General features: G+C 44.1%; 1 protein-coding gene, 3 long non-coding RNA genes and 1 pseudogene across 14 annotated transcripts; 3 read left to right on the forward strand and 2 right to left on the reverse strand.

Moving 5' to 3' along the window:
• Positions 1-4511: 4511 nt before the first annotated feature.
• On the forward strand, positions 4512-50406 carry LOC144315103 (uncharacterized). The gene is made up of 4 exons (XR_013380887.1): positions 4512-4630; positions 45529-45735; positions 46850-46969; positions 49333-50406. It is a non-coding gene; the product is annotated as an uncharacterized LOC144315103 (long non-coding RNA).
• A 421-nt stretch (positions 50407-50827) lies between these two features.
• LOC144315340 (small ubiquitin-related modifier 2 pseudogene) lies at positions 50828-51209 on the reverse strand (annotated as a pseudogene).
• Positions 51210-67013: 15804 nt separating this feature from the next.
• LOC144315458 (uncharacterized) lies at positions 67014-82448 on the forward strand. The gene is made up of 3 exons (XR_013381166.1): positions 67014-67269; positions 81550-81652; positions 82238-82448. It is a non-coding gene; the product is annotated as an uncharacterized LOC144315458 (long non-coding RNA).
• Positions 82449-89646: 7198 nt separating this feature from the next.
• On the reverse strand, positions 89647-217861 carry MTCL1 (microtubule crosslinking factor 1). 10 transcript variants are annotated; one of them, XR_013381162.1, is made up of 18 exons: positions 216742-216908; positions 207491-207715; positions 205981-206139; positions 142087-142146; positions 140795-140872; positions 136063-137400; positions 134818-134949; positions 127126-127248; positions 124474-124704; positions 123003-123200; positions 114889-115116; positions 109064-109318; positions 103790-104086; positions 102248-102279; positions 96384-97923; positions 95790-95977; positions 93532-93588; positions 90753-90828 (listed from the first exon to the last, which is right to left on the reverse strand). XR_013381162.1 is itself a non-coding variant. In XM_077900002.1 (16 exons), the coding sequence occupies exons 1-16, from the start codon at positions 216775-216777 to the stop codon at positions 90634-90636; spliced, it is 5124 nt and encodes a 1707-aa protein (XP_077756128.1). In that variant the 5' UTR covers positions 216778-216906; the 3' UTR covers positions 89647-90633. The 10 variants fall into 10 exon arrangements, 8 of the variants coding, with proteins under 8 accessions (XP_077756128.1, XP_077756129.1, XP_077756127.1 ...); XR_013381163.1 differs by lacking the exon at positions 93532-93588 and having other exon boundaries at positions 90691-90828; XM_077900002.1 differs by lacking the exons at positions 93532-93588; positions 95790-95977 and having other exon boundaries at positions 89647-90828; positions 140795-140869; positions 216742-216906.
• LOC144315457 (uncharacterized) lies at positions 134345-147101 on the forward strand. Of its 2 annotated transcripts, XR_013381164.1 has the most exons (4): positions 134345-134525; positions 141829-141977; positions 146212-146276; positions 146838-147101. It is a non-coding gene; the product is annotated as an uncharacterized LOC144315457 (long non-coding RNA). The 2 variants fall into 2 exon arrangements; XR_013381165.1 differs by lacking the exon at positions 146212-146276.
• Positions 217862-264144: the final 46283 nt, after the last annotated feature.

Here is a 264144-nt window from a genome sequence, read left to right on the forward strand (position 1 = left end):
AGAATTTGAAGTCAGTTTGGGTGCTTGCGTAACGTCTAAGTTCTTCTCTCATGACAATGGTTGCCCTCTTCAGTGCTCCCTTTGTCTACTCAGTTCTAGAGGGATATAGTAGCCCACGTGACAAATATGAGTTCAAACCCCTGACTTACCACTTACTAGCTCTGTGAATTTAAGCAAGTTACTTCCGGTCTTTGTACCTCATTTTGTGATCTGTAAAATGAAGATAATGATAAATCTGGGCACATAGGATTGTTTTAAAGATCAAAGGAGATGTATATAAAGTACTCGCCACAGAGCCTAGCACCTAGAAAACCCTCACTAAATGTTAGTTGTCATTGTGCTGTGTGATAGAGCATTTGTCTGCTCTTTGTCTCAGGTTCTAAACTTTTGGAATTTCCTGAATGCTTGGACCCTGTGGACCACACCTGAGTTAATGCTACTGAGGTTACTCAGGGTGGGGCTTGTAGTGGTATCAGCCTGACTTCACCATTTCTGGGGAGAGGGGCTGGAATTTGAGTTCAATCACTTGGTCAATGATTTAGTCAATCATACCTGTGTAGTAAAATCCCAACAAAAGCACTGGATGCCCAAAGCTGCCCCAAGGTTGATGAGCATACTGATGTACCAGGAGGGTGACACATTTTGATTCCACAAGGAGAGGGCATGGAAGCTCCTTGTTCAGAACCTTTGCAAACCTTGCCTGATGGATCTCTTCATGGGGCCATTCCTGATTATATCTTTTTTTTTTTCTTTTTTAAAATTTTTTTATTTTATTTTTTAAACTCCTAGCGTGGGGCCCAGTGTGGGGCTTGAGCTCAGGACCCTGAGATCAAGACCTGAGCTGAGATCAAGAGTCAAATACTTAATCAACTGAGCCACCCAGGCATCCCTTGGTTGTATCTTTTATAGTACAACTGTAATCATAAATATAGCACTTTCTGAGTTCTAGGAATCATTCTAATGAATTATTAAACCTGAGGGTGTCATGAGAACCCCAAATTCATAGCCAATCGGTTAGAAGTACAGGTGGCTTGGGGACCCTCAAACTAGCAGCATGTATCTGAAGTGAGCCAATGTGGATGGAGACTGTGCCCTTCACCTGTGGAGTCTCCTAACCTAGATGGTTAGAGGCAAAGGTGAAGCGCGGTGTTGCACTCTGTTCTCATTGGATCAAACATCACCTGTTCCAGAGAAAGAAACACTTGCCAGAAGGCCAGGTTCTAGGTCACAGGGGCAAGAAAAATAGACCACATTCCATCAGAAACTCAAATTCCTCCGCATGTTAGTCTTCCTTGGACTATGAAAGAAGGTGTCTTTGTGAACATTTCCAGGAATGGAGGTGGGAGTATGGGGCATAGCAGGGGTAAGGAGCGATAGACTTGGAATCCTATCCAAATTTGTTTGTAAGTGATGCGCCCTTGTTCTGAGGACACATTAATTCTTTCTGGAATTAAAATAGTGCTACTACGACTACTATTACTACCACTAACATTCCAGATAATCACTAAAGTGGCTTATTGAAAATCGACTATTTTGAACTACCTTTCTTTTTCCTGGACATTTGGGGCCCTTCTAAGCTCTCTCATCTCAAAAGCAGATTATTTTCCTGATGATAATCTCCCCCTCCTGGACACCTTCCAAACACTCCTAGTTGTGTGGATTTTCTGGCCAAGGCTCCTTTTAGGGGGCTGGCCCCTGCTCCTCCTGTCCACACGACTTGGTCTGTGTCAGCACAGGGCGACACCGGATGCCCACCTTTCTCCCTGTGGTGGGTATCCTTTTCTCTCTTCCTTCTCAGAGTTTCAGATGTGCCTCTGTGTAAAAGCTTTCTGCTGCTTCTTGCCAAGACTTTTTTTTTGCCTTTCCTCTAAATTCTGCCTTAAGACATAAATCTTCTCTGAAGTCTTTTATGGAGATTTTTGCACCAGAATGTTCCTATGATTTGTAGCAACTGAACAGCTATCTCCTCTTCTAGATTTATCCTGGAGGACAAGGAACAGCAAATGAGCCTATGGTAGAAGAAGAAATCAGGAGTATTTACTTCTGCAGTTCTGTGATAAAGATGAGGTTTTCCTTAGAAAAAGGAAAACAATGAGGGTGTTAAAAATGGACAAGATGCACATTCTAGAGGCGGTCTGAACTCCCTGACACAGTGAGCTGTGAGCGTCTGGGAGCTGGCGGGAAGACAGCAGATACTGAGCAAATGTGGCCAGGTCCGGGCCTGTCCCATCTCCAGCCCTGGACACAGACTGCTTCAGTTCTCTAGAGAAGGATGTCCCCAATTCTTAGGCACCCACAAACTCACCAGCTGTGACCTGAGTTTGCAGCACCCATTTGGACCTGTTGGACAATAGCTCTTCTGTTGTAAAAACCAGAGCGACAAACAATTCCAAAGCTTTCACAGTTTTCTTCTCTGACAACCAAATGACACCCTTCAGAATCCCACCTTCTTAGAGCCTTTTCTTTGTATCCTAATCCTGTCTTTCCCTTTTCACTGAGAGAGAGTCACTGAACACACCCTTGGGTGAGCAAAGTGGCTTTCCCTTGTCTGGCAAGCAACCAACGTAGCTTGGTTTTTCTGGCTCTGGTTATCTTTGTTCGGTTTCAAAGCTGTCTCTGCTATTTAAGAAGAGATGTGACCTCGGGTAACCTTACCGAAACTCAGTCCTCTCAGATGAGGATAATAATAGTACTACCCTCAGAGAATTGTTTGAGGATTAAATAAGATAATCCACATAAGCACTTGGCATGGTACCTGGCACATAGTAAGCATTTTATAGCCGTTAGGGGGAAAAACGAAATGGCTGTAAAATAGACAGAAATCCCTAGAGTGCCATTTGACTTGGACACCTTGTTAGCTTTGACATTAGCAAGTACGGGAGGCTTAGTGCTTATCTCATCCACTGGGTCATTTGATTCTCCCAGCACCTTTCAGGAAATTCGGAGTGGGCGTTACTGCTATCACCTCACAGATGAGGAAACAAAGGCAAGGAGACTCTAGGTCTTAACCTGAGGTCACCGGTGTGTTAATGACAGGAAGCCTCCTGACTGGTGTTGCCTACGCTGGACCATGATGCTTCCCTCTCAGGACAAAATGTGAACAAAATGTGTGGATGAACAGTATATGGTTGACCCAGTAGACTTAGGTTGTCCAAACTCGGCAGGTTCCAAAGAAAGGTCTAGCCCTTGACTGGTTCCTGAGAGATAACTCTAAACCCAGGGAATATCTTGCCTGACAAGAGTGACTTTATTTACCAGGAGCACTGGGCCATGCCAGATAATCTATGACTGCAGTGTGATTTATGGTGGGCCCTTGGCCATGCTGCACCAGTTTGGAGATGCTGGAATCTGCATAGCTAAGGTCAGTCATGAGGGTACTCCATGCCTACATGACTGACCCCAATAAAATCCCTGGGCACCAAGGCTCTGTAAGTGTCCCTGATTGGCAAGATTTGGCACATAGTCTCACACCTTGTTCCTGGGTGAATGAAGTGCTTTCCTCAGGGCTCTAGTAGAACAGACAGTGGAAACTTTACTCCTGGAACTCCCCTGGACCTCTGAGCCTTTTCCCTTGGCTGATCTTATTTTATATATATATATATTTTATTTTTTAATGGTTTTATTTACTTGGGAGAGAAAGAGAGAAAGAGAGGGGGAGAGGAGAGAACAAGCCGGGGAGGGGCAGAGGGAGAGGGGGAAGCAGACTCCCTGCTGAGCAGGGACCCAAATGTGGGGCTCAATCCCAGGACCCTGGGATCACAACCTGAGCCGAAGGCAGTTGCTTAACCCACTGAGTCACCCAGTTCCCCCGTCCTTCCTGCCTTGGCTGATTTTAATCTGTATCCTTTCTCTGTAGTAAGCCATAACCATGGGTAAATCAGCTTTTCTGATTTCTGTGAATACTTCTAGTGAATCACTGAATCTGAGAGTGGTCGTCAGGATCCCTGACATAGTAGGGAACCAAGGATCTGCTGCCTCATGACTGAGAGAAAGACATGGCATATGGGAGGCTACATTTCTGCTTGGAGCCATGTGCATTCTCCCCACCGCCACCCCAGGCCTAGGCCACCACTCTTGTCTTCACTTCAGTCTGGAAGCAGTGAGTCTTGAGATCAGCCCTGTTAAGGTGGCTTTCCTGAGAATGATCATCTTTCCAAAAGTGCTGTGCTGGATTGGAAAGACAGGAAGCCTGCCTTTCTCCCAGCACGTTGGGTTTCCCTTAAGGAAATGGATTGAATTGAATCTGGAGGACGTATTAGGTTTGAAAGTCAGTTAGATTCTGCCCCAGGGTCTCAGGCTTGGTGTATCTTCGCTGGGGGTGGGATGCCTGGCTCAGACAGTACAGATAGAGAGGATTCAGAGGCTCTTACACACTGGCATTTTGGTAATCCTGTACCAACATGATGTGGGAAACTGACTCCACGCTGTGGGATTTCTATCCCGTGACTGATCTCCTGGGTAAGGTCTACAGAAATAAGCGAAGGTTATCTATGTGATTGGAATCCCACGCTGCGATCGCCTTGGCAACGAGGAGGATCAGAAAGGAGCTGGAAGGCTATCAGAAAGGACGAATACCCACCATTTGCTTCGATGTGGATAGAACTGGAGGGTATGATGCTGAGTGAAGTAGGTCAGTCTGAGGACAATCATCACATGGTTTCACTCATATGGGGAATAGAAGAAATAGTGAAAGGGATTATAGGGGAAAGGAGGGGAACTGAGTGGGAAAAATTAGAGAAGGAGACAAACCATGAGAGACTCCTAACTCTGGGAAACAAACAAGGGGTAGTGGAAGGGGAGGTGGGTGGGGGATGGGGTGACTGGGTGATGGGCACTGAGGAGGGCACTTGATGGGATGAGCACTGGGTGTTATGCTAAATGTTGGCGAAAGGAACTTCAATAAAAACAAAACAAAACAAAAAAGAAAGAAAGAAAGGAGCTCTAAGGGAGTAGTGAGGATGGACAGGGCCGGGGAGTGGAGGAAGTTGTGAATCACCCCACAGGTTGGGGAAGTCGCTTCTCCACCATTTTATTAGCTTCCGTTCACTATTATAGATACTAGCCAAATATGCCATATTCTTGATTTTGAGCAAGTTCATCCTTTGGGGAGCACATTTTTCTCCTTTTGGTTCCCGTTTCCATTTAAAAATGCTAATTTTCTAGGCCAACATCTATTTCTTACTGTGGTTCTGACACTTGTGGAACTCTCCCCTCACTCTGTGTAGCCACTTTCTGTCATCTTTTGGGTCTTAGCTTCGATGTCACTTCCTCCTGGAAACTTCTCCCAGCCCCAAGTCTGGGGTAGGTTGTCATACGTGGTGGCTTTAAAATCTGCAGTGTCTTCCAGAACTCCCTTCCCTGTAAGTGTCCAGTCACGATGAGCCACCAGAGATTCCTGTAGGAGGTGAGAAGGGTGGAGATGAGGCAGCAGCCCTTCTGGAGCTGACACACATAATCTTGCACCTGCTGGCTCATCTCACTGGTGGGAGGCAGGGCGGGCCCTGAGTTGATCTCCCTTCCAGGGTCCCTTTTAGCTTCTCCCACTCCTGGGCCAGATGTACGTTTTCCTCCATGACAAAGGGGGTTGGCTTGTGCCTGACACCCACACCAAAGACAGAGGTGACAAGAGGACTTCTTTATCTCCCCTATTTTATGTCCATCTTTCTATCTATCATCTGTCTTCACAATAGCCTGTTGGAAGATGCCTTAGCGAGCTCCCACAATTGCATGAGGCCAGTCCCTGTGACAAATCTATCATCTATCTATCTATCTATCTATCTATCTATCTATCTATCTATCATCTACTCATCTATTTACTACCTACCTACTTATTTTAGACAGATCAGGCTGCTATAACAAAATGCCACAGGCTGGGTGACTTATAAACAACAGAAATTTATTCTCATGGTTCTGTCAGACTTGGTGTCTGCTGAGGACCCTCTTCATCATTGATGTCCAACTTCTCACTGTGTCCTCACAGGGTGGACAAGAGAGGCAGCTCTCTGGGCTCTCTTTTATAAGGGCATGAGTTCCATTAGTGAGGGCTCCATCTTATGATGCTATCCACCTCCCAAAGCCCCCTCTCCTGACACTGTCACACTGGGGTTAGGTTTCAATGTATAAATTTAGAGGGGACACACATAGCCCCACTTGTGTTTTTATCTATCTTTTAGTGATTCTGCTTCTCTGAACCCTGATAGACCATCCCACCTACTTCTTAGCTATCCAAACTTCCCCTCAGAGCCTTTACCACACTGGGCTGTCATTTCCTGCAGCTCTCCAAGCATTCACCTGGATGTTCATTCCACCTACTTGCCGGAGGCCAGGACTTTGTGAAGGCAGGGACTGAGCATGGCTTGTTCTTGCTATATTCCCTGAGATAACAGTCTCTGGCAGAAAATAGGTGCTCAAGAAATATTTGATGCATGCAAAGTGAAATGGGTTTTATTTCCATTGGATCTTTTCCCTCCCTGTTCAGCAGGAGTTTGCTTTGACAATTACTAGTGAGGACATGGGCACATTTCTTGTGCATACACAGGGATGAAAAAAGTCAATGTGCAGTAATTGTGGGAAGAAATAAGCATTTGGTTTGGCAATCTTTTGGCAAAATAAAATGCTTTAAATAATTTAATTGTACTTGGAGCTCATGTTTATGTAATTTCCATGCTTTTACTTTTAGACAAGTAAGCATGCTTATGAGCACACCAATCCATCCATTTCATTCTCTGCATTTCTTAAGTTTGCTCTAGAGGAGAAAGCTGGTCTGGGCAGCTAAGGCTTTAGGTGTCCGGGGCCAATGAAGGCTGATTTTTCTTGTCGTGTGGGCTCAGGTAAGTTATTTCAGTTCTCGGTTTCCCCTTCTGCAAAATTAGTTGGTAGGACCAGTTGATTCACCATCGGAAACTTTATATTTATCTTGTCAGTCTGACTTCTTCTACCAGCTGACATTGCCTACCTCATGACCATATAGCAGAATGGCATGATGTGGGGAAAATGCTCTGTGCTCATGAATAAAAGAAGATATTTAAGGTCAAAGTCTAAAATCCTGTCCTTGTGAGTTTTTTTTTTAAGTGTGGTAAAATATATATACCACAGAATTTTCCATTTTAATCATCCTTAAGTGTACAGCTCAGTGGAACTGAGAACATTCATAATGGTATGCAACCAGTCCCACCAGCCATCTACAGAACTTTTTCATCATCCCAAACAGAAATTCGGTATCCATTGAAAAGCTCTACATTTCCTCTTCCCCGTGGCCCCCAACAACCACCATTGTACTGTCTGCCTCTATGTATTTAACACTCAGAATACCTCAAATAAGTGGAAGTATATAATATTTGTCCTTTTTTTGACTGGCTTATTCACTTAGCATAACAGCTTCAAGGTTCACTTATGTTATACCATGTGTCAGATTTCCTTTTTGTTTTTTTAAGGCTGAATAATATTCCATTGTATGGATGTAACAATTTTGTTTATCCATTCATTGTTTAATGGGCCTGCGGGGTGTTTCTACTTTCCCAGCTATTGTGAATAATCCTGCTATGAACATTGGTGTCCTCAAACATCTGCTCAAGTCCTTGCTTTTAATTCCTTTAGGTATCTATACCTGGTGGTATACTTGCTGGATCATATAATAGACTATGTTAATTTCTTGGAAAATTGCCAAACTGCCTTCCTAGTTCCTAATTTTTTTTTAAAGATTTTATTTATTTATTCATGAGAGACACACAGAGACAGTCAGAAACATAGGCAGAGGGAGAAACTGACTCCTCGCAGGGAGCCCAACATGGGACTCAATCCTAGACCGGGATCATGCCCTGAGCCAAAGGCAGACACTCAACCACTGAGCCACCCAGGTGTTCCCCTAGCTCCTAATTTTTAAAGTCTACCATCAGAATCTGACCAACCCCTTTGGTCAAGGGGTTATTATGTTGCTTTTAGAATTGGCTTTCATCTGCCAACCAGGAAGAGGGCCCTTGCCAGACATCAACTCTGTAGACACTTTAATCCTGAACTTTCTTAGCCTCTGAAACTATAAAAAATAAATGTTTAGTTTAAAATAATTGGTGTTGAAGCCCAGGCCAAGTTAGAGAATGGGAGAGTAAATGCTTCAGAAGGATAGTGGGTTCAGATCATGGCTTTGTCACATCCTAGCTGTGTGATCGAGGAAATCATCACCCACCTTGACTGGTGGTTTCCACAACTGTGAAGTGAGTCGTATATGCTTTATTGCTTAGGGTCACTGAGGGATTGAACACACAGAAAGTATTTCATGTAGTGCCTGGCATAGAATAAAGGATAATGAAAATCAATCCCCTTCCTCCTTTGCATTTCATGGTCACATCCTCTCCACTTGGGTCCACCCTCTGCACCCCTTAGAGTCTGTCCTTCTGCTACACTCTTCTTAGAACACTTGAACCTGGCCCATCTGCATTCTTTCCAGGCCTCCCTCCCTGCAGATGCCATTTGGAAAGGAGTCCCTGACATGCTCTTGCCAAGGACTTAATAGTCCATAATTTAATGCACAGGCCTCCTGGAGGCATCTGTTTTTTTAAACAGGGCTTGAGCTTGCAACCAAAGGATGTGTCCTAACAGTGTTTCAGACACTTAGGCTAGAACCCTGAATGGTAGTGATGGAGTGGTTGACCTCCAGTATGCAGTTTAGATCCTGCTGTGGGCCCCACCATGGACTTTCTGCAGCCAAGAGCAGAGGAGATGAGGTAGATGGACTAATCAACCTGAAAAACCAAACCTGACTGGTCAGTTGTTGGAAACAGAGAGGAGACAAACATTTCTGACCAAACTTCTCAGAGGCAAAGTGACATTTCCACGGTTGAAATGGTCAACTCACAAAACCCCTGGAAGGTGCTAAGTCAGCAAAGCAGACTGATGCCACTAAGTGACCCAGTGAGATCTTGTTCTGAAATGACCACTATAGACTAAGGCGATTTGGTATGATATGATCTCTTTTTGGCTAGGACTCCCCGGGCCTGGCAAGAATAAACCTCAAGCTCATATAGTTTGCTGGTATATGAAGGTGAAGTGAATGAATTTCAACCAGAAACTGAGGCACAGGCCCTCAAAATTAATTTTTGTATTTCATCCTAGTGCAAGAAGTTGTCTGATAGATGTAGTTTGTATACTAAAATATTGAAATTTCTGGGGCATCTTGATGGATTACAGAGACAAGGGATATATTCAAAACTGAGATGGTTTTAGAAATGCTAGAACATATGGTACCCATCCTAGTGAAACTCACTGCCAACACAGGAACCAAGAACAATAGGAATTTTTGGTGAGGTAAATTTGGAGACACTGCCAGAAAGTGGACTCTTCCTGTCCCTGTCCCTAATGCCTGTAGCCTTTGGCCAAATGCTGCCCATAGATGAAAAACAAGGTATCCCAGGAGGTTGCTAAGTGGATGACGCCATGTGGGGGAGCTGGGTTTGCACCACTGAGCCTGCCACAGACTTGACAAGGCACATATGGTGCTCATTCTTGCAAATGTCAACTCCTCATTTCAAAACCTAAAAATGAAATAAAGTGCATTTTAAACATTTATGCACAGATCAATCGGGAATATGTTTCCAAGGATGTGAGTTTGATGCATGAAACTGTTTTCACACTGTGTCTTGCATATTCCCCTGGTAATCTGCTTTGTTCTGCCCTGCAGGGCACCAGGGGAATGGACTCACTGTTACTGAAGGGCATCATGCCTCTCTGCTCTCGTTCCACTGAAACTGCAGATTAAGTAGCTGTCCTCAAGTGGCTTTTAACCTTTAAGCCCTGCCTCGCTGCTAAGACTGATGCCATACAACAAGCAGACTTTGGACAGGAAAATATCCTCAGGAGCATTTACGAATTTGACAAAATATGCAAACCTCTTTGCCTTTACCTTTAAGTGGTCATTGGCTGTGTTAGTCAGGATGGGCTAGGTTATGCTGCAGAAAGAAAATCCTCTGACAGAGGTATATTTCTTGTTCATGTTGTATGTCCAGCATAGGTCAGCACAGGTCAGCAGCTATGGAGGAGTGATCTGTTCCACATAGTGACTCAGGGACTCAGGGTAACAGAGGCTTTGCCATCTGTAATGTGGCTGGTGGCCTAGGAGAGAGATCCTGCATGGAGAGCTCCCATCTGCACTTCAGATCAGAAGTGACACATGTCACTTCCACTTGCAGTCACATGGCCCCATTCGATGGCAGGGAGGTTTGACCTGTAGTTTCTCCTGTGCCTGGGGGAAAGAAGACTTGGAAATAGAGCACTAGTAATGTCTATCAGATTTTCGAATTTCATTCATTCACTCACTTATTTATTCATCTAATGAGCCTGTACTGAGTGCAATTCTAGGTCCCGTGGAGGATATAGGCACATATAAAGTACACTTGCCCTCAAAATCGGGAGGTCCATATGCCTTGAAACAGCTGTATCTCAGGATGGCAAAGGTGAGTTTGGAGACTTTGACCACCCACATTTAAATGACTATGTCATTTGGAATCTCTCTTTCCTGGAAGATGGAGAAAAGGATTGCCCAGAGGAAGGGCAGGTCCAGGCAGCATCCGACAAGCAAATGCAGAAATTACAAATGGTCCCTACCATCAAGGACTTAGCAATCAAGTACCCTCTCACTATCTCTGCCACAGCCGCACTCCTGGGCCCTGGCAACCGAGATTGAGTAGAAGGGGTCGCGTTCACAGGAATGTTAGAAGATGTGAAAAGCAAGAATACCCTGGCTGATGACTTATAGTAGGCTTTGAGGCAGGGCTGGATCTGCCAGTCATCATGGCTCCTCTTAATACGGTCTCAGAATTTCTTTTGATTTTGTTATCAGGCCTGATAGTCAATGGATTTGAGATTCGCTTTGGTTATTGAGCAGCTTTGTTCAAAAATATACCCACTGCCCAGAGGATTCTGAAACTGATGGCTTTTGAGTATGAACTCTTTCAATCAAATATTGTTCCTTCCTAAGGCCTCACTGAACTTGGGGAAAGAGATTTGACTGAGGGTCAGGGATAGCAAGGCTAATTGGGGTGAAGGTCTTGGGGCATGACTATTGAAATTGGGCTTGGGGAAAGAAACACAGTAATCCAGGGGAAGAGGTGGTGTTTAGACCTTTGGGGATGACCGCACCTCGGACGGTGGGGAGGTCAGGGAGAATGGTTTGTTGAGTACTTGTTCAGGGCCAGCACAGAGCTGGGAGGTTCACATTCAGCTCGTTCTATCTTCCCAAGAGCCCCATGGGTTAGTCGTTAGCTCCACTATAAGAGAGCAACTAAGGTTCAAAGATAATAAGGAGTTTGTTCAAAGGGCTGGCAATGGCCAGAGGAGGGATTGAAAACTCCACACTCTTTCTCTGATGCTACTGACCTCTGGTCACTGGCCTCTCCCTCACTCCTGCAGTGCTAACCTCCTGGTGTCCACACAGCACTCAGGTCAGGCCTGGAAGGACCAGATTTCTCTGATTTTATAGTCAAATGGACCAGTTCAGAGATCTGCCTTATGTTGTTGATACTTTTCCTGTGGCAAAAGGTGCACTGAGCTCCAAGTTGCTTGCTTACAGATGCAGTGGAAAAAAATACAACTGCTCATGGAAGACTGCTCATATAATTAACCCTCTTAAAGATGGCCAAGTAGGCTTAAAGTGTTATTTTAATAGTTCCGGGATGGACTACTGTCAAAAATGTGAGTTCAAGCCCTGCATTGGGTGTAGTGCCTACTTAAAAAAATGAATAGGGGTCAGTTTTCCTTGTTAATTTGCAGGTAGGGCATCTGGGTTCACTTGGGTTCCTTCTAGAACTGGATCTACCACTAGTTAGCAGTTAATTGATGGGGATATCATTTAACCTGTCTGAGTCTCAGACTCTCTGAATCTCAACCTGAAAAATAAGTATAATGAACTGTGGGACTTCTAAATCGATTCAGCCCTCTGGGATTCTAGGATCTGTGAACAGTGGGATCACTGAGAAGACCAGTTCAGGATCAATGTGAGGTTTTAGGTCTTTTAAATTAGGAGATACGACGTTCTGGCCAACTTCCTGCTGCCTGGATGGACACCTGGCATATTATTTTCCATTTGGCACCTGTTCTAGTGTGTGATCAAATATTCTAGACACAATAATTTCTCAGAGCAGCAGAAAGGCTGCCTTTGGTTCTCCAGAGATTTGGAAAGGAACAAAAACAGGTGCAGGAAACAAATAAACCATTTAATGTTGTCATGGCCTGTTCTTTGGGAAGATTTGATCATCATTATGTGGCCTACTAACACATCGTTTTGAGGGCAAAGGAGTCACAAGAAGGTGACCTGCTAGCAGCTGCCTTTTCAAAGACAAGGCTCGACAAAGAAGTCTTTTCATGAAGGTCCAAGAACTTCAGGTTTAAAATAAGGATAAGAATTTTTCTATAACTACACATGAGAGCTTTTGCCTTGAAACCTTGGACACCTTCCTCTCAGAGAAAAACCTCACATCTATGTGAAGTTCCTTTGCTTTTCTATGACTCGTTATTTGGTCAATTCAGGCTGTTTTGAGACGCCAGATTGTTGCTTGCTCAAGTCAATACGATAATTAAAAAACCGAGTCAAAGCAACTGTCCGGCACCTTGTAGACCAAACAACCTATTGCATGAACTACACAGACCACTTCTACAGCTCCCTAGATGAGATGGGCAAGATGGGAGATGCTTGCCTTCTTCCATCTTTAGGCAAGAATTAAGAGAGAGTGTGAGCAGACAGGAACGCACATTGATGTTGCATACACGTGGCTCTGCTTCAACAGAGTCTGACACATACGGGGGACAACTGTGAATGATGATTCTCATTACAAACGTATTCTTTGGATTGCGAAACTATTTTGCTCTTTTGTCACTTTTCTTTGATGGATTCAATGCAATGTACTATAGGCAAAGCCCTCTGCTAGGAGGTGTGCACACAGAGATGTCTAGGAGACAGAATTCCATCCCTCAAAAAGCAGATGAGGAGGGATCTGAATACCTATAGAATTACTTTACTGTGTGTGTGTGTGTGTGTGTGTGTGTGTGTGTGTGAAGGACCGGATTACTGGTCACAAAGAAAGCCCACAGAGATCTGGTGGCAGGGGAGGGGAAGAGCTGGGATGCCAGAAGGGAGCTAGCAGTGGGCACACAAACAGCAGACTGACCCCAGCTATGTGGTGTTGGGGACTGCAAAATGAGAGGAGCACACTTAAAAGGCATATTTAAATGATCACTGTTAAAATTATGGTACAAAGATGTTAGCAGAAAGAGTAAGGAGGCAGAAGGATGAGACAAGCAAAGAGGTCTCAAAGGTGATGCCTTTTCATGTTCATCACCCCAATCTCACCAAGGTGCAGAACCCATCCCCTTCCCTATGGTCACCTCACTTCTGCTTGGTTCCTCCTAAACGTTACACCTGGCTGAACCTCTGGGATCCTGAAATGAAGAAACAGATAAGCAAGGGTGGGTGGCAGAAAAATGCCAGGGATATGCAGGGAGTATTGACTAGATCAGCTTGGTTGACACCTCTGGATTGTGGAAGCGAATGGTAGAAAATAAACCTAGAAGAATAAAAAGGGATCTGATTTTAGAAAACCCACTGAAGCCTGCGGACTTTGGTCTTTTATCAGTAGGCAGTGGAAATGTTTTGACCAGGGGAGTAATACAATCAAAATAATGCTTTAAGAATAGGAACACTCTGACTGTATTTAAGAATTTATTTACAGATAAACTACTTGGCAGAAAATCTTGGGTCAGCAGGGATTGAGGCTGGTATTCAAAACTAGGTTAGTAACCATTGTCACGACCCTTACTGACCTCCTTCTCATTTGGCCTTGATCACACATTCTTTAGAACTATAATCACCACCCTCTGCATGCTGAGCTATGACCAGGTAACTAGATCCCAAATTCACTGGAAGAGTCAGGGAATAATGCATTGTAACTGCTCAGGACGTGTTTCTTATTAGAAACGATGATGAGACAGGAAATTATAGTGGAAACCAATGGGAAAAGAACCAAATCTGTGAACCCTTGATTTGCACTCAACTTTTTAAGGGAGGATCTGTTGCTCAGGGAATAGAATTTGTGCAGAATTTGTATTTGAGACATAAGCAGTCTGTGTGAAAAGTTATGCCTGTTTCTTTTAACATTTGTTATATTATGAATATATATTTTAAACCCGTGAAAATACATTTAAAAATATGATCATGAATAACAGCAACAAATACATACATCTCCTGATGGGTTTACCTCCTCCAGTTGCTGGAGTAATCACAATGGTTCTCAAATGACCAAGGTGGACAATGAAGACCTTTTTAAGAGGCCAAAGTCTAAATTCATTAAAAGGGACAGTCCTATCAAAATTCGATCTTTCCTCTAAAGGCCCAAACAGCCCAGGTGCACTAGCTACTGTGCTTCATATCTTCAGCGCGTCCATTACAGACTTGGCAACTACTTCAGAACCTGGAGAGGCCAGCCAAAAGTTAGTCATTAACTAAGCGAGAGAATTCTTACTCAACTGAGTAAATGCAGACAAAGCATATGACTTTCTAAGAAAAATAAAGAGAGTAGGGTCCTCAAGGAACTCTTAGAGGAGTAATAAAGTCATTGAGGACAGTTGTTATTCCCTCCCTCAGGTGAGGCAATGACTATTTTCTTGAATGTCCAATATGAAGTGAGCTCACTGATTCATTTTCTGATTTGTTTCTTTTTTTTTTAAAGATTTTATTTATTTATTCATGAGAGAGACAGAGACAGAGGCAGAGGGAAAAGCAGGCTCCCTGTGGGGAACCGGATATGGCACTCAATCCCAGGACCCCAGGATCACAACCTGAGCCAAAGGCAGATGCTCAACCCCTGAACCATCCAGATGCCCTCCTGGTTCGTTTCTTAACCTACATTCTCTCTGTTGAGAGAAGGGGTGGTTAAAACCGATTCAGCTGACACATCAGAAGTGAATAAAGTTTAAAAAAAAAAAAAGAAAAGAAAAAGAAAGAAAGCAGGCCAGCACCAAAGTGAGAAATGTCGAATGTGTTGCATTTATTCTCTATTACTAGTAGCCATGTCTGTTTTGTGTTGACAGTGGTCTTCCCAAAGAGACCAGCAGAAGCACTTGTTGATCAAGCAAAGTGGATGGTATTAGATCTATAGCAGGATGGGAGAATATGACATTGTTAGTTTTCGCAGGCCCTGACACAGAGAAATTAGGAAGAGGCAAAGGGAGGTTGTTAGGGCCTGGACTGAGTGACTTGAAGGCGTGTCTTGCAAGCAATGAATGGCATCAGATTGGACTGTTCAAGGCATTATAGCTTTGAATTGGTGAGCATAGGACGCAGGGGTCTTGAACTAAATCTTGGGGAGCAAGCTGTTAGTTTGATAAGCAAACTACTTTAATTGGGTCACAGTTTTATCTGCCAGGAGCAAGGATTGCATAGAGCAAGTAAGTACAAAGACCTTGTTGCTTGCTGCCTGGGCTGTTTAATGCAGGGGCAGTTCTCACTCTCATTCCCCACTTCTCCATCTTCTTTTCAGTTAATATACATCCTGAATCCAGGAGAAGAGGTAGGGCAGCCCTTCAGGGGGTTCCTGTTGTGTTTTGTGGAGGGGGCCTCGGCAGAATTTGCCAGCACAGCAGAAGTACTGGGCCTCACTGGGGAAGGGTGGGTCGCCTCTTGGGCCCAGATGGTCTGGGGGCCACTGTCAGATACACATCTTCAGGCCATCATTCTAGATGTTTCTGTCCCACATTTCAAGATCCCAGGTTTCCCCACCAGGGCCCTGGCCTTTGCCTAACAGGCCTGCCTTGGCTGAGCACAGCAACCTTCCTGGAGCTCCAGGACCCTCACAATGAGGTCTTCAGCCTGCATGTGGGCCATGTCTGTCATTCTTCTGCAGGAGATAAAGGCCCCTTTGTAAGCTCTCACAGAGACCCTATGTTAACAGCCCTCAGTTGCCCATTCTTCTTCTGCCGGACATCAAAACAGTGGTGGCACCCGCCCCTGCTGCTGTTTCTGCAGACATATGCCATCTGTATTTTTAAATGCCTACATCAAGGCACCTGTCATAACATTCTCCTCCACCAGGATATTCTCCAGGTCACCACTTGTGAGATCTGGAGCAACTGAGCCAATACCTTCCACCAGGAATGCCCCATCTGCCAACCAGAAGGACAAGCTCTTCACCTACTGGGAGGCGGGGAGCCTGGTCCTGCATCCCCATCAAATTGCCTGTTTTCTCAGACCATTCCTGCTTGCCCTCACTTGTGTTATTCTGGGTCCTCCCAGCATCAGATGCCACGAGAAGATTGTGCAAAAAACTTGTTGGGGGAAAGTCTATGAGAGGAAATGTGGAGGGGGTTGGGGGGGAATGGAGGAGCGGCCAGATCACAAGGCAAGACTGGGCACAGTGAGGGAAGGAGGAAGGGAAGGAAGTCTAGATGGAAGCTTCCAGACTGCTTTGAAGTTCTCAGCGAGGTTCCCATCAGACTCCCAGGAAGGGCCTGCCCTACTATCCTGCTGTGCTGGTTCATGGGCAGGCAGCAGATCTTCATGCAAGGTCAGTAATCATTTCAGAGTTGGGCACCTGGGTGAATGAGAAACACTTCCACAGTGGCCGCACGTGCACAGGCTCACGATGGACAGACATGTGAGAAAGTGTTTCTTTTGCTTTCTTGTCATCATTTAAATATCAATTTTAACTGAGTAAAAAGCATAAGGTTTAAATTTTTATGATAATGTACTCTACAATTGCTAGGTTGGAATTTAAATCTGACTAAATCTTAGTTTCAAATTCATTTTGGGGGAAAAATGTGCATGTGATTAATTTAAAATATGAACATTTCCTTAACTTAATGTTCAAAGGGCCCCATGACCTAGTCCCAAACTCTTTGTCGCAATTCTGCACTCAGACCACATGATCTTACTTGGCATCGTTCGCTTTTATGAGTCTTCACCTTTGCTTTGCTATCCCGTCTTATCTAGTGCTCCCTTTCCTTTCATTCTCCACAAAGCAACATCTTGGATCCACATGAAACACGATTCCCATGCTTTCCTGATTTCTGAGTTGGAACAAGTCACTTCATAAGGGCTGTAAGATTCCTTGGAAAGACAGAAGGGGAAGTGTCCACTCGTGCCTGGAATTATGTTGGCCACTCTCATATAACTTGTGTTATCCTCACATCAACCCAGCACAGCAAATGCTATTATCCTTATGTCTACACCTTGTACTAGCTTTTTATGCTGCATAACGAATTGGCATAAATTTAGCAGCTTAAAATAACCCACGTTTATCGTCTCAGTTTCTGTGGATCAGGAGTCCTGGCACAAGTTAGTTGGGTCCTCAGCAAAATAGCAGTCAGGGTCTTGACCAGGGCTGATTTCTCATCTGGAGGCTCAAAATGAGAAGGGTCGGCTTCCAAGCTCACGCAGAGTACTGGAAGGATTCACTTCCTCGTGGACATAGATCTGATGGTAGCTTGCTGCTTTAAATCCTTCAAGGAGAGCAAGCCTCTGGAGCAAATCTAACAAGGTGGAGTCTTATGTAACAGAACAGTCATGGGATGGCATGCCACCACCTTTGGCTTATTCTGTGGGACGGGGGTAACTCGCAGAGGCCATGGTGGCTGCCTTAAGGTCTATCCGCACACACATGTGAAGGCCCAAACTCAGCCAGATAGGTAATATTCTAACTAGCAAGAGGCAGATGTCAGAATTCTAACTTTATTCTAATTGAACCTAAAAGCTGCCTTCTTGACTCTAAGCCATATTCATTTATTTTATTATAGTTGGATGGTATGGAGGGATATAGTTACTTGGAGTGAAGGAGGCTGCAAAGTCGGGGTTCCTTATCTGCATAGCCGCCTCCAAGGCTTTGGGAGGGGCCCAGCAGGGGGTGGGTGTCAAAGTTTTGTGAACCCTGAAACCTACACAGAGTTGCAAAATAACAAACAAAATTGTTACGGCTCCTCCCAGGGACCTACCATGACCCTGCCAGTAAGGGGCTCTGAAGCTGAAGTTTCATGGCTTTGGGGTAAACCTGTCCCCCCACCTCCCTCCACCACTGCGCCCCTGCCTGTTGACATGTCTTCCCCATTACACAGTCACTGGGATTGTTTACCTTATTGTCAACTACAGGACCTGGGAAATGGTGGTCATTCAAAAACATTGCACGTCACCAAATCAGCAGGACCACCCTCTGAGCATGACCTCTTCTCTGGAAGTCTCCTTGCTCATTTCCCCCACCATGAGGGGGCGTTAGCCCCCCACCCTGCCTCCTTGCGGGGGGGTGGGGGGGAGGTCCTCTCTGCTTCTCCCAGCCATAAGCCCTCCTCGCTTTACTTGCCCTCTGACCAGCTGGGCTTTCACAGAACAAACTTCTTCACTCTTTTTACTTTATGTGGAACCCATCCGGCAAAAACCCTAATCCTAGATAAGACAAAAAGTATGTATAGACTTTCTCACTTCTCTGGAGGAATTATGCACCAGAGCCCCTGGTCTCTCCGCTCCCCCCCCGCCCCCCCCCCCCATGCTCTGGGAACACCATGTGCTACCGGGCTGCCTCATGCTCTTCCTTCTGTCTCCCTGGCCGCTTGCTCTCTCTCTCCAGATGATCCATTCAAGTATCACCTCTCCTGGACACCCACTCCTCCTCCTCCCCTTCAGCAGATGACTGAGCATCCCACTGCACAGAGAAAATAGAAACCACCAGATGGAGATGCCCTGTCTGTCTGCGATCATCTCTGCAAACCTTCCATCTTCACCATTCTAATCTTTCTCCAGAGAGAACCCAGCCTCCCTCTGAGCCCAGGTAGCGACCCTCCTGAGCTCTGGATGCCACCTGCCCACCATGCCTCCTGCCTTCCCAGAAACCTCACACTCTGGGCCATTGTTCCTCTTTCTTTGCATTATCCCTTTTATCTTTTATTCAACTCCTCCCTCGCAAAGGGCCCTTCATCATCAGTTTTTAAGTCTGCAAACCAAGCCAATCCAAGTCAGAAGGGAAGAAAGGAAACCCTCCTCCCCCTCTCCCCATCCCTGAAACTGCTGCCGCCCTGTCTCTTCCCACTTCTTTGCAGCTCAGTTTCTCTAAGTTTACTTGCTGGCTGCTCTTCCACTGCTCCAGTTCTCTGTCTTATTTAGGTATCCCACGATCACTGCATTGAAGGACTGTGTTGGCTTGTCATTGCGCTTGCTTTCTCCGCATGGGGTGACACCGCTGAGCTGCTGACTCCTTCCTGACATCCTGTCCTGCTTGCCTTCTGTGGAAGGTACAGCAGGTTGGCTCATTCAGTGTTCATTCCGCTCCTCTCTTGGCATACCTTCTTGGCAAAGGGGAGAACGCCAACAACAGCGTTTTCCATATATTCCCTGGCCACCGTTTTCAGCTGAGAGTCAGGCTCCAATCAGACTCCCTCGCAGAGGACTGGCAGGGCTTACGGTGTCTGTTGTGCAGGTGTGCCTCGGACAGGTACAATTAGGGGCGGGATGGCTCTGAGACCAGCAGCCGGGAGGAAGCTTCCAGACCAGCAGCTCCCCGATGATGCAGGCGGTAGCTCCTTTGGACAACTGTCTCTGCAGTGCGGTTTGCAGAGTTTTTCCTGGAAGCTCAGCTCGAAGTCTGTTTCCTTGCCTTTCCCGACAATTCTATAAGTTGCCTATGACTTTTGATAAATCTCTTTTATTTAAATTAGCTACTGTGGATTCTGCTGTCTGAGACTAAGAACATTGACCAAAACAGTGACTTTGTTTTTTTTTTAAACTGATGAATCATTTATTTGGACAAAACAAAAATGTGTCCACATTGTTTCCTTTTATACAGAAACTGGGACATTTCAAATGTATTGTTTTTTTTTCTCTTTTCCAACAAAATTCATTTCCATCTGGTCCCAAGAACTGCTTCTCATTTTAGGCTTCATGTTTTAGTAACACACATGCACTAGTTACAGCCACAAGAGCATACTTGAATCTGGGGTGGTCATTTATTATTATGGTGACCATCCCAAAATATGGTAAAAAAAATCCTCTGGCTCACTGTGTCCTGCTTTTTGAGCCAGTTCTGGTCTTTTGTACAAGCCTTTATTGTCAAATGTATTATTATCTCCTTTAGACAAAATTTTGATGTTTGTCTTTTTCATGAATTTTGATTGCTCTATGAACTACTGAAATGTCCCGTCCCCAAACTTTAAAAACACCTGTTTCATCAGCACTAACAAGGTTTTCCTGGAAATTTGGTAGGAACAGAAGGCCTACCCTGAGAAAGGCTGGCTCTGTACTGCCACTCTTCACTTCCATGATGGGGGGCCCCCTGCCAGGGAGGATGGCCTATCACTGTCCTCATCTTCCCTGTGTCTCGAGGCTCCTCCTCCTTCTGTTTCCATCAGGCCACCACAGGGTCAGGTCCCAGGTCCTGCATCTTCTTACCCTTCCCCCTCCCTCAGTACTCTGATCCATGTCCACGGCTGTGGTCAGCCCCTATATAAAATGATGCATGGGTGGTATGTACAGATAAACCCTTTTCTGTTTATAACCAATGTGTTGTTGTTGTTTTTTAATTGAAGTATGGTTTGCATGCAATAGTATAGTAGTTTCAGGTGTACAACACAGTGGTTCAACATTTATGTACATTATAAGGTGATCACCAAGATAAATGTAGCAACCAGCTGTTCCCATACAGAATTGTTACATATTGTTAGTTTTTTCATTGCTACCATACCAAATTACAGTAAACTTAACGCAATGCCCATTTATCATCTCACAGTCCCATGGGTTAAAAGTGCTGGCACGGCGTGGTTCTGTGGGATCTCTCACTTAGTGTCCCACCGGCTGCCACCATCCCCTCTAGAGCCCCTAGGGATGAACCCACTTCCAGTCTTATTCAGGGTGTTGGCAGATTCAGGTTCCTGAGCTGCTAGGGCTGAAGCCCCTGTTTCCTTGCTGGCTGTCTGCTGGGAGCCTCTCTGGGTGAAGGTGAAGGCCCCCTGCTTGCCTCCTCAAATCAGCAGGACACATTGGGTCTCATGCCTTGAATGCCTCTGGCTTCTCCTTCAGCCTCGTTTTTTTCTGATGGCTCTTGGAGAAACCTCTTGGCTTTTAAATTTTTCTTTTTTCTTAATAATCTTTTTATTGAGATAAAATTCACATAACATGACATTCACCACTTTAAAGTATATAACTCAGTGGTTTTTAGTATATTGCCAATCTTAAGTAACCATTTCCACCGTCTAATTCCAGAACATTTCTGTCAGTCTAAAAGGGAACCAGGTGCTTGTTAGCAGTTACTCCCCTTTCTCGCTCCCTGTTCCCTGGCACCCACTAATATCTTCTGTCTCTATAGATTTCCCTATTTTGGGCATTTCGTATAAACAGAATCATATAATATGTGAATTTTTTGTGTCTGGCTTCATTCACTTAGCATGCTTTCAAAATTTGCCCAATATTGTGCCACATATCAATACTATAGTCCTTTATTTATGGAAAAATAATGTCCCATTATGTGGGTATACCACATTTTGTTTATCCATTCAGCAATTGCTAGATTTTTTGGTTGTTTATGCCCCTTTGCTGTTGTGAATAAAGTTGCTGTGAATGTTCATGTAAAAGAATTCTTGTATAAACATAGATTTTCATGTGCCATAGCGTAGAATTGCTGGGTGAGATGGTGACTCCATGTTTAACCTCCTGAGGAATGGCCAAAATGTTTTTCCACAGAGGTTGCACCATCTTACATTCCCAGCAGCAATGTGCAGAGATTCTAGTTTCTCCACATTCTTGCCAACATTAGCTGTTTTCTTTTTCTTCTCATCTTATTATAGTCATCCTAGTCATATCTCATTGTGGATTTAACCTCCATTTCCCTAAAGACTAATAATGTTGAATATGTTTTCAGGAGCTTGTTGAATACTTGTGCATCTTCTTTGGAGAAATATCTAATCAAGTCCTTTGCCTCCTTTTTAATTGGGAGCTTGGTATTTTATTGTTGAACTTGGTATTTTATTGTTCTTTGTATATTCAGGATACTAGAACCTTGTCAGAAATATGAGGTGCAAAAATTTTCTCCCACTCTTTTCACTTTCTTGATAGAACCTATGATGTACAGAGGTTTCAACTTTGATTAAATCCACTGCATCTATGTTTTCTTTAATTGCTTGTGTTTTGGGTGCCATATTTAAGAAAATTAAGAAAAGACAATTAAAGGTAAGAAAATTGCATTGCTTTTAAGGGCTCATGTGATTATATGGGACTCATATAGATTAATAAAGCTCCTAAACTTAATCACATCTACAAAGTCCCTTTTGGCACATAAGGTAACAGAATCCGACGATCCGGATGAGGACATCTTTGGGGGATCATTTTGCCTATGACAGCCAACTCCTTGACAACTGCTTCCAGGTATCTCAAGCCCTTCCAATTCAAAATATTCACAATATGGCCTCTTTTAGTGTTCACTAACCTAGTGAAGAGTATCATCTATCTATTTCAAAAGCCAAAGAGTTCAAGATCATTCTTGATCATCCCCTTTCTTACTTTCTATACCCTATTCTGTGGAACACGTCCTAGGCCAAGTTCTCTGATTTTTACCTTCCAAATTTCACAGGTATCTGTCTATTTTCTTCACTTCTATCAGTCTTGCCCACTTTTTGCTAGTGTTTCTGATTTTTAGTAAGTAACAGATATGATTGTAAGTGTAACATTATCTCTAAAACATTGAAAAATGTGCCTGATACATAGTTAGCTTTCAGTAAGTGTTAGCTACTATATTGCTGTTGTTAGCTTCAGAGAGAGACAAAATTCTTTAACAATGTCTGTGAGACCCTGTGTGGTTGGGTCCCTCCCCCTCTCTCAAACTCTACCTGGCAGTGGCCTCCCCTTGCTCTCTGTGCTCCATCCAGGCTCACCTTTCTCCAGATCCCTGTATTCCTCTGTTTTTTCTTTCACCCTGTGACCTTTGTCTGGATTTTACTTTTCTTTCCTCTCCTTCATCTGGTAAGCTCTCATCCTCTTCAAATTCCTCTAAGATGAGTAAGCTCTTATCTTACTTCACTGTAAGTGACACTTTCTCAGAGAAATCCCCTCTTCTCCTTAGGCTCTCATAGTATGGTGCACAGCTCCTAGTCACAGTAGCAATTTTACATTTTATGTAATTATTTGACTTATGACATTCTTCTTCACTAGACTGGATGTTCACCAAATAGTATCTAGCATTTAGCACAGTACATGGCATGAACTAGATGCCCAGTAAATATTTGTAAACTAAATTTAAATTTTTGTAGAATCCAAAAACATCATGGCTGAAGGTCAATCATTTTTATATGGAAATAAATGCAGACACTAAAACATCCTGGCAATTTTGGCCAATTATCTCAGGGATTATTTTTTGGCTTCCTAGACTGTTTGCTAGAGATAGTGGGCTGATTTTCTATAAGTCCAACCTATAGATAATATATTGGTTTTTGTAGACTGGTTATTATAGATCATGGGTTACTTTTCCACCTGCTGCAGACATGAATCAGAGTTCTATTTTTTTGTATGGTCTGGCCATCTTCCATTTGTATGTTCTGTCTCTCACTCGTATATATGAAAAAGGGGATCTAGGACCGTTAAGAGACTTGCCCAAGTCCACCGACCTTATAAAGAACATTTATCTAGTAATGTATACCTTACCCCACCAGCCCATCCCACTCATGCAGAAGGCTGTCTATACCTGTGGTGCAAATGATAAGTTTCTGTATAGTAATGTATGAATCAAAGGCTAAGAATCCTTTATAATATCGTTAAAGAGATTGAAGAGAGATTATAAAATAAGAAATTTTGAGTTGAGGGTGATAATATGGCATTTAGTCTTATGGTTATAGAAATCTGCACATCTTCCCTTGCACAGCAAGTGAGTTAGCTTTCATTTTCTCCTGGTGTGGCAGGAGGGTGCAGACTGACTCATTTAAGTAGAGTTTTCCTTAAACCTTTAAGACTCAAGCTGACTGACATACAGGGCCTCATTAGACATATATGACTCTGAGGAAGGTAATTGTGTCAGGCATGGGAATAGAGAACTATAATTTGTAGACCTAGGAAAGGATCATTCTTAGCTTCAGGGAATTTCTTAAGGAAGCCCTTGTCTGGAATTCAGCTGGCTGAAAGATTTGTGTATCAAAAATCTCAGTGCCTGTTGTGGGGAACAGAGGCAGAAGAAAAATGATTAAACTTCCTTACTACCAACAGCCCATTGACAAGTCCTTGAAACAGGCAGAGTGTTTCTAGAAACTCAGCTGCCTTGATGTTAATACTTTGCTAAGGGCAAAAGGCAAGCCTACCTGGCCTGACCGCCAGGGTCCTGTAAGTCTACTTTAACATATAAAAATTCCTTTAGAAATTCCCCGTATCTCTAAATCCCCCAAGCATATGACCCACTCATATACATCTGAAGGGTCTTGTGACTAAGGTTTTATTAGATGGTAATAAATGACCTTTTTCCAGCAATAGCTAGCTCCATCAGGATCCTGGAAACCTTGCTTCCAAAATTCCTTAGTGACTGACTCTATCCCTATCCCCTCCTAACTTCAAAGTATATAATGGGCCACTTCTCATGACCCCATTGTAGTTCTTTCTGCCCACGGGCCCTGTCCCGGAGCTTTAACAAAACCATCTTTTTGCACCAAAGAGTCTCAAGAATTCTTTGTTGGCTGTAAGCTAAGAACCCTAACTTCTTTCCTACATACTGTGATTACCATCAGAATACAAGTGGCTTCTCAGTAGCCCCGTGGAGCAGGGCCCTGTGGGAGCTGCATTGGTGGAAGTATCTGTGGTCTATGTTGTTGAGCACACTGGGCAGCAGTAATGGTGTGCTGGGAAGCTGCCCACCTGGCCCATGGAGCTCTCTATTTAAGAGCCTGCCAGAGACAGGGTCAGGCTACTACTGACTTGAGCCTGGTTTGGCTTGTACTCAGGCCTAATGGAAATAAAACTCCTCCCAAACTTGAAATATCTTCATTAAAAAAATAAGTATCCTTTAAAAATGTATTTTAAATTATAATTTAATTTACTATATGCCAATAATATGTAAATAAATACGTAATACATAAATATAAAGTTATAATAAATTTAAAAATAAATATTTTAAATAAAATTACTCTCAAATAAGCTACTCATATATTTAAAGGAATTGTGCTATTTAAAAGGAGTTTTCCAGTGCAAAGAAAGAATTTAATAATATTGCAGGAGGGTTAATCCGCAGCCCTTTTAAAGGGTAACAAAGAGAACAAAGGATAAAAAGAACCAACTGCTACTTTGCATGATAATGGGCTCACCGGCTCCTAGACAGGTGGGGGTCTGGTCTTTTTTTAAACCATTTATTTTGGAATTTTTTTCAAAAGAGTACGTTCTTTGGAATATTTTATGGCAAATCTCAGAAATAGTGTCTTGTCACTTGCAAATAAATATTTCCTTGCACATTTTTACCAGTTGAAAACAAAAAAATACCACGAGTACACTAAAAAAATCAATTCCTTAATAATATCATCTAAACCCTAGTCTATGTTTAAACCTTCGATTGTCTCAAAACTGTCATGATTAGGGTTCGTTTGTTTGAATCATGAGCTAAAAAGGAGCTACATATTGCCTTTAGTTGTCATATCAGCAGGTCCTCTTGGATGAAGGAACACATTTTCTTGTAGTTGGTTGACACCAGGGAAGGAAGTCCAAATTCAGGCAGGTCTATAAAAGAGTGCAATAGGTTTAAAAAAATAATAATATTCTTTCATCATGATCACACTTTGTACATGAAACATCTAGGCATGTACTTCACTTCTAAAGAAACCTGAACACCACATTCCACCTCCCCACCTTGTTTAGTGATGGAGTTCAGGAGTTCTACTCCCTGGCACAGCAGAAGCAGAGTCATTCTATCTCCCCCTCACCCTTCCTTCTTCTCCCGAGATAGGTCAACCCTCATATGAGAGGTGCCCTCCCCATACGCAAGGAAAGGAGCATCTTATTTCTGAAGACCTAGGGACTCAAAAAGAATCCTAACGGACAGCCTTTGCTAAGTGTCCAGCAGGTCCCTACACTCTCATACTCTGTAACCTGTCCTATTTCTGCATGACGGCCTGCTCTTGATCAAACCTAGTAGTAGAAAAGTACACACGTATAACTATTTCTTCTGGTCTTTCTTTTGTTTTTTGTTTGTTTTAAGATTTTATTTACTTATTTTTAAATTTTATTGATTTATTTGAGATTGAGAGAGAAAGAGAGAACAGAGGGAGAATGAGAGGGAGAAGCAGACTCTGGAGCCCCATGTGAGGTTTGATCCCAGGACCCTGAGATCACGACCTGAGCCAAAGGCGGATGCTCAACCCACTGAGCCACCTAGGTGCCCCTAAGATTTTATTTTGAAGTAACCCCTACTTCAATGTGGGGCTCCAGCTCATAACTCTGAGATTAAGAGTTGCACGCTCTACTGATTAATCCTGCCAGGCGTGCCCTTGGTCCTCATATCCTTTAAAAATTCTCTAGTCATGTAAAATTAACATTAAATATACTTGTATGCTTTTTTCCCCTGCTGATTTATCTTCATCAATTTGATTTCCAGACCCAGCCAGGGACCCTAAGATGGTGGAGGAAACTTTATTTTTCCTCCCCTACATTGTTCTATTTCTGTTTTTGATAGAGATGTGGGTACAAGAATTAGCTCATTTTCCTGGTAGCTCTATAAATAATTAAAAATCCACTCTGACTGTAAGATCATTGATAATTGGTTTTTGCCTTGTCTGGGGAGACCACGGGGGTTTGGACCATCTGTGACAAAGGGGAGAGCAACTAGGGGGCAGCTGTATTCACGTCCATGGCTGAGGCCATTGGTGCTGCTGTCTCTCAGTGGCCCAGTCTTCCTGGTCTTCTAGAGAAGCTAGAAATCCAGATATTCAGGGGAAAACTTCTGAGTTAAAATGCTGGCAACTGATGAAAATGGAAAACAATATAGACATACCCACTCGCCATGTTTTGGCAGTGTTCCTGGTTGGTTTTCCTGTGCCTGCTCCAGGAAAGTGAAGTTTTCCAGAGTAAACCCCCACGTGGATTACCAGACTGCCTTTGGGTCACTGTCATCAGCCTAATCAGGCTGAAGGATCAGGATCAGTAGAAAATGATGTTTTCCTGTTGAGATTCGACGTATTTTCAGCCTTTCTCAGCCCTTGCTAGAAGTTAGTTGCTCAACATTACTGTTACATCCTGACCAGTGTACACCCACCTACTTACTGCAGCTTACAGAATCCAGCTACTTGTACCTTCACGAATGTATGCAAAAAATATGTCTTTTTGCAGATTTAAACCCAACAAGTTATTAATTGAAATCATATAAATGCACTTTTTTGGTATCCTTATGTTCACACCGTGAACAGACATATTTCACTAATTTAGATTTGGTCCCTTGCTGGAAACGCTCAGGTTGCAAGGGGCTGTTGCCAATCCAACATATATAGAAATGTAATGAAAGCCCATAATTCGTATTTCTGTAGTTTGACGTATGTTCTGATCCAGGGGGATGGAGGTAAAATTTGTAGTTGAATTCCCTGGCGGGGGGGGGAACGAGATGATTGTGGAACAAGATGTCTCTGTAAGATAAGCTATTTTCATGCATCACAGAAGCTCTTTCTTAGCCACAAGTGTGCTAACTATAAATCACTTTGTGTATACACATAAGGAGCATTTGGTTAGGCAAGTCCAAGTTACTGTTTGTACTCGAAAATGATAAACCTCCATTTCTTCAAAGAAAGAAGGAAAAGAAGATTTTCTCTTTGAAAAAACACTATAGAGCAAACACAGATTGTACACTACTTTTCCAAAATAAAATGCACAGCTAGAAGCATGGATTTTCTGGTTCACCTTGTTAAAAGATAAATGGAGGCACACTAAAAATTTTTAGAGTTTATTTATTTTTTAAAGATTTTATTTATTTATTCATGAAAATACGCAGAGAGGAGAGAGAGGCAGAGACACAGGCAGAGGGAGAAGCAGGCTCCATGCAAGGACCCCTATGTGGGACTTGATCCCAGGTCTCCAGGATCAGGCCCTGGGTTGAAGGCGGCACTAAACTGCTGAGCCACCCAGGCTGCCCTAGAATTTCTTTAAACAGAAATGCATTGAAATAGAGGGCAGAGCCAAAGCGGAAGTGGTTAGCTATCCCGGGAGAAGCCATGAGAAAGATTTACAGAGAGAAAATGAGCAAGCAAAGTAAGGAAATTATCGATTGTTAACAGCTTAAAGCCTCGCTGGCTGTTGGTGATCGGTTGTCTTCAGGGTTTTGATTTTGTAACCTTGAGGCATTTACAGGCTTAGATTTCGGGTTGCTTACCAGCAGGCCACCACCATGGCATTACAGCCGCCTCAATCTAACGGCTTCCTTGTTTAATGAAGTTAACCTCGTCCAGTTAGTTGGCAGCTTGGGATTTGATTTCTGGTGTGTCTGATGGAGAACACAATCCCAGCCACCCACCCACTCTGAGAGCTCCTCAGCCAGCCTCAGCCTCACACCAGTGGCAGGAGCTGCAGTCTCAGTTGGAGGTAGCCTCTCCACCGCTCCCCAACCTTGTGGGGAAAGATTGCTGCAGAATCAGCTGCCTCTGTTTCTCCAGCTGAGTACTTGTCAGTAGGTGGGATCTCTGGCACATCTACCAGGCTGCAGACAATGCCTCTGAATGGCTCAGAGTTTAAATTCCTGCCTGAGCATTGCCCTGCTCACTTTCTGTGTGCATTGTGCCCCAGACAAGGTCCATACACTTGCTTCTCAAGGACACCAGATGGTTGTCCCAAAGCTGTGCATGTGCCAGGTGGCTCTCTTCCCCTGGTCTGCTCTCCCACCTTCGTTCCTTTGCTCTGCAGAGGAGCAAGGCTTCCCGGGCTGGGCGCTTCCTCTTGCTCCTTTCCCCTACCTGTTCTCGCACCCCCATCCCTGCAGGTGCTAGGCTTCCCATCACGAGGATATCCCAGAACCCCAGACAGGTCCCCCGGCTTGTAAATGCTGCTGCTTCCAGGGCTCGCAGAATTCTACAGGCGTGCTTCTCAGCTCGGGGGGCTGGTGACATCCGTCACCACATCTATTCGTGGAGATTGCGTGTTTGGTTTTCTCACCTTGTAATAAAGAGGTTTCTTCCCTGGATCCCTTGCTCCCCCAAGTGTGTCCATAAACGAGTGGTACTGGCTAACCTTGGAGCTTGTCAGAAATGCCCGATGTTGGGCTCCCGGTGCATGGAGCCTGCTTCTCCCTCTGCCTGTGTCTCTGCGCCTCTCTCTCTCTCTCTCTGTGACTATCATAAATAAATAAAAATTAAAAAAAAAAAAAAAAAAAGAAATGCCCGATGTCAAACTCCACCCCAGACCTACCTAATCAGAACTGGCATTTTCACGAGATCTCAGGTGATCCATATGTACACGGAGGTTGGAGGAACTCGGCTCTAGGTAACCAGGGAAGGCTGTGGGCCTGAGGCTGGGGCCCACCAGCAGAGCTGCTCTTCCCCCTACTGCTGAACTGGACCAGCCCCTCCGCTAGTGAAACCTCAGTGCCCCTGCGGCTGCAGAGTCTTAGTAGTCCAGGCCCGGTTGGGGGCTGTGCATTTGTTGGAAGGACAAGAAAAGACTTCAGTGCTCTCATGATGAGACTCGTCTCTGGATTATGAACTCATAATCCCCGAGTGACTCTAAAACTGACCTTGACCTAGCAAACCAGAATTCTATCAACGCTGGTGTTTGGCCCGCACTTTGTCTCTAGCTCCCCTTTCTAATGATCCCTGTTCCCAGAGAGCTATCCTACAATCCCGTGCACGACCGTCCCTGAGATGCCAACTGTGTCCTGTCTGGAAGAGGTTCAGTGTGTCCCCACCCCCACTGTGGAAAAACCAGTTGCCTCCATTTGCATATTAATATCAATGTACCTGACCTAGAAATTTGTTCTCCAGATTTTCTTTTGAACTGGCTATCAGATTTGCCTCCCTCCTGAGTCAAATAAAATCTTTATTACAGGTTCTTTTTTTTTTTTTTTTACTCTGAATGAGAGTCCTGATTGTCTCCTTTTTTCAAAATGATCTCCTAATTGCAACTACCTTTCTACTCTCATTCTGGTTTATGGACAGGTTTCTCAGCCTCTGCACTGTTGACATTTTGAGCTGGATCCCTCTTTGCTGAGGGGGCTGTCCTGCGCCTATGGTAGGAGGTTTTGCAACACCCTTGGCCTCTACCCACCAGATCCGATAGCGCTCCCCTCCCCATCCCACCGAGTCAGGGCAGCTCAAACCATCTCCTGACATTGTTAAATGTTCCCTAGGGGGCAAAACCACTCCCCCCTAAATACAGCCCCCCAAATTGTGAACCTCTGGTTTACAGTGAATACGCAAGACTCCGTGTCTTATCACTATTACACTGACAGATATTCTCTTGATATTTTCCTAAACGTAGGAGAGATGAGGAAATCTGCTGGGAATATCACGTTTCAGAAATTATGAAAGGTCATGAGAGCTTTGGGAAAAACAAACATTGCTGAAATCCAAGACAGAAGCCAAGAGAATTTTTTTTTTTTTTTTTTTTTTTTTTTTGGCAGAAGGCCTTTGGTTAAGGGAGATTTCAGTGCCCTGAGGTCATGAGGAGCCAGCTGGGGGAGCCCACCAGCTGCCAAGAGGAGGTGCGTGTTTGTTTTGGGCTTCTGTGGAGTTAGAGACTCGATGCCTGAGGTTGGTGATGGGTTGCAGAGCCGTTCTTACCCTCAGGGGGCCCCCTGGACCATAGGTCACTTGGACAGTCCTCCTTTCACTCACTTGCTCCTTCACTCATTCACTGACCTGCATCACTGGCCGGAAGCTGTGCGTCCTGGCTGAAGGGAGAGATGCAGAGATGCTGAGATACCTTCTCTCTGTCTTGAAAGTATTTAGTCTACAGGAAGAACAGCCATGTGGCCTCACAGCCGAGAGAGTAGCTTCTACTTAGAGAAGGATGCTCACTACAGACTCTTCTATAGAATGTTCATCAGTACCCTAGGAGGTAGGAATGGCCCTTGTCAAAATCATTTGGCCACAAATGCAAGGGTTTATTTCTGGGCTCTCTGTTCTATTTCTTTGGTCTCTATGCCCGGTGCCACACTACTTTAGATTACCGTAGCTTTGTAGTAAGTTTTCAAGCCAGGAGGTATCAGTCCTCCAACTTTGTTCTTTTTCATGACTGCTTCGGTTATTCAAGCTCCTTTGTGATTCCATATGAATTTTATTTATTCTTTTATTTTGAAAGATTTTATTGATTTATCTGGCAGAGAGAGAGAGAGAGAGAGAGCACACAAGCAGGGGGAGTGGCAGAAGGAGAGGGAGAGGCCAGCTACCCGCTGAGCAAGGATTCCCCATGCAGGGCTCGATCCCAGGACCCCAGAATCATGACCTGAGCCGCAGGCAGACGCTTAACTGACTGAGCCCCCCGGACACCCCCGTATGAATTGTAGAATGAGTGCCACTACTGGATTCCACGGCACACTTCCTGGAGCACTCTCTAGCATCGGGAAGTGTAGCTTCTCTTTGCTGCGTTGTGCTCTCTGTACTAAATCATCTGATCAACAGTCTGTCTCATTGCTTTGGATTTCCCACCCTTGGGATTAAGGGAGAACTTTCACATATCCTGAAGATATTGTTTGTTTTTTTTTTTAAAGATTTTATTTATTTATTCATGAGAGACATAGAGAGAGAGAAAGAGAGAGAGAGAGAGAGAGGCAGAGACACAGGTAGAGGGAGAAGCAGGCCCCATGCAGGAGCCCGATGTAGGACTCGATCCCCGGTCTCCAGGATCACACCCTGGGCTGCAGGCAGCACCAAACAGTTGGGCCATCAGGGCTGCCCTGAAGATGGTATCTTGCCCCACTCCTGAGAATTACTGTCTTCTGTGTATTTCTAGAGCCTAGAAGGTTGTTGTTGACTCGTTCCTTTAACTCCTATCTTACAGTATTTTTTCTGACTTTAACTAGAGCATTATAGGGTAATAATGAATATGCTTTTAAAATGACACTCCCTTGGTCCTGCCTCAGTGATCCTGGGATTCTCCGCCCCTCCTCCATTCAGAAGGTGACCTGCAGGGACAGGACAGACCTGGTGGCCGCCGGCGTTCCTGCCAGAGGCCCTCCGGGTGCTCCTCATCCAAGGGCTGTGCACTTGGATCGGGGAGCTTGGCTGCCTCGGGTGAGAGCTGCCCATGAGCTCCTTCCGGAGACACGCAGCCCAAGCCGAGACCCCTCCAAGTGCAGGCTCGTGAGCCCCGACGCAGATTCCGTGGACTCCCCCTGGACCTTTCTCAGCCAGGCCTTAACACTTGGGCTTCTGTTTGTCTCCATGTCACCCAGTTTTAGCAAGAATCCTGGTAGTCTGACAAACCCAGGTAAGTCCTGATGAGTTTAGGAAGAATCCTCTCCCCCCACACCCGTTCCTCTTGACCTCTGACAGGTTCTCACCGCCCCCGGGGGGGTGTCTGACAACCTGGCCTGTTCACCCAGAAGCCCCCTCATCCCCGATCTTTCCTCTTCCTCGTTTCCCCCCACTGACCCTGCCCCCTTGCCCCGTCCTACTCCTTGGCCATACACCCCCACTCTTCCTTGAGCTTGGAGTTGAGCCCAGCCTGTTCCCCGACTACAAACCCCCCTGCAGTGGTCCTCATACCTGTCACTGTAGTTCCCTGGCCATTCTCCAACAAGCACCATGAACAGTGTCTTCTTCAACAGTGCCTCTTCATGAGGAGGTGAGGGAGGCATTGCCCTCTGTTCTCAGTATCAGGAGAAGTTGTGCTTTTTGTGAATGTCTGGTTTGCTTTAGCTTCTAGAACTATCTTGCAATAGCACTTTTTCCCTGCATCAGGTGTGCAGAGCTAGATGGCGTGCATTTCTTTGTGCTACTCCTATCCTGCTTTTACTATTTTCATGGCCACTTCTTTTCTGATATCACTTCCCTTAGATGCTTACTTATCTTTAAATGTCATAGGGATCCCTGGTGGCGCAGCGGTTTGGCCCCTGCCTTTGGCCCAGGGCGTGATCCTGGAGACCCAGGATCGAATCCCACATCGGGCTCCCGGTGCATGGAGCCTGCTTCTCCCTCTGCCTGTGTCTCTGCCTCTCTCTCTCTCTCTGTGTGACTATCATAAAAAAAAAAAAAATGTCATATGCGTGTGTGTGTGTGTGTGTGCGTGTGTTTGTAAGCTGCCCCAAAACTTTATGGAACGTAGTTCATGTAAATAGATCTTTAAAAATAGATTGAAGTGTCATCCTCAATGAAACTTGGTCTCCCAGTTGCCCCCAGAGCCACACCAAACCTACCCAATCCTGCACTGGCCTCATGTCAACCCTAAGCTTTTCTGGAATGAAACTTAGTAAAACTTTTAATATATAAATAGGAAAAGCGTAACTTTGAAAAATAATCACATATTGGTCTACTTGCCAGAGGGGTCAATAGAGAGAGTTATCAAGTATATTAAATATTTCTAATCGTTAAAATGCCTAAGTGGCCTCGCCTCCCCACTCCAAACAAGTTCAAACACTAAATTAGTTAATGGTACTGCGCCTGCCTTTCATTTCCACAGATTGCTGTTTGTTTGGAGAGAATCTTAAAGCATCTGAGCTCTTAGAATACAATGTAAAAACAAAGCAGTCTTAAGCCCATCAGTGTTTTAAAAAAGAATAAAACAACCAAACATAATTGTGGTCTTTGGCTAACTTTCTAGAGAGAAGAAAACAAACCATCTGCCGTAACAGGCTGCTTTGGGGACGGCTGATCACAGGGCCGAATGAAACATTCATAGTAATTAGTGGCAGCCCTAGAATAGAAACTTCAGCAGTGCCTTTCCTGTTGTTATGGTGACAGTCCCCCCAAACAGCCCACCCCTCCTCTTCAAGGCGCTCAGCACTTTCTGTGGCCTTCCATCTGCTATGTGTCCTTGTTGACTGCAATGAAATTAAATTGACTGCTCATTTGTCACCCCACAGTAGTGTGTGTGTGTGTGTGTGTGTGTGTGTGTTGGGGTGTGGGAAGGAGGAGGACACTGATGAAGGAATGGGGGTGGGGAAGCTTGTCCCCTGAGCTCAGCAAGGGGTACAGGGGAGCAGCTGGCACATCAGCCCAGATCACCAGACAGGTGCTGTCAGGGGCTCCGACCTCGCCGACAGCTCACAGCGCCTGGGTGATGATGCAGGAGAGCTGGCCTCGGGACAAGCAGGCTGTTAACCTGCCAGGAGGAGGAGTGGTGCCCAGACCCCTGAGTTACCAAGACGTCCTTCATATTCACCCTCTACTTGTAGGTTGTTTCATCATTTCCACAAGTCCTTTAGAGGTTGTGAAGTGTCAGAAAGTCTCATTGCTCTGTCAAAAGTCTAAGGATTTGGCCAGGAAATCTGGTGTGCTCCCGAGCATAAAGTAGATAGTAAAGTGGAAATTGGGCTGCTTATTTTCCTTAGGGTCTTGTTCATCTTGGAGCTACGTGTTCAAGGCATTGATTTGAGTACCGATATCGTGTGCCGATGTCAACAGAGGCCCCAGGGGCTGCAAACTGTGCAGCCTGCTTAGGATGTAGCTTCTCCACCATGGCACTGAAGTCACGGACAGGACATGGACGTGCTTGTGAGAAATGTGTGCTGAACCTGGCAGAGGGTGTGGTTTCCTTGTCATAAGATTGGTAGGTTTTGGATATTTTATTCCTTTCATAAATCTCCCCGTATTATGTTGCCCTGTGGACTAGAGTGTTCTATAATGGATAGACTTGATGCCGTTTGTCTGGGCTGCTTAGTGAAGAGATCTCTCGAGAGTTCTGGGCAGAGGCGGAGCCGTCAGAGGGAGAGACTGCTAACAGGGAACACACACTTTCAGGGTGCACCTGTCCCTCTCCGTGTGAATTGCAGCCTCAAGGTCTGCCAGTTAGACTGCTGGTGTCTCCCTTGCTGAATTTTTGTGATGTTCATAGTCAGCTTTGAGGTTGTTGCACTTGATACATCCATGTTTATTTTAATATTTCCGTACTGGGGAGCCAGACTGTGCCATTCATCATGCATTCTCAGTTCTAAGGATACATTTCCAGTGTGACATTTTTAAACAGAACCTTGTTGGAGTTGATGATCTTTACGTAGGCTGGGCACAGTCCCGTGAAGGGAATCATGTGGAGCAGCAATTCTGAATTACAGAGTGTTGGAGCTGGAGGCTCGTAAGGAAGAAAGGCTAAGTCATGTCCGAGAGCTGCTCTTAGTGGCTGAGCTGGGACTGGGGTCTTGTAGTCTAATTTCATCAGAATGTTTGCGCACCTACAGTGAAGGGGAAGTTATAAGGAGAGACGTAGCGATTTCTGGTGTAGTCAGGAAGATGAGATGCAGGATTATGTCCCAACTGGGGATGTTCTAGGGCTGTGGGAGGCATGTGTGAGGTCATGTGCCCCAGGGGGCACCACAGCGTGTGGGCTCAGAGTGCCCGGGCCCAATTCTCTGCCCACCTCTTGCTGACTGCGTTATTGGGAAAATTATTTGAACTCTGTGACTTTTGTTTTCCCAATTGTAAATTGGGATTGGGAATACCTTCTTTGGGGAGTTATTGTCAAGATTTGCAGAGACAACGCAGAGGAGGTCTGGGCATACTGCCCGGCACAGAGTAAATGCCCGTTTTCATTAGTTATTCTCATCAGTCGAGCTAATCCCCATTGCTCCTTCCTGCCTGGCTCTTCACTCACTCATTTCTTAGACCTTAAGCTTCCCCTCCAGGCTCTCGGTAAATAGATGGTACATCTCTCCCTGCCAGGCAGCTGTTTAGGTTCCGATGGCAGATGGCCAGCGTCCCCATGCCATTAACATCTGACAGTCTTTGTGAACAGAAGTGGCTTAGGTCTGTCTTGGCCAGCATGATCCACAGCACCAGACTCATGGTTTCCGTTGGCAGTTCCCGACACCGGGGTGGGGGTGGGGGTGGATGGGGTGGGGGGTGGTCTGGCCTCACTCCCGGGGGTGGAGGCAGGCTGGGGAAGGCAGGGAGCCAACAGGAGTCCCTGGAGCCTTGTTCTCTATGCCGCCTGCCAGTCCTCCTGGAGGCCCCAGCCTTAAGCCTGCTTATCTTTATCTTTCAGGGTAAATTCATTCAACAAACATGCCCAGCACTGTGCTCAGTGCCAAGGACACAAAAGCAAGGATGACGGAGTTCTTGTCTTTGAGTTGCCCAGGGACTAGTGAGCTGGATGCCTAGACAGCATGATAGGGCCAACAATCAGCCATGAACATTTAGTGGTGTTATCATAGAGGGTCAAGTAGCACCTGCCACATCTGTGAGGCTGAGTGTAGTTCCAGCACTCTTCCTAGGGGGTCTTAGGTCCTTTTGTCCTCATTGCAGGCTATGGCATAGGTGCATCATCCTCACTTTTCAGGTGAAGAAGCTAAGCCTAGAGAGGTTAATGACCTGGCCAAAGTCACCCAGTCTGGCTGTGTGTTGTTGGAGTCAAAATTTGCACACTATGTCAGATGTACGAAACCCATGCTACTCATCTGTGCCCGAGCCCGTCTAGTCCTGGATGAGATTCCTGCTGATGGTAGCACACATTTAAGCATGTTGTCCATCTCCTCCAGCACTTTCCAGTTTAAAACAGTAATTTGAAGTTCAACACCTTATCTGGGCTCTTTTCTTCATCTTTCTCCTCCTTCCACCGACGCATCATCTGTAGTCCAGGAAGAGCTCACGTTACCTCCAGGTGTGCTGCTCTCCACTGGCTCCCGCTGGCTGAGAAGTGAGTTGGCCTGATATTTTGGTAATGGTCTGGGGTCTCTGCTCTGGTAAGAGTGGTCCTGATTCTTTGATAGTTGCACAGGCCCTGATGCTGATGTGTCTACAGCTGATCTGATTTAAGATCTGGTTTCTAGCACAGAATCTAGGGTCTATACAACTCCAAATCCTTTGTCTTGTCTCCTCTTCTCCCCTCTTCCCTAGGCAACTCTTCCCCACCTCAGCTTGGGCTGGTGCTGTGGGTCTTGTGTGTTTCAGCCCTGACCTGATATGACCCTGGGAATAGTGAGAGCATCCTACTCTCTTGCCAATTTGCACCTGGCAGCCAATGGCTTCCCACCAGCAGCTCCCTATGAGGCTCCCCCAAAAGTCGTCTGGGACTCTCTCAATCCTAAACTGTCTTGTTCAGTCAGCCAAGCCTGGCTATTGATCTGTAAGCAGACTTTTTGGAATTTAGAAAACGCTTTCTCTCTCCACAAGTCTGAATTGTTTGACTACAGACTCCAGAAGGTCAGCCTTGAGACTCCATGTAGACCAAGAATCTCTTTGTTCTAGGTAGTCTCTATTTGTTCATCTTGGATGAGTGACAACCCTCATGGTTGAACTTCAAGGGTAGAAAGGCTACAGGGGAACAAACCAGCATGATGAGGATGGAGACATATTAGAAGACTCATCAAAGAGATTGTTACCCCCTAAATACAGCAGAGGCAGTATTTCTATACAGTCTTTGTGTGCCCTGGTGCCAATCTTTATGTGTGATTGTCATGGGCCTTAAATACTGGACTGGGGGTGGGGTAGGTGGGGCATGCTTTAGAAAAGGTGACTTCAGCTTAGTCTAGAAGATGGAGGGTTATGCTAATCAGTTGAGTGGCATAGTGTTAGGGACAAAAGTGATAGCCTGGGGAATGGAATGTGGGAACGCCTAGCAGTTTGTGGAATTGCATGTATTCATTTATTCATTCATTAAGTGTATTTTGAGCAGGCACTCCTGCCATGCCTGGGCTCAGAACTGAGGATGGAATGGCACTGGTATCACAGCTGAAAATCTAGCAAGTTTTTCTCTTCCCATCCATGGGGCCACTGGGTGACCCTGGGAACTGTGGTGCAGTGTTTGCTATGAAGAGCCCAGGAGACTGGAGGTGACAGGGGAGATGGTTACTTCTGATTAGACAAGCAGAATTTGCCAAATTAGTGGACATAGGCAGATGTACCATTTCTGATGGAATTGGTTTAGGTCCGTGTCTCAGTTATCTCTAGCTGGTGAACGATCCTTCCTGCCCTGACTCAGTGGTTTAAAACAACAACTGTTTTATTATTTTACTCGATCCTGACTGACTTAGTGGGGTGGTCCTTCTGCTCCTTATCATATCAGCTGGGGCTACAATCAACCAGGGTCATGACTGAGCTGGCTAGTCCATGGGCAACTCAAGTGAATTCCTGCTGTTAAGAGTACTATCAGACCTTTAAACTGCTAACCAAAGCTAAGGAATGAATATTCTCGAATGCAAATGTGACCGTGGGCTGCAACGCTCCTCAGGACCTTGGAGAGAGGCTATACCTGCTTTGCAGCACTTTATAGCGTTGATTGCTGAATATTTAATTCGTTGGGAAAAAAAAAAAGGCTTTTCATGTTCAGTTATTACTCTTGTCATCAGAATTCTATCACATACTTAGGTTTCATGCTTTGTAGGGTTTTAGAGTCATCTGTGGTTATGTATTGGAGGATTCAGTAGCATAGGCAGAAAGTAAGACAGGCTTCATATTATTAAAGACCTTTTAATATTAATATAATATTTCTTTGAGAGTTTGTGATAAGAATTGTCCTACACATTTCCCGTGGTAAGAATAAAATGAGACCAGCTATGTGAAAGTACTTTGCATACTATAATTATCTCTAATAATCACTCAATAAATGTACTGTATAGATTTTGTTTTCACTTGTGTGCTTTTTACATCATGTTTTGGTCCCTGAATGACATTTTCTTGGCACTTGGGGAGATCTATTGGCCAATTTGAGGTTGTACCAATTTCTGTAAAAAATTGACGATATTTCTAGATACAAATACCAAACAGCCTTTGAATTGCTTGAAGACTCAGGATTGATGCTGGCCATTTTCTTGCTACACTGCCTCACATTTTTCATCTATAAGATGTGAGTCAAAATCTAGGCTTCAAAGAGAAGTTGGAAAGCATTACGTGAACAATGGGCTAAAGCACTTTGCAAATATATAGCACTGAACAATTGTAGCACTTTACTTACTATTATTATCCCTCAAAACATCTTGGGGTGTAGTATACCAGTCTTGTTGTCTATAGATCTTTTCAACTTCTCAAGAGATATCAGGGAATTTCTTCTTAACACTGAGATTTATTAAGGTACAGCTTTATTTCCCCATCTTATGACAATACAGGATGTATTATTTCAGCTACTACTAACTTATAAAAATGTTGTTCAATTACACTTGTCTTAGCCTAAGTGAATGTACATCACTATGTTATATACACACAATTTGTAAAATAGTTGTCAGCTACAAACATTATCCTATACATTGAAGTTAGCAATGGGAAAATGCTGTTGTCACAGAAAATTGGACTCTGAAAATAGATAAATGTTCAGATGTTTACTTTTGAAATAGGAAGCATTCATCTTGTGACATTGACTTACAGTAGCTCTATTTCCATCATGAAAGTGCCAGGCAGGCAGTTATTGTCCTTGAAGAATATAAGAACTTCATCAGTACAGAAATAGTCTTTCCATTAAATGCCAGATATATTCCAAAGTCCTAGATGCCAATTCAACCTCTTGATATAAATTTTTTAAAATTTACATACTCTTTTGATACATACATAGCGTAAGCAATGATACAAAATTCAGAAGGTTCTAAAGAGAATAAAATGAAATATCCCCCTGCTCCCCTATCCTGCAGCCATCCCAGCCCCATCCTTGGAAACAAATAATAATAATTTCCTTTCTTGTGTATACTCCATCGATATTTTATGCATCTATAAGCATGTATCTATATCTTTCTTTTCTTTCCCAAATTGTGTCTCCTGCCCCCACACTCATTTCAGATGTATCTCAGAATGAGACTCTATTTGGAGATAAGGCCTTCACAGTGGTGATTAGGATGAAATGAGGTTGTATGGGTGGGTCTTAATCCCCAGTGAAGGTTGTTCTTATAAGAAGAGATTAGGACCTGGGCACACACAGAAGGGAGACCATGTGAAGGCCAAGGGGGTCCTACAAACCAAGGAAAGAGGTTCAGAAGAAACCAATACTGCCAATACTTTTTTTTTTATAATAAATTTATTTTTTATTGGTGTTCAATTTGCCAACATACAGAATAACACCCAGTGCTCATCCTGTCAAGTGCCCCCCTCAGTGTCTGTCACCTATTCACCCCCACCCCCCACCCTCCTCCCCTTCCACCACCCCTAGTTCGTTTCTCAGAGTTAGGAGTCTTCATGTTCTGTCTCCCTTTCTGATATTTCCCACACATTTCTTCTCCCTTCCCTTATATTCCCTTTCACTATTATTTATATTCCCCAAATGAATGAGAACATACAATGTTTGTCCTTCTCCAATTGACTTACTTCACTCAGCATAATACCCTCCAGTTCCATCCACGTTGAAGCAAATGGTGGGTATTTGTCATTTCTAATGGCTGAGTAATATTCCATTGTATTAATAAACCACATCTTCTTTATCCATTCATCTTTCGATGGACACCTGCAACGTGAAAATAAAAGGTTGGAGAACCATTTACCATTCAAATGGTCCTCAAAAGAATGCAGGGGTAGCCATCCTTATATCAGATAAACTAAAATTTACCCCGAAGACTGTAGTGAGAGATGAAGAGGGACACTATATCATACTTAAAGGATCTATCCAACAAGAGGACTTAACAATCCTCAATATATATGCCCCGAATGTGGGAGCTGCCAAATATATCAATCAATTAATAACCAAAGTTAAGACATACTTATATAATAATACACTTATACTTGGTGACTTCAATCTAGCTCTTTCTATCCTCGATAGGTCTTCTAAGCACAACATCTCCAAAGAAACGAGAGCTTTAAATGATACATTGGACCAGATGGATTTCACAGATATCTACAGAACTTTACATCCAAACTCAACTGAATACACATTCTTCTCAAGTGCACATGGAACTTTCTCCAGAATAGATCACATACTGGGTCACAAATTGGGTCTGAACCGATACCAAAAGATTGGGATCATCCCCTGCATATTCTCAGACCATAATGCCTTGAAATTAGAACTAAATCACAACAAGAAGTTTGGAAGGACCTCAAACACTTGGAGGTTAAGGACCATCCTGCTAAAAGATGAAAGGGTCAACCAGGAAATTAAGGAAGAATTAAAAAGATTCATGGAAACTAATGAGAATGAAGATACAACCGTTCAAAATCTTTGGGATGCAGCAAAAGCAGTCCTGAGGGGGAAATACATCGCAATACAAGCATCCATTCAAAAACTGGAAAGAACTCGGTGTTCTGCCAATACTTTGATCTCAGATTTCTAGCCTCTAGAACCGTGCGAAAGTTTCTGTTGTTTTAGCCACCCAGGTGTGATATTCCTTACAGCAGTCTTAGCAAACCAACACACCCCTTCCTTTTACAAACTGCCAGCACACAACGCCCACTTTGCTGTGCCTTCCTTTTCACTTAGTGTATTGTAAAGAAGTACATAAAAGCTTCCTACTTCATTTTTTTTGTATAAATACATGGATTCTTTTTATTGTATGGACTTAGCATAATTTATTTGACCACTCTCCACTGATGAACATTTAGATTATTTCCAGTATTTAAAAACAACACTGCAATGAGCACTGGGTGTTATAGTATATGTTGGCAAATTGAATTTAAATAAAATATTAAAGAATTAAAACAATACTGTAGATAAAAAAATAAATAAATAATCTTTTACATAACTAATTTCACACATGGACAGGTATATCCATGCAATCAATTTCTAGAAGTGGTATTGAGACAAGGAAACTGAAAGCACTTTATGAAAGTCTGCTTTTCTGCTACTTCTATTCTTGCTAAGACCTACACCCCTCCTTACACATGCCTTACACAACAGATAATGAATGTCCTCCTCCTAAAGGTCAAGGTGTTAATGATTTTTTTGGAGTGTTCCAGCACAGTAGATAATGCCTGAGGGGTGACTTGGGTGGGTAGGGTCATCATAAATGTTTTCCAAGACCACAGACTCACGGAGACCCTGGCTCCAGGGCATGAGTATCTTATGGAGGACACCCAAACACTTCTTCCTGGATGCCTCAGAGGACGCATGCACTGGACCACAATCCTCAATAAAAACCCCCAGACCCTAAGCAAAGACTAGACTCACTCTTTTTTCCTTTGTGAGCCTCCTGGACACTCTGTGTTTATTCATACTCTTTCTGTCTTCAATAAACTCTTTCCTTGCTTCCTCTTGACTTGCACTTGATTTCTATTTGCATGGAGCCAAAGACTTCCTTGGCTCGTCTTGGGGGACACCCTCTGGGTCCTCGGGCCCAGCCAGCCTGCATCAGTATTGATGGGCTTATGGGCATGTGCAGTAACATTTTTTACAGTCATTGATGGTTTGTCTTTCCTAGAGTATAGAGATTTGTGTGCCTCATAGAAGTACTGAGGGTAGTAGTAGTTTACGCTCCACTCCCTCCACAGTCTGTGTCTTGCCTTGGGAAGTATCATCTTGCATTTCTCTCATTATGAGTGGGGTTGAGCATCTTTTCATAAATTTAAAGGGTATTTGTATTTCATATTTTGGTTAAGCTTCTTTTCCTACAAAGCTTTTTTTTTTTTTTTTTTTTTTGGTATGGTAGATATCTTTATTTGTTAGAAAAATAGTCATTTTCAGTGACACAAGTGGCAAGTATTCCCTCAGTTTTTTTTTAAATTTTTTTTTAAATTTTTATTTATTTATGATAGTCACAGAGAGAGAGAGAGAGGCGCAGAGACACAGGCAGAGGGAGAAGCAGGCTCCATGCACCGGGAGCCCGACATGGGATTCGATCCCGGGTCTCCAGGATCGCGCCCTGGGCCAAAGGCAGGCACCAAACCGCTGTGCCACCCAGGGATCCCTATTCCCTCAGTTTTATTGGCCTTTTTATATATTGCTTCTGAGGTCATGTCAAAAAAATTTTTAATGTAATTAGATTTATTATTTCCTGTTTGAATGATACAATGGCTTCTGATTCCAAATACACGGAGTTAGGTCAAACTTTGGAGATAAGGATACCCTCCACAAGACTGCCCTCACTTGAGACACCAGCCTCTATTCAGGCTCCCCAGGATCACTGGGCTTCAGTTCTGACCATGGGGCTGCAAGTTTGGGTGTTTCCACTACCCCTGCTGGTTGAATAATTCACCAAAACACCTCACAGAAGTCAGGGAAGGGCTGTTCAATTTTATAATTTCAGTTTTGTTATAGCAAAAAGGAAACAAATTAGAACCAGCCAAAAAAAATAAATAAATAAAAAAGAGAGAGAGAGAGAGACACCTAGGGTGAAGTCTGGGAGGGTCCTAAATGTGAAGCTTCTGGTGTCCTCTCCCTGTGGAGTCAGGATGCATCACCCTTCTGGCACATCAGTGTGTGACAATATGTAGAGTACTGGCAACTAGGGATGCTCACCTGAATGTTGATGTCCAATGGGGTTTGTTTTTTTTTTAATTGATTGATTGATTATTTGAGAGAAAGAGAGAATCTCCAGCAGACTCCCACCAAGTGTGGAGACAGACACAGGGCTCCATCTCAACAACTCTGAGATCATGGCCTGAACTGAAACCAAGAGTTGGACGCTAAACTGACTAACCCACCCAGGTACCCCTGTCTAGTGTTCTTAATTGGAGTTTCACTATTAATTGAATCATTGGCCACTTCACTGTACTCAATCTCCAGCTCACCTGTCCCTTCCTGGGGAGTTGGGTTGATATCACGTGGCTCAAAGCCCCAGCCCTCTAATCACTAGCTGGTCTTCCTATATAACCAGCTCCCCTCAGAGTCATGTCCTTACTATAAACCCTCAGAGTCCACCATGAATAAGAGACATTCTTATTATTTGGGAATCTCCAAGGTTTTAGAGCTTATTTCCCAGGAACCAGAGGCAAAGACCAGCCAAATTCCTCATCACCCAGGATACAGATTCTGGATTTTGTATCATACGTAGAAAGTTCTTCCCTTTTTAAAGATTATTACAAAACTAAATTGCTCCAGAATTTCTACTACAACCTGATTATTCCATTTTTTCCCCCAAAATATGTTTTTTGATCCATTTGGAACTTATCCTAGCTTATAGAATAAAGATTTAGCTTATTTTTTTCTAGACAGTTGTCTTAAAACATTTATTAAATAAACTATTTTTCTTCCGCTGATTGAAATGCCAGCCTTATGATATACCAAATTCCTGTATGGATCTAGACCTATTTCTTAATCTCTTAGGGTGTTCCATTGATCTATTTTTTTATGTGTTCATACAGCACAGTTTGAATTATTACAGTTTTATAATTTATTATTTCAAATTAATATTAATAGTAAATTTCTGTAAACTTCTACAAAGCATTCTTTTGGAACAGATTTAAAATAAAATGCCAATTAGAGGTAAGATACCAATATAGCTGTCAGGTAAGTTGCCAGGATGTAATTGATCTGGCTTCTGAGCCATTTAGCAGCTTAGAGTAGGAATTGCTTCCAATTAATTCAGGCCCCTTTTATGCCAGAATTGAAGGTTACTCACCAAACTGTGTGCCATACTTTTGCCTTTTATGAGAAATCATTTAATCACATGCACAATTCTCACTGCATTGGAAATAGCCCAATGAACTGTAGCTTCTGTTCTCCCCCAGTGCATCAGAAGCACTGGCTTTCTCAATAGCCAGTTGTTGAATGGGTTGAGCACACACTTTCCTCATGCTTTCTGCCTCCTGCCCATCATGATCCCTGGGTGAAGTCAGCCACTTGCTCCCAGCAGACTCAATGGGCTTCCTTCTGCTCCTAACCAAGGTGAATCTAAGTCAGCCAGTCTAACCCCGGCCCAGGGTTGGAAGGACCTAGTTCTTTGTGGTCAACTCTGGTATTTTCACTTTCACACTGGATTTTTCCTCCAGACTAGGCAAAGAAAATTGGTGGAACAGACCACATACTTGTCTCTCTCATAGGTAAAAGTGAAGGATTGTGAGCTTGTCTGTGAATAGGGCACAAATTTTAGATCTTGCTTCTGTAGCATCAGCTGAGAAGATGAACTTTCAGAGTTCCCAATAAGGTTGTCCAAATGTCTGCCTTATCCTATCTTTCCATCTTATTTAATCTTTATATCCATCAGCATTTAAAGGCATGTAATGTGTTCTTCAATAGAAAACTATGGAAGTCCTATTTATTTATACATGTATTTATTTATATCAGACGAGGGTCAAATCCATCTACTGCTGAGCACTGTGTGATGGAGATGGAGGGGGTAACAGATAACAGAGGACCTCAGGTTTCAGAAAGCCTTTGAGGGACGAGGAGGTGAAGCATTAAGCCTGTACTTTTCATGGGAAAAACTGAGTTAAGAGAACTCAGGCTGTAAAGTGAATCCATAAGAACCTGTAAACCTTTGATGTTTTATTTCTCACTGTCCAGAAAGGACTTGAGGTGGTTTAAGTTTTATTGACATTTAAAAAAAAAAAAACTCTAGTAAAGTAGTATATTCACAAATATAAAAATCAATAAAATGTTATTATACATTAAATTAGTAATAACAGCTATTAAATGTTTGAACACAGGTTTCACCCTGCAGTCTGAAAGTGAAGCATTCCTATGACTTCCCTAAGCCAAAATGGTGTAAAGCAAAGAAGCAATTACCATTAATTTATACAGAAAAATTTGGAGTATTTCTGGATCTCTCTTTTCTGATTCCTTAGAACACATCTTGTTAAGGAGTGTACCAGATAAATCTAAGTACAGCATGGATGCTCACAGATAGCTCAAAGGTATGATGCTGGACACTGAGATGTTCTTTCCAGGGAAAGAGCTGGGAGGGGCCAGCCCTGCTGCTTGGGGTTGGTGCTGCCTCGGTAATGGCTGATTGCAAAACAAATGCTGAATGCTATTTTTGCTCTTTGCCTTTTTAGGTAAAAGCAAAAAATCTCTTTGGGTTTCTTCCAGTTAGCAAAAACATGTACTAATGTAGGTCTTTTGAAAAAGCCATGTGGTATAATGTGAATTTTTGCAAAACAGGGGACACCTGTATCTGTTTCCCTGAGGCAGAATGATTCATAAATATGAAGCCTTTTTATTATCGCAGGCACAGCAAAGACAGATAAGAAATGTGCTAAAGTTTTTGGCTTATAAATTCAAATGGTATGATGTAGAACAAGTGGAAAGGAGAAAAGTTGGGTGGAGTAGATATTATTGTAGGGTCTCTGGTGGCTGTCTTCTGGGCCATGACCAATCTAGCACCTGGAAACTAGTTGCCTGGTCCCTCCCTGGAGACTGCCCTCTACTCGCAGAAGACTGCCTCCCCTGAGATGATACCTCACCCCCTCCCTGAGGAGGTAGCTAGTGGCCAGTGACTGGCTAATGTGGGATACACAAGCCCTGCCTCCTTGCCTCAGTTTGGGCTCTAAAAGGCTGTCCCAGCTCCCCTTGGGACAGGCTGAAGCTGCAGTTTCCAATGCAGTAAGAGTGAGCTTCTCTTCCAGCCCCTACTCCCGCCTTTCTTACTTCTGGAAATTAGCTAGAACAGGAGAAAGATCCTGTCCCAAGGAACTTCCCAGGGCTCATGACAGGGCCAGGAGACCCAGTATCAGAAAGTATGACATGGATAGTTGGTGACCCAGTCATAGTAGTTCATGGAAACTGACCTTGGAGGGTGTGGTAGGCAGGGTTCTAAGATTGCCACCCTCCATTCCCAGCCCTGGGTGGATGTACATCTTCTCCCAGCTATTCAAACACCCATCTAGGAACTGTTGTGTTGGCACTTTGTAAATGTGATTAAGTTTCCAGATCAGTTGGTGTCAAGATAGGGAGATTATCTAAAGGTGAACATGCTATCTAATCACATGAGCCCTTTAAAAGCATAGATTTTTTTCCATCTGGTTACAGAGAGGGAAGTCAGAAATTTGAAGCATATGAAGGATCTGATGTGCTCTTGCTGGCCTGAAGATGGAGAAGCATCTCTGTCAAGGACATGGATGACATCTAGATGCTGAGAGCCACTCCCAGGTAAGAGCCAGCATGGAAGCCAGGACCTTGGTCCCACAACCAAAAGGACTTGAATTCTGCCAACAAGAAGAATGATCTGGGAAGTAAATTTCCCCCAGAGCCTCCAGACAAGAACTGCCTGGTCAACACCTTGATTTTAGCCTTACCCTGAGCAGGAAGCCAGCCATGTCATGCAGGACATAAATGAGTGAGCTAATAAATGGGTGTTGCTTTAAGTCACTTAAGTTTGTGGCAGCTTGTTCTGTATGCAGCAATAGTAATACAGGGACAGCCTGAGTGGCTCAGCGGTTGAGCACCTGCCGCTGGTTCAGGGTGTGATCCCAGGGTCTCAGGATCGAGTCCCACATTGGGCTCCCTGCAGGGAGCCTGCTTCTCCCTCTGCCTGTGTCTCTGCCTCTCTATCTCTCATGAATAAATAAATAACATCTTAAAAAAAAAAAGGAAAACTAATACAGGGGGACAATGCCGATAAGCTCCTCCCACTGCACAAAACTGCATTTAAGTGGGTCCATTTGATAGTATTATGTCCTGGGAGAAGAGGGGAGGAGTCCTTTGAATGTGCCTAGCCCTGCACTCAAGAAAAAGAGGAACAGGAGGCCTTAACAGACTTTGGAGAAAAAAAAAAATCCTCATTGGGTCTGATTAAATTTATCTAAGACTAGATCAAGTTTGCAAAAAAGAGACAGAATAAGGACTCAAGTTAAAAATTAGTGTGAGATCTAAAAAAATAAAACACCTAAGAGAAAACACAGGCAGTAGTCTCTTGGACGTCAGCCTTAGCAACATTTTTATGGATCTGTCTTCTCAGATAAATAGAATAAAAGTAAAATTAAACCACTGGAACTACACCAAAATAAAAAGATTTAGCACAGCAAAGAAAATCTTCAACAACAAAAAAAAGGCAACTCACAGAATGGGAGAAGATATTTGCAAATGATAAATCTGGTAAGGGGTTAATATCCAAAATATGTAAAGAACTTCTACAACTCAAGACCAAAAGAACAAACAATTTGATTTTAAAATGGGCAGAGGACCTGAATAGACATTTTTCCAAAGAAGACATCCAGATGGCCAACAGGCACATGAAAAGATACTCAACATCTCTCATCATCAGAGAAATGCAAATCAAAACCACAATTCACCTCACTCCTGTCAGAAAGGCTAGTACCAAAAAGATAAGAAATAAGTATTGATGAGGATGTGGAGAAAGAGAATACTTGTGCTATCTCTATTGGTGGAAAATAAGTTGGTGCAGCTACCGTAGGAAACAGTATGAAAGTCACTTAAAGGGATCCCTGGGTGGCGCAGCGGTTTGGCGCCTGCCTTTGGCCCAGGGCGCGATCCTGGAGACCCGGGATCGAATCCCACATCGGGCTCCCGGTGCATGGAGCCTGCTTCTCCCTCTGCCTGTGTCTCTGCCTCTCTCTCTCTCTCTCTGTGACTATCATAAATAAATTAAAAAAAAATTAAAAAAAAAAAAGAAAGTCACTTAAAAAATTAGAAATACAATATGATCTAACAATGTCACTCCTTGGTATTTATCCAAAGAAAAGGAGAATACTAATTTGAAAAGAAATAAGCACTCCTATGTTAATTGTAGCATTGTTTACAGTAACCAAGATATGGAAGCAATGCAAGTGTCCATTGATAGGTAAGTGGTTAATTAAAGTAGGTGTGGTATATACACAATGGAATAGTATTCATGCATAAAAAAGAATAAGATCTTGCCATTAGCAACAACATGGTTGGACTTCAGGGTATTATGCTAAATGAAATAAGTCAGACATAGAAAGACAAATACCACATGATTTCACTTACATGTGTAATCTAAAAGACAAAACAAGTGAAGAAACAGACAGAAAACCAAACAGACTCTTCAATACAGAGAACAAACTGGTGGTTGCTGTGTTGGGGGAGTGGCAAATGGGTGAAATAGATGAAGGGGAGTAAGAGTACAAACTTCCAGTTATGATATAAACAGATCCTGGAGATGAAAAGTACAGCCTAGGGAATATAATCAATAATATTATATAATAATGTTGTATAATGTGACAGATGGTAGCTTCAGTTATTATGGTGGGCACTAAATAATGTATAGAATTATCAAATCTGTATGTTGCACACTTCAAAATAACATTGTATGTCAACTACACTTCAATAATAAATAAATAAAATAATAATTAGTAAAATGAAGTTACATTTTTACACTTCTGAGTCCATGATATGTGAAATTTCTACTTACTGTGATTTGCATTTGATTGTTAAAAGTGTTTAAGATTTAAAAAAAAAAAAGTGTTTAAGACTTTCCTTACCCTGTAAATTTCTACAGGACACAATGATACATTTATCTTGTCCTGTTGCAGGCTATTCACATGCTAAGAAGGATTTCCCCATGCTCCCAGATCTTCGCTGAAATATGGATTAAAAGACTAAGAGAAACATCTACCAAATGCAACACATGAACCTGATTCAAACAAACTTTAAAGAAAAACTTATGAGATAATGGGGAAATTGGAACCCTGGTTGAATAGTTTACAGTGTTAAGAAAAATTATTGTTAATTTTCAAAGGTGTGATAATGGATATATACGTGCTTGGATGTAATCACACATAATGAAAGATTTATGGGTGAAATAATATAATGTCTGAGATAATGTCTGAATAATCACGTGTGGGGCTGGGGGATTAAGTTCATAGCAGACACAAGTTTGGTCATGAGTTGATGGCTGTTGAATTTTGGGTAATGGGCACGTGGAGTTTCATTATATTCATTCATTATGACAAAATATTTATTCTTTTTTATTTTGTGTATTTGAAACTTTGCCTTAAAAGAAAAGAAGGCCATGTTGGTCCCATTCTGGTTTTGGTGACTGACATCACAGGCAGTCTGCTCCCTGCTGGGTGCAGGGCTCCTCTGAGGGCTGCCTCTTTGCCAAGCAGAAGCTGTTCCAGGTATGGCCTTTCCCTTGCTCCTTTCATTCCTCTCAAGGTGTCTTGGCAGAAATTCTACTGCTCTTCTTTTATATCATCTCTATTTCTGAACTCCACCTCATGCTTTTCCTAATTATTCCCAACAAAGAGAAACTTGAAATTCACGTATGCTGCTGCTGCACATCTTGTTGCTGAAAGGGCTTACAGAAATAGCCCAAAGACCAGAATTTGTGGCAAGGAAAGCATCTGGGGAAAGATTTCTGCTTTATTTTTCTTTAAAATAAGGATATTTAGCACAGGTCTCAGGAAACACATAGTGAACCACATTTCATTTTCCTATTAATTATATTTGAGCTGAGACACAGAAGTAAAAAAAAAAAAAAATTTTCCTTTTTTTTAACAAGAAGTTTTTAATTCAACAACAAAGATGCATAACTTGATGGGAAACTATCTAGAAAACTATCATTTCCTTTAATTTATCTCTACTTAATGTTACCTTGTGCTACATATAACAGCTACATACAAAAAATTGTAAAATCACCCTTGGTTTTACAATGATAAGTGAAAAACATTAAAATTCTCCAATTGAGCAAAGTATAGAAGAATTTTTATATGGGTTTTTTGTTGTTGTTGTTGTTGTTTTTGTTGTTGTTAAAGATTGATAGCAAAATAATTTTACTGGAATGCAAAGATAAGAAAGAACTAAAGGAGTGCGCCACAAATGGAGAAAGGGAATATTTCCATAGAGGCATTTCTCTCCATCCCATTTCCATTTGATTTCGATCAAAACATATCATTGTCCATTTACTAAAAAGCAACAATGAAAACCAGAATGCTTATGCACATACACCAATTATTTTCTGTGCAACAAAAGAATGGGGAGAGGGGAAATGAAAGAATAGAGAAAAATATACCATACGATACAATACTAGTCAGGGTGTGGCGGAACCAAATTGTGGTTTTCTAACTGGGAATGTCTTCTTAGTCTGGAGGAACAGAGTTCTGGAGTGAAGTAGTAGACTCCCTTTTTAGGAGACACCTCTGTCTGCTGCTGGAACACAATTGCATGTTCTTCATCCATTTCCAACTGGGCAGGTATGCCTGTTTAATGGATTGGCTGCTTGTCAAATCAGAATCTGATCTGCCTCACTGACAAATCCTATCATTCACAACAGGCTTTTATCAGTTTATGAAGTAGTGTATGCCTCCTAATCCTAAACTGCACTACAGAAACATCCTGACCTGCTATCTTCAAATTAATGAACGTAGTTCTCAGGCTTAACTCATTTCTTGGGCTCTTCATTGGCCATGGTGAGCCCCAAGGTCTCCTGAGCTGCAGCTTACAAAGAAGGTACCAGGTTGGCACTGAAAGGAGGATGGGCAGTGGCCAAAAAAGCATTTTCTGAAATAAAAAATAAGTCCCTTAGAAGTATAAATTTAATTTGTTTAGAACCTACTAGACCAGCGCAGGAGAAAATCTTTATCATGAGTTTATTTCCAGTTTATTAATTGTGAAATACCTGAGACTTAGCTAGAGAAGTCTCAAACTCCCAGGTAACTGACATACCTGTGTAAGAGAAAGCTCTTAGCCGGGCAAGGCTTCCCAATACAGCCTGAAGAGCAAGAACAGCCCAAAGAGCATCAAAAAAGTGTAAAAGACTTGAGAATGAAGTTAACAAAACAGAAGGTTGACTCGGAAAACTATAAAACATTGTTGAAAGAAATTAAGGAAGATCTGAATAAATGAGACGATATCTCAGGTTGAAGGATCGGAAGACTTAATGTATTGTCAAGATGACAGCACTCCCTGCAGTGATCCATAGAGTCATTCGCTGCCATCCTTATCAAAATTCTAGCTGAGTTCTTTGCAGAGATTCACATGAGGATCCTAAAACTCATATGGAAACACAAAGGACTCAGAAGAGCCAAAACATTCTTTAAAAAGAAGAGCAAAATTAGAGGACTCATTTCTTAAAATAAAAACTGATTTTAAAGCTACAGTAATCCAGACAGCATGCTACTAGCAGAAAGACAAACATATAGGTCAATAGAATAGACACATTTGCAGTTAATTGATTTTCAGTGGGTCTCAGGGCCATTCCATGGGAAAAAGACTAGTCTTTTTGATAAATTGTTCTTGGATAACCAGATAGTCACTTGTAAAAAAATGCAATTAGATGATGTACATTATACCACATACAGAAATTAACCCAAATGGATTTTTAAAAATCCCATTCTAAAACTATAACACTCTTTATAGGTATAAATCCTTGTCACTTTGGATTAGGTAATGATTTCTTAGGTATGACACCTAAAGCATAAGCAACCAAAGAAAACATTGGCAAATTGAACTTTATCAAAGTTAAAAACTTTTGTGGGGATCCCTGGGTGGCGCAGCGGTTTGGCGCCTGCCTTTGGCCTAGGGCGTGATCCTGGAGACCCGGGATCGAATCCCACGTCGCTCCCGGTGCGTGGAGCCTGCTTCTCCCTCTGCCTGTGGCTCTGCCTCTTTCTCTCTCTCTCTCTCTGTGTGACTATCATAAATAAATAAAATTAAAAAAAAAAAACTTTTGTGGTTCAAAAGACACCATCAAGAAAAGTAAAAAACAACAACAACAAAAAACCCCTACATAATGGGAGAAAATATTTGTGAATCATATATCTGATAAAGCATTGATACTTAGAATATATAAAGAACTGTTACAATTTAATAATAAAAAGACATATAACCCAATTTAAAAATAGGTGAAGGATCAGAGTAGACATTCTCCAAAGAAGATATGCAAATAACCAAGAAGCACATGAAAAAATGTTCAACACCATTAGCCATCAGGCAAGTGCAACTCAAATTGCAGTGAGATACACTTCACACATACTAAGATAGCTATAATCACAAGGACAGATTGCTTTTTTGACCACTGCCACATGCCTCCCAAAAAGTGTCGGCAAAGTCATGGAGTGTTGACCCTCCAGCGTTGCTATTAAGAATGTAAAATAATGCGGCTGCTGTAGGAAGTAGGTTGGCAGTTTCTCAAATGGTCAGATATAGAGTTACCATATGACCTCCCAATTTTACTCCTAGGTATATACCCAGGAGAAATGAAAACAAAGGTCTACACAAAGACTTGTATATGAATGTTTGTTGTAGCCTGGGGCTAGGTGACCCTTTCTGAGATGGTTTGTCACAGGGCAGGCTATTGGCTGATAGCTCAGCTGGGTCCGTGGTCCTGAGAACTTGGTCCTTTCTCCATGAGCTCCTCCATGGGCTGTTCTGCTTTTTTGTGTTATGGTGACTGGTTTCCAAGAAGGAGAAGGGGCATCCCAAGAGACTGGAAGCAGAAGCTGCTGGTTTCTTAGGGCCTGGATCTGGAAACTGTTACCATTACCTCTGTTACATTTTATTGGTCAAGCAGTCGCAGAGCCTGGATTCAAGAGTAGGGGACATTGACCTCCACTCTTGATGGGAAGCATGTTAAAATTTTGATGACATGTTTTATAACTGCCACACCCCATAGTAATTTCCAGAGCTGGGATATTAATCCAGGTATGTCTGAATCATAAAGTTCAAAGTCATAAAAACTCTGCTTTAGATTTCAGATAGGAGGGAGTGGCAGACCCTTCCCTATCAGGAGCAGGGATGGAAGAGTGGGAAAGCTATTTAAAAATTTTTAGTTGGGGGACACCTGGGTGGCTCAGCGGTTGGGCATCTGCCTTTGGCCTACGGTGTGATCCTCGAGTCCTGGGATCGAGTCCCACGTCAGGCTCCCTGCATGGAGCCTGCTTCTCCCTCTGCCTGTGTCTCTGCCTCTCTCTCTCTCTGTGTCTCTCATGAATAAATAAATAAAATATTTAAAAAATATATTTTTAGTTGGTTTTAGGAGGGGTGTTGCTGTTTTATTACCCTGCTCGTAATCATGACCATTTTGGAAAAAAAAAAAACCAACTATTTGCAGTATTTATGGCAAATTTCAATGATGTCATTTTAATGCTGAATATCTGAAGATGGGAAGGTCAGAGACGAGGCTATTAAAAGAACAAACAGAAGAAGGGCTTGTTTCCCTTTTAGCAACAGATCTGAAGACAGGACTTGCCATGAACAAAAAGAGCTCTGTCTATGCTTTGGTTTTGAAGGAGAAGAACAGTCTCTTTACAGTGGGCATGTCTTAACTCAACACCACATTACTCAGCTGGGCTTTAATCCTAGGGCTACAATCAAACCATTCAAAACCCCATCATTATACCTGACAGATGGGGCATGTGCCAGCGTGATTCAGACCTCGTAGCACATCAAAATGGGAAGTCAGGGCTTTGTTCAACTGTTGGTTTTACGATGCAAATAGAATCCAGGCTCTTTCCTATTTTATTCTGTTATTGTTCCCCCAAGGTTTTCCCCAGAGGATAGAGAAATTCCAGCCATTGCCCTCATTTGCTTTGGGCATCTTGGATTTTGATACCATTACAGATGAAGATTTGCATAAATCCCAGCTGCTAAAAGGCTGGCTTAAGTGAATACGTGGTAAGTAGGATCTTGGTGCCTGGATGAGACCAGGTGCCTGGGAGTGAAGCTGACACAACTGTGTGTGGGACTGGAGCATCGTTACCAAAACAATGCACTGAGTAGGTCCCGAGGTTTTTCTCGTGGTGCTAACAAGGAGAAAACAGTCATTTTTGCAAACCACTGAGCTTATTTTCCAGAGTCAGACATCCTTACTGGGATTCCTAAGAGCTGTTATCCTGGGCCAACTGGAACGACCTCACTTTCAGCTGGGCATAGGCTCTATCTGCCGCAACGCTGCCCCCGGGGTCCCGGTCCTCTGAGTGGTCCACGTATAAGGGCTCTGTGACGGCCATTCACAGGAGTGGCCTGCAGTCTTGGGAGAAGGACAACTGTGTAAACAGGCGGTTCTACTAAAGGAACAGGCAAAAATCTGCTTCGTGAGCTGATTTTCTGGAAGGAATTGTCTCCTTTGGACGAGAAAGGACAAGGAATCTGGCATGGGACAGAATGGCCACAGGGCCCAGAGAGAAGTTTTTTCTTTCTGCAGTGTCCTGCCCTGAGGGCTCAGGCAACTACCAACAACCTTCCCAGCATCTTCGCCTGGCCGGGCTGTTCAGCAATTTGCTGCTGCTTTGCACAGGCTGGAACCCTTCCGTCCCTAATGGACCAGAAGCCATTAGCACCATCGATCGCTGGCCAGGATGCAGCCCCAGCCCCTCCCTGGGTGGTTTATGATCTCAGTGCTGAGACAGAGCACCGACGGACTGTCTTCCCAAGATGCGGTCTGGGCGGCGCTAGAATTCTTTCAACACGAGCCTTTAAATCAGGAGCAGAGACCCCAGAGGTTGAAGCATTATAAAAAGTTAGGCAGGGTTTGAGGCTGACAATTTGACATCAGTGCCGGTCTGAGGCTGCACACTTGGAAAAGCAGCTGAACACTTTAAGGGGACAGGGCTGGCGGAATGGGAACCATCGGAAGAACAAAGTTTTGGTTGAGTGGTATCCTTTCATCTCTGGGGAAGTCAGGGTCAGGAGTAAAGGCTTAAGGTCCCTGTGACTCTCACCTCCTCCCTGTGGCCTTTGCCTTCTGCTTCTTCCAGAGGATGGTTTGTTTGCCTGGTGCCTCCAGTCAACCCTGTGGCTCCAGCAGCAATCTCACCCAGGGGCTTTAGAGATCAGAGGTTTCCTTGGGGTGCTGGTGGCAGGGGGTGACTGTTTTTTTTTTTAATTTTTATTTATTTATGATAGAGAGAGAGAGAGAGAGAGAGAGGCAGAGACATAGGCAGAGGGAGAAGCAGGCTCCATGCACCGGGAGCCCCATGTGGGATTCGATCCTGGGTCTCCAGGATCGCGCCCTGGGCCAAAGGCAGGCGCCAAACCGCTGCGCTACCCAGGGATCCCGGGTGATTGGTTACATAGTACCAACTCTTTTTTTTTAATCCTTGTGTTAGGTATGATACTTAACATAAAATTTACTGTTTTAACCATTTTTAAGTGTGCAGTTCAATGGTATTAAGTGCACACACATTGTTGTACATCCATTTCTACAAATTTTCCATCTTCCCAACAGAAAATTTATAGCCTTGGCACAATAACTTCCCAGTTGCCTTGTCCCCCCAGGCCTTGGCGGGGGGGCGGGGGGAGTAACCCATATAGATGAATACAACTACAAGGTACCTTATATAAATGGGTTCATACAATATTTGACCTTCTGTGACTGGCTTATTTCACTTAGCATCAAGGTTCATCACGTTGTAACATGTGTCAGAATTTCCTTCCTTGGTAAGGCTGGATAACAGTCCATTATGTGTTTATACCATATTTTGTTTACCATTCATCTATAGATGGACATTTAGGTTGTTTCCATCTTTGGATTGGAAATAATACTGCTATGAACATGAGTGCACAAATATCTAGAGTCCCTGTTTTCAACTGTCTTGGATATACTCACAAGTGGATTTACTGAATCATATGGTGATTCTATGTTTAATGTTTTCAGGATTTGGTATACTGTTTTCCACCGCAGCAATGCACCAGGGTGCTAATTTCTCCACATCCTTGCCAACATTTGTTTTATTCTTTTTCTTCTTTTTTCCTTTAATGATAGCCATCCTAATAGAGGTGAAGTGGTGTCTCCTTGTGGTTTTGATTTGCATTTCCCTAAGGGAAATGCATTTGCATCCCTCATCATGTTGAGCATCTTTTCACATGCTTATTGGCCATCTGTTTATTTCTTTGGAGAAATGTCTATTTAAGTCTTTTGCCCATTTTTAAATTGGGTTTTGTGGTTTGTTTTTGTTTTTATCTTTGAGCTGTAAGAGTTCTTTATATATTCTGGATATTAATCCTTTAACAGATAGATGATTTGTAAATATTTTCTCCCATTCTGTGAGCTGTGAAAGAGCCCATTCTTTCACTCTGTTGATAACATCCTTTGATGCACAAAGTTTTAAAATTTTGATGAAGTCTAATTTATCTATTAGTTCTTTTGTTGCTTATGCTTTTGGTGTCATATCCTAGAAATCATTGCCATATCCTAGAAATCATTGCCAAATCCAATGTCATGAAGATTTCCCCCTATGTTTTTCTCTAAGAGTTTAATACATTTAGTTCTTCTGTTTAGACCTTTGATCCATTTGGAGTTATTTTTTATATATTATATAAAGTAAAAGTCCAATTTCATTATTTTGCATGTAAATATCCAGTTTCCCTGCATCATTTGTTGAAAAGACTGTGCTTTCCCCATTGAATGGGGGAAAGTGCCTATTTTTTTTTTTTTTTACTTTGGTAGATACTGCTCCCCTAAACCTTTCAGATTCCATATAGATCCAGGTAGATTTAAGTGTCTCTGTCATAAGCCTGAATGTGCTTTTAACCTTTGGGATCTGCCATCCACCCTGAATTCATAGGAATCAAATGTAGACCAGATTTAAGCAGGACTTAGGTTGTCTGGTTAGTACACAGTCAAAATTAGCCTTGACAATCTTTGTAGCACCATAAAATTACATTGAGTGACCCACCACAGAAAGTCAATCACAGCTGGCTTCCTCTTCTGTTTTATTATTTCTTAAAGATTTTATTTATTTACTCATGAGAGACAGAGAGAATGAGAGAGAGAGAGAGAGAGGCAGAGGGAGGCAGAGGGAGGCAGAGGCACAGGCAGAGGGAGAAGCAGGTTCCATGCACGGAACCCAATGTGGGACTTGATCCTGAGTCTCCAGGATCAGGCCTTGGGCTGAAGGCGGCATTAAACCTCTGAGCCACCCGGGCTGCCCTCCTCTTCTGTTTTAGACCTGACTACTTTTTGATGTGGGTAGTGGAGAGGGAGTTGGGTTTGACCACCAGATGGAGTGATTGGTGTGCATTGAAGGACCATTTTCTTAATGAAAAATATGAATCTATACCAATAAAATCATTTCCAGGATATCTAGATACTCACAAGATGCCCTGTCCCAGGCAGAGATTGTCCACTGAAACAGCAAAGCCTTTGCTTCCACTCACTGCTCATTCCAAAGAATGTGTCCACTGGGTGAGGTGTGCTCCTGGCACTGTGTTAATTGTGTTTTCTCTCACTCTCTGCAGATTGCAAAAGGTTTAATTTGCATACGTTAAAAGGTATGTTGTATGGCTCCACTATGGGCCACAGGCAGCTGAACATCTGGCCTGTTTGTGGGTTCCAAAACCACTCCTTGTCTACCTTCATTTTGTTGCTCTTTGGGCTCCATTGGCTAGAAGTACATTGGTCTTCTGACTTCAGTATGGCTTTGGCCTTGGCTCCACTCCTGGATTAACTGCTCCCTGTAATTTGGCTTTTGGATGGCTGCAACTTCTTGGATCTTGGATTGTTGTTTGTTGAAGCTTGGTTGGCTTTCAAATTAACTTCTGAACTTGGACAGCTAGATTGCAGGGCTCAGGTTCACAATTGGAAGGCCTGCCCTTCCTCTGTCCCTGTGTGTGCCAGGCCACTGCCCAATGAGGGTTTTTCCTTCCTCCCCACCCTCCCGAGTAGAGAGAGAGAGAGAGAGAGAGAGCGATCAGATACTGAGGACTCCCAGGCTTCTGGAATCTGCTTCCCAGACTGACCCTAGATGCAAGTTGGAATCTCTGGTCTGGGGCTGGGTTCCTCTTCCTCTGGGACATCCTAGACCTTCCTGAGGGAGGAAGGAGACATTTCCTATCACTCCTGAAATATCATCTGGGATCTAGGTGGTCACTGTGGACTCTGTGACCACAAGGTCACTCTTCTCTGGACATTCCACCATTCAGGGTTATTGAAAAATGTCTTGTCAATTCTAGTTTTCCTTTACTCTTGATTTACTTCAGTGTGTTCACTAGTTAAATGTCACTGCTGGCTTTTTAGGGAAGACTCTTTGGTCCTGCACCCAGGGTATTATTAGCATTTCCTAGCACTGGCCACTGTCTTGAATTTCTCTGGGTAGACTGGCTAATTCCTCAGCTAATTCCAAGAGGGAGATCTTCCATGGTGCTCTCACCACTCATTTACAGTAGGAAACCAAACTGAACGAACCAAATCATAACAATATTTTCCACATTGAGAGGTCATGGCTATTTCCACCATGCTAAGAAGCTGGACCATCCCATATATGTCCACCTCCAGAGCTGGTGGGGAAGCCAAAGACACAGCTGATTGAAACAGAGATTCCCACTCATTGTAGTGCGAGCAGAATTGGGACACCTGTGGTCCTTGCCCATCCCCAGCATCCATAGATTTTCTGACAGAGTTTTTGAGCAGTATAAGAGGTGCCATTTCTTGAACATTTCCATGCACCATCTCTGTGCCAGATACTTTCTCTATACAAGATACTATACCTGTCCAGACAATGGTTTATCTTCACAACCCTTGGAAGATAATGCCCTTATCTTTGTAGAGAGGGCATTAAAATCTCTGATTCATGGTCAATGGAAACAGAGATCAGATGGTTCAAGCAGCTTGCCCAGGGTCACACTGGCTGGTGACTGGCAAATTCCGTGCTGCTTGATTCCAAAACTTTTATTTTGAACATTTTACCACATAAGTGCTTTCAAAATTGTGAAGTAGCTAAATCTCATCTTTATTGCTTTCAGCTTTTCCCCTTTCCGGTATACTCCATTTGTGACACCATAATTCACTACAGTACCTCACTTGGTCCTATGCCTTCAGGTGGAATCCTGAGCTACATTTTGTTTCCTAATTTTTCTCCTCATTCTGAAATAATTGGCCCCGGAGCCATCCCAGTAGGCTTGGCACTGGACTGGGTAATTCATTATGCAACAAGTTTGCAATATTAATAGAAGATAGTGGCTTCATCTGTCTTCCTTTTTATTATATATTTGCACTTTGATGGAACTCTAGTTCAGAGGACTGTTGGTAGGAATTTGAGGTACATAACAACTGAGGAATGGAAAACATTTTTGGACACGCCTTGTCAGTATCCTGCAAATTGCAAGTCATACCACAGAGGCCAAAGGGGACAGGCCGGCCACAAGGCTGACTGCTCCCTTGGCAGGGAGGGGAAAGACACCATCTCCTTCCTGACTCCCTTTCCATAAATGCTGAGATGAGACAGAAGAACTTTGTGGTCAGCACTGTAAGCACTCTGATGGGATATATGAGATCAGAGACACTGGAATCACCTCCAAGGAGCCAGACAGAAAGGCAAGCAAGACTGTGGTAGGGGACCAGTGTAGTGCAGACAGGTGGGGTTTAAACCCAAGATCTGCCACTTGTCTGATGCAACCATCACCCACTCTGGGCCTTAGTTTCCTAAGACAGGGATAGAAGCATTTATTTCACAGGTCTGCAAGGATTAAGGGAGTGCTCCACATGCTAAGAGTTAGTTATGCATGTTCTGGAAGAGCACTCAGCAAATGGTATCTCAGGAAGTGCAAAATACCACTAACTGTACACTCAAAAATGGTTATGATGGTAGATCTTACGCTACATATATATTATGGACTGAATAATTGAGACCGCCTTCTAAATTCTTATGTTGAATCCCAGCTCCCCAGTGTGAAGGTGTTTGGAGGTGGGGCCTCTGGGAAATTATTAGATCATGAAGGTGTTGATTTCTTGATGGGATTAGAAGAGGACAGTCGAAGAGGAGACAAGAGACAGCTTGCCCCCTCTGCTCTTCATCACATGAGCACACAGCAAGAAGATAGCCATCTGCAAACCAGAAAGAGAGCCTCACCAGACGATGGATCTGCCAGACATTGGCCTTAGACTTCCCCTCCTCCAGAACTATGAGAAATAAATTTGTTGTTTAAGCCACCCAGCCTGTGACGGATTTGTTATAGCAGCCCAAGCTGACTAACATGGTGTATTTTTATTTAACGATTTTATTTATTCATTCATGAAAGACACATAGAGAGAGAGGCAGAGACACAGGCAGAGGGAGAAGCAGGCTCCATGCAGGGAGCCTGATGCAGGACTTGATTCCAGGACCCCAGGATCATGCTCTGAGCCAAAGGCAGATGCTCAACTGCTGAGCCACCCAGGTATCCCAAGACAGTGTATTTTAACCACAATCTTTAAAGGTGCAGAATGACACAGTGCTGATCCACAGTGCTCCCTTTCCTTGTTCTTCCCAGAATAAGACAGTTTGCTGGGGGTAACACCTGACTTCTATCACATTTTAGCCAAATGTCACAGTGGTAGGGGGCATAGGCCTGGCTCTCCTATTTTGGAGAAGTTATTTGAGGCTTGGTTAGCGCCTCATTCTTATCCTATCACATGGAGGCTGAAAGTGGCCGTTCTGCCGTCAGCCACAGCAGAGTTGATGCAAAGAGATTAAGCCCTTGTGGCCACTGTGCTGGAGGAGGCAGTCTGGGCCATCTGCCCAAATGTATGTCAAGACCCAGTGACTCTGACTGAGTCTCAACAGATGAGCCACCTTCAGTCTCAACAGATGATCCACCCTCAGCCTCAAAGAAGGAAAATGGATTTGCAAAGAACGAATGGAGACGCCATCTTCTCCTGACAGAGGTAGATCCTGGCTGGGAGCACAGAATCTTGGAGCCAGACAGCAGGGTCTCAGGAAATGGTGGGAAAGCAGTCAGGAGCTATCTCTTTGCTGCAGGTAGCTGGAAGGCACAGAGTAAATGGGAGGACACAGAAGAGCCAGCAAGAAAGAGCGACAAGCCTTCAAGGGGGCTCAGTGACTTGTGAACAACCTGAGAACAGGCAGGAGGCAGGCATCAAAACTCCAAAACACCATGGCACAGGGGAGTCCCCTGGTGTGTGTGACCGTAGTCAAGTGGGGCTTCCATTCCCACCATCAGTGAAACCTTGGAGTTTCTGCAGTGCAGCAACACGGATGAGTCTCAAAAACATGTTGAGGCAAAGAAGCTAGACAAAAGAGTACACATGGTTTGCTTCTATTTGTACGAAGTTCAAAGAGACCAACAAATTTAGGGTGGTGGAAATGTGAGTGGTTATATTCTGGCTAGGGACAGAGCTTTGGGTGGGGAGTGGCTGGAAAGGGAAGCAGGAAGGAACATTCTGAGGTGGTGGTTCTCTGTCTCCATTGGGTAGTGGTTATCAGGTGTAAAACTCAATGAAGAGTACACTTAAAACCTATGCAGTTTACTGACTTCTACTCTACCCCAATCAAATTAACTAATAAACACACACAATTATGTCCAAGTGTACAAAGCCTTGTGCTACATGTTTACAGGCTACAGGCATAAATCCCAATGAGAATCCGCTCTAAGGGAGTACAGAGCAGAGAGGGGGTCTAGGTCAGATGGGAGATATGGTCAAAAGTCCTAGAAGAAGAAAGCCGATAATAGTGTCCTTCGAGAGGTAGGTACAAAGGGCCACCAGAGGCTAGAGGGAGGAGGACTACTTCTAGCTGGAAGAACTGCACTGGGCTTCATAGGGGAAGCAGCGTATGAGTGGGACTTTCAAGGAGTTGGACAAGAACCAATCAGGTAGTAGTAGCAGCAGAATGAAAGCAGAGTGAGAGGATGTCTGGGAAGCGGCCCATGGTTCCATTTGGTTGAGGGGCAGGTCATGAGAAGAGAGCAGTGGAAGAAAAAGTTAAAAAGAAGGTGGGATCCATCTGCACAAGGGTCTTGAGTGTCAAGTGGAGGAGTCTGGGTTTAGTAGCAGGCAGTTGAAGCACGTCAAGCAGGGATGTGATACTGGCGTGATGTCCAGCTTAGACTCAGGAAGAAGGGTTCTTCACAGTGACGCTTGGTTTACAGCCACTTAGCGTCTTCTACCCAAAGAGAGATCCGTGACCAGCAGCACCGGAATCACCTGGGAGCCTATTAGAAAGGCAGACTGCCCAGTCGATTCCACCTAGGGAATCAGAATCTGCATTCTGACAAGATCTCCAGGGAGTTCTTGTGCGCATCAAAGTTTAAAAAGCACTGAGGGGGGATCCCTGGGTGGTGCAGCGGTTTAGCACCTGCCTTTGGCCCAGGGTGCGATCCTGGAGTCCCGGGATCGAGTCCCACGTCAGGCTCCCGGCATGGAGCCTGCTTCTCCCTCTGCCTGTGTCTCTGCCTCTCTCTCTCTCTCTGTCTATCATGAATGAATAAATAAATCTTAAAAAAAAAAAAAAGCACTGAGGAGGGCACTTGTGGGACGAGCACTGGGTGTTATGCTATATGTTGGCAAATTGAACTCCAATAAAAAAAAATTTGAAAAAAAATTGAAAAAAAAAAGCACTGATCTACAGATTAGATAACGGAATACTGGTCTTGTGTGGAGACAGAGGGTCCTCAACCAATCCTTTGTTGCCTGAAATCCTGAGCACCATGGAGGGAATGTATGTAGATGAGGGATCTTTATGCTGTTGACTGCACTGGAACAACGGTTCATCTCTGGAGCCTACAGAAGAGCAAATGAAACTCAAGGTAAGGCAGGAGCAAAATACCCAAAGCAGAAGTGCGATTGCTTCTCCCTTTCACATTGGCATCTGACGGCAAAGGCCTCTCTGGGTTAGTAATGGTGGAATCAATATTCCTGACTATAGAGTGGAAGCCAGGAGTACTTCATTTGAATAATTTATCATCCCCCAGCATTAGGAATTGAAGACTTGCCAACTACAGAGTTCTTTAAAAGGTCATAGTCCCTTTTAATCATTTTCTCCCTGCCCTTTCAGGGCCGCTCCCCATATACCATGCCAGACTTTGTCAAGATAATTCTAGGTTGTTTTTTTTTAGCACTTTTTAAAAAAAAATTTTATTTATTTACGATAGTCACACACACACACACACACACACACACACACACACAGAGGCAGAGACATAGGCAGAGGGAGAAGCAGGCTCCATGCACTGGGAGCCCGACGTGGGATTTGATCCCGGGTCTCCAGGATGGCGCCCTGAGCCAAAGGCAGGCGCTAAACCGCTGTGCCACCCAGGGATCCCCTGTTTGTTTGGTTTTTTTAAAGCTACTTTGTCTATAGTGAATTTTCCTGTTTAAAAGTCAGCTGACTTTTGAGAAGTGCTCCTGTTGGTTCCAAGCACAGTGAGGATCTGGTCAGTGAAGGCTACTGTTGCTGGGGTCCCCTGTGTTTGTATAACTCGTCCTGTCCTACAGCCCAGGTGCTTCAGTACCTGTCCTTGTCCCCCAGCCTATCTGAAGCTCGCATCTTGCCTGGTTCATGTAACAAAAATTTCTCCATCAATTTATATCATCAAATGTTCAGACACAAAGAAAAGTTGAAGGAATTTTAGTCATAACCATCCATCCACCCAATCACCTAGACTTTGCTATTGATATTTCCTATCTTTTTCTTATCCCATATTTATTTATTCATCTATCCGTCCTCCCACCCATCAATACATTTATATTTTTGGACACATTTGTGTGAGTTTTTTTTTTTTCCTGTTGACATAAAATCTATAATCAAAGCAATGCTCAAATCCTAAAGGTTCTCACTTCTTTAGTTTTGGTAACTGCCTAGATCTGTGTAACATAAGCTCCTACCCACCAAGCGACAGAACCTTCACCTACCCCAGAAAGTCCCCTCATGCCCTTTCCCGGCTGGTATCTAGCTCCTCCCTCGTCAGAGGCACCGCTGATCTGATCTTTTTCTATTGTAAGATACCTTTTTTTTTTTTTCTTGACAGATGCTTTTCTTTTTTTCATACGTTCATCTTGTCTATTCTAGGATATCAAATAAATGGAGTCCTGCATTATGTACAGTAGCACATGCTCTTTTTGGTCTGGCTTCTTTCACTTAGCCTGATTTTTAAAAAAGATTTTATTTATTTATTCATGAGAGACACAGAGAGAGGCTGAGACACAGGCAGAGGGAGAAGCAGGCTCTCTGCAGGACTCCATCCCAGGACCCTGGGATCATGCCCTGAGTCGAAGGCAGACACTCAACCACTGAGCCACACAGGTGCCCCAGCATGATGTTTTTGAGATTCATCTGCGTTGTGTTGTGTATTGGTCATTTGTTCCTTTTTCTTGCTGAGAAGTATCACACCATATGAATATACTGAGATTTGTATATCCATCTCCGTATGGAGGGACACTTGAGAGTCCTCCATTTGGGATATTACACATATCCATTCTTTCATAAGGCTCATGGATATGTTTCATTTCACTTGGATAAATGCCCGGAATGGAACTTCTGAGCCATAGGGCAGGTACATGTTGTAGTCTCACACAAAACTCAGAGACTACAGTGCTGTCCCAATAATATATGGGTTCTAGTTGCTTCAGTGTTGGGACTGGTGTTTTTAATTTTAGCCATTCTAGTGGCTGAGTAGTGCTATCTTGTGGTTTTAATCATCTGTATCTTCCTGATGACTAATGGGATCCAGTGATTTGTCATGTGTTTATTGGCCAATGGTGAACCTTCTTTGCAAAGTACCTAATCATATCTTTTGACCTTTTAAAAATTGGGTTGTCTTTTTATTATTGAGTTATAACAGTTCTTTATTTGTCCCACATACTAGTTTTTAGTTTTGTGACTATTTTATCTAAGCCTATGGCTGGCCTCTTCATTTTCTTAACAGTCACTTGATGAACAAATGTTTTTAATTTTGGTGATGGCTAATTTCTCCATTTTTTTTTCCTTTTATGATCACTGTTTTCTGTTTCCTGCCTAAGGAATGTTTCCCTACTCTTAGAGTCATAAAGATGTATGTTTTCCCTTAAAAGCTTTATTGCATTTATATTAACTTTTGCATTTAGGTTATAGCCCATCTCAGGTAACATTTTCTGTATAATGGAGGGGCGGGACAGGTACTGAGATTTATTTTTTCCATGTGAACATCTACTTATTTCTACACCATTTGTTGAAATGACTCTCCTTTGTTTACTGTATTGCTTTGGAACCTTTGTAGAAAATCAAACCAACTTTTGCTTCTGGCCAAGTTTTGACATTGGATAACAGACAGCCCAGGAAAGGTCATTCATGAGAGAGGGGAGAGCAATGAGGTGGTCCTACCATGCCCACAGCTGACTGCCTGGAGAGTCTCCAAGCCACAGTGCAAGGAGGGGGACTCAATCTGTGGTCTTCTTCAGCAGAGGAGTCTGAGGAGGGGATTCAGGGAGATGAAGGCAGCTGGAATTTCCAAGGCAGAATGTCAGAGAGGGGAGGGGGAACTCTACTCTTTCAGGCTGTGAGCGAGGGGCATAGCCAGTGGGTGTAGTCAGTAGGTTGGGGTCTGTTATTGCTCTGTTACCTTCCTGGCACAGAGGCATGCTCTGCCTCAGTGGGTTGCTGTTACCTTGTGCTCCATGTGGGGCCTGTGGGGTCAGAGGGTTTCCTCCACCTGCTTCATCGGTTCCTGCCTGTCCCTCCATGCTTGTACCCCCCTCCAGGAGACTGCGGTGGCTTATTCCTCCGTGTTAGGCTTGTGTGAGGAGATGGGGGCTCTCAGTTCTTTGGATCCTCCCTCAGCTTTAGGCACGGTCTCCTGCCTGGCCCTAGTCCTTTTCACGATGCCTAGCAGAGGCCATGATGTTCCTGTGCTGCCTGTTGTCCAATGTTAAAACCATTATTTCACAGATTTTTGTCCAGGTTTCCAGTGTTTTTATGGCTCAATGGTAAATCTGGTCCCCATTATACCATCTTGGCCAGAAGCAAAACTTCATTTGATTTTTGACAAAGGCTCCAGAGTAATATGATAAAAAGAGCTTGCATGTGAGTGCAGACCACTGCCCCTTGTGTCTGGAGCTCCTAGTCATTCTAAACTGTGACACTTGGGCCACACTTAAGAATTGATGACATTCCAGCTATTTCCTTCCTACGTGCTTCTCATGGTAGCCACGTGTTCTTCATCTTGACCAAAGGTGAATCAGCTTGTGTCTGTCTTTTCTCAGCTTGTCACCCTTCAAAATCTTGTTCATTTCACTGTCTAGTGCCTTTACTTCTTTGATGGGTTCAAGAAAAGTGATGATTTTTTTTTAGAGTATTCAGCTTTTTCTTGTTCTTAGAGTGGAAGCCATGATCTCTTGCCAAGCGAAATGAATCTCTGCCTAGTTCCTTTTAACAAACATTTGTTGAGCGCCTTGCTTGCTGCGCTCTGCACCTGCCGAGGAGATACAACATGGTCTTTGCCGTGTGCTGGCTGAACAGCTCATGCATCAAGCTAGTGGCATCACAATAGGATGTGTTCACTGGTGGTATGCGTGGCACTCGCTGGAACACTCAGGGGAGCCAGCACCCAGGCCTGTCCGAGCAGCCCTGGGGAGTTAAGCTGGTGCCAAAGTCTCATCACACAGAAGAGCAGTGATTTCCAGGTGGACAGAGGAGAGGAGGACCTCACTGGCAGAGAATCACCACACCTTTGTTCATGATGAGCTGTAAGAACACGGCTGTCCTTGTGGGTCCTGACACTGATTTCCAAATTCGCTGCCGGCTGCTAGAGCTCCCTGACTATCACGCCTCAGAGCCCAGGTTAGATACCACCTTGTTATCTTGATTTTTCTACCCGACAACAACCCGACACAATCACAAGCCTCATCTCCCACTGTCCTATCACAGCTGTGTTGAACACTCCCGTGTACACAGTTCCTAGGCCTTTCTCATGAACCCCAACAGGTTTTCCCATCTCTGCATTCGAGAGATGGTACGAGCTGGCTTGGTATGAGCTCAGAAAACCCTGGAAGAGCCGAAGTCAAAGAATGTTCCTGTCTGCCCCATCAGGGGTCAGATTGCTCTCTGGATCTTGGGTCTGAACGGTACTCTTGCCAAAACAGTGTCTGGGAGATTAATGTACAGATTCTGGAGTCAGTTTCTTTATTTCTGATTGAAGAGAGGGGACCATCTTATTTCAGGCTGTCACTCCCTCCCGGAATTTGCAAGTCTGGTCTTTTTAAATGTTAACTTTTAAGGAGCTAAATTATTCATTCATTCCTCTCACCCAGTGACATTTTGATTGCTGCATTCACTGTTTAAATTTTTGAATGCTCTCAGATTCTCTTTGCGCCTGTCTCGGCCTAGTGATAATGGCAAGAGGATGAGAAGGAACCGTTCGTTGGCTCTGCAGCCTTGGCTCCAACTGTAATTGTACAGAGCAAGTGTCACTTAGACCTGGGAGACAAGGAAGGCATCTGTTTTCAGATTTGACATTCTTTCCCATGAGAAATGCTTGCCCATGTGTTTTGTTCCTGCCTTTTGCTTTCGCCTCTTTGCCTCTTACCAGCAGAACAATGTCACATTTTTTCCAGAACACAGTTCAGTCTTGGGTATGTGGGATAAAAGGATGCTTTGAAATATAAAACTCGAAAAATGTCCTAACCAGTGGTGAGTTTTGGAAGAGTTAGGGTCATTGGATGAAAGTGTAAAGAACGGTTTCTCTACACGTGCCCATCACTAATTATGCAGATATTTCAAATAAGGAAGACGGCACGTAACTGCGGTTGCCCTTACGCTCCCAGTTTTCAAGGTGGCACAGCTGAGGCAGGAGTGCAATCCAGACATCAGGAAGGCGGAGTGGAGCATGGCTCCGGGAAGTCAGGGCAGGGCTGGTTCTTGAAGGCTGGGTCAGAGCTGCTTGGGCGAGGCCTCCCAGACGAAAGGCAGCAGGTGCCAGAGGTGTCAGGGCACAGTGTTAGCTGGTCTCAGATTCAATCTACACAATAGGAACTAAATACCTATTTTCTTCATCTCTCCCCTTTTACGTATGCTGTATTTTTCCCTTTGTCTTCCAGCGAAACCACCCCACCGCCTAAAACATGAGCTCTTTGCAGATGATAGGTTCACATTGCTGTCCCTGCCCTATTTAATCTCTCTGTCTCATTTCTGTTTGACTCTCATTCCTTTTGTGATTTGACTTCACATCTCTTCCCACAGCCCTCCTGATGGCCTCTTTCCCCTCTTGCGTCCCGCAGCCACCTCTGTCCCCTTCCACCTGCCAGTGTGCAGCAAGCCAACTGTCTCCTTCTGAAGATGAATGTGGCACCGGGGTCTGGAGCAATTGGCAAATAATTACAGAAAGCTCTGTTTATATTTTCCTCACTAATATCCGCTTAACAAATGTTTGTTGAATACCTGCTGTTGAGATAGGCATATGCACAGAAATCCTCGTACATCTAGTCAAATCATAGGTGATATGAAGTATTAGAAGGCAAAAGTGCTATATAGCCCTAGAAGACTTCCCTTTAGGATGCTCATGGGAAGCTTAACAAGTGTGGTGATCTGGGGTAGATGGGGAGGGGTCTCAGGCTTGGAGGGGTCTGAAGGTCAGTCAGTTTGGATGGCCCTTTAACCAAAATATCTTATTTCTATCCTTTTACCAAAACAAGAAATGTCCATGTGACCACATTGCTAGAACCCCTCCCGTGGTCTTAGTAGGGGCCCCTGAGTACAAGTCCTGAAGCTTAAATCTCATTGGCTTCACAGTACATCTGCCACTGGAGATGATGTTTGAGTTTTTTTTTTATATATATATATATGTATTTATTCATGAGAGACACAGAGAGAGAGAGACAGAGACACAGGCAGAAGGAGAAGCAGGCCCTCCAGGGAGCCCGATGCAGGACTCGATCCCAGGACCCCGGGATCACGCCCTGAGCCAAAGGCAGATGCTCAACCACTGAGCCACCCAGACACCCTGAGTTGGGTTTTGAAGGCTGTCTAGGAGTTTTCCAGCTAAAGAAAGAACGCAATAACCCACCTGGCAAAGCTATTTGTATCTGCAAGGGCCAAAGACGTGAAAATGATGTGTATGACAACATTGATTGTATGGGGTGAGTGATGGGGGATGATATCAGAGAAACCATCCTGGGGTCAGATCCAAGATGATCTTGATGTCTCAGGAGTTTTTTTTTTTTTTTTTTTAAGATTAAAAAAAAACTTTTTAAAGATTTTATTTGACACACACACACACACACACACACACACAGAGCACAAGCAGGGAGAGGGAGAGGGAGAAGCAGGCGCTCTGCTGAGCAGGGAGCCCAACATGGGGCTTGATCCCGGGGCCCCGGGATCATGACCTGAGTCAAAGGCAGATGCTTAACTGACTGAGCCACCCAGGCACCCCTCAGGAGTTTTGATTATGTCATATACTCAAGAGAGTTTTTCACAAAAGAATAGTATGACCAGATTCGTTTTCAAACAACTCTTCTAGAGCGAGATGAATAATAATTTGTTATTAGAAGTACCTAAAAACCCTTGATGACTGATATCTACTTCCCGAGTCCAGAGTTACTGAGGTTTCAATGAATGAATCTGATATAAATAGAATCTATATGAATATAGAAGAATCTATTTATATATGAATCTATATAAATAGATCCTATAAAAATATACAACGAAGTGGGTATAAAGCAAGTTTCGGAACACTGAAACTGTATGATATCATTTATGTAAAAAAAAAAAAGTATAAATCCTACCACACTGTGTCCTGTTTCTGGATGCACACACCACACGCTCTCAGGAACCTCACCGTATTTCCCCTAGGAACAATGATTCAATGTAATTTACGTAATATATAAATGTTAGCAAATGTTAACCATTGATTTTGAATAGGGGATAAATGAGTATTTTTCTGCTATTCTTTGTTAGTCTCTGTAATTTTGTTCAAAAAGAAAAGAAACAATTTGGGGTGTAAACATGGGGTGATTTAAAAATTTTTCTTTCCCGTTAAATTGATATTAGCTTGATATATCTCACATATATGTATATATGTGAGAACTGATATTTACAGTTTTCACATTAAAAAAATCAAAAGGAGAGGTCAGGGACTTCTGAATCAAGGATATCAAGGGAGAAGCCCGCTAAGGTAATCTTTAGCACCAGATAAACATCGAAAGACTTGTTCTCAGCCTCTGCATTAGTCTCGGATTGGACCCAGACTTCACTGGCTCGCTCTGGAATCTGTGTTCAGATTTGCATGAGGCCTCCAGCGCATTCTAATCCATCTCAGTTGGCCATACCTCATCTGTTGGTCTTTCTAACCCCAGCGCTGAGCTGACAAAAGTCACATGGTGCCAGGAGACAGGGGCTCCTGGCTGGAGGAAGACAGACGCCAGTCAGAACAAGGCCCCTGCCCAGAGCACCACCCAAGGGGCAGCCTTTGGAGTCAGTGGGGCGGCCAGACATGGAGCCGGGTCCCCGTGTACCTCCAAGTTGCTCTGATGCTTGCCTGGTTCAGATGAAAGCCAGGAGGTTTGCTTTTCATCTTTATAGGATGGAGAAAGTTGTTCTGTCTTTCTCTTTCCAAATCAGCAACACTTGCTATCATTTAGTGAAAAATAGAGGAAGTGAGGCTATTTTGGCGTCAGATGCGGTACTGGAACTCTTAGGCCTATTTTCAATCTATCATAGCAACACAACAAACATAAAACATCCTTATTCTAGTCTTGTTTCATGTATTTTTCCCCAGACTATTTTCAATCATCAAAGAATAAATGAGTTGCCCCTTAAGCTGGGCAGTTTACCAAGATGCTGCTCCAAAACGGAAAGAGTATTTATCGTTTTTCTAATGCTGAGTCAGGGAGGGCTTTGTATTTGGATATTGCATGTTTGGGGTTTATTCACTCAACTCCTGTTTTTTATTGGGTTCAATGTCTCCAGTACGTCAGGAAATCAAGAGGGAGCCAGCAAAAAAGTCCCTGAGTCCTTAAGGTGCATGTACATCTAGTGAGATAATTAGAGGAAATAATTAAAGAATAAACTGAAGCCAATGGTCCACGTGGCTGCATGGTCTGTCTTCAGCAGAGGACTCAGAATCGTCCTCAGCACCTTGACTCCTTCATCCAGCCCTTCTACATTGTTGACGATCCATCCAACAGATAAGCTTCTCTTCAATATGTCAGTGACCTTCACTTTGACTGCTTTTCAAACATATTGTTCCTGGGGTCATAGTCTTCATTGTGTTATCGCCTGGAAGTGTTCTGTCTCTGAGATCAGAAGCTTCAATGTTTTGCTCAGGCCATCTGCAGAGACTGCGACAAGGCCTTTAATTGCCACTGTTCAGAATGAAGCCTGCGTTTTCTAGTCTCCCTTCTAACTAGGTGTGGTGATGTGACTCAGTAGTACTAGTTTGACGGGATGTAAACAGAAGCTATAAATGCAATTCTTGAAAACTGTCCTAATAGGAAGGGGCAATTCATTCTTTACTCCTTCCCTTGCATTGGGTGGAATAAGGCTGTGATAACTGGGGCGTGAGCGGCCGTATTGGGCCATGAGTTAGAAGCTATCATTGAGGTTGAGGGTGACAGAGCAACTTGCTTCCTTATGATTTTGGATGTGGGCTCTGCATTTGCCTGTTTCCATGGGCTAAACTAGTCTTGTTTATGGTATTCTTGGTTTTCTGTCCCTCGTAGCCAATCCCAATGCTCAAGTTTGTAGCTCTCTTTTTGTCATTATGTTTCTATCTCAACCTCATCAAGACCACAGTCCTCTTTACTCCAGATTCTCTCTTGATATTATTTCCTTCACCATCCAAAAAGAAATTGATCCACTGTCCTCCTGGCCGTGCAATGAAGGCTCTGTTTGTAGATCTGATTCTGGAGGAAAGCCTGCTTCTCTCACAGCTATGGCTGAAGCCCAGGGGACAACAATTTTACCAAGACCACTGATCCTGCAGAGGGGCCGATGGCACTGAGCACAACTCAGGGCTGTGTGCTGCTTCGTAAGTGGCATTGAGCAGAGCCCACGGAAGGATGCATGCCTGTTCAAGGAGACCCTATGGATACAGATGGTCCTTTTATAGCTGTTGCCTCAGCAGAAGTCTCAGGCTTCTGTGAACTGTAGCCCAGACAGGGAGCATTGCAGAGAATGAGGTGGGACTGGGCCCCATCCCCGGCTCGCAGGTTAGGAGGAACCACCACCTCCTTAATAAGAAGGAGGCTGTGATCCGCAGCCCGTGTTTGTGATTCTGATCTGGATGCTGTGTTGGAGTATTTCCTAACGTAGGTGTGAGTAAAGTCAGTCTCTATAAATCCTTTTGCTATCCTCGTGGAACTCTGAATTCAAGAACCTAGCTAGATAGATTTTACAAGGAAAATTTGAATTGGAAGGGCCCCGTCTGAGTCAAGAGTCTCATCCTCAAAGCGGATAAACTGAAACAATGTCATTGTGGGGTTCACCTTTGTCTGCATCTGCTACTCACAGGGTAGAATGGGGCCCAGCCTCTGTGTGCTTAGTACTGCAGTATCCTACATGGATACTGCCTATAGTGAAGTGGAATTACGCCTTTCTCTTGTGCTGGACTCAGGAGTTCCTTGACACAGGTCTCTACTGACTCATCTCCATATCCCTGCAACCAAGACTGGAATTCAGTAGATACTTAATGAATATTTTTGTTGATTGACCGAGTAAACGAATCTTGACTACCATATGAATATGTAATTAGGCCTTACAGTGGAAACATAATCACATAATAGTAACTCAGCTGACTGGATTTATTGAAAGGAAAGACTATTCACAGGCCCTGTAAGATGAATTAACTTACACTCATCTTAAGATCTGTAAGATGATACTGTTCCTGGAGTAATGTAGGAATGAGATCAGATGTTGGAAGGAAGGTTGGATTATGGTTGGCCTCGTGGTCCATGTAGAATTGTATTGTGACTAACAGAAGGGCACATAAGGCCCATGTGATCTGTATTCACAGCTCTCTCTCTCTCTTGCCCTTCACGTGTATGAGAAAGAACAAGTGGTACGAAATAGCTCCTTGCCCCAGGAGATCCTGGTGTACAGCCCATAATAGGAGATGCTCTGGAAGGGGGAGAAAGTTTTGCCCTGGCTGCTTAGTGTAGGGTAGCCAGTTGGCCTGGAGCTACAGTTCCCTGAGAGATGGGCTGGCCCACTTAGGGGGGAATTGTGGCTTTGGGGTGACATGACCCTTAGGTGCATCTTAGGTGGGGGATAACTGTTAATGCCCTGGTGAAGGTTATCAGGTGGCTTTTCCTTGTGGGAGCCATGGATCTATTATTAGGGCTTTCATGAAAACATCTTTTGACAAATTCCACTGATGGTCTTTTGTTACTCATACAGTGTCCCACTACCATTTTTCCCTTCCTTTTCCTACAAAACCATCCCTTCTTCTGAGCTGAGAGAATGTACTGAGGATCTCTGAATAACCAGTGCCTCAGCATGAACGAGAACATGAAGTAAATGGAGGATGGACAGATGGATGGCTGGCTGGGTGGGTGGACAGGGGATGACTGAACAAACAGGAAGAAACTGATGATAATAATAAAGGAGTAAAACCAAGAATTAGGGCGGAGGCCTAGGGCATCTCTGTGTCATCTGGTTTGGCTGGCAGATAGGCATCTAGTTATCAGAGCCCAACAGTAGCCTAAAACCCGATCGGGATTTGAAGCACACCCTAGTCTAAGCCCTGCTCATTTGTTACCTTGTGTCTGTAAATGCTTCATGATGGCATAACCTGCACAATTAAGACAACAACGGACATTGGAGAGCAGTGATTAGGGGAGGAAGGAAATAATTTGTGTATATTTCCAGGAAGATTTTGAGAAATGGCTTATTCACGTGGGTCACCTATTTTTGATAAAATGTCTTCTTACAGAAGCACAGTACTCGACAAAAGTCTGCACACGAATGCTCTTGGCCTCAGGCCACCTCAGACACTGGTGTGCCTCTGTCCTCAATCACCCTTGGTGTCTGGTGCAACGGCTCAGCTCGGGTTGAAACCAGCTTTGTTTGCAACTGTGTGTTTGCCAACATTTTCAAATGGCACCACAATGCATCTCAATATGTGTTGATACCGTAGCAAATGCTTGGCTGGGCAGTTTTTCTCTGTGATAGGTCTGGTGCCAAAGCTGTCAGTAACTTGCGGGCAGGAACCCAGTCTGTTCCGGCTCCTACCACGTGGCCAGCCCCAGTGGAGAGCCAAGCACTTGGTAGAGATCAGGCGTTTGCTGAGTGACTGAATGAAAGGCACCACTGTCGAGAGCACTGGAGTGGGACTTGTCTTTTCGGGACTAAGGCGGGGAGTCTTTTTACAAGGTCTCTGGGTTCTGACTCCTCATAAACCACCTGTGGGGCTTAACCAGTTTTATTTGCAGGTGATCGCAGAGGATTGAGCTTCTCATCTCTGTGATACCATTGCTGAGCCACCAGCAGAGGAGCCATACTGTCCCTTGGGCCTTAAGGCCCTTGAGCTTCATCTTGTCCTAACATGCTGTCCTGAATGTATGTGCTTGTGCATGTGCCTCCTTCTCTGGAGGCAGGAATCAGCTTTATTTGACTCTCATCCAGAGTCTAGCAGAGTAGCCTGTACGGGTGGGCACTTGCTATGTGTTTGTTGAGCAAATGGGCAAATGGACACAGAACCTCACTGCTGCACTTCACAGATGGCCCCCAAATGGTACACGGGAAGAAACAGATCACTAATGATGTGTTTCTGCAGATATTTAGAAATGCTACTGGAAGCTTTCTGCACTGAGCTGGGACAGAGGATAAATGGTGCAGAAGGAGCACCTGTTGGCTGCTGGGTGTGAGCACAGGGTTTGGGTCAGATGATTCAGGATCTGAGCAGCTATTTCCACAATTATTGCCTATAAACAACCTAACCTCTCTGAGACTCAGTTTCCTCATCTATAAGATGCTTAGGATTATTGTAGTAAATAGGATAATACCTGGTACACGGCTGAGTGCTGAATAAATTATTGTTACCATGTTAGTTATTAATTATAATTCTTGCATGTATTAGGCCCAGCCAGTGATTGTGGGGCTTAGGTGGAGGAGGAACACAAACTGGCCAGTTTACTGGAGGCAAAGGAAGACGGGAGGTTTCCAACAGCTCCCTGCTCCAGTCACCCTTTGTCTTCTTCCCATGAAATAGCTCAGGATCTGCTTGGCCCATAGTGGGAAGGGGCCTCTGAGAGGTGCCCTGGGAGTGGGGAAGGGCCAAGCGACCAGAGGACTTGCATGACTGAAAGTTGTAGAAAGGACTGAGGAAGAATGACTAATGGGAGACAGGCACTCCATTCAGGTCCCCAAATCATAACTGTATTAAATGAATGATGTGTATGAAAGTACTCTGTGAAGCCATGGCTCTGTCTGCAAATCATAGCTATTAGCATCACAGTGTGCTTATTATGGTGCCGTGGGTGGTTCTGCCAGGCAGGGCATCTTTCAGGTTTCTTGGGTTAGGCTATATTCCTTAAATGTTAAGGCATTTATTTATATTTATTAAAAATTTATTATTCCTTAAATGTCCTCCCACCCCCCCAAAAATTAGAAACAAGAGTATTGAACCCAACAAAGCACTTTTTTTTATAATAAATTTATTTTTTATTGGTGTTCAATTTGCCAACATACAGAATAACACCCAGTGCTCATCCCGTCTAGTGCTCCCCTCAGTGCCCACCACCCAGTCACCCCCATCCCTGCCCTCCTCCCCTTCCACCACCCCTAGTTCGTTTCCCAGAGTTAGGAGTCTTCCATGTTCTGTCTCCCTTTCTGATATTTCCCACACATTTCTTCTCCCTTCCCCTCTATTCCCTTTCACTATTATTTATATTCCCCAAATGAATGAGAACATATAATGTTTGTCCTTCTCCGACTGACTTACTTCACTCAGCATAATACCCTCCAGTTCCATCCACGTTGAAGCAAATGGTGGGTATTTGTCATTTCTAATGGCTGAGGAATATTCCATTGTATACATAGACCACAGCTTCTTTATCCATTCATCTTTCAATGGACACCGAGGCTCCTTCCACAGTTTGGCTATTGTGAACATTGCTGCTAGAAACATCGGGGTGCAGGTGTCCCGGCGTTTCATTGCATCTGAATCTTTGGGGTAAATCCCCAACAGTGCAATTGCTGGGTCGTAGGGCAGGTCTATTTTGAACTCTTTGAGGAACCTCCACACAGTTTTCCAGAGTGGCTGCACCAGTTCACATCCCCACCAACAGTGCAAGAGGGTTCCCTTTTCTCCACATCCTCTCCCACATTTGTTGTTTCCTGTGTCGTTAATTTTCCCCATTCTCACTGGTGTGAGGTGGGATCTCATCGTGGTTTTGATTTGTATTTCCCTGATGGCAAGTGATGCGGAGCATTTTCTCATGTGTTTGTTGGCCATGTCTATGTCTTCCTCTGTGAGATTTCTGTTCATGTCTTTTGCCCATTTCATGATTGGATTGTTTGTTTCTTTGGTGTTGAGTTTAAGAAGTTCTTTATAGATCTTGGAAACTAGCCCTTTATCTGATATGTCATTTGCAAATATCTTCTCCCATTCTGTAGGTTGTCTTTGAGTTTTGTTGACTGTATCCTTTGCTGTGCAAAAGCTTCTTATCTTGATGAAGTCCCAATAGTTCATTTTTGCTTTTGTTTCTTTTGCCTTCGTGGATGTATCTTGCAAGAAGTTGCTGTGGCTGAGTTCAAAAAGGGTGTTGCCTGTGTTCTCCTCTAGGATTTTGATGGAATCTTGTCTCACATTTAGATCTTTCATCCATTTTGAGTGTATCTTTGTGTCTGGTGCAAGAGAGTGGTCTAGTTTCATTCTTCTGCATGTGGATGTCCAATTTTCCCAGCACCATTTATTGAAGAGACTGTCTTTCTTCCGGTGGATAGTCTTTCCTCCTTTGTCGAATATTAGTTGACCATAAAGTTGAGGGTCAACTTCTGGATTCTCTATTCTGTTCCACTGATCTATGTGTCTGTTTTTGTGCCAGTACCACACTGTCTTAATGACCACAGCTTTGTAGTACAACCTGAAATCTGGCATTGTGATGCCCCCAGCTAGGGTTTTCTTTTTTAAAATTCCCCTGGCTATTCGGGGTCTTTTCTGATTCCACACAAATCTTAAGATGATTTGTTCCAACTCTCTGAAGAAAGTCCATGGTATTTTGATAGGGATTGCATTAAACGTGTACATTGCCCTGGGTAACATTGATATTTTCACAATATTAATTCTTCCAATCCATGAGCATGGAATATTTTTCCATCTCTTTGTGTCTTCCTCAATTTCTTTCAGAAGTGTTCTATAGTTTTTAGGGTATAGATCCTTTACCTCTTTGGTTAGGTTTATTCCTAGGTATCTTATGCTTTTGGGTGCCATTGTAAATGGGATTGACTCCTTAATTTCTCTTTCTTCAGTCTCATTGTTAGTGTATAGAAATGCCACTGACTTCTGGGCATTGATTTTGTATCCTGCCACACTGCCGAATTGCTGTATGAGTTCTAGCAATCTTGGGGTGGAGGCTTTTGGGTTTTCTATGTAGAGCATCATGTCATCGGCGAGGAGGGAGAGTTCGACTTCTTTTTTGCCAATTCAAATGCCTTTAATGTCTTTTTGTTGTCTTATTGCTGAGGCTAGGACTTCCAGTACTATGTTGAATAGCAGGGGTGAGAGTGGACATCCCTGTCTTGTTCCTGATCTTAGGGGAAAGGCTCCCAGTGCTTCCCCATTGAGAATGATATTTGCTGTGGGCTTTTCGTAGATGGCTTTTAAGATGTTGAGGAGTGTTCCCTCTATCCCTACACTCTGAAGAGTTTTGATCAGGAATGGATGCTGTATTTTGTCAAATGCTTTCTCTGCATCTATTGAGAGGATCATATGGTTCTTGTTTTTTCTCTTGCTGATATGATGAATCACATTGATTGTTTTACGAGTGTTGAACCAGCCTTGTGTCCCGGGAATAAATCCTACTTGGTCATGGTGAATAATTTTCTTGATGTACTGTTGGATCCTATTGGCTAGTATCTTGTTGAGAATTTTTGCATCCATGTTCATCAGGGATATTGGTCTGTAATTCCCCTTTTTGGTGGGGTCTTTGTCTGGTTTTGGAATTAAGGTGATGCTGGCCTCATAGAATGAATTTGGAAGTACTCCATCTCTTGCTATCTTTCCAAATAGCTTTAGTAGAATAGGTATGGTTTCTTCTTCAAATGTTTGATAGAATTCCCCAGGGAAGCCATCTGGCCCTGGACTTTTGTGTCTTGGGAGGTTTTTGATGACTGCTTCAATTTCCTCCCTGGTTATTGGCCTGTTCAGGTTTTCTATTTCTTCCAGTTCCAGTTTTGGTAGTTTGTGGCTTTTCAGAAATGTGTCCATTTCTTCTAGATTGCCTAATTTATTGGCATATAGCTGTTCATAATATGTTTTTAAGATTGTTTGTATTTCCTTGGTGTTGGTAGTGATCTCTCCTTTCTCATTCATGATTTTATTAATTTGAGTCTTCTCTCTCTCCTTTTTAATAAGGCTGGCTAATGGTTTATCTATCTTATTAATTCTTTCAAAGAACCAACTCCTGGTTCTGTTGATCTGTTCCACAGATCTTCTGGTCTCGATTTCATTGAGTTCTGCTTGAATCTTTATTAACTCTCTTCTTCTGCTGGGTGTAGGATCTATTTGCTGTTTTTTCTCTAGCTCCTTTAGGTGTAAGGTTAGCTTTTGTATTTGAGATCTTTTCAGTTTTTGGATGGATGCTTGTATTGTGATGTATTTCCCCCTCAGGACAGCCTTTGCTGCATCCCAAAGATTTTGAACGGTTGTATCTTCATTCTCATTAGTTTCCATGAATCTTTTTAATTCTTAATTTCCTGGTTGACCCTTTCATCTTTTAGCAAGATGGTCCTTAGCCTCCACATGTTTGAAGTCTTTCCAAACTTCTTGCCAACAAAGCACTTCTTGAGGACCTGCTAATTTGTGCAGGGCACTGTGAAGTTACATGGAAGAGAAACCCTACCTTCATGGGCTCACAACCCAGTGCACCTGCAAAGTCACATTGCCTTAATTCAGGGTTCCAAGGAGGCCAGGAATAGATCCCTTGGGCTTTTGTATTATTCGAGTGGGAGAGCAAAATGAGGGGGCAGAAAGCTGGAAGTACAGACGCCTTCTTTGGCAAGTGCACAGCCATATGCTGGGAGTGTGCTGCCCACGGGAGTACTCCTGCCCAGGAGAAAGCAGATCTAAAGGCAGAAGAGGAGGTAGGTGTCTGGCCTCCAAAGCACATGCCCTATCCACTCACCTGGAGCAGTGACTTGAAGCCCAATTTACCATTTCGACCTGTTTGGTCGAAATGCCAGTCATGTGCTCACCAGATGTGGGTACCGATGCTCCTGAGTGATGTGTGCGAGGTGTCGCTAGGCCACCAGGCAGCTGGGCTCCTGGCACTTCCCGACCGGTCCCCATTTTGCCCCCCAGCCCCACTGCACTCAGTGCAGACCCAGGCCTGGCCCAGTGGTGGTGGAAGCTGCCCACTGTCCAGCTGGGCGCCTGGGTAGCCAGTTAAGGCTGGATCTGACCTCTGCAGTGGCCACTGGCTGCTTTATGGGGCATCAGTGCCTTGAGTATAGTGTCCCAAATTTCACTTAAAAAAAAGAAAGAAAAAGTCTGCTTGGTTCTGGCTCCTCCCCAAAGTGGGTCAGGGTAAATTTAGACAGGATCTTTAGTGGCTCCGAGAATTCAATTTGTTCAATTCGCTTTAAGTTCAATTTGAGCTTGACCTCTGAGGACACAGTGTTCTCAGGGGAAGATGTTCCTGCCTTGTTATTTTGGGGTTTTGCTTTAACCAGTATGGCCTGGGAAGGGCCTTCAGGATGGAGGTGTAGCCAACAAGGCAAGAAGTGACTGGAGAGACCCTCTTTTGTGGCCGAGGGAAAGGTGGCTTTTCATACCCAGAAATCCTCTCTGCTTTCTCAAAATTGCCAGCACAAGTTACCCTACAACCCTGCAACCCCATAACCCCTAGGGGTAAAGTCTGACTTAGCAAAGCTGTGGCTGCTCCAGAATTCCTATAGAGGAGTGACCTTGGGGGCTCATCCTAGTTGAATGGGGACTCGGAAAATTTTTGAAACTGTTTTCATGTTCCATCGCAGTGAAAAGTTAATAGTTCCTATTAAATAAAGGGGTGAGGGGATAATAGAGATGAGAAGAGGTAGGCTAAATACCCCTGTCTCCCCCTTCCAGGCCTGCCCCAGCCAACCCTGGTGCTGCTCCCACCAAAGTCATGGTTTTGGCTCTTGCTCACATGGCAGGTGTGGGGTGGGAGGGCACGTGGAGCAGGGCACTGGCCCCTCCCTAGTGTTGAACACATATTTTAAGTAAACAAAGTAAACCTGTGGTCATATACGAGGCTGCCAGGAGCCTCATCTAGTTCTGTGCTTCTATACTTTCCCTTCAAAGGATTACATTCAGAAATGTAGAAGTGCCTTGAGCACTTTCCCTGCCTTCTCCGGAATCCATGAAGCAAATGTAAATAATGCGTTCCCGGTGCCCGAGTTCATCCTTCTGTGTAAGGAGTTATGTGAGGGTTTAACAGGCCATGATCCCTTTAGGAAGGGCACCATGTTAATACAAGAAACAGTTGTGATCACACTGAGAAAAGGATTCTGGTCACATTGGTCAACTGAGGCTAATGTTACAATCTTGAAAGAGATGAACTCAATGAAATTGAAGACATGACTTGGTCTCAAGCTCCAGGGCAAAAGCAGTTGATCTGATTTGGGCCCAGGTCCACTGGGCAATCTAAATGTGTTCCATAGCAGGGTCACTTCAACAAGGTGACCTGGCCCCGTGTGTTCACCAGAGCAGGGTGGGGAATGGAGTGGGTCTGAGGCAGCTGCAAGCAGCTGTACGGTAAAGCCTCAGGATGAGTTTCGCTTTGCCAATTATTACCGTGTAACCTTGAAGCAATCAATGACTTTTCTGATCCTGTTCCTTTAGCTATGAGATTAGGGCAACAGCCTGATTTACAGGATAATTGAGGGAATGAAATGAGATGATATTCCCTTGTGTTTCTGGAGCAGTTCTTGGAGGACAGACACAGCGCTGACCCACTGTTTCAGTCTCCACAGCACCTAATGAGGTTATTCCCATCGTATGGAATGGAAAAACTGAACTCCAGAGACGGTAAGGACCATGACCACAGCCAGTGTCAGAAGTGGTATAAAACAGAATTAATTTGGATGGGGATCAATTCTTTAAAACTTCTTACACCCAGGTCTCACCCTAGAGCAAGTATATATCAAAAGTCTGGGTTAAGAGACAGGCTTTTATTTTATTTTATTTTTATTATTTTCTTTTATTTTTTTAAGCCCAGGTGATTCCAGTGTCCAGTGATGTTTGGAAACCACTAGGTTAAGAAATTTTCTACTGGTGGTTCTTGGTCCTGGCTGCAGTGGACCACCAGGGAAACATCTAAAATATACTGATGGCCACACCCACGGGAGTCTGATTTATGTGGCCAGGCCTTCCGGGCCTTATGCTACTTGGATGATTCTCAAACATAGTCCAGTAGAGACTGCTGTGCTAAGTTGCAGGGAAAGCACCCCCAGAAAATGGTTGCGTTCTTCCATTACTTAACACATCACCTTGGTCAGTTTGCTCTTAAGGTCTCTTCCAATCATTACTTGTAATTCTCTGGGGCAGTCACTACTCACCTTTGTCTCAGCTGGCTGGCACAAGGGAGGAGCTCAAGCCATATTTCTCCAACAGCAAGTGAAACTAGGAAGAAGCAAGGAGCAGGGAGCAGCATCGCTGGAATCTTTGACCTGTCCGGTCCTGCTTCATACATGTAGTCAATCAGTTCCATAAGAAGCACAGGTCTGCCTTCATCTGCCCTCTTGGCTAAAGGAACTGTAATATTTTTTTATTCTGAATTCGAAGAATTCAATAAGAAAAATAATAACTGTTTACATAACTTTAAGTTCTCTTATGACTTTGTTAGCATGAAGTAGCACTTCTCCATGTTATGTGAAAATTTGAGCTGTTTGGATTTCCTCATATCATTCATACACGTATTTGTATTTTTTGGACCATTATTTCTGTCAAGATGGGCTAACGTATGCTGCATTAATGAACAATTCCCAAATCTCAGTGGCTTAACACAACAAGGACATATTTGTCCCTCATGCTGCATATTTAAAGTTGGCCTGTGTATGACAGTCACTCAGGGGCCCAGCCAGAGGGACATATGCTCCCACAACTGCCAAGGCACAAGATAAGTGGTGTACTAGCTCTTTAAACTTCCAGCAGGGGCAGCCTAGGTGGCTTAGCGGTTGAATGTCTACCTTCAGCTCAAGGCGTGATCCTGGAGACCCGGGATTGAGGCCCACATCAGGCTCCCTGCATGGAGCCTGCTTCTCCCTCTGCCTGTGTTTCTGCCTCTCTCTCTCGCTCTCTCTCTGTGTGTGTGTGTCTCTCATGAATAAATAAATAAAATCTTTAAAAAAAAAAACAACTTCCAGCAGGAAGTGACACCTATGGCTTTTTATTCGCAATTCATTGGCAGAGAGCCACATACAACTTCAAAGGGGGTAGGAAGAGTGATTTTATTATATGCTCAGGAGTACATGGAATATTCATGAAGAGCTCTAATAACTAACACAACCACATTCACACCTAGCTCCTTTTTTATTAGCGCTCCCTTGAGAACACTGGCTCTGTCCAGAGTCTAACTTGCAGGTCAACAGGCATGCACCCATGATAAGACAGTAGATGAGGCTGGTGGCACCACTAGGAATGTCATGTCTGAGCCTTCTAGTGAAAAAGGGGAAAAGTGGCTCCTTCTACAAAGTGCCATAGAAGATGGTAGGAAGGAGTAACTGGCATTTCTGCTAGCGCAGTCCTTATTCTGGAAGGACTATATTGGGATGGATGGCAGTGTCCTGAGGGTCAGGATGGATGAACAACTTTTCTCCCTTTGGTTTCCTTTCCAATAAAGTTTAGGTCAGTGTCATATTAGATAAAAATACCAGTTCAATATAACAAAGTCATTGAAAATAATTTTGAATATATCCTGGAAAATCCGAAAGGAGTATTACATGGATAACTCTGACAGTACTCCCTAAAGTTCTTCTCACTCTCTCCTTTTCCTCGCTATGTCCACCTGGAGAAACCTTATGCATCCTTGAAGACACTTACGAAACAGATTAGTCTGTGGTCCCCTAGACCATCGCTCCAGGCAGAACTAATCTCTTTTATACGCTCAGTCTATACTTACATATACTATTATGATACTTATTACATTATAGGGTATTGTGACATTATTTAATCATTTTATTTAACAAAACCTAGAGTCAGGCACTCTTCTAGGTGCTTCATAAGCATTATCTTACTTAATCCTCATAATGTAACTATTAGGTGATTACTACTATATGTATATTTTTTAATTTTCATAGGAGGAAACAGGATCAGAGGGCATGGGTAACTTTCTTGAGGGTGTCTGGTTAGAAAATAATGGAGCAGGATTTGAACCAAGGAAATTGGACACCCTTGACCTGGTCATGAGTCTCTTGGGAGCTGACTGTCACATTTGTGTTTGTATTCCCACAGGCCTAGCCCAGTCCCTGGTCATTAAGACTGTTTTTTAAACGAACGAGCACAGTATTCAAACCTGTTGATGGACTGTAACTTATTAGTCTGTTTCCAGATTTCACTGTATAATTTGTGCTGCCATGAAATCTGCTTTACAAATTACATTGGTTTCATTGGGGTTATTTGGGGGTAAATTCCCCTAGGTGAAATGATTCAAGAAGTATAAACAGTTTTATAGATAATTGCTTAATCACGCTCCAGAAATTTGGGATTTAGAATTCCACCAGCTATTCTTAGGTGTGCCTATTTCGTCAGAGTAGCTTCAGGGCTTCGTTTTTATTTTAATCCGTTAAAAGTTAAAAGTGAATTTAGAGGGGGCCAATGCAGGCCGTGGGTTGACGAATGATGAATTGCTCTAGGCAGACTGTTGGGATTATGAGGTTTGGAGTGCTGGAGCTGTGTTGAAGTTTACTAGCTCATTGGGAGGTTACAGAAGCTTCTGTCATTGGAATGGGGTGGGTTCTTTCAATCTAATGGACGGAATTTGGCCTAGGAGAAACTGCATTGGCTCGCTTTTGTGTTCTGATCCCATTCGTTTAGATTAGGTTGTTCAGCCCTTACCACTGCCTGGCCCCAGCCCTCCCCAAGCATCCCTGTGCCTCGAGTCCTCAGCTGTCCCCCTACAGAGACAGGCCACTTGTATTAAATTACAAATGATGGATAAGAGCTCAGAAGCGCCAACTTCCTTGTGAAGGATCAGAGCCTAAAAACAAAACAAAATGCAACAACACGGGAATACAAGCCTTGCTGTGTGATTTTATGGCCCTGAAGGGACAGCAGTTAAGAAGGAAGACCGGTTCTTTTGGGCCCAAGGCCATGGGCAGGACTGCTGGCCCCGCCTGAGAGGCCCAGGCCGCAGAATAGGGGCTTCCTTCAGCTTTAATCTGAACAACTGGGGTAGATTCTGGAGGTAGGCGGTGGGGCCTGCAGAATCCTCAGCAGCAGATTCTAAAGCCTGGTTCTTGACGAGCAGCAAATGACAATCCTGGTGGTGGCATGGCTTATAAGAACAGGAGCACAAAAACTGCCCAAGCCACCATCACGGCTTCTCTGGGTCAACACAACTGTCGTTGGCCAGGAAGCCTTCCAATCCTGGCCTGTTCTTATCCTTACATCACTGTAATCTTCTAACAAGTAATTCCCCTACTTTAAATTCTCCCAGTCGATTTTTTTCCCCCACCTACCCGAAAATCCAAACCCTTTCCTGTGGGCCACGGGGCCTCTCCCAAGCCCCTGTCTCTCCCTCTTGCCCAGGCCACAATGGCCTTCTTCCGCTTCCGGAAACACACTGGGCTCATGCGTGCTCCTCATCCTAGCTTCGCACCAGCTATTCCCCCTGCCTGGCTGGCAGCCCCCAGCTGCTCCTTGCCTTGGCTCAAACGGTGTCTCCCCAGGGACGCCTTTCAGTTCCTCTCCACCACACTCCCACCTGTGTGCTCCTGGTCCTTGTCACTAGGACACAGCTCTGCAAAATCCGTAGCTTGTCTTTTCTGATCATGTCTGAGGTTCCTAACCCCTAGCAGAGTATCTTACACACAATAAACCTTGATCCTCACAAGCCCGGGAAGTAGGTATTACTGTTGCTGTTTTTCAAAGGAGTCTTCAAGAGCTGGCCCAAGATTGCTCTACTTTGAGTGTTTAAAGCAGAATTCAAATCCAGATTTTCCCACTCTCGGTGCCATAATGATTCTAGTGACCAAGGGTGTATTACAGACCCAGGGTCATCAGATCCATTCAAACAGCCAACTCGCTTATGACTCAGCCTGATATCTTGCTACACTGGTTCCAGCGCACACTGCATTCAAAGAAAGATGTGGAAAGGGCTAGATGCAAACCAAAGAAAAGCAAGGTGAGCAGAAGACGTACTGGTGGCCTCATGAAACAACTATGCCTAAAAGTTAAAGACACCAAAGTGCCTCAGCCACATACATTGATTGGTGAGTGTCTTAATTATCCACAAATTGCCTCCTTTTGGCAACTGGGGAATGCTTAAGGTTGCCTAAAATAACCAAAGCATGTCCTTTTGTTTTAAAAACAGACACATTGGGGGACGCCTGGGTGGCTCAGTGGTTGAATGTCTGCCTTTGGCTCAGGTTGTGACACCAGGGTCCTGGGATTGAGTCCTGCATCAGGCTCCCTGCATGGAGCCTGCTTCTCCCTCTGCCTGTGTCTCTGACTCTCTCTCTGTGTCTCTCTCATGAATAAATAAATAAAATCTTTTTTAAAAAAGTAGGCACATTACCATCAACTGATGAATGAATAAACAACATGTAAGTATATCCATATAATGGAAGAGTGTCCAACTATAAAAGGACAAAGCACTGATGCATGCTACAGTATGGCTGAACCTCAAAAACACTATGCTAAGGGAAAGAAGCCAGACAGAAAGGGCCACCTATTGTGTGATTTCATTTATATGAAATATCTGGAATAGATAAATCCACAGACTGAAAACAGATCCGCAGGTGCCAAGGGCTGGGAGGACTGACTGCCAAATGCCTATTTCCTTTTGGGGGAGCTGAAAAATGTTCTGGGTTTAGACAATGCTGATGGTTGCACCACATTGCGAATGCTCTAAATGCCATGGAATTGTATACTTTAAAATGGTTAAAATGGTAAATTTTATGTTATGTGTATTTTACAATAAAAAAATAAGGAAAAAAATCAGGGAGTTAGAAAATAAGAAATAATACTTGTACTGCTCGGCTACTTTTTTTTTTTCTCAGCTACCTTTTGAACAAAGTAAATATGCTCAATTCTAGCCATTTTAATTTTTAAAAAGAGGCTGAGGGTCATCTGGGGGGCTCAGTCGGTTGAGTGTCTGCCTTCGGCTCAGGTCATGATCCCAGGGTCCTGGGATTGAGCCCCACATAAGGCTTCCTGCTCAGTGGGGAGTCTGCTCCTCGCTCTTCCTGACCCTCCCCCAGCTTGCTCTCTCTCTCTCAAATAATTAACATCTTTTTTTAGAAAGACATTAAAACACAAAGGTACTAAATAAAAATTAGAATCACAGAATGCACAGATATTAAAAAAAAAAAGAAGCCCAGGTCGAGTACAGTTTGATGAGAATGGTCTCTGGGCTGCTGGTGCTGGTTGCCACCCAGTGGGCAGGGCACACCCCATGTGTGGGCGCTGCTAGCTGGGCTCCGGGAATCGGTTTCTGCCTCTCTCTTGAGGACATAAAAGCAAGTGGCACATTGAGGACGGCTCCTGAAGACATCAGCAGACACTCCTTGCAGGCTGGGCCCTGATGTACGTGCTCCTCTTTCAGAGCCCAGCATTACCTGCTTAGCTGCCCAGCCATTCACTTGGGCAGGAGTACAGAACATGATTTCATCCGACTTGCTGTCTTGCTTTCTCAGGAGCTGGAGTAGTTCCACAACAAATGGACTCAAGAATACCTATGTCCAACTCTTAGAAAATTGGGTGATCGGAGAAGTTCCAAGCTGGCTTTCAAGGCACTGGGACCAGCATGGTGTGGCTTTGCTCACCCCAGGCTCTGCTTCTGCTCCTGAGAGCCTGTTACTGCCCCGCTCTGATGTACAACTGCCACCACCTCACATTCTGCTCCTCTCTTCTCCCAACCCAACACCTCTCCCTGCCTTTACACTGAAATCTTGCTCATTCTTGAGGTCCAACTCAAGCCCTACTCTACTTAGGATTTACACCACGGCGTTCTTGCATTTTGTTTTAGTGCTTGGGAATTTTATCTCCTCCAACCAGATCGCATGTTTTTTCTGATGACCAGACCTCTTCTAACTCTGGGGCACCCCGTAGTCGTACACAACCTGCGCTGCCTGCCAGGCAACTTCTCCTCTGTTCTGCCAACCTCTGGTTCTCCTCTGCTGGGCAAATGTGTCAGCGACTGGCTCAGGGAGTGACATGTGAGTAACAGGAGACCCATGAGATTTATGACACCTGGGGCTTTTGCTGGAGCCACCAGAAAGAGATCTTCTTTATCCATGAGTTGATAAACTGATAGGGGCTGCTGGGGACCATCGTAGCTGACTCGCAGATGATTGAGAAGCGAGCCCACAGAAGGGAGCAGAGCCAGGGGGCAGAGCAGAGTCCTGATGGCACTGTCGGAGGCTCTGGATTGTAACCGCGCTTGATGCTAGCACTTCTCCACTTATGAGGGCCAACAACTTCCCTTCTTCCTGCTGGTTGGTTGCTTCCAACTGGAGATACACTAATGCGCCTTCCAGCATTTACTGTGGGCAGGGCACATGGTAGGCACAAAAGGTTTGCTGACTTGGCAGTTTGTTTGCCGCTAGGTCTAGAGTAGTCAGGTGGAGTGTTTTTTGCATTAAACATTGTTATTGTGGTAAAATATACGTTGACATTCACCATTTTAATCATTTTAAGTGTAGAGTTCGTTGGCATTAGGGACATTCACATTGTTGTGTAACTATCACCACCATCTGTTGCCAGAACATCCCAATCAGAAACCATATCCACTAAACACTAACTCTCTGTTCTTTCCTCTCCCCAACTCCTGGTAACCATTATTTTACTTTTTGTGTCTGTGAATTTGACTACTTTATGTACTTCCAAGAAGTGGAATCATACAATAGTTATTTTTGTGATTATTTTGTGATTATTTCATTTAACATAGCATCCTCATGATTGGTGCATGTGGTAGGCAGCATGTGCCAGACTTCCCTGGCTTTCTAAGGCTGAACATTCCGGAGCATGTACACACCACATCTCATTTACTCACTCACTGATTGACAGGTTGTTTCCACCGGTTGGCTTTGTGGATCGCGCTGCTGTGACTATCAGTGCGCAGATAGTTCAAGTCCCAGCTTTCATTTCTTCTGGGCCTGTGTCCACAGCTGCTGGGGCACAGATAATTGTTTCACCTCAGGACCCATCCTGCTGTTCTCCACAGCGGCTGCACAAACAGCACCCCAGGGTTCCAGCATCTCCACGTCCTCACCAATAGATGGTATTTTCCATTTTAGGGGAAAATATTTAGCTTAAAGGTAGAACTGTTGTAATGCTGGGAATAGAGCTTATTCTGTTAGCCAGTCTAGAGAAGGACAGCACTGTTGAGTCAATGGGACATGAAGGCCAGAAGCTTCGGCCCAAAGTAGTTCTTTCACTCTTTACCAGCATCACCTCTTTATAAACTCCCTACTCTGTTACACACTGACAGGCCGGGTGACACCTCTTTGTCAGGGAGGGAAGCGGGTCCTGGTGATTGGCCACTCCCCCTTTCCCAGGGAGGGGAGAGGGAGAGAGGCCAGGCACATTTTGACTTGTGGGTAACAGTTGCCTCACACCTCCATGCCCGCCATGTTTTCAACCAGAAGTTGCCTTGTCATCAACCCCAGGGCGCTCTTATGGAGAAGAGGGAAGCTGTGGCATACCAGGTGCTCACGGTGTACCCCCAGTGAGGTGTGTTAGCAGCTGTTGCCTCTTTACAGGACCTCCCCTTTTCCTCGTTCCCCTGGCTACGGAAAACTATTGCTTGAGCCCTTAGGGGAAGATGGAGGGCATGTGAAACATGAGGTCCCGGAACAGGCTGCCATCTTGAAAGGCTTTATTTCTACTTCATCATTGTCTCATACAGACTCTGAGGGACCATCCTTTGCTTCAGTTTGGTACCCTCCGGACTTTTTGCAGTGCTTTTCCTTAAACAAGAAAATTTTGAGTAAACACTGTATATTGCCAGTTCATCTTTAACAATAATTTAAAAATGCCATTGCTGTTGTATCTCAATGCAAGAGGACAACGATGAAAGTACAGTACGAGGGATTCACAACGTATTACAGTGGGACAGATGACTCACACTTACGCAATGGTAGGACCACAGTAGCAGTATGTACATGCACCCCAGAGCGCTTCGAACCCAAAGACATGCAAGTCGAGTAGAGTACGTGGATTATACAGCAAATTTGGTAAGCCCAGCTGAGGACTCTGTACCTTTGCAAGAATGCTGACGTGTATCCCCTCCAGTAGAGAGGATATCCGTCTTGTCGACTGGCTTCATGGCTTTTTCACTATAAAAAGTTCACTGAATCAGTCTGAAGCATTTCAAAAATTCTTAAAAAACAAGAACACTGACAAAATGAAGTTAACTTAAAACACTCTACTTCAATGTGGGAACAAATCAAACCAAGGCGTAACAGTGCAAATTTAACAGAGAGGCAGTCAGTATTGAGAGCAAGGGTGTTCAGAATCTCTTAAAATGTACATCTTTAAAACTTTTATTTTTTAAATTTATATCTTATCTAGCTTTTTTGTTTAATATACTGTGTAAAAAAGATGGAGACAAAAATAGTTTTCTGAGCTATGAAAAAAATTAAGTTATTACAGGCACGTTTACGGTTTCGTTCTAGAAACATCTCAGGTTCACAGGTTGGACATTCAGCAGCTGTGTGTTTTTTAAAAACATTCTTTGACCTTGGGAAAGCTAGATCTTTCCTTGTGGGTGGAGCTTGGTTGATGACAGCGTGGTTATGCAAATTACAGGGAATCATTCCCTGATAATCCATGCAAACTTGCACTCGTCACAGGTGTGTCTTCTCCCCCGGTGGCTCCTCATCGCCGAGCTCCTCCAAGGAGGCTGGGTCTCCGGGTGACTGAGCCAGTGAGGCAGTGGGGGAATGTGAGGCCCAACGGGACGGAAGGCGACGGTTTGCTGGTCTCTCGGGCCTGGAGAAGCAGGGTTCTAGGGATGGAGCTAGTGCGGAACAAGGTAGTTCCTTCAAAGCCGAGAAAGAGAAAGACAGGGTTACTCAGAACCACAGTTCCTTTGTGGGGGGAAGGGGGTGACTCTCCCCAAACACACTTCTCAACAGACTCCAGTTAAATGCAATGGATTAGGGGCAACTTCCCAATGTTAATTTATACTTGCTCCAGGAGAATAACAAAATGGTCAGTGAAAAATTCAAACAGATGATCAGTGACAGAGGAATGAGAAGATAGCAAATTATGATCAAAATATGGCAATGCTGTGAGATGGGTATGTTTACACAAGCATCTTCAGAATTGGGCTAGAGCCTATGGAAGGTGGGGGAAAGCCACAGGCCACCTGGTCATGGTCTGACTTGGCTGACCCCATCCTTCTGGCCCTCCTGAGTGATCTATTAGCCACAGTGACCTGGCCCTAAAAGGCCAGTCTCCCTACCCTTTGGTCTGTTGGAGGCCCATGAAGAGACGGATGATTTATCCAGCTGTATTAGCAAAAAGACTCACCTTAAAACGAACTCTGCTACTGTTTATTCCAAGTTGACTGACAGTGGGTTAAACAAACTCCCACAACATGGAAAAAAAATGCTGCAGGCAGAAATTTTAACTTCGGTCTGGTTTTTAATGACTCTTCCCTGCTGCAGCATTTTAGAAAGTGGCATCAGAGTGTGCTTGTGCTTCTGTTACAGGCATCCTACGCCTTCTGAGAACAGATAATGCAAGACACACTCAACTGTGGGGCAGACCACCTATAATACATCTTCCCGGGCCAAGGCTCCTTTTCTGGTGTTAACGAATGTCCAGCTACTTGTCCTTAGTCTGCAGGCTAGGAAACAAGGATGCCCAAACCTGGAGTCTGCTGGTGCACGAAGAGTGCGGGTGGTGGGAGGAAACCCGAGTTCACCGGGCGGAACCCACCTGCCCAGGTGACACTCAAACAAGAAAAAGCTGAGATGGTAAGCCACTGCAATGAAGAATGACAGCGAATACAGGCTCTCAGAGCCCAAAGGGAAGGACATCAGAGGACGGACATAGATGTGACAAGCAAGTGCAGAGGCCAGGATGAGGAGGGTTTAGTCTGCAGAGCAGGGAGTGACAGTGGAGAAGAGACGGTGGGCTGTATCCATGGGCACAGTGAGGACTAAGGAGAAGAGGGGAGGCAGAGCGCCGCCTTGGGGCTTCTGGAAGAGTGATGGAGTGAGGTGGGCCTTGCTTCCCCGTGGGCCCCACGGGAAATGGCATGAACACTGAGATACTTCTAAACATCCCCGGCCTCCTTGTGACGGCAGTTGTAGCAGAGGATGGGGAAACCTTGATTAGCAAAGTGCTAGGCTGGTGGGAACCATGGCAACCAGGAAGACCTCGCCCACAAAGGCCTGAAATAGCTGAAATGCAAACTAGGTGGGGTGAGCTGTCCTCTCCTCACCTCAGCCCTGCTATGCACATGCGTGGAGGTGCATGGTTTAGGACACCTGCTACTGCTTTGTCTTTTTCTGTCTCTGCTCCTCCTATTGTCAGATTTGTGTGTTGTGTGTTTGTATTGTGTATGTTGTGTAGTATATAAGTGTGTTGTGTATGTGTGACATCATGTTGTGTACAAGTATGTGCCTTGTATGAGGATGTTATGTGTGCATCGTGGGTCATTTTGTGCATGAGTGTCATGTGCTGCATGTGCTATGTATGAGTGTGTGGTGTGTGCCAGGTGTGCTGAATACTGAGATGGCTGCTATCATGGGTTTTTTCCAACACCGCTGCAGCCCATTGCCACCTGGCCGATACTGAACCAGAACGGGCTTTTGATTAGACAGCGTGGTGCCACTTCTTCATCATGTGAACCCCTATAGGGAGAAATGTGTGACCGGGTTCAAGAATGGACTCTTTCTTTAGTAACACACCAGTACATACATGCAAATGGTCCCGTCCTTCCCTAAGAAGCCACTGCAATGGCTTAAAATGTGGCCATTTTATCTTGAGAGCACCTTTTTAGTCTTTGAGAGCCAACTGCATTTTTGTATTTAACACTCTGAGTTAAGACTAGTGGGTGAGGTGGGTGGGTGACTAATTCGTGATCAGACATAAAACTGGTATTTTTTCACATGCCTCGATTCAGGCTCAGATGGCAATTCTGTGAGACTATTTTTTGGAGCAAGGGATGGCTTTGTTGTTGATTCATCCAACAAATATTTATTGAGCACTTACTACATCACCTATGGTGATCACTTCGAAGGACAAGATACATTTGGATTTATTCCTTCTGGTGCGGGTGTTGAAAGAGAGAGAAAAGCCTCATCGAATTATGGTCACATCTCATTATAGCATCTAGTAGTGTACGTGTGCCTCCAGGATACCAGCGAGCAGGGACAGGCCATCTGGGAACATATTCGGCTCACAGATCCCCACCGACCAGGCCTCTCTGCCAGAGACAGTCCCTTCTCCAGCCAATATACCTTTACTCCTATGAGAGCAGAGAGTGGAAATCTCAGCAGGATTTCTTCGGTACTCTGTGCGGCCACTGGGAATGTCTAGGCTTGCCCATCTGTCCCTGAATGTGGACTGTAGGCCAGTGCAGGTGGTGGGCTCTATGGTCAGGGCAGATCTACCTGGCACGTTTCAGCCTTGTTTCTGAGGCTGAATCGTGGCATTTCTGACGCCAACCAACCCCAGGTTACACAGATGACCTTTCCAGACGGTGTGCAAAGAAGGTAGAAAGCACTTACGGCGTGAGGCCGGCAGGGCTAGAGTTCCCAGGGGGCAGTTAGTAAGACAGTTTGGTTCTGGACAGAACAGACAGAGAAAGAAAAGAAAAGCAAGTAGGTTGGAAAGTACTTTTTAAACAAGAAGAACAGTAAAGGTTTAAAGTCAACAAGCCTGGTGGTAGTTCCAGGGACAGCTATCAGGAGAAACATGGGGCCTGCAGAAACGGGCAGGTGCACCCCGGGTACGCAGGCCTCTCTCTGCATGGGTCCAGGTGGTTTGGAGCATGGAAGGACCCTCACTGCAGAACAACATCCGATCTCTCCCCTCTGCTTTCTGTTCTTCCCTGATTGGCCCTTTAGCACTTAACATTTCAGAAACCCTTTGGTGTGCATAGAGATGGAAGTCACATGACTGTTGTATTTGAAACAGAGGATTAAATGGTCTGTTTTTGTCACAATGATCACATGGTTACTGCTCACACTAAAAGTTTCCCCTTGTATTTTCCACTAGACACAGGAGGGAAGAATAGCACTGCATTTCCAGATTATTCTTTCCCTTCACACCATAACTCATCTCTTAGCTTCTCCGCTTGATAGAACTGGTGCTACAGTATCAAGAGAAAAAAAGAGGATAAATATAGCCATGGGACAGGAGTGAGAAAAGACAAGGGAGATTTCCCGCCATGCCCCCAGCCAGGGAGGCCAATGTCCAGGCATCCAGGGAACATTTAGGGAAGGGCCCACTGCGGGGTGCTCAGGGCAGGTTGGACAATCAGCACAAGTCCTGGTGATTTTGGAATGAAAACCCAGAACTACTTATTACATAATTTAGGGGATGATGGGAAGGGATTTCCAATGGGCCTATTACAGGAAGTCAATTTAGATAGGAACAATGTCACTGGAATCTAGAACAAGCAAAATACCAACAGGAAAGGAAACAGGAGCCCATAGTATTTAATCTCTGCCAGTGAGTGCTCCAGGCAAGTACTGAATTCCCCGAATTAGCCGATCATCTCTTTGGTAGCAAACACACCCAGTGAGAAGATAATTTAAATGGACATTTTACAGAGAGGACCAAAGTGGCAGGGGGATGGGCATAGCTCCGTACTGATAAATTCGTTTTCATGCCTTAGAGCTGCTTTAGCCATTAAGCGGTTGTCTTTCTATTATCATAGATTGCTTGGAGCATTCACTGTAACTCAAAGCCCTTTTTGGTTCCTAAACATTAATTTCTCTTTAGTTTCTAATATTAATGGACATCACAGACCAGCCAGTTAATGCTTTGGGCCAGAGCCCTGATTCCTCCAGAGCCCTAAGGAGGTAGGGCATTCACACAAATAAGCCCTCTGCAGAACTAAGTCACTTACCTGAGACCCCTGGAGGGTCGGGGGTAAAAGCAGCCTGCAGAAGACACCTGAGAACACTCAATCACGGTGTTTGTTCTTCTCAGAGCACATAAACAACTTTATCACAAAGACTCATGTTCGGAACAGAGTCAATGTACCATCGATATTAGGTTGAATGAAATGGCAATTGCCATTTCTGTAGGTCACGGGTAATTTCACGTGGTTTGACCTCCTTCAGATTTAAACTCTACATTGTCAGTTGACTCCAACTTGATAGGTTAGACTGGGGGCTATTGTTTCCCCTCGACCCCCACCCCGGGGGAAACGTGGGTCTGGAGGTAACATAGGAAACACACACCTGCCTCATCTCCTCACCTGTGAAGCCAGGGCTACCTGGGCCATGGCGGGAGAGCAGGGGGGCGGCCCTGGGAGCGTATTTCTCTCCTCTCTGACCCTTGCCATCTCAGAGCTGCCTCGCCTGGGGAATGGTTACGGATATATCTGGGTGTGGAGTCTGTTCCTCAGGGCTAGTGGTGAATCAGCCTCACCCTCAAGTCTACATGCGGGATCACAGTGTCTGCTGAGGGCAGGGAACATGTGCTGCTTCACTGCACCAGGCCCGCAGCCCCACCCTCTCATTCCCAGCATTACTGTCAGGCTTTGTTTTGTTTCGCTCATTCTTGAAGTGGAAATGAGGATTGTTTTTAATGTGGCGTGGTATGGACATACGGCATGTGGATATGCATTAGAACAACATTCAAGGTTGACCCATTGGTGAATAATGTTAAGGGGGATGTAATAATATCGCAGGGTAATAGCAGGTGACGGGATGTGTGGTCATATAGACTGTGATAATATGACAGATGTAAGGGCGATAATAACAATAACCACATTGTATGAAGGCAGGAATTTGATCTTATCCATCTGTCTCACCTGGTTTTATTGCCAGGGAGATTCGTGGTCGTAGAGGGCATGGGATTTGTGAGACAGAGGGCTGCTATTCTGTACTGACGCCAGCACTGGAATCCAGACATTCTTGTACGTTCCTGATGAAGCACGTTCTAGTGTCCACACTATTACACCCTCTCCGGCACACCTCTTGTGTTGTCCTGGATAAAGATCTGGAGCACGCAGAGAACCCTGACGTGACTCTCACACACTTCACACACACACATTTCTAGGACACAAATTCACACAGAAAGAGGGCAAATTATAACCCCAAGTGAAAAGCCCAGATAGACAGACGAGCACCATCAGCTAGATCAGACAAGAGAACCTGAACCAAACCCTGAGCTACATCTTCAAGAAAAGATCACTGAGGACAATAATAGGAACTTTTCTTTAGGAGCAGCTTGGGCCTTATGTTTCAGCCTGTTCCATTCTCCCATAAACCCTGTATCTTCCCAGCTCACAAGAACCTATTCCTGAAACCAGATGACCTAGCAGAACCCCAGGTTTACATGTGTTTTCCTGACATTTGAACGAAGAGCCAGTGGGGGGGACGGTTGGAATACTCAGCCTTATTACCTCGATGGACCCTGGTTCAGCTTTGATGGTTTCTCCCATGTGGCTGTCACTGTTAAGACTTGGGGGCCCGTGGGGGGCCTGCCTCCTCTCCTCCTTTAAGGCATGCTCCAACAGCTTCTTGTTGAGGATCCGGGCTACGTTCTCAGTGAACGTGTAACCAGGGGGAGCGGATAAGTCCTGCCTCAAGGGCGTGCCCTCTCCCCCTTCCTCCCTCCAAGTCTCTGAGCCAGCCCCGATGGGGCTGGGGGACCGGCCCCGGGAACTGGGGCCCGTTTCCTGGCCTGGGCCCAGCTCGGGCCGGGGTTCTGCTGAGCGAGATCGGCTCCCGGCCCGAGTCCCCTTCTGGAAGGGGTCCTGCACCACGGGGCTGTGGTCGATGATGTTGAAGAGGCTGGAGAGGCCATCGTTGATGGCGGTGTGCACCGGGCTCTCCCTCGTGGTGGTGGAACGGGCCCAGGCGGACTCGCTGCACCCCTTTGGGGCCAGCCCCAGGGAGGTCCTGCTGTTGGGCGGCTCAGCTTTGGGGAGGGGCTTCCTCTGCAGCTTGGGAGACCCGTACTTGGGGGAGCAGCACGTGCGTTCGAACTTGGCCTGCACCTTCTCGATGGCGGGGGCCATCTGCCGGCTCCGAAGGCCACGGGAAGGAGATGACGCGGGCGTGGCCCCGCCCCCGGCCTTGGGAGTGAGACACTTGTGGGGGCTGCTGGTGACGGCGCTGCCACGCAGGGCTTCGGTCTGCAGGCCAATGGTGATGGTCTGGACGGTCTGTGTTCCCGTCGTCCGGGACCCATTGGTCTGGCAGGCCATGTCCTTGAGCGGAGGCTTGGGGGGGCCAGAGCAGATGGCGTTCCTGACCGAGAAGGCCACCTCCTTCATGTCATCACTCATGTTCTTGGACATCTGCAGGCCGTGCAGCGAGGAGGCAAAACCCAGGGGGGCGCAGAGGGCACTTTCGAGGGGGCGCAGCCCTCCCTCCACATAGTCTCGGGGGTGCCTGGAGGGGGCGCAAGGCCACCTGCTGAGCACGTGTTCTGAGGGACCCCCTTTTGTGTCTCCAGTGCCCCCCCTGGCTCTGCTAGTTGGAAACGGGCACTCGGGCTCGGCCCGGCCCTTGCCCTCGCTGCCCGCCACCACGATGCCATCCATCCTACGGACCGCGGGCGGGCTGTGCAGCACCCGCACCCCGGCCTGCTCCGCGCACATGGGGCTCCGAAGGGGCTGCTTCTGGCAGTGCTCTGGGCTGGTCATGGTGTCCGTAGTCATGGTGACACTCGTGGTGAGGTACCAGGAGGAGTCAGGGAAAGGCTCTGCACCAGCCTCGCTCCCTGCCCGCCCCCCCTCGGTCCTGTCTGCCCAGGGCTCCGGGGGCCTCTCGTCCCAGTTCTTGCTGTTGAACTCCTCGATGTACTTCAGATCATCAGGAGACAGGGGCGGAGTGATGTCCTCCTTGCTGCTGGTGGCGGGGACGCCCTTCTCCGGCAGGAAGGGAGAAACGTCCATCAGACGCTGGAACTCAGACATGGAGGACACAGACACGGCCCTGGGGAAGGTGGGGGAGAAAAGGGTGTCAGCTGCCTGCCAGCCGGGCAGCCTGCTGACCTGCCACCCTGCACCCCCGACCCAGCGCGGCACGCATGTGCTGCCCAAGGGACAGGTGCCTGTTGTGTGTCAGTCTCCATGCAGGCCAGCGGGAACACTTTCTGGCTCCTTGATGTTCTCTACTCTTGAGCTGCCCTGTGGATGTTTGATGAACTTTTAACAGCTCTGGAATTGTTCCAGGAGCCTTATATTTGTCAGAATGGAATACAGGCAGCCCTCAAATATTATGGGAACAAGCTGGAGGCTGAGCTCTGGGGTGGTCAGGGTTCAGCTCCAAACCCACTTTGGAATGGTTTCATTTTGGCCTGTGGATGCTCTAGAGGAAGGAGGACATCTGGCTGATGAGTGCCCTCAAATCCTAACCTACTAGGAGTTTCCTGAGTTCCAGGTATTGTGGCAGATGCTTGCACTGCTGACAGGAAAGCAGCCCTGTCCTGATCCAAACCCAGCTAATGGTATATGCAGGGGGGTGGGCACCACAACATCACAGCTATAATCTGACGTCCTGTTCGCCCACTGGCCTCATCCTCTATTGGATGAACTTCTACGGAAGTACAGTTGACCCCTGAACGATACAGGGGTTAGGGCATCTGACCCCCATGTAGTCGAAAATCCATGTACAATTTTTGACTCCCCCCAACTTAACTACTAAGAGCCAACTGTTGAACAGAAGCCTTATTGATGTATAAACAATCTATGAACACATATTTTGTATACGTATTAAATACTGTATTCTTAAAATAAGTTAACGAAAGAAAATGTTAATAAGAAAACCATAGGGGATCCCTGGGTGGCACAGTGGTTTGGCGCCTGCCTTTGGCCCGGGGCGCGATCCTGGAGACCCGGGATCGAATCCCACGTCGGGCTCCCTGCATGGAGCCTGCTTCTCCCTCTGCCTGTGTCTCTGCCTCTCTGTCTCTGTGTGGCTATCATGAATAAATAAATAAAATTTTTTAAAAAAAGAAAAAGAAAACCATAAGGAGGGGCACCTGGGTGGCTCAGTTGGTTAAGTGTCTGCCTTCAGCTCAGGTCATGATCCCGGGGTCCTGGGATTGAGCCCCATGTTGGGCTTCCTGCTCAACAGGGAGTCTGCTTCTCCCTATTCCTCTGCCCTTCCTCCCCATCCCCACTCATGCTCTTTCTCTCAAATAAAAAATTAAATCTTAAAAAAAAAGAGAAAACCATAAGGAAGACAATATACATTTATAGTACTATATTAACTGGAAAAAAATCCGTATCTAAGTAGACCCATGTTGTTCAATCCATGTTGTTCAGGGGTCAACTGTACTAACTAACCTCCAGAGACCAAACAGAAGATGTGAAGCAAAGGAGGGAAGTGGAAGGTGTGACAGGTGGGCACTAATTTCCAAACACCACTTCCAACAGAAACGTCGTCTGGCCTGGCTGAAATCCACCAGCAGGGCCCAGTTCTTCCCTTCCCTCTGCTTCCCTCCTTTATAGCCAAAGCCTGTTTTTTTGTTCTTGCTCCTCCTGAATTCCTGGATAAGAGGAAGATGCCTGCACACACACACATATACCATGTGGGGGTGAAGATAGGTAAGCTAAAGGAACAGCCAGTTTGGGGTAAGTGCTCCCTGATGGATGTGCATTTGGATGTAGATTCCTCAATATATTAGTGCTTTCACTGAATATATTTCTATTTGGTATGAATTTCCTGACTACCTCCTATAGCCCAGGGTGGGCACCCTAGAGGGTCCAGGATTCTGCAATGCTCAGACAGGAGCTGGCTGGAGCACTCAGGCAGCCTGTCAAGCCCCCCAGGGCAAAGCAGTGGCGGCCAGGAAGGCTTGGGGCTGGCCCTGCCTGTGAGCTTGGACCTGGGCTCTCTGGCTGGGGTGGAGGGGAGGCACCCAGACTGTCTCTGCCACTACACCACTTTTTCATAGGACATCTTGCTATCTGCACACCCCAAACAAGTTTAAACACCTAGGGTTTTTTTTTTTTTTTTAAGATTTTATTTATTTATTCATAGACACAGAGAGAGAGAGAGAGGCAGGGACACAGGTAGAGGGAGAAGCAGGCTCCATTCAGGGAGCCCAATGCGGGACTCGATCCCGGGTCTCCGGGATCACACCCCAGGCTGCAGGCGGCGCCAAACCACTGCGCCATGGGGGCTGCCCACACCTAGGGTTTCAGATCAGCACAAGTGCTGCCAGACAGGTCCCAGACAGAGAGTACGTGGGCCGCTCCACTGCACGAACCACTAGCGGTGCTGAGGCCAGGACTGGGGTCTGTGTACCACAGAAGTGGCAAAAAGCTCTGGGTGCCTCTGTCCTCACCCTGGGGACGCATGCTCTTGTGGATACCACTCTGGCATAAAAGAGAGCAGACTACGGATCCCGGTGGGCCTTCTAGCTTGTTATTTCTCACAAGAGGCAAAAGTGAGTGGTATTTTTTTTGTTAGAAACCATCTACAAACTCTCCTATGGCCTGATGAATAACGGTAAGCTGGCTCCCAACTAGCACTGAAAATAAAAAGAAATCGAAGGAACAGGTCAATTTATTAAGCTTTCCAGCAAGTGTGATTTCTCTTCTTGCCTCTGGGGCCAAGTCCAGGGGTTGCTGAATTACTAATGAGCTTCAGAATGCTGTTCACTGGGGGCTGGAAGTGCTCTATGGGTACCGAAACCCCAACCCTATCTATATTCCTTGGACACTGCTTGTCTAAGCCCCATTTCTGCCTCCAGGGCTTGGATGGATTTTGTGGAACAGAGGCGTTTTGGGCAGAAAAAGGGGACACATCAGCCTTAGCAGTGGCCAAACCTAAGATACAAAACCGGACACATCTGAAATGTGTGCCATTGTGTGAAGGTACAAGGAAGAAAGCATGGAGGGAAGACAGGAAACTTCTTGAAGCAAGAAGGAGAAGGGGATGGTGGGGATGACACACATGTACCCCTCTCACCTCAGACATTCTGATATCTAAGTTTTAATAATATTTCTGATATTGTGATGTTTGAGTTCTCATTTCAGTTTAACTTTTCTAAGTATGGATGACTTTTGAAATTAATAGTAGCAATTAAGATAAAAAATAAGAGGAGAGCCTGTCTGGCTCAGTCAGTGGAACGTATGACTCTTGATCTCGGGGTTGTGAGTTCGAACCCCACGTTGGGTGTAGAGATTACTAAAAAAATAAACTTTTAAAAAAAGATAAAAAATCAGAGCTAGTATACCCAGAAGAGCTCTGTGAAGATAGTTAAACTCTGTTGACTGTGTCTGGCATTGCTTTGTTTTATGTGTAGTAACACATTTAAGCTGTAAAGCAATTTAAATGCCTTCTGTCTACAGATGAGGAAACTGAGGCACAAGGTAGTTAGTTACCCAGCTCACCTCAGGGCATATGGCTAGCGAGAGGCAGAAGTGCATTTGAAACCAGGCTCTAGTTCTCGAATGCAGCCTTGGATGGTCTGAGAAAGACCAGTCAAGGCAGAGCCTGAAGGACAGAAACGCACCACACGCATTTGGGATGGTTGTGGATGAACCTGATACAGGGCAACATGGGGAGGAGACAGTGATTCATGGACTTGAAGTTCCTAGGAAAACCAGGGATGAGGCGATCTGGAAACAGCCAATTGCCCTGAAAAGAAGTTTCCTGGGGTGGAAACAGCATGTGTTCATCTATAAAGAAGCATGTGTGTGAGGGTGGGGTGTGTGCGTGGGGGGTTGTGTATGGGAAATCTTTGTACTTTCCACTCAGTTGTATATTTTTAATGTTTAAATGTAAACAAATCTGTTTAGATGTGTCTTTTCAGATACATCCTATCATATATATTTTGGGTCATATGTGACAACCAGTATCACCAGCATCACTCACTTGGAATTTATTTGTGGTTTACTGCCGGGAAATATTTTAATAAATCCTCCCAGCAGAGCTTTAAATGCACAGTATATGAAATGTCTCATGGCATATCAAGTGGGAGTCTTTCCAGACCAAATGAGACGAGAGGGGTTTCTGTGGACTTTTCAGAAATCACTGAACACAACATTCTTTTATACACACAGTCCACAGCTGTAACTGTCCTCACCATGACACTACCGCCCACACCAGTGCAGCTAGTCTCTGGCCTTTCTTGCTAATAATAGGAAATTCTGTATTTACAAAATCAATCATAATAAAGCCACTACTTATTTAGAAGTGTTACTTTAAGTCCTTTTGAAGACAGTCTTCAGTGACAGGATAGAATTTTAAGACCAAGAGGTTTTAATTTCGGTAGCCTACTACTGTTTTCGTTACTCTTACTTACCTTTGAAGATTTCCCTTGTGATTTTCTTCTTCCTATAAAGAAGAAATAAGATCGTCTGAATCTGTTCATATTGGTTGCCAGGCAGCTTCAATGTGCTAAGTGATTTGTTTTGCTCTTCTGCCATAGGAAAATACCATTTAGAATATACACTGAGGCCAGGTGTTGGTTGGGAATGCTCCTGACCCCCAGCTCTTTGAACTATAATAAAACGAGGACCTGCAGTGTGAGGAGGGACTGCAGCTCCTGCCGTCCAGGAAGGAGCCCATGTGAGTGAGAAAAACTGGCTATATACTTCATCATGAAGGAGGTAGCTCTCCCGTGCTTTCTCAAAGGAAGCTAGTATATGAATTTCAAGGCTGGCTGTTGTAATGACACATACGTGTGTGTGTGTGTGTGTGTGTGTGTGTGTAAGAAAGAGAGAGACAGAGACAGAGAGGAGGAGGTGGGGAAAAGGAAGACGTGGCTCCCCATAGAGGAAGTTAGGTGGCTAGGCCCCTTGGTCTAAGCCTCACTTTAGAAGTCGATGCAACCGCCTTTGGCTTGAGCACATTCTCGGTTGTGAGCATTGCCATTTGGAATCAGAGGCGAGCTTATAATGACTTACTGACTTTTGCTCAGGACCCCAGTCACTGTGGACTGGGACCAGGGCAGGCTCCCAACCTGCTTCCTCTCTGCTGTGCAACTGCACCATGGGAGTTGTCAATAGATCAAACAGGGTGGCGCACTAGTGATGTCATGCCACCTGGCCATATACTGCGGAGAAGGCACCTTGCCTCATGGACATCTGGCTGAAGTCTAGCTGCCCCACATTTCAACACTACTTCGCATGAACTCTTAGAAGTCTGTCTCTGGACTGGCTTAGGGACAGGTACAGCAACTGTTAAACCGACTTACATGTAACGATTCCTAAAATCCAACCCGGTTTTAAAACCCAGTTGTAGAAGGGGAATCACTAGAAAAACCTGACATTGTGCCATGGAAATTTCAGCCCAGAGCTTACTTAGCTCACTGATTTGTTGATCTAATTTTTGTATGGCTTCTAAGTGTTGGGACTTGTTCCCCCCTTCTTTGCACAGTATAAGAATTTATAGCATGTCATTGTTTAGTAATACTATTTCCAGACGTGAGGTACTTTCCTTAGAACAGATTCCTTTTTTGTTACCAGCAAGTTGTTTAGAATCAGAAGGCTGTTATGATTTAAAGAGAGGTTGAAGACCTATACTCCTGAGAATAAACTGTCTCCTCCTGTGTGTTTCATTGGACCAGCTCATGTATGAGACCTTTTGTTTACACGGGACACAGTTCTATGTCTCCAAACTCTCCAAACCTGAAACATAGTGGTAGAGGGAACTGCCTGCAGCACTCACTAGGAGCTTGGGGTCAGGGCCACCAAGCAGAACTCTTGGCACCATGAATTTTTCATGCTTACTCAGCCCAGAGGCTGCGATTTGCAAATCCCAGGCCTGCTGGCCACGTGGACAGGTTTCCTGACAACCCCCTTGGTCCTGCAGCAGTTAACTGGACCCCAAATCCCAGGCCGACCTGGGGGAGGCAGTTCCTGAACTCCCGCTGGGGCTCTCGGGCTGGAGGCTCCTCTGGCTCGTCATCTAGAGACAAGGCGTCCAAGTAGAGGTTTTCCCGTGCTGAACATCTGTCTGATTCCTTCAGCTTGGACAGCGGCCGGTCTTCGAATGGGGTGGAGTCGGTGTCTGCACAGGACCACATCCCCAAGGGACGGGGCATTCGGGGGCTTCCTGGATGGGCAAAGGGGCGGATGGTGCCTTCTTTTTGATCACAGAGGAAACTGCCACTTCTCCGGGGACTGTTTTCTTTCTGCAACTTCAGGGTTTTAAAAATGAAAACAATTAGCCTCACTTTTCTGTATGTGGCTCTCCCTAAGACCACTGCTCCGCCATGATCTGCACTATGCTTGCGTCCATCGGAAAGACTGTGAGAAGCAAATGTTCTTAAAGTTCTGGCCTTAATTTCATAAGTAATACAACATTACAGACGCTTTTACTAAAAAAAAAATAAAATAAAATCACAATTTTATCTGGACTGGAAAATCTACATTAATCACACACACAAGCCAATTCCTGCTGAGTAGAATATATATATTACTATATACAACGTGGTGTACTGTCCACGGGACATTATACATTTATTTTTAAAAAACTGAACATTGTTAAATGACATATTTAGAGCTCTCTTTTATACTTTCAGAACTTAAGGAAAACCATTGGCGATAGCAAACTTCTGAGGGTGAATCTGATTTTCCTCTCCAGCAGAGTTTCCTCCTTAGGTCACTATTATTTCCAAGTCCTTTGGAATGAGTCCTGCATATAATCCAAGGGATTGAACTGGGTTGTAACCATAGGGTGTCAGAAACAATTTCTAACTTTGCTTGAGAGGGTTAATTAAACCTTAGCTATCAAGTTAATTCAAGATCTGGTCTGACTTAAAAACAAAAAATAAGCTGCATACTTTAGAGCTAAACCTTTTTTTTTTTTTTTTTTTTTTTGCCTGACTTGGAAAATTCAGGAAGCAACAGTGGGCAAAACACAGGACCCTCTGGGATTCGGAAGGCCTGAGTTGGAGCCATTGTCCTGTGGCTTGCCGGCTTGCTAGCAGATGTGAAGTTCCCAGCTGTCCCCAGCTCAATGTTCTCATCTGTAAAATGGGGACAGATGCCTGTTGTAGAGGGGAGGTGTGCAGGGGCCACTGGCCAGACAAGTCCAGCCGGGCGCACTGTTTGTCCATGAGACCCCTGCTCACCCTCCCTGGGGTCGGTGTGCAATACACGCCTTGTTGATTTACAGCTCTAGAACAAACCATGTGGAGCCACTTAGGAAGGGAGCCAGTGTGAAATCACAGGGACAGGCAGGATATGATGAGCAGGGCGGATGCTTACTCCCTAGAGAAGCTGTAATGCACTGCTTTCCCCGGACTCTCCAGACCTTTCCTCACTGCCTTCCTTTTGAAACATGCACAGAAAGCACAGTGGAGGGCTGAGGAGAGTTCCACCTGGGTGTCTCCACTGGGGTTGTTACTGGGTGACATGCTCTCACACTCCACCACATCAGCTGCCCTTCTGACTAAGAAAACTATCTGAAGGGTGAAAGTGACACCCTGGATTTGTTGAAGAAAGATTTTCAGTCCTTAAGGGTTCTACAACTCCCTTGGAAGCATTAATTTACTTCTTAGCCAAGCATCTTTCACAGAATACACCTGTAGGTCTCAAGGGATGCCTTCATCCATGGGCTGGAAGTGAGAGTGGCATGTGCATCATCAGGAACCAAGCCACGTGAAATAAAGGAGACAAAGGACTTTCACTCATTTTTAGTAATTTCTGAGATGGTGGATTATTTGAGAAAGACGGAGATTCAAGTGGCCAGAGCCTAAACGTTAGCCTCTGAGGTGGGGTCACCATCGAATTAGGGAACAAGCTGACCACTCTGAGTTTCAGCTTGGCCCCTCTGATCTCTCCTGTCCCTCAACCCCAAGGCACAGTTCTTCCCAGTTCTCTTCAAGATGCTAAACTGTTTTCTTTAAAACACAAACAAAAACGAACAACAAAAAGGGAAAGCTTTTTATTATGTTCATCTAACGTATGCCAGCGCAATTTAGTTTCAACACATGATCATCTCTAAGCTATTCTGGGCAAGGAATTAAAATGCAAGAATCACACTCGGAGCTGCAAATGCACACCGAGGGTGTGTGTGAAGAGGAGGAAAGAATGACTAAGGAGGAGGGCTTTGAACGAGCACACTTTAGCTCGGCACAGTGGGAATTCAAAAATAAATGCAGGCAGCCAGGAGCAAAACACACTAAAGCTGGTCAGTGTTAGGTTTCCTGAAAACGAACTGGAATGGGTATCTGCTGCTGAGATGCCTCTGGGATGTTGTAATAGAATAATGGGTCCTTAAAAGGATAGGGTTTCCTAGGAGAGTCATTTCAGACCAGCCATCAGCACCTACTGTATTTCCAATCCTGCAGTAGAACAACTTTTACCGCAAATAGAAAAAGACTTGCATTTCAAATAATACAGGAAATGATAAACCCTCAACAGTGTCACCTTACCCAAACTGGTCAAAGGAAAAAAAGGTCACCTTGTGGACAGGTTTTAAAAGAATGGCCTTTCAGGTTGTAGAGGCAGCTGATTTAAGGAAGTTGCTGGAAGGAGGCTGGAATGACACATGGTCTTTAGTATGGCGGCGAGTCCTAGATCATCTGCATGTTAACTGGGAATTTAATTCTAAGGAGAAATGTAGTGTGACTCCATAAAAGGTAACTATCGCCCAATCAAATTTGGACTGGGACAAGAGATGCTGATAAGATAGATGACATGTGTTAAGTGACCTTAACCGCATTCCCATAGTCATCCGTCATATAAAATGCCTCATGTGGTACAGAAATTATGTAGGAATTTAATGACACCGGACAAGTATGAAGCATGTGTTCTGAAAGTGGAAAATGGATTTAGTGTTACTTCCTTCACCAACTGTATTATGTTATCACATTCAAGGTTACACGGCTCACCAAGTAGTCAAATATCAAGAGCATACCTTATGAAGAATGTTCACCTGGATTTCTTGTTTATCTATGGAATGTGGAGCTAAAAATTAAATGAATGATAAACAAAATCTATACACATATACACGCTTCAGTCAATTTCCTCTTTTCCAGAGAATGCCTGTAACTGCTTCATCTAATTTTTGGGATCAGGCGCTAAGATTTATAAAATCTTCTTTTAAAATGCTGAATATTTGGGGGAAAAGGCTGGATTTATTTTTAAAAGCCACAACTGCATATCTGAAGCATCATTCACTGGCAGCAAATCCTCTTCTAAAAACAGCAGTGAGATCATTGTACAAAGCCTGTGGGATCCACTGCACAGATTTCAGGAACAGATGAGCGCCTGGAACCCATGTGTCTTGAATCCATTATGCTCAAAGATGTTAACCTTGAGGACTCAAGTTCTTAGGCTATCGGCTCAGCAGAACTGCTATAGTCCTGACACAGAATACTGATGTGAATCAGAAATGGGGTTCAGCACAGGCCCACAGTTACTCTTCAAAATACAGTCTTAAAATGGGGTGATTGCTCCTCCTGAAGAGTCATTAACTCTTCAAAAGTTGATTATCATTGGATGTCCTACTACTTCTTCCTTTACTAGGAGTTGCTCATTCCCAAAAGTAAGACCCTATAAGACTTGCTTAAATTATATCCAAGGTGTGATTTCCAAAAACAAGCCATGATAAGACCAAAGAGCCTCCAGATAACAGGCAAAGTGGACCCCAGAAGGGCATGACAGGGATTATGATGGCCTTACTGTGGTACAGGAGGGACAGACTGCTCACAGAGGGAATGCCAAGAGGGAACCTTCTTGATAACATGGTGCCCGGAGTTACTGAGAAACCAGTTAGCTGAGGCTGGATCTGATAGATCTGTGACCACTTGGCAAACACACGTTTGCTCCTGTAATTTCCACCTAACAACTTATCTGTCCAGTAGAACCTAGGTACACTGGGGATTTAATACAGAAGATTCTTCTCAAATGATGCATCTCTAGGCCAAACAGGAAGTGGCCACCTTTCTTTTGATAGAATTTGGGGAATTTTGAAATGAGCCATATCAAATGTCAATATGGTGACTCAGTTATGTGAGTAATTAAAACTAGGAAGAACTTCCACCCCATTCTATTCTATATGCAGTGTGCCTTCTTCTCAACAGTTTCTGAGCCAAAGGCTCCTGGCTTTTTATTTTTTATTATTTTTTTAGTTCATTCACCTTCTCTTGCTCCCCTGCAGCATGCAGAAACTAACTGTGGCCATTGCACCTGCCTAACACAGGTATTATGTCTGGTGATGATAGAGCACATTTTTCAAAAAGCTCCCACATAAATGCAGGCAGTATAAGCATTTGTGATAGAGTAAAAAGGTTACTTTTCCTGAAGTCAGTTTCTTATTGATTAATATGTTTCCTTGAGGCCTCATAAATGTATAAGTGTGACAGGCTGAAATAAATGCAAAAATACATATATGCTATGTAAAAATCTAGACAGAGAAGAATTTCAAAACTTCATCAGTTTCATGTGAAAATTTAATTTGTGCATCACTCAGGTGTGACCAATGCAAATGGTCCCAAGTCTGATGTTATGCAGAGAATGATTCTCTGGAAGATAAAAATACAACTCTCCCTCTCCTCCTGAGTTCATCTGGGTGTTTGAATGTTTGTTTAGCTGAAGAGGATGAGCAACCAGCTCCCTCCCCTGACTATGGTCCTACCTAATCACAGCTCAGCAATATCCACAGCAGGTGCAAACAGCCTGATTTCCAACTTAATTCAGCAATTTCTTTACTAAAGGACAGGAATTCCATTCAAGTTGGAGCAGTCACTGTGACCACATCTCTAGGGGGCAAACTTAAAATGTAGTTTGCTTTTTTGGCAGGAATCACCTTACTAGACCTGAAATAATCTCATCTTTCCAGTTTAGTCTTTAAATTCCTTTGACTGTTACCCTGCCCCCCAGCCCTGACCACAGACATACTATACAGATAGACACATACAAGGAAGTTACCTCCAAACTTTGCAACAAAAGGATCTGTGTAATGGAAGGGTAGAGTCTGGGTCTCCAATGCTAGAAATTCTATGACATTTTTCCTCTTCCTCTGGAAGCCTGTGAAACATCCTGATGGAGTTAGGACCTCTAATAGCCTGATTTTTTTTTTTTTTCCTCTAAGTGCTCTTATTTCCAGGTCAGTTTAGTTGTCTGTACTCCCTTCCCTGTTGGTGGGTGCCTGGGTGGTTCCTTACCTGTTCTATTCTCCACAAGAGCTCCTTCTTCTGCTGCTCCCATTCCTGCCGGTCTCTGTCTAGACGGCTAAGAAGTTCCACCTTCTCCCGGCTCCAGTTCTTCTCACTGTGATGGATCTGCCAGCGCAGGTCCATGACCAGGCCATGACTGTCAGTGAGGAGCTTCTGATGCATCTCTCTTTCCTTCTTGAATGCCCCTTTGCTGTCGGTGGAAGAGCATGCTTCTCCCAAATTCTTCTCAGTCTTCTCTTCCAGCTGGCAAGGAAAAAAGGCATAGACCTTAGTTCCTGGCAAATCTTATATTAACAGGTGGAGAAAATCTTAGCATGTCTGCATATCATTCCTGGAAATGTGTTTAAGCCAAGATTGACCAATCTCATGGAAGAAAACAATTCTCATTTTTGAAGTCCTAATTACAAACATCTGATATAGAGAGTCACACAAAACATAAAGCAGGGAGTTCACTTAGCTTCCTGTGTCTGCTTCTCAGCTCCACTTCCTATCTCGGTTACCACCATATCTTGCTTATCCTTCTATAAAGTTCCTTGAGGGCAGGTGCATGTCTGTCCTAAATCCTCAGAGAAACTAGGGATGGAGCAGTGGGGGTACCTACCAGTCTGCAATAAATATCCATTTACCATCCATGAGATTAAATACCAAAGCAAACAAATTAGCAGAAAAATTTCCATCTAGACCTATCCTATGCAAACTGCTGAAAACTGAACAGGACACCCTGGAGGCAGACAGAAAGCCACAGGATACACAGAAGCATACAGACATGAGTGACAGCACACCTCTCCTCTGACACATGTAAGTCAGAGGATGATGGAGTGGCATCCTTCAGGGGCCGAAGGGGGAAACTTGTCAACCTGGATAGACTGCTATGCTCAGCAATAATATCTTTTGAAAATAAAGGAAAAAAAAAAAGGCTTTTTCAACATATTAAAGTTAAAAAAAAATCATGGCCAGCAGACCAGTGTTTTAAGAAATGATGGATGTTTTCAGGCAGAAGGATCAGGACACTAAGACACTGATGTACACAAAATATGAACACTGGGAATGATATAAGAAATACAAATAAAGCTCATTTCCCCTCTATTTTTAATTGCTTTCAAATATTATTGAGTGTTGGATGCAAAAACAGTTGTAATGTACTGTGTGTTTGTGGAACGTTACATGAAGCAAGCTGTGGCAACAGCAGCAGAGGATGGGAAGAGGGAGTTAGGAGCACACTGTTGCTGTGTAACATGATAGATTTTAGTGAAAGATTGATAAATGTAAAGATGTTTCTTTTTCCTATTCTAGTTCAGCAGACCCCTGGATTTTTACCTATGAACCATGTTACTCCATTCAATTCTTTTTTTTTTTTTTTGGTATAATATAATTTATTTTTATTTTATTTTTTATAATAAATTTATTTTTTATTGGTGTTCAATTTACCAACATACAGAATAACACCCAGTGCTCATCCTGTCAAGTGCCCCCCTCAGTGCCCGTCACCCATTCACCCCCACCCCCTGCCCTCCTCCCCTTCCATTACCCCTAGTTCGTTTCCCAGAGTTAGGAATCTTCATGTTCTGTCTCCCTTTCTGATATTTCCACTCATTTCTTCTCCCTTCCCTTATATTCCCTTTCACTATTATTTATATTCCCCAAATGAATGAGAACATACAATGCTTGTCCTTCTCCGATTGACTTACTTCACTCAGCATTATACCCTCCAGTTCCATCCACGTTGAAGCAAATGGTGAGTATTTGTCATTTCTAATGGCTGAGTAATATTCCATTGTATACATAAACCACATCTTCTTTATCCATTCATCTTTCGATGGACACCGAGGCTCCTTCCACAGTTTGGCTATTGTGAACATTGCTGCTAGAAACATCGGGGTGCAGGTGTCCCGGCGTTTCATTGCATCTGAATCTTTGGGGTAAATCCCCAACGGTGCAATTGCTGGGTCGTAGGGCAGATCTATTTTTAACTCTTTGAGGAACCTCCACACAGTTTTCCAGAGTGGCTGCACCAGTTCACATTCCCACCAACAGTGTAAGAGGGTTCCCCTTTCTCCACATCCTCTCCAACATTTGTGGTTTCCTGCCTTGTTAATTTTCCCCATTCTCACTGGTGTGAGGTGGGATCTCATCGTGGTTTTGATTTGTATTTCCCTGATGGCAAGTGATGCAGAGCATTTTCTCATGTGCGTGTTGGCCATGTCTATGTCTTCCTCTGTGAGATTTCTGTTCATGTCTTTTGCCCATTTCGTGATTGGATTGTTTGTTTCTTTGGTGTTGAGTTTAAGAAGTTCTTTATAGATCTTGGAAACTAGCCCTTTATCTGATATGTCATTTGCAAATATCTTCTCCCATTCTGTAGGTTGTCTTTGAGTTTTGTTGACTGTATCCTTTGCTGTGCAAAAGCTTCTTATCTTGATGAAGTCCCAATAGTTCATTTTTGCTTTTGTTTCTTTTGCCTTCGTGCATGTATCTTGCAAGAAGTTACTGTGGCCGAGTTCAAAAAGGGTGTTGCCTGTGTTCTCCTCTAGGATTTTGATGGAATCTTGTCTCACATTTAGATCTTTCATCCATTTTGAGTTTATCTTTGTGTATGGTGTAAGAGAGTGGTCTAGTTTCATTCTTCTGCATGTGGATGTCCAATTTTCCCAGCACCATTTATTGAAGAGACTGTCTTTCTTCCGGTGGATAGTCTTTCCTCCTTTATCGAATATTAGTTGACCATAAAGGTCAGGGTCCACTTCTGGATTCTCTATTCTGTTCCATTGATCTATGTGTCTGTTTTTGTGCCAGTACCACACTGTCTTGATGACCACAGCTTTGTAGTACAACCTGAAATCTGGCATTGTGATGCCCCCAGATATGGTTTTCTTTTTTAAAATTTCCCTGGCTATTCGGGGTCTTTTCTGATTCTACACAAATCTTAAAATAATTTGTTCTAACTCTGAAGAAAGTCCATGGTATTTTGATAGGGATTGCATTAAACGTGTACATTGCCCTGGGTAACATTGACATTTTCACAATATTAATTCTGCCAATCCATGAGCATGGAATATTTTTCCATCTCTTTGTATCTTCCTCAATTTCTTTCAGAAGTGTTCTATAGTTTTTAGGGTATAGATCCTTTACCTCTTTGGTTAGGTTTATTCCTAAGTATCTTATGCTTTTGGGTGCAATTGTAAATGGGATTGACTCCTTAATTTCTCTTTCTTCAGTCTCATTGTTAGTGTATAGAAATGCCACTGACTTCTGGGCATTGATTTTGTATCCTGCCACGCTACCAAATTGCTGTATGAGTTCTAGCAATCTTGGGGTGGAGACTTTTGGGTTTTCTATGTAGAGTATCATGTCATCGGCGAAGAGGGAAGAGGGAGAGTTTGACTTCTTCTTTGCCAATTTGAATGCCTTTAATGTCTTTTTGTTGCCTGATTGCTGAGGCTAGGACTTCCAGTACTATGTTGAATAGCAGTGGTGAGAATGGACATCCCTGTCTTGTTCCTGACTCCATTCAATTCTAATGATTTCTAATCCATTCTCTTCCTTGAAGCCAGAATAATCTTTTAAAAATGTCAATCAGGATGCTTTACTTCCATGATAAAATCAGGATTAATGTTTCAATCTTTCACGCATTCTTCTTTTCCTGCATACCTGACCCGGTGCAGCTCCTCAGATATGCTTATTCCTTTGCTCATTATGCTTTTGTTATCTGAAACGTCCTTTCTCTCCTTTTCTATGTACCCCCTCCTATTCATCTTCTGAGACTCATTCTAAGCAGGACTTTCACAAGCAACCCCTCTCTGAGCCCTCAGACTGAGGTGTCTGGCCCACACACCCTTATTTCCTGACAGCACAGTGTGCAGGTCTGGCAGGGCACTCATTACACTATTATAAATTACAGCCCTCGTCTGGGTCTCCCATTGCACTGAGAGTCCCTCAAAAAATAATCTTCTTGTTGCTGGATCCTTGGCATCTAGAACAAGGCCTGACTTGAGAGTTAATTAAAGGAATTACAGATTTGGCCATGGAAACAACATGGCCTCCACAGAGATAAAATACTTAACTTCTGGTAAATACTTAATTCACCTCTTTTACTTTTAAGTAGAAGAGAGTAAAGATGGGAGTATTATAAATGAACTAGCTTCAGCTCACCTTCATTGCTCCCTGGGCTGCAAATGTTTCAAGAAACTTTTGAATGATTTGGGCGGAAGATGAATCTTTACCTATTACCACCTGGTTTCTAGGTTTGAAGTCCTAATTTTATTTCTTGGTGCCTAGTGATTCTCCCTGAGGCTTGATGAGTAGCACATGTGTGGGTGGATACAGGTTTCTCTAAAACAAAGATGAAATATTTTGAAATTGGCTCATATCAAAGATTAGGCCTCCTTTCTTTAGCTACCCTTAACATTTTTGAAAATATTTAGCTTTCTCCCCCATAAACATATTTTAAAATAGATTTCAAGGCAGCTCACCGGAGAGCATCCTTACTCATTTTTCCTCCACTGCTGACTCTTCAGGCTGTGCACTAAGATAAACAGAGCATCTAGTAAGAATCTTCTACCAGGCAAGTAGGCAGGATTCACAACGGGGTCAGCAGCTCTACCAGCCTGGCCTGATGCTTTGGTTTTGCTACGCTTTGCTGCTTCCTCTGCAGAGAAGACAATGTCTCTACTCTACCTGGGACTATAAGTCTGAATCCACTGCTCCCCCTGCCCAGCTGGCAATGCAGTTGAACCTATGAGTACCAAGGGAGCTGTTTTCTTTTGGCATGACAGACACTTTCAGCTTTTATCAAGGCCATTTGGAAGATGTCTCCTTTCTGGGCAATTTCTTTTCTCTTTTCTTTTCTAGCCAATTCATATAAAATTTTAATTACTTTAGGATTTGCCTCAAAATAAGGCTTAGAAAGTCGATGATCAAGGATGTACAGACTTTTCCTCCCATCATGATCAAGGGGCTGAAAGAAACCTGGAGAAACAATCTGAGGGGAGGAGGTGATACTGATTTTAGGGGTTTCCAGGGAGACTCAAGGCAGGAGATGATCCTGCTTTTAAGGGTTTCCAGGGAGAAAACACTTAGAAAAGAATGTTTCTGGCTACGTCTGGCCTTACAACCATGGCCATGGCCTAAAATTTCCAAGGAGGCTCTGGTCTATTGGGAGGGTGGAGGCAGTACTCCGTTCTTTCCACTCGAGCACTAAAGTCTCCATGATCTGAGATCAGCCACTTCCTCTGGGCCTCCATTTCCTCCTGGGGAAATAAAGACTTGGAAACTGATCAGACTTCTTGGGCATGTAGTGGAAGGCCTACAAACTCTTTTCAGTGTTTGGAGAAATCTAAAGGAATCTAAATGTTTTCCTTTTCCAAAGATAACTGAAGTCACAATCTGCATTTTCTTTGCATCTATCTGAACTAAGTCCATGTGTTCTGATCACCACTTCACCCTGACTGTCCTTTGAGGGGGCTAAATACAGACTTGTTCAAGCAGAATGGGAAAATAAATGCTACTGTCAAAAGGTGCTCAGTGGAGACTGTGTTTCACACTTGGGACAGTGAATAGGAGAGAAGGAGGTGCCTTGGAAAGGCTGGGAAGTTGTGTGAGTGTGTTCTAAGTAGGCTCCAGCACAGGACTTGAACTCATGACCCTGAGATCAAGACCTGAGCTAAGATCAAGAGTCAGACACTTAACCGGCTGAGCCCCCCAGGCACCCCAAGGCTGGGAATTTTAAGGAGACAAAGGCACCCCACTTTCCCCCTGGAGGATCTGAGGAACTGTAAAGATCGCCATGGATCTGAGGAACTGTGCCTTCTCCCCACCTGGCCCAGATGGCAGAGGAGGAGCTGGGGAGACCCAGGACAGACCCCGCAGGCAGGCACCTGTTCCAGGCGGCAGGTAAGTGCAGCCCACTCCACGTCCCAGGCGGCCTTGTCGCTGGCGTACTGCTGCTGCAGCCGCCGCCGTGCATGCTCATCCTCCCGCAGCTCGGCGCGCAGGTCCTCCAGCAGGCTCTTGAGTGCACTGAACAGCTGCTGGTTTTCCACCACCTGCGGGAGGAAACACAGGGTTGGCTGTGCCACTCATGCAAGGGTATTCTTCAGGGCGTCAAGGTGGTGCTGGGTTGTGCGCAAGGTGCCATCATAATGGGTGCAGAACAAGTGAAAAGTCTGCAGTTAGTGGGATGGAGCCGGGGGGCGGGGGTTCCTATGTTGCCAGCACTTGGACTCCGATGCTGAGACCCCTCAGGGCCTGGTGGGATAGGAGGAGGGGGTCCGGCACTTGGGCCAGAAGCAGGAAGGAGGTAGCTGCAGGAGGGCACCGGGAACCCAGAAACCAGGGCTACCAGAATGCTCCACATGACTTCATACATCCAAAGCTATGCTTGGGGATGCAGATCTGGCAAGACATAAACACCTATCGATGCTGTCATTTTGATACCAGCCATCGAACCAGAAGGGAATAAACACTCTGTGTCTCTTATAAACATTGGATGGTCATACTCTGACTTGGATGGGTAAGTATGGCCACAGGGCAAAGGGCACTGTGAGCTTTAATCAAAGCCAAATGTAAGTGCTTGAGTTGTTCATGAGGGCTTCCTCGCGGTCCTGAGATGGAATCACCATGCCCCTCCTTTCTGCTGTACCAACAGCACAAATAACCACACACCTGCTTGATTTCCTGTGCTGCCTGGGGCCACTCCATCACTGCGTGAGTGCATGGGGGACAGATGCAAACTGACCCGCTCCTGTATTTCCAGTGTCTCACACAATGCTCAGCTCATGTGAAGTATGCAAAGAGGTCAGATAAATGAAAAAGGGATTTCTATCACTGATCTGCTTATACCTAATGTAAAAGATTTTATATTTTCTAAAATTCATCCTGCCCTTTGAAAGCCCATTTCAAAACCACGATTACTATCTTAGTACGTCTCAGCATGGGCATGCTTTCAGAAAGGTTCATCCAAGTGAATTAAATACTGAACCAGTTATGGTACCTCGATGATAAAAGCCCCACGAGCTCATCTCTTCCAATCTGATGGAAAACACTGAAAGTGCATCATGAGCTCCCAGCTGCCCTGATCCCAGGACAATCTTGGTTGGTGCATTTACAAGGCAGGGAGAATCAAAGCACTCCCAGTCCTGCTGGAATCAGAATGTCTCAACTTTGGGAACACAGAGCCCCTTGCTCTCAGAGAGACTCCCCTCTGCTTGATAAACCTCTCATGCCAAGGGCAGTAGGACAGTGCCTCCAGCTCTCTTCCACCATGTGGAGGGCCTGTCACGCTCCTAAAACCATCTCATGAATCCCCTAAACACACCTGCATGTAGATAAAAGTGGACAGCCACACTTGGGAAGAATTTAAGATTCTTTGGCTAGCCCTATATTTGGATTTAAATAAAGTTGAATTAGAAAAGAGAAACTCCTTAACACGAGCAGATTTATTCCTGAAAATTCCCCAGTTTTCCCTGTAATTTGTCTGGAGTTATAATATTATATGTGGTAGAAAGGCCTATTTGTTAACATTTATTGCTTTTTGGGTGTTCTTCCCCTTAATCACCAATTTTTACTTTACTAGCTCTGAGACTAAAGCCAGTTAGAGTATAATCCAGTTAGCATTTGCAAGATTCAGCAGCTAGAGAACCTTCTAAAACTGCTACACGTTCCTTCCAACCACCCGAATAAAAGTAAGTTACCACTGCACTCAAAGAGGTGCTCAGGATATGTGTACAACTGTAATTAATGCAGAACATTTTCTTTCAACTCCACACCAAAAGTATTTAAAAATTATATAAGTGGAGGTGAGTGAGAAGAAGTGCTGCAAAAATCTTTTCAGAAATACACATCTCTTTGAGTACAGAATTTGTTTGAAAAACTATATTTTATAGTTGATTTACTTGGTATTTTCATCTTTGGATTTAAAAATTTTAAAACATCACTACTTTTTAATTCAAAGTATTTTAAGCATAAAGTAATGGGAATATTTTGATCTAGTCTGAGTAGTCATGTAATTCTCGCTGAAGAAAAAGCAGAAAACCATATCATCAGTTCTTGTATGTGATTAATACCTCCCTACAAATCCCACTTTGTGAATGTAGTCAGCCTGAGGGGTTCTTAGCCCCACACCAAATTGCTCAGATAACCTTAGGAGATTTGTGGTCCTCTAAAGCAGGAATTCACATAACAGTCTTTTGCAGACTGAAATTTTGGTTCCTCTGGAAGTAAGTACTTTCTGGCATTAGGAAATATCAGATTAAATAAAATTAAGCCGTAATGTTTTCATGCACATTTGCATCAGAATCATCAACATAATGTGCCATTATCCCAGTATAATATTAATCATCCTGGAATGAGTTCAAAACTTGCTTTGGGATGAAGGTGGCCAAAGGAAGCAAGGGAGTCCACAGAATCGATATTATTGGTACTTGTTATATAATCACCCAGGAACGGCATGTGACATGGCAAGAAGCCAGACTAGTTCTCTGCCATTGGTATAAAACACCAAGGTCTGATGTGCAAATAAAAATGTCTGAAGACTCAGCTGGGCATGATGCTTCTAAACTTTTTTGCATACAAAAAGCCCAGTAATGAAAAGTAATACTAATTGTTTCTAACAGAGGGTGTGTTAGATCAGGTGTGCCAATCACTCAACTACACAACCTTACTTGCATCTCCCATCAATCCTGGGCACATACTATTCCATTTCCTGTGTTACAGAGGAGGAATTAGGGCATGCAGCAACATAGCATAGATAGGGTCTCCTGCTGAGAAGTACAGAGCATGGGCTGCAGTCTGGGTCTGTCCCATCAAGGCTGGACAAAACAAGCCAAGATCTCTAAATTCGGGCATTATACTCTACCCAGATTTTGTTTTATTTTTTTTTTTAATTTTGCCTTAAAAGAAGCCATCTAAACTCTGGAAACAAATCCCCCCCCCCCCCAATATCAATGGAAATAATATTAGTGAGCCATCCTGAAAGAATGCCTAAAAATTACTTGCCTTACTTTTTCTCCCTGTGAGGGCCATTGCTGGGTAATATTTTGGGTAAAAAGATGAGCCTAATCAAGTTAAGAATGGAATGAAGATTCTCTGGGCCATTTAGAGGTCTTTGGGTTAAAGTCTTGGACACAGAGCTTTCTGAACCTTCTGTGCCAGGGGCCCAATTATGCAACCTTTTAGTTTATATATCTGTTAAATACAGGCCAATTTCAATTAAGAAGACCAATTTTTCAACCTCTCCAAGATCAGCTGGTTGGTCTTCTTGCAAAGAAGCAGGATAAAATGGCCTCACCATTCCCTTTTCCTCAGGCTAAGAGCATTTCAGCCCTTCCAAGCTCATCTCTCTTGGGTGCTTAAAATAATCCCAAAATTGGGATCAGGAGCTTGACAGTGCTATAAAATGTTAAACTTTATAAAAGGTTCAAGGCTGGGCTTCAGCCAGTAAGACTGCTACTCAAATATACAATAAATATTATTAATAGAAAGTGAAAAGGAAGTTTCTGGGAAAGGTAACACACCAAGATATTTGTGATGCAATGCCAGCTATTTGATAAAATCATTCTTGCCTAAGATTTATAAGATAATGTGTTTCATAGTTCTGAGAAAGAGCTAAACTACCATCAACCACTTTGCTTGTATATTGTATATTGACCAGCTGCTGTGGGTTAACCCACAGAAAGCCAGACAACCTCTAATTCCTATTCATGTAGGCTAGCCAGGAGTTCTAGAACGCTATGGTAGCTGTCCCTGACCCCCAACACAGGCATAGTTTCTATTTCATACTTATAAAGAGGGGGACCTCACATCCTATTCAATAAAGTAACTCCTCCACCAGCAAGAGTCCCAAGACAAGTCCTTTACTGTGAGATCAGACAGTAACACATCCAGCAATATCTTAATAAATAAGCCACTTACCATTCTTACTGTCAGTGTTCCACTCAGGTTAATTTTAAGATTCTTTTCTAAAACTACTATCCTCCCACAGATAAAAGAGAATGAGTCACTGAAAACTGACCATGAAAATCCCTGATGGAGGGAGACGAGAGATTCATTTATGTACGAAAATCATTTGTCCTCTAGCTGAGAATACGCCAGGTGATTGGGGGCATGTGGGCTCCAGACAGCAGATCGCCATAATTTTCAGAAAGCTTTCCAAGAATAAATGTGGGTTTGTGAAAGAAGTGATGGACATATATTTAGTAAGTTATAATCCCAAGTTATCAGCCAAAGGATTCAAAGAAATCAGAGCAGGTGTGGTGAAAATCAAGTGACCGGATGGGAATAAATCACTTGTGTGCGAGGTTTAGGGTTTGTTACACACTCAGAAAAGCAGGTCATAAACTGCTGACCATGGCTGACGCTGGGAGGTAGAGAGACCCCTTTCCTGAGTAGCCTCCTAGTACTTGTGGCTCTTCACTCCTATGCCCTTGCTATTTGTGTGGTAACAGAATAAACACAAACACACAGCAAACAGAAAATGTTTCATAACTATAAGCTCTGATCTGGTTCCTTTTATGGAGAGTTGCCTGTCTCCTAGGTAAGGTTATAAAGCTGTAGAGTCTGAAGAATAAATCATGATACAACATACAAAATTGAAGGTAAAAGTGATCCAGGCTCAAGAGGAGAAAAGAAAAGGTCAGGGGATCACATTTCTGATGTATAGGCCTTGTCTGGCAGAAGTGCTCTTTTTGAAAGCTTCCGCATCTTGGGCAAAGCAAAAGCGTGGGCACCAAGGTGAGTTGACATCTGGGAGGCCTAGGGAGCCAAAGGCACTCTGTCTATGGGAGAGAGGCTGACTTTTACTGAGGGGAGCTTCTGAAGGCCATAAGCTCTAGATGAGTCCTGGATGTATGAGTGACAAAGGTCCAAAGGAACAGACTCTACTCGGTCCTAGAGCTGGGTCCTGTGGGAGACTCTTTAGTGACCAGCTGTAGTTGCAGAGTAACATGAAACATAATTTCATTAGCTCTTACTCTGGATTTTATTTTTAAGATTTTATTTATTTATTCATGAGAGAGAGAGAGAGAGAGAGAGGCAGAGACACAGGCAGAGGGAGAAGCAGGCTTCCTGCGGGGAGCCCGATGTGGGACTTGATCCCAGAATCATGACATGAGCCAAGGGCAGACACTCAACCACTGAGCCACCTAGGTGTCCCTCTTGCTCTGAATTTTAAATTAGGTCCTATATATGTACACAGGTGCTTTAATAAAGAATATTGTGTCACATCCCTGGGTGAAAAAGTAACTTCTCTTTGAGTAAATTAATCCAATATACAGATTATTAGCTGGTGGAGACCCAGGGCCATAATCCTGGCACTATAGTCACCTTGCATTAAAAATCTTGATTTCAGGGCAGCCCAGGTGGCTCAGCAGTTTAGCACTGTCTTCAGCCCAGGGTGTGATCCTGGAGACCCAGGATCGAGTCCCACGTCAGGCTCCGTGCATGGCTCCTCCCTCTACCTGTGTCTCTGCCTCTCTATCTCTCTCTCTCTCCTGTGTCTCTCATGAATAAATGAATAAAATCTTTTAAAAAAATCTTGATTTCAAAAAACAAAAAACAAAACAAAATAAATCTTGATTTCAGGAATTACTAGAAAGCATAAAATGCATATGTAGCCTTAGGTCTCAAAAGCTTAATGTAAGTGGCCAGCATCCTGGAGCTCACTGAAAACTATACAGTAAGCTTTTGCATATTTACCAGCTCTTCCAGAAGGCTGGGCAAACTGAAAGTGCTTTCTGTTCTCGAGGACAATTGGGTTGCTATGGCTAGATTGCTGGTTCTGTAACTAAAAATCAGTCAATAGGGCACATTCACAGAGCCGAACATTTTCCAACCTGATAATTTTTTATGAACTATTTCCAAGGACGACTTGATACGAGTACATTTTTTTTTTAAATCTCTCTGGATGGGATACATTTTGCCATCAACTGTGTTCAGCTGTGCCAATGTTCACCAGGACACAGGGCAAAGACCAAGGCCTGGGAAATTGTGTCACTTGCCAATTTCACCTTGGGAAAGGAGGTAGGCCACGTTGCCCATTCTGCTTATCACCTTGGCAGGTTCTCAGAGTTTCTGAAAAGGGTGCGGCTCTCAGGGACACGTGTTCTTGCTCTTGCAGGCAGGCTGCCTCGCTAATACCCATGCCACGAAAGGGCAAGGCAAATCTGCTAACTGAGAATGTTCACTCCCAGGCAAGCAGCTGTCGTACAGTAGAGCTCATTAATCTCCTGTCTTCTGATGGACAGCGTTGTGCATTTAACTCCTACAGACGGATGGATGGGGCCATGACAAGCATGATTCTACCCGTCCCCACCATACCCTGCAGGCACCCCATGTGCCTCTACTGCATATTGTGCAAAGTGGGAAGTCACAGCTCCATCTCTACTTTTGAGGGGGACAGTAAAAACATCAGCTTTGGAAGGAGGAGGCAAAGAGAGATGACATTAAAATATACTGAATGGGAGGTTCCAGCTGAGTGACTTTACATTATTTTCCACCCCCAGGGTAACATTTTCCATGAGAATTGTTTAGAAAACCAGATGTGTTACATTTTTCCCCTTTTCCCATGCATCTGGACACATGCGTGGGAAACACCCAACACATGACCTCAGATGCAGCAGGTTTAGGGCTGAGTGGCAATCAGTGAAAGCTATTTGAGTTAATCGCAGATCTTTTATAGAACTGACATCTCTTTTAAAAATAATAAAAATGGTATGCTTTAGAGGATTATTTGTGAAGTAGCATTTTATTTTCTAACTAGATCAATTGCTGGAAAACTCCTTCTAGGAGCCAAAATCTCCCCAGGGACACTGGCACAATGACAAACTTCCTAATAACTGTAATTAAACATCCATTTGAAAGTATAACCTCTTTCTTGAGTCATATTATTCAGGGAAAATGCAGGGTGGATGGGTGTGCATAGAAAACAACTCTTCAGTTGTGAAAACCTGATTTGTTTGCAAAGAGAAAGCAGGCGGGGTGGGGGGGAATACACATATCCTCTGGGCCCTGTGCTCAGACATCATGACTTTTCTCCTTTGGATCTGAGCCACAGTTCGGATGACAGCCCTCTACCACTTGACCCTCTGAGGCTCTGGGCTGAGGGAGGAGCCACAGTTGTGGCGTCCAGCACACAGGGAGTGCCCAGAAATGTCTGCGGTTGAGTGGCCATGGCCACACCCGGGCTAACTGTGTGCTTTAGGGCCACCCGGTCCTGCCCATCACCCCAGAGCCAATGGCTTAGGGCTTGGGGCCTCCGGGTCTGCCCTACAGCACCCTCAAAGAAGCAACATAAGGTCAGAAAGGACTCAGACCAGAAGGTCTGGGAGCAAGGAAGCTTTAACACTGGGTCCCTCCTAGGGTCTCAGCACCCCAAACCCAACACAGCTGCTGTTTTGTAGAGAAGCGCAAAAATCTGGGTGGCATCAATAGTATCTTTTGGTTTAGTAAGCAGCGGCTATCTGCTTAATAATTAATAAATAAACGTGGGCTTTGGCAATGTTAATGATTATCTCATATTATACACTGAAATTCCATCTCTATATACGCTTTGATTTTTTTAAGTGTCATCAAATATTTTTACTTCAGGTGGCCCCAAAGAACCTAAAACACTTTATGCATGTTTAGAATTAAAATAAAAATACTTTTTCTTTCCTTCTTATGCATTATGTTGCCAAACTGGTGATGCTGCCGATACCTGTCCCAATCTCCAATTGATCTGATCCTACTATGCTCCTTATTTATGCATGTAAGCCAGATGAACTCATGGGCTGACACTGAAATCAAGTCTTAATGATATGATTTCCAGCACAAATACAGCAACTAACAACTATAGGCAGTCAGAGTTTTTCTGCTCTGTGGAACACCAGCACATAAAATGACAACGCAGACGTAGACCAGGAGTGTCCTCACCCAGGTGTGGGACCTCGGCACTCACCTGCCTGTGGAGCTGTCTCCCATGTGTAGGCTGTAGTCTCGATCCATGGTCACCAATCTGCACAGGGGAGTGTGGAGGATGCTCTCCCAGCGGAAAGCCGCAGCCCGGACCGTTGTCATCTTGGTCTGGGCCGTCCCCCTTCGGGTCCCCCTGCACTCCAAGCTCACCAAGCCTGGGGAGGGTCTCTGGATGCTCGCTCTGAAAACAGCAGGAGACAACGATCTCACCTCCACCCAAATCCTTTGCTGTACAGCCTGGTTTTTATTATTAGAGGGTAATTCTCCACTTTCTAGCTTATCAAGTCTTGACTTCTCAGCCCTTTTCCAAATATGCCCATTTAGCCCATTGCACTTGCTGGCCAACTTCTTCACTTAAATAGCACACAGTGGGTACGTAACTGTGAAAAGATTAGAAGAAAAGATTTTCTAATCTTACTTCTAATCTTATCATTTGTGAGTTAATTTGATAATGAAACATCTTATGATTTATAATTATTGATTATAGTTATGGTTTTATAAGCTAGAGGAAGAGGAACTCCAAAGTACTGATCAGCAGGAGACTTTATAATCACATCTAGGCTTGGCTTAATGATGGTTTTCTATGTCATGGCTATTTGGAAGCAGGCTGAATTAATTTTGGAAGACTTTCCTTCCTCCCTGAAGAAAGAGAATCAATGTATCTTCCCCTTCAAAGGACGACTTAACATTACATACAGTGGAAAGCAGATAGGTCCTTGGGAGCTAAAAGGAAGCCAGCGTTTATGATGCCTTGAAGTAGCTGACAAAGGAGCCAGGTGTGTGGATGTCCAGAACACACCCGGCAGGAGGTTGGAAGGCAAGGCCCAAAGCAGCTTGCAGAGCTAGGGGTCACATTGACTGAATCAATGAGAATCAATCAGAAAGCAAATGACTCTGTTCTGGTTCTGTGATGAATCTGGGAATGGAGGCATAAGAAGGAGCACAGATGCAAATTCCAGAGGTGGCAAAACTCTGACCCATCTGGAACCTAGCAGAGAAGACCCTTAGCAAACTGCATGGGCAGGAAGGGCTCTAGCACTGAAGAACAAAACTGAAATGGAGAGAAGAGAGAAAGATTTAGAACTAGGTTTGACAAACCAGCAAGGCAGCATGAGAGACTGACAGGACCTCAGGGTGACAACTTTCAGGAGTTCACAGGTCATAGCAACAGAAGAGTTCATAGCAACAGAAGAAATGCCGCACATCCTTGCCGCATAGTGGAGTCAGAGACCAGGACTCTGAAGACGAGGCCGAAGTCACAGCACAGAATTCTTGGTCTGATATAGAACTGGACAACCTGTGGCACTTCCCTTGCCCAGACTGGACTTGAGGAAAGAATGTGAACAGAACATGACTTTGTGTGTAGGGTGCAGAGGGACAGCAGAGCCTAGTGGTCAAGAACAGAAGTGATGCAAATAAACTGAACTCTCCAGGGGCAGGGATGGGGCAGGTACCTCAGTGAAATCCTCGCCTTCTTCCTCCATCTGCTTCCCTTGTCGCCAGTGCCTCAGCAGCCATCTGAGTTTGACGTAGAAAAGGAAAATGTTCTGCTTCATAGACCGGAGCTCCTGCTGCATCAGGTTCCTCTCATCACTCCAGGTTTGCTCATGGAGGGTGTTCTGCAAAGCCAGGCTGTGCATTTCCAGTTCTTTCCACCTCAAGGCGTACAGGTGCTCCTCCTCCATCTTGAGGGGAAAGAGAGACAGCGTGATAGCAGCTCTTCTGATTTGCCACCCAAAACAAGTCTTTGCAAAATGCTACTCAATCTTTATCATTTTGCACCTGGGACATGAAACATAGAGGCCCTTAAAGTTCAGCAAACTCCCTGAGATGTGTACTTACTTTTTAGAAAACCTCAAGGCTTTTCTGATTCAGAAGCAAACATTATTTCAAACTAAGGTGTTCTAATAAGTTCTCAATGTCAAGTCTCTTGTGGTGTTTTGGGACGCCTCTAAACTTCTTCAGGAAAATTGATTCTCGGATATATGGCTTACAGCTGACTTCCATGCAGATTCCATTTGCCCTCTGTCTGTGGGTTTGCAAAAGACACACTATAATTGTAAGGTGGTGGGGGGGCGCTAAGTGGAAACTCTTCCCCTTGGCTTCCTGAGCTTACTGGTGCACACAGCTCCCAGGAGCAAGCTGATGGAGGGGCCCACAGAGAGTGGGACAGAGGCAGGTCGGGGCAGGGGGTGGGGGCAGTAGGGTTTTCCTGGACACAAGGCCCTCTGCCTCATATGGTGGACAAATAGGAAAGTAAGTTGAGAACCTCCTTCCACACTTAGGACTTCACAGTCCTATTAGCTACAAGTAACTCTTAGGGAAATACAGCATGCTGAAAAAGCAGTGTTTTCCATTTCTATGTTAAGTTCCTGCTTTTCAAGGTCGGTACAGGCACGCTTCCAAGCAATAAACAATGATTATGTCCACAATGACTAAGCAAAGGGGTGTGAATAAAATCTTATTGCACAGATAAGGGCACAAGAATAATATCTATAGTAGCTAAAGTGACAGGATGACAGCTTTCTGTTCCACAGACCCCCTCAAAAAAGGGGTTTGAATGCCAGCCTGTAGTTATCAGCTGTCCTCTCCTAATTCCTAATTCAACACTCTCTCTTGGCCAAAACCCAAGGCGTTGAGTTTTGTTTTGTCTTGTTTTCCCAAAGTACTGGATTAGGGCTCAGAAACCATGAGGATGTGACTATGGCTGCCTGAGGTCAATACCAATACGCCCTACATGTGAACACCAGTGAAGAGTGAGAGGTAGCTCTGGGAAGGTCCCGGGTCTGCACAGACACTTGTGTGCCACTGTCATAATACCAGATCTTTTTTTTTTTTTTTTCACTTCAAGCTGAGATAACACAAAATAGTGGTGATTTTAATTCATCATCTTGGCAGCTCTCAAAGTCCCACCATGTGTTCCTATCCCTGTGGGCACAAGAGCAGGATGACTGGGGAGAGGGGGTAACATACCATTTTGGAAATCAGCATTTGCAATTTACTTGCGGAATTACGTCAGGTCATCCACTGACTAGGAAGGCTTCAGTTTTCTTGGTAGCAAAAGGAAGCTAACTCAAGATGTGAAGAGTGAGCGCCTAGCTCATGGCAGGTAGGCCAGAGACACTGGAGTCTTAGTCGATGGAGGCGCAGCCCTGGGAAGGGATGTTCTCTCGCCCTCTCATTTGCAGCCTCCTGGAAATGTTCCTTCCTGCCTGGCTCTGACTTCCCCACTGCCCTGGTTGCCTCCTCCTGTTCCATGACTCTAAGCACTTCCCAAGGCCCAAGAGTTGGTCCTCTTCCCTTGGGACACGTCAGGGGACACGGACCGGACCATTTGCCTCTGAACAAGCCAGGATGACCTCTCACCCCCTCCAAACAAGGTTTGCAGCCCAATCTCCAACACACTCCTTTTATCCTAAATTCAAGTATAGACACACCTGGGACCTTGCCATTTTGCTATTAGCATCTGCAGGGATAAACTCACTTCTTTAACATGATTTTTGGTGCAGGAAAAAAAGTTAAATTATTTAGGAAATGAGTGCCTGTGTCTACCAATCCCTTCTCCTAGCAACTCTGGGAAAGGATTTAACAGATAATGGGTAATTGGCCAGCAACAGGTTATTCTAAGATAAGCTAGAAAAGTTAACAAAGCTGCAGTTCAATTAATGGCAGTTTTCTGAAGACCACCATTTAGGGTGAGTTGTTGTTATTTCCTATCAGAAAATTTACCTAACATTGAGCAAGTTTACAAATCTGCAGGACAACAAAAGTTATGGACACTCTTCCCTGTCCAGGTCCTTAATTAAGGCCTATATTTGCTGGCTATGGCTGCAGGAAAACAATGGGTTAGATGTTAGGAAGAACTTCCCAAGACCACAATGTCAATACTGAAAAGCATGGTTTAGAGGAGGAAGGTGGACAGTTCTCTTTGTGAGATGTTGGAGGGGCAGCTCAACTGGATGATCCTCCAGCCCTGGGAGCCCGGGAGTCCAGGAGCCTGTGTGCAATAGACAGCTCTCTTGCAAATACATCTTGTCATGTGCCTCCAAGGGGCTCCACGGTCAGAGCCCTGCCCTGGCCGTGCTGAAATCGTGTTACATATTTACCTTCCGAATCTTGTTTGTAAATTTCTCTGTCTCCTCTTGATGCAGTCTGGTCGCCTGCGCAAGCTGACCCTGCAGCTCCTCTAGCGATACACTCTGTTCAGGTAAAACAGGGGGGCCCCTGAGCTGATCGGTGGGATAAAGGAAGGGGTTTAGTGGAGGCGAGAACTCTGCCTGACGTGAAGACGCAGGACAGACATCTGGACAAGCCAGGAACACACACGGACGACACAGTACGTGCGGGCACCGCAGCAGTGGAGTGAGTCTGCGGCAGCTCCCCTGAGGTCCTGCCCTGGGCTCTGGGGTCATCTGTGATGGGCAACCCCGGCCGCCCTCGTCTCTCACCTGGGAGACAGGTGCGTAGTGGTTGCCTGTCACCCGAATGTGGACTACCACAGTCCCCACCACCCAGGCTGAGAGAAGGGAACCAGGGTGCACCAGAGGTGGCCCTGCTACCACAGCAGCTGCTGGACAGCTTTTTCAAATGCTGGGGTGGTCAGAGCTGGTGATTATGATCAAGTTGAGAATGGCCAGCTCACACCAGTCATCTCTGAGATTCATTGCCCATTCAATTCATTCCAGGTTGAGGCATTAATTTGCTCATAGGCTTTCTTAGTAGAGATTTTCCTGCCCCAGAGAGAGTGTATTTGTTTCCTCTGGGCAGTCCTGCCATGGGCACTCAGGATAAGTAGGGGTGGGGTGCCTTCAGGGACTAGAAACATCCTTTCAGTTGCATGCACAGCTTAAGAGGAACTGCACAAAGATCTGCTTATTACATGTTAGCTCAAAAATAAAGAAATCTTTTTTTAATGCCCTTTATTGATAGTCTACCTATTAGTAAAAGCCTGTCTTTTGTGCCTTTGATGTCCAAATGGTAATGATAGAGAAGTCAGAGCTACTATTTTTTTAATAAAGTGTATTTTCTAAGAAATGGAAACAGTTATATTAAAAATCTCGGGCATTGTTAAAATCAAAGCATGATGTTTCACCCACTTGTTTATGCTACTTGAGGATAGGGGTTCATAAACCCAGGGACCAGAGTGATTGTCACAATAAAAATAGATGTCATCCTATCGGTTCATTCTGATGAGCTCATCTGTTCTTTCTCACGGAGGATACGGTTCACCCATCCTAATCGGATGTGACTTAGGTTGTCATGACTGAAAATCATGCCCCAAGAACAGGAAATGTTGGTGGGGGAGGAAAGAGCAGATCTCTTCCTTTAGCCCAAGGGATGACCAGGAGGTCACAGGAAGGATGGAGACAGAAAATCGGAGACACTGGGATTCACCAACTTCTGATAAAATTTTTGAAAGCTAGAAATTTAAGCTCATCCTACTTTCAAGAAATCAAGAACTACTGAGGACGTTCTTGCCTCTTTGAGTTGCTCATTATTAGGGAAAATTACTATAGACTTTTATCTACTGAGCCAGGCTTCCAGTTCTCTCTGAAAAGAAGCATTTCTTTACTCCAGTGACTAATTTCTTATTTTTAAGAGAACTATTTTACTGTTTTTTTAACATGTATGGTCCTTTACAGCAATGACTTAATCTTTTCTCTTGTTGGCTTGCCTTCCGTACTTGTGAACACATTTACTTTGTAGTCTCTATCTGATACTCTAGAATCTGAAGGTCTGTCTTGGAGTTGCATCCTGCTGTTGGCCATCACCTGTCACTCCAGGTGCTTATTTTTGGCTTGCGTGTTTGCAGTTTTGGATCGTGAGTTCATCTTCAGTGGGGAGTTAGGTGTGATCTTGTATGTAATGTGGATTGAGAATGTACCTCCAGATGGGGTTTGCGATTGCAGCAGCCAGTGACAGAACATGAACTTTCCTTTCTTGGGGACTCCTAGGTGACATCAGTTGGGGACTCCTAGGACTTGGGGACTCCTAGGACCACCAGGTGACATCAGTTCAAAGCTGATGCTGGTGAAGCTGTCAGTATGATTACGCGGGGGAGACTTCATGTTGGTAGACAAGCTTCCCTCTACCAGCAGGCAGATGTCTCTCCGGGTGAGACCTACACAGTGTGCAGCCCTTGGGGGCTCTGGATCATTGTTCTCTCTGTGTTGGGCCCAAGGCTCTGTCCCTGTGCAGCTATTAATAACAAGGCTCTGGGCTATCAATTCTGGCAACCATCCCCCTAACCTGCTTACCTAAAGCACAGATTCTGCTGCTCTGATGTTCACTTCTGAAATTAATTCCAACTCCTGAAGATTTTCCTAAATTTTGGGGGAATCCAGCTACATATTTAAAAGGACATTTTATATTTTATGCAGCACTTGATTCAACAAGTATTTATTGAGCACCTATAGTACTCATCACTGTACTGGGGATTTAGGAGGATGTAGAACTGCCCCCAAATCCTCGCCCTCCTGGGGTGTCCTTTCTGGAGGTTTAGGTATTTTGCACAGGAGTGTCTTCAGGTGACCTAGGCTACTCTCTTCCCAGCTTTACTTTTTAGGTATTCATTAGTCTGTACATTTAAGATATAAAAATCTTCCATATTTTGATGCATCTGATACTAACCCAAGGCTCCATATGAATAGACACTGAAAAAAGTATCCTCAGGAAGACTTTCTTACATGAAAACCAAAGATCTGTTCATTTAGTTTCTATATATTAAACCAAATGAGGTAGTTTGGTTTTAATAAATAATGTGCATAAACTGTTTTTATTTTAAACAAATAAATGAGTCTCATACTTCAGCATTGTTTGATTTAAAAATGTGTCCCTCTGTTAGAACCACATCTGAAGGGTCACAGAAAAGGACCACTTAAGTCCTGTGAAGTTGTTCACCTGAAGCATCAAATTTACCTACAGTGGCTCCGCATCATCTGTGGAGACTAGTTAACAACAAGAACTGTTAGAGCCTCCTCATCTACTAGAAGCTTTACTTTCCTTTATTGCCCATTTTTGCTAATGGAATTTTAAAACTCCTGCAGACAAGTAACTGTTCCTAGCTGGGATGCCGTCACTCCAGTGTTACAAAAAACAAAATACAAACAGGCTATGGTCAAAGTTTCAGTTCAGAATTATTCTACTGTCATATAACTGCATCCAACCACATCCATGGGGAGAAAGTGTTCCCATGACACATCGATCTCCTCTAGAAAATAAAGTCTTCCCTTCATCACCAAGTTCCCAAAGTGTTGCTTCTAAAAACCATCCCTTGCCCACTTACCTAAGATTCTGGTTATACATCAAACAAATTGACCTCTCTTCGAAGTCAGTCTATTGAAACAAATACCATCCTCAACTTGATCCCAAGGCTGTGGAGATGTATCAACCTTGACATCACAACCACCTTCCCTGGCAGTGTTCTGAAAGCCACTGCCCATGCTTTCCCCGCAGTTGGGTCCTACACCAACTGACAATGCTAATTTCCTGGACATCTTCAGAGAGAGTGGCTTATAGATCACTTTCCACACTTAAGAAGATACCTGCATTATCTCCAAGCAAAAACAGGGATGTTTTTCATTATAGTCCCTATAAACAATGCTACTTAAATAGTAGGATTCTATTCTACTTCTATCTCCAGGACTTCATTTTCTGGTTAGTTCCATTTTGTTCTGGCCAGTTTTGTTACTGCTTCTTCCAAAAGCCATATATGAGATCAACACATGTGTCCACATACTTGGCATAAAACCCCACGTCATTTTATCGTGGCTGCTATATTCACAGCTGGGGCATGAGGAGTCACAAATGCTTCATGTGCATTGTTGATTAAGGGATCAAAGGAGGAGCTAGGGAAGAGAGCTCTTTGAGATTTCTGATCTAGAAACTCAATCCTCTGGGCACAGGTTTGGTTTCATTTAGTCTGAAATGTGACCAGTGCCCATGCTTGGCCACTTCTCATTCAGGACTATTTTTAAGGTGCCCTGCACATTCCAAGCTGCACATTCTATGCACTGCTCTCTTTTAACAAGTTAGAATCTCTTAGCAGATCTGTCAAAAGCCATAGGGAGCAAAGTCAGGGAAGAAATCTGGTGCATGGTAGGAGAATCTAGTTAACATCTACTGAGATGAATAGGCACCAGAAATATCTGTCCTTCTGAAGTCTGTTTTGTTCCCCCCCCTTCCCCGAGCTGCTAATTTTGGTACACTTGCATTTAATGGGTTAGTGGGTATTAGTGCATTCTGACGTCAGCTTTTTCTGCCTATAACTGTTTCAAGAGTGCTGGGTGTGGATCATCCTCTCTCTTCCTAAGATTAGCATATACACTATCTGAGCAGTAGGCCTTCTGTTGCACAGATTTGTCATCTCCTGAAATTCTGGAGTGTTACAATGTGGCTTTTCCTTCTCTCCTTCTTGGTGCTATCGCTGCTAGTGGTACTAGTACTGGAAGTAGTGGTTTAATCCAGCCCAAATGTCCATATATCCCAAAATAACAAGACATCGTCTCTCCTCTTACTCCAAATATGAAAATCTATAAGGTAAAAAAGCATAGAAGGCATCTCACACATGGAACTTGGGAAATTGATGCTTTTTAAAAACTCCAGCTTAAACACAGCAAGTTTTTTTTTCCTCTTTTAAGCTATTGATACTAGGTGTCCTATCAGCTCCCGACCCCAAGAAACTAAGGACAGAGCTAAGGGAAATTCACACATGTGTAGTAGTAATTGGCTTGCACCAACAATTAGTTAATTTCAAGGACAATGTTAGAGGAAGGAAGAGCACTGCTTGAGGCATGTTGGCTTCAGTCTTGGCCTCATTCTAGATCCAAGTGACCAAGTGTACCTTTCCTGCAGTTATGGTGGTGCTCTGTGCTGTCGGGCCCATGTGGGAATCTTCACCGGGAGCAGCGTCTGGGTCAGGCTGCTCTGCTCACTGACCGGAGCTCTGTGCATAGTTTTCCATGATAGCCTCACAGGAAAGTTGTGGCCAATGGATCCATGGATGTTTTCATTAAAAGACTTCTAAGAGTTCTGCCTCTAGCATTGTCCATTGTACAGTTCTTTAACTCACCGTAGTACTGAAAGATCAAACTAAGCAGGGGACATGCTCCACTGGGACAGAGCAGGTCCTCTAAGACTGTGACTCTATGAGGGATCTATGTTGGTCTCCTCTCATGAAAGGAAGAACTACAGAGCTATCAAAGTGGTCCTAGGATATGTTTTATCTTTTAAAAAATATTTTAAAATATAATGTGTTTGCATACGTAATTGAGAGTCTTCCGTGTGAAATGCCTTAGAGGATAAAGAAGTCAGAACACAAGATGTCTAAGTCTTGATTAATACTATTCCTTTTAGGAAATTATGTTTGCCTTTCACCATGAGTTTTAAAATTTTCTCATCAAGCTCTGTAAGATTAAAGGAAATCGAACAGATGTTCAAAGGAAGCAACATACCATGGCAAGAGAGCCAGATGTGTAGTCAGTGACCTGAGTGACCTCAAGGAGACGGAGCTCTTCTGAGCAGCGCTCCTCATGGCAAGGTGGGGAGAGGGCTGAAGCAGGCGCAAGAAGACTGTTCTAGACCACTCATCCACCAAACCCCCCAAGGGGTTTCCTGGAGAGCCACCTCACTCTCAGACCTCCATTTTCTTGTTCACAGAATGGGGGAAATTAGCCTGAAGATCTGACATTCCCTTCTGAGCTACATTGTGCAGTGACCCCAAGTCGTCACATGGCACCAGCTAGCTCTGCTAATCTACCTCTTCTGGAGGTGTATCTTCCCACAACACTCAGTTTGATTCAACCAACTAGGTTTCTCTCTCCAAAGCTGCTGGTTTCCAAAGCTACGTGATGCCATGCGTGTAGACAGCAGGCAACGGGGAAAATTATCAATGCCCCAGTGTTAAGCAACATTTTATCAGAGTTTAGCTAAACAAGGCGACATGTGACATGCCTTGAGTGATGACCATATGGGAAGGAAGCAGCAGCTATCCTCAAGCAGCTATCCCAGAGAACAGGGCTGCCGTGTTAAGCCAGAGCCATGCTTAGATAGGATCAGGAAACTGCCAGGGAAAAATGAGAAAGGGCTACAGTGGGCAGAGGAGATTGGACCCACAACGAGCAGAGCTAGGACACCCCTTCCCACCTAGCGGTCTTTGGTGGCAGGACACAGTTGGCTCTTTATTATTAGTCAGACTTTAATTCACACAATATTTAGCATCGTTCATGGTTACTTTCTCAGCCAACGGCTCCTCGGCTCTGGGAATCATCCACATATAATCACATAAAGCGGATAGGACAGTATTTTTCTTCCCATTTCACAGATGAGAAAACGGGCTGAGATTTGCTTGAGAAACAAAGCTGGTAATGGACAGAGCTAGGCTAGAGCCCAGGGCCCCTGATGCCCATGCCAGAGTTGATTCTAGCAGAGTGGCATCCCTGCTAGAAAGAGCTAGTGTAGTGTTCATGGAAGACTAGGAAGTGTGCTTTCCTGAGGCTGTCATCCTGGAGATGAATAATTCAATTCTTCTGAAATGTACATAATTGTGAGTGTTCTACTGCTCAGGCAACCAGCATTCTCAGATGAAGACCCTTTGTGGGGCACAGGCTGATGGAAGGAGCTTATTGTGGAAGTTTCAGAGAGTTGTAAGACACAGGAGTCACCAAACCCACATTTGTTTTTATGTAAGCTTTTCGAGGGTAGTTTTCATGTTACCGTGTGCCCAAATCAATGAGGGTAGAGATGTGACCTACTCTCTCCTATAGGACAAGGGAAAAGCCCAGATGGGAGATCTGTGAATTCAGGCCTGGGTTAAGCCAGCAGTTCCGTGTGCACCTGTGACGGCAGGACCCACAGCAAAACAAGGCACTGTCCACAAGGTGAGCTGAAAGGTGCAGGTGCTACTCTGCCCCAAGTGCCTCCCTGAGCATCAATCCCTAGTCAAATGCCTAACTTTTTTTTGCTGTGTGAGCTTCGGTGTCTTTGTCACCCCTGCTGTCTGGAAGCCACCAGGTCCCTTAGAGCTGAGCAGTAACATCCCTCGGGGACTGATGAATTAAGAATTTTCAGCTAGACCTTTTTGAATGTGGCACATGGTGCTCTATCCTTGCAATAACCTGCCATGACCAGCGGTATCAGAGCCAGGGATTCATTCCTCGGGGACACCTGTCTCTCTGTGGTGGGTAGAATTACTTGCCAGGAAGAGCTTGTCACTGCCAGGACTGCTGACAACTGTTTCATGTGATGGAGTATCTATGGTGGCCTCTATGGTGGCTGGGAGCTTTGTTGACAAGAGGTGGCTATGGTGACAGAGAATGCTGAAGATCCCCCAGTGCTGGGAGTACACTCCCTGATTCTGGCCCCTGGCTGGAGCACTGTCACTGGCAACTACAGGACAGGCCACATGAGACACAGGGAAGGACAGTTTCCTCCAGACCAGCAAAGACAGTGCTTGGTTTTCATACCTGTTTTCTTGACTGTTGGACACAAAGCTACAGGACACTCACAGGTTAGTCCCCTATGTCTTGCTACATGTCCAGGTGTCCACAGGCAGGACGATGGTCGTCTGACCCAAGGTGTGGCAGTTCGCCCGCATTCACCCTGAGCAGACCCTCCCATTCCAGTTGCATGCAATGGACTTGGATTTCAGTGAAGCCCCGCCTGGTTGCGTATCTGCCCACCATGTCCCTCGAGGGCCCCAGACCCCGGTAGGAAACATCACACAGCCAGCCACACAGCCCAAGGAGGGATGGGAGGGCAGGGCAGGGGTTGCCGGCCGCTGGGACCAGCCAGGCGCTGACCTCTAGACTGAAGCAGCTCTGGCCTCCCTGCCGGCAGCTCCCGACGTCCCCATCAGCGCGGCGGTGCAGCTGCTCTGGCTCGTCCCCGCACTCCTGCCCCGGCTGCCACTCCAGCTGACCTCTCAGTTTGGACTGTTTAGGTGCATGGGAGGGATTGGGTTGGGTTTGGTTCTGAATTTTAAATAAACAATGAAGGATAAGGGGGTAGGGGTAGGGAGGGGAGGCTAAAGAAAACAAAGATGGGTAACAGAGACCACAGACACCACCACCGGATGGGGAAGAGCATGAACAGACGCAGTGCCGGGAAAGAGAGCCACAAGAACAGAACCCAGATGGGGATGAGCAAAATGGTAGCTGAAAGGTCTGAAAAGCAAAAAGGGAAACAGAATGGGGAGGAAGGCGGAACACCGGTTATGAGGCGCATGCAATGGGGATGCGTGAATCGGAGACTCCACCGCAAGCACACTACCCATGAAGGATACGGAAACAAGGCTCCTCCTTCCTCGCTTGTGGTCGAGCAGCAAAAGCCATAATCCAGGCGGCAGCTGGGTCATGCACCCAAGGGCGATGCATAGGAAAGCAGTCCTTGGAAGGCCACTCCACTCCGCCCTCACCCTCGGCTCGGGGAGGGCAGCGACTTTCTCCATCAGAACCATCTTTCTCCTGGGGCCAGCTCCCCACTCTGGCTCATCTTCCAGTGGGAGTGGCTGCCTAGGGCCTTTCGGACCTGTACTGCGTCCCTTTGGCCATCAACCCAAGTAGGGATGCAAACGCTCCTGGGCAAGTCTGCTAAGTATCCTGACTGTGAAATGAGTTTGTACTTTGTTTAAACTCCTCTGGCTTCTTCATCAAGACAGCTGGTCATTTGAGACATCAAAAAAAAAAAAAAAAAAAAAAGGAGAAAGGACAGACTGCGTCGACCCCTATCGCTTCCATTGGGGTGAGCCTTGTGTCATGAGGGAGGGCCTCTAAGCCAAGAGCACCGGCGCAGTTAAAAAAAAAAAAAAAAAAGAAGAAGAAGAAGAAGAAGGGGAGGAAAATAAAATAAAACTAAAAACTAAAAAAAAAAAAAAAAAAAAACCCAACCAATAGAAAGGATTTGGTTGACACTTGAGGCTTTAGTACAATGCAGGTTTGAAATCATAACCAAGCAGCCGTGAGCAGAATGAGTTCAAGTGCAGCAATGCCAGCAAGAAGGAGGAAGAGCAAAACGGAGCAGGGAGGCAGAGCCAGGAGCCCCCTTACCTGCAGGTCCGGGACCAGCTCCTTCCCCAGGTTCCCGACGGGGGAGTCCCGGGACACGGAAGTGACGGTGGAGAGAAAGCTGGAAGACTCTGTGAGGTGAGGCAGGGGGGACAGGCCTTCCAGGCGCTCCCGCAGGCCATCCCCGATTCGGTTCACCTGCTCCAGGAAGGCCTGCAGCTCCTTCCTGAAAGCCTTCATCCTCGAGTTGATGGTCCCCAGCAGTGGGGGCTCCTTCTTGCCCCCCTCGCCCGTCCCCCCCGCCCCCTGGATGTCGGGCCCTGGCAAGGCCTCGCCACTGCCCAGCAGCCCCACATCGTCCCCGAAGCCCGCGGTGTCCGTGATGAGGCGCTCCACTGTTCGCTCCAGGCGCTCAGCCTCGTGCTTTATGCTCGCCAGGCACTCGGTGTCCTCCCTGGCCCGCAGGAGCTCGGCGGGACACGGCTCGCTCGCCTCCGATGGCTTTCCGCTGCCGAAGCCTGACGTCTTCTCGCACATCTCCTCTGAGTCGCTCTCCCCGCCAATAGGGCCCTCCCGCTTGGGCTGGGGCTGGCGGCCTTCCTCCCCATCGCTCTCCTTCTTGCCCTGGTCGCTGTCTGCGTCGCTGTCCCGGGGGCTGGGGGCACGCAGGCCTAGGTGGGCAGCCAGGTCATAGCGCTGCACATTGGACAGTAGCACCCGGTTCTCATACTGCAGCTTCAGCACCTTCCCACTGAGCTCATTGATCTGTAGCCGCGCCGACTTGAGCTCCTCCTGCAGAGGGGCCCCGCTGCCCACGCCCTTGCCCGCGCCATCCGCCAGCCACCCTGGCTCCGGCCGAGGCTCAAACTTGAACTTGTTCAGCTCATGGGTCAGCTGCCGGTTGTGGTCTTCGATCTCAGATATGGACCTCCGGAGCAGCTCCGCTTCCTCCTCCACGAACTGCAGGTGCCGGCGGAGCTCCGTCGAGGACTCCAGGGAGTCACCGAAGGGTGAGGTAGGAATGCCTGTGATGTGGTCCCGGCCTGTACCCTCTCGCTCGTACTGGAGCCTCATGTCCTCCATTTCTGCTTTGAGGCCTCGGTTCTCCACCTCCAGTTCCACAATCTTCCGGCCCAAGATGTTGGCCTCTTCCTCCACCAACTTCAAGCGCAGCTTCAGCTCAGCCTCCCTGGTGCTGGGCGGCCCCCCGGCTTCCCCCGTGGGGAGGGGGCTGTCCACGTCTCCATAGAGGGCCTTGTACTTCTGGAGCTCCTGTTCCAGCTCGTCCTTCTCCTTCCCCAGCTTGGCCATCTTTTTACGCATCAGGGAGCCTTCCTCTTTGGCAAACTGAAGCTGGCACTTCAAATCGGCACTGTCATCCTGCCAGGAGAGAACAGCCCGAGAGAAGGGTTATTTGAAAATACCAAATGTTCGTGTTTTGGATGATTTCCCTCGCACCTCGCCCCCAACACACAGACACACAAACACAAAACAATGATATTTCTATCAGTGCGTCGAGTTACAGGTAGAAGGAGCCAAGGCAGAGCCAAGGTGAGCCCAGGCCTTCACAGAAGGAACACTGCAAAGGCCTATCTGTTGCTTTGTCACAGAAACCAAAGAAACCAAACAGTGCATTTGGAAAAAACAGGTACATGGAGTCCATCATACAGGTGATGGGTGAAGGGGATGGAAAATGAAATGCAGCCCAGTGCCTGTGGGCAACACAGTGGTCCTTCATTTCACTTTGTGGGTCCAATCTGACTAATCACCAGTACTAGGTACCAGAACCCCTGAGAGGTACCAGAGTCCCTCACTAAGCCTGGTATAGCAGACAGGCTTCAGTAGCTGCTTCTACCTGTTGTCACTCCCTCCCTCCACAGTGTGGACCTCCCTCATGTAGAGTGGCCAGCCACCCACTGGTATTACCAGCACGGGGAAGCCCCGATCAGAGCCTGGCACTGCCCAGATGTTCTGAGACCCTGAGACATGGCAATTCACCTCTATTTCTCCCCTGGCCTCCCCTGCTCCAGCATATCACAAGGATGACATGAGGACAGACATGGGATGAAAGGCAGGAGGGGGCTTTGGAACCTGCTCTGTGGAGTAAGTATCATGCTCTTTCAGTTAGGATGAACTGTGACCGTAGACCTAACCCCTGAGTTACTGACAACGTTTCACCAGGCAAGGGCCACGTCAGAGCCTTTGCTTCTGTCTCATTCCCTTTACTTGCTGCAACACAGCGGGAGATGAAACTCAGAAACTCAAGGCCAGAGTTAAGTGTTTCAAAATCAGGGAAGTGGTTCTCACTGAAATCGCTAGAGGGTTCTGGAGGGTCACCAAAGCACTCTCTGCTACTAAAAGCCCATATGATGTGGCTGAGGTCCTGAAGGCATATTTAGGACCATTTGGGAAGTTGATTCTGCCTTTCCAGGGCAGATCCCAATGCCTGAGAATCGTATGGACTCTGATGTGGGCTTACACAAGTATTTCAGTGAATTCAGTGAATGGGAAAAATGAGCGATTGCATGAATCATTCCTCTTTGATTGGCTATCAGAAGCTTCAGAAGGACAAAGTCCTTGGCAAAGGCTTCCCCATCACCCAGAGAGACTCAACAATGAGGTCCATGGTAGCCATTCCCCAGCAGCCCCAGGGGAGGGAGAGTCATCAAACCAAACTCCTGAACAAGTCAACTCTGGGGAAGAATGAACTTTCAGATCATTGTGCTCAAATGGTTAGGCAGCTTTCACACTCAGGGAATAGGGCTATTCTTTGCCATGTTCTTCCTGCATGCTCCCCATTGGGTAGCAAGATATACAAATACCCACCTTGGTGTCTCCCAACTGTCCTCCTTCTATCCTGCCTAGATCCTGCCTCCTACAGCCCAAACCCATGGAAGGAAACAAAAATGACGTGACAGGGAAGAAAAATCTAAGGCCAACTGTGAGCCAAAGGCCATGTGGCTGTAAAGACACATTGTATATAATCCTAATACTAAGGGAAAAAAGCATGATTTTTTGCATGTTTGTTTGTTCATTCATTCATTCTTTCAGTGAATGTCGGGAATCATTATGTATCAGAAACTGGTACATTACTTTTAATTGACCCCAGCTTCTTAAAACTGTCGAAAACAGATCAAAAGCAGCCTTTTATTTATTTGATAAACATAGATTTACAAGAATCTGTGCATCCAAATACACAGAAAGAGGTCTCTGCTGTTCACAGGAAGAAACAGAGTTTAAATGAGCAAACATACATCCCAGTGGAGACAGACTGTGAACACTATGTAAAAGGATTAGTTTGGGAGTGAAAAGCCTAGGATGGGAAGACAGTGAGGTGCTCCTGGCCCCAAAATTCACTTGATAGCCAGCATATGTTCTTTGTCCCAAATCACCTAAATGGTCCTGTCTCTACCCTGAAGTGCAGAGAAATTCATCTTGGTGCCTGTGGACAGCAGCTAGTATCATGGAAGAGATCACCAGACCCAAGGGGACGCCACCACCTGCCCACTTGGAGCCTGGGCAGACCCAGGAATGGGCATGACCACCTACTGTGACCAATGTCCGGCCCCCACTTCCATGGACATCTGCAGCTCTTGAGGCCCTAGTATGGTGGAGGAAGGTTGGAAATGGGCAGACAAGGGGCAGCGTTACCTGCATAGATCAGGCAGTTTTGGTCTCAGACCAAGATCTGGGAGTCCTGGGGGATCTTTCCTGAGGGTCTTCCCCTAAAAGTTGAACTCAGAAACCGAGTAAAGGGGTGGGATCTCTGAGAGGTCTGGGGAACCCAGGCCTTCCCCAACGGTTCTGAAACACTCAGCTCCAAGTGCTCAGGGTAGACAATCTCACAGAGCTCTCACATCACTGTCATTTCCGGAAACCTTAAACCTCACATCTCCTCTCCCCCGTCCACCACTCCCCATAAGTCTGACTACAACCAGAATTGTTCTCCTCCTCCTTGAACTGAGACCCCTGTCCATTCGAGAAGCAAGATTCTAGGACACACTTCAAGGAGGGTCCAATGCATAGGTTACCTGAAGATTGATAAAGTATCCCAAAAGTCTTCTTGTTCCTTAAAAGCAGAAACTACAACACATACCAGGAATTCTAACATGATTAAAGCGTGTTGTCATTTCTACTCAATACCCATGCATGACACTTAGATCTGCCACCAGTGCTAAAGCAGTTTTCCAAAGAAAGACAATCTCTGAAGCCAAGGGAATGTATGCATTTGGCAGAAGGGTCAGACTTGCCCACTCTGGTCTGGGTGGCTGGAGCTGGGCGCTGCCCAGGTGTGGTAGGGGGAGGCCTGGGGAGCCAGGCTCAGCCTGTTCTAGGGGCAGGGAGCTACTCCTTCTCAGAAGATGGGGAATCACAACCTCAGTGGGAGCAGCAGGAGACTGGATTCCCATCTTGTAACTACACACTTTCTAACACTCTGCCAAATTCCAGGGGAGGGTCTAGGCTGAATCCTGAGCTGAAGGATACCAAGCTCTGGTTTCAAAAGATCATGAGATAGCTCCAGGAATGCAGAATCAATGCAGAAGGTCCAATCAGACTTTCCACACAACACAAGTCCTGTTGCAGGCAGAGAAGGCAAGCATGGTACAGAAGGGAGGACACACATGGGACCATCGCCACCACCACCACCACCACCACCACCACCACCAGCCGGAAAAGGCCTTGTCAAGCAACAAAAATATATCGCTATATATTCTTTGGCTTGCAAGTCTGATGTCCAGCCAGCACCCCAAGCGCTGACTACGCACATTCCTACCTTGCGCCGGGGTGCCAGTTTCCTTTGAGTTTTGGTTGTAGACCTGCAGTTTCCAAGGCGCTCGGTTCCACCACTCTGCTGGACAGAAACTCCTTTCTCAATGATAGTACAGGCAGAGGGGGAGCGGAACACATTCCCAGTGCCCGGAGTATTTCGCAAACACTCCTGAGTGTTGCTCAGCCTGAGTCACCCACGGGGACTGCAGTGCCATGCTGGTCATTCCAGAATGGGGAAGAGGTTACCCTTTTAAGGGAGATCCTCCCTGCTCAAGAGCCAGGAAGCTGAAATGTACTCGAAGCCCATGAGGGTCCAAGACCCCAGCACAGAGCCTGCAGATTTTAGTTTCCCTGTTATCAGTAGATGTCAAAGTGAGATTAGGAGTAGAGAAGCCCAAAGGGAAAGGTTAATCTTTGACATTCTTCCTTCTTCACATGGCCCAGCCCTCCTTGAAGGCTATGCTGGGCATCAGTGAGTTTGGATAATGGCACAACCAAAGCCAATTGAGGGTGGAGTTCACGGGGCAGGCCAGTGGAACTCCAAGTTACTGGGACTTCTTGCGCCTATCAAATTACTCCTTGCTCTGAGAGCTTGGGTTGCTGATACCCCACTCAGGCCTTTGTTCTCTCCAATACCTAATGCTAGCAAGATCCTTTTTTTTTTTTTTTTTCAAAGAAGAAGAAGAAGAAGAAAGGAATCCAGTAAAGCAAGTGTTCAAAAGAGCTCAGGAAGTTCTGCAGAACACAAGTTGTGTACACAGAAAGGGTGAGGCTTGTGCCATCTCCCAGTGAGACCATTTCACTTTTAATTAGGACAGTTTAGGATACTGTTCAGCTTGCACATTAAAAAACAAACAAACAAAAAAACCCCCAAAAAACACAAACCAACCCAACACCTAAAACAATAGCTTATGAATGACCCAATAGCACAGAGGCCATACTATTTTACTGTGTGAATGATGCTGAAGGCCAAAATATGTCTTATCATTTGTGAGTACTGCCAGAGAGCCCTAAATTATATCAAATTATGTTTTGCAGAGTCCGTTTGTTCTCGTCTTTCTTGAAGAAGTCACCAGCTTATCAGTGCGAGAAACAAAAACAGAAGCTGGTGGTGTTTTTTTGAAAAGGTTCTAGAGTGAACCTTTTCACCCTATGGAGATTTTGAATGAGTCCACATTTTTTGGCAGGTAATGTTTCTTTGAATATTTTAAAGGCAATGCTAACACTTTGGAGACAATTCAAAATGAAGTGACTGCCCCTCAAGAGATGTAACATTAGAACAATGCCTCTGCTTACCTGGTTAAAGGTTTTCTTTTCTTTGTACGTTTCTCGGTTGCCTCTTCTTTTCAGGGAACTCTGAAATAGATCCAAGGGACATTCAGTTATGGGAGGAGGTCACATACAGGAGCTATGCTAGGGTCACATTGTCCCCACCAGTCAGGGGCACATGCAATGGACTGAGGTTCTTTTTTTTCCCCACTGGAATCAAGGAACCACTTAGAGTCAATGTTTAAAAACTGGTGAGAGAGCTTAGCAAGGTCTTTGAGCCATCATGATTGTATTTGGAGTATTCCTCAATTATTCAGTTTAATGATAATGGATGTTGGTTTGGATAATTTATAAAAATGGGAAGATAGGAGAAAGGTAGGCAGTATTTCTGGAGCTACCTTACCTTTCTTAATTATGTTTTGTTGGGGCTAATATCAAAATTAGTTGGTGTTTCCTGAGTACCTATGGATAAATGGCCAGATCACAAAGTGATAGGAAGGGAGAGAAGGGTGGCCTGCGCTTATGGAAAAAACCTAATCCAGGATGCAGCATTCTCCATGCACAGCCCCCTTCCAACTCATGACTAAACCTACATCTTAAAGGTCTTGTAAGTCCATAATACATTCATGTGAAGAGGCCCTGACTGTCCTTCACTGGGCTAGGTCCCTGCCTAGTTTCATATACAATGCAGCACACCCCTGCCTGCTATCAGCAAGAAATATGTCTGAAATACAAACATGAATAGAAATAAAAGGGTAGGGACGCCTGGGTGGCTCAGCGGTTGAGCGTCTGCCTTCAGCTCAGGGCGTGATTCCGGGTTGGGGATTGAGTCCCTCATCAGGTTTTCTGCGCGGAGCTTGCTTCTCCCTCTGCCTGTGTCTCTGCCTCTCTCTGTGTGTGTCTCTCATGAATAAATAAATAAAATTTTAAAAATAAAAAAAAAAATAAAAGGGCCAAGAGATGTCTGAAATAGAACAGCAGGGAGCCAAGGCACTCCCTGCTAATGTAACGTATGAAGACCAAGAGAACTGGCTGGAAGAGCGAGAAGCATCCTAGGAGGCGAGACACACAGATGTGAAACCTTGAAAAGATGAACAAAATCCTGAGATAAGTGGGGAGAAGGTGGTTTGGAAAGTTAAAGACTTGTCGGCTCTCCTTTAGACCCCAGCAAGCCAGTGAGTGGGAAGGCGGTCTCCCTGATGGCTACCTGCCCACTTCTGCAGCCTTGCCCTACACAAGGCATGAGGCATGGACCTGGAACATTGGACCCTCCTGGAGTTCATCAGAAGAGGGCTCAGAGCCTCTCTGCTCATTCCTTTGCAGCAGTGCCCCTGCCCAAACAGACTGGGAAGGAGGCTCTCATGCACTTCTATCAGGGTCAGACCTACGGTAATGAACTTAGATCTATGTGTATTCAAAATGCCTCACTCACAGAAGGCCAGGGAGTGCCATTTAATGGATGAATTTCAGGGCTATGAAACAATTAAAAATTCCAGCCGTCCCTTAGCCTCTAGGGGACCAGAGGCCTGGAGGAAAGAAAGGCAATTGAGAGAGTGAGAAGATTACAGAATCAGCACGAAGTGTGGGCACTCTCAGGTCAGCCACGGCACAGTGTGTGGAAGCTTACTGTTTAGGGTTAGGGTTAGGGTTAGGGTTAGCTGCAGAAGCAGCTTTGTTTCCTTTAGTCTTTCTGGTAAAAGCAGGGTCAAACCACAAAGATATAACGAATCTCTTCCAACAGGTTATGTTAAACCTGTCTTAAGAAGAGATTTACTGCCCATAGTCCGTAGGCTTTCCAAGATTCTTTGCGCTGCAATGAAGGAGCTTCTTTGATTTGAATGAGCTGAACAAGATGAACACTTCCGATGGTTCACTACAGAGAAGAGTTACAATAAAGAAGCAAGGAGACAAACCATTCCAGAGGCTTCAGCCTCTGGGACTTAACTAGGACTGCAGTGAATGGTGAGCCTGCCTCTGCAAGCCACCCTGCACTGCAACATGTTCTCCCAATGAATGCAAAGCACATTCTGCACACCCAAGAGGAAAGTGAGATGAAGTGAGATGAAAGCTGGAAATGGAGACAGAAGAATGATGGTGCCATTTAGGTGTGGGGAAGAAGGGCCTAGGCGAGCTCCTGCTGGGAGGCAGCCAATGGGGAGCCTGTGTACGGATTCCTCTGACTCTCCTGATGGGTCTTTCTCCTTGCTAATCCCCGAGTACAACTGCCTCTGAGTCCTGTGATCCTTCTAGTGAATCACAGAATAGGTGGGGGGCCGTAGGATTCCCAACACGGATCCCAGTCACAGTGACAACTAAAATGACGAACAATGCGAAGATTAAAGTTAACCAGAAATTGGCCAAGACCTCTACGAAAGAAACCATACAATTTTGGTGACAGACATAAAGAAATGCTTGATGCTGTCCGAGGGAAAGACCTTATTTTATAAAGATGTCACATTTCCCCCACATCATTGTAAGTACAACATCATTTTAACCAAATTCCTCTCTTTCCATATATATATATATAATGTAATATATATACACACACATATGTGTATATATATGGAAACTATTTACGAGTGTGTATATACATACACACATACATACACACACATGCTATTTGCATAGATGTGAGAGGGGAGCGAAGAGTACGGAAAGACTTGACACAGTGACTCAAAAATTCATCTAGACCAGGGTTGGCAAACTAAGGCCTTCAGGACAAATCAACCCACAGCCTGTTTTATAAATGAGTTGCATCGGAGCACAGTTTTGTCTATTACTGTCTGCTTCTACTTTGTACTACAGAAGCAGAGCTGAGTAGCAGTGACACACCATATGGTCTGTAGAACCTACAACATTTACTATCTGGCCCTTTTCAGAAAGCTTGCTGACCTCTGGTCTAGAAAAATAAATTGGTAACAAGAGCCAAGAACACTTTGAAAAGGAAGAAAAATGACAGTAGGTTTGCACTACTAGACATAAAAATACAGTATAATGGTTTGGTGCTGGTACAAAATTAGATAAATGGAACAAAACACAAAGCTCAGAGATAAACCAGAGAGGAAACTATCCAGAACTAAGTCCCAGAGGCTGAGAGTAGATGAGCTTTTAACAACTGATACAAATAGCATCTTAAAAGTAGGGGAAAGAATGGCCTATTTTGTAGATGTTGGAGGAACAATTAGCACAGGGGAAAAAAAAAAAAAAGGAAGATCAATACCATGTATCAAAAAAAAAAAATTCCAGATGAATTAAAAACCAAGATGCATGAAATCATAAAGGAACTAGAAAGAAAGCAATGAATTTCTGTTTGTTCTTGGGGCATAGCTTTTTTTCTGTGTTTACAGAGAAACAAAAGCCAACACATCCAACAAAAAGATTGGTCATGTGGATTGGTAAGACTCTAAATGTTTATGTATCAAAAAAATCATTTATTAAAAAGCAAAAATCAAATGACCAAATGGGCAAAAAAAAGATTTTCCTAGTGTAAGGCGGACAAAAGAGTGATATTTGGCAAGCAACAGGAAAACTGCTGTAATTAAAAAATTAATGGTCGACAAACACATGATTACTTGCAATTGAAATAAAGTATCATTTTTTCACTTGGAGGTCTGCACACCAAAAGACTTATGACACCTAATGTTAGCAGATGTCCACAGAGGCAGGCACTTCCGTCCAGATCAGTGAGTGAGGATTTCCACGGCATTCCCGGCAGGCAACTGAGCATGGCAAAGGCACACAGTGTGTGCCAGGAATTCCACCTCTGGAAATGACTTAAGTCCTGGAAATGACTCAGATGGCCCTCACTTAACCAGTATTAATCCAATATCTACTATGTTGCCTTGTCTGGGCAACAGAGTAACAAGTCTTTGGGTTTTTAGAAACTTATATGAGAGTATGCAGAGTCAGACAATAAGAAAGGAAACAATAAGAATAAAATAAGTTCAGGGACCTAAGGGAACAGCAGAGATGGGGAGGAAGATTCATGGGTCACAATGTTGATCACACTACCTTGTATAATAGTGAATGAATTCTGTGGAGGGCGTTAAAATTAAGTTTTTGAAGAATTTTTAAAGATTCAGGAGAAATACAACACATTAAAAGAAAAATGCAGGTTATAAACGGCATGTATCTTGTGATTTCAATTTACAGCTGATACAATGCAAATATATGCACGTATTATGTATGTACGTCGGAAATGCAGACTGGAGAAACAGGTATCAAGTATTTCATCCTACAGTGACAGAATTGTGGGTGATTTTAATTTTCTTTTTTTGTGGCTTTTTATAGTCTCTAAATTACCTAGAGTGAATATGATTTCCTTTACAATTAAAAAAAAAAACAACTCAGGGAATTATTAAAGAGGTCAGAGAAAAGAGGCCATCACTGATCTCTGATGAAGGATTACAGTGGTGTTTTATCAGAAATTATCTGCCAGCTTCTTGGATCTCTTTTTGTAAGCTGACGTTGTTTTCATTAGCCTGGCATTTCTGGTATAATCTATGTGTATATCGGCTAAAAAGGCCAGGAAGCCCCCTGAGGAGTGAGGGAATCCGCCAGGTACTGCACTGCACTGCAGGTCCCCAGCATCTGGCTCCCTCTCGCCGACTGCCAGGTAGTCACAAGGCCCCCAGCCTGGGGTAGAATGTCTTTCTGGGCTCACCTGCTACGAGTCTCATCCAAGGTAGCTAGCTGAGTGCTTTGGGTATACTGGCCAAGGGACCCTGGGTGTAGGATGATTCATATGCACGTAATTCATGGCCAGTTTATTTCCCTAGATGACTCAGAGATCCAGTGGAGAATCTCTTCCAAGAAACAATAAGAAAAAGAAGAAAATGTTGACCATCAAATAAACTGAACCCAGAACAGGGGATTTGCTTGCTGATTCATTCTGCTCCTTCTTTTTAGTCTGGCCAACTGCCAACAAATCAACTCTAAGTTCCTATAGAAAAGGGGGAAAATTGAGTTTCTGACTCCAAACTGAATCCATCTAAGGCTGATGCATTTGCTGAGTATTGAAAATGATTAAATAAAATACAAAGTTAGGCAATTATTTGGACTTTCAAGTCATTTCTTAATGTTTCCTATTTGAAGTTAGCCAGTTTCTTCCAGGCAATTTCAGAAAAAGGAACAAGCTCTCAATTGCTAAAGCATTTCAGAGATAGGGCTTTGAGCTTAAAATTTAGATTAGTAATAAAGAGAGACAAAAATTAGGATGCTGTGAATCATTAGTGAGGATGGGAAAGAGGGTACAGATGTAGGCAGATGACTTTCAGAATTCTTACAGATCCTTATTATTTAGAAGTTGTTTAGGCTTTTTTGGGCTGATTTACAGTACATGTGCTTATAAAATTAGAATAAGAACATGAAGGTACACAGGCCTTCTTTCTTTTTAGGAGAGGGTTACCAAGATCCTTTCATCCACATTAGACCTCACGTAAGTGTTGTGGGATGTGAAGGGTACGAATTATTAGCTTCTCCTCCAGCTAGAAGCACCAGATCCTGGCTGGTAGATACCTTTTCACTTTTCAGCTCCCAGAGAGCTCCCAGGGAGACCAGTTCTCAACATGCCATGGAACCACTGCACTCAGCTGAAGTCCACTGCACCAATGTTATACTGCAGGGCCCTGTAAACCAGCCCCCCTCGGATTCATACCCTACGTGGCCACAACCACTTTCTCTTGGCTGTTTGGGAGAATAATGGCAGATATTAACAATTACCATTTCTTGGGCACATACTCATGCCAGGAGCAATGATAAACTCTTTCTTTCTTCCTTTCTTTTTAAAATTATGATAGAGAACGAGAAAGAGGCAGAGGGAAAGGGAGAATGTCAAGAAGTCTTCCCGCTGAGTGTAAAGCCCGACATGGGGCTCAATCTCATGACCCTGAGATTGTGACCTGAGCAGAAACCAAAAGTCAGATGCTCAACCCACTGAGCCACCCGGGTGCCCCACTAAACTCTTTCTTTACATGTCTGATCTAATCTCCTCCTCACAAAAGCCCTGAAGGGCATACATTATTATCACTGATAAATAGACAAGAAGATACATCAGAAGTAAGGTGATGTCTCCAGGTGCCCCAATCTCAGAGGTGGGGCTCCAACCCGAGCCTGACTCTGCCTCCTTCTTCACAGTCACAGCCCTGAGACCCTCCCGGCTGACCTCTGGGCCTCTGACAGCCCAATCTGCCAATCTGGGCTGCTTTTCTTTTTGTTTTCTTGAGGTTTTCAAGCCCCAAACTGCTGAGTCTTCTCACACAAAGAGCCTCTCCTTTCTCTAGCAAAAGAGCACAAAGCACTATTACCAGAATGGTTGCAAATTGCTCTGCTCACGAGGTACCTCATGGCTGTGAAATATTTGTTGGCACTGGTGATTTCTGAGGATCTGAGGCTGCGGACAGCACAGGTCCTTATATGGAAAAGACAGAAACTATGATCAGAGGACAAAATACCACAAAGTAAGTGAGGAGAGGAGAAGAAACTACATTGAAATGCTCTGGTGGAAGAAAGGTAACAGCCATAAATGTCAGAGCTGGTTCAGATCCCAGCACCCACAGCTAAGAGGGAGGAGGCCAAGAGGACAACAGCCTGGCCACAAGCCACAGCACCTGGACTGAGAGACCCACCTCAGAGGGACAGAGACCACCAGCACACCCAGGCTACCTACCAAATGCCACTTTTTCTTGGGAAGAGACAGGTTGCTGCTTGTGCACATTTGGGGAACAAGACACATATCTGCTTTGCAGTAGAGACTGGTTGATGCATTTTAAGACTCAGAGACATTAATTTGGAGGCCTAGTATTTGGAAAATTGTGGCAAAAACATACTACAACACAACACAAAATAAATGAAACTGAAGGTGATAAAGCAACAGTGTAGATTATTAATATGCAAACAGAAACAATGGAAAATCTGACCATCACAAGACCAAAATGATGATTCTACAAAAAATAGTGTCCTTCCTCAAAATTACAGGAACTCCCAGTGGGCACACACACAGGCACTCAGGAACATCATCAAGCATTGCATGAAATATTGAATTAGAATCTCTATTTCAGAAGCTTCCACTGACTCACTTAGGTGATAAATAAGTGCCCCTAGGGCTTCATGAAAGTTGAAAATCTATAAAAATGTATGCTATTTGTCAAGTAGAACTGAAGATAAGGTTTGTGTCTTATTAATAATAATCAGTTCCTGGCTCCCATTGGTCTGGCAAAAATATACTAGTTCACTGAGAGATGCAAATTATAGGCAAATTATTTCCCAGTCTAACAAAACAATACAAAAGAGTTAGAAGTACTTTGAGAAACAAAACAAAGCTGGGGTGGCTGGATGGCTTGGTCAGTAAAGCATGTGACTCTTGATCTTGGGGCCATGGGTTTGAATACCATGTTGTGTAGAGATTGCTTTAAAAAAAGAAGAGCCAAAAAATACAAACAAGTGATATATTAAAATGTTGTCCCCTTTTTGCAGAAAATTAATCACTCATTTTTTTCAGGTGCACATAACATAAGAAAATATTTAGTACTTTGTTCAGTTTTAGAACAAAAGAGCATATGAAAAAGTTCTGAATTACTTGTGGTATATTTCATAATAATCAGCCATAACATACTTTGGATCTTCTAAATTTACTCTGAGTATTGTTCTAAATGATAGAGTGTGCTATGAATAAAATTTATGTACACATTTATCAAAATTCAGTGAATATAAATTTAAGATCTGTGCATTTCAATGTACATAAATTAACTCAAAAAAAGTATAAGCAGGAACAGCTGGGTGGCTCAGTGGTTGAGCATCTGCCTTTGGCTCAAGGTCCGGGGATAGAGTCCCACATCAAGCTCCCTGTGAGGAAGGAGCCTATTTCTCTCTCTGTCTATATCTCTGTCTATATCTCTGCCTCTCTCCTCCCTAGTGGAGTCCTACCTCAGCAGCAGCTGCATTATTTTTATTTTTATTTTTTACAAGATTGATTTATTAACTATGATACATACCACATAAGGCCTTTTCAAATTTTTACACTATTCCCATTGAGACGAGTACAATACTTGGTAGCAAATACATGATTTTAAAAAACAAAACCAAACAAAACCACCTCAGCCAGAGATGCTTCAGCCTTAGTCAATGGCTGACCATGCACTAAATCAGGTTGGAGCCTCAAAAAAACCCCACGTTTTTGTTTTTTGTTTTGCTTTGTTTTGTTTTTAAGAAAGGTCTGGAAATTAAGCAAACATTTCTAACACCAACAAGAGGATGTCCTGGTTAAAGCCCCTAAAATACATAGAAATAATTGTTATACTTTCTTTACATACAGTTCTCCATTTTTGCTGCAAAACAGAAATTTAGGCCCATGGCCAGACTACTAACACATATCAATACCATTAATATGCTTTTTTCTCAGGAAACTCAAAATATTTGTTAATTCAACATATATAAAGACAATTTAACATGTGTCTTTTATGAATAAATAAATAAAAATATTTTTTAAAAAAGGTATAAGCAAAAATTTAGTTAACAATGTATATTTAAGGAAAGTGGATTGGTGGCTACATTTTCAAATGTTTAAAAAAATAAGATGGGTTAATAGATAAAGAGATGGATAGATAAATAAATGATAAATCATGTACAATAAAATGTTAATGCAGAATTTAGATGGTGAGTATACTAGTGTTCACTATAAAATTCCTTAAGCTTTACTATACGTCTGAAAATTTCCATAGTGTTGGAAAAAAAATCATGCATATAGATTTCCAATTTCACTGAAAACAGCTGATACAATATTGTACAGCCACTAAAAATTATGATTACCAAAAATTTTTAATGACATGGGAAATTCTTCATAAAATGCCAACCTTTGAGATGTAGGATAAAAACATAAATTGAGTATCTCATCAAGATTAAATATTTTTGTCTTGTAAATATTTAGAAGCAAATACACTAAAATGCTAACAGGTCTTAGCAATGGGCAGCAGCACTGTGGGTGACTTCATGTTTTTCTTTACAGATTTTTAAAAAATTTCCCTGTAACAGTCAAAATTATTTTATATTATTTTTTCAAATCAGAAAAGTTATATTTTAAGGATAAGAGAATTGAGCCATAATACAAACACACCCACTAAATCTACTACTGTGTTGCTTAGGCCCCGTCTCCCCTGAAAGCAAAGCCCTCAATGGACCAATGACCTCAAGCCCTCAAGTGAGATAGAAAGGAAATTAAGCTAAGGGATTAGCCCCTAGGCAGGATTAGCTCTGTGCTGCTGGAGATCATCAAATATATTCTCACACAGAGGACAAAGGAGGGCCTAATGGACATCTGGGGACACAAATGGATCTGAGATTCTAATCACCTCCCCAGCTGATGGCTTCCTCTTGAAGAGGCTCCCTGACCAGGCAGAGGCTGACTTGCTGACCCGTGTCTGTCCTGGAGCCCTGTTATCTGGAGGCACCACTCAGCTCCATTAATCATCCACCAAAGGCACTGAAATCTGGAAAGCATCACTGGCTAGCATTCTGCATAAGGCCAATCCTGTCCCTTTGGTAAATCATCTGCAATTCTCATCTCCAAACCAGAGCACCTGGGATTTCCGCCTCTAACGCACACTCTAGAGTGACTGAAGGGGAGAATGGAGATGTTCGCCCCATGGTTTCGTGACTCCTACGGAGCCAAAGCTCTCTTTATTCCCTGTTAGCCTGCACCACCATTTGGGGATGGCAGAGGATTCAATTAGGCAAGACAGTAACTGAGCTTCGAAATGAGGGGCAGGATGCTACTTGCTCTTGCAGCCAGAGAAACTCCCAAGGGCCCAGGAGCTGTGCAGACACTGTTGGAAGGGGCTGGCCTCTCCTGTGTCCTGAGGTGGGCCAACCAGTGAACACAGGGAAAGAATCATGCTTCCGGCAGAATATAACCTGGGAGGAACAGGACATCATGGCAGGAATATGGGCCCTGGGCTAAGGACACACACAGAGCAGAGCAGAGGGAAGGCCCTGGGTTGGAGCAGCACTCTGTGGAAGAATGCAGACAGCCCTGGGTCCAGGTGATTAAGAGCAAGGAAGCCAGTTCTAGGATCTGTGGTGCTGTCTTCCGTGAACACATAGGAAAGAAGCCTGATGCCCAAAACCATGCATATTTCTGTTAGCCTATCATATCGATGAGACAGATCTAGACATATTGATCTAGACAGTGCTTAAAAACAATCAGCTGCCAGACCAGGTATACCTATTGCAGCCCCTCAACAGTTAAAGCAGGGGGGCCACCATAAGAGCCACTGTCATCGGCAAAGTCTTCCCTTCAGCCGACCGGGCCCCATGCTCTCACACTGATGGTGGCTGTGTCACAGAGCCCAAGGGCAGAAGGGTTCTTTATTTGGACTCAGCAACAGCATTTTGTTAGGATGGGCTGCATATAAATCCATTTGTGCAATCAAGCCAGATCCTAATGGCTTCTGAGTCGACAGAGGACAGAGGCTTAATCAGGAAACGCTGTCTGCCGGCAAGCTCATCCTGCTTCCTTCTCTGATGCATCTTCAGGACCACTGCCCACTGGGAAGATCACTCATCTCTGACAAGCCTGCGGCCTTGCTTCTGAGCCCTCGCCTGCCCCATGGTAAGCGCAGATGTCCCTGGTACCTCCAACCTTCAGATCTTTCAATGCTCCTATTCAGCAAAATCACCCCCACCCATAGCAGCTTGGGTTGGGAAGAGTGTAAAGAAAGGGATACTGCACAGGCCCACAGCACCTTATCTCTCCCAGTCTCCGGGACCAAGAGCAGGAATGGTGGTAAACTTGCAAAGGTTGCCTGATGCAGCTAAGGATGTGTGTGTGTGTGTGGGGGGGGACTATGCCTCACTTTGGGGTGTTTTCTCTGAAGCAGGGATGAGGCTATTGATGGCTCAGCGACTTGGGGCTGAGGTATCTTTGCTTTGCCCAACAGCCATCTGTTCAGACATCTCTGGCCCCCTTGGGTTCACCAGAGCAAGTCCCTGTTCGATGTTTCCATTCTCCTCACATCACCAAACCTTTTTCAGGTTTCCAGAAAGAAAGTCACAGCCAGGTGCCAATCCCTTCACTCCCACCTGCTCTGTTCCTGCCTTGCTCAGGCGCACATGTGTGACCAGCACCACACATCTACTTGGGAAGCCACAGTGCTTCAGCAAATTAGCTGGAGTTCACAGAAAGAGTCCTCTGGAGGTTTAAGTAGCAAACAGTCTGGAAATGAGAAAATGCTGGTGGAAAGGCCATTTTTCATTCCAGTGGATGTCCACACAGCTCACACTTCCACAGGGTTTTGGTCACTTATCTCTGTATCCCACTAATTCACTCTGACTCTCCGGTTAGGCACTTTATTTCTTCCTTTATCATCTGGAGGACCCACACCTGAGAGCTTTCAGGTTGAATGTGGAATTTCAATTTTTTTTTTTTAAGTTGGCTCTACACCGAGAGTAGAGCCCAACGTGGGGCTTGAATTCACAACCCTGAGATCATGACCTGAGCTGAGATCAAGAGTCAGATGCTTTAACTGACTCAGCCACCCAGGCACCCCCTCAATTGGTTTTAAAAAGTTTTCAGAGTATGGCTTTAGAGAAACTTCATAAATTTGAATAAGTTTTTTGTATTCCAAAATTGGTTCACATCTTCATGAATTTTTAGCTTTCTAGCAAGCATGTGAAAACATGTATGTTTTGTGTGTAAAGGGGAAAGGTGGATGAAGACCACAGGCATTCATGTCCAAGTCAAGATACATCACTCATGGTCTGTGACACTGGGCTCGTTCCTTGAGCTCCTGGCACCCCAATTTCCATATTTTAAAGTGGTAATAATACTAATACCTATTTTATATAAAGGTTTCTTATAAGGACTAAATGAAATAGTATGTTCAGTAAAATGATAGCCGTGAAAAGCAAACATTAGTTAACTAATTATGATTCTTTTCTTATTAACATTTTCAGATGCTAATCATCTTCTCCCCAAAGTAGAGAGTAAAAACCATTATTATTCATTTAGGCTTTCTTCTCTCTACAGGACCAAAACCAATGTTTACAAAAATGTCTTTTTCACTACATGAGAAACGTTATATTTGAAGTGTCCACTTTTTCAGCTGTGTGGTTTCTGTATATTCTTTTTTTGCATATGTAATGGAAATTGGATATTTTAGAACTTTAAATTCCTATCACAGGTCACATAAACAAATCTATTGTCTGTTACCAAGTCACAGAGGAAATTTTAACTTAAAAAGAACTTCTCTCCCACACTGAGCGGATGTTACCTCCATCATTTCAGGGAGGTGAGTAGGTCAGATTTTCTACAATGCACTTATATGTGCCAAGAACCACTGGCAAAGATGCGCAGGATGAGTCAAACCATGAGGAGAAAAATGAGGACACATGCTCTCCCTCACCATCAGATCCTGTCCGAGATAAATTCTCGGGAGGCACTCCTCCATGTGACTGACGAGGTTTTTGCATATTAACATAAAGTGAATACCAAGGCTTAGGGAGATGGGCTGAACGGTGGGATAAGGAAAAGCATCAATCAGGGGACTGGGAAATAAAGAGAAAAAATATTATGAAAGTTCTTCCACAAAACAGCTTCTGTCTTTGGTTTCATATGGAAACTGAGATGCACCGAGAGTGGGATGTGTTCTGGAAAGACCTCCTTGCTAGTCATGGCATCAGCCAGGTGTGCAAATACAGAAATCTCATTCGGATATAAACCAACATCCAATTGGGAAAAAAATGAGAAAAGAGAGATTCCATACTTTCTAGGCACTCAGGACAGGTCAGCCCCGTGTGTCCTGTTTGGCCCCCCATGGAAGCCCCACCGGCCTGCCGCCTGTCTGTCAGGAGGGCCCCTCTGGTGATATGGTTCTTTTCTTGGACACTGTCTTCCACCTTATTTCTAACCCCCCAAAACTGTCTGGGTTTCAGCTGTCCATTTTCTTCCACACAACTGAAAATGGTCACACTGTCTGGTCACAAGGTCTCCCGCACTCTGCACAGATACTGCACATTTTGTTATGAATTGGGACATTCTGAATGGGCTTGATTATGAATTCACATTCTAGGGTAGACATGTTCTGTGGGAGGCTAGCAGACTATCCCAGGCTACAAAATGTAGAAGGTTCTAGAAACCAAAAGATAATTAAGACACTGATAAAGAGGAGGAAGTATGTGCAGAAACTGAAATATAAGGGAGCACAGAAGCAGCGGTGGTGATTGTGAGGGTGGTGACAGGCAGAGACACAGCCTACAAAGCCCTGTGGTGGGGCAGGCTTTCCCCACACCGCCCCCCAACCTTCTTCTCTCATGCTCACCTCCACCTCTTGCCTGTCTCCAGAGCCCCAGATCTCTTTTCCGTCACCTGCACACAGAGGGTCCCCACTTGGTATCCTTCTGTCACACCGTGTACCCCATCAGTTGATACCTTATTCCTTTGTTTTGTTTGCCACTTATAATGCTCCAGTCTCCATCCTGTGGCGGGGGGGGGGGGGGCACAGCCTCCTTAATCTGTCCTGAAGAATGGAAGCCATGTGCTTCTCATCGACCCCTCTCTCCTTACCCTACATCTGTAACATGCCATCCACTGCACATAATTGCTTGCATTTGTCCTTCTCTTCTGCAGCTAAGACTAGATCACCTGGGCCATTTTTTTTTTGGAAGTCTCCCTGATGGTGACTACCCCTCATGCTATTTAGTAAGGTTTTCTTGGGGTGGAGGGCTCTGTGGTACTGCCATCTTGTTTATATGTCACTGTGCATTTGCCAGATGGCTTGCCTCAGGCTCAAAGACCATGTGCATTTTGTCTGTGGTGTCCATGGGCACGAGGGCAGATTTAACTATCCAGACTGCACAACACAGCCTCAATGGCTGGTTTTCATGGCAGCAAGTGGATGCTACTCCCTGATGTGGCCTTCCACCTTCTCTTGGAAAATCTCAACCTCCAGAAAGATACCTTTTTAAACACACTGATTATCAGAGATGAAAGCAGATACTTGCACAATAAAATTCACAGCAGCCAAAAGATGCAAGCAATCCAAATGCCCAGATGAGTGGATAAGCAAAATATGCTGTGTTCATACAATGGAATATTATTCAGCCATAAAAAGGATGGACATTTTGATACATTGATGAATCTTGAAAACATGGTAGGTGATATAAGCCAGACAAAAAAAAAGTAAAAATATTGCACAATTCCACTAATATGGGATACCTAGATGAGGCAAATTCATAGAGACATAAAGTAGAATAGAGGTTACCAGGGGTTGAGCGAGGGAAGAACAAGGATTTACTATTTAATAGATGCAGTTTCTGTTGGGATGATGGAAAGTTCTGGAAATAGTGGTGATAGTTGTGCAACACTGTGAAGGTCTCCAATGCCACTAAATTATATACTTAAGAAGGATAAAAATGGTAAATTTTATATTTCAGCACAGTAAAAAAAACAAAAACAAAAACTAACTATATCTAAAATAGTCAAAGAGCCTTCTCCCTCTGCCTGTGTCTTTGCCTCTCTCTCTCTCTATCATAAATAAATAAAACATTTAAAAAAATTTTTTAAAAAAGGGGGATCCCTGGGTGGCTCAGTGGTTTAGCGCCGGTCTTTGGCCCAGGGCGCGATCCTGGAGCCCCAGGATCAAGTCCCACATCAGGCTCCCGGCATGGAGCCTGTCTCTCCCTCTGCCTGTGTCTTTGCCTCTCTCTCTCTCTCTGTCTATCATAAATAAATAAAATATTTTTAAAAAATTTTTAAATAAAATAAAATAAAATAAAATAAGTCAAAGAGCCGTAACAAAGCACTCCAAATAAACCTCTAGCAATGGATCACTATCGCTTATATTGTGGGTGTCACTGTACAATCCTGTGATTTATTTCATTTTCCATGTATGCGATGCTATAGATTCTCTCTTTCCTTTTATGGCTAAGAAGCTAAGATTCACTGGTACTGTTTTTAATCTGTAAAACACACATTCAGATGGATTCAAACTGTTTATAAATGTTTTGAAGGCAGCTTTTAAACAGTGACCAAAGCTTTAGCAAGTTTTTTTCCTCAGAGGCCTTGCTTTTTTCTTTTTTTTTTTTTAATAATGGCACATTTTAAAATTGTATTTTATGTATTTATGTATGTATTTATGTATCATCAAAAGTAGTTTTTCCTCTATTGACATTTTCAGTCCATACATTTTCACCCACTATTACATGCGGGCTCCCTTCATAAGAAACATAATTTCCCTGTGGTCATAACTTACTTGTGGAAAAAAATTCTTTTTTTTTTTTTTTTTTGGAAAAAAATTCTAAAATTTACCAGAAAATCTGGATTTTTTCATAGAGGTATAAAATATTGAAACTTATTGGAAGCAATGCAGCGGTATCTTCTTCTACAATACTTTGATTGCTTTTTGCATACATACACAGAAAAACATTGCTTCTTACAGAAATGGGGGAAGAAAACAGAATGAAAGGTGAAAAGTACAGACGCCTGGGGCTCAGTGGTTGAGCATCTGCCTTTGGCTCAGGTCATGATCCTGGGGTCCTCGGATTGAGTCCTGCATGGGGCTCCCCATGGGGAGCCTGCTTCTCCCTCCCTATGTCTCTGCCTCTCTCTGTGTCTCTCATGGATAAAATCTTTAAAAAAAGAAAAAAAGGAAAAAGCAGTTGGGGAGACTGGAGGTTAACAGGGGGACAAGACAAGGGAACAGGGCAATCACTGTGTTCTGCTCCTAGACTGAGCTCTAGCCAACCAGCTACCTTATCAGCCTCTGTGGCAACTGAGATGTCAGGACCCTGACACTTGCTTTCTGGTGGGTCAGCATGGCAAACCTGGTGATGTGACAAGACACCAGTGAAGGACGACCATCAGGCAGGTTAGCAAACATGCTGCTTGCTAATAACCTAATAATTAATTCCACCGTAGCCAAACACCTTATATTCAAGATCTGTCTTCCTCATAACACCTCTGTGAGGTGGGTGTCATTATTCACATTTCATGTGTGAAGGGAAGTAACTCACTCACCACCACCAGCGGGACTTGAACCCAGGCTCTTCATAGAGCTGAGCTGCCTCTCTGATGAGGAAGCTTAGAAGCAAACGGGGTCAGAGCCCCAGGTGGGCTGCTCAATGCCATTTTGACTGTGCTCACCTTCCAGGTGGACCTGTGAGGTTGGCCCAAGTCCCACAAGAGTATGCAACAAAAAATAATGCTGTGCAGTTGATATTTGGGGGGCTATAAAAGGGGCAAAGTGGTGGCTAAGCACTTCTTGTCCCACTGGAGTCACTTAATGTTTATCTGTCCTTTGTTCATAATGAGAGCAGAGCTAGCCTCTAAAAATGCTAGCCTCTAAAAGGGATCCCTGGGTGGCTCAGCGGTTTAGCGCCTGCCTTTGGCCCAGGGCACGATCCTGGAGACCCGGGATCGAGTTCTGCGTCAGGCTCCTGGCATGGAGCCTGCTTCTCCCTCCTCCTGTGTCTCTGCCTCTCTCCCTCTCTCTCTCTTTCTCTATCATAAATAAATAAATCTTTAAAAAAAAATAAAAATGCTAGCCTCTAAAGATGCCCTAAACCATGAGCCCTTCTGGGCCCCCTCTAGAAGCTGGAATCCCAAACACACCACTGTCCTACCCATCAGGACACCCACAGCTCACTGCTGTGTCTCCCACTCTGCCCTCCTCAAGCCTGGGCATCCTGCAGACCCAAGTCAAGTGTTCCTTGGGTTACTGGTGGGCACAGAAAACCTATTATAATAAGTTTGTCATTTATGGACACTACACTTTTCTCTAGAAATTTATGCCAATTATAAACTTCTCTAAAAATCCTGGGTTTGAAAGGACAGGATTCTTTTAATAAGGGTCTCACCATGGTGTTCTGCTTTTTAAACCTCCTTTCTTCCCAGGAGACTGTTTCCACCTTGTGACAAATCAGAACCTCTTCAACTTCCCCATTAGAAGGGTCGCAGAGGGTGCTGGGGGTAGGGGGCAGCACTCTCACATGAATTCAGAGCACAGAAAGGACAGGAGAAAGAACCCTTTGTCCCATGCATTCTTGGCTGCATGGAAGAAATCATAAGTAACTCCTGAACCTCAAGGAGTCTATTTCCAGCAGTCTTTGAAGTCAACTGTATTCTCTCAGAATTCCTCCTGAACTTGGTTCCTCTGTACAGCCAGAGACTAGCTAGGCCCTAAGCATGGGTACAAGTATTGAGCTCCAGGAAGAATCCTGAAAACATGTCACAATTTTCTTCTGCCTGGAGAGGCAGCAGCATTCACTTGTAGAGCTTTAACCACACAGATGCACTTTACAGAAAGGCTTGTCAGACACTGTCGATGAGTTTAAAAGCACTCGGCATAATCTCTGTACGATCGACTTAAGTCTTTCCACTCCAAGGCAATTTTCCTCTAAAAGTGATCTCAAATGCAGAATACAAAATAATAACAATGCCTCTTAACACACTCCCCATCCCTTTTGACCTGTATTCTTCTGTTCCTCTGTGATTACTATCCTACACTGCTATTCTGGAGGAGGCACTTCTACTGTATTTTGCAGTCTGCAATAAGTGGAGAAAAGGAGGAGGAGTCGTTGAGAGAAATCTACACTGTTGGCATATTCAGCCCTCTTCATTTGTTTTGAACTCCACATCCAGTTCCCCTGGCTATCGGCACGCTCTTATTATTGGCGACCTACTGTGTGATAACTAACACCTAATAACAAGAATTCACAATTCACTGAGGTCCCCTGGCTCTTGAGAGACAAATGAGTGCCTAAATACATAGTTAAGCATTAACCATTTACAGAAAACAGCACAAAGTAACACAATCATAGCTCAAGTAAAACCAGACTTCTATAGACTTAAGTCATATGTGTTCAGTTAGTATCCTCAGACAGAGTGCCAAGCTCATCACAGATGAGATTAATCAATCTGAAAAAAGCTATCCATTGTCTTTACTCCAAATCCTACAGATGAAGAAAAACCCAGGTGATGGGCAGTGCTGTCATCCATATCTTCACCCGAAAATGTAAAGTGAGCCACAATTAGATAACTGGAAAAATCTCTCTAGTGTAGTTTGGCATCATTCCAGAGGAAAGGATTAGCAGAGTTGGTGCTACCATCTAGATTATGAGTCACAAAACCTCCTTTTATCTTTCTTGGATAAAAAGCTGACAAACCGGTCTTTAAACCCTTGTTTAGCCAATTCCATAGTTATAAAACCAGCTATAGAATATCTCTATCAGGGATCACTGGGTGGCTCAGTGGTTTAGAGCCTGCCTTTGGCTCAGGGCGTGATCCTGGAGTCCTGGGATGGAGTCCCACATTGGGCTCCCTGCATGGAGCCTGCTTCTCCCTCTGCCTGTGTCTCTGCCCACCCCCCACCCCCCTGCCCGTCTCTTGTGAATAAATAAATAAAATATTTTTTTAAAAAAGAATATTTCTATCAAATGAACATATACAATTATTATGTTTATTAATGTATTAATATTAATAATACTAAAACAATGAAAGTAGGAAATGATAGTATTTAATACAGTAAAAACATATTCCTTTTAAAGAACTATGATACTTTACCAGACCACTGAGATATTGTGATGTGTGATAAATATGTATTTGGTCTTTACTGGTATTTGTCTTTCTGGTACAGACCTTGGAACTTCCTAAATGATAAGAGTGATAAGGATGTGTCGATACTCATAATAAACCCGTCACCACACCTGAGCTTATGTTAATGAGGTGACTTTTGGAAAGCTCCTATATCATCTAAAGGGATCTTAGGTGGAGGCTGATCACCCCAAGAACCAACCATATAATAAGGGAACTTTTGACCCCATCCTCAGACTTTCAGGAAGGAGAGAAGGGCTGCAGATGGCCAGTGATTTAATCAATTGTGTCTATATAATGAAATCTCCATAAAATCCAAAAGGATGGGGTTTGGAAAGCTTCTCTAAGATTTGGGGAGAGTGATGTACTCTGAGAGCATGGAAGCTCCTCATCCTTCCCAAGTACCTCAACCTATGTATCTGGCTATTTCTGAAGTATATCCTCTTATAATAAATGGATAATCTAGTAAATAAAATGTTTCTCTGAGTTCTGTGAACTGCTCTAGCAAATTAATCAAACCCCAGGAGGGCATTGTTGGAACCTCTGATCCACAGCTGGGGGGTCAGAAGCACAGGTGACAACCCGGCCTTGTTGTGACTGGCACCTGAAGTGGGGAAGCAGGAAAAGGGCAGTCTTTTGTAGAACTGAGCCTCTAACCTGTGCGATCTGATGCTATCTCCAGGTAGACAGTCAGGACTGAGTTAACTGCTGGGTGGTATGAAAAAAAAACTCACATATCAGAATTGGTGTCAGAATCAAATCCTCATAGATCACTTCAAAAATGCAAATGACCTCTTTTTTCGTTAAATGTGTGTCTCCAAACATACCTTTGTGTCCTGCAACATTTTGTGGGTTAGAACCTGAGGGCTGAGCTGTTTCCGGTCACATGCCCTTGGGACCTCCAAGATCTTCCATGAGAGGTAATATTCACACTTCACCTGCTCCTAGATGTTCCTGCTCCCTGGCCTTCTCTGGGTTTGTTACTGTCCCACATTTCCTGTGAATCACCTGTCACAAAATATACTGGAGATTGTCCTGATCATCTTTAGTTCCTACAGTGACTGTTTGCTATTGGGGCATCCTCAGGGAAGGAGGGGTTCCAGGGATATAAAAGATTTCCAGGGACATAACACCTTCTCCTGTAGAAGCTAAAGCTTCAAACAATAGAGTTAACCGTTGGAGGTAACTATGAGGTTCTAGAATCCTGAAAGTTTGAGACCTGGTAGGAGAGCACGGTGGTGGCCCACAGGCCTCAGTAGTGGGAAAGTTAGTATTTTTAATTTCCAATTACTCTTTTAGAAAATATATTCTGCTTTTCCTGTCTCCTTAAGTGGAATTTAAAGAGTACAGGTCAACCTTGTCCTCATGTCTGGGGTTCTATTATCAACTTTTGGGGGATTGCCAGGGGCTTTCTGGCTGACTATACCCTGGAGCCAACACCATCGCCTCACTCATCATTAGGGCATCAGGGGAGCCTTTCCTTTGCCCTGCTCCAGTGTGACCATTCCAGTGGCAAATCAGTTAGGGGCTGGGGTACTGGATGATCCCAGACATTAAAAGTAGGGAAAAATCCAGGGACATCTGCCTTCTGCTCAGGTCATGATCTCAGGGTCCTGAGATTGAGCCTTGCATTAGGCTCCCTGATCAGTGGGGAGTCTACTTCTCCCCCTCTCTCTGCCCCTCTCCTAGCTCCTTCTCTCTCCCTCTCTCTCACTCAGATAAGTAAATAAAATCTTAAAAAAAAAAAAAGAAGTAAGGAAAAACCCAGCTAATATGAGGGAGAATGACTCTAAGAGGAGACCTTGCCCACTACATGCATCACCTGGCATTCCAACAGCTTCTCTGGGGCCTTGGGGCCTTTTTTTTAAGGACTCTGGGGTTTGTGACCCTGTTTTCAGATGTGTAAAGCTGACAACACCTGAGTTCAGATAAAGACACACTTTCATCTCTATCTTCTTTTTCTCTGTTTCCTGTAGTCTCTGAATTTTTCTTTTTTCCAAAAAATTTGCCTCTATCCTTCCATATTGCTGAAACTCTACATAATGGGAATCTGAATCTCTTGCTGTTAATATATACAATTCTTTTCATGGCTAGCTACAGCTAAAATCTCACACCGTTCCATAATGGAAATGTGATAAGGGCCAGAAGTCACCAAACTGCCTTACGACCTCCTCAAAGTCTGTGACCCTACAAAAGGGACCACAGCACTCATGTGCTAAAGCTCAGGCATCCCACTGCTGGGACAGAGCTGTTTGCCCTCACTCCTTGCCTGCTCATTCTAATTCTGAATACAAGTCTATAAATAGATGAAAATGATCGTCTTTGTGTGACGTTTTATGACTTGCTGCATAACTTCTCCATCAAGCCCTGTTCCCTGCACAACTCCCTGTGAGCACACTTTCTGTGCACTTTATAGGACTGTATTCTCTCCCAGAGGTGACAGTTTGTCTTTCAAAGGTGCCTTAGACATTAAAAATAGTCACGACCCATCACAAAATAGGTCAGGTTATCCTGGGGGCCCCAGAGAGATATCCTGGAATTCTAAGAAGCTGCCCTGACATCAGGAGGATTTTCTGGGACAGTGTTGGTCCCAGAGAAAGCAAGGAGAAGGGCATGAGAGGCCCATGACACGTCCTTGGTAGGAATGAAGCCTTGCTTGGTTGTCACTCTCTCATCAAAAGGAACAATCACACATGCTGCAAGCATCAGGCCTGCAGAATTACCTTGCCACCACCCGACCACTTCCTAAATTTGAGCTTGGCAAGCAAAGATAATCAAGGACTAAAGACCTTTTATTTATTTATTTTTGTTGGCCCATGTGGTAGTTTTCATATAAAACAACAACACTGACAAAAACCAAAGCCCCCAAAGCACTTGCAACCCTGACATCCAAAGGCCCCAGTCCTGGCCCTTGTCCTGTCACTTGTGTGACGTCAGGCAAGTCCTTTGGCATTCCTGAGTCACAGCCCCCCCGGGTAGACCAGTTAGCTTTTAACTCACAGAGCAAAAGTGCGTGAGGAGCGGCCTGTGGCGTGGGAGCACTTGGCGTTACTCCAATGTGCTGTATCGTTTTGCGGCCTCTCAAATGAAGCTACCTAAGGACCATGTTTTCAGTGCCTTTCAAGTTAAGTGCTTCCCTCTCCAATAGGAGCAAACAGTACTCAAAGCCAGGTGTGGCTCTTTGATATTGTCATGTAGAAAGGACCCAAGAGAGCTGGGGCAGAATTAGGGAGAGTAGTTTTTTTTTTTCCTTTCCCTTTCCCTTTCCTTTCTTTTTTCTTTTCTTTTCTTTTCTTTTCTTTTCTTTTCTTTTCTTTTCTTTTCTTTTCTTTTCTTTTCTTTTTTCTTTTCTTTTCTTTTCCATTTCAGGTGAGCTCCATCTGCAAGCTATTTTTTTCCCACCAAAAAGCCTGAAATACTAAACACTGTTTCCATAAATACTCCTATGCTTCACACATCAGAGAGACAGAGGCAGAGAGAAATGAAGAACAAGAGACCATTACAAGAGGCAGAGAATTGGGCAGGGGCGGAGGGAGGCAGTAGCAGGTAGTAGGCATTCTGCAGAACTACATGCATCTGCACTACAGCTATTAGCAACCACAGTGGCTTTGGCTACAGGAATACATACCAACTAAAAAATATGTAACCATTCTTGATAGAAATGTTATAAAATGATTTGGTTCAGTTTTCCCTCTGACATCAATGGTATTTCATTATGGAGCACTTGATAGGTTGACTTGGTCATTCCAGGTAAGCCTGTCTCATTATTCTAGTATGTTCTAAAACCAAGGGCAAGGACTGAGTCATCCACTGCCACCATACTTCCAGTGGTGCCTGGTGGAATGTTATGCACACTGGAGATATTTTATAGATTACTGTTAAAGTGGGGGTGGTATTTTTTCAAGCAGTTGCTTCATAGGGTCTATAGGAAAAGCAACAGAATTCTCAAATAGTTTGAAATAAGAGTTTCTATATATTTTAAATTTGTAATCTATATAACCAAATTAAATTCTGTGAAATGGTTCTTCATTAAACAGATGCAATTTTCAAAACTCCTCTCAGATGTATGGCATCATCATATATTTATATTTTCATATCATTAGAAGACCATCTAGGGACGCCTGGGTGGTTCAGCGGTTGAGCATCTGTCTGCTTTCGGCTCAGGGCGTGATCCTGGAGTCCCGGGATTGAGTCCCATGTCGGGCTCCCTGCATGGAGCCTGCTTCTCCCTCTGCCTGTGTCTCTGTTTCTCTCTCTGTGTCTCTCATAAATAAATAAATAAAATCTTAAAAAAATAAAAGAAGGCTGTCTCCATGGGTCTCTCACATTTCTACATTTGTTTTAAGTCTTTATTTATTTGAGAGAGAGAAAGAAAGAGAGAGAAAGAGAGCAAGAGAAAATGAGCATAAGTGGAGAGGGGCGGAGGGAGAAGCAGACTCCCTGCTGAACAGGGAGTCTGACGTGGGCTTGATCCCAGGACTCCAGGATCATGACTTGAGCCGAAGGCAGATGCTTAACCAACTGAGCCCAGCGGTAGACTAGTCAGTGTCCCGAGCACATATAAGGTGGACAAGGCTAAACTATGATGTAGGGCAGGTGTATTTTCGACTTATGTTTTCAATTTACGATGAACCCATCGTGTTTATTGGAAAATAACACACTGTGAGTCAAGATCCGCATTTTGATGTTCTCACTTAAAATACTGGACGATGTTTAATTTTATCTCAGTTTCCAAGTCAACCCTGCTTTGGCATCATCTCCCAGATCAGCCCCCTCCTCTCTGTCATGAAGATGTCCCAGATTCAAAGCACTGGAGTCCTCTCCAGCTCTCCTCTTCCCTTCGTTTTGTTCTTACAGGCTCAGTCTCCTTTGAAGATACTTCCACTTTTATCATTCCTCTTCCTCTTCAGCTTCACTATCCCAACCCAGCTCTTCACCAGCTCATGCTCAGGTCAGTGAAATAGCTGTCCAAAGAGATCCCACTGACTCCATCTGCCCCAACTCAAACCATTTCTAACCTAACCTAGTCATCAACATGACAACAACAAAAAAATACTTTTTCATTATGATGTCTCCCTCTTCCAAAAAAGTCAATGGCTCTCCTTGAGCAAGCAGCTAAGTCTGCTTATGCTGCACCTGCCCCATATCTCATCCAACACCTATCCCAGCCTGAGCTGGATCTGTGGGATCCAGAACAGTAAGATAGTTTTCTCTGGGTCCTAACTGTTTAAGGTATGCACCCAAAGCCCCCAAGAATAAAAAGTGATGGTTTTTAGTGTTCATATATAGGAAATGAGCGTCAAAACCAGCACTGCAGTGGGAAATCATTTCAGGAAATTTAAATTACCTTGTTACAAAACAGTATCAACCTGGGGCAACTGGGTGGCTCAGCTGGTTAAGCATCTGCCTTCAGCTCAGGTCATGATCTCCAAGTTCCTGGGATCCAGTCCCACATCGCATCAGGGCTCTCTGCTCAGTGGGGAGTCTGGTTCCCCCTCTCCCTCTGCCCTTTCCCCCAGCTTTCTTTTGCCAGAACACAGAGAAGCTACGTCCAAACACGTTCAAAAGTTCCTTATAAACATTCAAGTCAAACTGCACAATCAGCAACAGCTTGAGCCTTACAAACCTCTGTTTTGCACAAATATTTTCTTCTCAATAGAATCCAGACAACATAACCCATGTGCTGAGAGACATGTACCTGGAGCAGGAAAACTCTCAGCCACATGTCCACACCCACTTGTCCTGTTTTGGGTCTGGTGCCCAGAGCATCCACCTAGCCAACCCTGAGCAACGCCGTGGGGACCTGGCCAAGATGCCCACTGCACAGTGATGCAGCACGCTCCCTGACAGCTTCTCACCATCTTCCCCATCACTGTTTCCCACTGCATGTCAACATACAAATAGAAAGTGGCACTGCAGGCCTCAGCCCCAGCAGAGTTGCAGGTGACCACCCTGTGACTCCCTAAATAAGTTTTTATAGGCCAGTTGCTTCATTGTAATGAAGAAAAAGTACTCTAATTAGCCAAGAACTCCCTCAAGTCAGATGGATAATCTGATTATAGCTGCAATGGATTCAGAAAGTATGTTAATAATCTCATCACAACTCCTCCCACACCAAGAAAAAAATGTTCTCAGGTCTTTTGCAGAGCAGTGTCCTCTGGATTCACTCATTTGAGGTCCAACTCCGTAACCAAATGGAGCTGGTTTGGAAGAGCTGGTGACCTTCGAGAACTCCTCACTGCTCTCTATCTGATTAGAGGATAGATAATTTCTTCCTCACCCACCCAGCCAGCCAGGAGACAAGCACGCACTGCCCTGGTGCTGAGGACCCAGCCCTCAGCCAGAGACACAAAGAGGGGCAGCAGGGCCCCGCCCTCAAGCAGGGCGTGCTCCAGATCTGGGCGTGCTCCAGGTCTGGGCTCGCTCCAGGCCTGTCCGGCTTTGGCAGTCAGATGCATTTAGCCAACCAGCTGACAACAACTTTAATATTCCCTATGGATTACCAGAAACAAAGTCAAAATGCATTTTTATGTCAGCAAATCTTTACCCCATTCAAACATCAGAACAATTAGGTGCTAGTATCTTTATTTTATAGTTGCTGACACTGAAGTTCAAATACTCAAAGCAACCTGCCTCTGTCACCTAGTTACAAAGTGACAGAGGAGGATCAGACGTCCCCACAGTGCCAGGCCTGGGCTCTACAGCACCATATACCAGTTTTCACGGAAGACAGTGTTCGCACAAGTGTTTAGCAGGTTGCAAAAGCCTTTACTGGCTAGTGGACCTGCTGCTACGGCACCTGCCTTGGCTCAGGCTGCTCTTCTCATTTAGATCACCTCACACAGCCTCCTCACCGGCGTCTCTTCTCCTGCGTCATTCTACTGTCATTCTGCTGCCAGTTATCTTCCCAACAATGGCTCTGATGGTGTTAGGCCCCTTTGAAGTCCTCTTGTGGTGCCTCACTGCCTTCAGAATAACCTCCCACGCTCTGAGCCCAGACAACAGATTCATGTGGTCTATCCTTGGCCAGTCTGACCTGTCCAGTCTCACCTCTGGCCACTCTACACGCCACATCCCTCTTGGTCCCACACAGTCTGAGTCTCAGCTTCCCCTCCTAGTGCTCCCTTACTGTGATGTGACTTCATTACCGCTAGGGCCCATGGCCAGGGCCGCTGCACTTGGGTGTGCTGCGGTTCACCTGCTATTCTCTCATTGCTCTTTAATGTCGCTATGAACTAAGTTTGGAGACACTGCGCAGGGAAGAATGTCCCGGAAATGGAAAATGCTGCTGGCTGATGAAAAGTACCACCTTTTGCTGCTGCCAAACAGATAAGGTAAGTGGCCAAATATCTCGGAAGGTCATCTGAGGCAAGGCCAGGGTCTCCATTTATAACAGAACTAAAAGTAGAGATGAAGCATGACATTGTGAGGGTGGCATCACATGCTAGTGGGGCCAGGAGAGGACACTTCGTTTGTCCTTGTGCAGGAGAAAGTACTTTGAAACTTAAGTGATCATGACAAGCCCTTAGAAGGAGCTGTGGTCACCCAGGATGACTGGCTATAATATGCAAGGATCCCATTCTGGTCCCAGTTTACAAATCATATGGCTTCCTTCATCAACAAAGTCTTGCACAGTGGGAAAAATTCAGGCTCCCGGTGCCTAATGCCAGGCTAAGAAGTTTACTTCACTTGCCAGAAAGCAAGTCGCAGTGTTTTCTGAGCCTGGAAGTGCCCGCCATGGGAGCTCTTTAGGATGAGCCACAGGGCAGCTCTGAGCAGAGCTGAGTGGAGGGGAGGAACAAGGCAAGGGTCCCTCACGGGAACAGTTTGAATGTGAGCCTCAGAGAATGGAACAGAAAGGACACAACCAGGGACCCTGGCATTTTGAGGATCTTGCTTTGGAAACTGAAGACCAGTGGTACCACCACAACACAGAAATGAGGAAGGGGAGCTGGCATGTGGACAATGTCCAGCTGGCTCTCTGGGCAACCTGAGGGAGCCCCCCACCTCTCTCAGCAGGATTTCAGGAGGGGTACAGAAGGGAGAGGTGGCGAGGAACAGAGCCCCAGGACTGTGCTGCTCAAGCTGTCTCTCTAGGAGCAATTTAAGAAAAATACAATAAAATGAATTTCTGAAAAAAAGAAATAGAAAATGCAAGCACAAGTTCTGTGCCTGGATGACACAGCAGTGTGAAATTCCTACAAGAATTTCTAAGGATTTACTCTCCACTTCTGTGCCTGCTTCGGTGTTGTGGGTTGAATTGTGTCTCCCAGAAAGATACACTAAAGTTCTAATCCCCACTACCTAGGAATGTACCCTTGGTTAGAAATAGGGTCTTAATAGGTAAATCAAGTTAAGATGGATTCATTTGGAGTAGGGTGGGCCTTAATCCAATATGACTCATGTCCTCGTCAGAAGAGGAGAAGAGACAGAGATAGATGCATAGAGGGAAGGTGCCCTGGTAACACATCAGAGGTAGAGTTTGTAGTTGGGTAGCTGTAAGCCCAGGACTGCCCAGAAATGCCCAGGGACAAAAGAAGTGAAGAGGGAAGCATGGAATGGATTCTCCTTTAGAGCCTGCAGAGAGAGTATGGCCCTTGCAACACCCTGATGTCAGACTTCTAGACTCCAGATCTGTGAGAGAATACATTTCTGGTTTTTAAGATGCCCAATTTGTGGCACTTTGTGATGACAACCCAGGGCAACCAGGTAGTACCCGGGGTGGGGAGACTGGCCAGCACCAGGGGTCTGGTAGGGAAGGTCTGGGGCTCTGGACCTAGCCACTCCAGAAGGTTGGTCTTCCTCTCAGATTTTCAATGGCAAGAGCCAGCCATTACAGATGCCTGGGAACAATGAGCTCCATGATGACAAGTGGGCCCCTCGTGACAAGGCCCAGTGTTAGTGGAGAGAAGGAAACTGGCAAGTTCATACCCCCAAGCTAAACCTTAAACTGGCTCCCCTGTCTGTTCAGCTTTCGTCTCCTTTCTCTGAGAATGGAAAAGCAATCTTTTTTGCATTTACAGTGTCATGAGGACAGACCTTTCCCATGAAAAGCCCAGAGAAGTCAGCCCAATTAAAAAAAAAAAAAATACCACTGAAGGTACACCCAATCCTCAGGTATTTCTTCATTACTATTGGATATAATGAGGTAATTTTCTGTTTACTCATCCCACATCAATAAACCCACACCCATCACTTCAGGCACTCTGGGTTCGGCCACAGCGAAGACTCCACTCTTTGGGGAGTGAGGCTGAGAACCTTCCAGCAGGGTCTGCAGATCCCAAAAGTGCAGATACCCTGGGAAAAAGCTTCCTCATAAGAAGGAAAACCACCAATTTACTTCCAACCTTATTTTAACTCTAAATAGAATAAGGAACTGTGTGAGAAAGCACCTGCTTTAACATCTCCAGGTTTTTCAGGATTGAAATTGTGTGGGATCCCCTCTCTGCTCCCCAAATAACAACTCTGATACCAGCACTGAGAGCTCATGCATATGTCCTAGGCAATCCAGACATATCATCTCAAGTCCTCACAATAACCTGGCTAGGTAGGAACGAGTGACTTCAATTAGAAAAGAAAATGCCAGCCTCCCAGAAAACATCGCTTCCAGTGGAGACACGATGGGAAAAGAGGTCACGAAAATACCTGCCAATGGGTGAAACAGATGAAGGGGATTAAGAGCACACCAAACATGATGAGTACCAAATAATGCCGGGATTCAGTAATGCTGAATCACTATACTGTGCACTTGAAACTAATACAACACTGCATGTTAATTATACCTCAATGAAAAAAAGTTACAATTAAAAACAATCTGTCACATGGGGGGTACCTGGGTGGCTTAGTTGGCTAAGTGTCTGCCTTCAGCTGAGGTCCTGATCCCGGGGTCCTGGGATGGGGCCCCTCGTTGGGCTCCCTGCCCAGCGAGGGGCCTGCTTCTCCTTCTACTCCCTGCTAGTGCTATTTTGGTTGCTATCTCTGTCTCTCGCTCTCAAATAAAGAAAGAAAAATATTCTTTAAAAAGAATTCTGTCATGGGGAAACCAACACTGTCACCCCTTTAGTTCTGCACGGTGTGGTGTTTCATTACACCCACCTCAAATTACCTGTGATAAACTTGCTGACCACCTCTCCTTATTTCTTCAGAATAAAGACATGGAAAAATATAAGACAGCATTGCCAGATCTGACCCTGAGAGGTCTGCCAGTTACCTCTAAAGAGAGCTAAAGAGCTATTTTGACTAACAGAACCATATATTATACCAGAATTTTGCAACCTATTAAATGTGTAAATATTCCCCCTCCATGGTGATGGTTCTTAGGGAAGAGCAGAAAAGTCAGAGTCTGCTGGCATGGTTTTTCACAAACATCCACACACATACACACTTTTTCAGGATTCATTTGTCAGAATGGAAATGTCCGCAGTTTGCAAAAGCTTCTTGATGACTCTGGGACACATCCCACTCTAAGCTGAAACAATTCAACAAAAGGTGCTAGAACAACTGGTCACCCATGGGGGTGGGGGGGCAAACTAAAAATACTCCCTCATTCACACCCTATCATAGAAGATAAATCTCATTTGGGCCAAAAACTTAATTGTAAAAATTGTCAAACCTATAAAATTATAGGAAAATATGCTTGTGACCTTGGGGTATGTACCATGAAAAAAAAGACTGTTACATTTAACCACATGAAAATGTAAACTTCTGTTCAAAAGTTACCAACTATACATTGTAGTGAGCACTGCATAATGTACAGAATTATCAAATCACTATGTTGTATGCCTGAAGTAAATATAATGTTGTAAGTCAACTATACTTCAATTAAAAAGAGGAGATTACAAAAATATGAAAAAGATACATCACAAACAAGAAGACATTTTGCAGCATCTGTAAACTAAAACCATATATCATCTAATTCAGAAGACTGGCAAAAATTTTGAGTCTGACCACATAAGGGTTGGCATGGACATAAAAACACACAAAATTTGATAAACCATTTGGCATTAGCTAGTAAAACTGAATTTATGCAAAGGACTTGAGTAGACATTTGTATAAGGAAGACCTACAAATGGCCAACAGGCGCATGAAAAGACGCTCGACATCACCAACTGGGAGATGCAAGTCAAAACCATAATGAAATACCTCTTTAACCCGTTATGGTGGATACTATAAAATTACAAAATAAAACACAAAAGTGTTTATAAGGACATCTAGAAATTGGAACTCATTGCTGATGGGAATGTAAAATGGTGCACCCATTGTGGAAAAAAGAAAAGTGGTTCCTCAAAACATTACAAATAGGATTAATTCCATCGAGGCACCTGGGTGGCACAGTCAGTTGGGCGACCGACTTAATTTCGTTGGCTCAGGTGCTGATCTCAGGGTTGTGAGATGGAGCCTGTGTTGGGCTCTGTGCTCAATGGGGAGTCTGCTTGAGACTCCCTCTCCTCTCTCTGTCCTTCCCTTACCCCTTCTCTCTAAAATAAATAAATCTTTTAAAAAGTTAGGATTACCATATAATCCAGAAATTCCACAGAATTAAAAGTGAGACTTGAATAGATATTTATATACCGATGTTCATAGCAGTATTATTCACAATAGTCAAGAAGTAGAAGCAACCCAACTGTCTGATGGATGAACAGATAAACAGAATGTGATACACATATACAATGGGATATTTTTCAGCCTTAACAAGGAATGAGATTCTGATACAAGTTAAAACATGAATGAACCTTGAGGATTATGCTCAGTGAAATAAGCATAAAAGGACAAATACTATATGGTTCCACTTATTTGAGATGCCCAGAGTAGTCAAATTCATAGAGACAGTATGTAGAATGGTGGTTTCCAGGGGCTGGATGGAAGCAAAATGGGGAGTCATCGTTTAATGGACATAAAGTTTTAGTTTTGCAAGATGTAAAATGTTCTGAAGATAGATGGCGGTGATGGTTGCACAATGTAATACAAATAATGCCACTGAACTGTACATCTAAAAATTGTTAAAATGATACATTTTATGTTACATATATATTATCAAAATTTTTAAAAATTAAAAAATCAAATTGAACGTGTGCACACCCTGTAGCCTAGCACACCTAGTCCTAAGAATAGACATTAGAGAAGTTATAGTGCGTGGGAACCAGAGACAGAGAGGCATGTGCACAGAAACATGGTTCTGTAATAACAACAACCTAGAAGTAACCAAACCAAAAAGACAAAGAGAAGAGATTCTGACAGTAACAATGCATGAACTACAGCTACACACATCAGAATAGATGACTATCAAAAATATATCATCAAGTGATATAGTATGTTGTAGAATACCTACAGGACTACCCCACTCCTTTGCTTTTTCAAAATAAGCAACACTAAACAATATACTTCTTTGGGATATATACATAGTTGGCAAACTATAAAGAAAAACAAGGAAGAGGGTGGGCAGATGGGGTAACGTAGGTGACGGGCATTAAGGAGGGCACATGATGTGATGAGCACTGGGTGTTACATGCAACTGATGAATTACTGAAAACTACACATGAAACTGATGATGTGCTGTATGTTGGGTAACTGAATGTAAATTTAAAAAAGAAAACTAAAAACAAGGAAGAAATCAACACAATTTACGATAATGTGTGAAGTGTAGGAGAGAGTCATATATGGATTTTCAAACCAACTGGTAATGTTCTATTGCCTAAGATGGGCATTCTTCCTGCTATTCTGCTTTAAGTTTTACATACATATAAAATTAACATACAAAAATTTTATAAGTTCATATATATACATATATACTTAAAATACATCATTTTTATATGTGACGTAGTTGATATTTACAAAAATCATCTAAAAATTAAGATCACATTTATAAATGAGAGGCTCCAAGTCTTGAACCTTCTCAAATAATAGGAGGCAGGAAAGATTCCTTCCTCTTATCCTCCCTTTGCTGCCCAGGCCAGCACCGTGGGTCATAGGATCAGTGGAGACCCCACCTAAGTGGGTTGGCTGCCTTGTTCTGGACTCCCAAGCTTTCCCTGCACAGGCGTCTCCTTGTCATCAGAACAAGAAACCATGGCACCGGGTGGGGGAATGAGGAGCTCTCCTACAGAATTTCAATGTAGCCCCAATCCTTGCAACAAACAGGAGGAACAGAACACAATATGTGAGTGCCCCAGCCTTTAATAAAGGGGGCCCGCGGCTATTCACACAACTGGACAGATGTCACGCTGTGGTTCAAATGGGACATATACAGATTAGAGTTCATACACTCTAACAAAAGTATCCAGACTCATTAAAGTAAAAAATAAAACAGAAGGAATGTGTCAAAGACAAAAAGATAAAGAAATATGAGATTCAGCCCTAAGCAGCGGCAGGAGGCAGAGTGAGGAACAGAAACCAGGTTGAGTTTTTATCTCTGCATTTCCAATAAATCTTCTGGTGTGACTAAACTGTGTAATTTGCAATGAAAATCATGCTCTGAGAAGATGGAAAAAAATATATGGTATCCCTTAGAGGAGGAAATCAGGAGCTACAAAAGTTAAAAGGGCTTGAAAAATACCAGCAATACTTAAATCAAAAAGGAACTTCTGGAAAACCTATTATTACTTGTGTCACTAGAGGAAAATGTGAGCTAGCAGAATGGCATAATGGAAAAAGAACACCAGACAGGAAACCTAAGATCTGATAGGCAACCACCTGCACCCAGTGCACAGCAGAAAAAGTACTAAATCTAACAACTCTGGGTGAGAGTCTCAGCTCTGCCACTGACTAGCCACATGACAGAGGGCAGGTCTGAGAGCCACTCTGAACCTCAGTTTTTCTATCATTAAAGCAGGAATATAAAAATGCCTACTTCAAAGATGAGACAAGTTCTTGGGAGCATTTAATACCCAATACCCTGTGATACATAATAAATGTTATTATTTATTTGCCTCAGTTTCCCAACTGTGCAACTCCAAGAAGGAAGAAATGAGCTATAACCTCACTGGCTCTACAGTTTTCCTTCTCTGCTGTGATAGGCAGAATAATTCCCCCCTCCATGTCCACTTCCTCAATCCAGGGGACCTGTGACTATATTATTCCATATGGCAGAGGGTGGTTAAGGTTGCTAATCAGCTGATCTTATAATAGGAAGATTATCCTGAATTATCCAGGTGGGTCCAGTGTAATCAGAGGGAACTTAAAAATGGAAAAAGGAGGCAGAGGAGAGAATCAGAGATCTCATCCTGCCATCACTGGATCTGAAGATGGACGATGAGGGTTGGAGCCAAGCAAGGGAGATGCACCCAGAAGCTGAGAAGGGCAAGGAAATGGATTCTCTTTTTGAGCCTCCAGGAAGGAATGCAGCCCTGCAAAACCTTCATTTTAGCCAGTGAGACTAAACTACAGTACTGTGAGGTAATAAATCTGCATTGTTTTGAGGCCACTAAGCTTGTAGTAATTTGTTACTACCTCAGCTACTACACAGCTTTACTGGTTTCCAACAGCCTTCCCTGAGACCTAAGCCCCCCACACACAGTGTGTGTAAGCCACGGAATCTCAGGTCCAGGCTTCCAGCTGCCTCAAGCCGGCTTGTTCTTAGGGCCATAGGCCAGTCTGTGATACTGTCTGACCCACTGTGCTTGGGACTGGACCTATACTGTGCTGGGAAGTAGAATCGTGCAGAAAAAGGAAAAGAAAAGTACTCCAAGACACTAGCACACTAGTAATGTAATACATGATTACATTTATCAATTCATTTAGAGAGGTTATATATTTGCATGTGGATACACAATTTTTAAAAATGTGTTTAAACCTTACACAACTGCTAGAATGATGTTCTGTGCCAAATAACAGGAAGATCTCCCTGAATACAAGGTTAGAGTATCTTTTATAGCTTCTCCACCCTGGGCTTCTCTGGCTCTTGGCTCCATGCAAAGCAGTTCAAACTCATTCAAATTTCCCACAGAGTTTTAAGTTAATAAGGTGATGTACTCTTAATTGTGTTAAGCAGAAAAATAATACTAATGATTTCTATTACCAAACCCAAAGGAAATGTCTGAGGCATACAAGGTGGATGAGTTGCATATGCATCTTGAAAATCCACAGCATTATTGCTGTCATTATTATACTTGCTCCCTGAAAAGTCAAGGTTTTGTGAGCTTTGCTACGGGGGAAATGCATCAATGATGGGCTCCTTGAGTTTGTTACTACGTGCTCTGCATTTTCTGTTTGAAAAATAAGGAATTCAGAAGTACTAAATGTAAGTATGTGTAGATATTTGGGATTTGCTTTAAAATACTCCCCATTGGACCCCTGGGTGGCTCAGCGGTTTAGCGCCTGCCTTTGGCTCAGGGCGCGATCCTGGAGACCTGGGATCGAATCCCACGTCGGGCTCCCAGTGCATGGAGCCTGCTTCTCCCTCTGCCTATGTCTCTGCCTCTCTCTCTCTCTCTCTCTCTCTCTGTGTGTGTGTGTGTGACTATTGTAAATAAATAAAAATTTTAAAAAAATAAATAAAAAATAAAATACTCCCCATTAAGGAAGGGAGGATGCGATGAAAGGAGGAATAGATGAAACAAGACGAGTAAAATGGTGATAATGGTTGAAGCTGGGTGAAGAATATCTGCAGGTTCATTACACCATTCTCTCAAATACTATCTATGTTTGAAACTCTCCATAATTAACAACAATTTAAAATCAGGTCTGTTTCCTACACACTCCCACCAAACTGGGGCTGGGTGTCCCTTGGAAAAGTGATTTTTTGCCGCTTGACAAGGCCAGGCATGCTCCAGTAACAGGGCAGCCCCTGAGAAGGCAGGTGGCAGTTCCTTGGGGGGAGCGAGCTGAACTGGGAGAATGAAAGTAACTGGAATAGGGATGAGGGTCAAGAGAAGTAGGCATGTCTTGAAGACACAGCTTTACTGGTTTCCAGCAGCTTTCCCTGAGACCCAAGCCCTCCTCCTACACAGTGTAACCCAGCCATGGGAACTCGGGCCCAGGCTTCCAGCTGCCTCAAGCCGGCTTGTTCCAAGGGCCGTTTAACTCTCCATTAACTTGATTTGATGAGCTGCTGGATGGCCACCAGGCGCACCGAGAAATAACTCCCGAACAGCAAGCACATCGAAATTTACCACATCCATTAACTGATATATGAGCCTGTACTGTTTGGCACAAAAGCAAATCATTGCTGTTTTCTGATTTCCCTTCATTGTCTCTCCTGGTTTGTGTGGGCCTTGCGTTGACTCCACTTACCTCTCATAGTTGTCTATTTAGCTATTATTCCACTTATTTTACCCATCCCCAAATCATTTTTCCCCATAATCTCTTATTTAGCATGGCACTTGCTATCACTATCCATATAATTTTTGCGGACCTGAAGGACATTTCAAGGCAAAAATCCTACAACCCTCAAATCATTCTCTCATCCCACTTCAAAACGTTCACAGAACCAAGCATCTTGATGTATGAGACCAGAGTAGTCAACAAGGACTCAAGAAAAATCTTAACCATGCCATGTAACCATTCTGGGCCCTGACAAAAGGAGATAGTTCGGGGTACTTAGTGAAGAGTGGCATTTGTGGGGAGAAGACTTGGAGGCAAAAGATCCATTTTAATATTCAATCCTCAACTCCCTTCACCAACTGTAAGAGCAACTACATCCGAGGTATCACCCTGGTCCAATGGATATGACAATGAAGACCACAGGCCCTGCTCTGAGGAAGCTTATTGCCCAGCAGCTATAGGCTTTCTAAATAAATGCTCTACGATTAAGTTCTTTAATCTCCTTGGGCTTCAGGGCACCTGTCCAATGGGTGATAAAACAGCCGATCAGCTTGCTCCAAGAGCTATAAAGTGCAAGTAAAACCAAAGCATATATGAAGCACTACCCCAAAATGGCCATTACCTTATTTCTCAAGGATTTCTCATGCCTGAGCAGGTTCCAGCTTCCCTGAATGCATATGCATAAGAGAACTCTCCAGATTGGATTTTGGTTAGTGGAAAAACAACCTAGCTAAAGTTAAGTGAGCAAAAGATCAACCTACGACTATTTCTTTACTAACCAACTAATAAGACAGTTTTGCCTCCAAACTCACTCAGCAGAATGGGCTCTAGGAGACATTGATATGTTTTCCAAGGAGAGAACAGTTGTTTTCATAACTCTGAGAAAGGAAATGTGATTCTCATCTCTTTATAAACATGGATATTTGCAGCAACCCTTTGTATGGCCCTTAAACATGCACACAGACCTCCCCCTGACTGAAGACCTGGGGTCAGGTGCTGCTGTTTCACCAAGGTGATGTTCCTGAGTTACTCTCACCTCTCTGAATATAAGACAGAGATGCTGATGTTGGTCTCTGGAAGATGTATCCTTAATAACATGGAAAAAACATCCCATCTAGGATAAGATGTCTTATAATCACCATTGATATAGGGATTTCTAAGGGAAGGTCATTCATGCTTCTGCTGGAACACCTTTCTGGCACCGCCTCTTCCCCACTGTACACAGGTGCATGTGCACACCCCCATCCTGTTGGCGGATGGGCTTTCTAGTGGAGCAGCCCCTGCTTGCCCCTTATTCTCCATACACGTCAGCAATCACATTTCAGAGTATATATTTTTGGATGAACATATGTCATTCACCCAAACACACCATTTCCAGACTTCAGTGACGTCTTCTACAAGCTACTTTACTTTTTTTATTTTTTAAAGATTTTATTTATCTATTCATGAGAGACACAGAAAGAGAGACAGAAACACAGGCAGAGGGAGAAGTAGGCTCCCTGTGGGGAGCCCAATGTGGGACTTGATCCCAGGACCCTGAGATCACGACCTGTGCCAAAAGCAGACATTCAACCACTGGGCCACCCAGGTGCCCTCATGGACTCTCACTTTAGCGTAGTATCTGCTACTCAAGGTTCTAAGGTTCTCACTCTGTTGAGTCTGTTTTGCTAATGTATTACAGCTGCTGCGGAATCATTCAGGGCAGGCGTTAGGCAAGATGGACTCGGTGAGCCCCTCCTTCTGACTGCCAAAGCACCATGTTCTACCCTTATACTCAGACAAGGTCAGTCTACTCAGACTTTAAAAGGCAGTTCTTGTGCAAAACTGTATAATGTAGAAGGATGGAAAGACAATCTGAAAAGAAACAGCTCTGCTTTCCAATCCAAAAGCAGAAGAAATGCCGTATCTTCATTATCTGCAACTCACATCAGGTCAACTAGACCTTCACAGTCTCCCTTAAGGTAGTTTTCTAATTATTTGTGTTTATTGGCCAATATTTCTCAAAATATTAAAGACAACCATTTCAAAAATCATGTTACAGCCCCAAAGGGGTTCATATTAAGAGTATAAAAATACTATAAAAAAATAGTCTTGCAAGAGAAGGCAAAAATCACCTTAGTTGTTCATTCTTTGAATTTCCAATTGTATGTAAACTAAGGATAAAAATACATTTGTGACACCTATAAATGCAAAGACATTATTAGTACATACAGTAACTTAACTAGAATGACAATACTGCCTTACAAGCAGATAGTGCATAAAATTATCTTTTATCTTTTTTTTTTTTTTTTTTTTTTTTTTGAGAGAAAGAGAGCGTGCGAACTGTGGGGAGGAGCAGAGAGAGGGGGAAAGAGTCTTAAAACAGGCCCCACATTGAGCTCAGAGCCCAATGTGGGGCTCGATCTTAACTGACTGAGCCACCCAGGTGCCCCTAAAAGCATCTTTTAAAAATTATACTAGTAATCTCAGAGCAGAGGCAGAAAATGGGCTTCTAAATCTTTTCAGTCAGATGGCTGCCCAAGAAAAGAAAGTCCTCTAGTATGGAAACAGACCAGGCAAGACGTTTTTGGAAGGAAATGCCATTAGCCATGATGTCATTGACTAAACTATTGCTTCTTGAATAGGATTGAAGGAGAAATAAGAAAAGTAAAAATTATGTTTCTTAGACCAGATGCAATCTGGTCAGAATGACAGGATGGCTGCCTCAGAGAGGCTGTATTTAGTGGATATAGATTTTAATTTCTAAAAGCTCTGACTGAAATCTTATGCTACAGGTCTGTGCACCATGATATGTGCCTGACAGACATTGCTAGGCACCTGGACCCAGACATCGGGCAAATACACCCAGAACCAGGCACAGTGGGTCATTATACTCAAAGTGATCCTTAACACAAGAAATGAGGAAAGTGTACTAAAGTCCCAAAAGGGATTCACCTCAAGACTCATTACAGTAAAACTGCAGCAGTAACAAGAAAATCTTAAAATGAACCAGAGGGAAAGGTCAGGTTACCAACAAAGAATGACAATAGGCTAAGAGCTACTAATAGACATGAAAAAATTGGTACCAAAAATAGATACCAAAAATAATGGAATCATGCATTTAGGAATACTGAGACAAAGTAACTGTTAACCTAAAATTCTCTACCAAATTAAATTATTATTTTAGAGTCAAAGTAATGCTACTTTTTTTTTTAGATATATGAAGACCTCTATTAGAAATGATCTCCTACTTCTGCTTGCTGAAATAACACTAAAAGATGTGTCCCAGCTAGAGGGAAACAGAACCCAGAAAGAAAAGTAGTAACTTGGGTTGGTAAATGTAGGTCTAAATGGTGAATCAACACCAGTACTTACTATTTAAAGAGAAACAAATGGAAGCTTAAGATAGGGGGTAGGAGGGGGGTGAGAGTGACTCAATGTCTGTCATCAAGTCACAATGTCATAAGGAGCCTACCTCATTTAGGAGAAATGGTAAATATACTTTAAGAGAGTTTATTAAAATTTGTAAAGGCAATCAGTAAAAGAACAGAGAGAGAAGACACAACTTCTAAACCCACAGAGGGAATGAAAAACAAGTCTAATGTGTTGACAGAAAGCAGGAAGGTGAAAAAAAAGAAGAAGAAATATGGTAGCAGGAAATATAAAACAAGATAGTAGAATTAAGTCTAGCTAATAAGTCTGGAATAAGTGCACCCTATTAAGACAAGCTCAGATTATCCCTCACACACACACACATACACACAGCTATTGAAAACATGACATGGAAAAGCTGAACACCAGTAGAAAAATTACACCAGCAAAAAATACCTAAAAGAACACTGGTGAAGCAATCTTGGTATCAGACAAATTAGAATATAAGGCAAAAGCATTAACAGGGATGAAGAATATAATAATAGGAAAAGAACAATCTACCAAGTTGTAGCAATTGTGGATTTTTGTGCATCTAATAATAAAGCACCAAACACTTCCCCCAAACAAAGTCATTTTCTTTATTTTACCTAAATGGCCCATAAAAGCAACAGACAAGAAAGCCGGCCCACTAGTCAGAGGGTCCCACTGGTCGGGTGGGGCTGTGTCCTTGATTTAGCAACAGTTTCTGTTCAGCAGCTATTTATGAAGCCCTGAACAGTCCCAATTCTTGGGCATTTCTGAAGGTACCAAGGGCTGTTTTCCTTTTCCATGTGTCATGGGACTCAAATCCAACCAATTTTTTCAGAGTGAGAGGATGACAAAGGGGATTCAAATAAAGGGAGACACCCCCAAGCCCAGCTGCCCTGGAGTTAGGCACCTGTTTGGCATCTTCAATGGTTTCTGCTCACATTGCCTGCTGTCTATGAGCTTCTGAAGCCAGCTCTGAGAACAGCACCCCCATCCCCACCCCCTCCCAGCCAGCCCAGCCCACTGGCTTCTGCCTCTGGCCACCCGGCACCTTTCTTCCTCCACACTCCAGAAGCCGCCTAAACCAGCCCAGTCTTTAAATACAGGAAGAAGTAACATTACCCTAGGCCACTTCTTATTGCTTTCTCAAAACTTATCCTTAAAACTCATGAACTTTAAACTCCCCTGTCTCTGTTTAAATTCTTTACTACTAAATGTCAAACAGAGCCTAGTGCAAGAACCAAACAAAACTCTTTATAGTAAATATCAACCACTCTACTAAGTTCAGTTTCATCTGTTTGCTGTTTTTAAGATGAAGATGAAAGTAAAGGAGGAACCTCTGCGTGAACGTCTGGCCTCCCAGGACTTGTCTACCTCGTAGGAGAGAACGTGAAGGGTTAGGATACAGGCAGTATTCCAGGTGGGTTATAGGACTCTTCTAAAAAGGAGCTATGCGAAAGCCTTCCCAAATCTTAGAGGAAAGTTTTAAAATCCCTTCATGTTTCCTTAGGTACCTAACTCAAGTGGGAAGTAATCTGGACATGAGACATAATGGGGCTTATCCAAGGGAATTACTAAAAAGTATGTACATGTCATATTCCATTGATTTTTAAGATACGCATTTCACATCTTTATATCTCTGAGCTCAGGTTGCATACTACCATCTATGTCATGTCATAATTTAATTGGCAGTATGTTTTACTTGCTCTTAACGTTACATATTTTCATGATAACAATTAGTGGAATATAGTTTGTCGATGGAAATGGCCATAGCCAGACTGACTCTGTGACACAACATTAAAAAAAAATAAGGTGGATTCCATCCTCTACTTTCTCTATTTCTTTGTTTTGTAAATACATAGCCTTAATGTGTAACAGTGGGCATGTTTATATGTTTCGCACATAAGCCCCACTTCTCTTCCAGAAAGGGAGAGCATTTTGATTAAAAAAAAAAAAAAAAACAAGTATTTGCTCTGTCCCGTGTAAAGCCAAGGTTACCCATTGGTGTAAGGTCCTGTCTGCTTTTTGCAAGTTGTGTGACCTACAGCAAGTTACATAACATCACTGAGGTTCCATTTTCTTGGCTGAAAATGGGTCCACTCCATCCAGCTCATCCGATTGCATAAGGATGCAATCAGATGAGGTTCTTTGAGCACTGAGTGCCGTGTCTGGCACCCAGGAAACCATCGGTTGTGTCTGGGAGAGGACTTCTCACTTGTTCTGTTCGAGGGGCCCCACCTGCTTCTCCCCACTGCCTGTAGCTACTCCCCTTCCCACCCCCACTAGAAAAACTCTTAGCAGAGTGAGATCCCGGGGCTAACAAACCACCCTTCACCTCTTCCGTCCTTCTCCTGTCAAGGTGTTTGAATAAGATCCTGGTACTCAAGTGATATGGTCTCAGAGGCCCATGAGAGGCTCAGAGGCTGCTGGAGGCTGGCAGGAGGAAGGGAGAGACTGATGCAGGAACATCACTGCATTCTAATGAGGGTTTGTCCTGCCTCTGCCCTGGAGTAACAGAGCCCCACGCCATCCTCACCATCCAAGACAGCTAGAAAGGTGTGCTTTCTAGGTGAGTGCAAGGGGAAGATGATAGAAGAGGGGGAAAAAGCTTACCTGGTGGTGGTGGGAGTGTGTGAATTTGATGAGTGGCATGTTAAAACAAACCACAGAGAGGCAAAGGCCACTGTCATGCACATGCTAGAATCTGGCCTCCCACTTGTTTTAGGAAAACTCTAATTAATGGACAGGAAGCCACACAGTCACTGCCCTTTACAATTTCTGCGGTCATAAACATACAGCTCAAGACTGAGTTGGCGACCTCACTAGAGCAATTACATGCTGTAGCTCAATTGTCTGGGGCCTCGGCTTTGATGGAAAGAGGTCACTCTAAGGCCTCATCTTCTTAAATGCCTTTTCTGGAAACTCTTATTTTACCCTTCTTAACCTAACCAACCTGCAGCAGCTCTCCTGAGTGGGAACCAATTAGCTATGATTATGGAGATGCTCTAGACACACCATCTCGAGACAGTGTCCACTGCTGATCTATCACCTAAGAAAGTTAAAAAAACATGCTGCCTGGGTCCAGCCCTCAGGGGTGGTGATGTAACTGGCCTGGGTGTGGCCTGGGCATCAGGATTCTTAAAAGTTCCCCAGGGATTTTGCTGTGCAGCCAGGGAGCACCGGGGGCTAAAGGGTTCAGCCTCCACAAGCACTGGTAAGATCCCTCTCACTATCTAATAAAAGCAGTGCTGCAAGATGCACCTTGTCTGAACCTGCTCTGAGCACTGATGTTCTCTAACCCTCTTGCAAAAGAAAAAGACGCAAATGTCTGCATGATCATTTCAAAGGGTGTCTCTGAAAATGTCTTGCAAGCAGTTGACAGCAAAGGCAAATGTGTCCTGCCCACCTCTGACCCACCTCTTCACAGGGTTAAGAAAACACAGGCCAGTCGGCCCTCCAGAAAACAGAGTAGTTATTAGAAAAGCTCTGGATTTCTAGGACTTGAAGTCAGATATAGTAAGAAAGCAGATAAGAGAGCTTTCCTAATGTGCTAGGACAAACCTTGTACAGTCCCCTCATGATCGTGTCAAACAAATCCTTCTGTAAGAAGAAGGAAACTGACTCCATGGTAATGGCCAAATGCATCCACATCACCATGTGCTCACTGGGTCAATCAGGATTCTTCCTCTGAAGCTCGGGGGTGTGGTGGCTAAAGGGAGGTGTCCAGCTTGGTTTTCAGTGGGTTTTCTTTCCCACTAGGGAAGATTCTGGTCCCTTTCCCAAGGATATTTGGCAATGCCCACTGTCATTGTCACAAAGGGAGAGAGGATTGTTACTTGCATATGGTAAAGAGGGGCCACGAATGCTGTCAATCATTTTGCAATGCACAGGGCAGCACCCTACTACAATGAATTATCCAGCCCCAAATGGCCATAGTACTGAGGCTTAAGAAACCCAGGTAATTTCAACGCGTGATATTCCCATGATGGTTATATGACATCTGAACCGCATCACTTAGGTGATTCCATTAGTAACCTTGTTTAAAAATAAATCCAAGCCCAAACCAAAAATCTTGGGAGACAAACACAAAACTCCCAGTGTTATTTCAAAATTGAAAAGCAAAAGAGTGGCAAGGCCCAGCAGCTAACATGGAATTGGTGGGAAAACTGCATTCATCTGACATGAGAGAACCTCCTGCAATTATTTCTAGCAAGAGTGTTTAAAGCTCTTAATCAAGGATGCCTGGGTGGCTCAGCAGTTGAGCATCTGCCTTTGGCTCAGGTTGTGATCCTGGGGCCCTGGGATAGAGTCCAACATGGGGCTCCCTACATGGAGCCTGCTTCTCCCACTGCCTGTGTCTCTGCCTCTCTCTCTGTGTCTCATGAATAAATAAATAAAATCTTTAAATAAATAAACTCCTGATCATTGTAAGTGTTTTAAACACACAGTATTAGACCCAAACTGAGGCAACTGTTGCATAAAATTACATCATCTTTAAATCATACTTTTCCTATGATTTATAAATATAATAAATGGAAGATTCTCAGAAATGATTCTGTTTCATTAATTTATGAGAAAAGTTTTTAATACCCATGAATAAACATAGACGGTCAAGCATTTGAAAGCCTCTTCACATCCCCAATGTTCCTCTGGCCCTTGAACTGACTGCAGAGAAATGCCTGGTACCCTGACGCCCCACCTCTGGTTTCCCCAAACTGCCTTCTTGCTCACTCCACTCCTCTGGCCAGAGAAATGAAGCCACATGTGATGGGAGGACAACAGACAAAGGTCTACTCCAACTCTTCAGAATGAAGTAATAAACATAAATATGTGCTTGATAAATAAACATTGCTTTGTCTGGGCAATCTGCTCACATCAGCATCTAAAACTCAACAGCAACCACATTCAAATGCCAACCACCTGATGAACACGCCCCACATTTTCTAAATTCCCTCATTCCAGTAAAATTACTGTGGGTCATGAGAAAGAGCACCTGGGTTGTTGGGGAACAAATGAGAACCCAACTGCCTCACGTGACTGTTCTTTTCAATAAAAGGATGAACCAACCTGTACGAGTAAACCATAAGGGAAAATGCTCTGGGAGAGCTTAGGGTCTCTCTCTTCTTAGATGCTCATGCTTAGGTCAGAAATGCAAACGCTGCTGGAGCAACTGCAACAGCAAGACATTCTGTATGCTTGTACAATTATATATAGATACAACTTGGTGTCTTTTCAAAGCTGAGTAATTTTTTATTACTAGGGGGAAAAATGAAAACAGCTTATTTGGCTCATAACCATACCACTCAGTCTATGATGACTCTCACTTGAGGCAGAGAAATACCCAGAAAGTATACTCAGGAAATAGAGCACACCATGTAGTGTTTTCTAAGCATTTCTATTTCTCTGACTCTTGATTCTGCATTTGAAGATAAATTACCTAAATTCTATCACATAAATAACAATGACACAGAGCATATAACTTTGACAGACTCAAGTATCAAAAGTAGACTTTGAACAGAGTAGAATTTTTTTATTCTATATTCCAGTTATTTTTAAAGACAAGCAATATGAACACAGTATCTGTTTCACTGTGATTCACAAGTTCCAGTAGGAACTACACGGCAGTAGGTAACATGTTCATAGGACGCACCCATGTTATAAAAGATGCCCATCTGCCAAAAAAATGTTGTGTTGAGGGACGAGAAGAAAGAGTTGCGTGTTAAATCTCTGGAAGAAATGAGTGTAGCTTGCAAACCAAAGGCTGCTCACACAGCATTGCCATTCCTGATACGGCCATCCCAAATGGGCCATCCTCAGCCTGAAAGATCGCCTGAGCACCTCTAGTTGCTGGGAAAGACATGCTGCAGGAAACAGCTACAGAGGAGGCCACCCAGCTCAGAGGGGACAACTGGGTATGGCACGATCCCAGCAATGGTCATCCTGAGCATGTCTGAATACACAGCAGGCTGATGAACAAAAAGCAGCTTTCCTTATCACTAACCAAACAGGGTGATTTCATGACCCACACACAGTCATTGTCAAAATACATGACCTAGAGTGGAATTACTGGTTTGTATTAACTGTCCTGAAGTAAACATTTACAGAATCAGAAATTCCTCACCAGGAGATCTGTAAATACATTATGGCTCTTTCTCAAGGAGAAAAAAAGGATGATGAAACTTTCATTCATTCAACAAATATTTCCTGAATGCTTGATAAGTGCAGGGATGTGCCCACACACATCTGCATCCTATAAGGCAGAGGTATGAGTGTTCTCAAATGTCACTGAGACTCAAACTGCTAGTTGGAGCAGACACAGCACTTTCAAGATTTATAATGCTAAGTAATCAAGGCTGTATTGGCAGAGATCAATGGAACAGAACAGAGAACCCAGAAGTAGACCTACACAGATATGTCCAACTGAGTTTCAACAACGTGTAAATTAATTCAACGGAGGGGAAAACAACCTTTTCAACACATGGAGCTGGAGCAATTAGACATCTGTAAATGAACTTGACCTAAGTCTCATGCCTTACACAAAAATGAATTAAAAATGGACCATGGACAAGGATGCAGAGAAAGAGGAACCTTCTTATGCTGTTGGTGGGAATGCACACTGGTGCTGCCACTCTGGAAAACAGTATGGAGGTTCCTCAAAAAGTTAAAAATACAACTACCCTATGATCCAGCAACCATAATCCTGGATATTTACCCAAAGAATACAAAAATGCTGATTTGAAGGGGCACACACACCCCAATGTTTATAGCAGCATTATCAACAATTGCCAAACTACAGAAAGAGCCCAAATGTCCATCGATTAATGAGCGGATAAAGAAGTATGTATACACACACACACACACACACACACACACACACACACAATGGAATATTACTTAGCCATCAAAAAGAATGAAATCTTACCATTTGCAATGATATGGATGGAGCTAGAGAGTATTATGCTAAGCGAAATAAGTCAGTCAGAGAAAGACAAATACCATATGATTTTACTCATATGTGGAATTTAAGAAACAGACAGATGAACATATGGGTAGGGGAAAAAAGAGAGGGAAACAAACTATAACGGATTCTTAACTACAAAGAACAAACTGAGGGTTGCCAGAGGGGAGGTGGGTGGGGGATGGGTTAAATGGATGATGAGTATTAAGGAGGGTACTTGTGATAAGCATGGGGTGGTTATACATAAGTGATCAATCATTGAATTCTACTCTTGAAACCAGTATTGTACTATATACAACTAGAATTTTGTTAAAAAGTGTACCATGGATTTAAATATAAAAACATAAAACATTTCAAAAATAGAAAATATTCAGAATCTAGGGCTAGGCAAAGAGCATTTATAATTGATACTATAAAACGAAATATTTATAAATTGAACTTCCATCAAAATTAAAATCATTTGCCAGAAGGGAGAAAGACTCCACTGAAAGGATAAAAGACAGGCTTGGAGTGAGAGAAAATATTTGCAAACTATATATTCAACAAAGCACTAGTATCTAGAATATAGAACAAACTCTGAAAACTCAACAGTAGTTTTTTTTAAAAAAAAAAAAAGACAAAATCAATAAGCAATCCAATTAGAAAATGAGCAAAAAACAAAGATACATTACACCAAAGAGGAAATATACATGGCAAATATCAAATGAAAATACATGCAACATCTCTAGCCATCAGGGAAATGGAAATTAAAGCCACAATGAGGGGTGCCCGATTGGCTCTGTCAGTGGAGCATGTGACTCTTGATCTCGGGGCTGTAAGTTTGAACCCCATGTTGGGTGTAGAGATTACTTAAAACTAAAATATTAAAAATAATAATAATAGGGACACTTGAGTGGCTCAGTTGGTTAAGTATATACCTTCAGCTCAGGTCATGATCCTGGGTCCTTGGATCCTGGGTCCTGGGGCTCCCTGCTCAGTGGGGAGCCTGCTGCTCTTTCTGCTGCTTTGCCTGTCACTCCCTCTGCTTGTGCTCACTCTCTCTGACAAATAAGTAAAATTTTTAAAATAATAATAATAATAAAATAAAACCACAATGAAGTATCACTTTTTTTTTAAGGATTCTTTTTTTTTAATTTTTTTAAAAATTTATTTATGATAGTCACACAACACAGAGAGAGAGAGAGAGAGAGAGAGAGAGAGAGGCAGAGACACAGGCAGAGGGAGAAGCAGGCTCCATGCACTGGGAGCCCGACGTGGGATTCGATCCTGGGTCTCCAGGATCGCGCCCTGGGCCAAAGGCAGGCGCTAAACCGCTGCGCCACCCAGGGATCCCGAAGTATCACTTTCAGATGACTAAAATAAAAAGCAGTGATAATACCAAATGCTGGCAAGGATGCCGGGAAACTGGAGCACCCCTTCATTGCTGGGTTAAATGGTATAGCCACTCTGGAAGACAGTTTGGCACATTCTTCATAAAAAAAAAAAAAAAAAAAAAAAAAAAAAGAGAGAGAGAGAGAGAGAGAACACTAAATATGCAACTACTATACAGCTCAGGAAGTGACATCCCAGGCATTTATCCCATAGAAATTAAGACTTACGTTCCCACAAAAACCTGCACACAAATGCTCACAGCAAGTCTATTTGTAAAAGCCCCAAACTGGACACAATCTGGATGTCTTGCGTCTAGTGAGTGGGTGAATGATGAAACGCTGGTGCATGCATCCCTTAGAACACTACTCAGCAGTGAAAGGGTACCAACTACCAAAAGGCACAACAATGTGGATGAATCTCTGGAGAATGCTGCAGAATGAAAAAAGCCAATCCCAGAAGGTTACATACTGAATGATTCTATTTACATAACAGTCCTGAATGAGAAAACTATCAAAACGGAGAATATAGCAGTTGTGAAGGATAGAGGTGGAGACAGGAGAGGAGTGGGTACAGCCATAAAAGCTCACCATGAGGGATCCATGGGGTGATGGCACCATTCCATAGCTTGATGGAATCAATGGGGCTCTCCTGGGTCTGACACCGTATTAGAGTTTACTGCTGGGGGAAGCTGGGTAAAGGAACATGAGACCTCTCTGTATTATTTCTTACACCTGCATGCGAATTTACAAGGTATCTCAAAACAAAAAATTTAGGGGGAGCTCACCGCAAATGGCAGTCCGTTATCGGTACAGGGCTGGAGCGCCACAGCCCTCTGGGGCAATTGGGAGAAGCCAGTGGTTAGGCGGGCCGGCTCCGGAGCTGCCTTTGCCCTAGATCCAGGGAATGGAAGGAGGTGGCTAAGCCCCATTCCCATTGGGAGAGGTGGTCCCTGCGAACGTGGGTCCAGTGGCATAGGGCCCTAGATCCCAGGACATCCAAGTGGACAAAGCCGGCGATCCTGCATTCCCCCTCAGGACAGGCGGAAACGGGGAGGGCACAGGACAGCGAGGACTCTCCTGACACTGGGAGCCCCCAAGCTGTGCAGATCGGCACACCCGTGCCAACCTGGGGAGCATCTAGGCCAGTGTGGACTGGGAGACTGTGGGTAGTTACCCACTGGGAGCTGACTACAGAGCTGGAGACCTGGCCACCGCCAATGTTGTTTTTCATCCTTGTTTCACCTAGTGCCTGGGACAGGGCAGGGCCACCAGGGAACAGAGGCCTCACTGGATAAAGAGCTCACACCGAGCCCAGCGCGGCAGCGGGGGGGGGGGGGGGGACTCCCCCAAGTACCCATACCTGAGACTCAGCGCAGCAGGCCCCTCCCCTAGAGGGCCAGCTGGAAGGACAGGGGAAGAGCAAGTTCTTGACCAAGCAGCACTGGAAAGCTCCAGGACTGAGGGAAAATAGTATATAGAACTAGAGGGTCCTTATTTTTATTTTTCCATTATGGTTTTTATATCAGTCTAAAATTTCCAGTATTTTTTTCTCTTTTCCCACCTTAACTGCAATATTTTACCAACTCTTCATTTTTGAGTTGTTTCCTTTTTGACTTTCATACTTCTACAATTGGATGTCTTAGATATATTTTACACTTCTGGATTCCCTTCAACGTATTCCATTTAATTTTGGGAGATATACAAGATACGGTTATTTGTTTTTTGTTATTTTTTCTGCCTCATTTTGTTTTACACTGGTGGAAGTTAGTATCTTCTAAAACAAAGATGAATGGGTCAACCAAGAAATCAGAGAAGAATTAAAAAGATTCCTGGAAAGTAATGAAAATAAAGATACAACCGTTCAAAATCTTTGGGATACAGCAGAAGCGGTCCTAAGAGGGAAATACATCGCAATACAAGTATCCCTCAAAAAATTGGAAAAAAACTCAAATACACAAGCTAACCTCCCACCTAAAGGAACTTGAGAAAGAACAGCAAATAAAACCTACACGAAGCAGAAGAAAAGAGATAATAAAGATTTGAGAAGAACACAATGAAATAGAGACCAGAAGAACTGTAGAACAGATCAACAAATCCAGGAGTTGGTTCTTTGAAGGAATTAATAAGATAGATAAACTATTAACCAGCCTTATTAAAAAGAAAAAACATTCAAATTAATAAAGTCATGAATGAAAGAGGAGAGATCACAACCAATACCACGGAAATACAAACGATTTTTTAAAATGTATTATGAGAAGCTATATGCCAATAAATTAGGCAATCCAAAAGAAATGGATGTATTTCTGGAAAACCACAAATTACCAAAACTGGAACACGAAGAAATAGAAAACCCAAACAGGCCAATAACCAGGGAGGAAATTGAAGCAGTCATCAAAAACCTCCCAAGACACAAAAGTCCAGGGCCAGATGACTTCCCAGGGTAATTCTCTAACTTTTTTTTTTTTTTTTATTAAACAGTTTTTTTTTTTTAATTTTTATTTATAAATGATAGTCACAGAGAGAGAGAGAGAGGCAGAGACTCAGGCAGAGGGAGAAGCAGGCTCCATGCACCGGGAGCCCGATGTGGGATTCGATCCTGGGTCTCCAGGATCGCGCCCTGGGCCAAAGGCAGGCGCCAAACCGCTGCGCCACCCAGGGATCCCCAATTCTCTAACTTTTAAAGAAGAAACAATAATGCCTATTCTACTAAAGCTGTTCCGAAAGCTAGAAAGGGACGGAATACTTCCAAACTTGCTTTATGAGGCCAGCATCACCTTAATTCCAAAACCAAAGACCCCAGCCAAAAGGAGAATTATAGACCAATATCCCTGATGAACACAGATGCAAAAATTCTCAACAGGATACTAGCCAATAGGATCCAACAGTACATTAAGAAAATTATTCACCATGACCAAGTGGGATTTATCCCTGGGATTCAAGGCTGATTCAACACCCATAAAACAATCAACATGATAGATCACATCAACAAGAGAAAAAACAAGAACCATATGATCCTCTCAATAGATGCAGAGAAAGCATTTGACAAAATATAGCATCCATTCCTGATTAAAACTCTTCAAAGTGTAGGGATAGAGAGCATTCCTCTGTAACTTAAAAACCATTTACGAAAAGTACACACTGAATATCGTTAGCAATGGAGAAAACCTGAGAGCCTTTCCCCTAAGATTAGGAACACGACAGGGATGTCCACTCTCATCACTGCTATTCAACATAGTCCTAGAAGTCCTAGCCTCAGCAATCAGACAACAACAACAAAAAAGCATATAAATTGGCAAAGAAGTCAAACTCTCCCTCTTCACAGATGACATGATGCCATATATAGAAAACCCGAAAGACTCCACCCCAAGATTGCTAGAACTCATACAGCAATTCAGCAATGTGGCAGGATACAAAATTAATGCCCAGAAGTCAGTGGCATTTCTATACACTAACAATGAGATTGAAGAAAGATAAATTAAGGAGTCAATCTCATTTACAATTGCACCCAAAAGCATAAGATACCTAGGAATAAACCTAACCAAAGAGGTGAAGCTTCTATACCCTAAAAACTCCAGAACACTTCTGAAAGAAATTGAGGAAGACACAAAGAGATGGAAAAACATTCCATGCTTATGGATTGGAAGAATAAATATTGTGAAAATGTCTATACTACCCAGAGCAATTTACACTTTTAATGCAATCCCTAATCAAAATACCATAGACTTTCTTCACAGAGTTGGAACAAATAATCCTAAAGTTTATATGGAACCAGAAAAGACCTTGAATAGCCAGAGGAATATTGAAAAAGAAAACCAATGCCAGAGGCATCACAATGCCGAATTTCAAGCTGTACTACAAAGCCGTGATCATCAAGACAGTGTGGTACTGGCACAAAAACAGACACACAGATCAATGGAACAGAATAGAGAACCCAGAAATGGGCCATCAACTCTATGGTCAACTAATATTCGAAAAGCAGGAAAGACTATCCACTGGAAAAAAAGACAAGTCTCTTCAATAAATAGTGCTGGGAAAATTAGACAGCCACATGCAGAACAATGAAACGAGACCATTCTCTTACACCATACACAGAGATAAACTCAAAATGGATGAAAGATCTAAATGTGAGACAAGAATCCATCAAAATCCTGGAGGAGAACACAGGCAACAACCCTTTTTTTTAATAATAAATTTTTTATTGGTGTTCAATTTGTCAACGTACAGAATAACACCCAGTGCTCATCCCGTCAAGTGCCCCCCTCAGTGCCCGTCACCCAGTCACCCCCAACCCCTGCCCTCCTCCCCTTCCACCACCCCTAGTTCATTTCCCAGAGTTAGGAGTCTTCATGTTCTGTCTTCCTTTCTGATATTTCCTACCCATTTCTTCTCCCTTCCCTTCTATTCCCTTTCACTATTATTTATCTTCCCCAAATGAATGAGAACATACAATGTTTGTCCTTCTCCAATTGACTTACTTCACTCAGCATAAACCCTCCAGTTCCATCCATGTTGAAGCAAATGGTGGGTATTTGTCATTTCTAATGGCTGAGTAATATCCCATTGTATACATAAACCACATCTTCTTTATCCATTCATCTTTCGATGGACACCGAGGCTCCTTCCACAGTTTGGCTATTGTGGACATTGCTGCTAGAAACATCAGGGTGCAGGTGTCCCGGTGTTTCATTGCATCTGTATCTTTGGGGTAAATCCCCAGCAGTGCAATTGCTGGGTCATAGGGCAGGTCTATTTTTAACTCTTTGAGGAACCTCCACACAGTTTTCCAGAGTGGCTGCACCAGTTCACATTCCCACCAACAGTGCAAGACGGTTCCCCTTTCTCCACATCCTCTCCAACATTTGTGGTTTCCTGCCTTGTTAATTTTCCCCATTCTCACTGGTGTGAGGTGGTATCTCATTGTGGTTTTGATTTGTATTTCCCTGATGGCAAGTGATGCGGAGCATTTTCTCATGTGCATGTTGGCCATGTCTTTGTCTTCCTCTGTGAGATTTCTGTTCATGTCTTTTGCCCATTTCATGATTGGATTGTTTGTTTCTTTGATGTTGAGTTTAATAAGTTCTTTATAGATCTTGGAAACTAGCCCTTTATCTGATATGTCATTTGCAAATATCTTCTCCCATTCTGTAGGTTGTCTTTTAGTTTTGTTGACTGTATCCTTTGCTGTGCAAAAGCTTCTTATCTTGATGAAGTCCCAATAGTTCATTTTTGCTTTTGTTTCTTTTGCCTTCATGGATGTATCTTGCAAGAAATTACTGTGGCCGAGTTCAAAAAGGGTGTTGCCTGTGTTCTCCTCTAGGATTTTGATGGAATCTTGTCTCACATTTAGATCTTTCATCCATTTTGAGTTTATCTTTGTGTATGGTGAAAGAGAGTGGTCTGGTTTCGTTCTTCTGCATGTGGATGTCCAATTTTCCCAGCACCATTTATTGAAGAGACTGTCTTTCTTCCAGTGGATAGTCTTTCCTCCTTTGTCGAATATTAGTTGACCATAATGTTGAGGGTCCACTTCTGGGTTCTCTATTCTGTTCCATTGATCTATGTGTCTGTTTTTGTGCCAGTACCACATTGTCTTGATGACCACAGCTTTGTAGTACAGCCTGAAATCTGGCATTGTGATGCCCCCAGCTAGGGTTTTCTTTTTTAAAATTCCCCTGGCTATTCGGGGTCTTTTCTGATTCCACACAAATCTTAAAATAATTTGTTCTAACTCTCTGAAGAAAGTCCATGGTATTTTGATAGGGATTGCATTAAACGTGTATATTGCCCTGGGTAACATTGACATTTTCACAATATTAATTCTGCCAATCCATGAGCATGGAATATTTTTCCATCTCTTTGTGTCTTCCTCAATTTCTTTCAGAAGTGTTCTATAGTTTTTAGGGTATAGATCCTTTACCTCTTTGGTTAGGTTTATTCCTAGGTATCTTATGCTTTTGGGTGCAACTGTAAATGGCAACACCCTTTTTGAATTTGGCCACAGTAACTTCTTGCAAGATACAGCTATGAAGGCAAAGGAAACAAAAACAAAAATATACTACTGGGACTTAATCAGGATAAAAAGCTTCTGCACAGCAAAAGAAACAAACAAAACTAAAAGATAACCTATGGAATGGAGAAGAGATTTGCAAATGACATATCAGATAAAAGGCTAGTATCCAAGATCTATAAAGAACTTATTAAACTCAACAACCAAGAAACAAACGATCCAATCATGAAATGGGCAAAAGACATGAACAGACATTTCTCCAAAGAAGACATAGACATGGCCAACAAGCACATGAGAAAATGCTCTACATCCCTTGCCATCAGGGAAATACAAATCAAAACCATGAGACCCCACCTCACAACAGTGAGAATGGTAAAAATTAACAAGACAGGAACCAACAAATGTTGGAGAGGATGTAAAGAAGGGGGAACCCTCTTGCACTGTTGGTGGGAATGCAAACTGGTACAGCCACTCTGGAAAACAGTGTGGGGGTTCCTCAAGAAGCTAAAAATAGAGCTACCCTGTGACCCAGCAATTGTACTACTTGGTATTTACCCCAAAGATACAGATTTGTGAAATGCCAGGACACCTGCACCCCAATGTTCATAGCAGCAATGTCCACAATAGCCAAACTGTGGAAGGAGTCTTGATGTCCATCAAAAGATGAATGGATAAAGAAGATGTGGTCTCTATATACAATGGAATATTACTCAGCCATCAGAAAGGGCGAATATCCACCATTTCCTTCAACATGGATGGAACTGGAGGGTTTTATGCTGAGTGAAATAAGTCAATCGGAGAAGGACAATCATCATATGGTTTTACTCATATGGGGAATATAAGAAATAGTGAAAGGGATTATAAGGAAAAGGAGGGGAACGGAGTGGGAAAAATTAGAGAGGGAGACAAACCATGAGAGACTCCTAACTCTGGGAAACAAAGGGTTGCAAAAGGGGAGGTGTGCAGGGGATTGGGGTAACTTGGTGATGCACACTGAGGAGGGCACTTGATAGGATGAACACTGGGTGTTATACTATATGTCGGCAAGTTGAACTTAAATAAAAACAAAAAGAAAAAAACAAAAAATAAAAATAAAAAATACCATACTAAAGATACTAAGAAGTAAACAGGGTATGTTTCCAATTTCATATGAAAAATGAGCTATATCTCTGGGACATTAGCATGATGGAAACCGTCTCCCTCTACTCTTTGAACTTTCTTTAGCAACCATGTAATGGTTTAATCATATGAAAATGTTTGTTCAGAGGTCAGAAAAGTATTCTAGAAGGCTTCAAGGAGGAGGTGGCATTTCTGGGTGAATCTTAAAGAATGGGCAGCATTTCAACAGGTAGAGGAGGTTATCTTGGCATAATCTTGCAGAAAGAATGGCAGATACCGGTGAGCTAGATAGGAGGGAGAGGGCCCAGGAGGACTCCCACGGGAGCGAATGGTAAGATAGTCTGGGGGGCCTGAGCTCACTCTCTTCAAAGGCAAATTCTGCTCTCCTTCCTATAATTTTCTCAGTAGAGATGAAAGAAGCAGCATAATAAATACTTCTAAAAGTAGAAATTAATTTTATATGGAAGCATTAATAGGTCAAAGACACAGGTGCCCTTCTTTGCCAACCCATCAGAGCAAGGAACCTGCAGCTGCTCTCTCCTCCAGCAGCTTCCCCTAAAGATCATGGTCAAGCTGGCTCCACAAGTGCTTACCTCCTGCTCCAACCCAGGAACCCGCCTGTCCCTTCTGGGCCTACAGGGAAGGAAGGAGGCGGGGCTAGAGTTAAGGTTGGCAGGAAAGGAGGAGTGGAGGCTTTCTGAGAGTCTGGAGACCTGGAATAGCTGCCATTCACCACCCACCCAGCACTTGGTTTCCTTGGGTAGGTAATGGGGAGATCGGTTAACTCATCTCCAGGATTTTTCTGGCTCCGATGCTCAGTTAGCCTGAGGTCCCCAGGCCTGGGCCTGGCCATGCGTGTGCCTTCACACCTGGCCACAGGAAAGCTGTCAGACTCAGTTACTCCTTCTGGAGTCCTGCTTGTGTCCTCTGTGTCCTCACCACATTTTCTTTCCTTTCCAATGTAGCAGCCACACTATGTGAAAGTAACATAGCCTTCTGGCAGCAAAACTTAACAAAATAGCATAACCTAAGAAATGAAAGCATTTCAAAAACTCGAACTTGGGCAAGCTCCACATCCCTTCTGGAGCCTACACCACAGCTCATCACAAAGAAGCAAATGCACCTGCTCAGGGGGCATGGAAGAGAGTACTCATGGAAGAGAGTACGAGGATCACTATGAAGTGAGTCACAGGACTAGCCTTCTAGAAGACTTTGGTGTGATTCTGTCTTGATTTTGACAAGAAGTGGCTCCAAAGGCACTCGTTCTGAGTGACCAGAACAGACTGTGATGGGCTTTCCCTGTGCCCTTCCAGCAACAGTGTGAAATCAGTCATTAGCATTATTTATGGTTGTTTAAACTGAACACATGTCCCCTTTCTTCCCAGGCAAAACTGTCCCATTTACAGTTTAAACATTCAAAATCATTTATGCCGAGTCTTCCTGCAGTTGCTGCCCTGTTCCTAATCCTCCCTGCCCTGTGAACTCTGGATTTTCCGGCCTGATAGTTACTCCCTCAGTTGAGGTGGCTCTATTCTAATCCCATCCCTGCCTCCTGGTCTGATCAGAACCTATAAAAGACCATTTCCCTCCAGACTCCTGTGGGAAAACTGTATGTATATACACAAGCACACACACACACACACACACACACACACAAATACTTACATGTGCATACACACACACCAGAGTCTACCCGTGTTTTAGTGTTTGGGAAGAAGACTTAACCAGACACCCTGATCCTTCCTGCTCCCACTCTCATCCCATTTCACATCATTATTGACTCAGCAGGCCAGCTAACTGGGATATCATTCAGGGCACTGCATTTCTTCCCACTTCCTGTTCTCCAGTTGGAGTCACCCTGCCTCCCTAACTCATGAGACCAGCAAATAGAACCATGCTACCTATTCCTTCCAAGGTATCTTGGAAAGCCTGCCAAACAAACACCAAGGATGCTTGCCTGGATTCTACATGCCCAGCCAGCCTATAGTCCACCACTGCCTGGGCCAAGAGCGAGGTCCTGAGTGACTCCATAGCAGCTGCCAACAACCTGGTCAGTGTCCAAGGAGATGCCCTGGCATGGGGACTCTGCCCAAAGATGCTTCACACTGGCTCACTCAAGCATATCTTTTTCTTATAAGGAGGACCATAAAGTCTGGAAATAAAATGTTTTATTAAACTGTAGCGTAATAGCAATAAACCATTATTATAGTTTGTACACCCATGCTTCCAGACTTTATGGCTGCCTGATAGTTTGAATGCAATGACACACAAAGAAAACTTCTCACCCACTGGTTGAGAGAAAAGCAGAAAGACTGTCTTAGTCTGATCAGGCTGCTGTAACACAAATACTATGGACCAGGTGGCTTAAAGAACAAGCATTTATTTCTCACAGTTCTGAAGGCTGGGAAACCTAAGATCACGATGCTGGTAGACTGGGTGTCTAGTTGAGAACCCACTTTCTGGTTCACAGACAGCCACCTCCTCACTGTGTCCTCGCATGGTAGAAGGGGAAAGGGAACTCTGGGGTCTATTTGAAAAAATCCCATCCATAAGGGCTCCCCATCTTCATAATCCAATCACTTCACAAAGGATCCACCTCCTCAGTCCATCAGACTGGGAACTAGGATTTAACAAATGAATTGGCAGGGGGCCTCTAGCAGATACCTAGAGAGAATACGGAAGTAGAAGCCATGATGTAGCAGAATCCGTGAGTTTAAAAAAAGCTTTGGGATAAATGGGAACTAGTGAGTAGCAGAGTAGAAGGAAATGAACAGAGAAAGGCAGGGACAAAAGTGCTAAGTCATGAAATGGAAGACCACTGGGGTTACTCGTGGACTCCAGAGCCCTACTAGAAAAGTTCCCGTTGCACCCTCAAGGGTCACATCCTGTTTTGGCAACACAGCACACTGAGCTATCTGAACCATCCCCCAATAAACAGCTAAAGAAAACATAAAAAGTAGAAAATGTATACACAGTTGACTGACACATTCTCAAAAGGAAAATACTCTAGTACCAGAAATGCATAAAAGATGAAGGGAGTAGAGGGCAGGAGGGAATGGTGGAAGTTATCATACCCAGAAATGGGCACTCCAGCCATGGCTGTGAGAAGAATCTTTGATAAATGCACCCAGACAACCCACTGAAGGATGCACACTATGGAAAGGAAACTGAAAATCACTTGGGGAGTGGGGAGAGTAATAATCTGCTCAGGACACTGGGTGGTGACAAAAGAAAAATCTGTCAAGTATAAAAATATTTAGATGTAAGCCACATGCAAGTCTGATACCCAAATGACACAACCCCCTTGGCACACAGCTCCATGAGCCCAAAATTAACAAGTGTAGTTGGACCAATACTACTACTGAGGCATTTGGTAAAGACCAATGCAAAATCTCACTAGGAGGACATTTCAACAAACTTTATGGAATTTCCACTAAGAGATGAGGTCGTCTTAGAGCTCATAAAAAAACTCACTTCGGGTGAGAGATAGAAAATCTGACAAACAGAGGGATTGGGAACACCAAGAACTCAAGATAATGGAACAAACTGAAAGAAGCTATGACTTTCAAATGTTTCTAAATTTAAGGAAGAAATAACAGATGATAAGGAAAAAAGAAATTTATGAAAACAGAACAAGCAAATTTTTAAAAATTCATTTCACTGAAATGAAAACTTAGTGGATAAATAATTCTTTTGTAAAGAGGAGAATTCATAACTTGGACAAGAAATGAAGAAATTATTCAAAATCAAGCACAGTGGGGTGCCTAGGTGGCTCAGTCAGTTGGGCATCCACCTCTTGGTTTCAGCTCAGGTTATGATCTCTTGGGTCCTGGAATTGAGCCCCACCTTGGACCCTGCTCAGTTGGGAGTCTGCTTAAGATTCTCTCCCTCTGTCCCTCCTCCCACACTCTCTCATATGCATACACTCTCTCTCTAAAATAAATAATCTTTAAAAAATATATAAAGCATGAGAGATAATATTTTTTTTAAAAAAAAGGACAATTAGGTGAGATGGAGGATGGAATAAGAATGGCCAACAGAATTTCCCACATAAGACTAATAGGAATTCTAGAAGTGATACAGAAGAAACACTACTTAAAGACATAATTTCACTTTTGAACATTAATCAAAGAGTAATCAAATTTCATGAAAAACAGAACAGATTTGACAATGAGTGCTGCATAAAATAAAAAATGAATCTAGATACATCTGGTTGAAACCACAGAATACCAAATACAAAAGAAAAACATAAAAGTAAGCAGGAAGTAAAGACAAATCATCTACAAAAATAAGAATTACGTGACAGCAAACCTCTTGATAGAAAGTAGAGCCAGAAGATAATAAAAAACACTATCTTTGAAGTGTTAGGATACTATGCCCAACTAAATATCTTTCAAGACTGAGGATTACATAAAAGCATTTTTAGGGCAGCGTGGGTGGCTCAGCAGTTTAGCACCTGCCTTTGGCCCAGGATGTAATCCTGGAGTCCCGGGATTGAGTCCCACATGGGGCTCCCTGCATGGAGCCTGCTTCTCCCTCTGTCTGTGCCTCTGCTTCTCTCTCTCTCTGTCTCTCAAGAATAAATAAATAAAAATCTTAAAAAAAAAAGCATTTTTAGACAATATCATTTACTGAAAGAAAACTACTCAAGATATATTAATAGATCAGAAAGAAGTAAACTGAACTAAGAAGGAATAACATTCAAAAAAGGAAAATGATAACAGATTGGGAAATATGTAAATGAATCTAAATAAGCATTTACTGTTAAATTAGTCAACTTTTGGGGAATAATACTATTCCATTTTTCAAGATGGAAAAAGTTTTAAAAGATAAAACTAAAATGATAAAACTAAACCAAATGATACTATATAATAATAGTATGAAACACAGGAGCTGATTGGAGTTGAAGTTTTCTAAGAATTATATTCCTTATATTATTATAGATAATATATTCCTTATATTATTAAGAAGAAGTATGGGGATAATAATTAGTTTTAGACATCAAGTCAAACATGCATGTTAAATATGTAAGAGTAATTATCAAAACAATAATAGAATATACAAATTCCTAATCAAGTGAAAGAACATGAGAATTGAAAACTCAATCAAAGAGAAATCAACATAAAAAATAAAAAAAAAGAAACGAAGAAAAGGCACAGAATTTACAAACATAAAATACAGTGATAATAAATTCAAACACATCAATAACCATAATAAATGTAAATGGATTAAATTCACAATTTTTTAGAAGATATTATCAGATTCCATTTTTTAAAAAAACAGCTAGACCATTCACAAGAATACACCTAAAACATAAGGACATAGAAATACGGAAACTAACAGAAGCACAAAACTATACCAGGCAAATTTAAAAAAAAAAAAAAAAAGAATACATTAGAATAAAGAGATTATTATCAAATGATAAAGAGAACAATTCATCAATAATAAACAGTTCTAAAAAAAGTTCTAAATCTATATCCATTTATATTCAAAATATATAAGCAAAATTTGACAGATTACAAAAAATATAAATATAAAATTACAACAGATGATTTTCACATGTTTATCTAAATAGATATATTTAGCAGACAAAACTATAGAAGATAAAAAATTGAACACAATCAATAAATAATCTAAAAAACTTTTTCAAAATTGCAACAATCCACTAATTGACTGTAAATTAAACTTACAACCACCATTTAAAAAAACAGAACTGAATAGAATTGAAAATATTAAAGTGTATCCCCAATGGCAAAGATAAGCATTATTTGGTGAAACCTTTATGTTTATATTTGGAGTGATAATACAAAATCTACTGCTTGCTGTTATAGTTAAAGTTTGAAAGTTTTAATCTAATGGATTTAAAGTCTTCACCCCAAAATTGGAGTATTTCCTCTCAAGCACTCAAGAAATATTTTCAAAATGTTAGCCATCTCCTAGCCACAGAAGAAGTCTCAACCAAACCCAGAAAATCAGTATCATATCCTGAATGGTGCTGAAAGGTGTCCTGCAAGAGCTGACTGTGGGTTCGTTCAACAATCCTAGGATGGGTTAAAGGGGTAAAGACAGTCAAAATATATAAACTTCCAGTTAAAATAAATAAATTAGTCATGGGCTGTAATGTACAGCATAATGACCATAGTTAATAATACTGTATTGCATATTTGAAAATTGCTAAGAGAGATCTTAGAAGTTCTCATCACAGGAAAAGAAATTTTTGAACCCCTGTGTTTAACAAGGAATGTTAACTAGTTATTGTGGTGATCATTTTGCAATACATACAATAGTGAACCATTACACCCTAAGCAAATAAATATGTTATATGTCAATTATACCTTAATAAGAAAAACAAAACAAAAAGCCCAGTTCCCTGGAATGATCTACAACATGTCTCTGTGCCTTACAAGTGCCAACTAACTTGGCCAGTTATTTTTCTGCCTAACATGTAATAAGTATTGAAAAATTTTTGGTAGAACGAAATACTGTTCAGTGGAGGCAATCTTCAAGAAGCTGAAACTAAGCTAAGATAAACCATTTTCAATCTGTCAAGATATTTCATCATAGAGTTGAGTACTAGAAGAAATATGCCCCCCCAAAAAGGCAAAAATGTTTTGAGCTTGCACAAGTGGAGGGGTGTATGGGTGTTGGGTGTGTACCATGATGTGAATATGCACAAGGGAAACAGGCAAGCAAGGTAGCTAAACCTGAAGGGACAATTCCAAATAGTTTCATATTGCCAACCTTCTTTAATCACCTTATCTATCAATGGAGACAGTGACTTTTCTAAGACCCACTTAAAGGGGACCAGAGGGCACAGATTCTTCTCATCTTGCTCTACTGCCTTTTATTTCACTCCAGGGTTTATGGCAGTAGAGAGGGAGAACTAGCTGGGAGACAGGGATGGCCCCTGGCAGGAAGGGTCTTCATGCTAAAGAGCTAGACAATCAGGAGCCGGTAAGTTCAGCTGCTTAAGCAGAGAATCACATTGCCAGATTCGGGGGGTTTGTCGGAGATAAAATAGAAGGGAGAGACCAGAGATAGTGCTTGCCTTTAATGTGTTGACTGCATAGAGTCAGCCTTCAAATATCCACTTGACAGAAGACTGGTCAAAGTTCAGATAGATTAGAGAATCTAAAAATTGTTATTTGAGAAACTGACCATCTTATAGTGTGCAACTCAGTGGCATTTAGTACACTTACATTGTTGTGCAGCCGTCACCTCTATCTAGTTTAAAACCTTTTCATGACCCCAGAAACAGACCCCACACGCATGAAGCAGTCTTCTCCCTTCTCCCCAGCCCCTGGAAACCACTAATCTGTTTTCTGGCTCAGGATTTATCTATCCTGAATCCTTCTGATAAATGGAATTGTGCACTATGGCCAGCTTTTTTTTTACTTGGCCTATGTTTGCAGTTCATCCGTGGTACAGAATGTATCAGTGAGACAGAAAACCCCCAAGACTGAAAAAGCAGAAGAGCAGAACCTGAAGGCCATCTCGGTGTGAGCAGTAAGAGAGCTAATGGGATCTGTCATTGCTCAAGCCTGAAGAACCGTAGCGCCATTAACATAAATGGCAAAGACAGGAAAGATTCAGGTGGGGATGAGGGTGACAAGTCTGTTTCTGGACGCTCTTTGGAGTGCTAGGGGAAATCCATCTTGGAGAGGTCCACCGGGCAGCTGAACAGTCTGCAGAGATGAACCCAGCAGCAGTTCCAGAACTGAAGAGACACCAAGATGGGCTGTTCTACTGTCCTCTAAGGCTGAGAGGGACACAGTCATGGTCATCCACAGCTACTTCTGTCACTGAGAGACGCAGGCAACGCACAAACTCTCTGTGCCTTTGCCAGAACCCAACTCATCCGATTACAAAACTTCAGAGGTGAACAATAAGGAGCCGGACTCAAGATAGAGAAAATATTTATCCTCACCCTAGAGCAAAGCCTATAGTGCATTCTGTTCTGGTTTCGGTAAAAGGAATCCATTCATGAAGACCACAGCTGGCACTTTCCAATAATTATCTCCTCTACCACCTTTGAACCTTGGATCGCCTAGTTCCATCATTCTCTGCTTCCAGCACAGTCTACAGCATCTGCCTTCCTCAGACTACTGTCAGTTCTAGGATTCATTTAGAACCATGAAGTCTGGTGTAAATACAGTCTCACAAGTCTGACTGCAGTTCTGCAGGTAAAATACAGTTGCATCCCAATCGAGCAATCTCTGTGAGTAAATTTAACCTGTAAAGTAAGAGAGAGGCTGGCCCTGCCACCTTCTCTGTGTACATCCAGCCTGAGCCAACATCACAGCTTCTGAAAATCCTTGCCTCACCCCTGCCTGGCTCTAATGTCAGTAATCATTTTTCTCCCTGAAGAGCTATTTGTGACCTGATGCCAAGTCCTACACAAATCCACTTCCATGTGTGCAAGATAAACTTTGCTGGCTTTAACTATTTATTTACTTATGTGTATATGTAATTTAAGTATTTATATGTAAGCACACACACATATAAAACTTATAAAATATACTCCTAAGATGTTTTTTATATCCTCAAGGTCTGGAGCAAACTGGAAATTCTGAGAAAAGAAACCATTATGGCAAACCTTGTAGCAAACTTAGATCAAAGGAGAAAGAAGGGAGTAAATGACTAGCAACTCTTAGAGGTAAGAGACTGACAAGAGGAGAAGAAATTCCCCCAGTCCCAGGGGTAAGTACACAAGTAAGTTAAGGAGCAAGGGTTACCCCTGATGAAAGAACATTCTTAGACTCTACCTCCTCCTCTGTGAAGTTCACCAAGTCCCCAGGTAAGCTGTGGTCACCAGAGCTCCACGTTGTCGCCCTTCATTCACTCCCTCACCCTGCGAGTCCCTGACAGTGCCTAAGTGCCAGGCACTGTTCTAGGAATGGAGACCCCACAGTGAACTCCACAGACACACCCTTTTCCCACAGAGCTCAAGTGCTGGAGGCACATTCATGAAGGTGACAGAGAAATAAAACTCACGGCAATTTCAGACAACTGCTGACAACACACATGCAATTCACCAAAATCTATAACATCTGTGTCAGATGGGAAGGCGGATAGGATGGCCGGGTGGAGGCAGGGACAACTTCAGTGTGGAAGTGTGGAGAGCCAGGTGGCTGAGGTGAGATGTCAGCAGAGACCTGAAGGCAGGGGCCTGAACCCCAGGGATGTGGATCTCTGGAAAAAATATGTTGTGCCTTCCCAACCTCAAGGAACAGCAGGACACCTGAGCAGCTGTGAGGGGGCGAGGGTGATGCAGAGAGGTAGCAACACCAGCTCCTTTGCTGTGATTTATTTGTTTTGCTATCCATTTGTCAAATGAACTGTAAGCATCTTGGGAACAGAGCCTGTACTGCCCTATCCACATTTGCACTCCCAGGGCAAGGTGTGGAGCCTGAGTTAAGTGTGGGCAGGTGGACAGCTGGATGGATGAGGAATAACTGGGTGAATCAGGAGACTTGTCCAAAGGGAAAATGAACTAAGTGAGACTATTAGCAGGTAATAATGCTGGCTGGTAAAGCCCTAACCAATAGTTTTTAAATCCACCAATATGCAGGATATTTTTAAAGAACATATTCAGCTTTAATCTTATAATGGAAGTCAACAACAAAACAACATTTGCATTACTGTGTGCAAAGGGAAATATGTATCTATGTGTGTGTATGTATATATATGTATGCTTTTCTACACTGCTTGGCTAGAATGCATTTACTCCCTAAAATAGAAAGGAAAAAAAAACACTGTATTTAAACCATATTGCCTAAAAATAGATATAGGTAGAAGACACATATTATTTGTTTACACAGCTTTAATAGACAACCATATTTTCCAGCTCATTGGAAGAGGAGATTTGAGGAAAAAGCCACTGCTTAATTTTGTATTCTAGTAATAATATACTCCATTTGGACCAATAAGAGGAATTAATGGCCAGCTCATCTGAAGGGAAACGAAAAAAAGTAGCTTTAGACCATGGTTCACCACGCCTTTTCTGTAGAGGGTCAAACAGCAAATATTTTAGGCTTTGCAAGCAACATCCAGTCTCTGTCATATAGTCTTCCTTACTTCTTTAGGTTTGTATTTGTATGCTTGTTGTTTTACAATACTATGAAAAATGTAAATACCATTCTTGGTTTCTGGGCCATACAAACAAACCATAGTTCACCAAATGGGACTCCTGGAGTTCCAAGCCCCTAACAATTAAACCCAAGAAAGAAATCCCCGTGTATTTTGGGATTACCTCTTTCAGTCTCTCCAGCTCATTTTGGAGGGCCTGTTTAGATATCTCCACTTCAATCATCTGCTGCCGGAGACTTTCATTTTCATCCTCTGCTTTAGCACGCTTTTCCTCCACGGTTTCAAGTTCATGATGCAATCTGACAGATACATCTTTGGCTACCTGTAACGACCAAGAGAGATCATCATTAGAAGGTGAAGCAGAGGCAGAATCATTAAGTGATAGGAGATCACAGTAAAGGGCAAAGACCCTGGCAATATTAACAAGCCTATCTTTAAAGAAGGAGGGTGTTAGTTTCAAACATGAAATTCACATTAGGAGCGAGAATACGACCTTTACCTTTATCTGGAATAAAAGGCTACTGCCGCTAGCCCTACCTCCTTATAGAGTGCCAACAAGAATGCCAATTCCGCTCATGCACACATGCTTTAATGATAAATTAGAAATAACAATAACAGTAAAAATAACAATCAATTAATCAATCAACATTTCTGTTCCCTAAGGCAATCCTAAAGCTACCTGCTGAAAAAAACAAAACAATCCTGTAAAATAACATAGTCAAGTTTTCGATTGTCTACTGTGGTAAAACATCTGAATGTCAAAGCAGTTAAACATTTTTACCTTCTAAAAGGAAACAAGGCAAGAGATTTTGCAAGAGAAATATAAATCACCCTTACATCCCACTGAATGACATTTTGTGAGTGGTTTATAGATTTGATAGAATTACAAAGATTCTTTTCCTGTTATCATAATGAAAGGCAAAATGAGAGTTCATAAGTACTCCTATAATAAGGAGGACATTATGCATAATTCATCTCTTGATAAATGATTTGATAATTGGGGCATGAGAGAAGCCATGCTACCCATGAAGAGAGAAAATGGTATAATATCTGCAATTTCTTCACCTCATTCCCATTTCTGCCAGTGGTTTTCCAAAACACCTTAGACAATTAGCTTCATCCTATTTCTCTTTCAGTTAAATCAAACTCTACTACCCTTGGGTTATGGTCATTTCAGATTTTCTGCATTCTAGAAACTTAAGTAACAAGGAAAAGATTAAGTGATTATACTCAACCATAAAGGTGGTCTTTGACTATCATTGAACTGATAATAGATTTTTTAAATATTCCAGATCTTTAGAAAGTGCTTCTATACCATTCTATATAACTGTCAGATGAAGTGGCAAATATCAATTCTTTTTTTTTTTTTAATTGTAGGTCCTTTACTATGATTTCTTTTCCTTAGGTTTTAAGATTCCAGTTCAAATGACAGGTTTAAATCTTGGGCTGTCAAAGCCATATGACTATATCTATCCTATAAACCATAAGGTGAATGAAGACTGTGCATGCTGAAATCTGTTGAGAGAGAGAGAGAGAACTGCTACCAGAATGAAAGAACTGTGTTTAAGTGGGTCCGAAGGGCTGCCAGTCTCAGACCTGCAATCCTGCCCTCTCTTCCCTCCACCCAGAAGCCCCTTCTGGGAATGAAGGCCCCATCAGCCCCACTCACCCACCTTTAAATCCTGCTCTAGACTCCGGATGAGCTCACCATCCACCTGACCAGTCTCAGCCACTTTCAGGCTCTTCTGCTCAGCTTTCCTGAGGCGGTACTGCAGGATTCGGCAGTTTTTATGAGCACGGTCCAGCTCTCGCCGAAGCTCCTGCAGCTGGTAAACATCTTCCTCTAAGTAACTGTCTCTCATCTCTTCCATTTCAGCACGGAGTTCATCCAATTCATCCTAGACAAGCCAGACAGAGCAGGTTTATAAGCCATGTCCACCAGGAAAAGGATGGCATCTCCTATCCACCCCTCCTCTGCAATACTAAACATTAACTACCTGTGCACTTACCCATTGGCTTATGGCCACACCTGTGAGACAGGACACAGGGACCTCTGGAAATGGTCACATGAGATAGTATCATCAGATGTCTGTTCAAATCTCATGGATTCAGAAACTAAAAATCAGGATGGATTATTCATTGCAGACTGCCAGCATTTATTCCATTCCCAATATTTTCTTACATAATCTGAATCATAAATGAAATCAACTCTGCAGACAACTAAACCTTTAGATTCAAACCAACATGACCTGAACCTTATCTCTAGGCCACAATCTAGGTACTTAGAGGAGCTGGACAGAGCCTCACCTTCAAAGGCTATAAATTTTAGTGGGATCACAACTGAACTGCCCTGGAATTATAACATACCTACAAATGTCCCTAAAACTCTGCTCCACCACGCAAGTCTCATCACTGACTATGTGACTCACAATTCCAAAGATATAACTTTTTCATTATGTCAAATATACACTGGGTTTGGTTTTTTTCCACTCACTTGGCCTTTATTTCCCATCTCCGCTTTGCTCTGGCCCAGTATAAAGACACTGTGGGTGCAGAAGAAACCCAGGACTTGTTCCTTGCCCTGCTCCTTTGCTCCCAGTCCACAGCCACTCCAGTGCTGTCACCCAACAGCAGCATACCTGCAGGGCACTCGCTCCCCAGTGGCTGCAGACCCCAGCTAGCGCCTGCCTTCAACCCTCCCAAGGGAGCAGTTCACACACAGGAGAGTCATGTGGGGCTCCCTGCTTCCCTTTAGCCAATTCCCCACCCAGAGTTATTCCTGACTATGTTACTCAAACCTTACCCTTCAAACCTTCCCATCACACTGAGAAAATTCTTCAAAAGCATTCCCCAGGAAGCTGCCCCTTCCTTCCCTGCCACACTGCTGGTCTTGCAGGGTCTGGACTGTTAGGGCCCTCCCACCTGTTCTACCCTCTCCTTAAAATGTTCCTCCCCAGTTATTACAGAGCTCATTGTCGCATCATCTGGAAGGTACACACACAGTACCTTCCTGACCACCCATCCCCCAACCCACCCCCACCCCGCCACACCCCGTGTCTAATCCTTCTTGCCTTGCTCTGTGTTCTTCCTGCCTTGCATCCCCAGCTACTAGTTGCTTGTGCCTGTTCCTATTCCTGTCTGGGTGCCCATGCTGAAATGTAAGCTCTGTGAGGGCAGACCCCTTGAGTGGCTGCTCCTCCCCGTTCCCAGCACCCCAAGTGGGGTGAGCTAAACAGCAGGCCCTCAACACATGAACATCAGGTAGGACCTACAAAGACCAACTCGTAAAGATGGCCAAAATTGAACGCAAATGCACCTTTGTTTTGTTCCAGTCTTATAACCTAATTACAAAAAATTGTTCCCAAACCCACAGATGTAGCTGCAATGTGCAAGACAGAAATTCCATTGAAGTATCACAGAAGATTTTAACGAGGAATAATTTGGAAGGTGGGAGATTAAGAAAAGCATTCTAGGAATTTTTTTATTAGTCTGATAATTGAAGATTTAAATGCCTCCAGACTCGGATACACTCAGTAATTCCTATTTGTTTTGTTGAATTAACTTTGAGGGTCAAGAAGAAAACTCTCCATGATGTGGACACCCTCAGTTGTCAGCTAGTGTCCTGCTGTTGTTTGTTACTATTCTCTCCACTCTCATTAATCCTGCATTTGTTCCTAAAAGCAGGGATTTACTTAGAATAAAGAATGAGAGCTTCCCAACATCAAAGCCTCAGGTAGATAAGAAATTGACCAGAAGGGAATCTCCTGAGGAACAGTTTATCCTGGAAAAGTTTAAGTATACCAAATAAATTGGGAATGGAAAAACACAACTTGGCACAAACGGGGTCAAGACCGTTACCTAGCCAACCTCAACCATATGCAATGGTCTGTTGGAAAGAGCCCAGGTGTGTTGCATCTCATTCCCCCAAACCCCAGCCTGTAGGCTTCTCCCCAACCTGTCCACATTACCCTAACCAAGACAATGGCCTACTCACTGACCATGACTCCAAATGGAGCCTGTCTGAACAGACTGCCGAGAGGAATGGATGTTAAAGAAGAAAGCGGTAAATCAATAAAATTACTAAGATGGTTTTTCTCAGCTTCTCGGTGCTCTTACAAAATTCTATAGCAGCAATCATAACCTCATTAAAAATCTAAGATGTTCTAGTGTGTATTAAAAAAAAAAAAGGAAATTTTAACATTGAAAAGTGTCGTGAAGTATAAGCAACTTTTGTTTCGTTTCTGTTTTCCTTCACAGAGATCTCTTCCTACATATCATGTCCCTAGGAGGACAGCTCCCTGGGCCTGGGAATTCATGGACCAAGCCTGGAAGCCAGTCAGGTGAACATACGTAAACAGGATGGACAGGCTGGGCTCCTCAGGGAACAGGAAGACACAGCTCTTTCAGGAAAGTCTTTGCCAATGTCCAGCAAAGAGTAAATTGGCAGGCTGATCCCTACACTGAGGTCGTGATGCTGCTGTCTGGAGCCACGCTGCTGTGTGGAGCCACGCTCCTGACCCAACCCATGCTGGAGGAGACCAACTAACTACAGACTGCAAGCTTTAACACAGGCCTTGTGGATGTCAATCTTCTGGTGAAGATTAGGTAATTAGTCCTGAATCTTCAAAATTAAGGTCAAGTTTCCCTTGGGTTCTACCCATTGTATGTGATGGGCTGACTTTCAGAGAGAGCCTATTCTCTATGCTTGTGTCAGAGTACAGTTAAAAGGTAATTGTTTTATTGCATAACTAATAAATAGTTCAATACAAGCAATGATCATGATGTGTATATGTATACATATAAATATACAGTAACTGTGGCCATTCTGTTCATGGAAGGAATCGTCTGTGATTGCTTTTCCTTCTAGAAAGCATATCTATAAAAGCCAAAGCCATTAATGCCTGGAATTACCTGTTACTCAAACAAAGTTTTTAAAGTGCAAAACAGCCATAAGAAAACATAAGATGCAACTTTCAGGTATAAAGCTGTTCTCTAGCTTTCAGATTTTGTACCAGGAGGACCCTCATCGACCTGAATATCAAATGCTGGATGTGTTCAATATATGTGTAAACAATCACTGCAGGCTAAGAAAAAAGAGTATATAAGGGCTAGGTGAACCTGCACCCCTAAATCATTCAGTAGGCCAGATGTAAACAGCTAACATTTTTGACCTAAATAATCACCAACATTAGTTGCACTGAAAGGAAAAGTTGGGAGAGACCATAATTACATGTATTGGAATCATGGCTTTTATAACTGATATTTTATCTAAATCTGTAGAACAGAAGACATCTTTTTCATTCAACACTTTACCTTCATTACTCACCCTATTCTCACCCTGCCAGGAACATATTATCCATTTCATGGACAAGGAGAGCAAATCCACGCTGGTTAACATGTCCAAAGCCTCATAGCTAATAAACAGAAGCTAGACTGCAAAACCACATGCTCTTTTCAGTGAATACTATAAATTATTTGCAACAACCAGGAAAAATGAAACAATAGTAAGCCTTAAATCATGATTTTAAAAGCCCACCATAGGTGTGACAATAATGAAGCAAGTTAACACTTTTAGATCTCGATAACATTTCCTGAGGGCCCATAATCTCAATTCTAAACATTTAAATGCCTTTTCAGACACTAATCTGGTACAGAGATGAGACCAAGGCCAGTGTTCCAACTCTTTTCGTAGAGCCTTGAAAAAAAAAAGCAGTTTTCAGGTTCAGTGAAAAGAAGTTACAAGAAAAGCAAATTATAAACCACGTAAACTGGCAGCAGACATTTGAAAAGCAAAAACTGTGATTATTCGGATTAGGGTCACGAAGGATAGTGATTTTCAAGCTACCATTACTTTAATTTTCTGACAGCACACTCTAATTTAGAACACGTTGTATTAAAGAACCTTAAAAATGTCTGGCATTTAAATGTTTAAGAAAAGCAAATCAAGCAGAACATATGTTTCTAGCAAATATAATTTAGATGTAGTAAGTAAAAGTAGAAAATTGCTGGGGCTTTTTTTTTTTTATACACAGAAACTAAGAAAAAACTTGCCCTTAATCAACAGTTTTATAAAGAATTAACATCAGGTTTGCTGTGTACTTCACTGTTCGATCATTACCTCATTGAAAAGCTAATTTAGTTTTAATTAAATCTATTTTTCAAATTTCATATATAAAATGAAATCTTGAGGTAGTGTGAAGCTCCCCAACTACTCCCCTTTGCCTGCAGATATCAGATCGAGCCTTATTATATACACCAAATTACAGAAATAATGAGGTACCATGTGTGCACTACAGTAAACCAAGATTAAAATAGAGCATTTCAATGAAAACAGTTTTACCCACACACAAAAAAATAAAAACTAAGTCCACAGTATCTTAATTTAAGGGATGCAAACTCTTGATCGTACTGATAGTTTTATTCAAATCAATCTCCTTTAAGCAATTTGAGATCAATAACTAGTTCCACATTAATATCTTAATAACCCTTCTTTAAATAGACCCCAATTTGGACAGGGGAGCAGTCATCTGACTATGCCTGCAATAATTCCATCTTCTGGGAGTTGCAGACAGAAACGATCGTCTGTCATAATATACAAATAATCCACCTCATTTCCCTCTGGACAATGAAAATGTTCTCTGCACAGTCCCAGCTGTAGCTAAGAAGGCATGGGGACCGCTACCATTGTTTACCAAGTGACAGTTCACCCAGCAGCTGATGGGCTCTGTTTGCCCTGGTCTACATTATCTTGCCACCTAAGATGATTAGAGCCGCTCTTTCGCAGGCTGAATAAAGAATGGGTGTGGAAAGTGGAATGTCAGGAAAGAATAGGACCACTGTCCACTTTAACCCTTCTAAAAGAAAGGGGGAGGAGGAGCTCAACACTTGAGCTGTTCAGAACTGTTTACTCTGGCTCAGAGTGTCCACTCCAGGCCATGCCGAGCACCTGGAATCCAAAGAGCCAAATTTAACAGAACCATTTCAGAGCTTGAAACTCAAAAGCCTACTCAGTGAGAGACAGGATGGTAAGGTTGGATCAGTGGTGATGCACTGCAACCTATAAAACCTCAAATGACCCTGCCAATAACCTCCCTTGGGAAATCACTCCTCTCTAATGATCGGATGTCGTCTGTCCTAGTACCTAGCAGTGACTTTATTGTTTTAAACAAAAATAATTCTTGGGCAGCCCCGGTGGCTTAGCGGTTTAGCGCCGCCTTCAGCCCAGGGCGTGATCCTGGAGACCCAGGATTGAGTCCCACGTCGGGCTCCCTGCATGGAGTCTGCTTCTCCCTCTGCCTGTGTCTCTGCCTCTCTCTCTCTCTGTCTCTCTCTCTGTCTCTGTCTCTAATAAATAAATAAAATCTTTTTTAAAAAAATAAACAAAAATAATTCTTATGAAATCACTGAGAAAGCAGGGAGAAAAAAAAAAAAGCAGCCCTTCGCCACATCAACCCGTGCCCATCCTGTAGGACATTGGTGCTTTGGAGAACACTATTTGGACACATCACCAGTAACTCGAAGAGCATTTTCAAAATAGGCCAATAAACTCAAAGTGATTAAATCCTCCCAAAAAGCCCATGGAAAGAGAACATAATTAATATGTTCATGATGAGCACTAAGACAGTTCTGATTGTCTCAGAGCACTCGAGCAAAACACGGTGGTGGCAGGCAGACAGAAGGCAGCGAATACACCAGCAACATTTTGTGGATGTTCTCGTCAGTGAGAAACATGCCTGGGTTCCCTGTGAAATAGAAGCAAAGGCCTCCGGACAACTGAACTCAACTGCTCACCTTATCTCTGAAGACTTCCAAACATATGTAAGTTCATCGGGGGTAAAGGGACAAGACCGCTTTTCTGACTGTGCTTTTGTGCAAAAAGCCAGCCACCTGGGGGGTGAATAATGGCGCATTTTTCATCTAGCCTCCTTGGTGGCCTTTGATGAAGGTAGAAGAGGAAGAGGAAGCAGAGTCCAGGATGCCCCATACAGCTCCACACAGCACAGCCCAACGTACGTACTTCTCTCTTGACATCTATTTTAAAAAATACAGCAGGCTGGCTAAAAACCAAGAGAACTCCACTTGAATTTCCTGATCACATAACCATCCCCCATGGTTTTGCAGACCTTCTGTATCTGCTTGATCACTCTTTGGTCATCCTAGCTCGGGAAGTATGACAGTTTTGTACAGTTAATGGTGACAGAACTGACTTGGGAAAGAATGGGATACCTAACATGGTCACAATCCTCCAGAATATACCAGAGTAAAATTTCTGGGCCGCGCCTCCTCTTGTTAGGTAGCATCTGAATAGAGGGATGCTTCGCCTAATCAGAGAGTTCTGTGCGACGTTCCCTAAGACAGCAGTAGGTCAAGGACGCACTTTTGTCTACCATGAGCAAAAAGTACCAGCGAGCAACAAGGGCAACAGAAAGAGAAGCTCCGATCTCTAAGGTGCTCTAAACACCCCGTGCCAACGCATACCTCCCACCCCTGCCCCTTGAGGCCACTTGTGATCACAGGCCCATTCTGCACAAGTGGGCACACTCACTGACCTTTAGTCTACCAGGACTATTGTGTTTTTTTGCCCAAATTGAACTCCTGGAACTTAAGCTCCTGAATAACCAAACACGTTAACTCACATCTATATTTGCGTGTGGACTTCTGATTTCCTTCAGAAGCTCCCTTCAGAGCTCCTCTAGCTACTTCTCTCTCCTGCTGTCAGGAGGGAAGGCCGGGAGATACACTCAGGCAGAGTGAATGGTGGGCCGTGACACTTTCTCTCCAGGAACCAGCAACTGAATGTTTCCCACAAATTAAACCTTGTCAGTGGGATTTATATGCCCATCTGTACACAGGCTAGTAGAGAGGTGTTCATTATGGCCCTTTCACCTAAAATGAAAAGAGGTCCCAGCTCAACAGTGGGAACATTTCAAGCTCATAACAACACTAAAGCAAGCCAGCTACAGTGAGAAAATCAGCCTTGCTGGGAACAGGGATGCAGCCTGGTGCAGGGAAAAAGGCAAAGGTTCTGGAGCAGGAAAAAGAGAAGCTGCACCTCCTACTAGCTATATGGCCTTGGGTTAGTCAGTTAAATGTTCTGGGTTTCCAGCATCCTTGTCTGCGAAATTGGGGTTCTGATAAATATGACAAGTACACCCTATGTTGCTGTGAAGACTCACTGAAATATCAAATATACCAGCCCAGACTCCAGGATCAGACACCCAGCTCATTCCCTGCGAATCTACCAAGGTGAAGGATAAAGCAAATAAACAGTCACCCGGGAATGAACTCTGAAATGACCGTCGAGCTGCCTACCTTAGGATCAAAGATGCAACGAGAAACAGCTTTTCTCTTACAGAACCCTCAATTTCCTGTTGCTTAGCAGGTCACGATTTGGATAAACATCATTTAATCAGAAACACTGTGGGTCAGGGATCATGCTAAGAGCTGCAGTTATATAACCCAACAAGAGGATCTTTCTTGCCCTTAGGGAGTTTACATTTGTTGAAAATTTATTACAAAAGTGCTGGCTTCAAGATGGAGTCACATACTACTTCACTGCCCTTTCTCTTCAGCACCTCTGAAAATCACTCTGGTGTCTATTACACAAGAGTGGGTGACACAGGCAAATGTAATACTTGAAACATCTTACTCCAAACTCCTACTATGTTCTCACCTCTCCTCTGCCTCACTGCTACCTCTTTGCAGGCAAAACAGCTACTGGGCTGTCAGTTGGGGAGAACAGCTCCTGATTCAAGATTTCGGTTTAGAAAACTCAGCAGTGAGCCTATTCTAATGTCAGCTTGAACGGCACACTTAACCACCTTAAAAGCCCATGCCCTTGGTCCCGCTGGCCAAAAACTGGGCCTCATTTGGGTAGGTCCAACATTTGCTTAGAAAAAGTACGAATCAGATAACCCAGATAGAGGAGCGCCATCCACTGGTTTAGGAGGAGATCCATATTAGAGTCTTAACAGAAGCATGAAAAGATTTGTACCGCTGCAGTTATTTACTAACTTGAAGACTATAATAAAGTAATTGCCCCCAAACCAATCCCCCTTATTTTGTCTCGAGTCACTTCAAATTGTCGAGACCCCAACACTAAGTCCTCTGTTCTGCAGGCAGGCCCAAGCTGCCCTCCTCCTGGGAGGAGTAAATGGAAGTAGGATTGAGTGCCCCAAAGCTAACAAGACCAAGAGGCCCTTAATAGCAAGACCTCATGAAAAAGACAAAGCAGCAGAGGTTGCAATTCCCTCGAAAGTGCTGGCGTGCAGGGGCAATCAAGTGGCCTCTTCTGACACGAAAAACGGGCTTTTATGGTCGCCCACAAAGGACTGGCGACTGGCTGGACAACCAGCCAACCCCTTGCCCCTCAACCCGGGACACACTCATGGGAGCCCTGAACTTAAGTTTTATCGCCAAAAACAGGGAGCTCCCCCTCCCCCGCCCCAGCTAGAGAAGCAGAGGGGGCCTCGCTTCTTTAACCGCAGGAAAAGCATCTGGCACATCCGCCGCCTCGCCAGAGCAGGCTGCGAACTGCACACACCTGCACTAGGCCCGGACCAGAGCTCCTCGGCTAGGGGCGGCCCGACCCCAGAGGCGAGGGGGTGGGGGTGTCAGCTGTGACCCTCTCCCCCAGCACGTCTACAGGGGCAAAGGCGTCAGCAGGCAGCAGCAAGACTCCAGAAACAAGAGAAGCCAAGTGGGGGGAGAACCTGGCCAGACCCACAGGTCTCGCTGCTCCTTCCAGAAGTTTTAGCTCTAAGTTCCCGAAGCCCATGTGCGCGGGGGCGGGAGAGTGAAGGGCAGACGGGGGAGAGCGTGCGCGTCGCGCCGGGGCCGGGCAGGCCGGGCTCGCGGGTCCCCGCCGGCGCCCAGGCCTCGGGGGTCGCCTCCGGACACCCGCGGCGGGGCCGCTGCCGCTCACCTTGAGATAGTCGTTCTCGGAGCGCAGCTCCTCCATCTCCCGCAGCAGCTCCTCCTCCACCGCCGCCGGCACCAGCCGCGTCTGCTCGCCCGGGCCGGGATCCTTGGGGGTCCCGGGGCCCGTTGGCTCGAGCGGCGCGCGCCCCCCGGCATCCTCGGCCACAGCCGATCCCGGGGCCCCCGCGGGGCCCGCGGCCGGGCTGCTGCGACCCCCGAGGCAGGCGCCGGGGGCGGGGGGCGCGGCGAGGAGCGCGGGGGGCTCGGGCGGCGCCGCGGGGTTCGTCGTGGGGGCTCCCCGCGGCGGTTCCCGGTCGCTGGAGCCGGTGCCGGACTCGGCGTCGCTACTGGCGGCGGGGGGCAGGCGCTGCTCGTCGGACAGGGGCTCGGAGGGGCAGTCGGAGAGGTCGGAGCTGCTGTCGGTGTGGCTGATGCGCGACCCGGGAGCCGGGGGGCCGGCCGAGGAGGTCACGGCGAGGATCACGGCGGGGATCGCGGCGGCGGGGCCCGGGGGCCCGGGGGCCCGGGCGGGGGGCGCGCCGGGGCCGCGTCGGGCTCTGCGGCCCTTGGCGGCGGCGGGCGGCGGCTCGGTCCCGGGGGGCGGCGGCGGCGGCCTCCCCGCCCGGGGCAGCGGCTCCGCGGGCGCCGTGCGCGCCGCCCTCCTGAGGCCCGGGGCGGCCTTGGCGCCGCCCGCTGCCCTGGCCCCGGCGCCCGGCGGCGGCTTGTCCTTCGCGCCCGGGGCGCCGCCGCTGCGCCGAGAGAGGCGGCCGGGCGCGGCCGGGGTGCCCGGCGAGGGCGGTGCTTTGCCCGCGAGGCTGGGCGCGCGCGGGGCGGCGGGCGCCGGGGCTCGACCCGAGGAGGGGGCGGCCGGGGCCGGGCCGGGCGCGGGGGTGCGGCCGTGCAGGTCCTTGAGGAAGGGTCTGGCGGGCGAGGGCGCGCGGTGCAGCCGCCGACGCTCGGCCAGCGGGTGGAGGTGGTGGTGGCGGTGGTGCTGCCCGGGCGGCAGCGGCTTCGCGTCCGGGGCGCCCCCGCCCGCGAGGCCGTTCAGCGTCTCCATGGCCGGGTCCCGGGCCGCGGGCGGCAGCTGTGCGGGCAGATGCTCGGGGCGGCGGCGGCGGCGGCGTTGGCGGCGGCGTGCAGCCTCCCCGCGCGCCCGCTCATCGCCGGCCCCCGGCCCCGCCCGGTCTGCGCCCCGCGCTCCCGCGCCGCCGCCGTGCCCCGCGCACCCCCGGCGCCCCGGATCCCCGCGGGGCTGGCCGCCGCCGCCGCCGCCGCCGCCCGGCTCTCCCCTCGCTGAGGTCACCGCCGCTCGCCTTCACCCGGTCAGCGGCGCGGCTCCCCGCCGCTCGCATCCCCCGACACCGGCACCGGCCGCCGGCGGCGCGCTCCCCGCCCACGGCCGCCCAGCTCCCCGCCCGCGCGGAGAGGAACTGCACGCGCGCTCCCCGCCTCCCGCGCCCGCTCCCGCTCCCGCCTCCCGCGCCCCGCGCCCCGCCTCCCGCCTCCCGCCTCCCGCGCCCCGCGCCCCGCCTCCCGCCTCCCGCCTCCCGCCTCCCGCCGCCGGCGCCGCGGTGGGGCGGGGCCTGCGCTCCCGGGCCTTGGCGCGGGCGCCCTCGCGGCCTCCGAGGCTCCGGGGCCGGCGCGCAGGGCCGCGGAGGGGAGGCCGCCGCCGGGGTGCAGCGGGCGGGCGAGACGGGAGCGGCCCCCCGGGTGCGCGCGGGAGGTGCCACCGCCCCCCGCGGGCCGCCGCCTTCCCGCCGCCGTGTCCGCAGGCCCCGCGCTCCGTGAGGGGTCGGCTGGTGCCCGAGGCGGCGGCCACGTCAGGACGGGCAGCCCCGCGGCCTCCGGAGCTCGGGGAAGGAGGCGCCGCTGCGGAAACGGGGGCGGCAGCTCGCCGGGCTCGGGGTCCGCGAGGGGACTCGCGTCCGTGGCTGCGGCGGGGAGCATTGTGTCCTGTAGCCCTCGTGACGCGCCCCACTTGGAGTCGCGTCTTCTCTTCTCGAAGGATGAGGACGCGGCCGGGGCGGTGAGGCGGGGGCTGCAGCCCGGCCGGGGCGGGGTCGGCTGCACCCCGAGCCCGAGGCGCGCCCAGCCCTGCGTGCCGTCCCCTCGCGGAGCCCCGCGTGCGAGTCCCGGAGCGGCCCCCGAGGGCCCAGCGCGGGCCCCCGACCCTTCCAAGCCTCGGTCCCGTTGCCTGCGTAATTTAAACATACTGCGGGCCACCCGAGCGTTGGGAGGATTAACTGGGCAGATGTGAGAAACGCCGTGCACCCGTGCACGCTGCGAAGCACTGTTCGGGTATCCTCGAGTGCAGGCTTCGGGTGTTGGGGAATACGCAGAGGAGTAAGGCCCAGCCGTGCTCCACGCTTGGCCTTGCCAGGAGGCAAAGGGACGGGCAGGAATTACGAGCTGCTAGGGTTGAAAGGAGAGAAAATGAGTGGGAAATACCAGAGAGGGAGACAGAACAGGAGAGACTCCTAACTCTGGGAAACGAACTAGGGGTGGTGGAAGGGGAGGAGGGCAGGGGTGGGGGTGACTGGGTGACGGGCACTGAGGGGGGCACTTGACGGGATGAGCACTGGGTGTTATGCTATGTGTTGGGAAGTTGAACTCCAATAAAAAAAAAAAAAAGAAATTAAAGTGCCTGGAATTTAAATTGTAACTTGAGGAACTGTAAAATGTTATTCAGGAGGTAATGTATTTAGAGAAGCATTAATGAACTAATAAATAACATAAGTTATAAAGTACACGAAACATTAAATTTACCATCTTAACCATTAAAAAAAAAAAAAAAAGAGTTGCTAGGGTGGGCATCTGCCCCCGCCTGGGAAGATTGTTTTCCCCCAAGTACAGGGTGTAGCTGGGTGCCCGGGATTTACGGAGCAAGGGCTGTAGGTGAGAGATCCCTGGAGGGGGTGTGCAACCAAATATCCTGGGGCTATTATCCCAAAGCCTGGGGGAGCCTTTGGAGGATTGTGAGGCTGGCTGATCTGATTTGCCTAGAAAGATCCCAGGGGCAGATGCGGTGAAAGAGAGACCCATGGGGGGGGGGGGAGTGGTGCAGTCAGTTGTGGCAACAGGTACAGACCAGGGGGCGGTGGCAGTAGGAGTTGAGAAAAGAAGACAGACTTGTAAAGCTACAAGGAAAAAAAGGCTCCTAAGTCTAAGATCTTAACCACAAATTACCCTACCTAGCCACCTCCTTCAAAAAATACAGGATGAAGTGATTTTTTAAGAACCACTGTCAATCAGGAGAGTCGTGCTCCCAGAGACATCCTGTCTGCTTCTCCTTAGATGCTGGCCGCCGTACTGGGCCATGCTCTGTGGCTGGGCTTGGAGGGCTCTGGAACCCCGTTCCTCTCTGCGGCCCTTCGCCTTTTCTGTAATTTATCTGGCAATTCCACCAAATGTGTGACAGCACACGCAGAATAGTCTGTCCTGCACTGCCTTTGACACAACAGCTAATAAGACCACAGCCATATGTCATGGAGTGTTGGAAGAAAACAGACACTGGTAAGCACCAGCACTGCAGAAGGGGTGGGGTGCCCAGCAGGCAGGGGGGGTGGGGGTGGGGTACAGGGGGCAACAGCCAGCTCTCCCCTAGAGGGCGCTCCAACTCTACCCCCTCAGGTGATGGTCAGAAAGCGGCATCAGGGGTAGCTCAGAGGCCAGGACCTTCACACGGAACCTCCTCTAGTGACCCAGAAGTCTCCAGAACCCTGCATTTCTGAAGAATTATGTCCAGGACTCCTAGCACAAGGGGGCCAGCTCCTGACACCATATATAATCCTGCAAAAGGCCACCTGAAAGCGTTCCAGTAAATTAGTCTTCCAAAAATACTAGCCAGATGACCGTACCCTCTGTGGCCAGCTTCCCTTTCCCTCAGGTAGTGAGTTAAGCAAAATCCGTACTCTGAAGTTTTAGCCTGGCAACTGGTTCTGTTGACCCTTGGCAAGGAGGCGTTCAAGAATGCTTTCTTTTTCTGATATTCAGTGAGGTATAGGTATAAAAAGATAGCTGCTTATGTGATAGATGGTTGTAAAGCTACATGTGATATTTCAAAAATTTTGTTGTTCTATCAAGTTCGTCTAAACGTGTTGGGGGTTACTATTTAAAGGAAGCTTGAGATGCTTTCTTCTGGAAAAACAACAACAAAATCCCATGTGAGTGTGCTCTTCCTCGACTGCTCTCTACAGAAGAGCACAACTGATAAGGGTTGGTTTTCCAGGTTCCTGGGTTTGCTGATGGCTTTTGGCAAGTAGAGATTGGAGCGTTAACAACAAGAGAGAAACCAGGGTTATTCCCTTCTTTCTCTGCCTCTAGTGGCTTCTTCACAGTGACCCGGTCTCCTCTGTGGACTGGCTTATTGGGGTTCCAGCTTTCAGTGGATGACCTGAAGCCTGTGGTAACTCCGCCTTCTCCTCCCCCTACCTCCCAGTCAAGGCTTCCTGTGGTTGCAGTTCTCTGGGTTACTTCACTATCTCCTGTTTGGTTCTTGTCTGTTTGTTTGTTTTTAAGATTTTATTTATTATTTATTCATGAGAGACAGAGAGAGAGGCAGAGACACAGGCAGAGGGAGAAGCAGGCTCCATACTGGGAGCCCGATGTGGGACTCGATCCCTGGACTCTGGGATCACACCCTGAGCCAAAGGCAGATGCTCAACCGCTAAGCCACCCAGGCGTCCCTCCCTCTGCCTTTCTTCCTGTTTCTTTTTGGAACTCCTTCCAAAGCTGTGTGTGAAATTCTGGAGGACAAATGTAGAGACCAAGATAGAGAGAGATGTACCCTAAATCTGAACTGAAGACAATGTCCCATCAAAGGATGTCTCCTAGGGCCAGTCTTTTGGGGGTAAGAGGAGAATCTCCCTCTCATCTGAGAGCCAAAGGGATATACATGAGGGTAGAAAGGAGGCCCTTTTTGCTTTTGTCCAGTGGTTCTCCATGAGCGTTGAAGCACTTTTATGGGCATTTTGGAATTTGTTGGTGTATTTTTTGTTGTCGTGACAGTTGGGTTGTGGGGCACTTTTGGAATTTAGGAGAGGGGTCGGGGAGGCCAGATATCACAATATGCCCAGAGAGGAACTGCTCCTCATACTGTCCAACTTCCAAATGCCCTTCTGAAACATTCATATAGGTTCAAAACAAAACAAAACAAAAAACTATCATTATTTGAGCCTAGAATGTAACTGTCTTACTCTGTTTGAGCAGTGATAGCAGAGTACCATGGATGGGGTGGCTTCTAAACAACGTAAATTTATTTCTCACAGCTCTGGAGTCTGGAGTCTGAGCTCAGGGGTGCCTGCATGGTCAAGGGTGAGAGCTTTTTCCCTGACTGCAGACTGCCGTTTTCTTCTGTCCCCATGTGGGGACATGTGTCTGGTGTTCTCCCTCTGGGGAGGGGAACTGAGTGGGAAAAATTAGAGAGGGAGACAAACCCTGAGAGACCCCTAACTGTGGGAAACAAACAAGGGGTTGTGGAAGAGGAGGTGGGCAGGGGGATGGGGTAACTGGGTGACGGGCACTGAGGACGGCACTTGATGGGATGAGTACTGGGTGTTATACTATATGTTGGCAAATTGAACTTAAATTTTAAAAAAATGGGGTCTCATTTATACCAGCACTAATTCCATTCATGAAAGCTCCACCAGGGATCCCCTCTCTCTCAAACCCTCCCAAACCCCAGTATCTATGAAAACAACCCTAAAAATTCTGCTTTATGTGTAAAACTATTGTGTTTATGTGTAAATAGTGCTGTCGATGTTTGTGTCCCTCTCATCCCCCAATTCATGTGAAATCCTAATGCCCAATGTGATGGTCTCAGGAGGTAGGGTGTTTGGGAAGGGGTTAGCTCGGTGTGGTGGAGATTTACAATGACTTCATCTTCAGTCATTTTGTCATTGATGGCAACGCCACTTAAAGTATTTGAGTCCTCACCGTAATGCACCTGTATTTGCCTGCATTTTAGCAATTGCCTCTATGTATAGAATCTAACTACTGAACTATATGTATTTTCTGGTGTATTTGTACCTAAGCTTTAATGTGGAAATACATAATATTTTATTATAAATTGCTTTCTTATTTTTTCTCTTGTATATTATCAATAGAGCATTATATTGATTTTTAAAGATATGTTTAGTAGAGTGATGCACACATAATGAATCTCATTTCAGGACAGTAAGGGCTCCTGTAAGAAAAGAGGGTGCTATGCTCTGATATGGTGGAGAGCCACAGCTCCTGCGGGGACAGCTAAGCTGTGTTGGAGGATGTCCCCTAGTGGTGGGTGTTGTGATGGCACCCCTTCCCCAGCACGGGAGAAAAGGAGTCTGCAAGTGATTCTAAGAGACTTCCTCTGGTTAAACAGGGCGGTATTCCTTACAAAGGTTTAGACATGTTTGCTAACTTTACATTTAGAAATTTGAGTCCCTTCTTCTAATAACATTACTGCTAAAATTTTTTAAATTATGTTTTAAAAGTCATTTTGTGATTCTAAGTTTGATGCACATGGAAAATACATTGTTAAATAAGGAAAACTAATCAAAATTCTCTACCTTTCCCGTCAGCAGCACGTATACTCCAAAAAAACTAAGGGAAATTAATGTGTTATGTTGACATCCCCTTAATTTAGAACATTACAGATTTCATTATGCAGCTTCCGAAATGTACAACACGTGTGTTTGCTTTTTTTTTGTTTGTTTGCTTTTATTGTAATTTACTATTATTTATATCTCTATCCACACAGTTACTACCTTTCAAAACAGAAATGATGTGAAATAGAAGATGTCAGTAATCACTTCATCTCACTGCTTAGCTTCCCCAACTACAGAGCAATTCTTTCCATATAAGATAAGAGCAGGGGGACGCCTGGGTGGCTCAGCGGTTGAGCGCCTGCCTTTGGCCCAGGGTGTGACCCTGGAGTCCCAGGATCGAGTCCCACATCAGGCTCCCTGCGTGGAGCCTGCTTCTCTCTCTGCTTCTCTCTCTGCTTCTCTCTCTGCTATGTCTCTGCCTCTCTCTCTCTCTGTGTCTCTCATGAATAAATGAATAAAGTCTTAAAAAAATAAAATTAATAAGTAAAAGAGTAGGTTTATGCAGAAAGCAAAAATAGATCAATGGATTTATAGAAGATTCCATAGCACATAGTACTTATGAAAATGTTTCCCAAATAATTCAGGAAATACAACACTACAAAAGATCATGCATATAAATACATTTTAATTACTATTTCTATGTAAAATTACTGTCAAGCTAAGTTTACCAATAAGGCAATAGAACAATGCAAGTTCTGTGTCTGATCACAATGATATGTTCACTTACCTTGGACAAAATAGCTCAGTCTTCCTGGGCTTTTGAGGCCTCATCTATAAAATTAGGGAGTTGGGGCACCTGGGTGGTTAAGTCAATTAAGCATCTGTCTTCAACTCAGGTCATGATCTCAGGGTGCTGGGATCAAGCCCCACATCGGACTTCTCCCTCTCCCTCTGCCAGTCCCTCTTTCTCTCTCAAATAAATAAATAAAATCTTTTAAAGAATAAAATAAAATCAGGAACTTGAACTTAAATAAGCTTCAATGTATATCCCAGCTTCATGAATCTTGGGGTTGAGGTGAATTGGTGCTTGTTATTTTAATTATCAACATGGGATTATCTGTAGCATACTGTAGGCCACCTCTCTTTATTCTCAGACAAAATGTACCAGGAAATAGAAACCAATTTTAATAGAAGAACAGTATAATTAAGAAGGTTAATATGATGGAATAAATATGATAAATGTTAGTTATGCATATTCCTGATTATCCTATTGAGGCAAACTATTGAGAGTTAATTTTTTAAAGATTTCATTTATTTTATTTTAGAGAGAGAGTGAGCAGGGGAAAGGGACAGCGGGAGAGGGAGAGAATCTCAAGCAGATTCCACACTGAGCATGGAGCCCAATGAGGGGCTCCATCTCATGACCCTGAGATTATGACCTGAGCTGAAACCAAGAGTCAGATGCTCAACCAACTGAGCCACCCAGGTGCCCTAAAAGTTAATCATGCTTTCTAAGTCGCCCTCAGTATTATTACTTAGAATAAGTACATTTCACATTTGTCTTTTTAAATACTATCTGATCTGAGAATTTGCACTTGATCTTAGCCAAAAGGCTGAGAAGCGATTAATCTGAGAATTTGAATGCAGAATGAGGCATTCGAAAGCTTGCCATCCTGTTCTTTTGTCAGCCCCTCTCTAGGAAACCCCAGGAAACCCACTGGTTGGTTTTTTTTCCCCCCCATTGGTTGTTATTCTGAAGTAGTCCTCCTACAATTAAGTCCTCCAATCCATAATTAGGGTGATCATAATCAGACTATAGAAAATATGAGAATGAAGGGGCACTATTAATAATAATATGAGACAACAGGCATGAACTGGACCTGAACAGGCAGCCCAGGTCACCCTATGACTAAAGCACATTCCTCAAGGTAAGAATATCTCCAAATTGGATCAGACTGACTCATCTTTATGTACATGTAACTAAGGAGACATGAAGTCTTTGTTTTGTCTAACTCTCTTATATATAATTGGATAGAAGACTGGTTATTTTTTTCCAGATTTTATTTATTTTTTTCATAAGAGACACGGAGAGAGGCAGAGACATGGGCAGAGGGACTCAATCCCAGGACTCCAGGATCATGTCCTGAGCCAAAGGCAGACGCTCAACCACTGAGCCACCCAGGCGTCCTGTGGAAAGAAGACTGTTAAAGAAGCTTTGTAGCCTGTCCATCCACGTACTCGTTTATACACATGTTCTTTCAAAGATTGTTCGTTGAACACCTTCGAAAATGCTAGGCTACATACAGGTACTGGGAATAGCAGGGATGAAAAGAATGGCATCCGCCTTTACGGGGCTCATAATCTCCTACTCCTACAGAGAATATTTTAAGAGAAAAGCTGCCCCTGACATCTGGACCTGGCCTCCACTATCACCTAGGCCTTCATATTCCTAGGATCTGGCCCGGATCTCCCTGGTGTTCTCCTGTTAAACATAAACAATGTCACAGAGCCTCAGCATCAGACAAGGCCACTCTGGGACCATGATGGGTCAAGACTGAAACCTAAGAACTCTCTCAGTAATCATATCTGAATGTAGACGAAACATGAACATTCCCTAAACCACACAAATGCTTAGACATCCCTCTTTAATCCCTAATTGGAGTGACTGCAGCTTCTTACCCATTATAGTTTCAGCCTTGCTGCATTGTTCCTCCTTCTGTAAGATTCATTGAGATACCCAATCAGAATGACCCCCACTTCCTGACAGCATCCAAACTATAGCAGAGTCCCACGTCATTAAGCCCTCCCCCAAATCCCCCAAGTCCAAATCTATGCTCTCTTTAATATCCTCCTACCAAAGGCTCAGTGTCCTCCTTTCTCCCTCGCTGCCTTGATCAATAATCCCAACTTATTCAGCTGCAGGGGTGTTGCTTCTGGTGACTCGGTAATTAGGACAGTCAGCGTAAGGCAAGGAATCCAGCTGAAACAGAATCTAGCAACCATTCTCTTCTACAAATATATGAATATGTGAAACACAGTCTTCATGCTTTAATGGTTCTTGTTTGTCCTTGAAAAAAGACTATAAATATTGAGAAATCATTACCTATATATTTAAAGACTAAGTCTCTCAGCAGCTAAACCTTCTCAGTAGCTGCCCAGATCAAAGCCTACTCTGGAGATGATGCTGATAGATAGTCCCTTCAGCTCCACAAATTGCTTTTGTTCTACAGTGACATGAGGATCTTATTTTTTGCACCAACAGAACATCATTTTATAATCCAGGATATAGCATTCAGTGATTTCATGAACTCCCAATTCCTTTCAGCCATGCATCTTGATTTGTTTACTTATTTCTATCTTCTCTGTACGGTGCTTCTCAAATATCATCAAGGAGTTTGGAAATGTATCAAGTACTGAAAAATTAAATAACAGAGAAGCATAGAAAGAGGAGATACCGAAAATAAAAATTCATTGCCTATTCAGCATTTCAAAGGAATGAAGGACAGTATTTGAAGGATTTAATTGTTTTCATCCCTAAAAAGGTAAGTGAAATAGAATGGAATGAGCTTTTTTTTAATTTTTAATTTTTTTTTTTTAGCTGTCTTCTTTAAAAGTACAATTGCAAGTTCTCAGAATAAGTGTTGCCCAGGCTGAAGGCTGTGTTTCAGAAAATGCTACAGAGAAGATTGTTATCTGGACCTAGGTTCTTTTACAACTTTGGAGATGTATTCTTGGCTGTCTTCCATAGAGTATAACCTTGTCGAGTACAGAGCCACAGGGCAGTACAGAAATCTGCACATAGTAGATAGTGTTTTCTAACCACTGGAGCAAGAGGGGGTCGAGAAGGAAGACAGCTCGGAATGTGCATAGCTGGAAAGCAACAAGAGCTACTGCCATTACTATGGCTTTCCTTCTGGTCTTTGTTCCTTGAGAAGACAAGAGTAGTATCTTCGTTGTTGTCGGTGTCTTGAATATTCTACACACTGAGAACACTCCACACATATCAGGATTTTGTGTCATCATAAAAGTTGCCTATCTCTTTCTGTGCTCCCACTCTTCAAAGTTTCTACAAATGTATCATCAAGGTCAAGGGACTTGTTACTTATAACTTAGAAGAATTGTCTGTCTGTTTCAGGCTCTCGCCTCTTCAGGGATGTTGGCCATCCATCTATTCACTCTGGGAGATTCTAGAACCTTAGACAACATTCTATCAAGGAGAACATCCTGGCTTTCATTTTTGCTTTATTCACTGAAAATGATGGAGGCCAAAGCTTTTCTTTAGACTATGTCTACAGGTATTTGCAGGGCAAGAAGGTGGGAGCAAAGTATGGTTATCCTATAGCATTTCAAGTAGAAATTCATTTTAATCTTAGTTAAAGAGGTGGGAAAATCAAGATGAAAAGCATCAACATTTAATACCTCCTAGATGCCTGGGATTTTTAAAGTGAATTACACTTTTAAAAAGGCAGATTCACACCCTTTAAAGAATGTGTTAAGGGACGCCTGGTTGGCTCAGTGGTTGAGTATCTGCCTTTGGCTCAGGGCATGATCCTGGGGTCCCGGGATCAAGTCTCACATCGGGCTCCCTGCGTGGAGCCTGCCTCTCTCTCTGCCTGTGTCTCTGCCTCTCTCTTTCTGTGTCTCTCATGAATAAATAAATAAAATATTAAAAAAAATAATTTGTTGATTCAGGAGCTGCTGGGAGCAGCTGAGGGCTCCTGGGAATTTTGAGAGGTCTGGATCCATGACTGAGTGAGCAAGGGCGCTGGTGGCACTGGGGGCTTTCCTTTCGAATCAGGACCTGCACCAACCAGGACTTGCTTGGTGCTTCAAAGAAGCACAAATGATCTAGGACCTCTATCCTATTATTTTCTATTCTTGCTACTTCCTTTGTTGGCACTCCCACTGAAAATGAGGACATATGACATAAAATAAAAAGAGAAGATCAGCAACCCCTTCCTCCTTCCCTGCTCCTCCTAAGCCAAAGGTTACGAGTGTGGCAAAAAATGTGCAAATATCAAGGAGCAAAACCAAAAGAGCTGAATTAGTTTGGGGCAGCGTGCATCATGCGGGGTGCAGTGAACAGCAGCCTGAGGGCTTGCCCAGTTACTCTAAGAAAGCACAAGCCAGTAGCTGAGAGCTAGACCCCAATGCAAGACCCCAGCATTGCCAACTTGTATCCTCGGATAAGTCACCTACTCTCTGTGCTTCAGTTCTCTTATAAAATGGTGATGATTATGGTGCCTAACTCATAGGGTTGGTGTGAGGATTACATTTTTTAAAAAAGATTTATTCATTTAATTTTGAGAGAGAGAGTGAGCACAAGGTTAGGGGCAGAAGGAGAGGGAGAGTCTTTTTTTTTTTTTTTTTTTTTTTTATTCATGAGAGACACAGAGACAAGGCAGAGACACAGGCAGGGGGAGAAGCAGGCTCCATACAAGAAGTCCGACGTGGGACTCGATCCCCGGACTCCAGGATCACACCCCGGGCCAAAGGCAAGCACCAAACCACTGAGCCACCTGGGCTGCCCGGGAGAGAGAGTGTTGAGCACAGAGCCTGATGCAGGGCTCAATCTCACAGGACTTGAACTGGAAATCAAGAGTCAGACTCTTAACTGAGTCCACCACCCAGGCGCCCCTGAGGATTACATTTTAATACACACAGATATTGAAAATCATATTACTCAGCATCCAGCAAGACCTGAATGAAGATTAGCTATTGCTAGTGGAGATGAAGGTATGAAACAACATATCACTTTTTAAAAAAGATTTTATTTATTTATTCACAAGAGACACAGAGAGGTGGAGACATAGGCGAGAGGGAGAAGCAGGCTCCCCCTGGGGAGCCCGATTCAGGACTTGATCCCAGGACTCCGGGATCATGACCTGAGCCAAAGGCAGACACTAAACCACTGAGCCACCCAGGTGCCCCTGAAGAAATGTATCATTGATTCATGATACCAGCATCTCTGAGTCTGTGCCCACCAACCAACTTCCTGATGATAATTCAGCTTCCTATTTAAATCTGCTTACAGGCAAAGAATGTGCTTGATAGTCCATTTCTCACTGGAAAATTATGAATAGGTATTCCAATTGGCAAATTAAAAAAAAAAAAAGGAAGAAAACATGCAGAGGGAAGTAATTAAGTCTGGCCAGGCTTTATGGTGGAGGTAGCAAATGAGGCTTATCAAATGGAATAATGGGTCTAGATATGCTTGTTCTCTCAGTGTAACAGATGGAGAAACCAAGCCACAAAGAAAAGTAATTCAACAAGCCTCCCACCACCAGTTAGTGGCAGAGCCAGACTTTGCACGCAGATGTGCTCTATCAGTGCACACCCATTGCCATACCCCTGAACTACCTCCCAGCATATGCTGCTGCCTTCCCCACAGGTAGGGCGACTCCAGCATGGCATATGGACCTTGCCTAGGGATGACAGGAGGCTGACTTCACAGGATGCACAGAGGACAGATATGCTAGAGAGGCAAGTAGAAGGAAAGAACTAGCCATCATCAGGCAGGTAATAGCCATGGATGTCTTGCTTCTTCATGGGAAATTTAGTTTTTTTATTTTTTATTTTTTTAAAGATTTTATTTATTTATTCATGAGAGACACACACACACAGAGAGAGAGAGAGAGAGAGAGGCAGAGACACAGGCAGAGGGAGAAGCAGGCTCCATGCAGGGAGCCCGACATGGGGATCCCGGATCTCCAGGATCAGGCTCTGGGCTGAAGGCGGCTCTAAACCGCTGAACAACCCAGGCTACCCCTTCATGGGAAATTTAATGCTAGATGTCTATTCTCTTGGTTCAGAAAGCCAGGAGCATTTCTTTATTTCCATTCATCAGTGAGATGATGGTGGAAGGAGAGTTTCATATTTAGCAGGAATCAGAGGTCTTTGGGAGTGCAGAGTCCATACAGGAAAAAATGAGTTCTGCACAAAATAATTCTATATAAGTTAAAATTGGAAAAGGTGGGGAAGCAGTTTTTTTTTTAAATAAATTTTATTTACTTACTCATGAGAGACAGAGAGAGAGAGAGGCAGAGACACAGGCAGAGGGAGAAACAGGCTCCATGAAGGGAGCCTGACATGGGACTCGATCCCAGGTCTCCAAGATCATGCCCTGGGCTGAAGGCGGCGCTAAACCGCTGAGCCACCGGGGCTGCCTGGGAAGCAATTTTTTAGTTAAAAATATGACTAGGGCCATTGGGTGATGAGCAGCATGATCCCTGTATGGTGACCTAGGGAAAGACTGACCTTGAGCACCTGAAACAAACTGGCTGTCTTTAGGTTCCTCCAGAAGTTTAAGTGTGGTCTTGGAGTGTGTTGCTCGAGAGGCGCAAAGGAAGAAGCAATTAGATTCTTTGGAAAACAGAGGCATGAGGGAAATGACTTGTGATTTTTCCCATGTCCATTTGACAACACTGCTGTGTTTGGACCTGTTTCTCTTTGTGCTACATCGTGGAATACACAATGGACAAGTGCCAGCCCACCAAGAATACTGTTGGGTTGCATTTCCTTGCTATCGGATAAATAATTAATTTTGATCCATGCCTTCAAAAACAGTAAGTATCTCAATTTCAGATGTTTATTTGAGCACAGAGATAATGTGGTCAGATTCAAAGCTGATTTAATAAAATGGCTTAGGAAAGCCCTTGATAATAGTAATAGCATCATAGATGTGAAAATCATGTGGACACCTGGGTGGCTCAGTTGGCTGAGCATCCAGCTCTTGATTTCAGCTCAGGTCATGATCTCAGGCTCCTTGCTCAGTGGGGAGTCTGCTTGAGATTCTCGTCCTCCCTCTCCCTCCCTTCTCCATCTCTCTCTCAAATAAATAAATAAATAAATAAATAAATAAATAAATAAATAATCTTTTTTTTTTAAGAAAATAAAACATGTCACTGGTGTACATGATGTCACTGATGATTTTGCATATGTGTGTGGAATTGACTTAGCTTCTTAGGCCACAAATTTGGATGTTTTTAGCTCCTTGTCTCCCATGGCAGTCTTTCCCACATTAATAACTAGGGAGAGAGTTGCCACAGTCCCATCCCTGTTTGTCTACTTTGAAGGACGTTGAGGTTTCACTGGAGCTATGTGCTGTCTGAGGGTTGATCTAAGGAGGTAAAAGGATAGCCAAGGGTCTGCCCCTGAAACTCTACTTGGAAGGCACTTTCAGAGGACAGAGGAGGGAGCTGATGCTTGCAAGAAGAGAAGATACTTTTTGATCCTTTCCTGACCCTTTAAGTTGGTTCTGGGCTCCCAAAGGTCCATCTTTCTTCTCTCTCTCTGCTTCCCCCAAAGACTTCTAAGCCAATCAATTCAGAGACTTAGGTTCTCCTTGAGCATTTTCTATATGCAGGACACAGCCATCAACCATGCCCTTCATGATGCCCCTACCTCAGCCCCTGACCTCTACCCTGCACACTGTCCAAGCTCTCTGAAGTCCTCTGGGTAATGACTGACCCCCATTTCCTGTCGTTGCAAGCTTGGCCAGCTTCAGGGCACAGCACAGGAGCAGAATGCCTAACCTGAACTTATGGCATATGATTTCAACATTTCCATATTTATCCTTCACAAACAACCAGGACCAGGTTGTATACACATTTCAGTCTGAGAGATGCCCTGCCAATCGCTAAGAAATTTCTTGAATAAAGGAGAAATAAGGGACACCAGGGTGGCTCAGTAGTTGAGCGTCTGCCTTCGGCTCAGGGCATGATCCTGGCCCTGGGATCAACTCCCACATCGGGTTCCCTGTAGAGAACCTGCTTCTCCCTCTGCCTATGTCTCTGCTTCTCTCTGTGTATCTCTCATGAGTGGACAAATAAAATCTTAAAGAAAAGGGGAAGTGAATTCATCCATCCATCCATCTATCCATTACTTCTGCTGTGCAAAAGCATAAGTACTCCCCTTCAAATACGTGAACATGAATGTTTCATTTTTTAATTTTTAAAAGTGAGGGCAGAGAATATACCACATCAATTACTGCTAGATACATTACAAATCTTAAATGAGGGGGAAAATGGCAAAGAAAATTTTATATGTTTTTTTTCTCCTGATTCACAATGTTAAAATCTTTAATGCTATTTAGACAGCTTGTGAATAGGATGAAATATAAAAATCTTGGTAATAGTGAATTTGGTTGAGAACTACAGGGAAGACTAATCATTTATTTTTTATTTTTATTGTTTTAAGTAGGCTCGATGCCTAACATCAGGGCTTGAACTCACCACCCTGAAATCAAGAGTTGCATGCTCCACTGATTGAGCCAGCCAGGTGCCCCAAAGTCTAATTTAAATTGTAGAAAATTTATAGGTTTTTTTTTTCTGATTTAGGAAACCAGACTTTAATGTATGATAATAATGGGAAGTAGGTAGCATCTGTTCACTGTTGATTTAAGAATTGGGACACCCAATCTTGTTCTGCCCCTGGCAAGCAAAGAATGACCTGCAAATGTCCTGATTTAGGACCAGACTGACCTCAGCCAAAATCTCAATAGACCACAGGGGATCTTGCTAGCTGAGTGAATCTGGTCAAATCATGGCTTAACTTCTCTCCATGTAGCTTTCTTTGTCCACCAGCAGCATGACAATAATAGTGATAAAATACTCCCCCAAGAGTTGTTGTGAGGATTAAATGAGATATTGTGTGTCAGACCTTTTGTACATTCAAAACACACAGACAAGTTCCATTTAATTAGCCATGTGACCTTCTGGCAAGTCACTTAACCTCACCAGTTTCAATTCTCTCCAATTCTAAATTCTCTTCCCAAACAGCCTCCTTGGATTATAGAGAATTGTAATTAGCATATCAAGCACCAGCCTCATTTGTGCCAGCTCCCCGCTATCACTGCAATTACACTGTTTATATGTAAATGGAACCCCAACTCCCTGAATGGTGCCAGTGCACTCAGCTAAGAAAACAGTGTCTAATCTTATTGACACTCCTCCTTTCCTTAGCAAACCCTTGTTCACTAAGAACACAAAAGGTACACTTCTGAGCAGCCCCTAAGGAACTGACAAGGTTGGGGAAAAATGCAGTTTAAATTCTTAAGATTTTTCTTTGGTTGAGTGATGGGAATGGAAATGACCTTACAAATACTACAGGGCAGCCACGGTGGTGCAGTGGTTTAGCGCCGCCTGCAGCCTAGGGTGTGATCCTGGAGACCCGGGATCTGGATCGAGTCCCGTGTCAGGCTCTCTGCATGGTGCCTGCTTCTCCCTCTGTCTGTGTCTCTGCCTCTTTCTCTCTCTCTCTGTGTCTCTATGAATAAATAAATTTTTAAAAATCTTAAAAAAAAAACAAAACAAATGCATACTACACACCTTCCTTTAAGAACATTGTTTGGAAGCTAATTCTATTTGCAATTAGCAGTGACAGCTCCTGAAGCATTTTTAAGCTGAAAGGAAAGTTTAACTGACCTGCAATCACCATCAAGATGTGTGTTTATGTCGGGGGAGGGGATCAGAAGTGTGCATCCAGCAGAAATCTCTACAGTCAGAAAGGTTTGTCTGACTGAGTCTTAGAATCTGCTGGTTGATTCCGTTTCCCACCCAAACATCTGAGTCAGCCCTAGTTACGGCTCATTCATTTAGCACAAACATTTTGCCAAACACAGAGAACACAAAAATGACTAATCATTGCTCTGGCCCTCAAAGAGTCTTGTTAAGGAGCCAATATATAAGCAAGGATGATGTATTATGATGTGTGAGGGGAGATGGGTGCTGCTGTGGGGCACAAAGGAAAGAATAAGCAGCCTCCTGCGGGTACAGGAGAGGACTGGTGAGGAATAGTCTCAGAAGGAGGTGACCATTTTTGTCTTTCCCAAATCTGTGTTCCCCTAATTATAAAGGTCCTCTCCTGCTCCTCATTTTCAAGGAAGATAGTAGCTCTTGCTATCTGTCAAGATTAAGTCCTGTTTGGGGACATGACATTATCCCCAAGCTGGATGTGTCACAGGGAGATCTGCATGGCTAATAGCTGCAAGCAAATCAGAGTTTTGCTGGCTTGTTTGGGCATGTCCTGTGTAAGGGGAGCTCAGCCAGGACTGCTCATCTACCTCCTCCGTGGGGAAGCCGGGGCTCACCAGCAGCCAGCAGCTAGGAGTTCCTATGGCCAGGGGAAGGGCAACTGTCATGTTCCCCAAACAAAGCCCCACTGTTTACACTGTAAACAGTAGGTGGGCTTTTCACTAGGTCACTTTGAAAGCCCCCCATCTTTAGGATAATTGATTCTTTGAAATGAGGCCACTTAGAACCAAGAAAAATGTGGAAAGGTGGTTTATGGTTAGGTTCTCTCCACTCTCATACAACCCAACCTGAAGGTGGTTCTTTTTTTATTTTAACTTTTTATTTATTCATTCATTCATGAGACCCACAGAGAGAGGCAGAGACATAGGCAGAGGGAGAAGCAGGCTCCATGCAGGGAGCCTGACGTGGGACTCTGATCCTGGGTCCCTAGGATCAGGCCCTGCCCCCTGAAGGTGGTTCTTAACAGCATCCAAGAACTACCTTGCCCAGTTTCAGAGCCCTCAGGGCAGTGGTTCTTAAATTCCCCTATCAGCAGCACCTGCCCTCAAATTCCCCCGCCCTCAAATTTTCCTGGTAGGTCTGGGTTGCACTTGAGATTTGCATTTCTAGCAAGTTCCCAGGTGAGACCAAGTTTTGACCACTGCCTCAGAGCATGACTGATTGCTCTTGATAAAGTAAACTTTTCAATTTAAGTATGACACTTAGTGTAATCTTACATGGTTAGACCAGATAAAATAAGAAAAGGATATTCAATTAAAGACCACCTCTGTCTCACTTGACTGAGTGGGTGGGTGACGGGTTTCCCAGAACCAGTCTTTTTTTTTTTTTTTAAACATTTTATTTATTTATTTATTTGAGAGAGTATAAGCAGGGAGGAGAGGGAAAGGCAGGCTCTCCACTGAGCAGGGAGCCCAATTCGGAACTTGATCCCAAGACCCTGGGATCGTGACCTGAGATGAAGGCAGATACCTAACTGACTGAGCCACCCAGGTGCCCCACCCCTCTCCCCCAAACCAGTCTTCACTGAAGTTTATCATATGGGGCACCTGGGTGGTTCAGTTCTGACTCTTGGTTTTGGCTCAGGTCATGATCTCAGGGTCCTGGGAGCAAGCCCAGCATCAGGCTTTGTGCTCAGCAGGGAGTCTGCTTCTCCCTCTGCCCCTCCCCCTGCTCATGCACACACTCTCTCTCTCTCTCTCACGCGCACACACACACGTGCACGCACGTACATACACACACATAAATAAGTAAATGAAGTCTTTTTAAAAAATTACATTTATCATAAATCGCTTTGATTTTTTTTGAAGTCAAGAACACTAATTTCTTTCCAGAAGAAAATTGGGAATTACAGTATACAGAATTAAATTCCTTTCCAGACTGGGTTTGGACATATATTCTTTTACACCAGGAACACAAGGCACTTACTTAACATAAATAGAAGGTGGTTTTATTGAGGATTCAGTAGCTACTCCCTCAGGCTTCTAAGAAGGGAAATGGCATCACATCATACACACTAGAGAATCAGAGTTCCTGCCTTCCTCACAGCAGTAGAGTTTCTTATCTGCCCTTCTCTCTGCAAGCTGGCTGTCTTGGCTCACTTGGTGCTTTCACTGTGTCTAGCTTTAGTCTGTGATAGCTTTGGCTGTGACCACACAGGAGGTTGCAGCTCTGTCCCCGCAGCTGACTGACTCCTTTTCTCCTACCTGTGTTCCAGAACTCTTTGGAGAGAAAATCTGATTGACCCAACTTGAGCCAGGGATCTGCCCTGATCCAGCTGTCAGCTATGAGGCCGATGGCCAGCCCAGCATCCCCAAAAGAAAGGGGAGTCTTGGTGGAGAAGCAATGATGGATGCCTGCGAAGTGGACCATATACATCCTACCTCACATCTTTGTATACAAGGCACTAGGTGCATAAAGTACCTAGCTAGATACTCGGAATGGATTAGTTTCTTTTCCGTCTCATTCTTCTTCCAGAAAATTAATCAGGAATTCAGGGAATGGGGTAGAGGAATCTGATTAACTGCATCCAGGAGGACAGCATAGGTGGGAAGGTCTTCTGAACCCTCGATCCACCCCCAAGTTGGCTGCACAGGAGAGGCAAAATCTTTAGGTCTGCTCACTCAGGACACTGGGGAATAGTCACACACCTCTCTTTCTTCACACTTCAGAACAGTGTGACTATTCGTCAGAGGTTTTCTTTTTGCAGGAAAGGTGACAGAAAAATTATGGATGTTGTTAAAAAAACAAGATGCAACAGAGTACATTTGAAGATTATAATTTGCTTTATTCAGTGATTCACAAATTGGGCAGCATCCCATCTAGCAAATAGGAAGGAGCTCTGAGGAGTTGTACAAAACAGAAGATTTACAGGCAGGAGGGGGGGCAGAGGCAAGGAAGTCAAACAAAAGAAAGGATTGTTTCAGTCCATGTCCCCTTCCTTTAGGGGAGGGGTAGAGGTCTATCAGGCCACCAGTGCTCATCAAGTAGTTCCAGGCTTATGGGTTTAAATTCCCCTCTAGGGAGAGGCTGAAACTGCAATTAGGACAGGTATTAAGTCTTGCTTTTGCTGGCATGGGGCTCAGCACAAGTGACTCTATTTTGAACCTCTTGTTTCTTTTCTTAACAATGTGTAAAATTGTACCTTGATCTCAAGGGTTTAAACCATATGCTTAACTGTAATCCAAATGCTTGAATGAATATGTGGATTTAATAGCACATGTATTATTTTGTGCCAATTTATGGGGCAAAAAACCCTTTTGTAGTCCCCAAAAGACAATGGCCTTTAATATTAGCATGCGTGACTTTTAATTCAAGTCCTTGTTTAGGCAGTTTCAATTCAAGGAGATTTCTTACCTTTCCTCTGCTCCCTTTGCCTCCTTCCTTCTTTTGTTTGTTTTTAAATTTGAATTTTACCAATATTTCTAGGACTTTCTGGCAGTAGAAGTGGTGTTTTTACCGGGAGAGTTTTGACTCATCACAACCTTATACCAAAAGGCAAGGTGGGAATCCAGAACCACAGTAAAAGTTCCGTCAGGATACTCTGGTCCTACTCCGTGCTCACAGCCTTCCCTGGGGGTCTGGTGTAAGACTGGGGCCAGGGGGATGGACAGCACCCCAGGAGTTCCTCCTGTCTTCACATTGTACCCCGGGGTCTATTCCCCACAGCAGGGGGTTCCCTGGTTATTTTAATTTCAAAGTAATTTTGCATTTCTACCTGTAGCACAGCAACCCACACATCCGTTTAGCATTTATCATTTCTGGAAGGTAAAAAGGAAAATTCTTCTTTCTCAGATTTTTTAGCTATAAGCAAACTACTCTCATTTGCCACATGTTGAATCAACCATTGACTGACGAGGCACCATAAGAACATATTGAAATTATCTATCTATCTCCTCTGGGAATTCTATTGTTTTTAATCATTTTTATGGTGGCAGGAAAGAAAACATTGAAAATATATTTCACTATATTTACTCTTATCAGAGAATTTCTCCTATTCACACCAGTGATTGCTAAAAGAATTTAGACAAGGCAACTGCAAAACCAGAAGTTCTAACTAAAAAAGTAGCCCTTTCTCTTTCGGGTTGGTTACAATTTTTCAAATTGCTCGACCAAATTATGAAAAATAATGTTGTATCCAGTAGTTATAATGAACCTCTGTGCACTTGCAGTGACCTCGCCTCTCCATTTGTCTTCTCATTTATTTCAGGAAGAAAAGCTTTTAGCCAACATTCCTCCCTTCTGTGTTTTGTTTTCCTGCTTTGAACTGGCATCTGAAGATGTCTTGTTAATTTGAAAATAATCTTTTCCTTGGAACTATGGGGCTATGGTTCTCAAACCTTAACATGTATCAGAATTGTCCAGAAGGTTTGTTTATGCAGTGATAGCTGGAGCCCAATCCCAGAGTTTCTGATTCCACAGGAATGGAGAGAACTTGCATTTCTCACACCCCCGAGGTGTCTCTGCTGTTGGCTGCTGCTGTTCCTACAGGGCCATGCATTGGGAACTGCTGATCTAGATAAAAAGCAGGCAGCACGCCCTTGCAATTGGCCTTGCAATAGTTTACAAACACTGTCGTTAAACTATAGAAAAAAGTGACAGATTTTATATACCATATTGAGCTGCCTATATTTTAAAGATGAAAGAGAGAGCTTAATCATTCCTAAACTTCTCCACAAGCCTCCTCATCCCTATGCAATTAACTTCCCATGTCTTGCCATCTCCCATTTATTTATAAATACAAGTTCAGCCTCGAATTAAGGAATCCTTTTTTCCAAGGTCGGAGAAATTCCTGAAGAAAAGGGGAAATAGTATCTACTGAGTCCCCACGGCCTTTGCGACATCAGGCTCTGTAATCCTGGGTGAGAGTTTCAAGGGATAATGAAAACCATAGTTTTGGCCTCCAGAATTGAAACAGTTTGTGTAAATTTCCCATCCCCTTTTATACCAGGAAAGAGGCAATTGGGCAAATGAAGAATACAAAACCTCCTAAGTTAAATATTTTCTCAACCAAATGAAGTTTAGTCGATTACTAATTTCAGGAATTATTTCACATCCTCTTTTAAATCGGCTGGAGAAACCGATAACACACATAGTTTTCAGGTATAAGTGCCAAAACTCAGCCCCGCTATCTCAGCCTGATTGATGTTGAGAACTTTATCACTAACACCTCTGAACTAAAACTGTAACCAGCCAAATGGGGACCAATTAAGTAGCCAGTGGATATTTACAGCGCTACAAATTTCTTCAGACCAGAAATGGGAGACAATAGTGTAAGAAAGGTCACCTTTTTCTGCCACGAATTACAAACATAGAATAAAAGTCAGTTGAGGAAGACATAAGTAAAAATGGCTTTATTTGGTTTGATTAGACAAAAAAAAATGTCATAATTTATGTTTAAATTAAAAACAGAGAACAAAAATTCTCCCCAGAGATTTGCTTGCACTTCAGGATAACAAAGAAACTGCCTCTTGCTCTAGAGGGCAGAATGGGCAGGTTTGCCAGCAGCCACTTAGATTGGAGGGCCGCTAGGCTCCAGGGTTCCCCAGCTCTGACACGGGTGCCCTGTGTGTCCCCTATTGCTTAGCCCCACGCTTAGCTGGGTAAGAGAACCAGTTCCAACAAGAAGCTCATGCTGTGTGCTGTGCCTGGAGAGATAGATTGTCTAAATTCATGAAATGGTTACCTTCTTTCCGGCCAAGACCGCGGCAGGGTGACAGTCCCCACACTCCTGCTGTATCACCGTTTCAGAACTATATGTCTGCTCATCACTCCGTTATGAAACCGCTCGTTATTTATTTTGCCAACTTTCTGTGTTTTATGTTTGCAGCAATTCTTCTTATACTATGTGTCCAAGACCTTTGTCATTTAAATGTTATGCCATAGGGTTGTTTGTAGATACACAAGCAGAAATATTTTTTTAGAGTAGAGGATTTAGAGATAAAACCACACAAGTCCTAAGTGCATATCTTGGTGAATTATCACAAAGTGAATATATCTAAGCACCGTCCAAGAAATGGACCATTAGCCCAGAGCCCTACCGAGCCCCTGCTACATAGAAGTGGCCCCTCTCTTGACTCCTAACGCCATAGATTAGTGGACCTGTTTTGAACCTTATATATATGGAGCCATTCGGTGTGTTTCCTTCTATATCCCGTTTCTTTGGTTCATGTTCCAGATAACAAATCGTTCTATGTGACTCTATTGCATTCACTTTCATTGCTACATAGAATTCCATTTTAGGACTGCCACAATCTGTTTATTTTTTCCACTGTTTGTGGTCACTTTAGTCATTTACATTTGTAACTATTAAGAATAACAGTGTTGTGAACATTCTTTGCTGCACATGTTACATGCAGTTCTGGTGGCTGTAATTTTACAAAATAATGCAAAATAGGTTCTAGAATGGCTGTACTGAATCATACACCCATCAAAGTGTGTGAGTGTTTCTGTCCCTCCAACATATGGCATTTTTCTTCCATTTACATGTTAAAACCAGCCCGAGTGGGGCACCTGGGTGGCTCAGTGGTTGAGTGCCTCCTGTGGCTCAGGGCATGATCTGTGGTCCTGGAATCGAGTCCTGAGTCAAGCTCCCCACAGGCAGCCTGCTTCTCCCTCTCCATGTGTCTGCCTCTCTCTCTGTGTCTCTCATGAATAAATAAAATCTTGAAAATAAAATAAAATAAAATAAATTTGCTCTGAACTTACTGATCTCTCTCTCTCTCTCTCTCTCTCTCTCTCTCTAGTATGTGTTTTAAAGATATTTAAATTCCTAGGTTTGGAAGGACAGATGTCATTGAAATGTTCTATAGGGTCGTTGTTTTAAATTATGAGGTCGTGGACTCCTTTGAGAATAAAACTTAAAGTCCTTCTTCTCTCTAAAATGCATTTATGCACAAATGCCCAGAAAATTCTACCTGAACTTCTGAGGAGACTCCAACCCCCAGGAGCCCTTCAGTTCCTGACTTCCAGATCAAGGTCTCCCTTATAAAGCACTGACATTAGCAGAGTAACTGCTCTCAAGAGATCGTCCAAGTCTTATTTCCTACTTTTTCATCCCCTCCTCCCTTATTTCCAGCAGAGAAAAGTTGCAACTTCCTACTTTGAAGGAGTCACAGCTCATTTCAAAGAGATCAGGGTCCACCTCTCTTGAGCACACTTGCTTTGGGAGCAGGAGGGCCGTGAGAGCTGGGCTCCTTCTGCCTTGCACATGATCTCTTATCACCCTTTGCTCTTCACCAACCTGCTGCCTGCACTCTTTCAGGTGGGGTAGCCCATCATGCCCGCTCACACATCCAACGTGCCCCACCCTGACTCTGCCTACCCCCACCCCCCGACTCTGTCTCTCTTCCTCACCTCCACTTTCCAAGACAGAAACATTACTCCCCAATCTCCACATTTCCAGGAGAAAAATATGTCAACTATGTCAAATGGTGCCAAGCCCCAGGCATCCTTTCTCATTAGAATCCCCCAGAACTCTGATGCCTGGCCCCATCCTAGTCAAGTTAAATCCATGTCTCAGGGCAGAGGCCAGGCATTGGTGCATCTTCCAAGTTTCCTAGGGTAATTCTGACACTCAGAGAAAGTTGAGAACCACGAGGCCAAGGGCTGTGGAGAGGCCAGCTATATAAAAGATATTTTATCCATACGTATAGAAGAACCATTTTGGTGTGAAATGGAAGAGGGAATGAAAAATATTTCTGGAAAACTTAGAGAAGATTCATCTGCAGTGGTCCATTAAATTCAGAGTACTTGGAGCAGCTCCAGACTCCCCTTTAGCCAAGAACAGAGAAAAAACTGAGGTCTTCACCCTCCCATTGGCTTGTTGTTTTTTCTTCTTAAAAATTAAAACCTTAGGGTTAACATTTTTGTCAAGATAATGCATACTCAACAGAGAGCAACTTTTTGAGTGTGCATTACTCTGTATAATTTAAAATTACAAATTAAAAGTTCCTGAAAGAGATGTAGTCCTCTTCAATGTTTTCTCTGTCCATGTGACTCTTGCCTTTTTTGTCAAGTTTAGTCATTATTATACTATATTAATTTAATTTTCTGCTTTTCCCTTAAATTCTAACAATAACAATAGCTTTCCTGCCTATTATATAATGTAACTTGAAAATACTTAACCTTGCACTTACTTTTTAGCATTATTTTAAAATATTCTTTCCTAGGGGTGTCTGAGTGGCTCAATCAGTTGGGTGTCTGGCTTCAGCTTGAGTCATGGTCTCAGGGTCCTGAGATCGAGCCCCGTGTTGGGCTCCCTGCTCAGCGGGGACTCTGCTTCTCTCTCTGCCTCTGCTCTTAGGTCTGCTCCCTCTCTCTCAAATAAATAAATAAAATTTTTAGAATAAAATAAAGTCTTAAAAAAGACATTCTTTCCTAAAAGATAAAATAAAATAAAACATTCTTTCTTTACTAGGAAGCCACAGAGAAGACCCTCTCCTCAATGTATTAAATCTCTGTTCAGAACCACAGATAACAAGACCACAGGGTTGATTTGAACCTAAAAAGCTTTTTGCTCTTTCAAGTTCTCAGTATCTCACTTTCTTATTTTTCTTCTTTTCTCGCATTTTCTTCAGTTACAGGATTGGGCTGAATGAGGGTGCCTGCTTCTTACTAGCAGGACAACCTTCGGACAAGTTACTGAGACTTTCAGTGCCATCGTACCTGGGTTCTTCCACTTAAAATGAGGATAATAATGGTACTTACCTCTTTTCTATTTATGTGCCTATTGTTTTAACAAGTAAGTATTTCACATGTAGGATGGGCCAGATACTGTTGTAGACGCTTTACAAATACCGGCATGTCGAACCCTAGCAGGGTTGTAGAGATACATGAGTAAAGTCATAGCACAGGGCATGGAGCAGAGGGCATCATTATCCTCCATCTGCTCACCCATTTCTTTCCTCTGGATCTTTGTAATCTCCGCTTACACCTATGAAGACGGCCTCCTCTCTGCCATCATGTGTGCACGTTCTGCATGAGGGCTTAGCACTTTCTGTGAACACCTTCTGCTCTAATGAGACCTAGATTTTTCTATTTATTTGTGATCTATTTAAACTGAGCTATGTGTCCTCTTAGAATCATTGCTGCTAGGGGAAGGCAGAGGGAGACCAGCAGGCCTGCTGGTGGAGCAGAGGCTTTGAAGGATGTGTGGGAATTTTCTGTCTAAGGGAACAGGAAAAGAAGGCAGTCACAGGAAATGGCATGGCCCTGAGTTTGAGGAGTGGGGAGGATGCCAGTGCGACGGTGAGTCCAAGGACATGAGATCAGAGATGAACATCCTTCCAACAATGGGGAAGTTTATTTACAGAGATAAGAAGCCTGCCTGTGATGACCTGGCCTTGGAGAAACTTTGGTTCCAATCAAGCTTGCTTTCTCTAGGACAGTCCATTGAAAACAAAAAACCCAGCTTTACTGAACTATAATTCACATACAAAGAATTTACCCATCTAAAATATACAATTCAGCGTCTTTAAGTGTATTACAGAGTCGTGCAACCGTTGCCATAACCTTAAGTTTAGGACACTTTCATTGCCGCCAAAGAAAAGCTCATGTAGTCAGCACTCATTCCCCATTTTCCACCCTCACTCCCAGTCTCTGGTGACCATGGATCTCCTTTCTGTTTCTACAGATTTGCCTACTGTGGACATTTCATAGGAGTGGAATTACACAGTATGTAGGTCTTTTGTGGCTGGCTTCTTTCCCTTAGTGGAATGTTTTCAAGGCTCAGGCGTGTTGCTGCATGAATTCCTTTTACGGCTGACTAATACTCCTTTGTAAGGGTAGATCATATTTTGTTTATTTGTTCACCAATTGAGGGACATTTGGGTTGTTTCTGGTTTGGAGCTATTATCAGTAATACTGATGTGAACATCCATGGACAAGTTTTTGTGTGGACGTGTTTTCATTTCTCTTGGGTATGTATCCAAGAGAATAGAATTGCTGGATCATAGCTTAACTTAACTTTTTGAGGAGCTGACAAACATTTTTTCCAAGGAGCAGCATCATTTGACATTGCTACCATCATTGCACGAGGGTTCCAATTTCTCCATATCCCAGCCAACAATTGGTGTTGTGTGTGTCTTTTTGATGATAGCCATCCATGTGGATGTAAAGTGGCTTTTCATTTCATTTTTACCCATTTTTCCCTAATGACCAATGATGTTGAGCATTTTTTCATATATGTATTGGTCAACTGTGTATTTTCTTTGGTTAAATGTCTATTCAAATCCTTCCCCCATTGTAAATTGGGTTATTTGTCTTTTCATTGTTGAATTGTAAGAATTCTTTATATATTCTGGATATAAATATTTTATCAGATATTATTTGCAAATATTTCGATACAGTCACACTTCATTTTATGGATATACATATGGATGTTTTTTCACTTCCTTGATGGCATTGTTTGCAGCTCAATTTTTTAAAATTTTGATGAAGTCTAAATAAAAATTATGCTTTTGGTGCCCTATCCAAAGCCATTACTGAAGGTCATGAGGATTTACTCCTAAGTCATATTCTAAGAGTTTTGTAGGGACACCTGGGTGGCTCCGCGGCTGAGCGTCTGCTTTTGGCTGCTTTTGGACCTCCCTGGGGTCCTGGGATTGAGTCCTGCAACAGGCTCCCTGTATGGAGCCTGCTTCTCCCTCTGCCTGTGTCTCTACCTCTCTCTGTGTGTCTCTCATGAATAAATAAATATTAAAAAAATAAGAGTTTTGTAGTTTTAGCTCTTAGATTTAAGTGTGTGGTCCATTTTGAGTTAATTCTTGTGCCTGGTGTGAGGTAGGGGGTCTAGGAGATTCTGGAAATCCCATCTGAATCAAGGACTCATATCTATTACCAAATGAAAAATGTTTTAGATTTTTGACTACTGTCTTAGATTTTAGTGTGGGAACTTGGGCTCATTATCTTTGAGACAAGTAACAAAAAGTAACAAATTAACTGTCCTTTGAGGCAAAAAGAGAATAAAATCCTGATGATCTCTTAATCTGCTGAATATGTTCTTCTTTTCCATCTTCAGTTCTCTTTCTCTCAAAACCCTTACCTTTTGTTTATTCTCCTTTTTTCTCCACTCATTTATTGTGTTGTAATATCATAAGCACATTCAAATATTAGGAAACATACACACATCCCTTGTTTAAAAGGGACTGCATAAGATCAATCATATATATCAGAATGATTTTATAAGTCCAATACGAATTCAAATATTGTACTCTCCAAATCACTCATATTTGATTTACCCCCCCTTAGCAATGCCTGGTCCACTAGGAACAGTTGATGAACACCCACCAAAACAGTAAGTGTGGGGTAGAGGAGATCACTGACTATTGGGTGGGTCTGGGGAAGGTCCTGTCTCTGAGCCAAGCACACGAGTGAGCATAGCGGGATGACACAGATAAGGTCTTGACTCACAGGAAGCGCTGCTTTTTTCATCTACTCCTTGTGCCAGCAATGTTTATGCAAAATCTCCTTACCTGCTGGACAAACTGCACAGCAGATCCTTCACCAGTCCAAGTGCCTTCCTTACTCTTAGGGGAACAACTGCAGCTAGAATGAAGGCAGATCCCTCTTCTAGGCTTGAGGGGTCTTGCGTGGCCATTTGCCTAGCCCCTTGCCTGTGTCCTCCACTTGCCCAGCACATCCTGCTCCAAAGCGCATCCCAGTACCTGTCCCTAGAGCAGTTCTCTGAGCACTCTACCTAAGACATCCCTTCACTCTGCCCTCACTCTATCCTGTGGCCACCTTGGCTTTCCCTCATGCTCTTGGTATCTCCTTGGTCTGCTCACTGCTCTCGGAAGGTCAGCACATGAGGCACGGACCCCCCACTGCCTCCAAAGAGCATCACAGCACCTCCCCACATACACCCCCACCACAGTACAGCTGGGCACTGGTAGGTGCTCATAAAATGCCTTTTAAAAAAATATTTTATTTATTTATTCATGAGAAACACATGAGAGAGAGAGAGAGAGTGGCAGAGACACAGGCAGAGGGAGAAGCAGGCTCCATGCAGGGAGCCCGACGTGGGACTCGATCCTGAGTCTCCAGAATCAGGCCCTGGGCCAAAGGCAGCGCTAAACTGCTGAGCCACCAGGCTGCCCATAAAATGGCCTTTAAAATCATTAACTAGGTAGTTGTTTTCCTGGGCATAAGACGTACATGTAGCCTCCCTTTGGACAAGTCTGAAGCACCTTCTCCCTTCCCTACTGTCCTGCAGGGTGCTGCCCCCGCGGCGGGGTGAAGCCAGGCTGTGCTCCGGAGGGGGACAATTCAGGATTAGGAGCCACGGATGGGGAGGGGGCGGCAGTTTTTCTTCCAGGAGACAGAGTGGGAACCAGAGCTGGGGAACAGCTAGCCTGGCTGACCTCAGTCTGGGCCCCTGAACCTGCAGACCTGAGTGCGCCTCGCACTCCCGTCCAAGTCCTGGGCGGAACCTCTCACACCAGCTGCAAGTGCGTGGGGTTGGGGGGCACAGCGCTGAGGGTCTCGGAGCCAGCGCCTGCCCCACAAACCCCAAGACCTGTGTCTGTGGGCCCCATGTCTGAAATCCGAATACAAAGGTGCCAGCTCGCAGGCTGTTGTAAGAATGAAATCATTTCATACATCTGATGTGCTTAGGATGGGACCCGTGGCTAAAGGTGTTGGTCAGCTGTTGTTATTACACAAAAGGGAGCAGGAGGAGGGCTGGGGAGAAACCAGTGGCAGAGAAAGAACACACGCAGCTGCCTCTCTCCGCAGCGCCGCCCGCCCGCACTTTGCATACAGCTGGCGCACAGACTCTCTTGACAGAAGTCCCTGAGCCAACTGGCACACGCGGGGCAGAGAAAGGAGCCACGGTTGCCAAAGCTTCAGAATAAAGACTTAGCCCGCTGACAAGTGCCACGGGATTCCTTTTGTCCGGGCACACCGCCCCCCCCCCCCCTTTTAAATTAAGCCAAAACTGGGAATCTAAGGCCTTTGTCCTCCTCTCAAGGCCTCAAGTGCAATGCTAACCTGCAGGCTCTGGGAACTTGGTGAAAAACGACGATGGTCAAGGTTCGAAACCACCCGGCCTTGCCGAGTTACAATTCAGAGAGCATTATTATTATTTTGAAACCATTTTCCAAACAAAACACTTTGCAGCCTCCTTCTTAAAGAAATGGGCACGTTTAACAGCTTCAGCAGGCTCCGGAGGGGCAGCAGAGGCAGATCTGCTGGGGCCCAGGGGCTCAGTCCTCAGGATGTCAGGCGGGGGGTGCAGGACCCCAGCACCTTCATTCACCCTCATCGGATTAGCTTTCAGGCCCTGGGCAAGGTCACCGGGAGCCCAGCTGCAAGTGCAAATTTGTAATGAGAAAGGGTGCCCTCTTCAATATCAGCCAGTGTGAACCGGTTTCCTAGGTGACAGGTGGTGCTGTTTTCCTGGGTAAATTCACAGGGAGGGGAAGGAAGTCAAAATTAGTAAAAATTAACCTGAGCAATGAACTAATCCTTTTAACCAATAAAAGCTGACCTCCAGCAATCACTGGGAACTGTGGAATGTATTTTAACATGTTCTACTTCCCTAATCCTTCTTCCAATCGATACCATCAATGGCAGGTTTGATTGTTCACCAGTTTATTATTCAATTTGTATGAATAGGTAAAAAAAAAGAAGCACAACCACAATTGGTGTTTTCCCAAATGAGTTCCATTTGCGTTCTGTGTAGCAATTAATGCTAAACTGTCAAGTTACAATAGGACAAGGAGGCTTGTGTGAGAATAAAGATTTCTCTTTCTTGGTCTCAGAATTAGAGAGAAATAGCAATTCTTCAATGACTCTGTGAGGTTGTGGCTTAAATGTATCCCCATATCCATCCATGTACCTACACAGAAATACTACGCTGTACACAGTTACGTGGCCTGCCTGCCTGCCTGCCTTCCATCGTTCTTTCCATCTTGGCTTCCCTTTCTTACTCCTTTCTCTCTCTTTTTCTTGCCAGATATATGTACTGTCAGCATACATTCACTGAATGTTTGCTTTGGGTCAGACACTCATTTTACAAAGACTGAAATGTCCCCTGCCTTCCTTTCACAATCTAGTTGGGGACACAGGCATAAAAAGGCATTATAACCCGAATGTCAAGCTGCTTCCACCAGCCTGTGGAGTCAAGAAAGTCACCTTGACGTTCACAATCCCCAATTCCTGTCCTGGCCTCCACCTCCAGGGGAGCCTGGCTCCCCACCGCGTTTTGCTCCCCTCCCCAGCAGCGGACAGCTAAGGCAGGACAAGGGGACAAATGAATGGATGAATGAAAACATAAATAGGGTCAGAATCAGGTATGTCTTGATAGAGGCATGAATATGTTCCTGAAAAGTGGTTCGGTTTATTTGAGATCACACGTTTTAAAATTCAGAGAGGGAGCTTACTATTTAAAGCGATCTGACTGGGTCGGGGGGATGGGGTAACTGGGTGATGGGCATTAACAGGGGGCACGTGATGGGATGAGCGCTGGGTGTTACGCACAACTAATGAATTATTGAAAGCTGCATCTGAAACTAATGATGTACTCTAAGTTGGCTGGTTGAATTTAAATCTTAAAAAAAAAAAAAAAAAGCAATCTGACAGCGAATCATTTTGCAAAGCAAGGAAATTGCCGTCATTTTGTAATGACCCCGATTCACCAACTTCGTTTCACTTGGATTTTCCCGTACGGACTTGTCTTCGAGTACACAGTTTTCATAGCCCCCAGAAGCCTCCAGGAAGCCACGTAGCATCTGAGACAGGGGGGAGCCGAGGCCTAGGCCGCAGGATGCCGTCCAGAGGGGGTGGGGAGGACCCCTCGGGAGCACTCCGGGGCGCGCGCTGGAGGCTCTCGTGGCCGCCAGCAGAGTCGCGGGTGCACCCCTCTTGATGCCTTAGAGTCAGCTTTGAGGCGCTTCCAAATAGCCAATAAGAAATCCTTGGAAGCCAAGGGCCTACTCCAGTCTCCCGTGAGGGGGGTGGGGCCCGGAAGGCCGGGGCGACGGGGGGTGGGGGGGCCCAGGGGGTCCGCGGGGGCAGCCAGCTGGCCGGGCCGCACCAGCGTCTCCGCAGACCTCCTGGCTCCCAGGGCGCCCCCCACCCCACCCCGTGGCACCAGACGGGGGACATTTGAGCCCCCCCGGCCAGGGTCCGTGTCAGGGCCTGGACGCAGGTGCTCCATCCCCATCACAATCTGGTTCTGTCGATGCGGTGAGACGGAGGCCGCAGCCCAGCGGTTCCCAGAGCCGCAGTGAGCCCGCGGCCGGCCCAGGGCGAGAGCCCAGATGCGTCCGAGCCGGGCGGGGCCCGGCGCTGGGTGTGAGCGGCCGCCCCGGCTCCAGCCCTCAGCCCTCCAGCCGCTGCTGCTTTTACTTGCCTCTCAGCTTGAACGCGGTTACGAACACCAGCGGCCTTAGCAGCCGAGTCACAGGAGGCACAGAGCAAGCCCCTTTGTACCTTCGTGGTCTCCAAGTGCGCAGACGGCAGGGCCGGCGGATCAAGAGGCCCTTCTATGCTCGGGTCGGACTGCCGGCGGCCGAGTGGCCCCTCGCCCCCTCCCCTCTTCCCCTCCCCCTCCTCCCCTCCTCCCCCCCCCCCCCCCCCCCCCGGGCTGCCCCTCTCTGCGGGTTGTCTGTCCCGGAGCCATTGACCTCTTTTGTTCCAAAGCGGCTTATAGATGACTGTGGGTACGTCCCGGTCCCGGGGCGCGCCCCTGGTTTCCCTAGAAGCCTCTGAGGCAGAAGCCCCGCGGGGCCCCCGGGAGCCCTTCTCCAGCAAGACCAGCCCCTCCTGCCGCTTAGCAGCAGCGGGACGTTGGAAATGCAGTAAAAACTGCAAAGGAGACCACATCTGCCCGGATTGCCACTGCCCCCGTTTCTTGGAGTCCGTCTCCTCTCCCTGCCCCCAGCCAGAGTCCAGGATAAGGCACCAAGACCAGGGGGGCACCATCCTTTCAAGCTGAAGGCCTTCGGGCCGGACTTTTGAAGGAACCATCTCTGAGGACAGAGCGACGGCTGATGTCCCTGCCCAGAGAAGTGCTGGGGCTTTGGGGGGGCCTCCCCGGGCGGGAGCCTCACCCTCACAAGGACCTGCCAAGACAAGCGAGCTCAGGGAGCCGGCAGGATCCTGCCAGGACTCGTAGGGCACGGGGGGGGGGGGGAGGGGCGTTTCCCTCCAGCGCAGAGGGGGGCCTGGGGGCCGCCCCCCACCCCACCCCGCCAGCCGCAGCCTCAGGGCCGCTAGGCCCGAACTAGCTGACTCGGCAGGTGGCTGGTTGCCACGGCAACCTGACAGCCTCTCCCGGAGGCTGGGGGAGCTGGGGGGGGGGCTGTGCGGGAGGTAGGCCTCGGCTGGTGATATGCTATATGTTGGCAAATTGAACTCCAATAAAAAAATAATTAATAATATATATATATATACAAATCAGAGATTAAAAAAAGAAAATTATAAAACGTTGATGAAGAAAGTTACACAAATGGCAGAGAAAAGCACCAGAACGCCTGAAAGGGACCAGCGGCTGGGCCTTAAACGTGAGGGCATGGAATCCTGAGAAAACAGTATCGTGGTGGAGATTAAAATCCCACCCAAGGAAAAAAGGCAGAGAAAAAAGGGAACAACCTGGATCTTTTGAACTAAGGGAGAGAGTATATGAAAGCGTCGGAGGCAACTCCCTCAGCCTGCAGCCTGGGGCAGTGAGTGACAGGCAGGGGCTGGGAGCGACCTTGGCAATGACAAAGCCAGGCTTGTGTTAGCGATGGAATAGCTGCAGCCGCCCTCAGCCAGGAGCACACCGAGAGTTTTCTATCAGGGCTGGCAGATGGCTAGAGATTTTGCACTGCCTTGGATTTAAAGTATTTCTTCCTATGAAATCAGACCTTTCTTGTAATGTGAAATGAATTTAAGTGGCAGTTTCGAGTAGTCGTCACCAATGATACCAGGCACAAAATGAAAAAAAAAAAAAAAAAAAAGCCAGGATAGTTATTGTGAGGTAAGGCCAAACCAGCAAGTGTTCATGTGTTTTGTCAACTCCGTTCTCCTCCGTGTGACCACTCTTATCCACCTGCAGAGACCCAAGCTATGCGGGGGGTCCAGCTGGGGTGAGTAGTTGGCTCTGGATGTTGAAGTAGGAGGACTCTAGGGGCAGCCTGCTGGTTTGTGGGATTAAAACTTGAGTCAGGGTCATCACTGAGAAAATCTTCAGCCTTCCTGACTATCCCAACAGGCTAACCTGAAAAGCCCTAACTCCTGAGCGACAATGGATGATATTTGCTTTATCAATTCATCTGAATGAACCTGAATGTTATTGTTTCCAGAACACTGAAACGATGCTAAGGCTCTGTTAAGTGCCAGGATGGGCTCATACTAAAGGGTTTCATTAGCCACATATGAAACTTCCTCCCTTTGCCAACAAATCATGTGGACCACAATGTGAGGGAATGGCTCACCCCCAGCTGCAAACATTTTGTGACTTTCTTTGGAAGATATGCCAAAGAAGTTGTCCATTAAAACACAAAGTCACATAGCCTTGTATTGAGTTTAACTTAAGCCCTTTTCCTGGAATTCATCCAAGCAAGATGGTGTTGGCCTCTGCTGCTCTCCAAACCACAGTCCCAGGAAGCCCCACTGCTACCAAGTGAGGGCTCACCCTTTTGTATTTTCTCCCTGGGGCTCTGGCTGGTGCATTCACATATCTATAAAAATGTTTCAGGTGCGTATCCAGTATATAAAAAGAGCTTTTACAAATCAATATGTAAAATGCAGACAATGGATAGGAAAAAAGGGCTAAAGATGGGGAAAAAAACATTAAAACCATAATGAAATACCATTATATAGCCATCAGAATGCATAAAATGAAAAAAAATAGGCAATTTCAAGTTGCTGAGAAGTTATATTAATGTAATTATAACTACTAGTTATATTTATGTGACTGAATAATTATAGTATTTTGTTATAAAATAATAAATTGTTATTATTTTTGGTAATATTAAATAGGGCAGCTTAATTATAGAGCTGCTGGTAAACATGCACGCTGAAAATTGGTACCAATACTATGGGGAACATCTTTCCCAGTTTCCATTAAAGCCGAATATACATACCCTATGACCCGGTAATTCTACTCCTAGGTACACACAGCAGAAATGCATACCTATGTTCACCAAAAGAACGAGCAGGAATGTTCATATCAGGCCCATTTTTAATAACCCCAAGTTATCCAAATGTCCACTTACATAGGATGGATAAATCACAGTTCAGTCATACAATGGATAACACAATGAGGATGGACACACCATGACTCGCTGTGACAACACAGATAAATCTCCCAGTAGCATGAGAGAGCATCTTATGAATGAGCCATTTGAAGAAAGTTCAAAACCCAGCAAACCAGTCTATGGAGTTAGAAGTTAGGATAGTGTATAAGAGGGTACTTCTGAGACTTTGGTACCATCCTTTCTTTACTTCAAGAAAAGTCTATCAGCTGTACAACTAATGATTTATATATGTTATTCTACGATAAAAATGATGAAGTCGGGGGTCCCCGGGGGCTCAGTCAGTTAAGTGTCCAGCTCTAGGTTTTGCCTCAGGTCGTGATCTCAGGGTCACGAGCTTAAGAGCATTACACTCTGCACTCAGCAAGGAGTCTGCTTAAGACTCTCTCCCTCTCTCGCTGCCCTTTCCCCACTCACTCTTTCTTTAAAATAAATAAATAAATCTTTAAAAAAAAATGATGGAGCGCCTGGGTGGCTCAGTCAGTTGAGTGTCTGCCTTTGGCTCAGGTCCTGATCCCGGGGTCCTGGGATGGAGCCCCACATTGGGCTCCCTTCTCAGTGGGGGAGGCTGTTTCTCCATCTGCCTTCTGCTTTCCCTGCCTCTCTCTGTGTCAAATAAATAAATAAAATCTGACGATAGATGATAGATGATAGATAGATAGATAGATAGATAGATAGATAGATAGATAGATAAAGTAAATAAAAGACGAAGACAAAAAAGAACCAAAGTAAAAACCTCTAGGAGAGCCTGCCCCTGAGAAGTGCTGGTCTGTCCAGTCCACGGGACTGTCGTCCCTCTGGTACCTACTGCTGGCCACCTCTTGACGTTCCCCTAATTTCTCAGAGGCCCAGAGAGAACTATCTTTCTCTCCTCATCTCCTGTTTCTCTTTCTTTTGTTTACCTCGCAATGGCCTCGCCAGTCACTCTCTCTGCCTGACCCCAGTTGCCAAGGAGAGAGGAGCTAAGTACCCTTTTCTTACATCCTAAACCTACTCATTACCTAACACCATCATAGAGCAAGAGAAATCATCCTTTATTTCCAAGTGGTATAAGCTAGATCATGACTCTTCGAGGTACCCTTGCCAAGGGTACCTACTTCGATGAGTCGTTAGAGTGTCCACTCAAATTCTCCCTCTCTTTTTCTCCTTTTCAGAGGAGTTTATACTTCCAGCTTCTCTGTTCCTCATGCTGTACCTGACGTTGTTGTGTCCTCTCTAAAGTTCTTTCCCAGTCTGCAGGGGCTGTCCTGCCTTGTGGAAATCAATCCCTTGGCTATCCCTGTCCTGCTGCTTGAATTCCTTACCCACCCACCCCTTGGCTATGTCCCCTGCCCTGTTCTCAACTGCTCCTGCCATAAATGCCACAGCCAGGAGTCACGATCTGAGTGCTGTCCACGGCCAGAATTTACAAAGCAAATATCAAGTCGATTTAAAGAATAAAATACAGGTTTTTGTTTTCCTTAAACAAAACCTAGATAAAAAACAAACAATAAGGTTTATGAAAAGAATTATCTTGAAAACTATCATACTCTACCTAACACTTCTTTTTTGTTTTTGTTTTTAAAGATTTTACTTGTTTATTCATGAGAGGCAGAGACACAGGCAGAGGGAGAAGCAGGCTCCACGCGGGGAGCCCGATGTGGGACTCCATCCCAGGACCCTGGGATCACGACCTGAGCCGAAGGCAGATGCTCAACCGCTGAGCCACCGAGGTGCCTATACCTCTAACACTTCTTTATGAATAAAGATCTTCAGCTTTAGATTTAGAAAAATTCCTGAGTGCAAATTGAATTCACTAGTCGGTTCAAATCACTGCTAAAATGTAGGGCATGGTTTTAAAGATTTACTTTCCTTTTCTAAGTTTGCAATATAGCAAAATGATGCCTTTTATATATGGTAGAAAACATTAAAATAACAAAGACTCCAATTTAGAAATAATGGTACTATTCATAAATGTTTTTTAACCTGCAGGGTCTTTAAAAAAAATCATTAGTGCTCTGGCTCCTCCTAATGGACAGTTTGCATGATTGCAGAAGCACTTCAAAGATTATTCCAGGACCCCTAGATATTTCATTATTTTATGGTCCAAGTAGTTTCCCTAGGGGTTTGAGGTGGCCTAATTAATATACACACTACAATATAGTGGGGGGAAAAAAGAAATTCAGGCTTACAATGTCCTCAACAACATCCTTTCACTCAAGGTAATAATGGATTCCAAAGAAGTTTCCCACAGTTGTTCCAATTTAGTTGAAGGCATGACTTCAAAGCATAGAGACAATCCCCAGAGTCAAGACGATGGGTTTCTACACCCAGCTCTCCTATGAGCTGCCTTGATCTGGAGAGTAATACGAAAGAAAGGAATAGAGAGTGTGACTTTTGAACTCTGCATCACAAAATTTTTTATAAAGTTGAGCAGCAGATATTTGAAGCTTGTGTTCAATTTCAGCAGCTTGGAGTGTGTGTAATTTGCAGAGCTGATTAAGAGCAATCCATATGTTTTTAAATCACCAAGCAGATGGGAGGACTGTCTTGATTTTTGGTGGAAAATAAAAAGCCTAATGAAAATGCTAGATGGAACGGATGGCCATAAAGCATCATTCTTGGTATTCAGTTTATGCACAATTACTGAATCCTTCTACTGGCTTTTCTAAAAATAGGCTATGGTAAGGTATTTTCGGATCAGCCATGGGGGAGATGGAGAAGGAAGTGACTTTTCTGTTTTCTTCCAGAATATTTGTAGTTTCAAGTGTCATAGTTAGATCTGCGATCCTTTTTGAGTTAGTTTTTGCATAGGGTGAGGGGGATAGATTGAGGTTCATTTGTTGCATCTGGATGTCTAATTGTTGCAGCACCATTAATTGAAAAAAAAAACCTATCTTTTTTCTATTGAGTTGCCTCTTCCCACATTTGTTAAAAATGGATTGAAAAATAAAAAAAAATAAAAAAATAAAAATGAATTCACCTTATATCTGTGGGTCTATTTCTTGACTTAATTCTGTTCCACTCATCTATGTGTCTATCCTTTCTTCTCTGCCATGTCTTATTACTGTAGATTTATAGTTAAGATTTAGAAATATTAAGTCTTAAATAATGTGAGTCTTCTAGATTTGTTCTTCTTCAAAATTGCTTTGACTACTCCAGTTCATTTGCTTTTACATATGAAATTTAGAATTAGCTTGTTGATTTCTACAAAAAAACTCTTGTAGGGATTTTGATCAGATTGACAATGAAACCATAGACAAGTCTGGGGAGTGGATGTCTTGACATATTGAGACTTCTAATCCATAAAAGCAGCAATCTCTCCATTTATTTAGATCTTTTTTCTTTAATCAAGATTTTATAGTTTTCAGGATATAGATTTTGCATATATGTTGTTAGATTTGTCCCTAAGGAAAAAAAAAGAAAGATTTGTCCCTAAGAATTTCTTGGCTCTTTTTGGGGAGGGGTGCTATTTAAATGGTATAAAATTCAATCTCAAAATGTTTATTGCTAGTAAATACAAATACTGCTGATTTTTGTATATTGACCTTGTTTCTTGTGACCTAGCTAAAGTCTATTATTGGTTCTAATAAATTTATTATAAATTCTCGGTGAATTTCTATGTAGACAATCGTGCCATATGTGAATAGAGACAATTTTGTTTGTATGTATTTCCTTTTATTCCTTTTTCTTGCTTTATTGCAGGCTAGGACATCTAGTATGCTGCTAATTAAAGAACAAACATCTTTGGCTTGTCCCTAATTTTAGGGGGAAAGCAATCGATATTTCACCATCAAGTATGAAGTCCTCTGTTGTTTTTTTGTAGGTAACCTTTAGCAAGTTGAGAAAGTTCCCTATTTCTTTTGAATGATTTTTGGCAGTTTGTGTTTTCAAGAAATCCATTCACTTTAATTTAAGTTGTCACATTTATGGGCATAGAATAGTTTAGGAGGTTTCATTATTATTTAATGTCTTTAATGTCTGTATTGATGTCTTCTCTTTGAGTATAGATATGGATAACTTGTCCCTTTTCTCTGTATTTCTTGATGAATTTGGCTAGAGGTTTATCAATTTGCTGATCTTTTCAAAGATATTTACCCCTCATTTCTTTAAAACTTTTATTGTGATAATATATATATAATATAAATTTACATTTCAGCTATTTTTAAAAGATTCACTTATTAAAAAAATTTAAAAAGATTTTATTTATTTATTCATGAGAGATACACAGAGAGAGAGGCAGAGACACAGGCAGAGGGAGAAGCAGGCTCCCTGTGGGGAGCCCGACTGTGGGACTTGATCCCAGGACCTTGGGATCCTACGACCTGAGCCAAAGGCAGCTGCTCAACCACTGAGCCACTGTTTATTTTAAACACAAGTTGGGGGGAAGGGCAGAGGGAGAGGGAGGGAGGGAGAGAGAGAGAGAGAGAGAGAGAGAGAATCCCAAACAGACTCTGCACTGAACAGGCAGTCCCATGTGGGACTCAATCCCACAACCGTGAGATTATGACCGGAGCCAAAATCAAGAGTTGGAAGCTTAACTGATGCAGGTGCCTCCCATTTTAACTATTTTTAAGGATACAGTTTAGTGGCATCAAGTACATTCACATTGTTGTGCGGCCATCACCACTATCCAATTCCAGAACTTTTTCATCCTCCCTCCCCAACTGAAATTCTGTACTCACTAAGCATTAACTCCCTGTCCCCTTCCCCCAGCCCTTGGTAACTCTCATTGTACTTTCCGTCTCTAAGAATTTGACTACTCTAGGTACTTCATATAAATGGAATAATTTGTCAGTATTTGTCCTTTGTGACTGGCTTATTTCACTTAGCATAATGTCTTCAGGGTTCATCTATGTTGTAACGTGTGTCAGAATTCCCTTCCTTTTTAAGGCTGAATCACATTCCATTTTATGTACCTATCACATACTACATCTTGTTTATTCATTTATCCATCAGTGGGCACTGTGTGGGTTACTCCCACCTTTTGACTATTTTCAATAATACTGCTATAAACACGGATGTACAAATGTTTGTTTCAGTCCCTTTCCCTTCTTTGGGCATGAACCCAGAAGTAGAACTGTTGGATCATGTGGCAGTTCTATATTTAATATTTTGAGGAATCACCATACCACTTTCCAGAGAGGCTGAATCATTTTATATTCTCACTAGGAGTGCATAAAAGTTGCAATTTTCCTCCACATTCTAGCCAGCTTTTGTTATTTTGGTTTTTTGATAATAGCAATTTTAATGAATGTGAAGTGGTATCTCATTGTAAGTTTGTGTTGGACTTCCCTAATGATTATTTTTTGTTCATTCAAAAAATTGGGTTGTAAAAAACAAATTGGGTTGTTTGATTTTTGTTGTTGTTGAGTTGTATGGATTCAGTTTTTAGTTTATTGATTTTTTTCTATTATTTTTATGTTCTTGATTTCATTGATTTATGTTTCATCTTTATTATTTGCTTCTTCTTGCATTGAGTTTAATTTGCTTTTCCTCCACTAGTTTCTTAAAGTGAAACTTAGATCAGTTATCCAAGATCTTCTTTCTTTTCTAATATAAGCCTTTAATGCTTTAAATTTTCTTCTGTATACTACTTTTGCTACCTCCCACAAATTTTGATGCATTGTATTTGCATTTTCATTCAATTTAAAATGTTTTTACATTTCCCTTTTGATTTCTTTTTGACAAATAGGTTGTTTAAAAGTGTATTGTTTATTTTCCAACTATTTAGAGACTTTACAGACATTTTCTATTATTCTAGTTTAATTCAGTTGTGGTCAGAGAACATATTGTGTGTGTAAAAAAAGTTTAAATTTTGGGATGCCTGGCTGGCTCAGTTGGTGGAATACGCGAGTCTTGATCTCAGGATTATGAGTTCAAGTCCCAAGTTGTGTATAGCGATTATTTAAAAATAACGTTTTGTTGAAAAAAAAAAACTGTTTATTTAAGTTATCTCTATGCCCAACTTGGGGCTTAAACTCATGATCTCAAGATCAAGAGATACATGCTCTTCTAACTGAGCCAGCAAAGTACCCCTTGATTTCCTTTCTTTTCAATTTGTTAAAGTTTGTTTTATGGCCCAGAATAGGATCTATGTTGATAAATCTTTCATGTGATTTGAAAAGAACATATATTCTGTTCTTGGAGGGAGTTGAGTTAGGTTAACCTGTTGTTCAGGTTTTTGATAGCCTCACCGATTTTCTGTCTGCTTGTCCTATTGATTATAGAGAAAGGAACATTGAAATCTAACTACAATTGTGGATCTGTGTTTTTTCTCCTTTCAGTTTTACCAATTTTTGCCTCATGTATTTTGAAGCTGTGTTGTTAGGTGCATTCAAGTTGAGGATTGTTGTCTTCTTGGTGAATTGATTTCTTTATCATGATATAATGTTCCTCTTTTTTTTCCTGGTAATATTTATTGTTCTGAAATCTATTTTTTTCTGATATTAATATAAACAATCCAGCTTTCTTTTGATTAGTGTTTTCATGACATCTCACCATCTTTTGACTTATAACTTATCTTTGTCATATTTATAAATGTATTTTTTGTACACAGCATATACTTAGGTCTTGCTTTTTTATATGACAATCTCTATCTTTATTTTATTTTTTTAAAAGATTTTATTTATTTATTCATGAGAGACACAGAGAGAAAGAGAGGCAGAGACACAGGCAGAGGGAGAAGCAGGCTCCATGCAGGGAGACCGATGTGGGACTCGATCCTGGGTTCCCAGGATCACGTCCTGGGCTGAAGGCAGATGCTCAACCATTGAGCCACCTGGGCTGCCCCAATCTCTATCTTTTATTGTATAGATTTAGACTGTCCACAGTTAATATAATTATTAATATGGGTGGAACAAATTTCACCATCTTGATAGTTATTTTCTATTTATGTTTGCTTTAGAAAGATATTTAAAGGCAGTGCTTGTGCTTTAATCACACTGGTGACTTTTAGGAAACTATAATGGCTATAAGAACACAAACTTTTTGGGCCATCTTTCCCTTTGCAGGAAATCAATTGCCCGATGAGTGGTTAATACAAATAGATAAGGCATGCTTACGTATATATTTAACCCAAAGTGTTACTAAGTCTTTTCAAAGAGTGTGAGAGAAGGCAGCAAGAAGTCTAAAGACTTGGGGCTTGCAAGGTCTTAGCTCTACCTCTTGCTAGTTCTGCAGATCTGGACAAGCACCTAATCTCATTGAAGCTCTAATGGAGGAAATAATGCTAAAATGATTGGAGGTACTATCTCTGAATCTTGGGTAGATCTGTGGGAAAAAAATCTCTCCACTTAGAACACTCTAGAGAAAATGGGAATTCTGAATGTGTTTGGGCAATAAAAGGGAATCTAATAAATAGTCATAGTTGACTTGAGAGGTTTTTGTTTTTGTTTTTCTAGACAGGGAGAATAATTGCAATATATATACAAATCAGTGACTGTTGTAAGGATGCAAACAAGGAACCATGAAGCTTCAGATAATTCAGGCTAGAGAGAAGAAGACTCCATTCAATGGAGCTTGGAGGCCATTTGGATACAGAGGATAGAAAAGGGAGAGGTCTAGGGCCACTTTCAAGTTTCGTATTTGGGAAATTTGGTAAATAGTAGTTCTTTCATTGAGCTACAGAATACAGGACAGGTTAGAGGGGGTGGCTCATCAATAGAAGGTGATATCAGTTTTTAATTCATGTCAGTTGAGTTTGAGGGGTCTGGCGAACTAGGGTGGAGGTGTCTGTAGGTAGCCCGATTTATGAGGGATCTGGGCTAGAGACGTAGAAGCCGTTGGCATACAGGTGGGGGCTGGAATCATAGGCATGGGTCAATGTATACACTGAAAAGTGGGCTGAGGGTAGATGCCTGGGCTATTAGTGGGGAGGCTTTCAGCTGTTAGTAAGGAACATTCAAACTAAAAGTGGTATAAGCTGCTTTTATCTTACATAGCAAGATGATACAATTAACTCAGTGGCGCTTAAACTGAAGGGCCTGTGTCATTTCTTTTCCTCATCTATTTTCTCTGGTATTTTGACTGTTCTTTGGGAGACTTTCTTTATAGTCCAAGATGGCTGCTGCAGTTCCAAGCAATCCTGAGGATGACTAATTCCAGAGGCACCAATCTGTGTGAGAGTCCTTTTTTAAGGTAAAAGAGAAACCACCAGTGGGCTTGAACTCAATGTAGTCACTTGCCCATCCCTAAACAATCCTCAGGGAAGTGAGGGAGTTATGGTGAGTGTACACTGGTTAAGATTCACCCCCCCACCCCGCCATGGCTGTTCCCAGAAGCACAGGACCATTCAATACCTGAGCAAAATGAAAGAGGTGAAGAAATGACCATTGGATAGAAGCCCAAAGGCCTGCCACTTGCTGGGGAGCATAATGCCTACAACACAAACCAAGGGAGATGCTAAGACATATTCTGAGGACACTGACATTAGGGTCCACAGAATCCAAGAAAGAAGAAGAGATTCTGGAAAGATAATATGATGATTAAAAACAAAAATTAACTGGTAAATTTGGAATAAGGTCTGTAGTTTGGTTAATAGTGCTGTGCTAATGTCAATGTCCCAGTTTTGATAATTGTGCTATAGTTCTAGAAGATGTCATCAGGGAAAACTAGGGAAAGGGTATGTGGTGACTCTGTACTATTTTTTGCAATTTCCTGTCAGTCTAAAAATATGAAAAAATAAAGGGTTTTAAAAAGCTACAGCAGTGGGCACCTGGGTGGCTCGGTGGTGGTTGAGTGTCTGCCTCCCGCTCAGGGCGTGATCCCAGGATGGGTGGAGTCTCACGTTGGGCTCCCTGCAGGGAGTCTGCTTCTCCCTCTGCCTGTCTCTGCCTCTCTTTGTGTGTCAATCGTGAATAAATAAATAAAATCTTTTTTTTTTAATAAATAAAATCTTAAAAAAAAAAGCTACGCAGTAATAGCTAATTAAGTATTTGCTGCATGCGGGGATTATTATAGGAAATCCACGGACTTTGTTCTTCTCCGTCTACACGGACAATTACAAATTCATTTTACACCAGTCTCTCTACTCATCTCAGTTTCTGAGAATCCAATGAGCACTCACCTAGGACAATGAGCTATAAAAACAGCTGTTTTTGTTTTGTTATTGAAGCTTTTTATTATGTGATATACATATACTGTTAGTGTTGGGACCCTTTTACATCATGATACTCTCTATTGTGGAATCCATATAGTTCCATACTGTAATGAAGACATTTATACAAAGTGACACTTTGGGATTTGCATGGCCGCATATAAGTATCAGTGAACACCGGCACACACATCACTAATAAGCATGTTGACACTTCAGTGTTAGAGGCTTCATTTATTCCGGTTGTGCTTCCTTTGGCAGATGGCCGTTATGTTTGACTTTATTACCATATTGAGGATGCCAGAGAACTTGCATTTGCCAAGGAATAATCTCTTGAGATGCAATGTCAGGAAGTAGAATGGTGTAGTCTAACTCAATGAAGTCAGCATTTCTTTGCACCTGCTTGACAGTTTGAATTTTTACCATTTTATACCATGTGTTTTCCGTAGAATTCTGCTGTATTATATAACCACAGGCTAAGTGTCAAACTGGCTTCGTTTCTGGACATACATTTCCAAAACTGTCTGGAATATTTTGTGCTTCAAGTAGTTCCTTCATGGACTGAGAGTCCCTTCTAAAAATCAAGAGGGATGACATTGAGTTTCAGTTTCTCACTTGATGGACTGTCAGAGTTGACAATGAATAACCGGCCCTAAAGAATTATGGAGGGTTATAGTAGAGGACCCTGAAAAGTCCTAGTCACACTGTCTACAATCCTACTGATTGGAGAAGAACCCTAAACACATAGTAGAAACCTAGAGAATAAAAATTTAATGAAAGGCAAGAGCTGTAAACCACACTAGGACACTTTGCAAAGTCCTACTTTTATTTTTTTTATTTTTATTTTTAAAGATTTTTATTTATTCATGAGAGATAGAGAGAGAGAGAGAGGCAGGGACACAGGCAGAGGGAAAAGCGGGCTCCATGCAGGGAGCCCGATGTGGGACTCAATCCCAGGTCTCCAGGATCACATTCTGGGCCAAAGGCAGGCGCTAAACCGCTGAGCCACCCAGGCATCCCAAAGTCCTACCTTTAACCCCAAAACTACCCCACTGAAAACAAGGGTGCTTCTGCTGATACTACAGCAGACAGACATAGAAGCAGGAGCAAAGATTTAGTTGTAAATATGAAAGGCCACAGATCACTGAAGTAGCCGCAAATGCCCACGGCAAGAGAACTTTTCTTTCCAGGTTTCCTGAGACCCCTCCCAATACCCCAGTGGCCAGGAAAACAGGTGGAAATCAGGCATTTTTAAAGAGGGATTAGCTATAGGAAACTAGCCAGATTATTGTGGGGTTTTGCCTTTTTTCAAACTTCATTTTTAAGACAAATTTTTTTAAATTTAATTCTCAACTTTTTTTTTTAAGTTAAATTCAATTATTATATAGTGTATTATTAGTTCCAGAGGTAGAGGTCAGTGATTCATCAGTTGCATATAACACCCAGTACTCATTCCATCAGGCGCCCTTCTTAAATGCCTGTCCCCCAGTTACCCGACCCCTGCACCCACCTCCCCTCCATGAATGGATAAAGAGGTGGTACAGATACACGATGGAATACTACTCAGCCATCAAAAAATCTTACCATTTGCAACAACGTGGATGAAACTAGAAGGTACTATGCTAAGGGAAATAAGTTAATTGGAGAAAGACAGTTTTAGGATCTCGCTTATATGTGGAATTTAAGAAACAAAACAGGATCATAGGGGAAGAGAGAAAAAAATAAGACAAAATCAGAGAGGGAGACAAATCATAAGAGCCTCTTTATCTATAGTAGGCACATCATTGTGTTTTTTTCTTTTAAAGATTTTATTTATTCATGAGAGACACAGAGAGAGAGGCAGAGACACAGGCAGAGGGAGAAGCAGGCTCCCCATGGGGAAACTGATGCAGGACTCAATCCCAGGACCCCAGGATCACACCCTGAGCCACAGGCACTCAACCCCTGAGCCACCCAGGCGTCCTAGGCACATCACTGTTAACATGCTGACCCACAGAGGGAACGCTAGGGCAATCCGCTGATAAGACAACTGAAGGAAGCTACAATGGCTGCCAGTACTGGGGGCAGCAGATGGGAAGATGGGGCATTACCCAAACTTTGGAGCTCAGACAGGCCCAGCCTGAGCTCTGGGGGGTGCTGCCAGCCTGGCAGGTGCTGATGCCGAGCAGGGGCAGGACCCGCTGGGCAGACAAACATCTGAAGAGGGAGTCAGCAGGTGCTGGATGGTTGGGGCTGGGGCCAGGCAGGCAGGACATGGACTTGCCCCAGTCTGCCCAGTGTGCGGTGCAGGGAGAGGACGCTGGTGGCTGGATGCCCAGCCTGGGCTATTCCTCTAGGGAGCTGACTGGAATGAAAAAATGATAAGCAAATCCCTCCTGTTCTCCTTCCCAGTCCGTCAAGTCTCTCCCACCCAGACCCAAAGAGGAGGGTCTGGTTAATGTTCTAGAGTCCCAGCGCCGCACCACAGAGCACAGCCACGAGGGTGGCAGTAATAGGTAACTAATCCCCACGATCCACATCTGACAGTTGAATGGTAAAAGGTACAAACGTTAACAAGAACATTTTCTCGAGGACAGTATATACATAAGTGTTTTAGAGTTCAAAGGCACTAAGCACATTCACACTGTGTGTAATCACCACCACCACTCATTGCCAGAACATTTTCATCTTCCCAAACTAAAGTTGCTCCCAATTAAACAATAACTCCTCATCCCCCCTACCCCCGGCCCCTGCCAACAACCATTCCACTTGGTCCATGAATTTGACTACTCTAGGTCCCTCATATATATGGAATCCTGTCCTTCCATGCCTGGCTTTCTTGCATTTAGCAGAATGTCCCCAAGGTTGGTCCATGCTGTGGCGCGGGGTCAGAATGTCCTTCCTCTTTAAGGGTGAACAATACTCCACTGCACATGTAGCCCACTTAGGCTTACCCACTGACCTGCTGATGGGCATCTGGTGTGTTTCCCCCTTCTAGCTATTGTGAATAATGCTATGAACACTGGTGTGTTAAGAGTCTTTTTGGGCCCCTGC

Source organism: Canis aureus, chromosome 6 (assembly GCF_053574225.1).
Source record: "Canis aureus isolate CA01 chromosome 6, VMU_Caureus_v.1.0, whole genome shotgun sequence".
Classification (NCBI taxonomy): Eukaryota; Metazoa; Chordata; class Mammalia; order Carnivora; family Canidae; genus Canis; species Canis aureus.

What these genes read in the sequence shown, in the direction of transcription:
- MTCL1 (XM_077899996.1), bottom strand. Translation starts at nt 217,794, where the DNA reads ATGGAGACGCTGAACGGCCTCGCGGGCGGGGGCGCCCCGGACGCGAAG. An exon ending in AGCTGGTCCCGGACCTGCAG is followed by an intron (nt 134,950 to 136,062) that starts GTAAGGGGGCTC and finishes GCACCTAAACAG; the next exon opens with TCCAAACTGAGAGGTCAGCT. An exon ending in CTGAACCAGGGTCCATCGAG is followed by an intron (nt 90,829 to 96,383) that starts GTAATAAGGCTG and finishes TCGGCTTTGAAG; the next exon opens with GAACTACCTTGTTCCGCACT.